This window comes from Colletotrichum jinshuiense, chromosome 1, assembly GCF_051148585.1.
Source record: "Colletotrichum jinshuiense chromosome 1, complete sequence".
In the NCBI taxonomy this organism is placed as follows: Eukaryota; Fungi; Ascomycota; class Sordariomycetes; order Glomerellales; family Glomerellaceae; genus Colletotrichum; species Colletotrichum jinshuiense.
In genome coordinates, this window is record NC_139302.1 from 3,764,262 (window position 1) to 3,997,174 (window position 232,913).

The following is a 232,913-nucleotide window of genomic DNA, read 5'->3' on the forward strand; positions in this document are numbered from 1 at the left end:
CACCCGCACCGTGCTTTTGGACAGCTGCGGACGAGGTGCGTGAGCGTGCTGCGGCAGGGGTGGTTGCGGCTTTCGATCGCAGCGCAATTTTCGATTTCAGGTGCCCTTCCACCCTTGGTTCAATGCTCCGTCTCCCCGCAGAGAGGCGTGGCCCTAGCCATCTTTGGTGAAAGCTGACACGTCGAGAAGCGCGAGTCTGGCGTGTCTGGGAAGCACCCTCGACTGCAGTTGAATTTGACATCGAGATCTAGGTCCACGACCTGCTTTTGATTCTTGACCTACATCCGGCCTAGGCAAACGGTGCGTGTATATGACTGCAGGGTTGTTGTTTATGGTGTCGGATATCGTTCCGCACTTGTACATGGCAGCGTTGGGTAGGATTGTTCCTCGCATCGCTCCCTACTTGTATGTAGCAAATGTTGCTGTGTCTTGTCTGCCGCCGTGGTCGCGGCTCACTTTCCGTCCAATCAACGACATTCAACGATGCCGAAACGAAAAAGAGGTTTGTTCTGAGCAGGTGTTGATCATATCCCTTCATGGACCTTGAGAGTGAAGAATGCCGGCCCAGAGACAGCGGATTGACCCGCGCTGGTCTTGAATGAGCCGAATATAGCAGCAAGGGAAAAGTGCTGAGGATGCAGGTGCCGAAGGAGCAATACAGGCCTCTGTAGTGGCCGTCCTGGAATCGCCTGTGGTCTGTAGAACACCTACTGTAATAAGGCAGTGTGGGTGCTATGTTACCGTGATGCTGCTGCGGTGCTGCGGTAACGTATCTTGTAGGTAGGCAATGAGATATGGACCGTCTGGCAAACGGGGCCCCTTTGAAAAACAGCAGCTACCTAGGTAGGTGAGATGGTTGATGGATGAACACCCACGCCCCTCCCTCACTAGCACTTTCTCTCCAAGCCCACGCCCAGTTGCTATTGCAGCCTGAGGTGTAAATCCGAATGCCCTGGGCTGGGGGGCCAGTTACACGCCTCATGTACCAGTACGGCCCTTGCAAGTACCCCAGGGCCCATCTCAAGCGGCCGTTTCCTGTTCCTGACTCGCTGAGCACCCATGCCCTCCATCTCTTCCCACGTCTCCATATTTATCTGGTGGTTGATCCCGCTTTTATTTGCAATGGGCTTCCAGTAAAGATGCTCTCTGATGCTGGAATCCTCTCCGACTTCTCAAAAGTCGGTTTTTGAGATCAGACGCCAGGGAGCTTGTATTGGGTACCTTGAGCTATCCATCAGCCTGTTGCTCTAGCTCCATTGCTTGGGCCATAGGCATGCCACCCCGGATCACAAGTCTGCTGCGACGTCTGAGGCTACTTCAACACACACCCACCCCTCGAGATTCCCTTTTGGCACCTCTGACCTCACCTCTCAATCCGCGTCGATCACCGCGGGGCTGGTTCTGCTTGACCCGTCAACCGTTACCTTACCCTCCTCCGTTCTGTATCCCTTTCCGCTCTGAAAGGCCGCCCTCCGTCTTCAGAGACGGTCACCACCCCCGGCCTTTCTTCACCGTTCCCATTTGAACCGCGAAAGAAAAAAAGACTTTTGCTGCCAACCCTTCGTTCTCTTCCAAAACCTAGACCTTTCCTTCTTGAACAAGCAACACCTAAAGTCTCCTACACTCCCACTTTCACGCGTTCTGGTTTCCTCCACCAGTTGTCCTGCTTTTCCCCGTCGTTCATGCGGCCGTCTACGCCGAGCCGGCTCAAAAACACACACGGCCAGATGTACGTATCCTTTCCAGTACGCACATCCCACTTGGATCTCGAAAGCCCCTCTGTACCTGGTCCATTCCGTTGTCCCACACCCCAGAGCTCGGTCTCCTTCGCCATGTCATCGAGATCCGTCCCTCATATTGCAGCCACCAACTTGGTATATCCACGCCACGCTTGCCACACGCCTTCGACTTTGGCGAGCAAACATCATTAACCTTCTCGACAGACGCAGTCTTTCGCCCATTATTCGAAGCCTGATAACCAACACGATATCGCAACTGCACCATCTCCTGGATTAACGAAACCCTCGGAATAACGACCGTGTCACCCACCATTCGTTGATTTTAGACAATCGCATTTGTCGTCGCTGCCCAACAACCGCAACTAATAACTCGGAGGGTTCGATGATTGCGGGCTGAACGTTGAATATTAAAAGAAGTGTTTCGACTTCGAGCGAGGGAAACCGACACGCAGTAATTCGAATTGTCGAGTAAATGGGAACGAGTTGGATGGGAACCGAACCAAGGTCGTAACGCTCAAACGCCAAGCCGTCGCTTTCAAAGCCTCTCCGCTGGAGAATTCTGTCGTCGTTGATCCTCCAACTTTCGCGCGGCGCGCCATAACATCCGAAATTTCCCAAGGCGCCACTTCCCACTTGACCATGGCGCAAGGACTTGAGGGCATCTTTGCAGAGCTGGGTATCTCGCAATACCTGAGCATCTTTCTCGAACAGGGGTTTGATACATGGGAAACGATATTGGATATTACTGAATCCGATCTGTAAGTCCACCGCTCGGTTCTCGTGCTTCGCCCTCGGGACTGACGAGTACTATTTCAGGGACGCACTTGGAGTCAAATTGGGACACCGCCGTGTAAGTACCGAATATAGCTGCATGCGACCGAGGTGGACAAAATCTGATAAGCATATTAGAAACTGCAAAGACGCATCGCCAATTCGCGAGGCCACGCTCCTGATGCATCGCTAGTATCGCCCACGAGAGCTAGTGCCGAGGAGCCCAAGCCTGAGCCTCAACGGCCAGAACTAACGCGCTCCGAAGCCAAAGATGGTCCTGTTGTTACCAAGCGCAAGTATCGCCGGCACCCGAAGGTTTGTGCTGAGTCCGCCATGTATCGATACGCGCATGTGGGAATATACTGACACATTGGCAGGCTGATGAAAACGCGCCAGAGCGGCCGCCTTCGGCATACGTCCTGTTCTCAAACAGTAAGTTTTCCATTGAAGCAGTACACGCATATGTCGATGCCATGAAACTGACCGCCGCACAGAAATGCGTGATGAATTAAAGGGTAGAAACTTAACCTTCACCGAGATAGCGAAGCTCGTTGGGGAAAACTGGCAAAATTTAACGCCTGGTGAAAAGGAACCCTTTGAAACTCAGGCCCTCAAGGCGAAAGAAAAGTACAACCATGACTTGGCCGAGTATAAGAAGACTGCAGAGTACAGAAAATACAATCAGTACCTGCAAGATTTCAAAGCGAGGCAAGCCAGCGCAAACCAAGGTATGTCCGAGTTCGCCAGCTAGTTGTGTATGGCAGAACTGATACTCTTTTTTAAAATAGCGAAAGAGTCATCTAAACGTCAGAAGCTTGATACGGGGGTTCGTCTGCCAAATGGGAGCGCAAGCGTAACACCGGGGAGTCTAAGCAGCACCGGCAGCGGCAGTGAGAGTCATCTAGGGAGTGAACCGCCTCCAAACCGGAAACAACGAGTTGGTTCTGTCGTGTCGGTATCGGAGTCACAATATTCGACGGTCATGCCGACACCGGTTTTGCACCATCATCCTACGGATGATTCGGTGCACTCGCCCACTAGTACTCAATTCGACCGGGAAAGTGCGCACTCGACGAGTCCTAGGGCATCCCAAAGTCGAAGTCGTCGCCCAACGTGGACAGAGAGTCAAGTGAACGCAGAAGCGACCGGGATGCATCTGCCTTCGCTATCAGATGTTTTCAGTAATGGGCGGGGTTTGAATGGTGTTTCGAGATCTCCCGAGGTGAACGGGTTTGGCGGCTTCCCACCCCCACAGCATCCTAGCTCGTCGATTCCACCGCCTTTGAAGCACGAGTATGTGTCGACAGGAAGCTCCGCCTCTTCCGGCTCTGGGCAATCATATCCACGAACGCCGAGCGAATCCTCTCTCCCGATCCACGCCCTGCTCTCCAACAAGGCCTCGTCGGCACCTGTGTTTGAGTTGCAGCCGTCACCGTTTACAACTGGGCCCCCGACGCTCTCTGATCAGAAGCCAGCATTTGCCGGTGCGCCGCAGGGGTCTCACGGAACCCTGAATGGTACTTTCAACCATTCTACACCTAGCTTTCCGCAGAAGCTAATGAGGTTTCAAGGTTATCATTCGCCGCCGCCTGCCTTGTTGCGCTTTCAGTCGAGTTCCTCTACGGGGACTGAGGCATCGCTTGCATCGTCTCACGCGTCTTCGCATGCGTCCTCGCAGACATCGCTCGGGGGCCAAGAGAGAGGCGATCCAAAACTTGATGGAATGAGCGCTCTTGTTCGGGCCGGCGAAATTGTGAACCGACGGGTTCAATAAATGATGTAAGACGCTACTGAGGCGTAGCATCGTGGTGGATTGCAAGTCTTACTGCAATGCTGCGATCTGTTGATTCCGTTTTCGACATTTGATTCGGTTCTTTGGTTATATCCTTTGACTGTCTATTTTTGTCAATGGTTTGAGCGTGTTGGTCGTATCAAGCCGGAAGGCTGATGTTTGGGTGTCTGAGTATTTGAATACCCTCATGGATTGGCATCTTGCAGGGCGTCATTTTTGGAATCATTGATGGGGTGCATTTGGAAACCCCTGATCGGCGTTTTGGTTCCGCGGATATGGCATCGTTTCTTCTTGCCCACTTGCAGGTTTAAGCTGCGTGACACGACCAGACGATAGGGTTATCTTGGGATATAGGGATGGGACGGGTTCTGCATGATACAAAAGTTCTCTGGGCAGTCGGAGATCCCCCAAAAATTATAAATAGTGAAATGAGAACAACTTCGAATTGAAGTAAATTGAAAAAAAGTTTTCCGTGGATCCAGAGTTGATGCCGGGGCATCTGTGGAAGAAACCAGATTTCGGGCTGATGACGTATATCCGCAGTTCTACGGGAACAAGAAGGAAGGAAACACTTTTTTTCCTACTTCGTTTCCTAGCTGCGAAGACCCGACCGAACATAATTTCTGCGTTTTCAACCCGGGAAGGAACACACGCTTCTGCGGACGGCCGCTAGTGTCATCGTAAGGCAGGCACGGAATGAAGGGTCCTTCCCGATCTGAGCCACCTGCAGGATTGAGGCGTGCGTTCGTTGGACAGCGCGACCAATCTCTTCCCCCTTCCCCCCAAAAACCCGAGCCTCCAACGTCATCATGTGGTCAAGTGCTCGATGGGTCCTTACCTGATCTGCGGGCCTTGGCGCTGTTCAGCGGTGCTTTGCCCGCCGGCCGTGCGGTTCCTCCTTCTATCGACTTGGTGCGTGGCTTCGTCCCCCTACAGGACCATGATTGCCGATCACTGGCCCATGCGCCTAAAAGGGATGGAATAATCTCACCGCCAGAACACGCCCCACCGAAGTCGGTATGCACACACACTCACATTCCACAGATGGGATATTGAAGGAGGGAATGGTGGCAGAAGGCGAGCAAAGATAGATAACAATCGCATCAGTCGCGAAATGATATTTACGTCCGTACTAACGTGCCTCACGCCGTGCCCCGGACAGGTCCTGCGAGCCTAACCCAGGCTGTTGGATGATGCGAGTAAGCCGTGCTGGGAGAGGGCCTCCCTTTTGAGACCGTAGCTGTCGCTTCGAGACAACGTCGAATCTTCCTCTCATTTTCAGGGACAACCAGATCGAATATACACGTCACATTGTAAAACATCAGTCGCCAACTTTGGATATCGCAGGAAAGAAACCGTCGATGGGTTTGCTCTCATTCATTACATAACACGTCACACTAGCCTCCCAACTCAAGCCGCCCGAATAAGGCATGACAGATGATTCTTTCCACCCAACCTTCATGAACGTATCCAACTTGCAGAAATCAACATGTCGTCGTTAAAAAAACGCCGGCCTTGGTAAACAATCACGACTCTCGCCTCCTTCCTCCAGCAGCGTCTACTCCCCACCTGATATCTCGGCCGTCCAGTCCTTGCGGATGTTCAGTTCCGTGAGCTCGGGAGTCTTTTCGATTACCAGACCCTTCTCGTTCGCAAGATGAAGCAGACTGATGAAGCAGTAACTTGTGGAAATGTCCTCCATCATCTGCTTAGGGTAGACGGACTGCAAGCCGTTCATAACTTCTGTGAACTTCAGTGTTGCCTCCTTTGACGTGTCCTCAGGTGCAGCCGCGGGGTCAGTAGCAGGCGGTGGCGTGGGGAGACGAGTGCTGTTGGAGTCCTGGAATCGAAGTTAGTACATGTGCATTCCCTAGCACAACCAAAGGGAGTTTGACTTACAGTATCCAGCTTCTCCAAGTCCATGCCCTTCCATATCTCCTCCTTCAGCCGTCTGACATCCACCCTCTTGGCCACACGTGCATATTGCACGTAGTCTGGGCGGAGGCGACGAGTCTGTGTAACAAGTGTAGTGCCAAAAGCGCCCGTCAAAGCGTTGGTGGTAGCATCGCCGTTAAGCAGAGCCGTCATGCCACCTGTTTCGGTGGCGCCAGCGTCACCCTCGTTGATAGGCGAGAAGTGCTCACGGGCATCTGCGAACTCGTCGTCCTCGTCGTCTAGACCCCCGGCAAATGGGAGAGCGTCGTCTTGGAAGAAGTTTGCATCGTAATCTCCCTCTGGCAGCGGTGTCTCCTCCTCGCTCTTCATTGGAGCCTTCTGCTGTGCCCAGAAGGCTTCGTCCATTTCGCCATTAGGCACGTCCCTGTCTTGATGCCCGGCATTGCCAAACATGCCACCTCTGTTTCCAAGAATCCGCCGCCTGCTGAGGCGAGCTTTAGGCTTGAGGAAAAGGTTGAGGAGGGACTTTGAGTTGAAGTGTTTGTCGTCTGGCAAAAGGTTTCGTGATTTTGACTTCCAATCCTTCTTGGGCATGGAAATGGCGGAGTTGCTGGAAGCTTGCGTGTACAACACATCGGCCAAGGTTTGGTCGAGGGGAGCAGAGAAGTCAATCTCGAAAGGTTCCTTTTCCTTCCGTTGCCGGGCAGGTCCTGCTGGCTTGTTGACATCCTTAATCTTTCGTATCCTCCAGTGTTCGGCACTCGACCAATTCTTCTGCAGAGCTTGGTCGAAATAGCCGAGAATATCCTCATGCATCTTCTCGGCGCTTTTAGCGTGGGACATGGAGACAACGAAGTCGCCGTTGTCTTGTTCAAGCATCTCGACACCGTCGCCCCCGGCACCATCTTCGCCAAGGCCGGCATCGTAAACCCGCATTTGAGGCTCAAGGGCAGCCTCTCTCGCCCAAGCCTCGCCACCCTCACCGAATGCCACATCGGCACCCAGGTCAAAACCGCCAAGGCCAAGGTCGTCATCGTCAAATCCAGCAGCATTATCGCCGTCAATGAACATGCCGGAGTTGTCTCCGAGGATATCTGCGGTCTTTTCCTTGTCTTGGTCTCCTCGCCAGTCTTCTGGTGCTCTCAGGAAAGGAATATCCATAGAACCCGAGGGGTTGCCAAGGTCAAAGTTCTTCAATGACGGGCAGACATCCAGCTCATCAAGCCGACCCAAGTCGGTGAAGAACTTAGCACCCAGTGCTCCAAGATCAATTTCCACGTCCTCGGCGGTTCCCTCCTCCTGCTCGAGCTCATCTTGTACATCTGAAGCATCGGGCATATCCGTGTCATCATTGTCATCATCCTCGGCTGTGTCGTTGTTCTTCCTTGTCTTCGAGGTGTGAGCATCGCCAACGTCGTCGCTACTATCGAATACGATACGTCCCTGCGCATCGATCATGAGATGGTTCAGAAGGAGGCCTTTGGCACCGCCTTCGTCGAAGTCTGCGGATGTCTTCTTGAAAAGGGGGTCCACAGCAAATTCCAGCTCGAACTTCTTGAGCTGAAGTGATGAAAAAGAGGGTGCGAGGGTTGCCTCGGAGGATCGCTGTGTCTACTAAAGTCAGCATTCCGTTGTGGGTCATGTACTTTCACGCATACCTTTCGCTTTGGCTTCTTCCGAACGTTGCCGTCCTCATCGATCTCTTCCTCACTCTCTTCGCCGTCGACATCATCGCCCTCCTTGTTCTTCTTCTTGCTGTTGCTGTCCGCAAGACCGCTCAACAACTTGCCGGTCTCAGTTGCGACACTGTCCACTCTGCTGGTATAGATCTTCACGCAGCCGTCTAACGTGCAACTGGCCTTCTGAAAGTTGACTCCATCGCCTTCCTTGAGTAAGGACATGTCGTGGAAGTAGTCGATCAGTGCGAAGTTCCAGGAGTTGTTTGCGTTGATCTTGTTGTCCGTCGCCATCTTCATCCATTCTTCGAAGTTGGCCAGAATCGGAACTCGCTTCATAGGCGTAACCGCACTTCCACTGACAACAAAGCCTTCATCATCATCCTCAATGACTTGTCGGCCACGGCTGCCGCGGGCATGAGGTGTCTTGGGGTTAGAGCCAGGAGTTTCATTCTCGATATCCTCCAAGCTGCCATTATTTCTGCGTAGAGGAGTTGCGGCAGCTGCCTTCAGTTCGTTGCGCTGGCGTTCGTGGAAGGCGTGGCGAGAATGCGCTCGCCGCGCCTTTTCTTCCGCATCATCGTTGAGCGGGATTCTAGGCATTGTTCAGTCTCGTTGCTAGGCAAAATCGGTGGGCTGGATGCGTCGCAAACATACTTGACTGGCGAATTTTTGAAGGGCGATGCATTCATCGACCCGGAGGTCGCTCTGACGCTGCCGGCGCGCGGTACCTGAGCCACTCGAGGCATCTTTAGTTGTTGGCGCTGAGGTTGTCGTCAGGTTCGTTGATTGTTGCTGTGCTCTACTCTGCCTTGTGTTTACTTTCCCCACTAGACACGAGCCAAGCGACGCGGAACAACAAAGTGGTTCTGCCTGAAATATTAGGTGTCAATGTTGGTATTTTCGGCCCGGATGGGATAGCAAAAAACCGGTAAATCATGAGTGTTATCATCACGTGATAGCCTTTCGTTATCTGCCGAGTGCTATGGAAACTGCTCTCATACAGCTGCCGTCCCAATCAGCCCCTCTCTCTTGAAGTTGCCGCTCCGATGATGCACAGCCACGTTAGAGGGGGACTTAACACGCATGTCCTTGGCTCGATCAGGGCAATTGCCTGCGGCGTGGCCAAGAACTTGCGACGCTCCCATTTCCTGTGGTGTCTGGGCAGGTTTTCCCGGGCTGCCTCCCTCAGACCTCACGAATCGTACATGAATGTGAAAAGTGCCTGCATCTTGCAGCTCAGCTCAGTTCAAACCCCACTGCAGCCTTGCACTTGTACACCGACTCAAGTCAGAGACATCCGTTCTTCCTTGTACGGCGGAACGAGCGGCATCACAAGCACGCGAACGCAACTGCAGTCTGCCATGGCTTCGGATGAGCCAATTACAATCTACAATTGACATCAGCATGCCAGCAACCTCCCAGCTCCGAGGGAGCGGGCTTCGCTTGCGGCCATTCTATGCGACTGTCTTTCTCATTACCCTTTTGGTTACCTGCTCCCTCTTATCGAAAACAACGGAGAGGCAGCTCCGTCTACAAGATGCATCTCCCTTCACCAAACGATCCGAGTCCACGGAATGCCGCGATGTCCACCGCGCCGACGACCAATGTGCCTTTGTGCAGGCTCACTGCGCCGAGGATGAAGCCGGGCTCCTCTCCTATCTCACTCTTTACTATTGCGATCTTGGCAACGCTCAGTCGTTCGCCTTTGTCATCCTCGTCTGCTGGCTTGGCTTGCTCTTCACCACCATTGGCATTGCCGCCAGCGATTTCTTCAGCGTTAATCTCAACACCATCTCCGCTATTCTAGGCCTCAGCGAGAGTTTGGCAGGCGTCACCTTCTTAGCCTTCGGTAATGGCTCGCCTGATGTCTTCAGCACCTTTGCGGCTATGGGCTCCAACAGCGCCAGCATGGCTGTTGGGGAGTTGATCGGCGCAGCCAGTTTCATCACCGCTGTGGTAGCCGGGTCCATGGCTTTGGTTCGGGAGTTTAAAGTGGGGAGAAAGACCTACGTCCGGGATCTGTCCTTTTTCATCGTAGCCGTTTGCTTCACCATGGTGTTCTTGGCAGATGGGCATCTGCATCTATGGGAGTGTATAACGATGGTTTGCTACTACATATTCTACGTGGTCACTGTTGTCACCTGGCACTGGTTTTCAACAAGGCGGAGCCAGCGGCGGGTCCGGGAAGCAGCCGCGCGAGGCCATGTCTACGGAGCAGTGGGGCATCCCAGCGATGAGCTGGCCCCGGAGCCGTACCGGGATGATCCTGATGAGGAAAGGCACGTCACCTCTGCTACCGCCTCTAATGCTGGAGACATCAGTACGTTGGAGGCTGGGCCAAGAATCGAAGTCGACGACCAGGATGAAGACGAAGATGAGGTCGAGGACAGCGACCATGGACGGCACGTCGTGGCGGAGATGGCAAGCAGTATGCGAGTGTTACGGCCTAGAGGCAGACGGCGCAATACCCTGACACCCATTCGTCCCAGCTTGGTTGGTGCCTTGGAGTTTCGGTCAGCTCTGGCGCAGTTGCAGAAGGAAAGCAACCACAGAATGAGACCGATGCATGGACGAGCATACTCAGTTAACCATCTGGGGACACACAACGAGACAGCCACAGCACTTGGCCCGCCGTCCGATTCTGGAAGATATACCATTGGTGCCGTCGAAGAGCTGGGGCAAAATAGGAATCGGGCGTTATCATCTGGTGACATTCCGGGTTCTGTCAACAGCCGCGACCAATCCCCTTGGCGGGGTTTCCCGCATCAAGGAACGCCGGCGGATCCCATCCAACATGTGAAGACCCAGGAGGCTAGGAACCGGAGCCAGTCGCCCGCCTACCAGATCGGTGGCAACCTAGCACCTCCTCCGATCGACCCAGTGCCCCAAAGGCAGGATAGTGGAGGCAGCGAGCAGTCAGATTCCCGGCCTACACCAGGCCAACTTTCACTCCAAATACCAAGTCGGCGAGGAAGCTTCAGCGACAGGTCATCACCCGTATCGCCCTTCCCCGGATACACAGAATCGCCTCTTGTGTTAACTCCAGCTGCTCAGAACGAGCCGACCGAATTCTTCATGCCGCCCGGTCCGGCGCGTCTGGAAGTCCCCTTTGCGCCTTATGAGATGGCCTCGCCTAAACCCGTGAGGTGGTGGCCGTATGCCGTCCTACCTCCTCCGCACATATTTTGGGCAACACTTTTCCCGACACTGCTTGGTTGGAAACAGAAGAGTCATTGGGATAGGTTTGTCAGTGCAATCTCTGTCCCAAGTATTCTACTGCTGGTGTTGACACTCCCGGTGGTTGAAAATGAGAGCGCCGATGATTCGTCCGACGACATTGACGTGGACCCGTTAACGCGAGGACACGCCCACTGTGATATGCCTGTTTCCGTGACCACCAACGAGGGCACTGAACAGGAGACGGAGTGGCAGCGCTTTAGACGGAGCACGCTGTCACATTCTCACGTGCATTCTGTGGAACACTCCCCGAAAGGTTCTCCAGCACTCATTGCAATCGACTCTCCAAGCGGTGCGCGTGTGGCAACTGAAATACCTAGCAACCATCCGCAACCCGTCAAACCAGCGGCGCCGTTGCCATCGGAAAGCAGTCTCGCTGCCGTCGATGATTCCGGACAGTGGAACAGATGGCTTGTTGCAATTCAACTCTTCACAGGACCCTTATTTGCTGTCATTATACTCTGGGCGAACATGAAGGAAGACTTCGACCAGCCGTACAAGGTGCTTATCAGATTCATTCTGTACACACTACTGGCGTCTACGATATTGCTCGGGTTTCTGCTCATGACAACAAACCCCGACAAGAGACCCAAATACCACTTTATGCTGTGTTTTATGGGGTTCATCATCGCCATCGCCTGGATCTCCACCATCGCGGGGGAAGTCGTGGGCGTTTTGAAAGCATTTGGAGTGATATTTGGTATCTCGGAGGCCCTTCTTGGGCTAACCATCTTCGCAGCAGGTAACAGCGTGGGCGATTTGATTGCTGACATCACTGTTGCCCGGCTTGGGTTCCCTGTCATGGCGCTGTACGTTCTCGCACGACCCCATTTGTCTCGGCCTTTTTCAATATTGTTTACTAATCTTCGACTAGATCTGCTTGTTTTGGTGGCCCCATGCTCAACATTCTCCTCGGCATCGGCATCGGTGGTGTCTACATGATGGTCCAGGCTGCCAATCACCGACACAAGAAGCATCCTGACAAGCCATTCAAGTACCACTCTTACAACATCCAAATCGGAGGCACCCTGATGATCTCGGCTATCACACTTCTCATCACCTTGCTGGGCCTTCTGATCATCGTCCCGATGAACAAGTGGGTAATGTCGCGGAAGATTGGTTATGGGCTCATTGTCTTGTGGATGATAAGCACCATCGTCAACGTTGTTGTCGAGTTGACGGGAATCTGGTCCGATGTGTCCTACTCTTTAACTATCTAATAGTAATTTTCTTTCTTGCGAACATAAGTACAGACTGTATCACTACCTTGTCAGTGTATTACAAACATGAGTATACCCAATCATAGCGTGCGATGGGAAGCAAACGATCTTGCGTCATTTCTTTTTTCGGATTGTTGACTGTCTTTACCTCAGCAGTGCGGTAGTGCGGATCTACATATATACATTAGTCTATAAAATGATATTACACGTTTGTTGTGACCACAGCCTCTTGCGGCCACTGTACACGGCAACATCGGTTATTCTGTTTCCTCGTTGGTGTCAAAAATATCCAACAAACACTGCGAGAGGGAACGGCCGTTTCATCCAGGAAACACTTGGCCCCCCCAGTTGACCCTTCTCAAGATCAAGCACGGTCCCACGTAGTACGTTGGTCGCCGTCTGATAATCAGTTTCACGCGGAGTTGCATCATGCAACAGAGCCATGGCGGGTTATTGGGACGAACATGTATGCCATGCGTAGCAAAAAGAACCGAAAGTGAGAGAAAGGGAGGGGGGTTGACCTTCATTCGTCTGATGTGTTTTTCTAAGATGAACCGCATATTTCAAGTCGCGACGTATGTAGTCGTCTATTGTCTGGCCAGGCGGTCTTGACCATTAAGATCCTCAGACTTGGCCATCCGAATGCATGATATTCCCGTAGTATCATTAACGACCTTACGAACTCCTGGAGTCTCCTGTTTTCGTTGAGAATAAAAATGGGCCTCGACAAACTCACCGACCTGGCCCAACAGCTTGCCGGCAAAGATCAGCCCGCAAAGGGCCAGCAGCAGGACTCTTCTCTGGTAACTAGTGGCCGGGAGTGGGCAAGCGTCGGCTCGGCTGCTAAAGACGCCTTTGCTGACTTCCAGACAAGCCAGGCCGCGGGCAAGACGTCCGATTACAGGGAGATCGGTGGCGTTGCCCAGAAGGCATTCTCTGCTTACAACAACACTGCCGGCGGTAACAGCAGTTGCAGCGAGAAGCAAACTCTCACCGAACTTGGAAAGGGTATTGCTGCTGGATTCAATGGCAGCAGGGCAGATGAGAGGGTGGGGGAGACGGGAGAGGTCGAGAAGGTAGCAGAGAGACACAGAGAACAAACTTGAAGTAACCAATATGCCGAGTAGTCGTGAGGAAGATCAAGGGGAGTTGGGAATTGATGGAGACCATACTGACGACCTTGCCGGAGAGAAGCGACAGAGATACCAGGGCAATCCGATCAACTCGATGAGAGAAGAAGATGGTACGAGGTTAACGGACGATAATTCTGATGCGGTCCCGCACGCTCCGCATGACTACGTGGAAAGCCCAGAACTCGAGAATAGGGCCTTGAATGAAGATGAGGGCGTCTTACCTTGTGATCAGGGGAGACAAGAGGAACCGATCGGCCTAGCGGCTAACCAAGGTGGGAAATACCCAACGCAAATTACCTTTACAGCTTCTCGAAAGCTAACACCGGCCTGGGCAGGACCCGTCGAAGCAGGCGAACGGGCTGGCGTCACTCGCGAAGAAGCAGAGTCTCTCGAGTCCTTTGCCGACAGGGGGGTAAGACAAGCAACCCGCATATTAACCTCTCGGTGACATACTTACAGAGTAGCTCTTAGAGCAAAAACCCCTCGGGTTTCTCGACCGACTGGAAAGAGTGAGTCACCCTCTGGCTGGATGTTTCAAAACAGAGGCGCAGCAAAATCGGCATTTGGGGGGTGGGGGTAAAGGGAATTTGGTGGTTTCGTATAGCTCACAATTTGAAACTGCAATATCTGTCCTTCAAGACGTTGTAGACCGTATTGCGTGCTCAGTGTCATTCTGGGATATTCAAGGCGTCTGTTAATTAAATCCATCTTGAGCAGCTCTGTCCCGTAGTATATGCACGGGGAGGACTTCTCGAACCGGAGCCGTGCACAACCTATCCCCCCTGCCCGCTGCCGTCCGACTCCACCATCCCGGAGCGTCTATCCCTGTTCAATGCGCCGCAGGGGAGGAAGGTAAAGCCCGCCGAAGCTAGTCGCGTCTTTTTTGCAGCGCCGGACAGTGTTAGTGGTTTCTAGTCCACTATAACATGTCGTCCCTTGCGCCTCTAGCGGAGCACGAGAAGACATTGCAGAGGCCCCATGGTGGGATTATTGACCACGTTTCCTGGCAAACAGGAACATCGTCATTCGGGCACTGCCACGACAGTTGCGCGTACGGTAGCCGGCAGTTTCAGAAATGACCACCTGGACTGGCGGTTCTCATTTCGTTTCAATGCCAATGCCTCGTATAAGCGCCCAAAATTAGCTAGATAGCACGCTGTCCTCAACCTCCAATATCAAGGACAGGACAGATCACCTCTGGCGGGTGATGATGAAATCTGTCAACTTTATCAAGGTAGGCCGAGTCCATTGACGTACGGTTGGGGTTCAGTCGTCAAATTGCAGGGGCTCAATGCCAGATATGAACATTTGATGTTGCTTTGTGGTCTGGAGAGAAAGAGAAGAAGAAAAAAATAGATATAAAGCAAGTCGGCATTGCAGTTCCAGCCAAACATACCGTTCAGTTCGTTGCGACCTGCAGCTCCTCCAATCAACCACCTCCACCCAGAGACCCTGAGTAACGACCCTTTGCCCCGCCATTCAAGCAACCCCGCGCCGCGCCTGCCACATCCCGAAGGAAGCTCCGACCTTCTTCTGACCGCTTCACACAACCAACCCTCCCGTACATTGAGTTTTCTGTGCACGCACTTCTTCACAGAGACCTTTCAAAACTTCACCATACTTAAACCCCCAAGCTCTCCCGACCCTGAACCTTGTGTGCGCGCGCATTCACAAACCGTCATAATGGCCAACGCTCTCCCCAGCTACCCTCCTCTTGAGGAGCGCCCCCTCAAGAACACCATCTGCCTCTTCGATGTCGATGGCACCCTCACCCCCGCGCGTCTCGTGAGTTCCCCCAAGCTTTGCCCACATGCTTTGCCCTCGTTGTATCGTCCCGCCGAGACAGCGAACAGCAAACAGAGAACAGCCCCCCGGCTAACACTCCCCGCCCGTTTCGCAGGCTGCCTCCCCCGAGATCCTCGACCTCCTCGTCCGCCTCCGCCAAAAGTGCGCCATCGGCTTCGTCGGCGGCTCTGACTACTCCAAGCAGCAGGAGCAGCTCGGCAACGCCACCACCCCTGTCACCACCCTCTTCGACTTCTGCTTCTCCGAGAACGGCCTCACGGCCTTCAAGCTCGGCCAGCCCCTGGCCTCCAACAGCTTCATCAAGTACATTGGCGAGGACCAGTACAAGGAGCTCGTCCGCTTCGCCCTGCACCACATCGCCGACCTCGACATCCCCGTCAAGCGCGGCACCTTCATCGAGTTCCGCAACGGCATGGTCAACATCTCCCCCGTCGGCAGAAACGCCTCCAACGAGGAACGCAAGGCCTTTGAGGAGTACGACAACGTCCACAACGTCCGCCGCGACTTCGTCGCCAAGCTGCGCGAGCGCTTCGGCCACCTGGGCCTGACCTTCAGCATCGGCGGCCAGATCTCCTTCGACGTCTTCCCCACCGGCTGGGATAAGACCTACTGCCTCCGCCACCTCGAGAACGAGGCCAAGAAGGAGGGCGGCATTACCTACGACCAGATCCACTTCTTCGGCGACAAGACGGCCGAGGGCGGCAACGACTACGAGATCTACGTCGACGAGCGCACCATTGGACACTCCGTTACCGGTCCCGAGGACACTATGCGCATCGTCAAGGAGACGTTCGGCTTGTGAAGCGTGCCGGAATGCAGGCTGTGAGGGAAGAGACAAAGTAATAAAAAAGGGACAAGCTGGCCGACTTGCCTGGGCAGATGCCAATTTTAAAAAAAAAGGGGTGTTTCGGAGAGACCATGGTCTAGCCTTTTAGACTTGGGCTGCGATGTATGGGGAACAACAGACCTCTACATGTTGAGAGTGGTCACAACCTCTCCCAATTTCGACTTTTTGTAGGGCAAATGGAATATGCCAAAAAGAAATTTATGACCAAAAACTACATTGTTCCTCGCCCAGCGTGACATTTGATGAGTAGAGTTTGCAAATGAGGTGGGAAGTTGCTTATGACATATTTAATAAATTTAGGTAAAATCATCAGGTCATCAAGCTCTCGCCGTGTACCTTGTCGTTTCTCTCAGCTCGCCTTGGATGGTGGGGGAATTATTTAAAAAAGAAGCAAGAAAAATGTTGCCAGCCGCCGGACCAAATTGTCTCTCTACCGGCCAAACTCCAGATGAGGCACAATCACCGGTCCATACTTCGTCGGCGCCGTGAAAGCACCGTCACCTTGCACCACAAAGTCAACCGCCAAACTCAACTTCTGCAGGCCCTGGCCATTCGCTGCGTTAGCCGCGTATTGCGTGCCGGGGACGGCTTCGGGGTCGTATGCCACTACCGCCACGTAGTTTCTCCGTCCCATGAGCTTCTTCAGCTCGCGTCCGGAGCCGCTGGCATCGGTATGGAAAATCTCCATCATGTCTTCCTTCGTATCTGAGACCTCATGGTTGGACTTTTGTCCATTCTGAGGTACGTAGAGGCTCTTGTTGTTGTGGAGGAGCTTGAGAATGTAGTTGCTCGCAGGCTGGGCAACAATGGGAGATGTGATGACTTGGTACATTGTCTTGTGGTCGCTTGGATGCGTCGGGTCGTGGACCAAGCCTGCTCCAGCACAGTTGACGTCTGGAAACATGTTAGAGTCATAAATGCAAGTGCGGCTAGCGGTGGTAACTTACCTCCCGATAGGAAAGTCATGCGAATGCCCTTTTGTTGGGATATGCCCTGAAGGGTCCGGATGAAGTACGTCCTCTCCAAATCCTTCGAGTCGTGGGTCCACATGTCCTTGAGGATTTCAGCAATGTCGATTTCGCCAAATTGGTTCAGAACGTTGCCCATGAGACCAGACTTTCCGACAGCCTTTTTCACTTGGGTGAAACCCTGTGCCACCACGTCCTTGCCGCCAACAACGCCGGCTACTGAGCTCGTGACCTTGCCAAGCAAGTTGTACGACGAGTTGACAACCTTCTTGCCAGTCGCAACAGCCCCGGCCAAGCTTTCGACTGCCTCGAGACGGGGGTATACCAAGGGTACGGACACCATCCAGATGCAGTGTTGGACGCTGGGGGGTAGCGTCGCAACCTTGGGGAAGATGCCCTGGTAGGTAGGGCCGGCCATGACTCGACTCTGGTTCCTCTCGGACCTGCAGTCAGGCCCGACAACAACAACTGCTGGACCAAGATACTTCACAAAGTGCCAGCCCTGGCCAGTGATCGTGAAAAGATCCATGTCGTTGCTAACATTACGTAGGATCTCCACTGTTGTGTGATGCTGGAAAAGCAAGTACATTTCGACTGCTATGCGACCGACGTTCTTGAACATCTGGGACCCTTGCATGTACTCGGGGTACGAGCCGTATCCATCGAAACTGTAGGAAGTCAGTTTTATGAATAAAAATCTGTACATTTTGGCAACCTACATGTCATGGTCGTCGATCTGCAGCACATGCGGGATCTGAGCAAAGGCCTCCCTCAGATATGGTTGATCAAAATGGCTGGTGTAGTAATGGAAGTATGCGTGTGAGACATCTTCCTCGTGGCGAGCAGTCCACTGAGCATTCTTCCTGTTATCCCTACCGCTCATCGCCAACCACTGCTTCAGCAGCGGAACTTCTTTCCATAGCCTGTCGCCGTAAATTTGGTCGCCCAGACCAAGCTGCACATGAAAGCCGCCGCAGTCGACGTTCTTCTGAAGCACGTCCTTCCACATGAAGCCAACGCCGCCAAGTTTGGAACGTTCACTCTGAGATGTTGAAGCAGCGAAGTCATTGTTCGAGTGAGCGATAAATTTCCACCCAATTTCATGGCGGCCAGCAACCACAAACTCGTATCTAGTGCATCCCAAATGAGAAGTCACAGCGTATGTCCATCTCTCCGTTCCGTTTTCGCTCATGGGCAACTCAACATCATACTTGTAAAACGTCCAGCGCTGATGAGTAAAGATGTTGTGCGGTACCAACTGTCGTGGATTAGGAGACAGATCGGCGCTCGGATGGATGTGGATGGTCGGGGGTTGTGGCGCATCTGTCACGATCATGATGCTTCCCAACCAAGCTCCCTTCTCAAAGTCCATGTTGCAGTAACGCAAGTAGGGGCCGAAGTACACGCCGTTTGTTGGCTGGATCCTGTACATGTCGACGCCAGCACTGGGGGGCGGCCCAGAAAACCCGGCAGTTGTGGGCGTCTGGGACGCGGCGACGCTCATTATGCTCTCAGCATAGCCAGGTGTCTGGGGAGGAAACATTGGCGATCCGAGAGACTGCTTTCCAAACATGGGAGATGCAAGAGGATTGCCGTACGTCGATGCTGTAGGCGATAACGGGGCTGCTTCATGTTGGATCGGATTGGGACCCTTGGGAAACTCCCACTGCGTGGCTTGGGAGGCCAAGTGGATATAGTAGTACTGTCCGGAGTTTTGGTCGAGATGGGCAATCCAGCCCTCTGGCAGAGGTGGCGGTGAGGATGGGCCAGCAGCTTGAAATGACGGGGGCACTTGGACGGTTTGCACAACTGGGACGCTTTGTACCGACGATTGCCCATTCTGCTCCGGCCTGGGGTCGTTGGCGAAAGCCGGGTGGCCTTGGAGCGAAGGTGATGCCAACCCTGCTGCTGCGGGACCAACGGTCGCGGCCTTCTTAGGAGGCGATTGGGCGGAGGTGGCAGAAGCCACAGACACCGACGGCGTTGAGTCTGCCCTTTGTTGAGTAGGGCGCTGCTTCTCGGCGGGGTATGATGAGCTGCCTCCAGGGTTGACGCTCGAGTAGGCTGGGGGAGGGGAATTCGTGTCCAGCCTCTGCATATCCTGTTCTAGTACACTGACCTGCAGGGCCGGCTGGTCGCCTTGATCCGCTGCCTGCTGAGGAGGAGGACTGAATGTGGCCTGCGTAGGGCTTGTCACCGGGTTCATCCCCTGATACACTGTTGGTGGCCCATGTGGTTGATTCTCTGGATTCTCTGTGGGTGTCCACGGCCGGGCGGGGGGTGGTGCCCCGCCATACTGCGCCAACCGCTGAGAGGCAGCGGCGCTCTGTGCTTGCTGCGCCTGGAGACTGGTCAACGTCGCCGTGCCCGAGATGCCGGAGGCGGCGTATCGCGCCTCGATGCCGCCGCCAGGGATGATGCCCGGTTCCACAATCGGGGTCTCAGGCGGGGGTGGAGATCCCCGGCTGGCACGGGTCGTAGAGGTAGAGGCAGTAGAGGCGAACCTGTTCACACTGTTCTGGCCTGGCATGTCAAGATGGTCAGAAGTCTGGGGCGGCAGGCTCTGGTACTGGCTCTGCGCAGGTGGCGTGGAGCTGGATGCGCCAGCCGGAGGGGGGTAGTAAGGCTTCTTGGTGTAAGAAGGGTAGTTTGTGGTGGAAGCAACCGGACGCTGAGGCTGCGGCGCGGTCAACGGCTTTGCGAAGAGACCACCGTCATCGCCTGCTGGGCTCTGAGGGGATGTAGCCCCCAACGGTCTTGGGCCGGTGCCGCGTCGCTCGGCGAGGGTCGGGCTCTTGGTCTCGACAGGACTGGCGTTCAAGCGCGGCGCGGTATCATTGTAGTCGGAGCCAAAACGCTTCGGGGCGGTGATGACAGGCTTGGTTGGTTTCCCAGGGCGAAGGTCTTCCTCGTCGGGGTAAGGCAGAGGGGCAGCGGAGCTCGAGGCGCCCGGCGGAAGAGGAAAGGTTGGCTTCGATGTGAAGGGGGACGATGCCGAGGCGGACGGAGGGGCCGGGTACCTGAAGCGGTCGCTGGCAGGAAGGGGACTCTGAGGCTTGAATATTCTCAAGGGTTCAACTGTCGGGCTATCGCAATCTTCTTCGGAGGGTTTGTTAAGAAACAGCTCTGCGTCAGGGACGCCGCGACTGCGCTCCATGATGGGTCGGTCGTGCCTAGGCAAGTCTGTAACTAGAGCCGACTTGCGCAGGTACGCGCAGGCTTGATGCAGGATGCGAATGACGCACTGCGAATGCCCAAGTCTGCAGGTCAGGGGAATAAAAAAAAAGTTATTTATAGGAGCTGTCGAAGCTCGCCGTTCTCTTGAGAGGATCGCAGCTGATGGGGGGTTGGTGGGGTTCGAGTCTCACGGGGGAGGTCGCAGATATGGCCGGCCGCTCGTCTGGCCCGATAGATGGACGAAACAGATGCGGCGCAAAAAAAAGGCCAAAGAATATGTGTTTCGAGAGGAAAAGAAGAGATCGAGACTGTCAGGCAGATAAGAGTGAATTCATGGGAAGAATAAGAACATGCCAGATAGGACGAGGGAAGCGCCAGGTAGGGTTTTGGGTCTGGCGGCGGGAAGCATTGGGCGAAATGCAAAGAGGCATGGGATGGCATAGGATGGCATGGGACGGGGAACTGGGGGGTTCGTCAGCGGCACAGAGAGAGTGAGCGAGTGAGGGGAGGGGGGTCTCACGGCACAGGCACGGGAGGGCCTGGCCGGGCTGGCATGGCATTGCAGGGAATGAGCCATTCAGTATTAAGGTATGGGCCGTACCTTACGCAGTATGGGACTGCTGCCCAGGACTCATTCACTTTCAGGCGGGCGGCATCAGGAGCCAAAGAGCCTGAAGCACCATGGGCTATGGAGCCCTGCATGGTGGTATCTTGCCTAGCGAAGCTCGATGATTGGCCATGTGTCGTGGGCGCTTAGAGACTGAGCAGCAGCAAATGACATCTTCACCTCGAAGTTGCAAGCGCCTGCCCATGAATGCGAATTGCTTGGCTGGAGAATCCAAAGAGCCTAGAGCATGGTAGCGGAGCCACTCGAGCTCGTACTGCGCAACGAGCGAGATGAGGGTGATTTGTCGAATGGGGTTTGTGGCATCTGGTATCCGGTGAGTCGACGATGCGCCGGGAAAAGGGGCAGGTGCCCGCTCATCTGCATCTTCCGAGATCCATCACTTGATGGAAGCGCCGGTGAGATCTCCAGAGAGAGGACATGGACACTAGGGGAGAGAATTGAAAAGGGAAATGGGAAATGGATGGATGCACGCTCAAGGTGAGCAGTGAACGACAAGGAGGCAGCCAGAGGGACGGAGGTCGGAAGCACTGGCCACATAGTCCAAAGACCCGTTGCATAGCCCAAGCTTCGAGATGTGATTATCTAAGCCACAGTGGTCCCAAGTTTGAGGCTTTACTCCGAGTAGTTTCCCTATCATTGGTCAAGCTCGGGGTTGTCGTCGTCGTCTTCGCCGTCGCTCTTTCCGCATTTCATATGAACGTCGACTCCTCGGACAACAAAGGGACTCGGACATCTTGTTAAAACGACATCCCGGTAACTTATCCCGAGAAAGACTCATATTCAGGGGCACTCTGACTCACATAGCAAACCTTACGACTTGTACACGCAGCAACTAGGCCATCCGTGTGTGAGGCCTCAGTCTGGCGTGCGCGGCCTCCCTACAGTGGCGAGCACCACCACAGTTGAAGTGTGGCACATGCAATTCTACCCCCATCGCATCACCATTCGGGACCGAACACGCCACAACCCCCACAATCCCCCACAGCGGTCCCGCTGCCACTGTCGGGCCCGAACGGTAGGCCACCGAAATCTATACCTTAGCCCGCTCGGTCAAGCCCCTCACCCATGGGCTGCGTAACACAACTGGCAGGGACAACGATGAACGAGGGCCAGGCAGGCAACAAAGATGCGCTTTCGACGCCTAGGATCACCCAGAGTCATTGAGGCGCCAGCTAACTCGGTCTCGGATACCCCTGCGGACCCTTCACCCTACACCATGAACGTCGGAGCTCGGTAACAATGCCCGCCGCCCTCCGTCTTCGTCCAATGAGGTCTTGGCCGAGCCCCCTCCCCGGGACGCGTGGCGATGTCCTACCTCCCATTTTCCTCCATTCGAAACCCTTCTGATATGTTCGGCCGGGGAGCTACTGGTGTAGCGTACGTAGCTCTGACTGGTTCCAGTGGGCTTCGCAAGTGTTTTTGCCTTCTCTTATGCCGGTATCTGATGGAGGTGTACGCATGCTCCTGCCTTGTGCCTTGTAGTGATATGGTCTTGGCCATGGCATGATATATAATGTAGTCCTTCGTCAATGCTATACTCCCATTGTTCTTCTCTCTTCAGCATCAACAGCTTCCCTACAACCGCAACAATCCCTACACTTCCTCACAAACCTACCACCAACGAGAAACCCACCAAGAAACAGCAATCATGTCTTGGGCAGGACCAAACGGCAATAACAACCCCTTCCCCCGTCCAGGAGGCCCGCAGGGCTTCTGGAACTTCATTCACTCTTTCGATCCCCATGTTCCCGCCGGAGCTGGCGTTGACCACTCTGCCCCCTGGGCTCATATGCCTGCCGGCTTCCCCTTCCACGGAGCCGAGTTCGGCCCTGGCGCCGGCCCTGGCGCGTGGGGAGCCTACGGAGGCTGGGGCGATCACCGGCGCGGATTCGGCCATCGTCGCGGCGGTGGCCGATGCGGCAGCCGGGGTCAGCATGGCCCCCATGGACGACATGGCATGAACGAGACCGAGGAGGCGATGCGCGATGAAGAAGAGAATGCGCGCGACACTGAAGAGGGAGAGCTTTCCGAAAAGGAAAAGAACGACTCGCCCGACACCATGCGCGATAGCCCCGACGACGGACCTGAGCATGGACATCCTCACGGCCCAGGCCGACGTGGTCGCGGACGTTTCGGCCGTGGACCCCCCGGCGGTGACCCATGGCGCCACAGCCGACACCACCACGGCCCTCACGGGCCCCACGGGCACCGGGGCCCACCTCCTCCGCCTTTCGGCGCCGCTCCCCCTCCTCCTCCCCCGCCCCCACCCCCATACAACCAGCCCGGTAACATCGACTTCTCCAGCTGGCTGAACCAGTTCGCCGACCACCCCTTCGCCCAGAACATCCGCGACTGGGCCGCTCGCTTCGGCGGGCTCAACACCGGCGCCGGTGCCCGCGGCGGCGCCGACTTCGCCAACGACGACTCCGCTTTCACCCCTCCCGTCGACGTCTTTGTCACCGAAAAATCCTACATCCTGCACTTTGCCCTCCCCGGCGCCAAGAAGGAGGACATCGGCGTCGACTGGGATTCGGACAAGAGCGAGCTCCGCGTCGCAGGCGTCGTCTACCGCCCCGGCGACGAGGACTTCCTCGCAACCATGGCCTCGAGCGAGCGCCGGATCGGCATGTTCACCCGCTCCGTTCCCCTGCCGCCAGCCGGCTCCGCCAGGGAGGAGATTGACGCGCTCTCCATCACGGCCAAGATGGAGGATGGTATTCTCATCGTCACCGTCCCCAAGCTTGAGAAGGAATGGACCGAGATCCACAAGGTCGACATCGAGTAAAAAGGCCTTGTTACGACGATCTGTTCATTTGTTGGTTTTATTTTTGAATATTTTTTTTGGTCTAAAACGGGGATCTATAATGAAGATTTGAGTTTCTAGAGGGTTTTGGTTTTGAGTATTGTTTCTATAGTTTTGTATTAGGTAGCTTCAACACAAAAAAACCGTTTTACACCATCCTTGATATCTAACAATCCTTGTCCCATGTGATATGCGTACATCCTACACTTTCTGTCCTCGAATGAACAAGCTTCGGTTGGCCCAGTTTGACTATGTTGGTTATGCAGAACATGGTATAATCCACTTGGCGTACTCACCCTTTGCCCTTTGTCTTTAAGAGGTGAGTTCATGTTGCTGTGAAGGCTTCAGCCTGAACCCAATGTCCAGCCTTCTGATTGGACGCTTCTAGCAGTAATTACTCGACTATTGCCCGCCATCTAACCCACCAGGAGCCTGCATATATAGCTGTGTAGTCATGGTACAACATCGGTTTCTGGCTGAATGTATGTGTCTCTCTACACCTTGGCCTGGTGTTTGAGAGCTGCCTTGTACGGCGTCCTCACGAGAGGGGCACCGGGTACGAGACCTTCCGTGGTTCTCGACAAGGCCATGGATAATTCAGACAGGGCCGTATTCACCATCATCGTAATGTCTCTTAGTTTGTACTCCAGAATTGTTATCCTCTTGTCTCTATTCATAATATTGGTGGTTTTCACCATACCACAAAGAGGCATGAATTCTATAGATTTTCTTTGGATAAAATATAAACTAAACGTAATCGTCATCAAAGTGGGCGCCGAAGGTATTGAAATCAAACACCCCGTCATGTACATCGTGCAAGTTGTGAGAGCCAAAATCAAAGTTCATGGCTGGCCCATTCCTAACTGGAGAGCCAAATAGAGCCTCAACCGGCGTCTCCCGCCTGCTTGCATCTTCCTCGCTCATGGGTCGCTCGACATACCTCCACGTATCCGTCACTACCACATACTCCACCGTGTCACCCGGTCCGTGATGAGTCCATTCCTTTCCTCCCAACTTGCTAGTCCCGTTCCACTTCCATTCCGCCAGCTGCGTGCCCTCGGCGCTTAGATGGCCCTCGTCGTCTTCGACCGGTAGTTTCCACGTCTTGTTCCTTTCAATGATCTTCATCATCTCGTCCTTCTTCCCAACCAACGTCTCATACTCAACCCTCAGCTTTCTCAAGCCTGGGGATCCACAGAATTTGCGTAGCCAGTCCTCCGACATGCGAAGGGGAGTGTCGCTCTCCCAGTACCACCAATCAGAGTAGCGAATCGTGATGGTGAGCTGCTCAGGCCGGAACTTTGGTTCACGTAGGAGATAGCTGAGGTTTAATCTACCTTCGAGCCAGTACATTTGCGTGAAGAAGCGGACTTTCTGAAGGTCGCGTGATTGCTGGTGTGTGAGGCTACGGAAATAGCTCTTGCATACGCTGCTCCCCGATCGCCCCTCCGGTCCACGATCTGTTGCCGAGGTCGCACGTCAGCCCTGACCTGCGGATAAATTCTACAAGGAGCTCCTTTATGGGAGCACATATACATACCAAACCAAAATGCCCATTCTAGCTCTTGAAGGAAGACCTTTTGGCCTTCCTGGTATGCCCGTTTGCATGTTCGCAATAGAGAGCTGCTGCTCTTCCGCGGTCCAGAGAACCCTGGTCTGTACCAGTATGAGTCTTTAGGGTAGGCGGCCGCATCATCCTCGTATTGGATAAGCGCGAGTGCAAAAATCTCGTTGCGAATCTCCCCCGGTATGATGTTGAAGAGAGGGCATTGGAGCTGCAAATCAGCAGGCGTGGTATCCGGGCTTGTCGGAGTGATGGGATCCATGGCTCGGTACTGGGGGGATATCTTCTGAGCTTCAATTGATGAGACTCGAAATGCACAAAGACCACGCCATAGGTTGATATATCCTCGATGTGATTGCTGTGCCGCACATAGTGGGGCATGCCGCCTGTTGGTTGCCTGCTGCTGCCTTCGTGCTACTGTCTATGTGGCGGACAATGATACGCCAAGGTATAAGGTTTCTTGGCACTACCTGTGCACGACTGTGTTCCCTGTGTTAGTTCGAATCTTACATTGGTAGTAGCTTGTTAGCAGGTTCCGACCAAACACCGTGACAATGATGCAAGCCATTAGTATGACCTGGGCTACCAAAGGCCTCAAAGACTCGTCAGTCGCAGTCGCACAACAGGCGGCCAAGTCGCACCCACTTCCGATACGAGAATGTAGTTATGCAATTTTTCTCTGCCCAAAAAGCAACCACCTTTGATGCACAAGACAATTGTAAAATCATGTTGTTACCACGGAACTTATCATAAAAAGGTCGTAAGAATGGTATTACAAAAGCAGGAAATCAATGCCACCAATCCCACCCGTCATTCATAACGTTATTCGCAAACCTGCAAAGTACACCGTCATCATTTCTCAATCATACAGTTATGCAACTGCCACCGTCTCGTTTTGTCTGGTTCCGTTGCCCACAACACTGGTATCGTCGTTTCCGTGAAGCGCCTTACCTCCAGGCACCGAGCTAGCAACTATGTGGGCGTCCTCGTCAGGTACCACGCTCTCTTTTCCCTTGATGCTGGCCAGTGAGCCAGACTGCACGGTGCTATAGTCATCCTGCTCCGGGCGCCAGTCACGCAAGTCATCCTCAGCGTCGTTGAGAATCTGCCGCGCCTGTTGAGCATGGTGATAGTTTGGACGCAAGTCACCCGGAACGACGGGAGTGTCATCGAGGAGTTGTAAGAGACGCCGACCATGCTTGGCCAGAATGATCTGCTTCTCTGCTCGTTCAATGGTGGCAGCAAACTCGGCCTCGTATGCTTCCTTGAGCTTCTGGCGAGTCTATAGAACACAGATGTTAGCAATTGTCTAGGACCAAGTCAAGAGTTGGAGTAAATCCATACAATATTCGTCAGTTGAGCTTCGGCAACCAAGTTCTCCGCTTCGGCGCGAACAAGTTCCTGCTCGAGCACTACAATCCTAGCGCTCTGGGGCTCCTTCATCTTCAATTTGGCAATCTCGTCGGCAATCTTATCTTTGCCGTCTCTACTGGGCTGAACGCTCTTCTCCGTATTGCGAATGGCCTTCAAAACCCCACGGGCATCATCGAGCGAATGAGCATACTGCTCCTCCTGCTCGCCAAGCTCACTAAGAATGACACCGACCTTGTCCGAGACGTCGGAGATTGCCTCATCGTTGGTCTGCTCGCCCCATTCGGAAAGCTGGGTGGCGATGGAGGTGCGCTCGCGGCCAGCCGTCTCGTGGGCGGTTATGAGGTTGTTCTCGCTCTTGATGAGGCGGTAGAGCTTGCGTGAGAGTTCCGGCTGGATGTTTCCGCGGAGGGAATTGAATGAGAAGCCAGTACGTTTGGAGGGGGCACTTTGAGAGCCGTTACGGCGGTGGTTGGACCGGATGGAGAGTGACCGGTTCCTGGCAACATGTTAGTCGGCAACCTGGAAAGGATCGCACGGGTATTTGCCAAAAGTAGATGCAGACATTGGAGGGCTGTAGCCCGTTAATTTCACGGCGATGCTGTCGTACTCCTCACTGCTGCGAGAGGAGAAAAAGCGTCGCATCTTGGCTGGGCTGACGTTGGATGGTGATGTGGGAAAAGGGCCTTCACTTACATGGTGACGGTTGACTGGGGGTCAATGGAGAATATCCCTTGACTTCGAAGCACCTTCTCGATGTTTATCTGCCCAGCATACAAGCAAGAGCTCCTGGGTGCCGTAGATATGGGAGGAAAGAAACCCGGTCCCTGCAAGGCGTGATGCGCGGGTCTGGGAAGTCAGGGCCAGGGAGAGGATTCTACAGGATTTGTAACCGCGGAGCGTCAAAGCTAAGGTTGGAATATGTCCTTCCGATTCGAGCAACTGGGGAAACTGGGGCAAGATAAGATAGGATAAGGCTGGGGAAGGAAGTTGCAGCGAAAGATGCGACAACCACGATGCGACAAGGGTCTACTCCAGACTTTAAGAAGGGCTTGAGATGGGAGCCACAACGGCAGCATCGGAACACAGAAAGGAACCGTGTGAGACAGTCATGTCGTAATCTGGCGACTGGTAGCTGGCATTCCACATCACAAGGGGAAACCAGAAGCAAGTAGCTCTAGCTTTAGTCTTCTTCGGGCCGTGGGCAGAGCACAAATCACCCCCTGCAAGGCATTTACACCGTTTGCTTATGGGGAAGGCAGCGTTGGGGGAACATCTCAGAGGTTAACAGTCAGGCAAGCCGAGAACAACAGGCAGGCTAAAGTGGCTACCTCACCCTTCCCGAAGTAGCTTCACTGAGTTGTGGTGATGATGATGCTGAGGATGACGAAAGGGTTGGAGGGGTCGCGCTATGATGTCATTTCGGGACCAGGGGCCCGCTGCGGCACCTGGGAAAAGGGTGCTTCCCTGCCCCGCACCCCCCTCCCCACGCTTCACACCCCATTGCATCGCACTGGACATCTACTCGTTGGTGCTCCCATTTCAATCTTCACGGTCTCTTCAGATCGCCAAACTCAAATTCTCAAATTCTCAATTTGGAAACGGGCTGGAGGCGCTCGTCCCTTATTATGTTATACAGTTTGTGCAGTGCGTTGGCACCCAACCTGTAGTGGGGGGGAGAGTTCTGTATGCGCATTTACTGCCTAACGCGTCAGGGTTCATGCATCAACTACGGATGAGAAAAAAGTCTAGACGAATATTCATTACAAAAACTGCTTAGATTAGACCCTGTGCAAACGAACCAAAATTTCGTACCACTGAGATTTCGTAACAATCATGCCGGCCTAAGTACACCAAAATCATACACTCCAGTTGCCCAAATTGGGACATATTGACACAGCTCACAAGATGTAGGCGGTCCAAGGCTATCACAGCGCCGCCCACCGAGCGCCAATGCCTCCCAAAGTTTGATGCCATCGCCGTGGCTGCCCGTGTTGCTCTTGGTTCGGAAGATCGAACCTTTTCCCCCCGTCCCATCTCTTCTTTCTATCATCCTCTTCTTCCCCTCTTCTTATGAAACGTCATGCCGCTTCTCTCATCTAATAAACTGTTCCCGCATTCCCGCGCGCGCTTGGCTCAGCGGTATGTTCGGCTTGTTCGCTCGTAGACCACAGGTTCGACGTAGCTGATTCTCGGGCTGCTGGCAACGTAGGACCTCCTCACGCTAGTGTAGCTTGCCCGCGGGGAGTGGCCGTGGTGATGGTGCCCATGGTGGTGGTGGTGGCCGTGGTGATGGTGGTGGTGTCTGCTTGGGATCACCTCTTCGTGATAGTAGTGCTTGCGGCCGCCCAGTCCGAAACACATCTTGATTTGTAGAGTAGTCGATCGTCTATCGTAAGAGTCGTGTTATAGTGTTGTACGGTGTTTGGTGTTCAGAACCGAATAGATGCAAGGGCGTTGAATACGTTCGTAGTAGCTATGCCGGCTAATCAGGTGTAGAGCCGGGAAGAAAGTAGATGATAAATGCACGTAGAAGGGCCAGCGAATATTCTATGCTCAAGTGTCAAGCTTGCGATGCACCAGGCTGAAATCGGGGTGGTGGGCGACAGGCAGCCTTTTATGATTTCCCAACTTATTCCTGACCAGTCCAGGCTTGGGCCTCTCGCTTCAAGTGTTATCCAGTATAGCCAGGGGGACTCGACAATGCAGTCAAGTCATCCGTCCATCCATCCCACTTTCCTTTCCTTCAGACGGAAGACCGAAGCGAGCAAAGCGGCGCGGCGGCCCTCACCGAAACCCTGCGCGCGTGGGTGCTGGTTGGTCGCTGGCTGTCAGAGAGTGGCTCAGCTTCCTCTCCCGTTTTTCTTCCAGGTTCGTGGGCGCAGCTGCCCTGGTTCCGACCCTTGCTCCAATCCGCGAAGGGCTGGCGGGGAGCATCATGTTGGGTCTGCCACCCTTGTTCAAGGACTAATGACCACCGCAACTTGGGGTGTGTCCAGACCGCCGCACAAGCCAGGGTCCCCCACCTTGGGCTTGACCCGCGTGAGATTTGGCCCGCAGACGTCAGAAGAAGTTGGTTTTAATTTTGGAAAGAGGCAGGGGAAAGGGTTTGAAGCTATCAGAGTTGACAAAGGGTAGCCTTGGGTCATAGGTCGTGTAGGGCCTCAGACGAAGCATCGCCGAGTTTAGCTGTATTCCTCGGGTCTTGGCTTTTGAATACGGGATACCGATACGGGGTCAGCGACCGCTACCGTTACAGTCGTTCCCAGTCGTTCTGCAGAGAAAGCAGGAAAGTCAAGCAAATCCGACCTGGAAACGGGCAACCTGGCACAAGGCTGGCATTCCACCAGCAAGCTACAACGGCCTCAGCCGCGGGATTGTCGGTAATGACCTCTTGGTGCTCTCGATGATGGAAAACGAGAGTTACGATCTGATCTGTCCTATCCGCTCCACACACACACACACTCTCTCTCTCACCGCACTCACACTTTTGGTCAGCCCACGACGTCAGCCTGCATCCTCCTGGCGGCCATTGTGACTGACGGCAGGGATACTCTCAAAGAGGCTCCCTAAAGTTACATAGCAAGACTTAATCTTACGGCATCGACCCTGCCCATCAGAATTATAAACATAGTTCAGCAAATCGGAACAAACAGCAACGGATAATTCATGTGCGAGAATGAGTTAGTCAGTCCAATCATGATTCTCTAAAGCCATCCGTTCCGCGTTCTGCTTTTAGATGCCCATCTGATGTTACATATACAATGCTAGGAAAGCCGCCGTCCCAGTGTCTAAAGTCGCTCACTCTATTTCTTGCTCGTGATTTTAGGGTTCAGTCCTCCGAGAACCCATGCGGCGACGAACACAAAAATCATGCTGCCAAATACAACAACGGGCTTCCTCAGGGCGGAAATCAAGGAGTATTCGTACGACACGATCACCTCCCGATCCCGGAGCTCATCAACAAGGTTGTTCGCCTTGATGGTGACAGAGGTGCGACCAACGGTGTCGAGGTACGTCTTGCGAATGTCAACGGCGGAGTCCGTGATGGAAGACTCTGGGATGCTGGTGTAGAACTTGACGTTTCTATACAGAATCGTTAGCCATAAGAAACAATTTCTGGGCGTGTCATGTTTCACTTACGTTGCTCCTTCCGGCAGCAGGATCTGCAGGTTGACTTGTCCGTACTCGACGCCCTCGGGCTGCTTAGGACCCTCCAAGAAGGGAACGTTGAGAACGTACTGTCCAGAGCGGCTGACTGTGCGCACGAAGTTCTTCGCATCCGAGTTCCAGCCGATGGTGAAGGGGTACTTCCAGCCACCAAAGACGGGGTAGCGGGGCTTGATCTCCAAGAGAGCCTCCCGCTGATTACTGCGGAATCTCGAGGTAGACACATTACCAATAGCATCGGTGTAGTAAGGGTCTGCACTTCCAACCCTCAAGGGAAATCTTATCTCCTTGAGCGCGTATGAGTTGGGGTTGTAGTACTGCGACTGCGCCCACTTAACTCGGTTGAAGAGCTTCGACAAGTTTGCACCACGGTGGTAGAGCTCGTATCTCTCTTCGAAAGCCACATTTCCTCCCCAGTGGCTGACCTCGATATCGCGGTCAAGTCTGGCGACGTGGGTCACAGGCTTGGTGAACTCGAATCGCACCTGGGCAGGGGAGACTGCACCAGCGGGCTTCTCGTCGAAGGGTCCGTAAATGAGCTTGGCACCCTGCTTTTGGGGGAACTCCTTGACGTCTCCACTTCCAGGAAGCTTGGTGTAGTCGGGAATGTTGGACGAGTGAGACTTGAGCTCAGTCTTCTGCTTCGAGGTGACGTAGACGGAAGGGGCGTACACGGAGAAGTCGTAGGTGAGGAATTGGGGCTCGTCTTGTGCGATTGAAGCCGGCAGAGGGTTATAGGCCTTCAGGATGTAGTAGGAGATGCTCAGCGTCTGCTGGCCACCAGCCTTCAAGGGCGTGGGCAGCTGGATCTTGTAGTACTGAATCTCGCTGCTTCCTAGTTAATATTGCCAGGCATAATTGAAACTTGTGCAAATGTCAACCCACCTCAGAGGATCGTACTCGACCGCATCAACGGCAAAAGGACCAGCTTCTGGGTTCTTCCTATCCTTCGCCTCGAAGCCTCCGATGCGCGACATCTGGTCGGGAGTGAAGGGCAAGTAGTATTCATCTTGGGGTTGCTTGTCGATATTCTCGATCAGAACGTTGATTGACTCCTTGGCATAGTTCTTCTCCAAAGAGACAATGTGAACAAGGTTGGCATTCTTGAAGACCTGAGGCGGCTTGAAGGTAGCGGGCAAGTTGACTTTCGACACCTTGTTTGCCGCGTCGGAGCTTGCGACAACAGGGGAGAGCAGGCTCAGAAGCCCTGCGGCGATGGCGAAGGCTCTCATATTGTGGGAAATTCGAAGGAGATGCTCATTGACAGAGCGCTCCTGGCAGTGAGAATCAAAGATGGAGAAGAGCGGTTGTTGAGGCGCAATCGGGGCTTTCACTCCATAGCTGAATGGATGATCTGGCTCCTGAGACAGCTCCCCCCAGCCAAAAAGCTTACGGATACGTTGCTTGACGGTGTGCACGGACCATGGGGAGCTGGAGAGTACCGGGCCGGGTCAATACAAGTCCGGACTGGGCTCAACGTTCGGGTCCAGACCGGCGGAAGCCACACACCGCGTGGACAAGGGAGCTAGCTCCAGCCACGCCCTGCACCTCAGCCACGTTCTGTCGGGTTTTCGCTTGGCATGTGGGACGGGAGGTGCAGTCTCAATTCTCGCCAATGGTGACGGTCTTCGGGTATTGGTGGGGCGGACAGCTTTTACTTGCTTAAGCTGTGATTCATCCCCCAACAAGACGTCACGTCACACACGGTTAGCTCGGACTTTGGGGAAGTCAGATAGGCGTTGGAAGATAGTGGCGTGTCTGGAACATCTAATTAGATCGACTCTTCTTCGGGTTCGGGCAGTCTGGGATTTTGAAATCGGCGTTAACAAACCGTATCGGCTGCTTTCAATAGTAATGGTGCTTCTTTAGCCTCTTGCAATGAAGCTCAGATTAACCCTAGGGGTCCACCGCAAACCGCTATCTAGGTAGGTTATCCCAGTCGAGTAACGTCGCTGCAAATCTCGTGGTAACTTATGGATGGGCGGCTTGACGGCTTTGGGCCGCGCTCCGGTGGGACGACCTGGACCTGGGAAGGTTCCAAGAAAAATAGCGTGTGGTTCGTGTCTGAGCTGGCCCCGGCCTGGTACAGACTGGCTCAGCGGTTTCGGGGGTACTCGACTCAAGGCATGGGGCGGCAGAGGAGCAAGGTAACCGTAGTGCAGCAGCGTACAGCAGCGCTGAGTGAGGGTGAGGTCCAGTTTGGTGCAGGACCTGACAAGGCCGAGTCCACCTGAGTTTGACTTGACCTCTCACCTCCTCTCACTCGGTCAGATGATCCACGCCTCTTCACCTTTTTCTCAACGTCAATTCCTCACCAAGCACAGGCACGTTGACCGCCCACCTACGGCAAAAAGCAATATTATCGTGTGTCTTGTATTCCTTCGAGCTGTCGACAGCTGCGTTGCTGCACCTCTCACCACCTAAAGCCCAATCGCCACCCCTCACCAACTTTTACCCCGCGATCCGCCAAAGCTCCTGTCAAAATGGTTGGTCTCGGTCCCAAAGTTCCGCCCAGTAGGAAGGGTAAGTTCGCAGCCACGATTTCTTCTTCATTGCTCTTCGTTTTATTGGAACCGCTCAGGATGGAGGGGGACGGGGCTTTCGGCCGCTATTCAGTGTTGAGACATTATTCGAGTTGCCTCAGTTTCCAAGCTGCTGGTAGCTGCCCTGCTCCTAAGCCATACCACCGGCGCGTGCGGTTGTCACACCCTCTCAGTCCTGCTCAGTACCTCAGCATCCTATCCTTTGCCCGCTCACACCACCATCACCATCCAACCCCGACCTTGACAGGTGCTTGACGTATCCAATTGTACGGAGGACATGATGCGCCACAAGGCTGGGCCGCTGCACAGCTCCCACGGAGCTACCCCAAGCCATAGGGGTAGCTTGCAGGTACTCGACCTTGGACAGGTGCATGCATGTTGTCTAGCGTTGAGCTGGGAGACACGGTCTTACTTATCAGACATTCCCCCACCTCCTCACCAGCTTTCTTCTTCTGGGTACAGCAGCTTTCGGTATAAACAAGCTGGCAAGCGCCGTTCCTGTCTGCTTGTTCGCCCCGAACCCTCTGTGTTGACCGCTACACTGCTTGTTTGATATTGTTTGCACTTTGTCTTGGGAGCTGCGCAGCTGTTTCCCCCTGCACGACTGTTCCGTAATACCCTCAGACCAGAATTGTTACGCCCCGCTGTAGTAGGGCGAATATCTCGGCAGCTGATCTCAGACCTCCGTCATCATGGTGGACAAGGCAATTGCTCCCACTACAAGGGACAAATCCTACCACCACACCAACATCTTCGTTCCTTCACGCCAAAGCAAGCAATAGTGGCCCAAGCACTCATAATTATTCTGTGATCGCTAACCATGAGTGGAATTCTAGGCTCAATGGCCGATGTGCCTAAGGACCTCCTTGCCGAGGTCAAGAAGTTGGAGGAGCAGTTCACTGTCCCCACTGAGAAGCTCAAGCAGATCAGCAAGCATTTCATCTCTGAGCTCGACAAGGGTGACTCCATACCCAATATGCACCTGAAGTCTTGACAGTAGTTAACAACGAGGCATAGGCCTGAGCGTCGAGGGTGGTAGCATCGTAAGTCGAAATCCCTCCAGTAGCTCTGCGCTCACGAATCACAACTCTAACTCGAATTTCAGCCCATGAACCCCACATGGGTCATGTCCTTCCCCGATGGCTACGAGACCGGAACCTACCTGGCTCTTGACATGGGAGGAACCAACCTCCGTGTCTGCGAGATCACTCTGACGGATCAAAAGTCCGAGTTCGACATCATTCAGTCCAAGTACAGAATGCCCGAGGAACTCAAGACCGGCCAGTCGGACGAATTGTGGGAGTACATCGCCGACTGCCTGGCCCAGTTCATTGAGACTCACCACCCCGACCACCCCCAGTCTCAAAAGATCCCCCTGGGTTTCACATTCTCCTACCCTGCCACCCAGAACTACATCGACGAGGGCATCCTTCAGCGCTGGACCAAGGGCTTCGATATTGCCGGAGTTGAGGGACACAACGTTGTTCCGTTCCTCGAGGCCGCCTTGACGCGCAGAGTAAGACTTGCATATGGCCAGTTGGCTTTGGAAAAGGATCTGACAACCTGTAGAATGTACCTATCAAGCTGACCGCCTTGATCAACGACACAACCGGCACCCTGATTGCCTCAGCTTACACCGACACCAAAATGAAGATTGGCTGCATTTTCGGCACTGGCTGCAACGCCGCCTACATGGAGAACTGCGGTTCCATCCCCAAGCTTGCTCACATGAACTTGCCTCCCGACACTCCTATGGCCATCAACTGCGAGTGGGGTGCCTTTGACAACGAGCACAAGGTCCTGCCTCGCACTCCCTATGACATCATCATCGATAAGGACTCTCCTCGCCCGGGCCAGCAGGCGTTCGAGAAGATGATTGCCGGTCTCTACTTGGGTGAAATCTTCCGCTTGGTCCTGGTTGACCTGCACGACAACAAGGCTGTGCACATCTTTGAGAACCAGGATATTGCCAAGCTCCGCAAGGCGTACACACTGGACTCGTCTTTCTTGTCCGCCATTGAGGAGTAAGTTATTCACAAAGCAACGTGGAAATTTCATGAAGTCTAACATGGCACAGTGATCCCTTCGAGAACTTGCAGGAGACGAGCGACCTGTTCCAATCTAAGCTGAACCTCAAGGCCACCAGGCCTGAACTGGAACTGATCCGTCGACTCTCCGAGCTTATCGGCACCCGTGCCGCCCGCCTCTCTGCCTGCGGTGTTGCTGCTATCTGCATGAAGAAGGGCTACGAGAGCTGCCACGTTGGCGCCGACGGCTCGGTGTTTAACAAGTACCCCCACTTCAAGGCTCGCGGCGCCCAGGCCCTGCGCGAGATTCTCGACTGGCCCACCAAGACCAACACCAAGGAGGAAGACCCTATCGAAATCCTTGCTGCAGAGGATGGCAGCGGTGTTGGCGCCGCCCTAATTGCAGCCCTGACTCTTAAGAGAGTCCAGCAAGGCAACATGGCCGGTATTCTGCATCCCGAGAACTTCAAATAGATTTTGAAGATTTGGCGTGGGGGATGCTGTGAGGGGGAGGGGCCAGTAAAAATCCAGTCCTAGACGGAAGAATGTCGATACGAACTTTTATCTGAATGGGTTCTACGGTTATGTCCACCAGACCTATTAGATAGCTCATACAGTCAGTATTCCTAGCCGGTAATTAGCCCAGGAAGGTGCATGTTGGCAACCGGTACTCTGCAATCTGTTAGTTGAAGTGACGAAAAAAGGTATCGGGGAAGACTCACTGTCCAAAGTCCAGTAGCGTCGCTTCACTCCCTCCCACTCGCCACTGCCCGCTTCTTCAAGACCCTTCATGTCAACATCCAGTTCATCCCATTCGATATCCAAACCCGCATCTGCCATGTGCATCTCAACAACCTTAGTGTAGACGTCGTAGCATATTCTCCGGTCTGCTCCCAAGCCATTGAAGAAGCCGAAGCGGCCCTGCTCATCCATCAAGCCAGGGATATACTCGGTGAAGAATGTGTTCAGCTGGCCGTAGTCCTCGCCAAAGGTATCAAAGTAAATCGCATCGTAGATCTCGCCTGACTCGAGCAGCTTGGGCACGATATCCTGCCATCGCCCGCGGTGGACCTTGAATGCACCCTCTTCGGGGCCGCTCGCCTCCCACGCCGCGCCGAACTTGGAGTCAGACTTGTCAATGTGATCAAGCACCTCGGGGTGGGCTTCGATGATGTGGTGCCTCGAAGGGCGCGTCTCATGGAACATGGTGTCAATGATGCCCATGCCGAAGCCAACGTTAAGGATGCGCTTGCCGGCTGGCAGGCTAGGGAGAACGGCGTCAACGCTCTTGCGCATGATGTCCGTCTCCCAGGCCATCATGACGCCGTTTCCACCATCGTCGACGAGCTTGTCGTCCGTGTAGGTTAGGTTCGAGCGGAGGTACTCGTCCGACTTGACGTCCGGGTCGGCGACTGTCGGCGGCACAAACTTCTTCTCTTCGGCCTCTGCAACGGCAACAAGCTCCGGGGCCTCAGTTTCGTCCGCTTCTTCGGTCAGGCCCTCGCCGTCGACAATCTCAACTGCTTCGTCCTCGTCCATCTCGGAGCCCGAAGACAGCTGCTCATAGCCGTCCAGGAGGCCAAAAAGTAGCTCAGCGCGCACGCCAGCCTCGACACAGAGCCTGTACAACTCGCTCTGGCCCAGACGCAGGGCGAGGCATCCGGGTGTCTCATTGTTGGAGTCGACGTCGTTCCAGATCGCGCCCGAGAGGAACAGCTTCTCCATCGTCTCCTTGGCCTCCTCGATCTTCAGGTCATCGTCGTCTTCCTTGGCAGGGCCGCAGGCGCGGATGGCCGCGTGGAGTGGTGTCTCGCCGGTGGTCGGGTCTTGGCAGCTAGCCTTGCCGGGTGCATCGAGAATCTTCTTCAGCGCGGAGGCGTCGTGACTCCAAGCGTGCAGCAGAATCTCGCGGGTCGACTCTGGGCAGTCGGTGGTGATGCGAGCCTGCATCGAGTCATCGATCGCCATGGTCGCGAAGAGAGGAAGGGTTGGGTCGCGGGAAGGAAAGTCTTCGGTGTGCTTAAGCCTCGATCGGAAGGGGTTCGGGTCTGAAAACGGCTTCGATCCGTCGGTGTGCCGGGGCAGGTCCGTGATACGGCAGGGAATTCGATCTCGGCCGGCCCTGAACCAAAATTCTTGACATCGGCGGCGGGCATGCATTCCCCGCCAACCCCGCCATAAGAAAAAAAAATCCTCCCGCTTGTGCTGAAGCGCTGTGACGTCTATTGCACGTGCACTTTTACCGTTCGCAATTGGCCAATGTCCCCTGCGGCAAGCTCTGGATACCAGCGGGACTGGACCCAGACTGCCTGGAGCTAAGCCGGGTTTGAGCTGCACTTTACTGGGTTGGGACCACTGATACGGTCTGACCCCCTGCCCCGAAGCTTGTCTCGTAACTGTCGGCCGCTGCCTCCTTCGGGTGTCCTTCGTTTGTTTTGCCTGAATCCCCCGACCGCGCCAGACGAAAGGCTCAAACTTACACATTTTCTCCAACATCTGGAACATTTCGAACCTGTGCGATCGGGTACACTAAGCCGCGGCTGCATAGGTGAGACCCCATCCTCGTATGAAAACTCCTCGATTGACTCCACCGTCAATCGAATTGTTTGGCTCAAAACAACACAATCTCCAACCTCGGCTGCCTCCTGGCAGTTATACAATGCTTCCTACTGAGCAAGGCGAATACTAATGCTAGTAGTACACGACCTGAATACACAGGAACGGTTTTGGCGTCCGAGTCTCACCCCTAGCGAATCTTGGCGTGCACGCCCCGGTATCATTGTCATGAAGTTCGGCGAGCAGCTCCGTTCGAGCATTATCCGCGAGTACCAATGGTACTACATCGACTACGATGCCCTCAAGGCCGACCTCAAGACGGCGACCGGCCCGATAAAGTCGTCTTCCGCGGATAACAAGGGCAAGGGTGTGAAGCGAGAATGGTCAGAGGAGGATGAAGGCCGCTTCGTCAAGAAGCTCGAGGCCGAGCTCGACAAGGTGCACACCAAACAGCAGGTCAAGGCGATGGAGATTTCAAGGCGCATTGCTGTGAGCGAGCGCGAGGTTAAGGGCGTCGTCAATCGCCTCATCGAACGTGGTCCCCGTGAGGATGGACCCAGCGAGGAGGAATTCATGCTTTTGGAGGAGGATTTGAGCGACATTATTGCCGATGTGCACGATCTCGCCAAGTTTGTCCAGTTGAACTATACGGGTTTCTACAAGATTATCAAGAAGCACGATGTAAGGGACGCCCTTTTCTGAGACGGATGAGGCGGATCGCTGACAAGAAACAGAAAATCACCGGCTGGCACCTCAAACCCGTTTTCGATACGCGCCTCAAAGCGAAACCATTCTACAAGGAGAACTATGATGCTTCTGTGGTAAAGCTTTCGAAGCTGTACGACTTGGTCAGGACGAGGGGTAATCCAGTCATAGGCGACAGCGCTGCTGGTGGTTCCCAGGGAAGCTTCGTTCGTAACACAACGAAGTATTGGGTTCACCCTGACAACGTGACAGAGTTGAAGCTCATTATTCTGAAACACTTGCCCGTGCTGGTCTTCAACGCAAGCAAAGAGTTCGAGGCGCAAGACTCGGCCATTACATCCATCTACTACGACAACCCGGAGACTTGGGATTTGTACGAGGGCCGCCTGAAAAAGACTGAAGGTGCGGAAGCCATCCGTCTGAGATGGTACGGTGGGATGCAGAGCGAGAACATTTTTGTCGAGCGCAAGACCCATCGTGAGGACTGGACTGGAGAGAAGTCGGTCAAGGCACGATTCTCGGTCAAGGAGAAGAATGTCAACTCCTACCTGCGGGGCGAGCTTCTACCAGCAGCTCTCTTCGAGAAAGCGCGCAAGGAAGGCAAGAAGCCCGAAAAGCAGATCGCCGAAGACGAGAGGCTCGCGGCAGAGGTGCAGTATTCCGTTCTCAAGAAGGGATATGAGCCTGTTTGTCGATCCTTCTACAACCGTACTGCTTTCCAACTCCCAGCTGATGCCAGAGTTCGTATCTCACTGGATACGGAGCTTACCATGGTCCGCGAGGACAACCTAGACGGCCGCAAGCGATCCGGCGACAACTGGCGGCGGATGGACATTGGCATTGACTACCCCTTCTCGCAACTGCCACCAGAGGACATCGTACGGTTCCCGTACGCCGTGCTCGAGGTCAAGCTTCAGACGCAGCTTGGCCAAGAACCCCCGGAATGGGTCCGTCAGCTCATCTCCAGCCATTTGGTTGAGGCTGTTCCCAAGTTCTCCAAGTTCATCCACGGAGTGGCTTGTCTTTTCCCCGACCGAATCAACCTGCTTCCTTTCTGGATGCCGCAAATGGATGTGGATATCCGAAAGCCAGCCACACATGACTTTGGTATCCACAGGCCGAACCAGTCCGCAACAGCCACCACCTCAGACGATGATGAGGATGACGAGCTAGACTCTGATGACGAGGAACTTCCCTTGGTTTCTAGCAACAATGGTGCTAGGAACGGGGAGTCTAGTGGGCAAGGAGCTGTTAGAAACGGAGGAAATGGTGTTGATGTCGAAGACCAGACTGTCGATACTATCGCCGCTGTTGACAACGAGGATTTCTTGTACGACTCGGACGAGGAATACGATGCCGACGAGGCCCTCGAGGAAGCTCGTAGAGTCGGCGGCTGGACATACTACTCGACGCTCGCCTCAACGAAGGCCCGCGCTTTCGGCCAGGGCGCTGCCGGTGTGCTCAAGTGGGCTGTGCCTCATCCTCGGGGCTCGGAGATTCCCCGACGAGAAGCACAAACACAGCTCTTTGGCTCGGGAGCTATTCAGACCAAGAGATTCAAGGCTCCTAAGGGAAAGAAGATTTATGTGCCTGTTCGTGTCGAGCCCAAGGTTTACTTTGCAGCCGAGAGAACATTTTTAGGATGGGTAAGTCGATCTATTTGACCGTATCCGCGATAGACGGCTGCTAACATGACATGACAATAGTTGGAATACTCCATTTACGTTGGAACAGTGGCCGTTACGCTGCTTAACTTCGGTTCTAAGCCTACCAGCGCGTCGTTCATTGTGGCTGGAGTCTTCACCCTCATCGCTATCATGTCGCTCTGCTACTCTGTTGTCATCTACCTGTACAGGAGCAAGGCCATCCGAACGCGGAGAGCCGCTAAATTCTACGACCGCTGGGGGCCCAGCGCGCTCTGCGCTTCTCTGTTTATTGCCGTTATGCTCAACTTTGCATTTGAGGGCAGGGAGCGCGAGTACTGGTGAGATTGGCTGTATGGACTCCTTTCGGGAGAAGCGAACTTGTTCAACTCTGTATTTTGTACTGTGCCAGTGGTTTTCTCTAATATGATAACCTGCATCTGTGGCTTGGTTTAGTTAGGTGTTCCTTTGTCTGGTGTGGTGCATTCTGGTGTATAGCAAATTATATTCAAGACGCGGAAGTATTGTGTATCGAAAACATGAGCGGACAAGAATGGAGTATTCAAGAGTTGGCCTCTTCCACAACTGCTAGAACATCAATGCTGTTTTTTCTTCTTTTTCTTTCTTGAAGGGAAGGTACAGTGCTCAACAGAATGCCAAGCTCTTTTTACGGCATGTTTGCCTCTATTTCTGCTCTTTAGCCTCCCTCTGGCTTTTCCCTCTATCTCTCCTCTGACAACCTCTCCTTCAACTAGCAGAGGTGCCCTCGTAATCCTTCTTTGGGCAGTTTGTAATGTTCTTATTTGATCTTGTTACTAAAGGGACTTATAGTCTCTGCATTTGTCCCCAGGTCTCGAATAACTAACTACCAGCCTAGCTGGTCTCCTTGGAAAATTGCCTCTGGGCCGTTTTCTAAAGAAGTTGAGTGTCGGTCTCGAACTTGAGACGGGGGTTTCCGTGGTGCGATTGGCGGCGGTTAGGCTGGCAAACTACTTTGTAGGCTTATCCCTTTCGCGGTTGAAAGACTTGGGGCTGAAGAGCTTGGCTTCCAGCTGAGCGGCATGGTTGCTGCAGATAGCCAGACCATGGCTTTGGCATAGCCGGGCCCCCAACGCCAGCCTTTTCAATCACGAAAGCGTTCATTTATAAGCGTGGTCGGCCATGTGAACCAAATGAGGCAGGTGAAGGAGGCCAGTGATGTTTGTGCTTTCCCATAGCAATCAAATAGCAGCGCGCCCTTTGGCGGTTTACCGTGCAAATTCTTAAGGCTATTACCGGATGGCTGAACAAACAGCCCATTTCACTTGCCGTTTCCCTCGAGGGACAGCCTAGACCTTTCGAAATCGAGCGGGTTACCGGTTTCGGCTTCTGGTAAGCTCTTGCTACGTGCCAACAGCAATGAGTGGTGTGGCCAATGTTGGCCAGCAGCATGCTCGGTTACGAACATGGCGCCCATTGGGAAGCCCTTGGCCGCTGATTGACCCAATCGCCAACACCATTTTGGGAATCCTATCGTACGGCTGCTCTTAAAACCAGGAGACGTAGCTACTGTTTCTCCTAGAGCATTGCGGACTTATGCCGGCGATTGGCCATCTGTTGAGCTAAATCAGCCCCAAGAATCGGAACTTTTATATACATAAGATAACATCGGATTGGAATCTACCAATAAGACGGTGCCGATCTTTCCTCTTTAGGCAAGCACAGACTTGTAGGGAAGTTGGAGTAGCTGAGCAGCTTGCAGAGCTAGATGCTGGCGTAGTAAGGCTTGCGACTTGTCCAACAAGGTATCGGAGGGGCTGAACTGGAGACCCCGAGAGAATGCAGCAAGGGAGGATGTTCAGCTTGTCTTACTTGCCCCTCTCGAATACAGCTCCACGATATTGTGAGGTGCGGGGTCTTTATTTAAGACCCTCTTGACCCTCAATAGTCTTGGAGTCGCAGCTCAACGGTTTGTGCTACCTTGAGTATTGCAACATCTAATCTTTAACTATACTTGCACGCTCTACCCATACCCACTTGCATGATTTATACTGACGTTAATTGTGCCACGAAGACCTCAGACACCCACCATGCCCGTTCTCAAGCCCACCTCAGAATGGGGTCATTGTGTCCCCCCCGAGTCGAACTACGGGATCACTACCTATATGCCTGGCTGGGATTCTGCCATAAAGATCCGCGAAGGAGACCAAGCCACTATGGCTCGCGTGGTGCATATCTACCCCAGGTTTGGACCTTTTAGATCTGTTGCTGAGGTCAGTTATTCTCGATGCAGCTTGGCTACTGTTATGGCCACAGATACCAGCCACCTCTCCCTTCAAACGTCGATATACACCATACCGAGAAGCTGCTAACAGAACAAAAAGGCTCTCATGGCCATCTGTGCCAAGATCAAGACTCCTGACGGCCATGGAGCCCTATACTTCACCTCGCCCGCTTCATTCGCTGCCGTGCGCGCCCACGCCGTCAGCCCTTATCGCAAGGAGCATATCATGAAGGAAGAGAACCTGGGCTACCGATGTGTCGACATCGGCGGCGTACGTCTGTACCTCGTCACGTATCCCAAGCCGAAGACGCCCGGCATCATAGGTGCCTGGCAGAACCCCGGCATAGGAGTGTCTAATCGACTTGCGGAGCACTTGCTGAAGAATATCGACTCTCTGACAGAGGTCAAGTTCGAGCCTGGCTCGGCGCCGCCGCCGACGGAATATCTCCCCGAGGGCAAGGCGCACGGAAAGCTCAGGGAGAGGATCGCGGGACTCCTGCACAGAGCTGCCATCAACCCCGAGAAAGTCAAGGCCGAGACCAAGGACATCTTCTTGTATTCAACGGGAATGGCTGCCATTTTCGCTGCCCACAACACGCTGCTCGAACATCGACCCGGCAGCGTTGTGATTCTCGGCATTGCCTTCCATAGTACCGTCCACTATCTTCATGAATCATCGCCACATGGCTATAAGCACTTTGGCCCGGTGGACGCGAAGGGTCTTGATATTTTCGAGGCATGGCTAGAAGAGGAGGCAACCGCGGGACGGGATGTGAGCTATGTCCTCACAGAGTTTCCCAACAATCCCTTGCTGGCAAGCGTTGACCTTCGCCGCCTCAAGAAGCTTGTAAGCGACGCTCTCTGTCCCTCTTTCAGCCCACACACGCAAGAACTGACACTCGCGGCAGGCTGAGAAGCACAATTTCATCCTTATTTTGGACGACACAGTCGGTTCATTTGCAAACATTGACGTTCTCTCCCAGTCTGACATCCTCGTCTCGTCCCTTACCAAGTCCTTTTCGGGCTACGCAAACGTCATGGGCGGCAGCGCAGTCCTTAACCCCCTGTCACCGCACTACACCACGCTCTCGCCCCTGTGGTCTAGAACACATCGCAATGAGCTCTACCTCGGAGACGCCGAGGTCCTGCTTTCCAACTCGGAAGACTATCTTTCACGCACTGTAATCCTCAACCGCAACGCCGCCGCCATGGCGGCTTACCTCCACAACTTCGCCCAGGACCCGTCGTCTCCCGTCACGAAGGTTCTCTATCCGCCATACCTCCCAGACTACGAGACCTACAAGTCCTATCTCCGCCGGTCAACCCCTGAACTGCAAGAACCTGGAGCGGGATGCCTCCTGAGCATCGACTTCGACTCCACCGCCACGGCACGTGCCTTCTACGACCGCCTGGCCTTCTGCCCGGGCCCGCACCTTGGCGCCCATCTCACGCTGAGCTTGTGCTACAACGCGCTCGCCTTTGGCAAGGACCCCGACGAGGCGGCATACCACCGCTCGTACGGCCTTTTGGAGGAGTCGGTGCGCATATCCGCGGGCCTGGAGGACGTGCAGGATTTGCTGGACACGTTGGACGATGCCCTGGTCGTCGCGAAGAAGGTCAAGGGCGAGCTGGCGGAAGGCCCGAGGACGGTGGAGGCCGCCGCCGGTCTGGGTGTTGCTGCTTAGGCGAAAACAAATTGAACCTATTCCCCGAGCAGCTTCGAGTTTTCTATCAAGGCTTGTTTCTCATTCCTGTTGTATCCAGCCTGAAAGACAATCGCTAAGCTGGTTGAAAGAAGGGACTCGGATATTAATGGAAGCCGTAGGACTCCGGCTCAAATCTTTCATACAGATAGAGATAGGTATATGCCTGCCTACAAGGCAGACGGACCCCACCATCTGACAAGAGACTGCAAGCTTGTCCCGGGTCCTCCTTCTCTCCATCAGCCAGACACATAGATAACGTCGAAAATTGAAGTGAGAACGTTCATTATGCCCCCTTGATCGGGTGTATTTTCTCCAATGCCAAAAAAATACAGAAAGCCGACGCCATAGTCCCTTTCTTACCGGCCCAAGTATCAGAAGACCATATTCCACATAATCTCATTCCCAACATCGCCACGCCATGTTCTATACCAGTCCTCTTTTACACAACCGCCGTAACTCGTCTAACACTCCTCCTTGCGCCCTCGCCGCTAATCATCACTAGGCCCTCCATCTCCAAGGTCCGCATCGTCTCGTTGAAATCATTCTGCTCCACTGGGACGCTGGCCGCCTCGCCCAACCTTCTCGCGACTTCACTCCACTTGACAGTTTGTCCACTGCTGGTCAGCTCGTCAAGCAGACGCAGCACAGCGTCCTTGATCTCCTCCTTCTTCCGGCGGTCAGCAGCGCTCGTACCCTCAGTCAGCAGACTCATGTCGATACGACCCTGGGAGTCCGTGGCGGCGGTCTTAAGGGCGGAGCGGATAAGACGGGCCGCTTCCTTGACATCCTCCCGAACAACAGTTGTAGACAGGCGCATCTTGGCGTGGGCCTCAGACAGGCGAATCATGGACTCGAGTTGACGGGTCGTGGCGGTGATGCGCTTCTCGGCGGCGCGAACGTCCTGACCAAGCTTGCGCATTTCAAGATACTGGTCAACCAGCTCCTGAGCAGCGTCCTGGGCAATGGTAGGGTGGATGTTCGCCCGAGCGTAGGAAATGTACGAGGTAAGGAATTCAACAGGCTACATATACGTTAGCTTTCTTCAAAGGTGTTCGGATGGTAGTAGACCTACGAGAATGTCTTCCTTGGTGTGAGCAGACTCCGGCTTGTCTTCCAGATACAAGGAGAGAAGGTGGCGGGCAAGACGAGCATCGCTCTTCTCATCAGCGCGGTCGAGAATGAGGTAGACCAGATCGAAACGAGAGAGAAGGGTTGGGGGCAGGTCAATGTTCTGGGGCACAGGGAGATCAGGGTTGTAGCGACTGCCAATCGGGTTGGCTGAGGCCAAGATACTCGTTCGCGCATTCAGGGTGGTGATAATGCCCGCCTTGGCAACAGAAACTGTCTGCTGCTCCATAACTTCGTGAAGAACAGAGCGAGTCGCTTCCGACATCTTGTCGAACTCGTCAATGCAGCAAACACCACCATCTGACAGTACAAGTGCACCGGACTCGAGGACAAGCTGGCGGGTCTCGGGGTCGCGAGTGACGTATGCAGTCAAACCAACAGCGGAAGAACCCTTGCCGCTGGTGTAAACGCCGCGAGGAGCAATCTTATGTACGTAAGCGAGGATCTGAGACTTAGACGTAGAAGGGTCACCGCAGAGCAGAACGTTGATATCTCCTCTGTATCTGGGACTGCCGCCCTTCTGGAAAGTCTTGTTGGTACCGCCGAAAAGTTGCAGGAGGATTCCCTTCTTCACATCGTCCATCTCATAAATCGAGGGGGCGAGTGAGCGGGAAAGAAGATCATAAATATCTGCCCTGGCAGCAGTCTCTTTGATCTTGTCTTCCTCCTCAGGGCTGATCTTCTTGGTCTCCTCGATGTTGTTGTCACCAGCATCGGCATCGTCACCTTCAACGCCAAGGGTCGAAGGGTCGACGCCCATCCGCTTCTTGTCCACCTTTTGCACGTGCAAGACATCCACATAAGTCTTATACACGCTCTTGACGGCTCTCTGGCGAGGGTTCACGCGCACAGGACTGACGCGGAAGATACCAGTAAGCTGGACACGGTCACCAGCCTTGCAGAAGTCCACCAGTTCATTGTACACGCAAACCGAGACCGAGTGGGGTGTTTGACCCGGAGGGACAGCGTCCGGAGTCTCCTGAAGTTTGATGACTTGCTTGTCCTCGAACGAGCATCGGTTGTGGATGATCTGCATGGAGTTCTTGGAGGCGCAACGAGGTCGCGGGCACTCAGTGGGCTCACGGATCTTGCCTCTGTCAAGACCAACATTGACGGAGTGGTTGCAGAAGTTGCATCGGAAGAAGGCATCCTTCATATCCGGAATAACTGGCGTGGTACGGATAACAAGACCCTTGATAGTGATGAGCCTGTCCATGTCAGACGGATTCAGGTCTCGGAGGTTGGTCGTCTTTTCGAGTCCGAAAGGTCGGACCATGTAGATCATCTGTGCAACCTCATCCTCTTTAGAAGGCAGATCGGGAGCCTGTCGCGGGGTCGGGGCATCAGATGGGGTTGGTGCATCAGATGGGTGGTCAGAGCTGGGGAATGCAACATCAGAGCTGGGTGCCGTGTTGCTCCGCCTAGAAGCATCACCAGCGCTGCTTTGAGAAGCACGCTGTCTTTGGCCATCAGTTCTGGCCAACTCAACCATCAGGTCATGAACAGACTGATCCATAATGGGAATAATTTCCTGCGGGTAGGCCTGAATGTGGTACCAAAGTTTGCGTGTCGGGGGGTAAGTGTTGAGGTCGGCGACGTCGAGGTACAGTCTGGTGGTTCCCAAAAGAAGCATTTCCTCGAGCGCCTCCCAGTATGGCTTGGATTCGGCATCAGGGGCAGCCTGAACGTCTGCTTCAGTCCAGCCTTCTCTGTACAACTGATATTTTCTCGTGAAATTCCTCAGGAAGTCTTTGAAGGATGCGAAAGTATCATCAATTGAGACTGTCGTACCCCAGATAGTGCTCTCGCCCAGTCCACCAAGGCGATCTGCCTCTGAAGTGTTGGGGTCGGGGTTGCTGAATGAAGGCGCATCGGAACCGGGCGCATCTGTAGTCACTCTGCCAGAGGGGTCCAAGACAAGACGGCGACGAGGTGTTCTGAGACCCTCCGAGTTGATATCGCCCCTGCGAGACCGAGATGAGCGGTCAGAGACGAAGAGGCCGCTGCTCTCACTGCGCAAGTCGGACTGTGGTGGCCGCACCGACCGGCCAGGACTAGAACTGGGCTCGTATCTGATAGGCGACGACTCTAAAGTGGTATATTAGTGACGATGTTCATCAAGAGGCCCGTATGTTACTCACCTCTCGCCATTCCACTCGCACGCGGGGTCCTGTCGCCATCGCCAGTCGACTGAGTGTCAATGTCTTGACGCAGCGGTGAGCTAGGAGCAGGGCCGACGGCGGTACTCTGGCTGTTGCTCATGTTTCGCAAAGGAGACGAAACATCGCCATTGGCGGCGGCACCATCGCGACCGTTGGAAGATTGTGCAGGCGACGATTGATAGAAGAGGGGGCTCGAGGCAAGCTGTGAGCGGCGGGTTGCGCGAGGGGTCTCTGCAGGGGGCTGCGGCGTGCTCTCGTCTGCCGGCGCGGGGCTGCTGCGAGCGGCATCTGGGTTGTTTCTCGTGGACCGGCGGGGGGTACCGGCCGTCGAGCTTCTCGTCGACCTTTTGGAGGGTGAAGACATTTTTGGCGTTCGTTGTCTTTGCGGGACGTTGATCGAACGTGGATAGGATGCGGGATGCGGGATGCGACGGAAAGAATATGTGCGTTGCTGGGGAGAACGAGATGTGGAGAGGTTCAAGAGCAATTGAAAGGTGGGCTGTAGGTAGTGCAATTTTGGAAAGCACTTTACGCGCTCCCCGGCCAACGCGTCCAAAAAGGAGAGGCGCGTTTTCCACTTTACGCGAGCTACTGGTGGCCCGTGCTTCCATCGCCCAATTCTGCAAGGGTCGAGCGTCCATCCTGACCCCTGCCATCCGGCCATCGGCGAAACCACCCACCGACTTGCACCGATTCGAGGTTGCTGAGGTGGTCAATTGCATCCCGCCGGAGCTCCTTACAAGGCATCGTGGGCTAAAGTGACAAGTTACAGCAACCCACCAGCAAGCGCAACCCGGCGCAATATTACCCCAAACAACCGTCAAGATGGCTCCCGGCATGTCCCTTTTCTCCGTTAACGCGATCCTGATCCTCAGCACCGAAGATGGATCGCGGTTATTCACCAAGTACTACACCGCACCCCACCACGGCCCCTCGGCGGGCCACAAGGACGGTATGCGCTGGTCCCTTCAATGCCTAGCCCTGAGCTCAAACTGACGGATTGTTTGACGACAGGTCATGCGGCTTCGACCAGCCCTTACTCCGATGTGAAGTCGCAAAAGGCCTTTGAGAAGGGCCTTTTGGACAAGACGGCCAAGCAGACTGGCGACATCATCCTGTACGACAACCGGATCGTGCTTTACAAGATGGAGTCGGATGTCATGATGTACGTTGTTGGAGGTGTCGATGAGAACGAGGTGCTTCTCTACAACGTCATTCTTGCCCTGAGAGACTCCCTGCACCTGCTCTTCAAGTAAGCTAAGCTGTCCTCTTGCCTTGTTTCACTATAAGCCGGCGATTCTAACAGCTCTGTCAGGCAATCTGTCGATAAGCGCACAATCGTCGAGAACTACGACCTCGTTTCCCTCGCCATTGACGAGATCGTCGACGACGGTATCATCTTGGAAACCGATCCTACTATCATCGTGCAAAGAGTCAGCAAGGCGCCGGCGCAAGATGTCGATCTCCGCCGCATCGACCTCAGTGAACAAGGTGTCAACAACCTGGCCCAGCTGGGCAAGTCGAAATTGGCGGACTGGTTGCGGCAAGGCTTGTAAGAGGTGGTTTAGAAAGAGATCGGTTGCACACGGGAGTTTTATGGTGGCTTCTAAAGGGAACGCATCATTAAAAGTATAGTCCTCTTGAGGGGATATCATGACGAATGCTCAAATTTATGCTTGATTCTATTTTCCCCAAGCCCGTCTATGCTCGGATCTCGGAGGCCGCTTTGCGGAGCCTGTTCATTACCGCCTCTGCGATATCATTCCTGTCATCAATGCCGTCTACGAAGATGACGCTGGCGCCTCTCCTATCCAAATCTCGCAGCGCCGAGAAGAGCCCCTGAGCGATCCCCCTGATGTCGTCGCCCAAGTCCAAATCCAGGACCGTCGCCATAGCCTTGCCTTCGGCGTCTTGGAGCTCGCCCTCCTGAACCTCAAAAGCCGCTTCATCCCTGGCATTCGCCTCCACGGCCCCGTCAACGTGAATCTTGTTGACCCGCAGCACGCCGTGGTGCAAACCTCCCGCGCTCTTCCATCTACTTGTCCGAATAATTCCGATCTTGAGCGAAATTGGCCCTGAGCCGTTTGTTGCGGTAACATCGCTGTTCTGCTGGATGAGCGCCTTCTGCAAATCCTCGGCCATGATGCCCTCGGCCCCCGCCTCGCATCCCCATTCATACAGCACAACCTTCGCCTTGGGGCTGTAGTGCTTGTACTTCATGCCCGGCGCCCGCGGCGCACTTTTCCCTGTTTCACTTTCGTCCTTGTACGCCTTAACAACACCCTCCCATCCAGGACACGTCCGCAGCTCCTCCATGCTCACACCACCGGGCCTCAGAACCACGGGCGGGTCACACAAGCCGTCGACAACGGTGCTCTCCACGCCGACCTGGCATGCCCCACCATCAAGAACCAGCTCGATCCGTCCCTCCAAATCATGAAAGACGTGTTGCGCAGTTGTGGGAGACGGCTTGGTAGAGGCATTGGCGGAGGGGGCGGCTAGTGGAACGTTGGCAAGCTTGATAAGTGTCAATGCCAAGGGCGAGGAGGGCATCCGGACACCAAAGCTCGTCAAACCCGCCGTGACCTCGGGCGCAAGCTTGCTCGGTGAAGGGTTCCGCAGCAAAATCGTCAGGGGTCCAGGCCAAAACTTCTCGATAAGCGGTTTGTAAATCTCCGGGATCGGGTCCTTTTCGGCGTCGCCATTCTCCAACTGCTTCTCAGACCGCAGCAAGCCCCTCAGCATGTCCAAGTCGCAGACGTGAGAAATCAACGGGTTGTCCGACGGCCGGCCCTTGGCCGAGTAGATGCCCTTAACGGCACCGCTCCTCGTCGCATCCGCTCCCAGGCCGTAGACCGTCTCGGTGGGGAACGCCACGGGTATGTCCTTGGTGCGCATGTACTCGGCCGCGTCTCGAAGGGCGGCTATTGATGCGCCGGAGGCGGAGCTGGCGATTTCCCAGTGACTCAACCTCTCGGGTCCCACGTCATTCCTAAAACTCCCAAGCCCTTCGGCTTCAACCTTGACGATTCGGGTCTCCATGGTGTTGTTGTGTTTTACTGAGAGCAGTCTTAGATGGTTGCGGCTGACAGTCGCGATCTGGCGACTTATACGATGAGTGACAGCCAATTTGAAGGGATGGGAGATGAGTTTGGCACGGAAAAAGTCAAGGGCTGAGAAAATAGAGTTGAGAGAAAGAGGGTCTGGGGTAGCTATCTCCGATGTGAAGCAAAAAGAAGAATCTAGATCGTCGTCATACGGGATAATTGGGTATCAAAAGGTCCTCATGCAGATCAAGTGGATGAAAGTGACCGGCAGGTTGAGTCATCTGAAAAAAATTCTGTTATGAGACTAAGTGAGTGAGGTGAGTGGCCGAGCGGCGATATTTCCGAGTTCAAGGGACTAGTGATCGGGTTGTGCCTGCTAAGCTAATGACAGGACCGCTAAAATCGCCTCCCGTTCGATCGGTCTTCAGTGGAGCCGCTGATGCGATTTTAGTGGAGATTAAGCTCCCTTTAGGCACCTTCCACGTGCTGACCGTGCCGGCCGAAAACAAAAACGGATGTAGTCCCCCGGCCGGCCATGATTCCACCAAGCCAATCCTTTCTGAGGAGTCCGATGCTTTGGACAGTGGTTCAGGTCACAATACTCGAAGCAGCTGCTTTGGTTTCTTGTTATTCACAGCACCGCGCTGGATACCGGCTAAGAACTCATCTCGAGTTTGTCAACGTGTATAACAAAGTGAAGAGATCGCAAGCACCGCAAACTCGCACACCAAGACAACATGGAAAAGCACTCACATTCCTAATTCTGTTTCTTTAGCCTTCGGGACTGGGCTATCCACAACTCAGATGCAACAATTTGAGAAGCGAAAGCTGACAGAGAGGGTATGAGATTATTGTGACCTTATGGCATTCCAGGCGTATGTGCCCGTAAACGAGCAGGTTCCTTGAGCTTAGACAAGGACTTGCTCTCTCTCTCTCTCTCTCTCTCTCTCTCTCTCTCTCTCTCTCTCTCTCTCTCTCTCTCTCTCTCTGTGTGTGTGTGTGTGTGTGTGCTAGAAAACATACCTTGGTTTTATATAGCTGCCTGTGTCACCTCCCACTACCCGCAAGCTTTAAACCACCTGCTCCACGATGTGGATATTGGGTGAGCCATGCCGGCAACGAACGTTTAAGTATCCTTGTTCTTTTGTTGCCATCTTGCTGATCTCTTCCCTTGCCGCTGCAAGCTCAATAAGAACCCACAAGGTCACAAATATGTCAGGGGTCCTCGCTTTAACGCATGGAAGCCCAATGAAGCCGGGCTCAAACACCAATGGTACTTAAACAGTCTTGATGATATTTTATCTACAATGTCTGCCTATCTTAGCAGGCATCACTTTTCATGTTTTGCGCGCTCTTTGGAAAGCAGGTCATCTCTCATAGGCTTCTCCCTCAACTTTCTGTATTCCAAACCGCTCTCTTGAAGCGCCGCGCACTTTTTCACTTCATTTCTTCAGCCTCTGCGCTCCCTGGATGTCAGGTGTCTAGCCCTCCGCCTCTCGTCCTCAGTCAGCACCCAGATCATGCCGTCCTCTTCTTCGTTGGGATCTTGAGCGGAAATCTCCTCCCACTCTTCCTCCTCCATGTTAGCCACCATCAGAATCTGCGATACCCTCGCAAAAAGTTCCCTGACACCATAGTTACCCTTAGAAACCGTGCTGACAATGCTGGAGAAATCACGCTCCATACGGATGACACCGTAAGCATTGGCTCGGGCATCCCAAACCCTGCGCTCGAGGACACGAGCCAGATACCGCGCCGTCAGGTCGTGCAGCGTTGTAAAAGTATGGGTCGTCATAAGCCGTGCGACAGGCTTCATGAGCAGGTCCCAGCCGTGTTCAAAGCGGCGGGTTACTTGGTCAAGCATTTCTTCTTCGTCTTCTTCATTCTGCTGTGCGAATTCCGCTAGTTCTTCCTCCGTCAGGGAGTAGTCCACGTCGCGGAATGTGTCAGAGAGAACGGGTCGCAGTCGCGGTTGGACGACTTGCTTGAAAAGAACTTGGAGTCCCTCGTTCAGGAGCTCGGTTGTCTTGGCCGTGAAGGAGCTGTGCAGTGTGTTTAGAGCTGAGGTCACAAACGCGACGTCCTTGTCGAAGGGGAATGAATCCCTCAGCGACGGTTCATAGGCGTCGCCGTTCGCCTTGGGCTGGTCATTTGCATTTCCCACGTTACTTGTGATAATGCGGCCGAGATACTCATTAGAGGTGTCGAGACTGTTGATGAGAAGGATGAACTGAATGATCTTATCCTCTGGCGGAAATCCTCCTTGCACAATAGGCTTGGGGTAAGACTCGTCTCGCATCTTTCGTTGAATCATACCGACAAAGTCCGAACCGAGCACCCGGCCAATGGTGGGAATAACAGACGCAATGACATCTCTTTGTGAAGTGGATGTAGATTTCTGTATAACAGCACTGACGACATACATGACGTCGTCAACCGCAGAAATGATAAGCGGCTGGTTTGTGTCGATGTGCTTGTTCATGTTCAGAGAGAGTCCGCTTGGAAACTCATCTAATTGGAACGCCTTTTCGACCGACCGTCGGAAGAAAAAGGTCATCATGATATTATACGGTGAAGTAAGCTTGTCTGACACCTTTTTCTTAAGGTTAGACTTGATCACGACTTCCGGAACGGAGAGCGGTCCGTCTTCCGGCGTTGAAGGATCCTGCGGAGTCCATTAGTAAATAGTTCCAAAGGCGCGACAGCTTGCTACTAACCCGGGTCTTTCCAGCTAAGAATCGAGAGTAAAGTGACCATCGACCGAGCATAACGGCGATCTCACTGAGAAGACCATCCACCTCTTTCATGTTGACACCCTCATCCTCGCTGATGCGTTGATTCGCGCCCGCGCCCATGGCAGGCGAGTTGACCCTTGGTGTTCCACCTCTCTGCGGAGGCAAGAAGCTCTGGACCAGAAAGGAAAAGGGATAGCTTTTGACGTCTTTCAATCGTCGGTCGACGTCCCGCTCATCGCTCCATGAGTCGAGTACAATGCCTCCTTGCACGTCGGCCTCCTGTTGCAGCCGCTCAATGACCCGAACCATTTTGCCAGAGCCATAATGTCGTTCGACAAGACCTCCGTGGCCTTCCACAATCCGTGCAATGTGATCGAACAGTCTGGTGAGTGCATTGGCGTAGAAGAACCCTTCCTTTCTCGCCTGAACCCCGGGGCTCTCTTTCAATACATTTCTCGCTGTACCGGCCACACCCTGGCAGACATACCGCCCGTATACATCCAGTCCAACGTCTCCCCTTCCGATGAGTGGGAAGAGTTTGAAAAATCTCGTAACCTTGGCGCCATCCCCCTCTTTAGTCGCCTTCTCAAACTCCCTGAGGAACAGCCCACAGAGACTCTCTTTGGCATTCTCCAGCGTCACCCATGGCGGATCAGGTACCTCGACAGAAGGGACGATCGACGATGCAAACTTGCCCTTAATGATGCTTTCCGGCACCTCTGCCGCACGTGCGAGGTAAGCCGCGGCTGCTTCCCAGTCCTGCGGAGCACCCATGCTTCCCACCACGCCCTGTACGCAGGCCTTGAGCTCGACGACTTGCTTGACGACCTCAAGCGTGTCCTCGACTCGGCTCTTCTCCAGGTCCAGCTCTTTCACTTTATTGCTCAGTCGACCCGCCGTGTCAGCCGCCGTGGAGAGCATGTCGTTGCCAATGGACCGCGCGGCGATGACCTGACTGCCAAGCCCCGCGCGCAGCAGGTCCAGTCGACCGAGCTCACGAGCAAGGTCGGCTTGTGAGCCAAGAAGCGCATCGAGCCGATTCGTTATCTTGGATTCGCGGGTATGGAGTGCCTCGAGGGCAGCGCGCACTTCGGCGACGCTCGAAGTTGCGTAAATAGTGGTGCTGCTACTATTGGGTCGGGCCGCAGCGATGGGTGAACCGTTGGCGGCATTGTCGCTGTCCACGCGATGGGAGGAGACGCCATTCGTGAGGGTTGACATTGGCGCGAGCTGGCTGAGAGGTGCATAGCTACCTTGGCCTGCCAGCAGAGGTAGGGGGTGTTGTCCGAACCGTGGGGGCTGAGGTCGAGGTGTAGGTGTTAGCTGGCCCGATGTGCAAGGTAGGAGGTTCGGTGAACCTTGCTCACCGATAAGCGAGATCAAGGTGTGGGCGCAAGGGAGAGACATAGTTTGGCCCAACCTGCAAACTGTCCAGTCAAGGCATCAGACGAAATTCACGTTGCGCCCGCAATTGAATTTTGGGAAGGCCGTTAAATTATTTACCTTAATCAAAGTCTACATATATGCTAAGGCCGTTGACCAGTACAGTTCGCCCGTACTTCATGATGCTTCCTATTCTACACGGCCTGGCTGTAACCGCCGCCCAAGCGCCGCCTGGAGTACTTCCAGTATTTTCTAATCTCATCCGCCCAGAACACCGTACTGCAAAGCATCAACAGACCAACAAGGTCGAAGAACCCCAAGGCTTCCGTCTGGAAAACGTCCTGGAGCCAGGGGAAGTATATGACGAGCAATTGACCCGCAATGCTGAGCGAGACCGCCCAGTTGAAGAGGGTATTTGAAAAAAGTCCAACTTCGCCTCGCAATACCGACTTTGACTCGGATCGGCAGGCCAAGGCGTTGAACATATCGAATAGTACAAAGCAAGTGAATGTCATGGTTGTATCGCGGCGGTTTACTTCGCCATCGGCAAGCATCTCGCGACTGTAGACGAGCATGGTGCCCACCATGATAATAGATGCCGAAGTTAAGACCCTGGTGAGTAAAGCCCTTGTGAGCACGGCATCATTCCGCTTGCGAGGGGGACGGTTCATGACGTCGGCGTCAACAGCCTCAACGCCGAGCGACTGGGCGGGTGGTCCGTCCATGATGATGTCTGGAAACTGTCAGTAAATGCCGAGCTGTCCCGATCGACTGGAGACCTACTGATCCAAAGAATCTGCATTGCGTTCAGGGGTGACTTGAAGCCAAGCAGCGTACAGAAAAATACCAAAGATAAACCAGCCGCGCTTGTGCTCAGCTGGAACGTCAAGAAATTCTGAATGTTGTTGAATATGCCCTTGCCCTCTTCGATTGCTCGGAGAATGGTTGAGAAGTCGTCGTCTGTCAGAATCATGTCCGCAGCCTCCTTGGCCACGTCAGTTCCATGCAAACCCATTGATATGCCAATGTCTGCTCTCTTCAGAGCCGGGGCGTCATTGACACCATCTCCAGTCATGGCAACGATATCGCCTCTGGCCTGGAAAGCTCGAATGATCTTCAGCTTATGATCCGGGTTCGTCCGAGCAAAGATCGTTGTGTGTTGTATGGCATGCGACAACTCCTCTTCTGACATGGCGTCGACATCCTCACCCCTCAAAACAGGCCGCACTGAGACTTGACTAGAAGCGTGTTCAATCGGGTTCGCAATCGGCATGCCGAGCTGCCTGCCAATAGCAACAGCTGTCGTCTCAGCATCTCCCGTTATCATGACGACTCTGACACCTCCACGTAGCAATCTTCTGATCGACCTGCCAACTCCAGGCCTCGGCGGGTCGCTCATTCCAACCAATCCAGCGAAGGTCAGACCTCTATACACTTCATCCGGAGCTTGGGAGCGGGGGCTTCCGCCAGGGGTGTTGCTGCGACTGGTCGGCGCCAGTGTGGTTCTGCTCCTAGATCTTGAGACAGCACCACTAGCGAATGCGAGTACTCGGAGACCCTTCGAAGCCATAGCCTCGGCGGCTTGCAGCGCCTCCTGCCGGCGGGCAGAGTCGAGAACAATCTCTCGGCCATCGCGAGTAAGATACGTGTCGCATGCGTCGAGAATTCGATCAATGGCTCCTTTCATGTAGGCAAACTCCTTGTCGCTTCTTTCATTTCCAATGGTGACACCCATCCATTTGCGTTCAGAGCTAAAGGGAGTTTCGCTAAGACGCGGGCCAATAGAGTCTCGGACGTCATGCTCCTTGAACCTGTCAAGCAGATCAAGCATAGCAACGTCTGTAGGTTGCCCGCACCAGCGTGTGTAAGTTGAGGCAAAATCCGTTCCCTGCGTTGAAGAGAGCACAGCCCTAGCAGCTGCGCCATTCTCCGTATACTGCTGCGCAAGACGTCCATTATTCGCAATATTGCCGATCCGCAGAATCCGTAAAGTAGCAGAGTCCGGCTTGGTCTCCGTTGCTTCATCATCGGATTCAACATCTATGGGGTCATGAGTACCGAAATACCACATCTTGGCGGTTGTCATGTGGTTCATAGTGAGAGTTCCTGAGATGTGTCAACAAAGCTTGCATGCCACCGGATCAATCGGGGGCGTCGAATTTACGTACCTGTCTTGTCTGTGCATACGACATTCACCGAGCCGAGAGTCTCTACCTTGGGCATTTTGCGCACGATAGCATTGTGACGTGCCATCCTGTGGACACCAAGCGCCAATGTGACGGTCACGATGATCGGCAGGCCTTCCGGAATAGCTGCAACAGCAAGAGAGATTGATATGGTAAAAATCTCAAGCAACTTCTTCCCCTGAAGCCAGCCGACCAAAGAGATGAGCCCGATGATGACGAACGAGAACTTGCTGAGCTGAGAACCAAGATCGTCCATGGAAAGTTGCAGTGGTGAGCGGGGGCTCTCTGTCCCAGAAACACTAGTCGCGATCGTACCAAAGTGGGTGTTTCCACCCGTTGCGAAGACGATTCCCTGTCCGTGACCAGATCTCACCAATGTACCCATCCATGCAATGTTGTTGTCGCCGTTTCCGCCCGCATCCCGGCTATCCGACAAGGCGGATGGACTCGGCAGCTGAAGCGTGTCTGTCCCATATGCCGGTGACAAAAGACCGCGTGCTTTCGCTTCGGCGGTAATCCGTACTGGCTCGTTCTCTCCTGTGAGATTCGACTCGTCGATTGTGAGATCTGCTGCCTTGGTAACCCGTATGTCCGCAGGAATGCGATCGCCCGTGGTAAAGTAGACTAAATCTCCAGGCACGAGCTGCGACGCCATAACCTTGGATGAGGTTGCCTCCAGCATTTCTTCGCCCGGTGTAGCGGATTCTCCCGACTCGGTGCCGTCCATGGGGTCCTTCGGTGGCCAAGTGGGAGTTCGGGCGCTGCCCGGCGTCTTGTTGGTGGCTGACCGGAGCAGGTGGGCGTGATTAGGAACTAAATGACTAAGTGCCTCTATCGACTTTTCTGACCGATATTCTTGTACAAAGCCAACGGAGACCACAATGGTCACAGCTACCGTTATACTGACTGCATCGTCCGTGTTGCCTAGAAAAATAGAGGCCCCGGCCGACACCAGCAAAAGTACTATCAGCGGCTCTTGAAATTGTTTGATGAAGCGAAGCCACAGCGGCTCAGGGGGTTCGTGGGGAATCTCGTTCGGGCCGTAGTCGCTGAGTCGGTTCGTAGCATCGACAGGCGAGAGGCCGTGGGTTAGGGAGGTTTGAAGCCGGCTGGCAGCTTCTGTTGATGTCATGAATGAGAACTCGTCGGCAATGCTCTGCGCGCAATCTATGTCAGCCTAAGCCCAGCAAACGCACAGAATACAGAAGAAAATGCCCACCCTCGACTGCGCAGATGTTGTTCGAATGTGCCCGGGCCTGGATCGCGAGCGTTCCGCCTCGATAGGGTCCATGGCCAAACCGTTGATGCTCGGCATCTTCGCCGTCAAGGGAAGTAGGGAGTCGCCATCGTCGGAGCCTTTCCTCTTGTGCCACGGCCACTGCATCTCTGCGGATGGCGAGGCAGAAATACCTCGGTCACGACCTTCGAGTAGTTGCTGTATGCCCAATGCCGATCATCTGTCAGAAGGCAAGGCGAAAAGGAGGCATGCGCCGAGGCGTAAGATTATGGCGTCGGATCTCGGAATACGGTCGTAATGGAGGGACAGAGAGCCCGTGGTCGCCAAAGAATCAATTGGAGGAAGCTTGGTCCAAAGACATGTTCCACGGAAGCTGTTGGCCAGTGAGGACAAACGGATGTCGTGGTAAAAGTTGAGAAAACGTGTGCCTTTGGCCGGGATAGTATACGCATGGCCAAATCTGGTCCCAGGTACAGGACGTGGCAACGCGCCTCTTAGGCGGGTCCGTGGCTGTTGGACAGGGGGGCCCTGGAACGAGGAATCGGGAGCAGTGTCGCCGCTCCGCATGCCACAGGTAAAGGACGCTGTAAGCAATCCAATGCCGTGTTCAGGGTGTTCAGGCGTCAGACAGGGGCATGCACGACGTCGGTGATACTGTGTACTACTGGATGCAACTCAAGACCATTTGGGCAATGATTGTTAGTGACCGTGCATAGACTTGAGCAGAATAGAAATACATCTATGGATGCTTGTCAAATAAAACCCCAAATAGCTTCTATCCCGGTTATCATCCTTGTTAGAGCCAGACCTTCCCCCACCAACATTAACCAGGACCTCCAGGCTCTGTTAGACGGTGATCACATTGGGAGAGGGAAAGTCGGAGTTGCAGGGCCTCCACTAACATTTTCAGCGGTTGGCGCTACCCAATTTTGGTTTCATCTCAACTGCGCTGTTCCAGATGGGTCGGTAGCAAACATACCATAGTAAGCTCCTCGGTTTGAGATTCCCTGGTTTAGCTTGTTACTACACGTGTGCGTGCCTTATTGCGTCAAGAGGAAGGGTTCCTGTCCCGTTGGAGGAGCCTGCCGGTGGTGGCATATGAAGCCAGACATCAATAAGGCTGGTTTCGTTGTCTTGAGGTTACTTGACTTGAGAGCTGCATGTACTTTGATGAGCGATGCACGGTGCCTGCCTCAGCTCACAGCTTGCGCGTTGGTTATCTGTTCCTGATGAGCTTAGGTAAGGTACCTTGCTTGAAGTCAGGAACCTTGTCTTGTACCTTGCACAGCACCCCAGTAAGGGAAAATACATGTGCCGCTGCTTCCGGGTTGGTCGCTGGGCACCGGATTGACGATTCAAGAGTGGAGCAACGGCCTCACGTGATGTGGCTGGTGTTACCAAATTCTGCGCCGGACCAATCCCTGCCCAATCCCAGCCCCGTCATTTTGCGTCCACTGGCACGGCGTCGAGAGAAGACCACCACACCTTGACTCCCCCCTCCTGCTCATTTCCTCCATCTCCCTCATCGCTGCTCATCGCGCTCTTGCTGCTATCGCTATCGCTGTAAGCTACCCTTCAGCCTTTCGCGATCGATACGAATTGCTTCATGTCGCCGCGCCTCACAGTCTGCGCGTGCTAGACTTTGCTCCGACCGCTACACCTCCAACGCGACCCGAATCTCCACAACAACGCGTCCCCTTGTTTACCAGAACACTCCGCAACCACCCCTCCAACCCCGGCGCGCGTCGCTGCCTATATACCTCAAGAGCTGTAGCCTTTGCTTCTTGCTCCTCGTGTCTATACCCTCGCATCACGTCCTTCCACCGCCGCCATGTTCTATTCGGAGACTCTCCTCCAAAAGAGCGGGCCGCTGGCCCGCGTTTGGCTGTCGGCCAACATCGAGCGCAAGCTCTCCAAGACGCACATCTTGCAGTCCAACTTGCCGGACAGTGTAGAGGCCATCATCACACCAGGCCAGGCCCCGATGGCCCTTCGACTAAGCGGCCAGTTGCTTCTTGGTGTCGTCAGAATTTATAATCGCAAAGCCCGGTACCTGTTGGAGGATTGTAATGAGGCTTCGATGAAGATTAAGATGGTGCGCTTACTTCCTCCTCGATATGTGTTTTAAGCGCGTTGCTAACTTACCAGGCCTTCCGCTCAAGTGACAATCACGACATGGCTGTTGCCAATCTTTACGTCAACAACCGCGAAGCACTACTGCTGCCTGACAAGATCACTCCCCTCGACAATCTTGATCTTCCTCCTCCGCCCGATGCCGCCTGGCTCCTGTCGCAGATGGACGATGTCACTGCCACGCCGGTAGGCCGCAAAGGTCGCGTTAGCAACCGTGATATCAACTTGCAAGAGGACTTCAACAACAGCCAGTTCTTGAACCAGATGGACACCCTCGATGACGAACTCGAGCTGGCACCTATGGAAGACCTCGATCTTGAACTCGACTTTGGCATGGACATTGATGAGCGCCCCACCCGTATGGACACGACTATCGAAATGGGAAGAGATGCGCCCCTAGCCCGTTCAGTTGAAGATGACATGTTCAGCGAGCTTGATATAATGCCACGAAACAAGGATCAGACCGAACGTGAACCCTCATTGGGACTGAGCCTTGACTTTGGCGATGACAACGTTCGCATCGCTGACGAAGAGGGAGACATTCAAATGGGCGACGACAACGAGTTCCAGTTTCCTGTTGCCGACCAATCCGTTATCCCTGGTCTCTCCGGAGGTCCCCTTGATATGCCACGCGCACGCATTTCCGAATCGCCGCTGTCAGAGATCGACCCGGAGTTCGCAAGAGAGGTCGAGGAGGAATATTCCCGTATTCAGCACACGGACCTCTACGAGCCAGATGAGGACGAGGATCACACCATCGTTCGCCATCCTCAGCGAGCGAAGAAGAGGAAGATTCTTCTGCCGGATGAGCAGACAATGCTCTCAAGCAATCACATCAAGGACCAACAAGCCAACCATGCCAACATCCTCAGAGCTCAGTCATTTTTGCCTAGAGATCCGTTTGTTCTGGCCCTGATGGAGATGCAAAAGAGTGGCGGCTTTGTTTCCAACATCATGCTTGAGGGTCGGGGTATTAACTGGGCCCCTGAGCTGAGAGGCATGCTTTCTCTCGAAGCCGTCAGCCGGTCCAGCGAGTTGAAGAGGAAGCGGGATAGTGGCATTGCTGATGTCGAGAGTGATCATGGTGCCACATCCAAGTCGCCTCGTCTCAATGTGGACGAGGAGGATGCTTTTGCCATTGAAGATGCCGGTTTGGGCAACCAGAGTGTTGCACCCGACGGCACTATTCTCGAGATCCCTGCTGATGAAGAGGGCATTGCTTTCGGAGGAGACGACGACACCGCCAGACCAATCTCACGCGAGGGAAGCCCGATGCCCAACTTTGATGAGACAACAGCTCCTGCTGTTCACCCCGAAGACAGCGGCCCTGTCTCTCTTGGTACCAAGCATGCCGTACATGTACTGAGAGATATCTTTGGCCCTGACGCTGAGCACGACGCCGACAAGCGCAAGAAGACTGCTGTGGTCTTCCAAGACCTGCTCCCAGAGAAGAGAACGACAAAGGCCGATGCCACAAAGATGTTTTTCGAATGTCTCGTTCTGGCAACGAAGGACGCCATCAAGGTTGAGCAAGGCGAAACCCTCGGCGCTCCCATCAGAGTACGCGCGAAACGCGGTCTCTGGGGTGCCTGGGCCGAACGCGAGGCAGGTGGTGAGATCGCGGAGGAGGAGGAAGCCAACCAGCCCGAGCCGGCAGCAGTCAGCGCACCGGCCGTCGCTGTGGAGGCATAAATGCCAGTCGCTTGTTTTGACGAAGATTATCCGATTGATGCATAGCTATTGGAGGCTTGGCATGTAAAGTAACCGTTCTTTCTCTCTGTTGAACTAAGTTGGGGGGCGGTCATGGATATGGCACCCGGCCAAGTGGCGTTTGGAGTAAGGCTGGAGTGATACCAGATGCTGTTGCGGCCTGGGAGGGTTGGAAAAGCATGATTTGGGTACCAGAGCCGCATCTTCGTTGTTGGGGGGCTTAATGTCGTTTTTCTGGCTTTTTCCCGGGGTGCTAGTATAGCTGTTTTGTTTTGAGGCTGCGGGCCTGTAAGGATACCTCAGTACCTACTTAGCTTTTCTTCATTTTCAATGAAGCTAGACATTTCCTTGCAAAGTGCCAGTCCGCGTATGATTAGTGACACGTCGCGCAACTACTCCGCCACTAGTTCTCGAGGACGTAGATTGAGCAACTTGCTTCCCTGCTGTAGAGAAGGTTCCGTTGCAGATTAGTTGGTGAAACATGACTACAATACTGGGCAAGTCTTGCCTCGCATTGTAACCTCGGGTTACTCACCGTCTTGTTCGACTTGGATTCTCGCTCCGATGGTTGGCTGGCTTGACTTACTACTTGCTATGGGGAGTGGAGTATATAGTGAGTTGACAAAGGCTTGAGTTTAGAGCGAGAGCCTGATATTAAAGAGTCAAACAAAGTTAGATGGGTTTCTTGGTGTATCCAGCTGTTTCAACATTCTTTTCCTCAGTCGAGCGACATCTACCGCAGGGGCTTCTTAACACTTGCATCATATCATGCAAGTACCGGAAAGGAATTCCTGAGGGGTCACTGTTCAATATTAGTTGTTGACCAGCATAGTATTTGAGTCCAGCCTGAGGTCGCTCGCTAGAGGCAGGTATTGTCTCCGATTTAGTTTCTACTTTGCATCGAGGACTTCGAATGCAACCGAGGGCTATTTTGTTTTCATAACGTCTTCTCACATGACGTTCGTTACGAATCCATAGCGTATAAAGCTCCTGCCGTTGTTAATTGTAGTACTTTACCTTCAACATTGATTGAACACTTCATACGAGTGCAGCTGTATCCTACTTGAGTTGTTTTGTTTTAAATAAGTCCGTACCTGTAGATAAACCTAAAAGTTCTCTCGATCAATACTTTTCAGGACAATATTTGCTGACAAAAGATTGCGTTCGAAAGGCGACCATACTTGTGACAGTTATTTTCCTTGACTAATCCTCAATCATATACGTAAATTTCTTATCCTTCGCATGATCCCAACGCAAACAAGTCTTATTCTTGAATCAACGACTATCCCTATAGCCCAATAGAAGTGTATAAGTATACTGGTGTTGGACACAATACACGATTGTTGGTAAACTAGCTCCAGTCTGTATAATGATGCCAGACTCCTATCTTCATAAATGTTCTAACCAAAACATCTACGCTGTCGTGACGTCAAGCCTCAACCCACTCGGCGCGACGTTTATAGCGCTGTTCCCAGCCGAACCACCAAGCCTTTGTGGTCCTAACTCTGCACCAGAACTGATAGAACTTTGAGTTGGCTGAGTCCTTCGGTCATGCCTATGTCTGAGGCGTTGCATATAATGATCCAAACCCTTGAACGGTGGCTTGTGGAAAGCCTCTTGTATATTTTCTAACGACCGGCCGCGGGTCTCCGGCATATAAGCTGCGAGGACGACGGTAGTCCCAAACGACAGACCGCCGAACAAGAAGTATGCTCCAAAGGCAGACTTGTCAAGGAGGATTGGGGTGATCATAGCAACAAGCCAGTTGGTAAACTAACCCCATTCTGTCAGGTGCTGCTCAACATTGTTTAAGGAGGTAGAGGGCTTACAAAGCTTAATCCGGTAGCGAGACAGTTCGCCGCGGCACGGGTGTTACCCGGCTGAATCTCACTCGCATATATCTTGCCAACAATACCCCAGGTAGCGCAGTAAGTGAGCCCAAATGTGAAGACAGAAACGATGACAACCCATCGGGCAGCACCGTATGAGTGGACGACACCTGCAGCGTAGAGTATGCCCATGAGAAACATGCAAACAGAGAGGCCGACGCCTCCGGTGATGACTGCAGTCCGTCGCCCCCATTTGTCGGCAAACAGGAATGCCGGGATGGAGATGGCCAGCATCAAGATGGCGGACAACCCTGAGGCCAAGAAGGCAGCGGTCTCTCCCGGAAGTCCGGCTCGCGAGAAGAGTATCGGTGCGTACTGTAGGGACGCGTTAGGAAGGGTTCCACGACGTTATTTAGTCACAAGACTTACATAGATCACACCATCGATGCCAGATAACTGAACCATGCCGAGCACAAAAAGTGCCAAGATTGTTCTCGCGCGGTATCCCCTTCTGAATAACAATATGAAACTTTGCCATGGCGAAAGACTGAGGCTCTGCTCTGATTGTGATGCGGCGAGGAAGTCCCTCTCAGCCTCTGCCGTAGAAAACTCAAGTCGCCCAAGGGCACGCATAGCCTCCGCCCGCTTCCCATGGAGCAGCAACCACCTCGGCGACTCTGGCAGAATCAAACAAGTCAACCCAAAAGACAGAGCGCAGACACCTTGGACAATATATGGCAGCCGCCATGCCAGGCTAGAGTCGATTCCAACAGTGCCGTAGCACACAAAGTAGCCAATACACACCCCTGCGGTTGCCATGAACTGGGGAAGACCTGCCAGTGCCCCTCGCGATTTTGCTGGGGCGATCTCGCAAATGTAGACGCTCATATTGCCCAGGTAAACGCCTTCTCCAAGACCCGCCACAGCCCTGCCGAAGAGGAATTGAGGCAAGGTGCTGGCCGTGCCCTGAAGCAGGACCCCGATGCCGAACAGAACGGCACCAGCGAGATTGATCTTCAACCGCCCAAACTTGTCGGCAAGGTGGCCGGTAAAGACAGACGGGACACCGCCCGTTAGCATGATAAGTGACACGGTGAAACCGACAAGGAATGGGCTCAGCGATCCGACCGACTTCTTGAACTGGGGCATGGCCATTATGGCCCCGATGGATCCAGTATCAAGGCCGTTTGCAAGCCCCCCGAGGGACATGGAGACGGCGGCAATGACATATTTCGGGACGTATTTAGGAGTCATGGTTGGTGATGGAAGTCAAAATTGTTGTTCCGCAAAGCATTCAGCAACAGAATAGTTCTTACTGTTTGCCAAAGCGCTCATATAAGTAAGTTGCGTTCGCAATGATTTATGGGCAGATGCCATTCTCCTGGATCTCCCAAATCGACACCATCCATGACGGCCAAGCTGCATGAACCAATACCAGTCAGAGATAACCTCGATGATCTTCTTCGGATTATGACGTTTTCAATTGCGTATTGCGGGCGGCCGACGCCTGCGGATAACCAAAGGCCCTTTCGGCACTTGAACTGGTGGTCAGAAATCCCGTCATTGGTGTGTTTGTCACTGCTGTTTGGGCCAGCTGGGGCCTTGAGCTAAACTATCAGTCCATATCAGTCAATTGGCTGACTGGGCCCAGTCCATCAGAGCTACAACATCTGCTAGAGCGTTGACGAGTTTCACTGAGCGAGAAAACATATGACACTTATCTGTTAAAACAAGCAGGGTAGTAACTATCTTGAAGCGCTCAGTTTGTCCACAGAAACGGCGCTGTTTAAATGTTTTTGTTAAGGGTCGGAAAGTACTCCGTACTGTTATAAATTGCGTGTTAGCTAATGATTACCCCACGCAATGCAATGCGGTCCAGGGCGATGGTACGTCAGCAGGGAGTCGGCCCCTGTGCACAGACCAGTAGCACGATAACGATAAGGTGGGCCAACATTTGTTACTTCCTGAACTGGACACGGGACAAACTATCCTCAGCCTCAAGTCGACCTGAAGACCTCGTGATACCCTTCCTATTGTAGTAAACCGTGCCTTTTCTTGGCACGAAGCTTCTCCGAAATCTAGTCATTCATTTGGTCTCGTCTCGGCTCTCGAGAGCCCCTTATTTCCTTTCCCTTCTTTTCCTTTTCTCGATGCCTCATTTCCTCTCCTCCAACGACCATGGATGGTGACCCGAAGGTCGAGTCGCAGCTCGACTCGTTCAGCTTGATCTTTCCCCTTCCCTACCGCATAGGGTTCATCATTACGCTGGGTAGGCTCATAGGCAACTGTTAATCAGAACGTTTTGCTAAAAAAAAAACATAGCTGTTTGGGGTTGGGGCGTCAACCTGCACTACCTTCACAAATCCAAGATCGATGTACCGTCTCTGATTCGATATCCCTCTCGATCATCCCCGACACAGCCGGCGCATCATCTCTCGACATACCGTCTTGCGACCGTTCTTTCTACCGTTTTCTTCCTCTCGATATCTACATTCTGGGTCTTGACGCGCCGAACACCCTCTTCTGTCATCGAATATGACTGGCTGCCGATGACCTACTTGGTTGCCCTGGGGGCTGTGTTCTTCGTTCCGATTCGCAACTTCTCGCATGGCGGACGCTCACGATTCCTTGCTACTTTGCGGCGCGTGAGCATCGGTGGTCTGGCAGAGGCCAAGGATGGCAAGTTTGGAGACATCCTACTTGCCGATGTGTTGACGAGCTACTCCAAAATCCTGGGGGATCTATACGTCATACTTTGCATGTTCTTCACGCCCTCCGGCTCCTCAACGGCGCGGCCAGATCGGAATTGTGGCGGAACAGTGGTAGTACCGCTCATAATGGCCATACCGTTTGCGATTCGATTTCGGCAGTGTCTGATTGAATACCTACGGGTCCAAAGAGCGCCGTACAAGGAGTCAGTCGGTTGGGGTGGGCAGCACCTGGCCAACGCCACCAAATACGCAACGGCCTTCCCGGTTATCATTCTTGGTGCATTGGGGCGAGGCGTTCCAGATGATCAAAAGGTGCCCGGATTGAACAGGGCGTGGTTTGTGGCAGTGCTGGTAAACTCCTTTTACTCTTGGTACTGGGACGTCGCCAAGGATTGGGATTTGACTCTATTTTCATCGGCGCGTGAGCGCAACAACCCAGAGCACCCATTCGGTCTTCGTCGACGGCTTGTTTTCCAACAGCCCGTCATCTACTACGGTGTCATCGCAATGGACCTGTTGCTTCGGTGCACGTGGGCGATCAAACTGAGTGCGCATCTTGACAAGTTCACCGACTTTGAGAGCTCCATTTTCTTACTGCAATCCCTCGAGGTATTCCGTCGATGGGTCTGGATCTTTTTCCGCATCGAAACGGAGTGGATCAGGAATAACACGACGGGACTGGGGGTTGATGATATCTTGCTGGGAGACTACCAAGGCAAGTATGATTCTGACGATGACTAGGGGTTGGGCAAGCCTCCTTGATGAGATAGATACTGTAATGTATGTGTGCGATTAGGAATTTCTGGAGTTATTTTTCTAGACGGGAGCGGACAAATCGGCGATCTGATAAGGGTCTAGGGACCTAGGCTCATCTCCATAGGTTTTTATGCTTCCATTCTACCAAGTTACTATCGTGTAGACTTCTAGTTATGTGGTTTACTTAAATGCTTTGGGGTAAATTTCCCTTTCTGCCGTCCACCGGTATGCCATTCGACAGCTTTAAAGACGAACCGGCGGAACTATGCATTCCGTCCGCTCTTCATCATGCTGAAATCACACAACATCCACGATAGCCACGATCGCTCTGCAATGTTCGATTCTTCTAGTATATCCAGACAGAATCTGCCGTAATTTCTTCTCGCCCTACCATCGCCTTCGTATTGGCAACCGACCCCGTCGTCTATCGGTCGTGGGAAGGAGCCATTTCTTAGTATCCAAGACTTTGGTGGTTGACCGTCCGGCTATAGGAGGTCGACATCCGGTTCCAAACGCCGATACCATCTATATTTCCGGAATAATTCGAGGTGATATAAGTTGCTGCAGGCCCTGAGTCTGTCAGTGTTTGGTGCTTATATATCGGAACTGTCACTGACGCCGAATAGCAGCGACACATATGATGATAACCTTCCTGGCCGGCATGCTTAATTTCCCGCGTTCCCTGCTCCGTCAAGCGTATTCTTGTGTTGGTTTAGTTGACCCAATTCGGAAACACCCAGCTCTCATATGGTATCGCCTTAAGGTCACTACTCCGCTAACTGTGCTGTTTAACGCCATGATAAAGCCTCCACCTACTGGCTCATTGTTGAGGAAGATGATTTGGTAGTGAAACCAGCGGCTGAAGTGTATTTCAAGCGAGGCGACGGTGCGGTTTGCTGCGCCAAACTTCAAGTTCTTTGCCAGCATCACTCCCAATGTAGTCTACCAGGCGGGGCCCAAGGTGGCCCATCAGAAAGCAGAATATACGAATCCACCGCTGAGTGAAGTCAGGGCACGAGACATAATGGGCTGCAAACTGCGGTTTGCCGCGATCACGAACTCGAATATACAATGCCACGTGAGGCCACTGATTTGAGCAGTGCCCGAGAAAGCCAGAGTTGAAGCACTGGACGTAGACCTGAGCTGTCGCTGTCTAGTCCGCCGTTCGAAGTGTCCAGTGAGAGGAAGCCGGGGAAGCGACCCCTTGACTAGCTTGGATTCGCACGAGTAACCTGCCAGAGGCCCAAACGCTTATACGTGGGCTCGAAATGACATCGTCCTCGGATTTGGCAACATTTGCATCGATCATTGTAAACGAACCGAGACAGTGATCCATCTCGAAACAGGCTGGTCCAGCCTTCAAAGTCCGAGGTCCAGGTAGTCCTTCCGGTGATTCGTTGGCCCAGAATCGAGGCTCCTCACGCAGGTCGCTGCCTCAAGATGGCGCTCTTGGACAATTTGGCTGAACAGCCAACCAGAACTGAGCCTACGATTTAGAGAATGGCCCCGACGTCAGAATGGCTAACAGGCTCTTCGTGGCCTGCCGCCATTAGTGCACGAATAATTGCGCTGCTTCGTTCCGGCTCCTCAATTAGGCTTAGCCATCGCCCATCGAGCATTCAGAAATCAGATACGCCACACTACTGATAATACTGACCAAGAGTCTCGACTCCAGCATCAAGCATCATCTTTGTCCGTAATCGCTTTACTTATTGGGAAGAACGTGGGTCTTGGGGCGTGCGTGAGACTCTGGGACTAAAGCCAGTGGGCGAAGATACGTCTTCACCGAAATTAGATAGTACACCATTAAGGGGACCGCTCATTGAACGACCGGCGGCTTCAGCCAGCCCAGGCGTTTGAGCACTCTTGGGTCAAGGCCAACACGAGATATATTTGGGTAGCCTAGTAGGTCGGTGGTCACCATGTTATGAATGCTCTGCGACGTGGCGTTACTTGGTTATATCTCCAGCCCTCAACATGGAAGGCCTTGCATGAGCCCCTTAGTTCGAAGTCACAGTCGCCCGACCCCGCCGTCGTTGGACAGAGCAAGGTTGGTCCCCGGCTTGACCGGAAAGGGAATTTCACATGTGGCCAACACCGGGCCGCCAAAGTTTGCAGAACGAGGGGTCGCGATTCGTCTGGCCGTTTGCGGCGATGATGACGTGGGTCTGCTGGCGCGATCAAGTAATCATGTCTGACCTTGTGCCATACAGTACGCCGAATGCGTTCGCATGGCAGCCTTTCAAACGGCTCTTCTGAAGGTCCAACGGCTCAGTTTTAGTAATATTTTCACCCAATGCGTACTGATATGTTGAGACGATGCCTTCAAGTCAGGCTCGTGGGGCCAATCGATCGACCACGACTCAAACATGTCTCGGAGGGTCGACAGCAGATCCCCTCAAGGTTGCCGAAGTCTCGGCAAAAGCGGCGCATGGCAACAAAGGCGTCCCGGTTAACCATGGCAAAAACCATGACAAAAACCATGTTTTTTGACCCTCTCCTGATTGCATGGTTCGGTGGGTTCGGCGCTGGAGGGCGGAGTTGCCTGCTTCAACCAGCTCACCACCGAAGCTGTTTTACCGGGGATCGCCCCAGCTCGATGAATTTGACCTCTTAGTAAGGCTTCGAGCTCCAGGTGAAATGGCTAGTCAACTTTTACTCGTATACCCGCCGCGTCAGTGTGCAGTTATATGGAAGATCTTGGAAAAGAGACACTGCTGAGAAGTTTTTGGGAGGGACATCCGAGTTCACAGCCTCTCCTCGTGGTCCAAGTTGGTCTCTCCCTTAGCACTCGCTGCAGGTGTCATCTCGGAGCGGATCATTGAGATGATCTGGATTCGATACTTGTATGGTTTCTTCGAGCAAAGGATAAACGACAGACATTGCTCAATGCAAGGCGCAGTAGTTCCCCTGGCTTCTTTGCCAGAGTCCATGGCTCGCGGTTCCTATAAGTGTCTGTCCACCACAGTTGACAAAGCTGATATTGCCCGAGCCTTGAATATCGACCAAGGACTAGGGCCAGAGCCCCCAGACAACGCTTCAGCCCTGCTCGCTGGTGCCTCCACGAGTGCAATGGCTGACTAGGATCATGCTCCAGCCGTTCCGCGTCGATTCTGTGACAGGTGGATCGTCAAGATGGGAGGAGGCCCGGGGTGGCACAGCGAGAAAAAGTATCACAGCATCAGCCCTGTAGTCCCACGTGTGAGGGCACCAACTGCTGGATAAACATGGCTGACATCCATCCCACGAACAGCGAGAAATAAGTGGACAGACCAGGAGGTTGTTTGGAGTGTGGCCACCAAGCAACTTCATTGGACGGCATCTGCCTGGGACTGTCAGACTGTCAAACAATGACAAGCATGGCAGTATTCGACGAGGGTAGTCCGGCATCCATGCTGCTTTGTTTTGTCACGACCTAGATAATGGCTGGCAAACCCCCGTCGACAAAACCAACCACGTTGGAAACACCCTTCTCGCATATACCCCGCAGAAGAAGGATTGCACATCATCAGCACGGCAAGATTGTAGGCCGGAAGCCGACACCACCACACCTGACGAAGGCTGATAGACACGGCTTGGCTCGCGGCTGTCCTTTGTCAAGAGAGTCATTTACTCTGGGCTAGCCATTCCCGATCCAGTCTTCAACGCCAACAAAGGGCTTCGACTTGGATTCTAGAAGATCTTTTGGCCGCATTCGGTGTAAGTGTCTGGGCCATCAGCTTTGCCATTGAACCGGTGGCTACCAGCGATACGGGTCATATTGCACCAGACTCCCGGATTTCGTCCTAGACACCATTCTTGCTGCTCTTCCTCTCTCTTGCCGCACCGAACTCACGAATTGACCAATTTCTCGAAAATGTCAGCCAGCATGGAACCTCGAATCATACCCAGCCAGCTGCCGCCTGGTCTGGAGATTACGATTCCGCCGGGCCACGATTTGCCTCCTCAGCAACCGTCTGGCACTTATCGGAGGAAGCCGCTCCCGCCGCTGCCTCCTCTACGGCCGGGGTTTACTCGTCAACTCTCGGCCTACTCAGTTATGTCGGCTGTGTCGGATGAGTCAAAAACAACAATGAACTCCTCGCGGTCGAGGAGCAGGCCCAGGACCACGCCGTCGCCATCCCCATCAGCGCAGGAGACGAGCGACAGGTTGGAAACCGAAATCAGCACGATCCTCATCCAGCACACCCCGACGCCTGCGTCACGGCGGTCCTCAGTACACCGGAGCTGCTCGCCGCAGAGCCGTAAACCCGAACCAGAGATCAAGAAGCTGGCCAACAGACGCCTTTCTACCCCGGTATCGAGCCCACTCAGCGCCCACCGTTCTTCCGCCAAGATAAAACAAATCACCGGACTCGATATGGACTACAATGGTATCACGCCGCCTCGGACAGGGCGGCGACAATCCATATCAGAAAGGATAATGCCATCGACCCCAGTCAACGCCAGCAGCGGCCAAGACTCGGAAAAGACACCATCGGCATCCGAACCGCATGGGAAGCTAGACATAATTGACGACCACGATGACGAGTCGGACTTTGAAAGTGAATGGGACTTCAGCCCTAGCTCACGGAAGAATCGTTCATCGTGGATACCCGCATCTCCAGTGCCGCCCCGGGTGGAAATCTTGGACTTTGACGAATCGAGCCCCCGTCGCCGAGATTCAGAGATTGGCCCGCTGAGGTCGCCCGGTATGCACCACTTCGAGACGCTGCCTGCCCGACGAAACAACCACATGGAGGTCAGCTATGTGGGGGCCAAGGACCTCTATCACGCGACGGCGACATCAATTGCGAACTCGAGTCGGAGGTCGGCGCCAACGTCATCACGGACGAGTGCCGAATCGACGCAGGAATCCATCCTGCAGCCAAAGAACAGGCTGAGCTTTGCGGCCAAGGTGCTCCAGTCCGGCAGGAAGCGGCCGCCGATGGGCATCAACACGACGCCGCATTCGCCGTCCTCGCTAGGCCCCGGCACGGGCCCTAGCACAGGCAAGAATTCTCTGAGGTCAGGCCACCCGGACATGCACGCACACTCGATGGACGACGACCGGCTTCGGGTGAAGTACTCGGACGCATTGTCCCGGGTCTTCAGGCGGAGCGGCGAACACCGGAGGGTGGTGTCGGAGGGTACATCACCCGTCGAGCTGCCGCCAACGTCAGACCCTCGCAGCACCACCTCGGCGTCCGGGCCCGAATCGCCCGCGTCTGGACTGGGCAGAAAATCCAGCAGGCGTTCGATGCAGGGCCTGGCGGCGCAGGTCAAGAAGACGGCGAACTCGATAGGGCTCTCCAAGGACGATCGGCGGAGAAACAGTCTGAGGCATAGCATCCGGGTGATACCGGAGGGGACATCGCTCTAGTACGAGGGGGAGGGGGGGTAGGATGCGACGGCGTGCAATGTTTGGCGTCCTGTGAGGGACACACACTTGTCGCCTGTGTTTGGGATGGAGCGGTTGGTTTGGCTTTCTCCTCTTTGGGAGGGAGATTGGAATGGTGTCCTGTCTCGGCGTCTATCTGTTTAGCGTTGCATGCCGACCTGGCCGTCGATCTTGGAGAGGAGTCTAGATTATGGGATGTGCTAAGAGAGCGGAAGGCGTCTTTCTGGTTAGGGGGGGCGGGGTTTGCATGTCACGTATTGCCGTCAAGCCTGAGGAGAGTTATGAGCATCTTGGAAAGGCCAGCTGACTGGGTGGTTACTGAAGGAGGAAAAGTAGAGGGAACAGGGATGAATCCGTCGATGCAAACCCAAAGTCTGAATGCGCCCGAAACCGTGTGACGTGAACAGGTCTCGCCATCTCTCCAGCCCACACTGACAAGTGAAAGGGCGGGTAGGGGTCCCGCATTCCCCATGCAGAACCCGGCCCGGGCCAATCACAAGCCCAATCTTGACCAACCCCAACCACGCGGAACCTCCGTGCTCGCCGGGCCGCCGCCTGCCGAGCTACAGGCAAGGTGGAAAGTGGTCGGTTACCAACCGCAATGTACCATGTAGCCTCTCTCAGTGAGGTAGCTGCTGCCGACCCAATGAGCATCTAACGGGGGAAATGTGTCCTGGAACTGGTCCACGGCCATTGGTGGTTCGTTGAGATCTGGAACCGCAGCCTGCCGAGCCTCGGCGTGGTTGCGCCTATATCGGTGATGAGTGATAGGCTACTTACCCTTACCATGTCTGCCTATTCGTACGAAAAGGCAAGTCGGGACATGTAAATTAACCCCACCCCCGCAATTCGGCTTGGCCTTTTCCACGCTTCCCCAAGACATGTTCGCAGCAAAAGCAGCTTCTGGCTCTCCTACTTTCTCCAACCACACACATCCCCGAACCCGCAGGGCGTTGTCTATCCGCCCATCCTTCCATCATCCACCCCACGTCCGACCGCATCCCATCCGTGGCCTTACGGGCAGAACACGCACGCGCGCTCGAGCATCGAACCTCGCTTGCTCGTGCCGATTTTTGTCTTTGCCATCGTCCATTCTGGACCAGAGTTCCATCACACCCCACCCACCACCACACCCTCTTCTCCCCTCTCTTCCGCTCCCTGCTTTCAACTCCCAAGGCTCGGTATACTTGAGTTTGTACCGCAGTATCTACCTTCGCTGCCCTCCCCCCCCCCCCACCCCCGGTAGAAACATAGACCAAGAATGACCCAAGAGGCCGTGACGGACCCCTCGCCGGCCCCAGCCTCTCCCTTGTCCTTCTCCGAAGACGCAGGGGCAACGTCAACGCCCGTAACGACAGCAGCAACCACGGAGACGGCGTCGCCAGCCCTGCAACCGCAGCCCTCTGACCAGCTTTTGCAGCACCGGCAGCTGCAGCTAGACGAGGCTACGCCACCCACCGACCAGGAAGTCCACGAGATCACCACCCACCTCGCCGCAGCCGCCAAGGATCCGTCCGCCGCTACGGCTGCAGCATCGTCGTCGGCTGCCGCGCCCAACGGTGCCACTACCATCACCAACCCTCCTACAACTACCGCTAGCACCGAGAGGCACGACAACGACAGCAACGACAAACCCGAAGGAATTCTAATCCTCGACGACAACGAAGAGGTTACGAGCTACTGGGATGCAGAGGCCATGGCTCCGCTCAACGCTGTGTCTGCGGTTAGTAGTTCCCCTCGTGCCCCAGAGTCTTTGCAGCAGTAGCAGTAGTAGTTGGGGTAGATACAACCTCGACTCAGCCGTGCAGCTCTACCTCTCTCTTGCTTCTTACTCTCCCCCAGCCTATCACCACTTTTTGTACTATTTTCCCCAAATTGGCCATATTCTCACACCTCCCCCCTCTTTCCTGTGTATGCCATGTTTGGCACATATCATGTGCTGCGTTTACCCCCAAGAACTCACGGTTCGATGGCTCTCGTTCCTTTTCCCTCCTTCTCCTTCTTTCCCTCTCTCTTTCCCTTGCCTTTTGGCCTTTCCCGGTTCTTGAAATTTCCCGGCACATCACTTGAGACATCATGTATCTTTGCGCGAACAGGATGCTGATGCGCTCAAAGGCGGCCATCGCGCGGCTGCGCCGATACACCCCGCCAGCCTTCCCGCTCTGGGACCGAATGCCCGTCAGCCGCCGCGCGGCCGTGCTGATACTCTTGTACGCGGATCGGAGGGGCGACTTGCGTGTTGTCATCACAATGCGCGCGGCGAGCCTCCGGAGCTTCTCCGGGCACGCGGCGTTTCCCGGAGGAAAGGCGGATACGTTGCAAGAGACACCGTGTAAGTTGCAACCCCCCCTTTCCCTTCCAGTTAGACCCATCGAGGCGATGAGGCAGGACAGCCGCGAGAAGATTGCGTAAAGCTGACGGAGAATTGGGCGGCGGCAACAGACGAGATCGCCAGGAGAGAAGCATGGGAGGAGATAGGCCTCCCGATGGAGGACGCCCGCATCCCCAAGCCGTTCAAGATCGAACCGCTGTGCTACCTCCCCTACAACCTCGCGCGCACGGAGCTCGTGGTCCGCCCCTGCGTGGCCTTCCTCCACGCCGACGAGGAGCCCGACGAGCACCCCAGCCCCCTCGTCGAAGAGCGGATGATCCCGCGCCTGGACGCCAAGGAGGTCGCGGCCGTCTTCTCCGCGCCCTTCCACAACTTCCTCAAGGCCAAGGACGCGGAGCCGCACGACGGGCAGCGGAGGCTGCCGCCGGGCCACTGGTACGACGGCAACTGGATCAACTGGAAGGAACACCCCTGGCGGGTGCACAACTTCTACGTCCCCGTCGACAACCAGCGCGTCACGACGCCGGGCAACGCGATGGAGGTGGACCACCCGCAGAGCAACCTCGCGGAGAAGCTCGAGGAGGAGAAGGCGGCGCGGTTCAAGGTGTGGGGGCTCACGGCGCACATGCTCGTCGACGCGGCGCGCATCGCCTACGGCAAGGAGCCCGAGTTCGAGTGCAACACGCACTTTGGGGACGAGGAGATCATCCTGCAGGCCGAGAAGGAGGGGAGCCTGGTCGACAAGAAGAGGAAACGAGACGAGGCGGCGACGACGACGGACACAACGGACACGACCACAAAGCGGGCAGACGGCAGAGAGGAGAAGGCGGAGCCTGCAAAGATGTGAAGCCCCCCCCCCCCCCCTCGCGGCAAATGTCACGGCGTGTTGTTGGGTCGGATTGGCCCGCAAGCTTGGAGGACGAGGGCGTGAGAAAAGGGGAGGACCACTTGAAAACGCGAAGTGCCCCCCCTTTTTTTGTAGAATACACTATAGAGAGTCTACAGCTAGAGCAGCTGCAGCAGCCATGATGAATGAATCTTTGCTTTGCCATGATACTCCCCCCCCAAAGCCCCCCCTTCCTGGCGTGCCTTGCTTGCCCCGTCGCGGCTCCGGTCGGCTCGTGTGGCCAATGCTCTCGAACAACCAATGCCCGTGATGAAAAGATGCGCCTAGCAATGATCCAAAAGGGGAAGACAGCGAGACATGGAGAGAGCGAGAGAGAAAATAAAATAAACAATTGGCAGTGTTTCTAAGGGTATATCTAATGGTTCTTTGGCCTTGGGCGATTGCGCCCCCGGCCCCCCCTTGGCCGGAATCAATGACAGGCATTGTCCTTGGTCGACGAGGTCGAGCTGCCGAAGGCGACGTATCCCACGAATGCGCCGATCGCGACGGCAACCATGACCCAGCCGTTGTATGTCATGAAGACGAGCCTGTTCCGGTCAGCCCGTTTCCTCCTGCCGTGGCGGGTGTGTTTTCTGCTTCTATTTCTTCTTTTCTGTCGTCTGCTGCTGCTCGGCGCTTTCTGGGGCAACCCCACAAGCAAGTTCTTGTATGCGGGCACGCATGGAGACGACGGAGCAGGGGAGGGGAGGGGATTGGGACCGAGGGGGACTTACATGAGCATAAAGGCGTAGAAGTTTTGCGCGGCGTAGAGGGCGGCCTTGATGAGGTGGGCACTCCGGCTGGCCTCGGCCTGTTCTCGTCCTGTCCATAGGAAGGGGGTTGTCTCAGTAACGGTTGCAGCGGCGCCTCGAGAAAGACCAGACTCTTAGCTCATTGTGTGCCTATCAAGTTTGGGGAGGGTTTGGGGGTTGTATGCGCTCCGTGAAGTCCCCTCCACGACGATCGGGAAGAGGGGCGTTTGGGAGGGAGCGCAAGTGTACAAGAGGCAGCAGGCAGGATGAGACTAGGTGCGGAGGGGGGGGGGGGGAGGTTCATGTATGTGTGTGCGTGTATCCGCGACGCAGGAGGGACTTACTCGGGAGAGAGTCGACGCGCTTGTTCACAGACTGCTCGTAGCGGCGCGAGGCGGCGCGGAGCGCTTCGTAGCCTGCGGCCAGGGCGACGACGAGGAGGAGGGAGATGACGAGGCCGCTGGTGGAACGGACGTGCCATTGGCGGAAGACGATGCAGAGGTTCTTGGTATCCCAGGTGAAGAGCATCTAAACGGCCGAGACGGAGGGTTAGCCGGCTTCACTTGTTCGGCGAACGGGCCGCGAGAACGGAGGGCTGTGCATCCCCCCGTACGGAAAGCACCCGGAGCTTGCGTAGACGAGAGGATACGACGACGAGGAGAGCAGGTTTGTAGACATGTGGAAGGTGGAGGGGAAGGGGAGAGGTCCTCTGCGTACGTTCATGCTGCACCGGTCGCCCATGCCGCCGCCCATGCCGTGTCCTCCCATGTCGCCGTGGTCCATGGCCGAGTGGTCCATCTTCGAGTGGTCCATGTGGGAGTGATCCATTGTGCGTGATTCTACGTGGAAGGTCGAGGTATGGTGGTCGGGTTCGAGAACGGTGCGGCGGTGCAAGGTGTTCGATCGGTCGGATCCGGCGATGTCAAGGGATGAGTGTGGTGATGTTTGGTGGAAAGGGGAAAGGGTGCGGCCTGGGAGCTGTCGGTCGCTGAGAGATGCGGCACGGGGGGGTATGATAGCGGAGACAGGGTGCGATTTCGCGGGGGAAAAAAGGGTCCGATATAGCGGGAGCTAGGGAGATGGGCAAAATGGACCGGAGGGAAAAGGACAACCCCCAAAGACGCTGAAGGATGGGAATTTTCTAATAACGAATTGGCGAGATACGTACTGCGGGCTACGGTGACGAGTGGCGGACCCGTGGCTTTAGGAAACTCGCTCAAATTTGCGCAAGTCGAGACGGGATGTTCCCTATTCGTCTTTTCCATGTTCATCGTATCGGTGTAGGGACGTGGTCGACTGACGGCGTGACGAGTCGAGACAGACCTTTGGGGACAAGGTCATGGCCGGTGCGGATCCGGCCAAAAGGGCGCTGGAGGGCTCTGGTTTGGGCGAGCTACACCACTACTGCTGGGCTTGTCCTCGTGGACGTGGGCTGGATGCGGGAAAGGCTAGGGAGGAATGCAAGGCCAAGGGAAGGGAAGGGCCTAGAAGAGCACTGCAGCTGCAGCGGCCGTGGACTATGGCGTCGTTGACTCGTCCGAATTGGCTGAAGGAGGGAGGTCCCACCGCCCGGACCCCTTCGCTGTGTCCAGTCCGCTGGGGGTGCTGTATCCGTACCTACCTAGTGCAGTGCTGGACGGGTTCCATCATGTCAGCAGCAGCAACAGACCTGTGAGATCGACACACCGAGCCCCCAGTACGAAGCTCCTGCTGCGAGGCGGGAAAGTGGGCGAGACAAGACGGGTAGGGCGGAGCGGGGGGTTCTCAGACACGCCAGGCGTCACATGCGGCCTGCTTCCCACTCACCAGTGACATTCAGACGCTCCCATTGGGGGCTTCACCACCGGGTTGTGCCTCCTAGGCATGAAGGGGGTTGTTTCCGCTTGGAGGAGGGGGGCCATGGTGGCTCGCTTTCGGCCCCCCGAGTCCGCTACGGCTGGAATTTGCCCACGATTCAGCGACGAAGCTGCACTGGGCTGGCGAGAGGCAACAACGAGACGGCAGTCGTCGTCCGAGTCTGTACTGTAAGCGGGTCAGCAGCACTGGCGAGTGTAGCCAGTTGGCCCCGAGTCCAAGGCCGATGTGCCGTCCGGACGAGCACGGCTTTAGCGGACCAGAGGCTGATAAATGCAGAGCGCTCTGTACTCCGTGGGAGTCGTCAGATCTCCAAAGCCTAATTCCGCAACGCTGAATGCCATTCGCCACGTGAGAGAAATAGATAGAGAGGGGACCGGCTAGCTACGCAACCTCGGGCCTGACCTCACCCTTATCAGTCGACAGTTCTCGAGTTATCAATTCCGTGCCCCACGACTTTGAGAGTTACAAACCCATCGTTACTTACCCTTGCTCAACTGCAGAGGGAAAACTGCGCACGACTCAAGTGACTCACTCACTGCATAATTGTCGCGATGCTCTCGACCCCTGTCAACCTGCCCAAGTGGTAAGTCCCCGACCCCGGACAGAGTCATGTTGCGAGGTTGAGGCTATTCGCGCAACTGACGTCAACGCGACTCAAACTGACTTGGAACCCCTCAACAGGCTGGAGGAAAACTCGCACCTCCTCAAGCCCCCAATCAACAACTACTGCGTCTACAATGAAGACTTCACCGTCATGGTAGGAAACCAACCCCCGGTCTCATCGCCATCCCCCCCCCCCGCCAATCCCAATCTCATTCAACTTACAAACCGCTGACCCCCCCCGGCCTCGCAAAGATCGTCGGCGGCCCTAACGCCCGGACAGACTACCACATCAACCAGACCCCAGAGTGGTTCTACCAGTACAAGGGCGCCATGATGCTCAAGGTCGTCGACGACGGCGTCTTCAAGGACGTCATCATCCGCGAGGGCGACATGTTCCTGCTCCCGGGGAACACCCCGCACAACCCCGTGCGCTTCGCCAACACGGTTGGCGTCGTCCTCGAGCAGCGCCGCCCCGAGGGCTCGCTGGACCGCATGCGCTGGTACTGCGAGTCGTGCCGCGAGCCCGTCCACGAGGCCGCCTTCCACTGCACCGACCTCGGGACCCAGATCAAGGCCGCCGTCGAGGCCTTCAAGGCCGACGAGCAGGCGCGGACGTGTAAGAAGTGCGGCACCGTGGCCCAGGCGGCGCCGAGTCCCGGGTCCATCAAGGATCCCAACCTGGAGTGATTTGTCTTGCGCTTTACAGAGAGGCAAAACACCGAAGAAGAAATTAAAATCCGAAAAAAGGGCATGTCTATGATGATTTTTTATATGTAGTTGTGGGTATGTTGTAGGCGGGCAGACGGTCTAGACAATAAAAGTACATGTGTAATTCTCATGCTGAATCCAAGAGCTCTATCCCTTAGCCGGTAGTGAGACACTTGTCACGGCTTTTTTTCTTTTCTTCTTTTCGTGAGTCACTGGAGATAAAAAATCGCTCAAAACCCTCGATGAATAGCCAATTCGAGAGAGCACACACAAAGACCGCTTTACGTCTCAGCAAACTCGTACGAGCTGGGAGACTCCTCGACGGCAACCTCGATCTTGGCCTCGGCCAGCTCCTTGCCGCCGACGCGGAGGCCGGCGCTGATCACGTCACCGGGCACGGCCGGGCCGACACCGGCGGGGGTGCCGGTCAGGATGATGTCGCCGGCCTCGAGGGTCATGACCTTGGAGATGTCGCTCAGGATGCGGGGGATCTGGAACAGCATCAGGTTGGTCGAGGCGTCCTGCTTGGTCTCGTTGTTGACCTTGAGGAAGAGCTCGACGTCGTGGGGGTCGGGGATGGCCGACTTCTTGACGATGTCGCTCATGGGCAGGAAGGTGTCGAAGCCCTTGGCGATGTCCCAGGGAAGGCCCTTCTTCTTGGCCTCGTTCTGGGCGTTGCGGGCGGTCATGTCAATGGCGAGAGCGTAGGCTGTCGGGGGCGTCAGTAAAACAAGAGAACCGGGGGGACGGGAGCTGTGAGAGAGAGAAGTGAGCCGTACCCTCAATGGCGTCGATGGCGCCCTTGTAGTCGTCGGCCTTGAGGTCCTTGACCTGCTTGCCCAGGATGAGAGCGAGCTCGACCTCGTAGTGCATGTCGACGCCCTTGGGCCTCAGCACCGGGCCGGCCCCGGGCAGGAGGATGGAGGAGGTGGGCTTGAGGAAGAAGAAGGGCTGCTTGGGGCGGACATTGTTGAGCTCCTTGACGTGGTCGCTGCCGGTTGCTTGTTAGCCGTCTGCCGGTTCTTCATTGGGCATTGCATTGCCGCGTCGCCGCCAATTGACAAATCACTCACGCATAGTTGCGGCCGATGCACATAACCTTGCCGGCCCTCTTCAGCGAGGCGGCGGTAGCCATTGAGCGCCTGAAAACCATAGACATCTTGATGAATCTGTTCCGACCTCTGAGATGAAATTCTGCGTCAGCCTCGGGATGCTTTTATTTGAGCGCGTCGGTGGAGAGCGGGTTCGGGAACGAAGCCGAAGCGATGCCGGAGCAGCATCGGAGTCTCGGCTTGGGAGCGAAGTGAATATCCGGGGGAGCAGGCAGGACAGAGGGACTCACCAGTGCTTAGTCAGTTCTACAGTCTGGGAAGGTTACGTCGGGAGAGCTGCCGGCACTACGGAGCTGTGCCAATGTGGTTACTGCGGTAAGGCGATTTGGTGGATGGGTTGCGCCAACGGGGTGACGAGCAATGGGCAAGCTTGCATGAAGGAGGGGGAGCTCTCTCCGCCTTGGTTGGATGGGATATGATGGATACCTGACTACGGGAGCGGACAGGAGCCAATGCGCGCGAGATCTGGAACCGTCTGAAGCCTTTGGGGAAACACTTGCCGCCAGGGCCGGTCGGGGAAAGCAGAACGCCGCAGATTCCCTCCTAGGTGAGTGGTTAGTGAAGGCCACCGCCCACTGCAGCAGGCCTGCAACAGGCATTCCAGCGGTCACTCCAGTAAACACGGCCGACAGGGAAGGGCCTGGGGTTACGCATGGTGGCTGGAATGCCCGAGTGTGGGGGGGACAGAGGTGATGCTCACCCCGCTCCCTGAGGCTCCTCGGAGGACAGAGCACTGGATCCGATCCTGAAGACGTCCAATGAGGACACTTTTCTTTCGCACTCTGGCTTCTCTCTGCCTTGTGCCCGGGCGGGGTAGCATCATTATTGTTTGCCTTGTGCCCGCGAATCTCCATCCTCAGCGCCGTTCACCAATTGCCCACTGCGAGTGTGCATGTTAATCAGCAGGATTACGCTGTGGCTGCACTTTTCGCAACAGTAAAACATTTTGAGCACAGGCACCCACCGCTCCGGCATTCCTATTGTCGTCTCTCACCCTCCCTCCCTCTCTCTCCTCCTCTTCCTTGTGCATTTGTCGGGCATACTCAAAGAACCCAACTTCAAGACATCCCTGGTACCTGATTTTGAAAAAGTCTGAAATTCCCAGACTGGAATGACGGCGTCGGTGGGTTCGTCCTACCGGATCCACTCTTGGCTCGCTGCTAACTAACTAACTGCCAAAAGCAAATTATCCACTTCTTTCAACACCGCATTGTTCAAGGCCCAACCAACGACTCCTCTATTCCACGCACTACGCACGCGACCACCACCAAGGAGAACCCGCGCATATTCACATAACGGAGTCGCCATGGAGAGCCTCCAGCTGGCGCAGATGCTCGCCGACCTGAGCAGCCTTAACGCAACGGTGTGTATCCCGCAGCCCCGCCATCCTCGCCCCCGTCATCTCTTGCCCCCGTCGCATTCTCTCCGTTGCCCATGTAACTCTCCCGGGTTGCGCCGCCCCGGCGCGCCCTGGCAGTCACACGGGGAAGGGACCGGGAAGGAGGATCGACGTAAACTTTCAGAAAACCCAAGGACACGGGAAGCTGACGACTTCAATCTTTCCAACTTCAGGAACGCAGCGCAGCAGCCGCCCTCGTTACAGCGAACAAGGCCATCGAGACGGTCGAGAAGAGCGTCGCCAACCCCGCCGCCGGACTGCCCAAGCGGCCCACCGACGAACTCCGCCGCGCACACAGCTCGCAGACCTCGCGGCCGGGCACGGGCACAGCCTCCCCGGCCCGCGTCGACAAGTTTGGCCGTCGCATGATGATGAGCCCGCCCGTTATGTCTCGCTCCAACTCGGCCCAGGGTTCCATCCCGGGGACCCCCAAGAGGGATTCAGATGTACGGTCCCCCCTCGCCTTGCCGCATCAGCAGCAGCAGCAACAGCAACAACTTGGAACAGGACAGAGAGCTCACATTTTGGTTGCGGAACAGGCTGAAGATGATCTGGACAGGGCGTCGACGCTGATGGCGCTGTACGAAATCCGAGCAAAACTGAAGCAGCAGGACAACAGCAGCTTGATGAAGGCGAGGGAGAAGATTGCCAACCTCGCGGCGCGCCAGCAGCAGCAGACGGCCACGGGCAAGAAGGAACCCGAGAAGATCACGTCGCGGTTCACGTTCCCCAAGTGAGAGGGTGGCTTCGCAAGCACACGCATGGTTCCTTTACATCAGCGGCGGTACGGCGTTTTGGGGGGCTCGAACTCTTTTTTTCTTCTTTTTTCGACAGGGCCCGGCATGATGGACTTTAAAAATTACTACGAATCGGTGTTACGGGTCACGGAAGGTACTCAGTTGGATGCTGGGCAAACTACATTGGGGGAATTGTTTTTTTGGGCCAGTGCAACGGCCCCTCTGGGACATAATCTCCAGGGTCGGTTGGCTTTTGGTCCTCGTCTTTCATCCGGCTATCGAAAGGACTGGGGAAAACCATGGGGCGGTAGGGAAAAGTGCGAGGATCGCATCCGAGATAAGTGTCTCTTCAGCTGGCCGGATTCCACAGTGCTCGCTGAGGTCGTCTCTTCGATGCTGATCGGTACATGGTTTGTGTACTCATAGAGGATAGGAATTCTTCTAATACAATGAGGATTCGCTTAGGTGCCTCATTCTTACAAGGCAGACAGACACCCCAATGCTACATTCAATTGTCGATGTATGTACGGTTCTCCATGCTGTTGGTTCGAACCCGCTGGGCTGGCAGACATAAGCGCTGGAGTCCTTTGACGGGAGGACGACACGGCGAAGGCCGAACAACCAACCACCCAGCCCGGCGGTGCCCCAGGGAGCCACCGAACTGCCACCCATAGCGGCGGGAGTGTTTGAGACCATCCCAACGCCGCGGCACCTGACCCGACTACGAGATTGGACAGCAGATGCGCGAAGCAAGACGAGAAGAGTTGCGGCTACGTGTTGTCAATGATGGTTGTGGTTAGTGTAGTACGCAGGGCGCGATCAACCAGTTGGACGGGCCGCCGGGTCGAGTTGCTCTGTTGGAGGATATGGATATCCAAGCCGCCATGTTTCCTGGCTGTACACCGGGCTGCCCCCAAGACGAAAGCGCGTATCTGTCGGGTCAAGCTTTTGTGTATTTAATACCTCTTGGGGACTAGAGTGGCTGCAGAGCACGAGGCCTGCCAAGTTAGGGGTTGTTCAAGTTCATTGAACGGCCCTGCTGCGTGGTATAACATGGCTGGTTGGAGGGTACCTCACTACCACAGTATGCCTGGTTGCAGCAGGGTGGATCAGCGGCGCAGTGGGTCGTCGGCCCTTTAGGCAGAGTGGAGGGGGGGCGCATCAGCATCAGCGACAATGCCTTCCCAGCATTCCGGGACTCGCGGGTCGCCGGTTTTTAAGGTTGGTTTGGTAGTCACATTTCGTGCCAAACGGGCTGGGGGGCCACACACGAGAGAGTTTTGCGAGGCGCAGGCCAAAAAAGAACACGAACGAACCATTGTGGAGACGATGGGATGAGGGGCGAGACTTCAGATGGAAAGGCGCGGGAAAGGGCTTCGAGGTGACTTTTCAGGAAATCAAACAAACAGCCTAATTGGGGGGCGACACAAACGCTGGAGAGGCTATACGCTGCGCCGTCTGACGTGTGCATGGAAGTTTGGAATTCTTCGTCGGAGGGCCGGCCCCGGAATGTTGCCGCCGGTTACTTAAGGTCGTCCCGTCATCGACTGCCCGGAAACGGCAGACGAGAACCATGCAGCGGAGGCAGCCGGGGAGGGGGGAGGAGGACATCGCAGCTGTAAGGCGTGGCCAGAGTACCTAGAGCAGCGACAAAACGGGCGGCGATTACGGGATTAGTAAGTCGCATCCATCCTGGTCTGCTTGGCACATACCGGTACATTGGCGGGCAACTCTCTCGCAAGGTACGTTTTGTAATTATCCACGAGAAGCGAGAGAGAGAGTCACACACACTACCTCTTCGGACAGCGGTTTCAGTGGATTTCAGTGGGCGGGATGGTCACGCTACCGCGGCAGCGCCACGGCCGACGAGGAACCCTTGGGAAGACGGGCGAGGATGGGCACTGGATGGGGTACGGCCAAGCCTCGTTTGTGCCGGTGATGTCAGCCGCCCATAGTGGTGGCCACCCCGTCGGCCTGCGTTTTGGCCGTATTTTCTTGTCTCGCGATTCGCTCTCGCGAGGCAGCAGTGGTTGGGCGAGCTGTGAACACAGCCCACCACCCAGGCGATGCCGGACTCCCGTGGGAACTATTGTCGAGCCGGTTGGGATAGCTCAACCGGGCGCACTGGACCCTGAAGTACACACGAAGTAAACACATCTTACTCTGGTTTTGCTGGCCGCGTGTCTTGGAGTGGGCTGGCTGGGCAACTCGGTCTCGTAAATGGACGTGCTGGTGGTGCTGGCGCCGTGAAGGCATGAGGCCCAAGTACATCCAGCATAGGGCGGAGGCACGGAGAGGCGGTGGGGAGCCATTCGCCGAGTTGTCGGCGATGCTGCTGGCTGACGGTACTTTGGATCGGAAAAGGTGTGGGAGTCCCCCCGACGAATCTTCCAGTCTGAATGGGTCTGGGCAGAGGAGCCTGGAAGGGGGAGGCCACGCAATGGATTGGGGCCAAGTGACTTTGCCCAGCCTCCAAGACGTAGCTTTGTCTGGCGACGGTTTGCTTGGCTTTCTTCATGGACTGGGCGAATATAACTTGATCCCTCTTTTTCCCTGCCTCTCCCCTCCCCCCGACCGATTCCTTCTCTTCTGGAACCAACCTTGTACCTAATAAAATTCCTAGGGCCATACAACGCAAAAAAAACCTTTTATTTGATTAATTCTGGCGCCTGTAGCCAGCCCGCATCCCATCTCCCCATTTGCATCCCAAATAAGCTGCAACCTCCCACTTGCTACTTAGTACCCCAGGTACTTTAATTCTCTATTCACCGAGAGGGGTCCTCCAGTTCCTGACCAGTCCCCCGACAGCCATCACGTCATTAAACATCACCTCGCCGCCGGAAAAGAGCATAGCAACACCGCCGCGAGACAATCTGTTTCTTTTTGCCCAAAGCACAGACAGCAGATAGGACAAAGGCAAACGAAGCTCCCCCATCCCGGACAGCTTTCCTTTGCACTCACCTCTTCATCCTTCCCGCCGCAACATAACCCGTCCATCAATCCACCAGAAGCTCCGTTGGCGAGCCCTGTCAGTCTTTTTACACCACTGATAGCGCGTTAACGCATAATCCATCGTTCTACCATCAGCGACAAGATGGCGGACTTCGGAGGAGAGTTCCACATCCTCCCCATCAACTTCGACAAGAGGTAAGCACCATCCGCCGTCTCGGCATTTGGCAGACGGGACTCGGACGTCCCTGCATGCACCTCCGCGAGGCCCCTCATGATGCTAACACTCGTCTTGCAGACAATATAACCCTTGCAGTTCCGGCCAAATCTACCGAAATGGAGGATGCTACGAACGCGGCTCCTGGTACTGGTGGGGACGCTGGGTCCTGGCCGCCGTCGTCGTCGGCATCGCCCTCCTCATTCTGATCCTGTTAGGGTACTCCCCCAGTGCTGTCTTCTCTCTGGCACGCCCCTCCTCCGGCAATGGCAGACTTTACTAACCCGTTCTCCTTGGTAGATGCATGAACTCCCGCCGTCGCAGAAAGCGCGGCGTCCAGCCCTTCTACGGCACCGGCTGGATGAGCAACAACAACAACAAGCACAACCAGGGCACCTACGCCTACAACCAGCCGTACAACGGCCAGCAGCAGGGCTACGGCGGCTACCCCCCGCAGCCGCAGGGTGCTTACCAGGCCCCGCCGCCCGCCTACGGGCAGGCCCAGCAGCAACCCCAGTACACCGGCACCACGTTCAACCCCAACGACGGATACTACGGCGGCCACAACGAGGGCATTCACCTGCAGCAGCCGCAGAACGCGTACCAGCGCGACGTCTACACACCCCCTGCGGGACCGCCCCCCGGAAAGTAAATGCCTGCGGGACACGACGGACGACGAACGAGGTTTAGGCTGATGACGGTTGATGGTACGAGACAAAGAGTGCTGCGAAGTTTGCGACAAACATGATACCTTGATTCGAAAACCCTGGTTGGCGTTGGCGGTTTTCTTTGGATGGAGTTTGGGTCTAAAACACGACCTCAGGACCTCGCGGGAGGATGGAAGGATACCAGCCATCGCGACGACGTTTAGTCGCCCTGGCCTTATGCCAGGGCGGGATAGGAGCCAATCTTATTTTTGGCCTTGGACCTTATTTCATAACAAAACATCAGTAATGACAATTTTATGCCGACGACGCGTTCCGACCTCGATGGTTCCCAACAGGGCATCGAGCCGATATCAAATCCGGGATTAGTTTTGTTATGTTTTCCTGCATCCAATCTAACATGACGCCTCATGGGCTGCAGCCCCGTGGCAAACACTTTTGCGGGCAGTCGTTGCTTGATGGGCACTTGCTTCGAAACCGAGCGCGGCATTATCTATTGACGAGACCCTGCATGGTCAAAGGCCCGATATCAACAGGCCCCTCCCGCCGGCAAGTATCAGACGGTTCCCCGGTAGGCTGCTGCATCTGTTAATTCAATTCCCCCCGAGCGTCGTCTCTGGAGCGCTATTGAAGGCCGCGTGCCTCGAGGCTCACCCGGAGCCTTTTTCCCGGACGGGACGGTCTGTGAGGTGTATTGTTAGAAGCCTCGACGAGACTAGCAATGTGCTTGAGATATCGCAGCATTGTTCGTCCAAGGCGACGCCCAGGGTCTTGACCATTTAAATTCGTGGGAATGCAGAGAGATTGAAGAACTTCTAGGTCATTTCCTTAACCTTTGAGATAGTTCAGCCCTGCACCCGCCGTTGAGAAGATAAAAATAAAATAAGATAAAAAGAAATGAGTAGACCGTCTTCGAGAATGCCACCGGCAGATCCTGGAACGGGTCGATGGTGGCAAGCAGGCGGCGGGCAGCACCGCGTCCCATTCGCAGCTTCCGCAGTTTCCTTTGCAGCAGTTCGCAGCAGCCCAACGTGGCGAAGAACGGCCGTGGCTGGTGATTTCGTGTGTGGCTGGGAATAACCATTGCCTATTTTACGTATTCCCATCGTAACCGAGGCAAGTGGCTGCGCGTTATGTGCATGTAGTGTGCACATACAGATAGATAGGTATTGTACCATGCTTGCCCCAGACGCTTGGGCCATGGGCCGGGTCGGCAGTGATGCCTGAGGCCAAATAGGCTAAGTTTCACCTTTTGGGCTCCTCCATTGTTTTATTTTTTTCTAACGGACGCGCGCTGGTCGAAAACTCGCAAGCGGGTGACAGACTATCGGCGCAGCAAGATTGCGGTCGACGAATCCAATCATCTCCGACCCCTGAAGCGGATCGGGGGAGGGGGACCCACGGCACTTGCGCGACTGCAGGGGACTTGCCAGACGCTCGTTTTGGGTAGGGACGGACGCAGGCACCACAGGCACCAGAAGGCAGAAGAGAAAGCGAGCAGCGAACCGCTCACCCCACCAGTGTTCGTCTGAGCAGGGGGCAGGCCGCTAGAGCGGCATGGCGCTCGACAGCATTTCAAATTTCCCTCTGAAAATCTCCCTGTGCTCCTCAGGCAGATCGCTCGCTCTCTCTTAGGTAGGCACACTGACGTTTCCAATGTGATTTGACCGCGCCGGGCCGTTTGGTGGTTCCCCCTCTGTTCATTGTCCCTTCCGATCGTCCCCTCGTGGCTTTCTAGGAAACCGAGTGTGTGCATCACGTCCATCATTTCCTGATCCTTCCGGCCTTTTTCCACACCTCGATCCTTTTTTTTCCCTTCTTCTCTCGCTCGTCCCTTTCCTTCTGACCTTCGGCCAAGGATAGCCTTCGTCCCATCCACGGCGGCCTCTTGTCGCTCACTCAACTTGACAACCTCTGGAGGTGCATAACCCTCGACACCAGGCGGTCTGCGTCCTGTGCCGTTCACTCCTTTTTCCATCTCAACTTCCATTTCCCGAGGCTGTTTGACAGTGCTCCCTCGTGTCTCTCATTCACTCCGCGCGAAAAAGAAGAAAAAAAAACCGAAAGTGGGAAAAAGAAGCAGAATAACAAGCCATTCCTTTCTTGACTGCGCCTCATCGTCACTTCGGCATTTGTTTTCTCAATAAGTCTCACGAAAAAAGGGCCCCTCAGTTCCAGCCTCCGTCTACCTGGGATAACCGTGTCTCTGAAGCGCCGTACACGAATTGCGACCCCCCCTTTTCGCACCAAACGGCGTCATCTCGCAATAAGACCGACACAGCCTGTTGGGCCACAGAGTGCCCTATTTTCGGGGTGTTGCCGTCGACCTAGTCGTGCTTACTGACTGCGCCGCCCAGTTTCAGCGCCATTTTGAGACGAAAACCGCCATTCGCCGGGCTCCCCTACCATCCATCCAACCCACTACGCAAGGGGCGAACCCTTTGCCCTCCCACAGTGACGACGAGCCTTCTCTCCTTTAACGCGACCACGGGCGCTTCCCAATCCATCCCCCTCACGGTCCGTGAGGCTTAACTTTCGTTCGCGCCCACTGTCCTTTGCGCCGTTTGCTTCCCGCCGACTCTTTTGCGCGAATTTGGCCGTTCCACCTGCGTTACCCGATATCCAAGACACAAGCCCCTCGCTTCCCCCTTGACAGCACGGAGTTCACCCTTCAGCCGATCAAACCACAGCAAAGAGTCGTTTCATGAGATAATGGGGCTATAGCCTCGCTGCTACCTCGCAACTCAACTTTTTTGGTCGACTAGTCGACCTCGAATTGCCCTTATTCCGCGGGCATCCCGCCGAAAACCACGTTCATTGTTAAGAGGGGAGACATACCAGCATTCAAGATGCCTTCGATTGATGTCGCCATGGCGAGGAGCCTTCGGGGAGGAGTGTGGGGATCAGTGGTGTCGAGCATTGCCGCGAACATTCAGAGCCGCGGGATTACAGACACGGTCGAGAACGCCGGAAACCAGATCAATGATGTGAAGACGGCCTTTTCGAGCTGGGACAACTGCATGGCTGCCACATATTGCAAGTAGGTTTGGCCGCTGCCTGCCCCGGATTCCTTGGTACTGACTGGCGTAGGTGGCCCGTCATCGGAGTGATGATTGTTGGAGGCCTGATTATCTTCTCGATTGTGTGGTGCATCATCCGATGCGCCTGCTGCGGTCTGTCGTGCTGCTGCCAGTGCTGCTATTGCTTGAAGTGCTGCGGAAACTGCTGTGGTTGCTGTGATACTCCGAAAGGAACTCCTCACAAGCACCTTGACGAGTCATACGCACCACCGAACCAAGGATACAAGTCGCAAGCGCCCATGGCCCCCTTCTACAACACCGCGCCTACGCATGCCGCTCAGTCAACAGCGCCGGCCTCGACGGCCCCGGCGCCGCCGCAATATGCCGAGTTCGAAGTCAGCAAGTCGGGCGCCGCCGCAGGAGATGGGGACGCGCTTCCGGCAATGCCCAGCTGGGAAGGTGCAGGCTCTAAGAAGGTTGCCCTGGAAGAGGAGGTGGAACTGGAGCAGTTGAACAAGCCTGCCCCGTCCCCGAACCCCAACGGGCCGAATGTCCCTCTCATGGCACCCAACGCCATGTCGCACCCCAACAGCCCTATGCCCGGCACCAGGAGTCCATATGGCCAAAATGCCCAAGCTGGTTCCAGCGGCTACTTCGCCAACGCCAACCAACCTGCCGATCCGTACGCAATGGGCGGCCAGGGATTCAACGGCTACAACGACGGTGCATATGGACAATCGACTTCCTCGTTCGGAGTTGACCAAGGTTACGGACCCGGAGCTGTTGCTGCCGGAGGCATGGCGGCAGCAGGAGGTATGGCCATGGCTCAGGGCAGGGGAACTCCTCACAGGGAGTTCAACAACGGTGGCTACGGGCCTCCCAGGGGCCAGACCTACCCCCCGCCTCAGCAGGAGGTCGACCAGGGCTACGGCGACTACGAACAGGGAGGGTACGGCATGGGCCGCCCCCCGCGCACCGGACCCAGCCCGGCGCCGATTCCCCGAAGCTTCACAGCGCCGCCTCGCAATGGACCCAGTCCGGCGCCGCCTGGATTCCGCCGCTCGCCCGGTCCTATGAACGATTACCGCGGCTCTCCCGCCCCTCCCAACGACTACCGCCGATCCCCGGCTCCTCCCAATGACTACCGCCAGTCGCCTGCGCCCCAGAATGACTACGGCTTCGACCAGCAAGACCAGTATCTCGACGAGAACTACGGTCGTCCGCAATACGGTGGCGGCCAGCGTCAATTCTCTTCTGAGTCGGCCCGCCCCCTTGCTCCCGAGCGCAGCTACACCGCCGACCCCGCCATGTCTCCCGACCTGCAGAACACCGGCGGCTTTGATTTCAGCTCGGGCTACAGCCGTCCGCAGCAATACAACTACAACCGCGGCCCAGGCGGAAGCGCGCAACGCCAATCCGAAGAAGAACAGCGCCCCCCTCAAAGCAGTGGCGGCACCTACCCAGGATACAAGGCGTACCAGCCGACCAAGGACGGCTGGAGCGGCGTTTGAGCTTAATAAAAAGTGATTACGACGATACAAAGAGCGATTTGCATGCATAGGAGCACCGACAGCCCCTTTCTCCGGGACCGACTTCTATTTAAAGCCTAATGCAGTCAGAACCCATTCGAGCGGCGTTACTTAAAGTTTTGGTTTCAGTGTGATGGACAGATGATCCCTGAATCGCACTCGCATAGCTATTGGACGTATGTTTGCAACAAAACCCTGCGTTTGGGGCCTTCCTTGGAGTTTCGGGCATACACAGAGCGCCACTTTTTTCTCATCATGACGACGAGCTTATCGGAGCTGTATAATGACCCAGGTCAAAAAGACTTTGTTGGACGGATGGATTTTATTTTTCGGTTGTTGGATTTTCTATGTCTTTTTTTTGATTTTACAGGCGTTGCATCTATGCAGCTTTTGGCTTCTCTGCCAGGGCCTTCTTTTTCATGTTCTGCTTCGAGTGGACTGGCCCGCCACACGTCAAGTTTTCTACATTGGCGCTGAACGAGCCGCAGGCTGGCGTCGTACTCTTTGCCGCTCATCCATGTTTGGGATGATTTTAGGTTTGGGGCTGTGGGCGGAGGGTGAGCTAAGAAGCGGCAAGCCGAGGAGGGTTCCGTTGGGGATACAGGAGGATAGTTACTCTTTCTACGATACAGCCTGCAGCCATACCCAGTTTGGAAGCATGCATGGCTTAGGGGGTGCTCTATATACCGTGAGGATAGCGGATGAATACCATAACCCAATTCATAACAGACTCTCCCCGTTTGACGTAAAGTCGTGACTGAACCTTGAGGAAAAAGCACCCGGATGAAAAGCGGCGGCATAACCAACTGGATGGGAGCGCAGGGAGAATGGGCTCTCGTGAGCGGCGGGCACATGCACATGCGGGGTATGCAGTCCCGAAGTTCCGTTGCAAAGTGCATTTCCAAAGTTCTTTCCGGAGTTCCTCTCTCCCCTATAACACCACGAAGCCGGTCGGATGTCTTACTTTTTTTCTTTTCTTTTTTTCCCTTTTTTTTTCTCTAGCGGGGGGGTTTTTTTTTCTGTGTCATGTTGTAGTATAAGAAGAAGGAGAAAAAAAGTAAAGGTCGACCAATCCCTGCCGCGAACCCCCCCCGGCCCAGGAAGGACTACACTTGCACTACCACCTACGGTGAGACATGCATACCAAATTAATATTTAGAGTTACGGCTGGCAGATCCGCGGGCGGATCCCACTCAACCTCGAAAAAAGTATATACCCTCCCCCCCGCCCTTCTCCCGGCCGGCCGGCCGTCCTCCCCTTTTTCTTCAGCTCGGCGCCGGAACCCCCCCGCGCGCTTACACACGCGCCCCCCCTTATTCAATCCCGTTCCGGTCCACTCCCTGGCCGGCCACCAGCACGGTGCTCTCCTCGGGCCGCTCGTGCTCCGGCTCCGGCTCCTTGTCCTTCTCCTTGTCGGTGTAGAACCTCTCGACGTCCTTGACGACCTGGCGGCCCGAGAAGGTCGACATGAGCTTCTCGGACTGGCTCCGCAGCCGGTGCTGGTACCAGTGCGGGAACGCGCGCAGCGACGTCAGCATGGCGCCGGCCGAGGGCAGGATGACCTGGCCGCTCTCGCCGCCGAGCACCTTGCGCACGACGGCCTCGGCGACCGTCTCGGGCTCCATGGCCGGCATCAGGAAGTGCATGCCCTGCTGGTACCCCGTGAACAGCGGCGTCTTGGTGTAGCCCTGGTTGACCAGGACGGTGCGCACCCGCGGCGCGTTGTACCTCGTCACCAGCTCCGCCGACAGGCCCTCGTGGAACGCCATGGCCGCCGCCTTGGAGCCGCCGTAGTCGACCTACACCGGGGGAGGTTAGCCTTTTTTTTTCTTCTTTTTTCTTCTCTCTCTTCTTTTTTTTTGGTTTGTCCTTGTCCGTTCAGTCCGCTCCGGGGGAGGTGTGCTGTTTTCTTACCATGTTGGGGACGGAGAGGAAGCTCGCAAACGACGCGACCGTCACGACCATGCCGTGGTTGGTGGCCACCATGTTGGGGAGGAACTCCTTGGTGGTCCAGTAGTGCGCGAGGGTGTTGACGTCAAAGGTGAAGCGGATGTCGCGCTCCGTCGAGTCGAGCACCGTCTTGCCGCGCGCGACGCCGGCGTTGTTGATGAGCACCGTCGGGTGGCCGACCTTTGCGCGGATGTCGGCGGCCACGGCCGCGAGCCTCTCGGTCGACGTGATGTCGCACTTGAAGAAGTGCACGTTGGACGCCGCCGCGAACGTCGGCTCCTGGATGTCGAGCACCACGACGGTGACGCCCCGCTCGGCCAACATCTGCACGACGTGGCCGCCGATGCCGCCGGCGCCGCCCGTGACGAGCACGATCTCCTTGGCCCAGTCGTACCGGTCGGCGACCCAGTTGTTCAGCGACCGCCGCGAGAGCCAGCTGCTCGCCCAGCGCGCGACGGCGACCCACGCCAGCTGCTTCAGGCGCGCGAGCGCCGTCGGGTGCAGGATGGCGAGGTCGCCGCCCCTCTTGGTGTAGCGGGCGAGGAGCAGGAGCGGGAGCAGCAGGCCCGGGTTCAGGGCGGTGCGCCCGATGAGGCGGAAGATGGGGTCGGCGACGAGGCCCTCGCGCGGGAGGAAGCCCTGGTGCATCGGCATGCTGGAGGGATGAGAAGCCGCTGCTGATGTGTGTGTGTGTAAGTTTTGTTTTTCTTGGGTAATTGCTTTTGCCCCCTCCCGGTATGGCGAGAAGAGACGTCACGCGGGCAAATTTCTGCTTTCGCGAGAATCGGCGATGAGGGTGGTTTACGGTGACGGTTGGAACCGGTGCTTTACTTGCGTCTTGGGAGGACTCGAGCTGTTGCCCGACGGCTGGGGGATATCCTGGATGGCAGGTTGGTGGAGAGAGGGAAAGCCCCCGGGTTCAAGCCAACAATGGCGGCTGTTCGGCTCAAGCTCAAGCTCAAGCTCGCTTCGAATTGTCGTTACGGCGTGGGGAAGCTCCCAATTTCAGAGAGGGCCAAGGGTCTTGTAGACGAGGGAGGTTTACAGAACCAACGGTCTCTGATCCATCGCACCACGGCATGCGCAGCCCCGTACTTAAAGAGCATTTCACTGACCGGGGGGGATGTACGACAAGGCCACACGGAAGCCGAATGGCAAGGGTGGCACCGCATAGCTCCAGAAACCCATTGCTTGGCGAGTGAAGCTCCTCCTCCCACCCCGTCATGGTTACCGCAGTCGTCCTACGAGCTTTGCACTCGTTTGTTTACCCAGCCGAGGTTTAGTGTGTCAAGAGTGCGGGGAATCCGGGGAGGGGGGGGCACCGTCGCAACAGGCCTGGTGCGAGCGATGCAGAGCCCGCCTGGTGAGGGTTCTGATAGGGCGAGAGACGCGGGAAGGCGAGCGGTCGGTTAAGCTAAACCGGGCGGTCTCTGGGGGAGGACGAGGTTTGTGGTGGTTAGTGTGTGTGTGTGTGTGTCCACATGTCAAGCGTCGCGAGGTAGTGCAGACAGACGTGCGCATTGCCATTTTCAGATAGCAGCTCGTCACGGAATGGGCCACAGAACGGTAGGTAGGGACTGTCGCACGGATGGGTGCCGAGACGGGGGGGAGTGGGGCGGGCCCGGGAATGAGTTTCCTACTGCGTAATCGACTGCTGCCCGGCAGTGGTGCTTTGCTTGCTTTCTGCTGGTCGGCTCGGCGTTTATTTTGTTCAAGATAAGACCGTTTGGCTATTTGTCCCAGACCAGTCTTGGCTTGGATTTGAGTTTGTCCACCTCGACGTCTAGAAGGGATCGAACAGTACTTCGGCCGCCAAGTATGTGCGTGCATATGTATATATATGTACGGATATATGTGTGTGTAAATGTACCGGTTGTCGCCCCACGGCGAACCACGAATCTTGCGACTCGATTAAGAAATATGTACTAATACAGCTCCTGCTTCTGGGTATCATGAAAAGTAAGGTAGGCAATCATCGCGCCCCCGGTCGTCGATGGGCTTTTTTTTCTCCTTTGCAGATCAAAGCAGCAGAGCAGCGCCGATGCTCGCCAGGCACAGCCAATGCGCGCCGTCCCTCCAGCTCAGGCTGCTACCGGCGCCGAGACCGTCGCCGGGCGTCGCCTCGGGCTTTTCGCCGCTGAGCCCGTCGTCGCTGCCGTCGCCGGCCTTGACCTCGATCGTCGTCGAGTCGCCCGGCGCGAAGAGCACGCCGACGGCGTTCGCCGCGGTGGCGTTGAGCTCATCCGCCGTCAGCAGCGGGTTGTTGAGGGCGTCGCACGACGGGCGCCCGTCCTTCTCCTCGATGCTGTTCGTGACGGAGATGGGCACGTCAAAGATGGTGTAGTGGTCCTCGTTGTTGAGGCGGAAGTTTTGCCGGATGGAAATCTAACGAGAACCTCGAGTCAGCTTGGGCCGTGTCCGCCACCCGCGCACCCACTTCCCCCCCGGGATCCGTGCCGGGTCCTTACATTGTAAGCGCCGCGGTCGCTGGCGGTCGAGCTGGGCTGTCCGTTGCCGACGAGGCAGTCGGGCCAGATCCAGTTGACGTGCTTCACCGTGCTGCCGGGCTCCTGGAACATGATGTCGCCCAGGCTGGCGTTGTTGGCCGTCGCCGTGCCGTTGGTGATTGTGAAGTTGCGGCCGGTGGTGTAGCTGGACAGGAACATGGTCACGTTGAAGATCTTGGTCGGGCTGTCCTCGGCGTACGGCGGCAGCGGCATCTTGCCGTTTGTCGATACGTCCAGCGCGACATGGAGATTATCTGCAGACTCTTGTGTTAGACATTCCCATCACCAGACCAAAGACGTTTTTTTTCTTTTCTTTTTAAATTGAAAAACTGATATAAAAAAAAGACACAAAAAGAACCCCATTAAGAGAGAAAAAAGTCCTTGTCGCTGGTGGTCTCGGATCTACGGGTTTGCTACTAACCTCCGCCCAGCGGGGTTCCCGGTTGAGGCGCGTCCAAGATGACCAGGCCCGGCGTGAAGATCTGGCCGTTGGCGATTGTGAAGTTCTGGGCCGAGACGGAGGCCGCGAACAGGGGCAGCAGCGCCGCCGCGTACGAAATCGAAGACACCATGTTGGGCAGAATAGAGAGCGCCGCGTGCAAGCAGCCGGACGGTAAGAAGGCAATATGTATGGCGAAGGAAAGAAGAGAAGGGAAAAAGCATTAAGCAGCAGAGAGTGAGAATACACGCAGGTGTGCCGACGCGGGAAGGGCAGGAATTTGCTATTTAGGCCACCTGAAGCATCCAAGCCTCTGGGAACGAGCAGGGTCCTGGATTCTGCAGAACAGAGTAAAAAAGTGGGAACGCGGCCCCAAATCAGAGGATATTTCGATGCGGGATCAGATCAGGGAAATGAGCATATGGGCCACACCCAGAGCAGAGCACTAGGATGGATGTAGACGGTGGGAGGACGGGGGGCAGGGCAGGATCAGAACAGAAGACCAAGGCAATGAGACGTCGGCCGTTCTTGAGAGGAGGGACGACGCCCAGAAAACGGCACACTGCTTTGCTGTAAACACCTCCTCTGTCGATGGCGGCGGCGATCCGACGCAAGAAACGGCAGATAACCTTGTCTTAAAAGCCTTGGAAGTTCCGGGCCATCATGCCTTGTCCATGCCCGGGCTGGAAAAAGCACCGGACCAGGTGTTCCACCGCTTACACGACAATGCGATTCCGACCGATCTCCCTCCGTTCGGTTTGTCTGTGCATGCCGTGGGTTTGGGGATTCGGGCGTGCAGGCGGATGGAACAGAGGGGAGGTCAATAACGGCTGGTAATTAAGATGGCAGCCCCGCGGGTGTGACGCCCTCTTGATGCAGGGCAGGTTTCAGATTGAAGAAGAGCAGGAAGAAGGGGGGCGGAACTGGCAACATCCATCGCATGCTCCGCGGGGCCAGAAAAGACGCGCTCCGTCAATGGAAATGAGACGTTGGGGAGCACGAGCCAACGCCTAATTAAACTTGCAGCCAACACCTTGCGCTGGTGCTGTGGGTTGTACGGCCCCCTCGGTTCCTTCGGCACCGTCTTCCGTCGCCAAGGGACCTCCATCCGCTCATTCGAGGGGCTCCCCTAGATGAGATTACTTCATCCATTGACTTCCCAGCAAGGCCGAACTCGATTGTTGGCAGGCATTGCGGATACTGCCTTTATGTTTCTCGGCACCCTCAGCACAGACAAAATGGGAAGTGATTCGGACCATGCACGATGCAAGCAAAACATATGGGTGGGACGTCATTGTACGAATTCGATATCCATTATTGGCACCTTCCTGCGGATAATTCCAGAGCGAATTAATTGACATGATGAACAAGGTTTAAAAAGCAAAGTTGTGTAGTTTGTTGTGGTTTCTTTTGGTTCTTTTGTTTTTCCCAACGCCTCGCTGTCTTTTGAAAACCTTACAAGTATCCTCCACCATAGATTCGCAAATCAGGTCCAGAGGATACAGGTGCCGTCGGCGCCGGCACTCACGCACCAGGGCTCCGTAGGGTGCCAGTCCACGTCCAAGACACCAAGCTTGTTGACGATCTTGTGGCCCTTGAGCATCTTGACCGGCACGATGGTCGGGTTCTCCATGAGGTCGCTGACGACCTTGCCGTGGAAGATCTGCAGCGTACCGTCGTCACTGGCGTCGGCGAACAGGGGGAAGCTGCGGTGGTACTTGACCGCGCGGATGGCCTCGGAGTGGAAGCGCATCGTCTTGAAGGGGCGGTTGGAGAGGTCGAGATCGTGCCACAGCAGACGTCTGTCGTAAGATCCCACGACAATGTTGTCACCGCCGGAGTGGACGTCGAAGGACGAGATCCAGCGGGCACCGGGCTGGATAACCTTGACAAGCTCCTGCCTCTGGAGGTCGTAGCAGCGGATCATGCGCTGGGTCGCGACAAAGAAGAGGGGTCGCGAGGGGTGGAACTGGGCCGTCTGGGCGAGGCCGGGCAGCTTGCGGAAGGGAATCTGCGTCAGGTGCTTCGACAGCGTGTGGATGGCGACGGCGCTGCGCTGACCGCTGGGGGAGACGGTGCTGAGGAAGTCGCCACGTCTGTGCCAGCTGATGACCTTGATGGTCGATCTGACGGTGGCCTTGAGCAAGACGCCGGCGGCCTCCAGCTTGGAGCCAGGTCTAGCCCACTTGCCAGGGTGTTCCTTGGTGACGGCGGTTGTCGGCTGAGGGTTTTGCGTGGCGTAGCCGAAGCCAGCGTCAAGAATGTCGCGGCTGGCCTTGTCGATGCCGTCGGCACCGCGAGGAGGGACCGCGAAGAAGATGTCCTCGCCGGCGGCGGCGGCCAGGATGAACGTCTCCTTGTTCGGGCGCCAGCGAACGACGTTCACAGCCTCATCAACGCTGAGCTTAGCCATCCACTCCTGGCGACCGGTGCGGAGGTGCCACAGGCGCACAGTGCCGTCATCGCCACCACTCGCAAGCCACTCTCCGTCGGGGCTGATGGCGGAAGACCGCACACGGCCTTCGTGGCCGCGGAAGACGGTCTGGCAGGACGTGGGGAAAGGTCTAAGCTCTTCGGGGCGGGGCAGCTTGGGAAGAAGCGACGCGGGATCAATGTTGAGCCTGTTCTTGCGCACGCGAGGAGCCAGGTAAAGGTCGAGACAGCGCTCGAAGCGCTCCTTGACGAACTCGCCGTAGGCAGGAACCTTGCGCAGCGCGTCAAACTTGGCGGGCAGGTACTCCTTGGGCCTGTCCTCGGGGTCCTGGTTCTCCCACTCCTCCTTCTCGGCTTCTGTCGGAAGATACTCAGGGGGAGGGTTGTAACTGAGGTCGTAGCCTGGGGGCGGGAGTTTGGGCGCCGGGATGTTCATGACGTGCGGCGGCCGCTCCTCCTCATTCGCCCAGATGTCGTAGTAGTTCTCCTCCTTCTCGGCCTCCTCCTTCTCCCTCTCTTCAGGCGGCTTGTAGGGCAGGATGCGTCCCTCCTTGATGGCCTTGACGAGCTTGGCAATCCGTTTGGCCTCGTGCTTGGAGGGGACGAAGCGGCGTTTCGGCTCGGGTGCCGCGCTCAGGGGCATCTTCTCCTCGTGGGCGGTGAACCAGTGCACCATTTCCTATGTCTTGTTAGCATTGATGCCGGCGGAAAACGGATCACGGGGTGCTCACGGGGTAGGGGTCGTAGCCTTCTTCGGGAACCTCGTTCATCTGGACGCGGCGCAACAGTTCGAGCTCGTCCTGGGTCAGGTTGAGAGGCTTGCCCGTGGCGGGGTCGGTCAAGCCGGTCCAGCCCTTGGGGATCTCGATAGTCTCAAGCAAAGCGTCCAATGCCTCGCCGGTAGCCGGGCGCATGATCTTTTTGCCATTGATGTCGTATCCAATGTGAGGGTAGGAGTCGTAGAAGGACAGAGGGATGTCACCGATGGTGTTGACCGGCTCCTGCGCATCGCTGTCGTCGGAATCATAGTCGGGGATGATCTCGTCGTACTCGTAGCGAACGTTTCCATTGGCGTCGGTGACGACCCTGTAGTTGGGCCCGTCGTCCTCGGCGTCGGCCGCATCGCCACTGGCAACAGCGCCAGAGTCCTTGAGGGGCTTTGAGGATCTGAGCTTCGAAGAGACGTCTTCGTCGTCAGCATCGGAGGGGATGTCATCGCTCAGGATGTCCTCCTCCTCGTCCTCGTCCTCGGATCCCTCGCCGTCGAAATCATCTTCCAAGTTTTCTTCGTAGTCGGAATCATCCTCGCTCTGAGACAGGACGCCCTCCAAAGTTGCATCACCGAACTCGTCGTCAATTGGCGCCTCCGCCTGCGGCTCCTTCCGCTTTCCTAACGCTTGTCGTGCCGCCATTGTGGTGGAAGGTATCAAGCCAAAATGTGGTGAATGGCTATTTTTGGAGCTTCGCGATGCAGGTGCAGGCGGGTTGGGAGCGCCTTCTCTGGAATTTTTTTTTCTGCCGTCGGACGGTGCTAGCGCGTCCCACACCGCCCAGCGGGGTTGACCGGAGCGCTAGCAATGAAAGAAAGAGTGGAATCATTCCGAGAGCATCTACCAATACCAAAACTGGAAATCCACCGAAAAAAAAATTACAAAAAAATCTGCCCTGCAACAGCGCGGTCCATGGCAACGAATTGCAATACTTCCGACTGCAGGGAGTGACGGAGAGACAGCCACTGGTTAGCCCAACGCCCTTGACACTGAAAACGTGGCAGAGGTTCGAGAAGATGTGGAACTGCTGGACGTATCAGGAATGGAGGATGCGCCACAGTGGTCGTCGTCGGGCGAGCAATTTGGACGCCTATCGTCAGCAGGCGCAGCGCCTTCCGGGCGTGTACCAGTCTTGCCCAGTGCATGCACGGGTGGCCCTACAGGGCGCCCTTCAGCTGTCGTGCTGCTAGCCAGAAGCAAACCCCTCAGCGCTGAATGCACTACAACGTAGTATGAGACTAATTGGCAGCAGGTACGAGGCGGTTTCTTGGCACCAATGGACGCGGCACAGCGCTGAGCTTATGCGGCATGATGTGGAATTCCTCCTTACACATTTCATGGATCAATGTAATCACCACGAGGTTTCTTGTGACATCTCACGGCTGAGGGGACTTTTCTCCATGAGGGTTTCACGTTCCATCGTCAGCCCAGTCATGCCAGGAACGGCTTGGAGGCTCCGGCCTCACCGAGACGCTCCGAGTGGTTATCTTTTCATCTTGCCATTTTTCCCTTGCCGGTGACTCAAATAGTTGCAAATTAGATAGATGCACTCGGCCAATCAAGGCGCCACGATCGAATAACGCCCCAACCCGGGCCAAGAGAAACCTCCTCCGGCATGCCCAAGGCACTCTGTCTAGTTGACGTATGTGGCATGAAAGAGAGAGATGGAGCAAATTCCGTAGCTTCGTCTCTGTCTTCCGATCAAGGAGAGACTTTCGGAGGAATCTTGACATGAGGAGGAACCTTGAGGGCCGGGTTAGAATCTGTGTGGTTTTGAAGCGACCAGTCACCTCGCTGTGTGAAAGGTGAGAGGTACTCCCGTTAGACCAATGGGGGGTCGAGGGCGGTTGCGACATTGAAATAATCGAAGCATTTATCACAAGTACCTTGGTCACCCCGTTGAGCGCCGTCATAGTATGCATGGTTGGGGTAGTGCTGAGCCCCGTTGAATCCTTCGAATGAGGGCCACCGAGTGACTAGTGGTGGTGGTGCAAAGGGCGACCAAACACTGCATTTCGTACGCTTTTTCAAAGGGGGCCCGCCTGAGCTAAGGGGATGTCAGCCATGCTGCGTGGCTGCTCCCAACCTTAGACATCAATTCGTACGCCGTAGACGGGACAAGCTTTCCCTTCTGCGTGCACTCGTGTCTTGCCTGTCCCTCGCTCACCCTCACATTGCTTCTGCATCTCCCACCCTTTGGTGTCACCGTCCGCATGCCTCTCCACCTCGTGTACATCGCGGCCCAAAACAAACACACCGAGATTCAGCTGGAGAGCAAGCCACGAGCTAAGGTAGCAAGGGCCTCAGCATCGTGCCCGTGTCGCTGCCGTCTAGAGTCATAAACGCCATCATCGCATCACCCACACACATTCCTCGTCGCCTACATATAAACCTCCTGGGCGCCGCTCTCCCACAGTAGAGAACTCCGAGTAATCAGAGTAATTCGTTCAACGCACATCGTCAGGCAATCGCGACAACGCCTCTCTAGTTCCCTCGTATCCCTTATCCTGTAAAGCCATGCCCCAAAGTAGTAGCCAGTCCAAATCAGCTGGCGGTGTCGTCAAGCATCGCGCGTGTGATGAGTGCCGTAAGTTGCTGCCTGCTCCACCAACGTCAGCCTCGCCAACTCACATGCCACCTCAGGTTCGCGGAAGCTTGCTTGCACAAAGGAGCCCGATGGCTGCTCGCGGTGCAAGAGGGAGGATCTGAGATGTGTCTACTCGCCCCAGAAACAGATGGGTCGGCCAAGGAAACGTAGACATGTCGAAGAGCCCGAAGGGCAACCCTCTCCCGACGAGCCTCAAAGCGAGCCCCAGCAGCCGCAGGCGCCTCTCATCACACAACCGACCTTGAACACAGACTTCTCGGCATTCTTCAACCCGGACCTCTCCGGCATCAACTACCTCGACCTTCTCTCTCCGTTGGAGGGGTTGCCGCCATTGACGCTGCCGCCTGAGCTGTCAAGTCTTACCGCGGCCTACGCCGAGCCGCGGTACCCTGCTGGGGATTTCCAGTTTGGGGGTGTTGACCTGTTAGGTGACATCAACTTCGACGAAAGTGACCCTGCTGACGAGGAATTTCCTCAAGATACCAATAAAAGCTTCATAGACCTGCTCTCGGCGCAAGTGCCCGAGGCTGCCACCAGTCTCTCCCCTCCAACCTCATCAGAGACTTCCCATACGAACAACACAAACACCCCAGAATCAAGTAACTCTTCCAACACAGACACCGACGCCGACACTAGCACCAGCACCAGCACCAGCAAAGAGGTGGAGGCGGTTCCGAAACCATACGCCAACGCCTCATGTTCCTGTCTCTCTCAGCTATTCCTTTCCTTGGACGCCCTGTCGAGATTACCAAACGATATCAAAATCGCCATGACCATAGCTAGGACAGCGGCTCGAGTAGCCCATGATGTCATCAACTGCCCGGCATGCAGCTTTCCAGACGTGACGAAGCCGCCCCCGATGCAGTCGTTCCAAAACATGATGATGCTGGGTGCCATTCTGCCAGCGACTGCCAACGCATACGCCAAGATCCTCGAGCTCATTGAAACCGAGGCCGCCCAAGCCAAGAAGGAGGGCCGGTCCATCACTTTTCGTTTCTCGGACTACGGTGGCCTCTGGGGTGAGCTGCGTAGAAACGATAGTGCCTGCGGTGCCTCCGACGCCTTTGACAACCGAGAGATGGACCCCAACAGTTGGAGGCTTTCAATCCGAGGACTTTTAAAGGTTGACTTGTATGGATACGATATCGAGAGGAGAGACGAGGCGGGCTTTGCAGTGCCGTATCACCACCTTGGGCTCAAGGACGTTATCAAAGAGATGGAGGCTCGGTCCATCAATCGACATGATCAGCTTGATGCAATCGTTGCTGCCGGTCTCCCTCATCCGGTGCTGCATGCGGAGCAGAACTTGATGGTTCGGGAGGGGCAAACGGACCGCAAGGAGGACCGGAATTGTCTGAAAATTATAGAAATGGCGCGAGTTGCTTTGGACAAGCTCGTCATTGCATGAGGCCGAGGCTTTCTCTCCGGGTGTGGGTTTTATTTTCAAGTATGCTGATGATTAAGGGAAGGCGAACGGCCTCACACATGCTATGATGGCCTAGGCGCCGAAAGATAGACGGCGTAACAGGGGCAAAAAAAAGCGAGCCTGAAGCGGTCCATTTGTATTTGGTTCGATGTTATTTAGAAGCATCTTTCAGGACAACTTGATACCTAGCTATTCGGCGTTCGGAAGAGAGGAGCAGGCTAGATATTGATATACATTTCACTCACGCTCAACATTGACTTTACCCTGTTTCCATTTGGCCATTCCAAGGCGAAGACCAAATCCATGGAGCTGGAGTTGTTGATCGGCAGGCTTGTGTCACTCGAAATTCCAACGACAGCTAGGGTGGCAGTGACCCAAGCAAGCGGGTGCAAAAAAGACGATGTACACATCGAAGCGGGTTAAAAGTACCCGAGTCTACTAGCATAAAAGGCGGTTCCCACTTGAGACAGAATGCTGAGAGGAGCCAGGCGATGGGTTATCAATAGAGCAAGAAACACTTGCTTTGGTGTGGCAGAACCGCCCTTTTTTGTAAGTACAACTTACTCCCAGGATGTACGAACTTTTTTTTTTCTCGTCGCCCGCCTGCCAAGCAAGGTGTTAACGTTCCATGACAGCTTCTATGCAGTCATGGAGATGGGATGGGTACCAGGGTGAGAATCTGAAATTGCAACTGGGGCAACCAGCTCTTCGGGTCGGGCCCTGCCTGACCAGAGTTGAGAATTCCAACCGTCAGCGGCGCTGTGAGACACGAGACACCGGGCTGAGTAAGTAGTGGCTTTCTTACTTGGCTGGCCGGCGTCTGGGGCAACAAAGGGGCTCTGCTGGGCTGCTATTGATAGCAACGAGTCATACAAAGGACGACATAGTGTATAGCGAGGTAAGACAAACAGCGATGAGCCGAAAGACGGGGCTCGGCTGTCCGACATTACTCTTCGGGCCCTCTTTGGGCTGACACACAAGTTTCCTTGGGGTTGAAAGCGTTACGTGAAATGCCAAGCTCTTTAGTAATGACTCCAAGAGCAGATATCGAGCGGACAGGACGCGCCGGCCGAGGATGCGATGTCCCGACAGGTAAAGCATCCGTAATATTACAGCACGGGTAGCGGCAACGGGGCAAATAAGAAGGGGGGAATGGGCCTAACATCTGCACCAGTCGTACATGGGCTCTTGGCATCGAATGCTACGCTGTGTTAGTGCAGGAGAGGGTACAGGCACGGCGGTAGGCAAAACGGCATTTGCAGGCGGAGGATGAAAGACGGACATTGGCCGCTGCGCCATCGCGTTAAGAGAGAGTTGGAACCGGGTGGCCCGGTGAGAATGGTGAGGATTGGGGGTGGCTCGACGGGCTTTCACTCCGTCCGGCGTCCGTGGGCCGCGGCGTCCTCTCGCTGGCTGCCGTGTCTGCTTCATCTCCCAATTCCAATCTCGTTAATCCCCACCCCGAACTCCAAACTGTAAAACACTAAAACTGGGAAAGCCAACAAGCCTTGGCTAGCGCCTTAATCCCCGAGTCGCCCCCTACACAGTCATCGCTCTCGCTTGGGGCCGAATCTTCACGGCAGCCTAAGTCCGTTTATGCGGGGACGCTAGGCCCGATCGGAAGTAAGCTTGTGTCAGGACCTGGCCCCAACTGAAGTCTCTATCAGCGGGAAATCGATTACGGATACGCCAAACAGCAGTGTCTGATGTGTGCTGATCTGATGACCGGGCCTGCCAACAGGAGCTCGCGCCTTGTCGGTTTTTTGGGCGTGCATCGGCGGGCCTTTGAGCAAAACGCTAGACCGCTCACTGACCGTGGCTCCACGGAAGGCTCCTGAGCAGACCGCAAGACGCTGCACTAGTCGACTGGCTACCATGCTTGCTCCCCTGACCTTAAGATCCTCACACATACACCAAGTCCACTCCAGCGTCTGTGCTGCATGTCACTTTCCTACTCCGCCTCGTGACAGCCTTCGTCCATTATCCCCGTGGCCGATCACTTTCCGCTGTCCATAGTCTCCTCTCTCTCTCTCTCTCCTCTCTCTTACTCGTCCCTCTACGTGTTTCTCTCTTCTTTAAACAAACCGTTTCCCCCGCTCATCGGTTTTTCTGCGCGCGCCCCGGAGTATCTGTTGCTTGTTTGCTTCTTCTCCATTCTCTTCTCGACTTCCTTTTTCCCCCCAACGCTGCATTGCAGGCGCGCTTGTCTCGCTCCTAGTTTGGGTTTACCACCGCCCCGTGACGACGCCGCTTCTCGCCCCCCTCCCGACCAGACGTCACTCCGTCATTTCAGAGACAACCACCATTCCTGTCCCTCCCTCTACTAGTCCCTTTTTTTTTTAACCCCGAGTCGGCCAGGCCAATGGCCCCCCCGCCACCCTACGCGATTGCGACCGGCGCCCAAGATGTTCCCTCTACCATCGCCGCTGCGGTAGCAGCAACAGCAACAGCAGCAGCAGCAAACACCATGATTCCCATATCGACTCAGACGACAGAGGCCCTCGTGGATGCCATCGCCAGCGTCGTCAGTACCGCCGTCTCCGCAACAGCCACCGCCGGCATGACAGACGGCGACAACGGCGGCTCCGGCGAGTGCAGCCTGCTCGGTTCCTTCGCCCTCATCGTCCAGGCCGCCCTCGGTGGCCTCGCCCTGCTGTCCTTGGTTTATAAGCGGTGGAGGGAAAGGCCCCAACGCCCCGTCAAGATCTGGTTCTTCGACGTGTCGAAGCAGGTGTTTGGTTCGGTTCTGGTGCACATCGCCAATATCTTCATGTCCATGTTGACGTCGGGACGCATGTCTGTCACACTCGACCCGGCAGTGACGTCCAACGCGCGGAGATTGTTAAGAAGGGACGATGACTACACCCCCAACCCTTGCTCATTTTACCTGCTCAACCTCGCCATTGATGTAAGCAACCCCCATCTTGTGCTTCCCCCCTGTGGACGCCGAACTGACTGTTGTCTTGTAGACCACGATCGGTATCCCCATCCTCATCGTGCTCCTCCGCGTTCTGACGGCTCTCGTGGCACACACGCCTCTGGGCAAGCCCGAAGAGTCGATCCGGTCTGGCAACTATGGAAGCCCTCCCAACGCCTGGTGGTGGCTGAAGCAGTCCCTGATATACTTCTGCGGCCTCTTTGGCATGAAGTTTTGCGTCCTCATCATCTTCCTCCTGCTGCCCTGGATCTCGCACGTTGGTGACTGGGCTCTGCGGTGGACCGAGGGCAACGAGCAGCTTCAGATCTTCTTCGTCATGATGTTCTTCCCGCTCATCATGAACGCGCTGCAGTACTACATCATCGACTCCTTCATCAAGCAGCCCCAGCACGAGCACGAGCGGCTGTCGGAAGAGGACCCGGACTGGAGCTCAAGGAATGCGGGCGTCAGCCCGTACGACGACGCAGAGTCAGCGACCGAAGAGGATTCGAACTCGGACGATGGGGCGAGTCTCAAGTTGAAGAAGGCGGCGCGTACGGATGATGCCGAGTATGACCCAGATGTGGACGGCGATGTGCCGACGGTGATTGGGAGCAGCTCAAGCCGGACGAATCACCAGAGGAAGGACATTTCTCAGGAGCTTTTCCCCAAGGAATGATGTGTTTTGTATATTTAGTTTATTGGTTTGAACGGGGACCGAAGAGAAATATTTGTCCGACAAACAAACGGTACAAGCTGCCTTGAAGGCTGTAGCAATATGGAAATGATCTTAAGCGCGTTGACTTACTAGCAAATTTGGACGATACCGCTGTTCTGCCCCCAATCTGTGTGTGCGCTGTCGCCACCATAGGCCATTTTGCTGCTGCGGCGACAACCAACGCGTTGAGTCTCGGTGCCGTGAGAGTGCTCGGCATCAGGGCCGTTAATGATCTGCATCTTTGGGCCGATCGGGATGTAACGGGCTGTCGCCGTTTGTCCTCGTGCTTACCAAATCGCATCCGGCAAACCCCCTCCCCCTCCCGGAGTCAGACATGGCTAGGGCACCCACACTCGTAATGGCCGCGTCTGACTGCGAAAAAAAAAAAGTTAAAGAATAATGATAAACTCCCCCCACCCCCCCAGAGAAGGCCCGCATAGAGCCGGGTCGATGATGTCCGGCTTCCGGGCCGATCGACTAGCGAGAGTGGCCAAGTGTCTGTCTCCCTGCTAGTATTTCACTAAACAATACCACCGCATCTTGCGTGGCGGGGTGCAAAGTAGCGTAGGCGGTGAATGGAAGTTCCCTTCGAGCTCGAGGAGGGGGAAGGTAATATGGGAGGATGCCGAATGTGACTCGGCACGGCACGAGCGGGTTGAGACTAGGCTCTGCAGGGGGGGGACGTTCCGGAGCCGGTCGCTCACCCCGCGTGCTTCTGATCCACATTTCCCGGTCACATGCATTTGGGACGACACCATGTTGGCTACTGTTCCGGTCGTGAGATTTTAGAGGGGGGAGAAGAAGGGCCAGCTCCCCATTTCGAGGACGGGCAGGGGCACTTTAGGAGTGGGATTCGTTCGAGGGAAAAGACGGTTTGGTTTGTGCGCGAACGCTCGCGCCCCCCGGACAGGCTGGCAAGTCCACTTGGAGAACGCGGGTTTCGTGTCCGGACTGGAGAGGGCAAAGGCCGACGACAGGCAGCGAGTTCGGACGACGCGCAAGGTCCGGAGCCATCCCGGGGTTGGAGGCCCACGACGTACGTCTGTCTGCGGGCGGGCTGTACCAGCGACACCACGAGGACCAGCGCGAAGACACCGGCCTCCGTTGGCGCATCGTCATACACGCAAACCACGACCCGGATCGGCCACCAGATCGTCCGTTGCTGCTGATGGAGGGGTACCGTGGCGAGCCCGCCCATCCATCCCACTCCGCCCCCCGAGAGAAAATGAAACGAGAAACAACACCAACCGATCATCTTTGACGTGGATGAGGTAACGTTGTCCGCAGGTTTCGGACGATGGTCAGGCAGTCGGCGACTGAGGTCCGCCCGAGCCCTCGCGGGCTCCATCTGCCATTGCATTCTGCTGGTGCCGTATGCCCAGGATGTTACTACTGTGTGCATGTTCTGGTCCGGTATCGACTCTTAGGTCCTCGGCTTCGACCTATTCTAGGTACAACCAGCTTGCTAGCCAACCTTTGACCCAACAAGCTTCTTGTTATAGCCCATCTCGTAGACATCAATGACTATGCGCCCAGCGTGGCGCCGAACGTCAAGTTAAGGATCAATGGTTTCGAAGAGGAGTAGGCGTATAACCAGCCGTTCGACTCATCCACAGCCGCTTCATGGCGTCTAGTGACACAAATCGTACTTGTCTCCCCACGAAAACTTTTAGGTGAATTTGTTTTTTCTCCTTGCAGCTTACTATTCCTTCCTCTTGTTTGTCCCACGCCACAATATATCGAACAGAGCCCCCAGGGTTGCTGCCTCAATAATCATAATGTCTTGTCGACTTAGACGCTTCAAAGACCGTGCCCCTAAGGGTTAAACGACGCAGCAATACTAAATCCGGTGGGCATGTGGAGTTGCAGGAACCTCGCATGCTTCCTCGGGTCGACGGCCTTTCCTCCCGGATACTAGCCACTTCCTCGTTAACCGGAGCAGGGGAACAAGGCAACAGCTTCCGCAGCTCCACCCATATCTTGAGGACAATCTCTTTCGTTGTCATAAGAGCCGACGCCGTAGAAGATATGGACAGATTGGAAATGGCGAGCGGAAGTGAAAACCGTGTGGGTGGGTAGCTGTCGGAGCGGGCATGCTGCAGAGAGGTTGAGCATACCTCACCCCCCTGACCCAACTCTTAGGCTTCAAGTTTCGCAAGACACGGTGAGCGAGAATACAGTATCGATTCAAGCTCGACCTCGATGATAATAGCCCCAAATTCTTGGCTGTGATCAGGGCCTTTATCGCGTTCCCGTGAACCTAGAGACCATGTACACATACCCTTAGGGGCCCAGCAGTAACCACCGTCCAACGATCGCCAAATAAACAGCGAAGATATACCCTCGGCACAACACTCCCTGTTGCCTTGACAGATGGTGCACAAGATCGTCGGACCCACACATGTCTGAAAAGAGGCAGCTTCGCCGTCGACCTGCATTATGCATCATGCATGTTTTCACGTTGGTTCTTTTGACGAACCAAGAACAGGGGCTGTGGCCGACAGTCTGTCCACATCAAAAGAAATGACTTTCCGGTGTTTGTTTTCCGTCAGGTCTCGAGTTCTCGTGTTGGCATTCGGGGAACCAGGATCATATCCAGATAAACAGCAGCAGCATCCGCAGCCATGGCCAACAACGTAACCCAGGAGGTTCAGCTTGTCGTTGACGACGAGGTGAGCATCGTGAAAAGCCAACATCGCGAAACCAGGGGACTATTTTACTAATTTCAATGGCAGATCGACACTGATACCGAGGCGGATCTCGAGGTGAGTTCGTGTTCAGCCATTGAGAACGCACTTTCGCATGTCCAAAGTCTTCGGATTATTGACCCCTTGCCAGAGCCTCCTCACAGATTCTACTAGCCTACGAAGCTCCGTTCTCGAGTACCGACTCGAGAATGGCAGGTCGTATCATTCCTACAAGGACGGCAGTAATGTACCCTTTCCTCGTTAATAACCGTTCGATTTGGAAGAATTTCCTGACAGAGCTTTCCAGAATATCTCGCCCCCAACGACGAGCAGGAGAATGAAAGACTTGGTACAGTATCCAATTGGAATCACATGTCTCCTTGTTTTCAACTTGCTAATTTGTGAGATTAGATATGCAACACGATATTTGCTACCTTACGTATAACGACAGGCTAGGGATCGCTCCGCCTTGTGATTCAGATGCCAAAGTTGGTCGCGTGCTCGACCTTGGCACCGGTACCGGTCTGTGGGCTATTGATTTCGCCGACCAACATCCCGAAGCTGAGGTTGGTATGGTCCAGAAAGCGGCGACCTGGTTACAATATTATCCTGTGTATGTAGCTAACCGATAGCTGTGCTTAGGTTCTGGGCGTTGATCTCTCTCCCACTCAGCGAAAAGAGTATGCCATCCTCCATGGGTCAAGACAGGTTTACACCGAAATGCTAACAGTATGACACAGTATACCACCAAATGTCAAATTTGAGGTCGACGATGTCGAGGAGGAATGGCTGTACTCGCGTCCGTTCGACTACATCCACAGCCGTTTTCTCAACGGATCCATTGTTAACTGGAAGAAATTCATCACCAGGGCATACAAGTAAGTTTTTCTTCTTCAATTCGACGGAGACTGCAAGTGCCTGAGTAGACACGTTACAATATGCCCAAGAATTCGACCTGCCTTGAAGCCAGGACAGTAAGTTTAACGTAACAATAAATGTAGTCACCTCGCACCCGGCGGTTACTTCGAAATCCAAGATGGGGACTTTATTGTAAAGACCGACGACGATACATTGCCGCCTGGTGCGCCCCTAGCGCAGTTTTGCTCGCTGATCCGAGAAGCGTGCGTGATCTTTGGGCAACCCTTCGTCGACGTCCCTTCGCTGAAGGACGTTTTGACCGAGGTCGGGTTCGAAGACGTGACCGTTAAGATCGACAAGTGGCCAAGCAATCCGTGGCCTAAGGACCCTCGTCACAAGAAAATAGGACAGTGGAACTATTACAACTTCACAGACGCTGTTGAGGCGGTTGGCCTGGCGCCTTTGACGCGCGCCCACAATTGGACGCGAGAGGAAGCGTCCGTCTTCTGTGACGGCGTTCGAAAGGATATGAGGAACACGAGCATCCACTCGTACATGTCTATGTATGGCCCCCATCCGACCTCCTTGGCTTCCACGAGTACCCCGTCGGCGCTTTTGCTGACCAGATGCTGTAGTTTTACTGTTGTGGCCAGAAAGCCGTCGAAGGAAGACGCCCCAGCTTCGACTACTTCTCCTTAGTGGAAGCGCTCTTTTGATCATTCTTTTGAGATCGACCTTGGCCGACGAGGGAACGGAAAAGTCATGTAGAATTAAGAAACCCCGTCAGGGCGTGACACCAACCAACACATGCCATCTTTTAAAGTCTAGACGTCTTGTGCCCCTCCATCAAATCAAATTGACGAAACAAGCTTGTTATTAATCGCCATGGTATTTTAATGTCCATTGGTAGTGGATGTCACCATGCCCAGCCGCGGACACGCATTCCCTTCCAATGCTAGGCTGCCCAGAATTGCTGTATCATGTAGTAGACTGGCATGGATTAATGGACGGATGCGGCAAGTGGGAGAGCGCAATGGCTGTCGGTTGGAGAAGCTCTTCTGTTCTTCCACTCCCCTGCCGCATATGCCTCGTTCCCATTCGACCATGGTTTCCTCGGATCCACGTTTGTCCGTAAAGAAGCAACTATACCGTCGGGGCGCACATGCGCATATGCATGTTGGTTGTTGGCTTTTCAGGTCAAGAAGAGGGGTTCGGGGGTCCCTGAGACCGTTTATTTGTACAAAATAGTTGTATACCCCGCGCTGATTGCCTTATGTGCTGTTTGTCTGTTCTTGATCAGTTTAGTGAGCCTTGATTGCGGTTCACTAGATCAAAGGAAAACCCCAGCACCAACAAGGCCAACGCAGGACCACGGGACCTTACAATACTTGACGCTCCGGGGTACAGAAATACACAACAATGTCACTAGACAACAATCTCGGCGTGATCCCGGTGGACGAGGACGTAAGTGAACCTAAAGTCTTCATGCCGAAAGTGTGTTTTCGTACCAAGGCTCTAACAATGCTCTTAGCAAGATGACTCTCGCTCAGAAGTTGGAAGTGTAAGGACAAGTTCATAATCCCAGCCATAATATAGCTATCTTGGCCTCAACAGTGTTTGGGGATCCCCGTAGCAATCACTTATTCGTGTCTAGAGCATTGCTTCGTCAAGCACCAGCCTCCGCGACTCCATCCTCGACTACCGAATCGAGAACGGCAGAACTTACCACCGGTACAAGGATGGCAGTGCGTCCCCTAACTCTCATATTTGAAAGGCGTGTCTAACGCCCAAGGAGAATACAACCTTCCCAACGATGAGAGGGAATTGGACCGACTGGGTATTTCTCACCTGCCCGCAAACTGCTTCTCGTACCGGTACTCTTCCTGATAATATGCTCAGATCTGACACATACACTGTGGCTTCTTGTAAACGGCAATAAGCTTGGTTCTGCTCCGCCATGTCAGGACAACGCAACAGTCGGCCGGGTTCTCGATGTTGGCACCGGCACCGGCATCTGGGCTCTCGACTTTGGAGACGAACACCCCGAGGCCGAGGTACACCGATTTTACATTCCGCCTGACACCCATCCTTCCCTCATTTTGTTATCGGCATTCAAGTTCGTGCGACATCTGACTCGAAGTGGCCCATAGGTTTACGGTATCGATCTATCTCCAACCGTCCCTGAATAGTATGTATCTCTGCCTCAACCCCCCGGTTCCCAAAGTGGTGGCTACTGGCTCTTTAAAAGACTGACGATTCGTCTTTTAGTGTACCGCCAAATGTTAGGTTTGAGATCGACGACGTGGAGGAGGAGTGGACTTGGTCGCAGCCATTTGATTACATCCATAGCCGTGTCATGACGTCGAGCATTGGTGATTGGAAGCTGTATCTGCGTCGATGCTTCAAGTGAGTTACCATATCCTATATCACCAAGTGCTTAGCGTTACAAGATGTGCTACGGGGCAACAATCTTTCAGGAGACAAAGGAGCTAATCGTGGGGGGCCTGAAGCAACATTAAACCCGGCGGGTGGCTCGAGCTACAGGAGATTGACCTTTTCTGTCGGTCCGACGACGGAACGCTCACGCCGGAGCATTCCCTCATCAAGTGGTGCAACCTACTCCAGCAGGCCTCGGAAATTTTCGGGCGTCCATACATGGAGATCCCTTCGCTCAAGGATCTCATGACCGAGGTCGGCTTCGCTGACGTTTCCATGACGACGGGTGCGTGGCCGTCCAACTCTTGGCCAAAGGAGCAAAAGTACAAGGAACTCGGTATCTGGAACGGCGAGAACATGATGTCTGGCCTCGACGGGTTCTCCATGGCTGCTTTGACCCGCGCCCACGGCTGGTCTCGCAGCGAGGTTGACGTGTTCCTCATTGATGTCCGGAACGATATCAAGAACAGGAGCATCCACGCCTACTGGCCGGTGTGAGTAGCTTGTATTGCAGCTCCTTTCGAATTCGCGGCGTTGACATGTGGCCCAGGTATTTTATCACCGGACGCAAGCCGGAGGAGAAGGACAGCCCGGACACCGCTCCCGCACCTCTTCCCGCTGATGCCCCGGCCCCGGAAGCTTCAGAGGCTCCCCAGGTTTCGGCTGCCACTCCGGCTACAAACACAGCTTCATAGACATCCCAATGGGCTCTCTCCCGTCTCCTTCATATTGTGCGCTGATATCTTACAGAACATGTGAGAATCCGTCGGTGGGGGTGAATGGTACTAAGAGGGGAGAATGTTGGACGCAGTTTTCGAAGGCACACGCTGACATGCCATTGGTTTCATAGAATATATATGATATACACACAGAGACATGACTTTTAGTGCATTGATAACCCCCTGGAACCTGATCCACGCTATAATGTCAAAGACGTCACTTTTCGCATGGCTCACGCAACCAGTATTATGCATGACAATACAACCCCGCAAAGATGATTTCCAATAGGGGGTGGGGATACCGACGACGTAGGCGCGCAGACCACATTGGACTTTCGGGCGATGACTAGAACCAGTAGAAAAACCCGGCAAGGTAGAACAGCTGCCGGGTGCTCCTTGTTAGCCCTCGGCGAAAACACCGTCCACCGGTTCGGTTGGACCGGGGGCGCGAAAGAGAAAACCCACAAAGCTCGCAATCACGCCGTCCTCCATTTCGGCCTCCTGCCTCCGGAGTCTGCGGCGTCGGCGTGCAGGGGTTTCGCAGACGGTCCCGTCCGGGCGGGGGTCCTCGGCGCAGTCCCCATCAGACGCGGCGTCTGTCCCACCACGGCGTCAGTTCGTCAGCCTTGCGAATCCGGGATGGAGGTGCCGGGAGGCGGGGGGGATGAGGGGCGGGGGGGGGGCGTCACATACCCTCGCTTTCCGTGGACAAGCTGCGGCGTATCCTGTCCTTGGCATCGTACGCGGCCTCGTCATGGCCTGCAACCGTCTCTAGCGTTGTGGCCTGGTTGGTGATCACCGGGGTTTCGGTCTGACCTTTGTCAGTGGTCCTGGGGTCGATGACTATCATTTTTTCAGACCGTAGACTGATGAGGCACTCGAAAGTGTGAATTCGTAAGCTTCAGATAAGTGTACGGCTTTTGTCTTTCTGTGTTTCTTCCTTCCTTCCTCCCATTTCTTTCTTTATATATATATAAAATGTAGTTTCATGTGACTGGGGGTTGTCGGTGACGACGCGCGGATATTGAGGCAGCTGCCTGCGCCGAGTCTTGGAAACTGGTGAGACGAAATCACATGAGAAAGGCAGGCGGGGTGGGAGGGCTTCGCCGCAATGCAGCTGTGGGCCTTGATTTGCAGATGAAGGACGGAAAGGAAGCAGGGTGGGCAGGGTATAACATGCGGTTGGCTTTGCTGGGTTACCGATCTTGCGGCACAGTTCCTTGGCACAATGATCCGGCTTTTGCTTATAGAAAGACTCTCGACCTCGAGAGTGTAATGTGTTCTGGACGGAGGTTGCCCCGGGGTTTCTTGGCCCCATCTCTCACATAACGTGCAGAACTAGAATACATTCGTCCCACGGGAGTTGTTTTCGCGGGCCTTCTGGGGACTGGAGACTACTCGGAATCCTCATGTCCAATCCACGAGGCGACAGCAGACCCCGCGAGTTAGGGAGTGGGATGTCAAAAAGTTTGAAATTAATACAGTCGAACGCAACGAAACCATTGAACATTACGCTGTTGCCCAGGCCGGTATCCCATCCATCCAGTATGCCCGTTCCCACTTGTATGACCACACAAAAAAAAAGCCACATAAAACGCCCCGTAAGTTCGCCTTGCCAACAGAGTATCCAAACGACCCGCTGCCCTTTCCCTCATTGCTCCATAACATCCGCGATGCTCTTCCAGAAATCGCACCTGTCCCTCTGGCCGTTGTCGACGTCCTCCATGCGGTTGTTGTTCAGCTCAAAGACGTATCGGGACTGACTTCTGCCCCAGTTGCCCCAAATCGGCGAGCCGTCGAGCCTGTGGGTGTTGGGATTCAGGGTGCGGATGAAAGATATCCAGTAATTCATCATCAGGGGCACTATCGGTTGATTGTACGTGCGGAAGCTGTCGGGGGTCGGACAAGCGTCGATGCCGAAGATGGCCGGGGCCTCGAAGACGTGGGGGACGCCTATCCCGAAGGCCACGTTCTCGTTGTCCAGGACGTTGAAGCGGTAAGACCAACTCGTGTCAGAGCGGTTTGCCGCGGCGTATGCGTTCATGATGGTGTTGGCGGGGCAGATGAAGGTCGTCTCACCGTAGGCTTGGCTGGTGGAGGGGAACCAGGTGTTGTGGTTGGGGAGGGGAGGCAAGAGGGCGTACTTTTCCAACATGGGGTTGGTTTGGGTCTTGGTGAGCTTGGGGTAATTGTCCTTCATGAAGGATACGAACTCCTCTTGGGTTCCGACATTGGCCGCGAAGACGGATCCCTCTGCGTGCTTTGGTAAGTAGTCGTTCACCCTTCTGCTGGGTGTGGTATGAAGCTTACCGTCTGTTCCGGTCCCGAAGAGCACGGGGACCTTGATGAAGGCGCCCCTTTCATATAGCCGGTACGGATAGTCCTGGAGAATATCGCCGTCTATACAAGGGGTCCAGTAAAAGTGCGGATTCATCAATCTACCCGGGAACGGCGACGCGATGTTGGCGTCCTGTATGGTCCTGATGTCCTTGCTCCGCAGACAGGCCATCAGGTCCTTGCTGTCCTCGCAGCCCACTTTGTTCACGGTTTGGTTGAACTGGTACTCGAGCTCGGGCACGCGGGGTTGCGCGGGAAAGAAGACGGACTCAGACATGGCGCCGACGAACAGCTTCTCGTCTCTCCCGCCGTATGATACGAGGTGAAGGGCGACAGAACCTGCGCCTGCCGAGAGTCCATGGATGATGACGTGATCTGGGTCGCCGCCAAACTGAGAGGCTTAGCACAAAATAACCAAGATATGTGACGAGAACCTATATTCACCTTGGATATATGTTGTTTGACCCATTTCATCATCAGCCGTTGGTCCAAGAGCCCCACGTTTAATTCGCCGTCCTTTCTGATTTGCTCGCTCGCCAGGAATCCCCACAGGCCGACTCTGTAGTTGAAGTTGACGAAGACGATGTTCTTGCCGGAAACGTCGACGACTTGCGAGCCATTCCAGTTAGGATTGGCATTTGAGGTGTAACCTAAGGCCGCATCAGCAAATGAAGCGGGGTAGTTGGTTCATGTGGTTTTTGAGCTCAACTCAGCAGCCCATGGAGCCCACGGGGTTGAGGGTAAGAAATCATAGAAAATTATCGGGACAGGGTAGAATCACCTCCGCCTTGAATAAACAGCCACACGGGGAGCTTGGATTCGGCCGTTACGTTGTTAGGCGACCAGACGTTGGCATATAAACAGTCCTCGTCTTGACCTGACGTAGGATAGGTTGCGTCTGTCCCAAGACATATCGGGCCAAACTGAGCTCAAGTCAGCTAGAGAGCAATCATCGGCAAGACAGGGTGACGCCGTACATCCACAGCATCTGTGGTGCCTTCCTTGGGCTCAGGGTCCTGAGGAGCCCTCCATCGCAGATTTCCTATGGGAGGAGCCGCAAAACGCATTCCCAGGAACTGGTTCACGCCGCTGGGGAGCACACTCCCGGAGTACCTCGCGTAGCCAAGATCGACGGTGACCCTGGGCAGAGTGCGCTGTTGTCAAGTGTTAGCCTTCTTATGTGACAGAAGGGGGTTCCAGGTAGTAAGACATCAAATCGAATCTCATCTCGGGAAATGATGTATTCACGAATATTGAAATAGAGAATGACGGAGAGGGCACCGAGTATCATGTTTGCGATGAGAACTGGCGCAAAGTGTCTCCGCCAGCCCAGTGTCCTCCTCTCCATGCGAATTGAAGGATGGATGAACATGTTTCGAGGTCATATGTCCGGGACGCGCTGCGCGATCCCCACGTGAGAGAGCCGTGAGAGAGAGCCGTGAGAGCAAATCTTGGGGTGAAGCCGAGCGGGGAGGGAGTGGCTAAGCAAGCGGCGACGGCATGTCGTTTCCAAGGAGAGATCCGTGCAGGTCTCACAGACTGGCCGCGGCGGTGAGATGGCTCAGGCGGGACGCCGAAGATGAGTCCCCAAGGAAACAGTGGCCAGCTTCAAACAGCCTCGAAAGAGCAAGTGGACGAAGAAACAACGACTTGGAGGGGGGGAAAAGAGTGGCTACTGTTGGATTGACAATATCATATATGGGAGGGCGTAGTGGTGGGTTAAGCCTTGTGACGCCGCGCCGCGCGCATTTCTTTGCTACTCTTGCCTAGCCTACTTGGCTGTCCCAACCAGTCGGGGAACGCAACGGGAGGTGGGAAACGCGTACCTCGCCGGATGCATCTACCATCTGCCATCTGCTGCCTGCCATCTGTCACCCGTCCAAGGTCACGCCTGCACTCAAAAGTTGATAGGGGGCACGGGCTGTGTCAGCGTTCTGCCAAGTTGAGTTGGTTGCAGTGACTTCACCAAGGAATCCGGGACAGCATGAGCGATTCTGATCGACCTGGCAGCGTTCTGGAAGCCGGGCCCTCCCTGCAAAAGGGACCCAGCGAGCCCGCTGCGAACCACCGGAAACACTGGAGCAGCTTCGAACCGGATGGCGTCGTCATCTCTCAGCAGCACGGAGCAGCAAAAGGGCCAGAACAAATCCGCAGAGCTTCTCATCTCATCTTTTCCCTCCGTCATTCGACGATGAAGTCGAGCCACAAGGGCGAGAAAATATCCCAAGCCAAACAGCACTGGTAACATAGGGGACCTGGCACGAACTCGCAACACACTCGCCGGTTCATCCCTCTGAGCAAGGTGCTGCCGGCTTGGCGCTCCATCTGATAGACAAGCTTCGGTTCTTGCACAGCATCGTTTAACGAGCTTCCATCCTCGCCCAACCTGTTCCTCGGCCGAGGACCAGGGGCCAAGGTTCAAGTTGACCTTTATCCGCTGCCGCAGGCTCGCATCGCTGCCTGTTTTGGCGTCGCTGGGGAGGAAAACCGGGAATCGTTCAAGGAACCGCGGCACATATGAAGCAAATAATAATGGGGAAAGGATCCAGCGGCCACGGAGACGGGGTCGACTAGAAATAGTGTCCCCGTAGAGCCCGATGAGACGCGCTCAACGGGGCCGACTCTTCAGGGCTCATGGTACCCCGGCTCGGTGCCGAATGGTGCCCCCGTTGGATGAGCCAGCCAGGGCAGGCCGGGGCGAGTCGACTGCAGGTCCAAGCTAACTGGCCTGTCATCTGCCTCAAACGAGGGAGGAAGGGTTCGGCCGCCTTACATGTTTTGACCTCTGCCTCTATCTGACGAGCGTCTCCAAGTGGCGGCTTCGGCCGTCGATGCACCACCCACCTGGCATGTTCGAGTATGACGGCCAAAAATAGCAGCAGATGCCGCCCGGAGGGTGTCTGGTGTCTCGTTGTGGTTGGCAGTCCGAACACCACAAAAGGAAGCTCGCATGCACCCGCATTAGGAAATTCTGCATCTCATGGCGAGTCGCTGCACTATGTACAGGAGTTTGGCTGTTGGATCATGGCTGTTGGAAGAGAGTTGCGCCGGGCGGCTGGGGGCATTGATTGACTCGAGCGATTCATTTCAGCCGGGAGAGAAATGCGGGGGATGCTCAAAGCTCACCAACGCTGCGTGCAACGGCTTCCGCCAATGTAACTGTTGTGCTAAATGACAGCCAACAAACAAGGGAACGTCGTCCTTTGTGGCTCAACTTGACACAATCTCTGGGTGCTCTCCCTGCATATCGCCGCTTGCCGCTCAGGGTTTGCATGTTTCAATGCCCTCCCACCAACAGAGTCAAAGCTCGAGTTTACCGCTCTCCTTTCTCGAAACCAACCATAGAAGGTTGCCAACAGCCACCGGTTTGATCTTGTGTCAAGACTCACAGTATCGAAATAGGGTTGGGGGTGGGGACATCAGGAAAGGAAGAAGAGACTCGAGGTCGAGGTAAAATAACTCAGCAGAGACGGGGGTTTTTGGTTTCAACTTAATTCGCAAGAAAAGGCCTGCGTTACTTTGCTGTATTTTTCTTGACTGGACATAATAAAGTAGAAGACATGGTCCCAAAGACCAACCACCCAAGACTTGGGTGTTGAACAGGGGCTCCGGCACGAGGCAAGTAATTAGAAGCGTTCCAGCCGATGACAGAGACCCCCTGGCGGCTAAGCAGTGTGATGCATGTTGGTATCTGTTGTGGATGCATGGCGTGGTGTCGTGAATGCGTGTTGCACACTGCCGTGAGAAGGTGATCAGAAAGGGAATGGATTGGTCAAGAAGCTGACCAGTGAGGCAAGCCCTTTTGGCCACTACTAACAGACGATACTTGAAAAGTGCACGCGCTATCGCGCCTTACCCAAGAAAGGGGACCCTGGTCTGTTTGCCTGTGTTTGCCCATCGGGACGGAAGACCTGGGCAGGGTCTCGTCGGGGGTTTGGTCGGGTACCATCCGATAAGGTGCCGATGGGGATTGACAGGGGGCAATAGGCAGACAGAAATGCACCTGGTTAGTTTTACGGATATTTGATGCTAACTTCCAGTAAGCCATTAGCGTCGCTCCGCCACACCTTACCTGCGTTGTTCACGCAGCCTCGAGGAGAGAAAGAGAGAGCGAGAGAGCGAGCCACGCATCTGTGATCCCACACTCAGCTGCTGTTGTGCCGTCCTGCTTGCTTTCCTACTCCCCTTTTTTTCTTTCTAATTTTTTAATTCCGTGGCTGCGTCTGCGTCTGCGTCTGGGTGCCTTTGCGTCTTCTTCGTCTCATTACCACCGGCCCTGCAGACTACAGACGATCCATCATGACTTATTCCTCCAACCCCTCATTTTCTTAGCCTTCAGCGATAGCGACAGCAACAGCGACGCCAACCCAAGCAAGTGGGCTGTCCATAATGGTCACCAACATCGACACCCGCGGGGAGGAGCCACCACGGTCGTCCATCGACAAAGCTCCCATCCTTAGCACAGATTGCGCTTTCGATCGCCTGCCCGACGAGATTATCGAACAGTACGACCCTTTGTTGCTGCTAATTGGCCCTGTTGTTTACTGACACGGCCTCAGGATTCTACAGCTTACCGACCCCGATTCCTTCGCGTCGCTCGTCCTCCTCAACGCCAAATGGCGATCAGTCTCCCAGCAGGCTCAACTCTACGCCCTGCACCTTTCGAAATGCCAATCCTACTCCTTGAGCCACCCTCCCCTTCGCGAAGCCGACGTGAAAGATGAGGACCTGCCGCGCCTCAGACGGTTGTTCGCCAAGGAAACCAAGCGCAACCTCTTCGAAGCATACCTGCGACCGCGCGAGACCGTAATCAAGCTGATATCCAATTCCATCAGCTCTTCGTCATGTCCCGGTGGCGAGGGCATGCAATTCAGCCCATCACCTCGCGGCCACCATGTTCTAGCCTACAATTCCTCTCGAATATACGTGCTCGATGTGCGAGGGAAGGATATCGACGTCAAGAGGGAGTTCAAGATATTGCGCCGTCCCGTTTCAACCTGCATCAAGGATGACGGTTCCATGCTGGCTGTCTTGTCTTCTGAAATGCAAGTCGATCTATACGACCTCGAGCAGTCGCCGCCCCGTCGTATTCAGTCTCTGATCCTGGACCATGCTCCGCGCACCATCGCCCTCTCCCCTTGCGGTTCTGTCCTCGCCGCTGCTTATGAAGGGGGCATCGAAGTGTCTTTGGTCAACCCCGGCGCGTTGCCAACCGATAGAAGAGCTGTTAAATGCGATGGAGTCGACTCCCTATCTTTTTCCTTTGACGGCACTCAGATTCTTGGAACCACGGTTCACTCTTCGCCGCCAAATACTGTTATCCTGACGGCCCCTTACTATGACCCAGGCAATCAGATGGCCGATGAGAGCATCAGCGCGCTATGGACAACGTCTATCCTGTTCCCTAATACAAGCCGCGATTGTAGTCATGCCGTGCTGCTGCAAGATTCTGGCCAGGAGGAGGCGAGTTGGACATTCACCTACGACCGTAGCTTTGAGACGTTCAGAGCTGTGCGCATTGACGATCTGCGCAACGGAACGACGTACTTTACCGGGCCGAAACCCGACCCAGGCTCGCAGGCCAAGCTCACACCTTGCACTCTACCCGCAGCTACCTTCCATGGCGACCTCGTCAGCGCCGGGTTCCAAGGGAAGGACATCTGGCTGTACGGTGTACCGGAGGACCTTGATGCCGTGCCTGAATTTGGCCCTGCGACGGCTGACGGTGCGTCATCTTCGGCCGGGCTCGGACGAAGAAGCAGTGGGCCGCCGTCCCGTTCGTCATCTTCCCGTGCGCAAGAAAACCCAAGGGTACCACAGTGGCAGGTGCTATGTGATAAGCTTCGAAACACCTTCGTCTGGGGAGCCAAAATCGCCGAGCTCGACGGCGTCGGCACAGTGAAATGGGTTGCTGGCTTCGGCGAAACATCAGCACAGGAGCGTCTGGTTATTGCCGCTCGAGGCATCTCTCCGGGGAAATCCATTGTCGAGGAAGACGACATCGACTTCATCGACGGCGGCAGGGTCATTCTTCTCGATTTCGACTACAGTACTGAAGATGGCGTCAGAACAGAGATTGAGATCGAAGTGGGAACAAAAGAGCCCGAGGTCCTCGAAGAGGAGCAGAGAGATATCGACACCGAGGTTGCTATAGTGCGCCGCAGAACCGTGGCCCAGAAGCGGGGAGATCGCAGCGCCTTGATACGTGCAGCTACAAGTGCAGCAAGTCGGGACAACCATCTGCGCCCCGTACCTCCCATGCCTCCCATGCCTCCCATGCCTCCCATGCCTCCCATGCCTGCCAGGCCTGCCATGCCGCAGTCTAGAGAAGAACCAGAAGCCGGCAATGACGATGACGACCCGCTCGTCCCAAGACGCGTCGGGGCAGCACCGCGGATCAGCGTCCAGGAGCCAACATTGCCTTCGGCTCGTGGCTCGGGAGAAACTGCTTCAATGATCGAGGAAGAGGAGGCCGAGGAGGCCGTGGAAGCCCCTTACTCTCATGATGGACCCCGCTCCACTAACACGCTCCGCCGCGCAGCCACTGCTGCTGCCATGAACCGACGTCGCAACCCTCAGCCCCCGGCTGCTGGGCCGGTTGAGTATCGGCGAGCTGATGGTCGACGTGAGCACCCACACGAGAGTGACGCAGACAATTGGGTTCCACCGCCGCCGCCGTACCAAAAGGAAGACCCTGGCGACCTGCCTGCATTCTTGCGGAACGCGGCCATCACACCTGGCGGCGTGCAGGTTCAGAGTGGACCAGCGAGGACTCAGACAGCTGCTCCCGCGACCGGGTCATTGGCTTGGCCCCTTCCAGAACGACCGGCTCTTCCTCAGACATCGGGCCGTCCTTTGAGCTATCACGAACCCGTTGCCAGCCCCCCCATCAGTGCCAGTCACCACCTCCGGATCGCAAGCGACACCACACTTCTGAGCCGACCACGTACTGCAGACTCGGCTCGCCCGGCGTCCAGCCCTTCAAATCACGTTGATATTGACGTCGATGATATTTACGACGTCTCGCCGCCGGATTCACCGCGTATGGCCGCAAGAAGACAGAGCGAGGCGCAGGCCATCTCCCCCGACGACCAACGCGTGATCAGCGATTCTGTAGTATCCCAACCACCCCGGAACGATGTACAACAGAACCCCCAAGCCATAACTCCAGAAGAACCACCTGTCGCCTCAGACACTCAACAAGCACAGCCTCCCTCGTTGGGTCTACAAATACCCTCAGCTACGATTGGAACTCCTGCGGAGCGACATCCCTCGCAGACAGTCACCGATGCGGATGTACCACTAGTTAGGCGCTTGTCCAATGCTCAGACCTGGCCAAGATCTGCTCAGGCGCTCGATGGCCCCCAAAGCCTCCCCATGGGCGGCCCACTGAGCAGCCACCCCTACTCCGCTCCTCCCACTCAAACAAGTGTGGATGATATCATGGGAGCCGCATTACCAAACCCTCGCGGAACAGGGCAACAGTCTCGGCCATTCTCAGGCAACTTCAGCTCAGTCCAGCGCGTCCCGGTTGGCAGCCGTAACAGGCCTGGCTCGCGCCGGGCGTCTGTACCACAGCCGGCCTTACAGCCTGATGCGCAGGCTCAAGCACCAGACCATGGCGGCAACCCATCCTTTGAGGACCAACCGTTGATCATCAGCACACCTAGTGGCGTAACGGGCGCATACGATGCGCCTTCACGCCAGCAGTCGAATCGCAGGGCTGAAATGCCTTTGCTGGCCCCGATCCCGCGTCACCCGCGCCCGACTCAGTCGGGTCACGTACGGCCGACGGTAGAACGCCTCGAGACGATCTACAGCACCAATACTACGAATGCCGAGGCTTCTGGGAGCAGGAGCTTGATGCCGGCGTGGCTGCAAGCCCCATCAACTTCGTCTGCAGGCATTCAGTCGCATTCAACCGTCAACAGAAGGCCTAGTCGTGCTGAACGGAGCGCAGCTAAGAACATGAAGGATGCGAAACGAAAGGGCTGGAACGGTTCCAAGAAGAAGAAGAAAACCAAGAAGAATGTCGACCACGAGGTCGCCAGCTCTGCCGCGTGGACTGATGTTTCCACGGCAAGCAGGAGTGCCGCCCACGGCAAGGGAGACAAGGACAAGAAGTGTGTTATCATGTGAGAGTACTGGGAGATTTGGCCTTGCACAGAGGCACCATTGATGTGCCCACATTCGTTTTACGTTTATGACTACCTTGACTTTCACGACTGGAAGTTTAGCATTGGAGTTGCGGGATGGGCGAACACGGCCCAGAGCCAAAATTGAGATTTTGTCTGCTGGGCCACCGAGACAAACCAGCCTGTGTAGGAGATGTGGTGTTGTCGTTATTAGGTTTAGTTGTGCATTGCCCCGTCTGCTGGAGTATACAGAACAGCCGTACTCACTCGCTCGGTATCGATAGAAGGCCTGGAGTACATCGATGCATATGATACCATTGCTTAGCGTATACATTATAGTATGGAGATATTGGTAAATCTAAAACAATAACTTGAACGGCATTTCGGAACCAGCTTTCTATATTGTGACGTATCGGAGCGTTTCTAGCTCGGGCGTCCGTAGCATGAGAAGCATGCGGAAGATAGACAGCATGTGCTAAGGCGATGAACTGTGTGTTCACATTGGTATCAATTACATTCGATCTGTACCGAAAGGTCGATGCTAGACGCCGCAACCACCGGCCCCCATATCCTCAAAGTAAGAGTTCACATGTAACAAGCATCCAGTGATGAGAATGGTGCCACATCGCTGTGAGCTGGGCGGGGAAAGGAGGACCCTGAGATGTTCTAAAATTGGCAATTGACGACAGACGCCTCCATGTTGTCTCCTTCAATCCAATGGAACGGACCAAAGAAGGGATCACAAAAAAAAAAGTGGTGTTGGGGCATGTCATCAGTGGCGTGCTAATTGTTGGTCGCCTTCGGAGGAGGACCCTCGAAATGGATGCCAAAAATCCGGGTTTGGACCGTTGCACCCACAGCGATCGGCCTGCAGATCTCGGCCAATTCTTGGCCAGCTCCGGCTCACAGCGCCAGGGAGCGAATACAACCCCACCCCATACATGATTTCATTGAGCCGTTCTAGTTCCCGGGGAGTTCAGCTTCAATCCTGCTCGGGTGTGCCAAGGGTTTTTTATTTGCCTTCTTGTTATTGTTGTGAGCTTCTGGACACGACCGACTGGCTTTGCCAGTACTTAGAAGCCATGTGTCGCTCTCTTCCGCGGCCTTGCTCTGCCAGGAGTGGTCACCAGTTTCTCGCAATCACTCGCTTCTCCTGCACTGCCTGGTTACTTTCCACTTAGAATTCACTCGCTTATATCACACTCGCTTCAAACAACCAGAGACGGAGAAATGGCGAAACGCGACAGCTTGACCGTGTGGCTCCCGAAGGAAATGTACGGCTCCGTCGAGCCCTTCGCCGATGAACGATACATATGGTGCCCGATGCCGTTCGACAACTCCTTGCCCGTCGAGCAGACTTCCTTCATCGACATGGGAGGGGGCGACGGGGACAACGACTCTCGTCGGCCCGCGAGGACCAAGCCGACGAACCGCGTGGGCGGTCCCGGCCCGGCCGTCGAGGCCACCCCCATGACCTCGGCCCCACCAGCTATAGACGTGCTGGCAGGGCAGACGTACCTGTCCAGCTCCGAGACCGAGTCAGAACGAGACTTCCCGCTGAGGAAGATCAGCCAGAACCTCAGCCGTGGCAGGCGGAGACCCCGGAAGACGCAGCCCGCCCAGCACAAGGGCCCCGGATGGGGGGAAGACGACGGCGGGCGGTCCCGCAGGAGCCGGGGCTTCGCCGTGCACCTGGGACTGAACCTCGACATCGAGGTGACGCTGAAAGCGAGGGTGTTTGGCGATTTGGAGATCAGCGCCTTGTAAGTTTTGGCCTTTGTGTTTTTGTTATTTTATTACTATTATTATTTCGAGTTGGGACCGAACCACGCGCTAATGCCAAGAAAGTGATGAATTATGATGATGATGTCGACGAATGAAACGACGCGCCGCCTGATAGAAATGTGAAAATAAGAAAAGAGTTTACGCGAGGAGGCGCAAACCCGCATGAACCAAGGGCTTTTGCCTAGGTAGAAGCAAAACTCTGTACTTCCTCGGGAGCCGTCGGTCAGCTCGGCGCCCCGTTGCACGCTCGGAATGGCATCCGTCACGCAGGGCGGCTAGCTCCTGACCGAAACTCAGAGCCAAGAGTCGTGGATGAATGCGCGCCAGAAAAACAGTACTTCGGTTACGGCCCAGAGAGCCGACGAATCCTTCCCGGCGAGGAAGGTAAGAAGAGGATCAACCGATCGACGCCCATAGTCATGAAAACGCACAGGCGGTTATATCATTCCCCCCCTTGGCGGCGTCGACATTGGACTATGAAGGAGCCACTCGACTCCCGTGCAACTCCATGCCAAGGAGTAGAGTAAAAGTAAACTAAACTGCCGAGGAGTAAATAAGATCTCGCCATTGTCCTCGAGAATCCGAATAAGCGCCGAGCATCTTATGGATGTGCCGTTGCTGCAAGGTCCGCTGGAGCCGAGAGAGGGTATCTAGAAACAAGCGGCATGGTAATGGGTGAGATGCGTGTTGGCGAGGATCGATAATGCCTCTCGTTGTTGATAAGGCACGACGCAGTCACTAGGGTTCTGGGACGCAAGGCGAGGGTTGGTTGGACATAGCTCCGCGGACAAATATTGATTGTAGTGTTGCACTGCATGAACCCCATGCAGCCGCATGGTTAGAGTTGCTGTGTTGTTGCGTGACGAGAGGGCTTTGAGGGTCTCACAGAAACGTTTGCTTCGCACGCTAAGCCCATTGCTGAATAGTTTCCGGGCAGAGTCCTTTGACAATATTTCCAGCATCCAAGCGCACGCTGGCCACGCCCAGCTCGTCTCAAATCGGTCTAGAACGCAACTCTCCCCCATCCGCTGTTGTGTTGCGGTGGAGACGTCAGAGTCTCGGGGGCCCAGGCCCGGTGCCCCCCTCCTCAGCGAGCTTGCAGACGCTAAGCCCGTTCCTGTTATCGATGTGCCTTTTTTTATCAAAGAGCTAAGGCAAAGGGTGCGCCTAAGCTAACCCAAACCACCTTCCAGGTGCGCCATCACCGCGCATGCGACTGGTTGGGAAAGTCAGCAAATCTCCTTGAAAGGGTCGCGCCGCCGTCGCCGCCGCCGCGCCCGCGCCCGGGAGCAGATACTACCTACCCAGCCGTGCCAGCCAGAGCAGCCAGCCTGCTCTGATCTTTCCTCGTCCCCTTTTGCCATACTCTGTTTGCTCATCCCAAACGTCCCAAGCAACCTGAAGCAGGCCATCCTCTGCCACTAACACGCCCTCATTATGAGATTGCGCCGCACCCGCCCCAAGCTCCCGTCAAGTCCTTGAATTTCCATCGCTTTTTTACTTCCCTAGTCACAAAGCCTACCCCAATCTGCGCAGCTCGCACCAAAAAAAGAACGAAGAGGGGGGGAAAAAAACCACAGCATCCGTGGGCAAACTGGTGCAAAAGCAGGCTCGCTGCACGTAAACCCACATCTTTCCATATCACCAGCTGCGAAGGCAAAACCTCTCTCCCTCCTCGACGAAGACTACAGCCGCCCTCTTTTCACAAATCGATACCCCAGGCCGCAACAATGGCTCGCAACGCTCTTCTCCACCTGCTGGGATCGCTCCTCCTCCTGGCCCTCCTGGCACCCCTCTCGGCAGCCCAATCCCTCCAGATCTACACGGGCTCCGACAAGTACCAGTACCAGGGCTGCTACAACGAGACGTCCGACATCGCCAACACGGCCCACGAGCGCGCCCTCTCCGGCGGCGCGTCCAGGGTCCTCGAGGGCAACATGACGGTGCCGCTGTGCCTCAGCTTTTGCAGCAGCGGCGCCGACAAGGAGTACAAGTACGCCGGTGTGGAGTACTCTCGGTAAGTCCGGAAACCCAGATCTCAACCTCTCCGAACGGCATTGATTCCGGGAGAGAGAAAGAGAGAGGAAGAGGTGAAAACAGAGAGGGCTACAATGACTGACTGATCATATAGCGAGTGCTGGTGTGCCCAGCGCATCTCGGGCCTCTCGGTCAAATTCGACGACAGCCAGTGCAACCTCCCATGCGACGGCAACCAGGGCATGGTCTGTGGCGGCGCGCTGAAGCTGTCCGTGTATATGATCAGCGGTAGCGCCCGGCTGGCGGCCACGTCCTGGGTGGTGATGCTTACGGGGGCGTTGGCGACGTACGTGATGCTGTAAAATGGTCGCCCCGTCAAGGAGTTGGGCAATGCTGTTGTCGTCGGAGATTTTGCTGGGATGGCGTGAAAGCAACATGAGAGTCTTGGTTTATTTTTGTTTTTTTGGAGGATACCCCCTGGATTATGGCTTATAGAGCTCCGTATTTGTCGCTGTCTCATCCTTTGAACACATGTTTTTTTTACCCCGAGAGGGCCGAGAAGAAACTGAAGGTCAGACATCGGACGTGCTTTTTCTTCTTTCTTTCCGGCGCGATGTACATCTCAACACTGGCGCCATCCAATCAATGGTATCCTAGCATAAATCGTTACGGTTCATACAAAATCTCAAAGTCTCACGGGCCCCAAGCCTCGTAGCTCAACCGCCTTCTGAACCTCCGCTTTAATATCCGCCATGGCTTTCCGCCACCCCTGTTTCCCCCTTCCCTCGCTGCCGTCCTCCTCCACCAACCAGCCGAGCCACTGCACCAGCCTCGAGGCCTTGTGCATGTCCCGCTCCTCCAGGACAACCCTGGCGAGATACTTCTCGAGCACGACAACGTCGTCCTTGTGCGGGCCATCGAACCGCGTCCCGTCGTGCCAGGCCTCGAGCATGTCCTTGATCTCCTGCACGGACTTCACGGCAGAGCCCATGAAGTTGACCTTGGGAGGCGGCGCCGGGAACTGCAGCTTCGTCTGCCCGCCGGACAAGAAGTCGCTCGCCTCGGCGGCGCCGTGTCTCCGGGCCGGGGCGTTGAAGTTCAGGCCTGATCGTTTAGCCAGGCGCTTCCTTCGGTGATCTTCAATGATTTCTTTGCGGACGTCCTCCGGCAGCTCTGCAAGGAACTCCTGGTCCAGCTCCTCTGGTTCTTCCTCTTCTTTGGCGGGGTTTCCGACGCCTTTGTTTGACACAAAGTTTGTCTGCTGGCGGTTTGCGGCCGCATCCTGCTGCCTCTCCCTGGCATTGTTGAACAGGCTCCTACCACCTCGCTTTGTTGGCGTTATCGGTTTCTTTGGCTGTATGAGCCTGTCTTTGCGTGGTGATTGTGGCAAGCGTGTTTGGATGCTCTTTCGGCCATACTGTGCCAGGACCTCTGCCTTCATGTCCTCGGGCAATGCATTGAAGACTTCCGGGTCAACTTGCGATGGGATGTCGTCCTGTACCGCAGGGCTTTGGCTCCGTGACTTGACTTGCGGCGATGCTTGCCTGGACCAAGTCTTCGGCTTTTGCCCCCTTTGCAGCTTAGCACGAATATCGGCAGGCAGTTCGGCTAGAACTGCAGGGTCGACCTGTGAAGGCAGAATGAACTGAGTCCCCATGATGTTTAGAGGTGTTTGAGCCTTCGCGTCACTCTCACCAGCCCGTGCTAAAGCCAAGGCAGGGTGCACTTTGGGCTTTCTTGGCGTGATAGGATCATCCGCAATGGGGTCTTGTGCCACATCGCCGCGGCCTTGGGTTGCTCTCGGCTTTGGCGGGCTTCTGATATCCTCTATGGGATCTGCTTGGGCCTTCTTTGTTGTAGGCGGGCCACTGAAATTGGGAAATATCAGCCGCCGTTGGCTACTCTCTGGACCGGCGACACCAGATTTGATGGGCTCCAGTTTCGTCAATTGTACACCAAGGCCCCGAAGGTCACCTGGGGTGAATCTGTAAGATCGAAGAATCGAAATGCCCTCCTTTGCGATTATTTCGGCATTGTGAGTTGCAACACCAAACAAGATGCTCTTGCTGAACGAGTCGCATTTCCCGTGCCCGAGATGCTTTACTGGATCCAGGGGTGCATCTTGAGCTCTGCGCATAATCTTCATGGTGAACTGCTTGCCTTTGACCTGCTCATTAAGCAGGCGACGCTCCAGCTCTTTGCAGAGGTTGAGAATAAATTCCTCGGCCTCTTGTTGGTTAATGAAGCGAATGCCCCAGCTCACCTCGGCTGAGACAGACTTTCGGGGAGGCTGTTCCCCAACTTCGGTTCGGTCGATGCCGCGGGCGTACTCCCAAAGCTTCTCTCCTGTTTTTGGCCCCAACGACGAGGAAAGACGCTCCCTGGATACCTGCCGAATATCTTTGACGTACTTGACCCCGATTTCCTCAAGTTTTCCGCTGATGCTATACGCGACTCCGGGCAGATCCTTCACTTCGAGATCCCCGATGACGTCGAGTATTTGTTCTGGCTTGATTTGGAATTGCCCGGCGGGCTTTGCTCTTCGGAGGGCAACTTTGGCCAACAAGATGTTGCCTCCGATACCCACTGACACCGCACAACCAGTCGATTCTTTGACCTTGTTGCGGAGTCCGAGGGCAATCTGCTCGGCCTTTTCCTCCTCTCTCCGTATGCTGGCTTCGTCTATACCAGTGCCATCGGAGCCAGCGGCAGATAGAATGATTGACGTAATATCAACGAGCGCCTCGTCTATGCTGACGCTCTGTACAACGCCTCCGAGCTCCAGAATAGACTCGTAAAATAGTCGGCTGGCTTCTTCGTAGGCGGGGAAATCATATGGCAAGACCTTGATATCGGAGCACATCTCTAGTGCTCGCTTCATCCACATGCCGTTCTTGATACCAAACTTGCGCGCAACATAGTTGCAGCTTGCGATCTCGGAGGCAGTCCCGCTGCTGTGGGCAACTACAACCGGCTTATCAACGTATTGGGGGTTACGCTTGAGAGAAACGGCGCAGAAGAAGCTGTCAAAGTCGACGTGAATGATATACCGTCGCGATCCCGGGGTTCTCTTTATTGTCTTCAGGGATGGCCCTTTTTCCTTGGCGAGTTTCTGCATTCTCGATTTAAGCTCGGCTTTCCAAGTCGAAAGATGGTGGAGGCGGCTTTCAGAATAAAATTGCTTCAGAAAATCGGGATTCGCTGTTGACGACTTCCAAATCTTTGGGTCCGAGAGTAGCCACGCATTGTGTTCCTCGGAAGTCATGTTCTCCGGCATTTTACTTTCTTGCTCTGACTCCTCCTCGGCTGCGGGCGGTGTGGCCTTTTCGTCGGTCTGTTCAGTTCTAGTGGGTTTATCATCTTCTGGGAGGATATCGACCATCAACTCGTCGATTTCCAAATCATCAAACTCCTCAACCTCATCTGCCTGTTTAGGGGCCGGCTTTATGGCATGTTGCAATGTTATTGGGCTGTCTGAGCTACGGCCCTGGTTTCGAGCAAGTGGCGACTCGGCGCGCTCCACAAATCGGCTCAGTGACGGTGTTGCTGGACTGCTGGTGGACGCCTTGAATTGGCTGGTATAGAAGCTGTTGTCCGTCTGTTCTCTATACCCCCTCTTGGCTTGTGGGGTTGCCTGGCTGAGCTTGTTGGAGTCGTCAAACTTAAGTACCTTTTGTCGAGGACCATCGTCGTTAACTCGATAGTCTGACCAGGGCAGCAATTTACCAGCCTGGATCGAGTCGGTGACCCAGGCTGGTTTCACAAGCCTATACTTGCTATAGTCAACAGACTTCTTAGGCGGCACTGAAGATGCAATGATATGTGTTGCCATGGTTTTTGAGTCCAGATATTGCAAGAAACCTGCACCATGCTGAACAAGCTCTCGGTGTAGTCTAAGATGTGGCTGTTAATCACCGGCGTCTCAGCAAGGCAAGGTACTAGGCAGCTTACACATGAAGCGGCGGTTGCGTGTAGCCCATAACATGTGCAACGATGCCCTTGAAAATCTGCGGCTTATCGGCCGAGGCGGCTCGCATGTCGGCATCCAGGTTCTGCAGCTTGATTTTCTTTCGCCTGAAGTAGTCGCCGAAGCCGCCGAAAGCGCTTTGCTCGTACTCCTCACCGGCTTCATCGACGAACTCATGGTTCTCTATTCTCTTCCTCACCTGAGACGAGTTCTTCTCGAGACGACTGCCCATTTTCACGGTGGCCTGGAAATCGCGTGTTGGTAACGGATCTCTCGGAGCGTTGAGATGCGACGGGTGTTCAGCTATCGACGTTTCGATTGGATTCTCTCACATAACCCGATCCAGACAGCCAAACGCTCAAAACAAACATCATTTTCAAAGATAGATTTGATGATCATCAGCTGCGTTCATGTGGGCCGGCGATGATTGATCTGAGTTGAGTTGATGATGAGACGGGGTACCGGTGGAACTCATTTGTTGGATGCTTGTGACCGCGTTAAGTGCGGTGGGGTCGTCGCGCTTTTGCACGTCATCCCGTGACCTGCATGACTAATCATACATATTCCGAACATTTCATTGGTTTGAACACAACGAACTGCTAATCCTGCCCGTTTTGCTACTCTTTCTTCTGGTGCCAATTTGCCGAACAATTGCGGCCATGAATAACGAGCAATTTCGGAAGCTATTGGGTGCGGACTCGGCCAAAAAATCCCCATCCCAGAGCGATGGGCCGTCCCCGAGCAGCTCGAGCCTGGCTGGCTCTGGCGCGCTGGGATCGCGACAACGATCAAGCATCCCCATGACTCCGTACGTCGCGCTCATGGTCTCGAGCCAACCTTTAACTGACTGATACAATAGTCGCTCCGTTGGAGGTGGGAACGGTCGATCTGAGTTTGCGCGACAACTTGCGGCAAGAAACCAAGAAGGGCGGCCCCAAAAGAAGTTCCGGACAGCCGCGCCAAAGGGATCCCGACTTGCGGATGGCTATATAGACCGGGCGAAGGAACGAACCGACGACGAAGAAGACGACCGCGCGAAGAGAATAAAGGCCCTGGAGGAATCGCTAAAGAACGAGGAGATTGACCAGGCGACTTTTGACAAACTAAGCAGCGAGATCGCTGGAGGCGACCTTTCAAGCACGCATCTGATCAAGGGCCTGGACTTCAAGCTCTTGGAAAGAGTACGGAAAGGCGAAGATGTTTACGGTGACAGCAACAAAGACGCCGCCGAAGATGCACAGGCCGAAGAGGACGTGGACGAAGCGTTCGACGAGATGGAGGAAACAGAGGTGCAAGCCGTGGAGAGGGAAAAGGTGAAGAAGAAGGGTCAGATGGCGTCTATAGCGCTTGTACCTGGGAGGAAGAGGACCCGGGACCAGATCTTGGCGGAGATGAAGGCCGCAAGAGCGGCCGCCAAGGCGCAGCAAGAAGCGGTGTTGGGTGATAAGTTCAAGAAGATCGGTGCCAAGCAGAAACCCGGGACTCGCATTGAACGGGATAGCAAGGGTCGCGAGGTCTTGATTATTGTCGATGAAGACGGTCACGAGAAGAGAAAGGTTCGCAAGATTCAACCGGGAGTCGAAGAGCAGCAGCGCCAAGAATTTGTGCCAGACAAGGACGCGAAGCCGCTGGGTATGGAGGTGCCCGAGTTCTACAGAAAGCAGCAGGAGGAAGTTGAAGACGACAACGACGATATCTTTGCCGACGCAGGGGACGATTATGATCCTCTCGCCGGTGTAGAGGACAGCTCCGACGAGGACAGCGAAGGCGAGATCAAGGACACAAAGACGGCGGCGGAAGACGCCAGGGAGAAACCCAGTGCCGACTCATTAGCGATGCCGCCACCACCAAGGCCGATGCAATCTCGCAACTACTTCAAGGACTCCAAGACGGAGCTCATCTCATCGCAGACACTCAAAGGCCCGTCCATGTCCGACCCGGCGATCCAGGCCGCATTCAAGAGGGCTGCGCAGCTTAACGCAACGAATAAGGCCAATGAAGACGAAGACGACGAGGGCGATGAGGAGGCCAAGGCCCGGGCGGCGCGTCACAAGAAGATGCTGCAAAGTGTCGACCGAGATGCCGAAGATTTGGATATGGGCTTCGGCACCAGCAGATTCGAAGATGAGGCAGACTTTGACGAAGATCCGGTCAAGCTTTCAGAATGGGGCAACGAGGACGACGACGAAGGGTCCCGGGGCAGCAAGGCGAAGAGGAAGAGGGGCCCTAAGAAGAAGAAGGGCGACGCCAACAATGCGGCAGATGTGCTCAGAGTGATGGAGCAGCGGAAAGCAGCGGACAAATCTTAGGTTTGCCGCCGTTGTATGACACGGCATCCTCCAACAACGGCTGCGCCATTCCGTGCTGCTCTCGGAGCTTGCACGATGTATAGCAAGCATCGTTCATTCATAATTGATACCCTTCGTGCGTTTTACACAAGATCGCAACCTCCTTGCAACCACCGTCACCGTTGCCATTGGCCAAGCACGTTACTAGGGACTGTTGCCGGAATGGCGAACTTCAGCCACCCTCATGTCCGCCGCGAACTAAGCACCCTCCGTCATTAGCCTAACGATACACTTCTGCCATGCCCCCCCAACTTTGCTTTCGGTTTCGAACATGAAATAACCTTGAGGCATCTGCTGCCATAACCCGAAAATGACGTTGAAGATAACAGAGTTCACGATGACTCAGCTGCCGGCACTTCGACAACCCGGCAAACACGGAAGTCTTTCGTTGTGGGTGTGGTCTGCTGGACCTTCCGAAACGGGCACAAGTCGGATAGGCTCGACTCGCAGCGGCGCTCGGAGGGCACCGCCTCATTTATCAAAGGCCGCTTGACTCCGCCCCAGGGTTTTCCTCTGATGTCTAATGGAGTCGACAGGATTCCCCCCCAAGAGCTCGGCGCTCCATCGCCCAGAGACCGTCCATAGGGTTCCTTGGTCCTATGACAGTCAGTAAAACAATGCAGACGCCATTATCATGTGATGGGATTGGCCCAATTCCTGTCCGGCGGAACTGCCTAATAATTACCTAACTCTTCTATCCTCTTGTTACCGCAGTAGACCGGCGGCTCCCCCGCCCCCATTTTCAGAGCCCCAGAAATCCCCCGTGTTCATTTGGTTTGGCCTTATCCACCACAAGTGGGAACCCCAACTGCTGCAACTAAAAGCGCAATGCACGGCGACAAGTCCGTGGCCGTTGACCTACCGAGGACAACCCTCACTCACGCCTAGGCCTTTATCTCTACCTCGCTTTTTGGCCCTCGTGATAACACACCGATCCTCACGTTCCTCTCCTGTTGAAATTGCCCCGAGACCATGGTTGACCTTGATTTGCCGGAAACCCCAGTGCCAGTCTGGCTGGACTGCGATCCTGGCCATGATGTGAGTTATCGTCCCTATGCTGTGAGGGGTTGTTTATCTTGGTACACACCACACACACCTCTTGAGTCTCACACAGCCCCCAAAGTTGCTATGAATGAAATTCGTGCATGAAACTTTCAGAGCTCTTCTTCACAGCATTTCTTCCGACGAGACAATCTCATACTGAATGAAACCCCTCACAATAGGACACCTTTGCTATTCTCCTAGCTGCCTACCACCCGACAATCAAGCTGCTGGGCCTCTCAACCGTATTCGGAAACGCGCCCCTGGAGTAAGTGAAGAGCGCTCATATTTGCCGCGACAGCTTACACGAAAATCCCGTCTCCATGCAATGAGGGCAGAGCTGACAAGCCCCCCAGGAAGACAACCAACAACGCCACCTCCATCCTCACAGCCATCGGTAAGCACAATGACATCCCGGTCCACGTCGGCGCCGCCAAGCCCATGGCCCGGCCGCCCATGGAGGCCGCGACCGACATCCACGGCGAATCCGGCCTGGACGGCACCGACCTCCTACCGAAACCCTTCAAGGACGCGAACCGCACCGTCCCCGCAATCGACGCCATAGCCGAGGCCCTCTCCGCCCAGGCACCCGGGACGGCCTGGCTCGTCGCAACGGGCTCCCTGACCAACGTGGCCCTCCTCTTTGAGAAGTACCCGGACCTGGTCTCGCACATCAAGGGGCTGAGCATCATGGGCGGCGCCATCGGCGACGGCTTCACCGACATCGTGCTGGGCGTCGTCGACGGCGTGCCCCGCATCGGAAACTGGACGCCGTGGGCCGAGTTCAACATCATCATCGACCCCGAGGCCGCCGCCAGCGTCTTCCACAACAAGGCCCTCGCGGCCAAGACGACGCTCGTGCCGCTGGACCTGTCGCACCAGGTGCTCGCCACGGAGGAGGTGAGGGAGCTGCTTCTCTACGGCAAGGACGGCGCCGAGAAGACGGGCAAGGGCAAGACGACGCTGCGGCAGATGCTGGTCGAGCTGCTCATGTTCTTTGCAAAGACCTACAGGTACGTCTTGGGAGCACCCCCATGAGAATTTTTATGGGTTGATATTGGAACCTTGTAACTGACTGGAGCGCCCAGCGACGTCTTCGGCATCACCGCCGGCCCGCCCCTCCACGACCCCCTGGCCGTGGCCGCCGTGCTCACGGGCACCAAGCACGAGATCCCCTTCCACGACTACAACACCAAGAAGGGCAACTGCGTTAAGTACCACGAGCGCTTCGAGCTGACTGTCATCACCGAGGGCTCCCTCGAGGACGCCAAGGAGGGCAAGTCCCAGCTGGGGCGGACGGTCGCGAAGCCGCTGCCGCCCGGCAGCGAGGGCGTGAGGATACCCCGCGGCCTCGACATCCCGCTGTTCTGGAAGGTGATTGAGGAGTGCACGGAGAAGGCGGACCGGGTCAACGCCGGCGAGGTGGCGGGGCTGAAGGAGAACGGGTCGCTGGAGAACTGATTCGGAAAAAGAAGAAGAAAAGGAAAGAAGAAAAAATTGGAAACGTGCCATACCCCCCTCCTCCCTTCCCGCCTGCAAGGGTGTGCATTGCCGGACTGTCAAACTGAGGAATGATTTGAGAGACGCGTGATGGGTTTGCTTTTGGCCCGAGCGAGCATGCTTCTATTGTGTTTTTGCCAGTATTCATAGACGGTTTCCCCAAACATGTGGCCCTTTCGTCGGGGGCTCTTTGGGTGATCTCGCGCGTACAGGACTGCGGCGGCGTCGTGCGGTGCCGAGGACGTCCGCTTGCCACGTCCGTTAGCAACCGGAGCCCCTCCATCCCCGTCCCCCCTTCGAACAGGTTTCGGGTCCTTGACCCGTACGACTTGGGCACCCAAAAATTGGTTGTGGTAATATCTGATAAGTTCACCCATCAAACAGTTCAACCTCGTGTCCTTCTTGATTTCGCGGTGAGAGGTCGTGACCCTGTGGACATGGTACCCTCGCATAGACAAACCATGTGTTACTCAAGAGCAGTATAAAAGCCGTATAATTTCATGGAGATTGAAGGCCTGCGGTCTCGTCAATGTTACCGGGCAGTCCCAGTTTAACTTGGTCAACAAGTAACAGGCACAATTGAAGGTGAGCTTTGCAGAAAGCCACCAATTGCCCGTGACGGCATAGCTTTCCCCATTGGATTGGGCATGGTTATGATAATATATGTGCAGAAGAAGGGCCGTTAGTTGTTTCATCTTGATATGTAAGTTTTTTGTACCTGTATGATAGATATTGCTCGCACCTGGAACTTGCGGTCCGAAATATTTGTTAAGAATGCAGTTGCGTGCTGGCAAGGTTATGAATATATTCAAACCATTCACGAGCCGTTCGACGAGTAGGACAGTAAAGTACATGTCGTCCCAACTTTGGTTCAAATGGGCAGAACCAGAGGCCTCGCGTGATACGATGTTGGGTTCTCTTGCCCCGACACTGTTCTCCCCGGCCTCGTATTCTTTCTCCGTCCAAAATGGGAGTTTTTTGGGGTGTATTAAGTCTAGATGTACAGTAAGGAAGAGCTAACCTACGGCTCTCCGATTGTTGTGTAATAGAAACCAAGCCCCATCTAAAGATTTCCATATCCGTTCTCTAAAAAGGGGTATCATTTTCTCCGCCCTTGCCCAGATTCCTTTCGGGATTATTCAAAAACGCTTTTCATCGGAACCATCGAGTCTCATTAACATCCTCAACACCCTCTCGTACGTCCACACCGTGATCGCGCTCCCCGGTGCAGCCTTGAGGAGGCTGACCGTCAAACCCCTGTACAACCCCCGGATGCCCTCTTTTGCGAAAATGATGCGCATGGCGTGCACCGCCCCGGGGTACTCGGGGATATTCTTGTGCACGTACCGAGACCGCGTGGGGCCCTGGACCTGTATACGTTTCCGCACGAGGTCGAGGGGGAAGACGGCTGTCTTGGACATGACGCTGGCCACTACACCAGCCGTGGCGTCACCGCCACCCCATGGCAACTGCAGATCACCGAGCGGGAGCCGCAAGCCTTCGTACAGGGAAAAGAAGATACCCATGTACGGGACGATCTGCGCCACACCGGGTCCGAGGCCACGGAAGAAGCCGCGCGGGCCTTCGTCTCGGTATATGTCCGCCACTGCTCGCCGGAGACTGGTGTAGACACGATCGTTGCCCTGGGCCGCGAAGCGAGTTCGCAGCAGGTCGAGGGGATATGTGGCCGTGGTAGCGGCGGCGCCGGCGGCGGCTCCGGAGAGGAAGGACTCGGCGGCGTTCGGGAGGCGGTTGTCGAAGGCGGTCTGTAGGAATTGTGCCGTCGATCGGTACGTCGTGAACTGTACGGCCGAGTAACAGACATACATCAGCTCTGCGGGGACATTGCCCTTCCAGAGTCCAGTGATGCCCTCATTCGAGATGATGTGCTTCATGGTATTCAGGGTGCCCTTGTACACGGGCCCGCCCTTGGCAGATTGGACGGACAGAGGGTCAGAGAGCGAGTGCGTCTGCAGCTGGAGGCGGATCTTGACGACATCGAGAGGCGCGACGACGAAGCTGTTGGAGGTCAGCGTGAGTCAACCCGGCGTTGAGCCTTTTGGCAGGTGGCGATCTTTCATACCGTGCAAACAGGCCGGCAGTAGCGCCGGCCGTCACGACCTGCAGACGGGAGCCCTAGAGGGACAAAGTGTAAGCATCGTGACGTGTGGGAGGGCGTCAAGCGTCGTAGCCTTACCTCATCTTTGAGGCGTTCGCCGCTGGGCGACATGCATCCGGCTGTGTCCTCGTGGGACCTGACGTAGAACCTCTAAAGGCGTGGCCGAATGGCAGAGCGAGAAGGATGCTCTTGCTCTGTGTTCGGCAATGGACGAGTGGGTTTCGGGCCCGGGAGACGATGTATATCAAGGTCAGATGGTAGATTGTCTGTGGGTGTCCGTCCAAGCGGCGCGATCCGAGATCCCACGGCGGACGCCTACCCGCGAGTCCTCTCCGAGGGGCACTGCTGGGAAGCTAAAACAACAGGATTGAGGCTTCAGTGATGAGGCTGAGGGTCTCAATTGACGGAAAGCGCGTTTGAGGATGTTTTCCCGAGTCGCGAGAAACCAAACAATGTTCGATCAAAGTCTGTTCGCTAGATGGGTCTTTACTGTTTTTCCGCGCTTGTTCGGTTGATTGCTCGCGTGTGGAATTCTCGCTAGCTGATAGATAGCTGCTCTCTCTACCGGTATCGTGCACCACCCACCCCCCCAAGCACCCCCCAAGCAGTGTGACGCAATTTTGATGGTAGCGCGCTGTCAGTGAGATTTTCCACTGCAACTCGGGGGCATATACTGCGATGCAGGCTCCACTATGGGGGCCACTTTGGCAGGGGCATCCGCCTTAAGGTACCAAAGCAGACTGAGTGGGCATAGCCACGCAGGGTCTTGTCCCTTTCACCCGTGCGGGCCAAACGAACGAGACCAGAGAAAGCGGATGCATGATGCGGATGCAAGTTCGATCCGGTCATGACAGTGAATGAGAGACGAGATGGCGATGGGGCTTGACTCCCTCTCACCTCACGGGGCTCGTTGTGAGACTTGCCTCTTGAAAAAGGATGATTTCATATCAGTGGAGTTCTCGGACTGTGTGTCTTGATGAGCCTCGTGACGACAACGAGCGTTGCGAAGCCGACTCTGATGATGCTGCATACTGACGACAGAGACGATTTGGGAGATGAGAGGAGCATCGCCTCAGTCAGGAGTGGTCTGAAAAAGAATACGTGGCGGGAGGCGGGCGGGCAGGGCAGTCTCCTACGGCAGAAGGGTTCAGAGAGGCACTGGAAAAACAATGGTAATTTGAATCGCCCATGGAAGCCGTCTGACAAATGTCTTTCTTTGTCTCATGAATGCTCGGCCTCTCGCTGTTTCGAGACGTTAGACCGGCTGCGCGAAAGGAAGAAACCGTCCAGTCCCAAGCATGGCCACACGCAACGACATGAGACCAGTAGCAAGTGAAAGGCGAGACGTGAGAGAGACGGAAGCTTGAGCCGGCCGCCCAGGGTAGCTCAAAGGCTTGACACGTGCAAGAGACGCTCGTACGGGCAAATGTAATTCGCCCAAATGTTAGTGGTTCCCTCCGTCCGAAACGACTGCCCTGGGCGGAGTCGCAGCAGGCTTTGAAGTGCCTCCGCATTGGCTGGAACCGCCTGGCTTGGCAATCTGCCCGCCCTTGCCTCCCCTCAACTGTGGGGTCAGCCCCCCGACCGAACTCGCGACCAGCGAGCGGGAAAACCAAGTCCAGGCAGGTGCTGCTGGTGCCGGCGCTGGCGTTGGTGCACTTGTCCAGCCCCAAGTGGAGGGGGGGACGTGGGAGGCGGGACGTGGGACGGAGCCATTGAGCATGGGACCGCCGACTCTGCGCAACTTGACGGAGATATACTTTCTACCCTTTGCCTTCGTGTCCCTCTCCTTCCCATAATAGTCGCGACATTTCCGTCTCCTGTGCAGTATTTCCCTTTCCTCATAAGCCTTCTCACCAACCCTTACTTACGACCTCGACACCTGCCCCCCTTGAACCAGTCCCCAAGCAAGGCAGAGATTTTCGAGTCAGGTTGGACAGCAGCGAGACACCCACCTATCCTCTTACCAGTGGCTGCTGCATGTGATATCGTCACCAGTCCATTGCCCGCCAACACCACCACCACTACCCTCACCCAGACTTGGTCACCGCCCCTTGTTTCCCATATATACCACACCTTACCCCGCGAGTAGTGGCCGAGAGGGAGCCAAACCACCGCACAACTTACCTGCATCGTCACCACCACCCAACCCCAACATGACTTCAACCATCACACCCATGCCAAATATCGGCGGCCTGCTGGCCCCCATATTGCCCGCTCTGCCACCAGCAAGCATCTCCAAGCAACCAGCTATCGGCATCCTGCCTCTTCTCAGCCCCATTCTGAGGCAAAGGGTCCAACTTCTTTCAGAGTCCAGCACCGAGCCTTGGCTCCGTCTCCTCGCATATGACACGGACAAGGCCGCGAGGTTGGCCGAGATCGTCCAGAGTGGCAGGCTAGAGCCGCATCCCGTTTCTGGCGAGGTCGAGGTGGACTGGGAGTACGACGCGAAAACCAGGTATCGGCGACTCGATCTGGAGACGCTGCAGGCCTTCGTTGTGCTCGAGGAACTCGAGTTGACCTTTCAGCTGGTCTACTGTGTCGGCGACAAGGACGGCGGCGGCGACGGCTGGAGGGTCGGCGAGATTAGCGTTTCCGACAAGTCGGCTCCGTTTGGCAACTTTGGCGGTTACTCAACCATTGCCGAGGCCGAGAAGGCGCATGCGGATGCCAAGTCCAAGACGAGCGCCCCTAAAGCGCCGGTTAGCAATTCTCACGTCGATGTCAACGAGGCAGATGACGACGAGGACGACGGGTACTGGGACAGATATGACGCAACCCCGGCTCGTACGCCGGCAAACGACTCTCCGGCAGTCAAGCGGTCTCCTGCGCCGCGTGTACCACAAGCATCGCAGCTTGGCCAGTTCCGAGTCGACTCGGCAGAAGACGCGTACTATGCACAGTATGATTCAGTACAACCGGCCATGGATGCCCACGATCCCGACGAAGAAGTGGAAGGCTTCGATGTTGCCCCGCCCCTGGGACTGGGTACCATCAGCCATGACAACTCGGATCGGGGGTTGAACGAGACAAACGGTTCCTGGACGCTGGCTGAGCCGCCGCGTTCACCCTCGATCCACAGCCAGGACGAGGACAGATCAGCCATGCTCCTTCACCCGCGCCCGGCTTCGAGCGCGAGTAGCAACGGTAGCCGTTTGGTCGAGAAACTCGAGGAGTCTGTGGGCAAGCAGGAGCAGAATGATTTCGGCGTCAAGCAGCACGTATCGAGGAGCATACGCAGCCTCTTCTTGCTGGCGCGCTCTTCCGGTATCGATCGGGAGGAGTTTGAGCGTCTGGTGAAGACCGAGTTGGATGTTCTCGGCATGATTGAAGATGACGAGGTATGATTTCTAGGCTGGGCAGCCTTTTGTATATAAGGAGTTCTTGTGCTTGGTGGTGTTCCGTGGGGATATCCGCAGGGTCAGGATTGTCAATCCGTATAGGTCCGGTTTGCATGTGTAACTGGCGGCGTTACTTACTTACTACCTTTTGGCCATATTTCAATAATGAAAAGGCAAAATCTTTCAAAGAATCTCGAAGATCGGTGACTTGTAATGGAAAAGAACGAATAAAAGACAACCCAGTGGCCACGACAGGGTCCAGAATGAGAAACCAAGGGCTCAACAATTCCCATGGTTTAGTGAGGAACACCCGGTATCGCTGTTAGCCCAGTACTCGCCGGCTCTGACGGTCTTTTCATTGATGCGGTGTAGGTTGACCCCGCGTGGCCGCGGATTAAACACGACGGAACCGGTAGAGAGGCCTCGCCGGGCCAGGAAGGCTTTTTGTTCTACTGGAAAGGAATTTGTGCCGAAAACAATTGCGTTGAAGGCAAGCCGTTGAAGTAGTCACCTAAGACACCAACCCCAACTGTTGTGAACTTTGAACATGCCTCGGCTCAGGCGCCTGCCTGTCTACATCCAGCATCCCGGGATTGGAGGGGGTGGTTAAATGCGTTGGCAGCTGCCTGCCATGTCCCGCCCAGCTCGACCATTCAATCTCAATCATCTTAAACTAGCCCCTTTCGCTGCAAAGTAAACTTCGATCCGAGTGGGGGAGGTGCGGGAGCAATGGCACAGGGTCCCCTTCGCCACACGAGCAGATCAGGAGAGCTTACGAATAGCCATCGAGGACGATGATATTTTGCGCTGGCGATGAGCAGATCTACACTGTGCGATACGGTCCCACGAGGCAGGGTCATGGTCAGGGTCGGGACAAGGCTGGTCTGCCGATTTTAGGCGCCCGGCCTCTTTTGGGGTGGCGAGCAGCGGGCGGTTATGCAGCCGCACTGGCGAGATCCGGGGGCACCGTAAGCGCTGAGGTCGGCGGTTAGAGTCTCATTCTTTGCTCAATGATCAGACGAGATAATGGGAGTGTAATGTGGTATGATGTGTGGCGATGTGGTGTCATTGGGCCGTTGTAGGTACCGTTTGCTCGTCGCTGGACGTTGGCACCTGGTGGCTCCAAACGGAGCCGTTAGCAGGGATGCGACCACTCTGTAGTTCCGAGCCCGTATGAGACCGGTAATCTCGTAATTCATACTCTTCCTGAGTTGACAAATTGCCGGGTGTATTGCTTATCAAAAGAGAGAAACTTCATGCATCAGGACTTTGTGTAAGTTGAAAGCTCCAAAGTTGAAGCCATCACCAACAGCCCCAATACCTTTCATCCAATTGGCCCACGTCCCCGAAGGTGGAACGACTGTCTCCACACAGACCTAGCGCGCCTTCAAGCCTCAATGGTAAGGCCGCCACACGCCAGAGTGCACACGGGAGCAGGAGCCGTCCCAAAAAAAAGTTCACCATCGTGCAGCTCCTGGCATCAGCTCTCGTCGGCGAAAAAGGTACCTCTCTCCCTACGGCGGACCAACCCCCACGACCCTTTCCGCACCGCCGACGACCAGACAATCACACACACATACAAAATGTTTGCACGATTAAGAATACCGCGCGTCGGCGCAATGGTCGCCGCCGCCGCCCCGGCGAGGCCGCTCCAGCAGCGCTCGATGCACTACGTCCCGCAGCTCGCCCACGACTTCGGCAAAGGCGTCCCCGGCCTGCTCTCGGCCGACGGCTACGACATGGCCTGGACCCAGTACATGGCCCTGGTTCTCGAGAAGCTCAATGCCTTGGTTGCAGGTCAGTAGATGCTCCTCCTCCCTCTCACCCTGCGCCGGGCTCAGCGACCAGCGACCTCGACCGACCCCTTCGCCGCGTGCCGTCCCACGTCGCATGACATTCCCTCTTCGCACCCACAATCGCCAATTGGCAACGCTGAAAGCTGACCCCGCCTCCCAGGAACCGACCTCGAGCAGCGCGACGTCAAGCAGATCCTCCTCTCCTCGGCCCAAGACCCCTCCAAGGCTCCCATCTTCAACCACGCCTCCATGGCGCACAACACCCACTTCTTCTTCAAGAACATCACCCCGGACCCGAAACCCATGCCCGATTCCCTCGCCGCCGAGCTCACCCACTCCTTCTCCTCCATCGAGACTCTCCGCCGCGAGATGATCCTCACGGCCTCCGCCATGTTCGGCCCCGGTTTCGTCTGGCTCGTCAAGGCAGGCCACCAGGACTACCGCGTCCTCACCACGTACCTGGCCGGCAGCCCGTACCCGGGAGCCCACTGGCGCCTCCAGGGCACCGACATGAACACGTCCGGCCTGGGCGGCTCGTCGTCCCACTTCTTCCAGCGCAACGCCGCTGCCCAGCGCCCCGGGACGAAGCCGCCCGGTGCGCTCGACGCCGTCCCTCTGCTGTGCCTCAACACGTGGGAGCACACGTGGCTGCGCGACTACGGCCTCGGCGTCGGCGGTGTCGGTGGCAAGAAGGCGTTCGCCGAAGCGTGGTGGGAGGTCATTGACTGGGAGGCGGTCAAGAACGCGGCGGACATCCCCGCCAGGCCGAACTTCATGCGGTAAAGGAGAGATATCTTTGAAAATAAGAAACTAAAGAACGCGGGGGTCGAGGGGAACAGGCTCAGAGGCACTAAACGCCAGAGAAGCCGGAAACGAGAGCGAGACATGGCGGGCCGAGAAGGGGGCGGGATTGCCTCAAGGCCCGGGGGATCCCGCCCGCGGACGTCTTGTCTCCTTTGACTCGGGGGCGAGTGAGGCTCTGCGGTGGTGTAGGAATTACAAAAGAAAAAGGATTGTAAGAATAGAAACGCTGCATATACAGAAGACGGTGGCAAAATGTACTATGCTGTACTACTTAGTTTTCACAACCATCTCAGATCACTGCTTCCGTTGGCCCCCAGATCAGATGTGATGCCCCCTCCCCGGCCCCGTTTTGCAGACAATGCCAGCATCGAGAGCCGGCACGTGATGTAGGCCGGAGGAGAGCGGCCGTGTAAACAAGCCTGCAAACAAAGTCAAATAGTTTCAGGAAGCGGCCGGGTTGGGCGGACGCCGTGAGGCGGCTCTGGTCAAGGGGCTCTGTCATGCGTTATAGCCATGGCTCTTGAGGGAGTTACGAGCTAGCCTGCGTGGAAGATTATACGCGATTCGATGAGTTTCCGGAACATAGCACCCCTTTCCTTACTGTATATGCCCGGCCTGCGCAAGTTTCGTAGACGAATGGTTTTTTGTCACTTAGTCACATACAAGCCCGCACTGGATTTACCAGCACAGACCGAGGAAACCACAGAAATAAATAAAAAAGGGACGGCAAAATCTCATTCATAACCAAGATCAAGGGGTGGAGGGGGCCCTCCATTTCGAAGGACCACCCCCCACCCCTTTTCGGATCTCATTTTCATATAATTTTCTCGGCTGCTCCGCTAAGCTACTTAGGTATCATAACATTCCTCCCATGGCGAGCTATACGTGGCTGTAAAAAATAAAAATAAAAAAGGAGTGTCTTTTCATGTCGTTTTGCGCGTGTTGTGTGAGTGCGTGAATGCGTGAGTGTGTGTGAGTGTGTGTGAGTGTGAGTGTGTGTGAGAGTGTGTGAGTGTGTGAGTGTGTTTTGTCTGTTGTTTGGAGTGAGAGGGACCAGATATTATCCAATGAACCCGAGTCCAATATAAATCCCCGTTCCTATCCTTTCCTCCCCCCCTGTTGTGTAAAATAAAAATCATCATATACCCGGCGTCAGGTAAAGGGGGGAGGAGAATCTGAGCAAGGATATAACAAATGCCGCTATCCAGATACTATGCAATGAGAAGGAAAGAAGATAAAAAAGAATAGAAAAAAAAATCAAGAGCAGACGGGTTGCGGTTTCCAAAACGGAAAACCCCAAGTAAAACGAAGCAAAAAAGGTATCCTTTCTCCCCCGTGACGGACTTCCATAAACATGAGTCCCGAGGCGTACGTGCTTGCGTGGCTTGAAGTGAAATAAGAGCAAAACGCAGAACGCAGTCATTATGGATATTTGGTGCTTTTTCTTTTGTGTTTCTTTTTCATAGGCCTTTCAGGGTATCCCCCCTTTTTGTTTGTCTATGCGGGGGAATAAAAGGAGCGGTGCGTGGAAAGAGCTCTAGATCATGTTGCCGTTGACGCTAACCTCGAAACCCTCGCCCTTCTGCTTGAGTGCCTTGGCAAGCATCAACTCGCGCATCCAGTCGATGCGCTCGTCGCGGCTCTTGACAGCAAAGTGGTGCGTCTTGCCCGTGCCATTGACACCCTCAATGGGAATGGAGGACGCGCTCGCCGAGTGGTGGTGACCGAAGCCGTGCAGCGCACTGTCGCGCTTGCGCAGCTTGGCGGCGTTCTTGTCCTGGGGGATGAGCTGGAAGCTGAAGGCCGCGACGGGGTCGCTCTTCTCACGGCTGTGAGACGAGAAGTGGACGGCCTTGAAGGCGGCCGAGAGCTTGCTCTGCGAGGCCAGGCTGGAGCACGCGATGGCGTAGTCGTCGACGTCGACGTACTCGAGAGTGCGGTCAATCGTCGCGGCGTCCTTGTGCACGGCCAGGCGGGTGCCCTTGATGGTGCAGAAGGTGTCATTCCACTCGTGACGGAGCATCTTGGTCTTTCGCTTCTTCATGGGGCCCTGGAACGTGACGCCGTCCTTTTGGGCTGCCTCGACCGCCTGCTTGACGGGAAGAGCACCTGCCAGGTGGGAGATGGGAGGGATGGCCTGCTCAAAGGGCTTGGTGCGCTCAATGGGCGACCAGGGGTAGTTGACGCGGGGGGGGGCTTGGAGGGGTTGCTGCTGAGGGCGGACGGAGGTACGAGGAGAAGTCTGCCTGGGGGAGGTGCGAGCAATGGGGGTGGTGTTGTTCTCATCCAAAGAAGGGAGGACAGGGAATGAGGGACGGCGGGCAGAGGCGCGTGATTGAGTGCGTGTAAGGGGTTGCTGCTTGGGGCCCGACCGGTAGTTCATCTCTGGGGGTACTGACTGGGAGACGTCGCGAGCGATGCGGTCCATGGGCACGGCAGTGACGGGAACGTCCATCTCGGAGAATGGTGTACCGAAGCGGTAGGGGTTGACGGGGCTTTGGAGATCCGGCGACATGGCCTCGGCCCGGTCCATGTGGTACGGGACGAAGCTGTGTCGTTGGTGGGGAGGGTTCGAGAGCTGCTCAGGCTCGGTAGGGGGAGGGACAGTTGCAGCTCTGAGGGGACTGGAGCGTGGTGCCTGCTTACCCGGGATGGAGAGTTTTGGCAGGTGGCGGAGACCCTCGGGTTGAGCCTTCATGGTAGGGAAGCCCATCTCAAAGGGAGGTGTGGGAGGAACAGTGTTGGCCTCGTGCTTCTGGAAGTCGAGGAACTGGCGCACGTTGTCTTGAGGGTCTCTCGCGCAAACGTTGCGGAGGGCAGCCTCCTGCAAGTATTGCAGCGGAGTGGCATTTCCGGGGCCCAAGACATCGGAAGAAGCCACCACCGACGGGACGGCGTCCGAGATGGGCCTGAGGATCTGGTTAGGGTCAAGGGCTCGCGCAGTTTGCGGGTTGCCAGGGTTTCCGGTGATGACGACCTGCTCCGTATCGAGGTCAACAAAAGGATGCTCCTTCTTGAAAGCCTCAATGAGACGTTGCTGTTTCTTGTACTTGGAGCAGTTCTCTCCTTTCGGACATTGATGCGGCTTGGGGACAACCTGCTCAATGCCGACAATGGACACCGACTCCATTGGTGTGATGATGTCGTCATGAGACAGCAGCTTGGGTCTCCTCCTGCTGCTCTTCCTTCGCTTGAGCCCACAATCGTCCACCTGCCGCTCCATGGCTCTGACCTCACGGGTCTCCTTCTTGACTTCGCGACTTGGCTCGTCCTGAATCGGCGTCGGTGCGCGCGGAGAGCTGGGTCTGCTGTCCCGCAGCACCTGGATCTGGTTCCAAACGCGCGTCCTCATGCCAAACGACGGAATGTCCAACTCCTTCAGGTCCTCGAACTTCAACGTGATTAGGATGGGCCCGTTAATGTCGTTCTCTACGAAACGGCCGGCGACCGAGAGCTCAATGCCAGCATTAAGCATCGATTGCGCAACCATCTCGGGTGTCCACGAAACAAGTTCCCTTGACTCGAAGTCCTCGTAAATGAACTGGAAAGGACCATTGTGTTGCTGTCTGGACTGTGGCATCGGCGGTTGCTGCGGCCTGATGTGTCGGAAAGGCTCGTCAAACGGCCGCGCAGTCTTTGGGGTGATGGGAGACAGGGTCAGGATGGCCTCGTCGAAATAGCTCGAGGTGGAAGCGCGGAACAGGTGCGGTCCAGAGGGGCCCTCGATGTTCTTGTTTGGTGACTCGACCTCGGCGGCATACATCATCCGACCTTGACTTGACCTCGGCGTCGGCACCTCATCGTAAGATGAAAGCGTCGTGATACTTGGTTGACCGCCGGACTGCGCGCACATTAGTTGCTGCCATTGGTCGACTGCTAGGCGTGGGCACTTACAGAATTGACACTGATCCGAGGCGAGTTGTCTTCGAACTCACTGAGCACTTCGTCGTCCCATTCCATGTCCATAAACTCCGTTGCCACTGACGTTGGCCTTTGCGGCTCCGCCTTGATGCCAAAGAAGGTGTCGCGCATGGTTGCCTTCTCGCGCATCTCACGACGCAGGCGCCTGTCGCTCATGGCGTGTTCTGGTGGGTAGTTCTGCATCGTCAAAGTCAGAACGGAGTCACAGCCAGCGCCGAAGCTACTGATGTTCTGTAAACTCACCATTCTTGTGTACGTATTGTGTCGGTAGTATCACAAATGCGCAGAGGGGGGAGGGATATAGAGCGTGGCCCGGCTGTACCCGACTAGCGGCATACAGTGCAGGAGCTTTGCTCTTAATTGTGCTTTTCTTGCCTGGGGAGGGGATCGGGGGAGAGCCGTTGCCGGCAACACTCTGTTCTAGGGATGTCCTGATGATGAAGCCTGTAGAGAGGGGACGCACGTAGAGCAATACTGTGACGCCTCGGGGGGAATCGAGCCAAGGAACAAACCGGCAAAAACAAGAGGGATAGGAAAAAGTCCAGCAGAGCCGAATATGCTCGTTTGGTATGTAACGGGTCGCAAAAGAGAAGAAGGAGAGGATCCGGTACAAGGCGGGCGCCTACCGCGAGTTATGTATGTCTAGTGCGTCCATGCACGGCGGAGTGTAGGGATTGCGGGAAGGGGAGCAGAGCATGGAGGTTGAGGTTGGATCACAGCGCATACGCAACGCACAAACCGCTATCCCCCCCATGCCCATCCCATATGCATGCTGCTTCTGGTGTGATTCGACCCGTGGCACTTGCACACAGCGCCGATGGTGGCACTCTCAACAGCTCAACACGCCAGCCCAGTGTATAATAATAGCATGGTGGTGCGTGGATGGGGGGGCCAGAGATGGATATGGGTATGGGTATGGGTGGTCGAGCGGGCAACGGCCCAGCCATGGGCCAAGGGCCATAGCCAACGGGCCCTTGGGCAACAAGAGGGCGGTGATATGTCGGGTGAAGAGGAATGGTCGATGGATAGTTCCCCGGCCAAGGGGGGTGTGATCAGGGCAGCACCCATGTGGATAGCGGCGCACAACCGGCAGCAAGCACTTGCACTTGCAGTGAAGCAGCACGCAGCATGCCCAGCCCAGCACAGCGCAGGCACAGAGAAGCACAGCAGGGCCAGGCATTAGCAGCAGGAGGAGCCGGCGTGGGGAAGGGCATATCGCCGTGATGGGTGGTGACTCTGTGTGAGTCGAGGTGGTGAAGGGTTCGACGAGAGTTGAAGCGAGAAGGGGGGGGTCCGAGTCGGCGCGAAGATCAAGCAATGCTTGTTGCTTATTGGATGGGGACTGGAAAGCTTCGTGCATAGCGCAGCCGACGGAAGATGCAAGGTAGAGCTGGAGCTTCCCATTGGACATAAATCACGTTGTGCCACTTTATTTTAGGGAACGCTAATACGCCATTGGACAGAAATTCAAGACAGCCCGGCGCACCCATCGCGGATTTTAAGCGCCCGTCTTCTCAATCTGGCGGCCAGTCGCTGTCGCTTGTAGTTTGAATAAGTGGGCCCGTCCCCCGCCGCCAACGGAGCAAAAAGGGAAAGGCAGGAGGAAACGCTAGAGGCGGGTGAGAAACAAAACGGACAAGAGGGGAAGGGGTGGTCGGCCGGGTGGGGTCACTTGCCCACGACGCTAAACTCGGCTCACTCACCTCACACCTCGCCTCTCACCTCTGGGTTGTACACACCACGATGCTCATTCTCGTCACCCTTGTCGTTCCTCGGCGTCGCCCGCCCGCAACTGGTCATGACTGTCCTCTCGACTCGACCTCCCCTCCCACCCCTCCACCTGCCGAGCTAAAATCAAGAGTCCCTGTCCATCACCTGCAAGGACACACTGACAAGGACCAGGGGCAGGATGAGCTTCCCCGGCACACACACTCATGATGGCTTCGTAGCACAGCAGGCAAGCAGCACTTCACCCGCCCTCCCGCGCAGCATTCGCTAGTGCCAGCTTCCAAGATTCCGCAGCTCTGCACCCTCTTTCAGTGCTTGCAGAACCCATGCCGTCCACCGCCTTCTGTTCGCGGACCCGTCACTGCCGCCTCTGTTCCTGCCTGTAATCCCATTCCCATCTTATCAAGTCCCTTCCCCAGATGAAGCTGGCGCACTGGCTTGCGTATTGACGCCTCGCGGCTGGCATGTGGACTAGACAAGAGCCATGCCATGACATGCTATGCTATGCCGTGTCATCCCGCAATGGCAATGGCGTCGGGGGAAGCCATGTTAGCAACGGCGTCGGGCCAGCTTCGCAGGGACACCCCGACGAAATGCAGACACAAGTGCTTTGCATCTTGCGCCTTTTTCTTTCTTGTGCAGTCCGGGATGGCAGGAGCAATCAGAGACGACCGGCCACCCGCTTGACCGACCATCGATAGGACACTAAAAAAGCAAAATAGTTCTCCAACCCCAGCTCTCCCTCTCTTTACTGTTGCACGCCCGGCTTCCTACAGCCACCGCAACTCCGATCTCGACGAGTCTCGAATGCCCATGGCCAAGGGCAGAACCCCACCACCATCATCAAGTGACTTCTCCTCACCGTCTCCTCAGCCACTCACTTTGCTCGTCGGGCCTCCATCGGAGAAATCCCATCAAACTGAGACTACTCCCCCGGCCAGGGTGACAAAGCCAATGACCTCGCGAGAAGGCCTCTTGCACGGCAAGTTTAAAGCAAGGCGAATTTTATCCTTCTTGGGGGAACTGGCCTCTGGCGAGTTAGATGGACGGTCCCGATCTCAATAGACCCTGTCAAAGATGGATTTTAGGCGTTGGACCGTTGCGTTCCTCCACCTGGTATGTAACAATCTGCGCTGCCCCATTATTGATTGCTTGCCATTAGCCTCGCCTTGTCTTCAGCTCCCAAATCAAACGGCCCTGGATCTTTGCTGCCCAATCGGTCCAGGGAAATACAACGAACGTGATCAGGCGTGGCCGTGGTACATGACCTGCACAACTGGCTCACCGTCGTTGCTGGGGAAATTTGATAAAGGAAGGGAGCTCTCATCAGATCATGAACACCTTGTCACATATCCACATATGACTTCATACCCATGGGGACCGCAGATGGCGGTCAGAATGTGATGAAAAGACATGGATGATGCAGGTCTTTTTGGCTTTTGCAGCCGAATGTATGCACCCGTGGTGGCTTCCACAGCTCAATGTGGTGGAACGAATGCCTTTCGCCTTGTTTGCTGGATGGGAATTGGGAATCAACTGAGGTATCCTACGAGAGATCCTACGAGAGTGAAGAGGGGGGGGGGAGGCTGGAGGAGTGCTTGATAGGTAAACGTCGATTGAGAGTCCGGAGAGGGTGGCACGACAAGACTTCCGGGGGTCAACTTTACCCCGCAGAGCAGTTGAGACATATTTTTTTCATTGTGTTCCAAGTAGAAGAGAACGTTGCCACACTCTTGTAGGTAAATGGATTGGGATGCGGTGATATCTGACGGCGCTGCCGCTTCGGAATGTGCAGGATTCGTTCTCACCATCTTGCTCTGATCTTGGCAAGATCTGATATCACCAAATCTAGCGAGTCAATATATGCCCGGTTCGGGCACAGTAACCGCAATCAGAGGGGTGCGACGAGATATTGTGGCGAGGTGTTGCATTGGTGTTGTTACGGAAGCCATACCCGATACCAGAGGTCCCAGTCCCTTTTCGGCTGGCAAACATCGAGTTGCGCGACATATGCCTCTGTGTGTCGGTGACGGTGAAGCACCACGCAAACTCCACATGTAAGGGAGCGAGAGTGTGTGCGCTGCAAGCAAAGACGACGCGAGAAACCAGCGCAGAGATTTGCTGCTGAGTCATATACGAGCTAAGGGTGCTGTGAACGACAACCCCGTTCTTGCGTTAGCAGTGTGACGCTCTGCAGGGAAGTAGAAGCACGCTCCCGCTAATGTGTCCCCATCTTCCAGATGCGTGTCCGAGACATGAGAAGCCGAGGAAAGACCCGACGGGTCAAGAGTATGTGAATCATATGCGATCTTGCCTTCTTCACCGACTCTTCACGTTGCCTGGCATATTCGTGGATGACCTCACTCGATAAATACCGCGAGCCAGGGAGACATGCCCAGCCATGCCACAATGTCTCAGCCAGCGCAAGAGTCCTTTTTCGTGATGTCTCACTCCATTCAACGGCATCCAAAGAAATCTTGTCCGGCCGGAGCCGGGATGCTAACCGAAGTGCCTGGCAGCGGAAGAGGTCAAGTAAGATGGCGAAATGGTGAAGTGTTAATGGTGGAAGGCAACCCCGCCAATGGAGAAATAACTGTCGATAAAATGTACTCCGCGGCCGACTCTACCCGATGGCTATTGAAAGCCTGTGTGTAAGACTGGGCGAGTGTCCAAGGCAATTGGACAGGGCGTGCGCATTCAATTTCGGATCCTGGAGGAGGATCATCGAATATGGCTAACCCTAAGGAGGGCACAGTGCACATTGCACACCCCTTCAGCCCGCAGCTGGGCCAGGGTTCGTTGATGGCTGCTGGAATAGAGGATGGTGTGGTTTCCGAGAGACCTTCTCCGAACGAATTGGCGTAGCTTGGAGGGTGCCCCCGTCTCGTGTGCATTCTTTGAGGGACGATGATCTCCAGACATGTCTCCAGTGCACAACTTGTGCCCTCCAATGGGTTGGCTGGAACACGTTTTCACGCGCTCTCACATGATGGGAGGCTAATGCGAGCTTCGCACTATTGTTGTGGATGGATGACTCTCCCGCTCATGTCAGCCAGTGGATCGCGGAGATGGAAATGGTTTGTGATGGTGTTGACGAGTCTTTAAAGCCTCCTGTCTATTGTGACCGTTCGCCAGTCCCTGGAGAAATTCTTTGTCAGATCGCATGGCGATGCGGCGCAGATGGCCTGAGCGAGACGGATGCAGGTCATCGTGATTGCGGTCCGCCGACAGGCCTCGCTAGTGCCATGTCGAAAGTGGCGACCATTTCACAATTGACAGGGCGAGGCGAGTCGGCCCTGAAGGACTGGCTTATCTGCGGTGTGCTTGGCAATCTGCCACGAGTCGTATTGCAATCGATATCACAAAGCCAGACCTTGTCCGTAGCAGTGGCTGTCGAGGGCTCTTTGTCATCAATGTTCTGAATGTAACCTTGAATTCGTAATTGGGTATTTGTTGACATGCATTCCAATGTTTGCAAGATGCCGAGTCTTCAGCATTATTGAGTTTGTCAACCTGCTGAAGAGGCACTTGCAAGCTGCATGTCGCATGTCATGCCGTGAATTCCTGAAATGCGCCGTGAATTTCATGCGAACTCCTTCTTTGCACCATGGGGTCTATGCCGTATTTTTTTGGGGGCTGCCTTTCCAATGCAGTTTGCGTAGCATTTGCGTGTCTGTGCCGCAATACAACACAGTATTTGAATGAATTTGACTCGAGATGTCGGGGGTTAGACCTGGAAGGGCAGATCCACAGGTTCAGCGGGAGAGGGCGGGAAAGCATGGATATCGTACAGTGTTCCCGTACGGTATGGGGCAGACGGGGCTGGCCAGGGTTTGCTCGCCTCGTGCGATTTGGGAGTCAACCGCAATTGCCTGTTTGCCGGGCTGGATAATGTCGCAATCCCTCACGGTTTGCCTGCCTTGTTCAGAATTACGGACGTAAGATTCTCGGCAAAGGCAAACAAATGCGCTTCTAGCAAGGCTAGAGTCCTCGAGCCCTACCAGGGTCTATGTCGATGTGCCGTGCGTGGCTGGGGTCTAGAAGCCAGCGGTGTTGCGCCGTTCGCAAGCTGTTAGCGGATGAGCGGGAAGACTGGGATGTTCAGTCATGACTTGTTCTCCGCAAAAACCATGGCGTCGCTTGCTTCCCTGCAACCCGATATCTCAACCCTCAAGGTCCAGGAACACTATTCACATCACATCACACTACACTAGCCACAACAGGACTGCGAGGATGAATAATGGGCACACCTCGACGCCTCAATGCCCGTCCGCGAATCGGAGCTGTTTGCATCTATCCGTACTTGGTGCCATCAACACTCAATCGATAAAGCCAACAGAGAGTGCTGGCGGGCAAGCGATACGTGATCTGGAGAATAGGAGATTATGCTGTAATGGAGGCTTTCATCTCCCGTTCTTTCCCAGCTGAAAACAGGAAGGCCGTCATCCAACACTGGCCTCAATGTTGGTGTTCCCGCGGGCTGATTGAACCGTCCGAGGACACCACATGAAGGGAAATGAGAATCTGACAGCGCGGCACAATGAGCACTTGGTTGTGCCGATCACCGAATCATGCGAGGCATAGTTGCAAGGAGCCCAACCCTATATTGTATGTGCCACATGAGCTGAAATGTACAGCTTCGATGCTGGTTGAGGTGATAGGTAGTAATTTCTTGGGGCCCTGGCAGCAAGGTAACCAAAGGTAAGAGAAGGAAATGGCGGGTGTCTGTCTGGTCGGATGAAATTGCGCCTTCCGCGGCACAGATGTTAAGAAACCACAGGCAATACTGCGGCGCAGGCGGGACGGGCAGGTAATCGTGCGAATCCCCGCTAGCGACGGGGGGCCAGAGAGATTGGCGATGATCGTAGACGTGTGCGATGATTGCATTTGCCAGCGGGCGGAAAAGCTGTCCGTTGCGCAAAGGGGAAGAAAAAAAGAAAAGGGATCCTGGGCCGTTGGCTGATGAACCATGCGGGAAAGGTACGGCACGGATGCAGTGGAGGCCGGGGTTTGCCTTGGGCTGTTGGTTGAAGTCGCCAGAACAGAACCGTTACTGGCTTTTGACGGCAGGATTACGACACGGCTTCGGAAGAATGGTGGCCTAAACCTCCGTCCGCGACAACGACAACGACGACGACCGAGGGAGGAACCAATTATCCCCGTTCGGATGTCGGGCTGGAGAGCCTGTGACCATAATTAGCCCGCATGACCTTTTGGAATGGGGGTAAAACAAAAATAGCAGCGGGTGTTAGTCGGCGTGGTTGAACTCTGCGGGTGACGACAAACACCTGCAGCGGCTAGACGGTGTGACGAGTTGGCTGGTATGCGGAGAGCGATGCTCAAATTAGCCCGCATTGTTGGAGCTGCAGAGAGGTAATAGTGTGACGCAAAGAGGGTTAATTTTGATCACGCACCAGAAGATGGGCGGCTAATTAGGTCGCCAGGAATAGGGCCATACCGTAAGGTGAGGGTCCCTCTCGGCCTCGGAGGGGGGGAAGACGGTCAGATGAACGGCAAGGCGTGGTGAGGTGATGGAGTGTCCCGTCTCGGAAGGTGATGAGTGTACGGACGAGCGAGGCGAGGACGTAACGTTCAGCGTTGGCGGGAGATCATCATCAACATCGGCGGGCCTTGCCCGACTTGCCTTCCCTGGGTGCCTGGTCAGCAAACCTGCCAGGTGCGTGCCGTTCGGCAGCAATTGCACGGCACGGAGGGGAGATGGGGGCGGGAAGGGACGAAGCTGGAAAGGGGGGCATGTCATTGGCTGCTTTTTGGCAGAGAGACAGATGTGGCAGGGCGAACATCTGAGGGCCGTGCTCTCCGCTGCAGCGTTCTTGCCTCAAGCGGGCAGGAGACATGGAGCTAGCATGCAAACCCCGCGAGTGATGCATAATGGCCCTGTCAGTTGCCGCGCTCCCGCCGCGCATTGGCCAAAGCTTTGCATCTGACAGTGGAGCCGTCCGGGGGGCCTTGTCCAATATTCATGCACGATCTTCTCGCCTGGAGGAAGCATCAGCCAATCCGGGTCGGTTGCAGCCCTCTGGCAAGAGCTTAAATCCCTGCCGCATCACAAGCGCTAAGAAACGGTTGGTCCCGAAGCCCTGCACGAGACTTCAAGTCGTCACACGCTTCGGTCGAATCAACGTTGGGGACACGCCTTGGACAAAGGAACCTCGACTGATGGACAATGACGCTAACGACGTACGACAGGACAGAGAGGCAGGCGCTGGAGCAAAAAAGAAAATACAACAGACCCAACCCCCTTGTCCCTGAATCTGCAGCCGTTATGTGCAACCAGAGAGACAGAAGACAATCCTACGGCTTCGACGGAGCGGAGCCATTTGCACGACATATCCCGCGGTGTCATGGTACCCCCTTGCCAGCCGCGCCTTACGGCACTTTGGAAGTATCTGCGTATCGATGCCCAAGTACCGGCCAGTGCACCTCCCGCTCCCCATTTGCGCTTACCATGGTACTACACTATGTACGCACGCCATTGTCGACATGGATACTCGCCTCGGTCGCCTATTCTCCCCACGATCCGAGGTATTTTCTTTCCCTCTTTGTCCATGCCCTTGGCCCAGCTTCTCACTGCATCCCCCCTGGTCTCTCACCATGCACGACAGAGAGTCCTAGTTCCACCGTATCAACTCTGGCAGCCACTTTCGACCGACGGCGAGTGGTCGGGTGTACCAGCCAATCCGGGCATTGACCGCCTTTGTCATCCAAATCATTTGTTGATTCTCTTTCACAGAAGTCCTCGTCAACAGTCAACTCCAGGAAGGTTACGAAGTCTGCCGGGTTCTAGCCCCGACTTCGCTAGACCCCGGTGAATGCCGATGATTGCAGGAAGCATTACGGAGACACGATCGGCAAACATCTCAGAGCGAGCGCGAGTCTGGAAAATCCAACCGCAATGACGATCTTTCCCATGCCCTCTCCAGGCTGATTGCCAAATTTGTCCGTGTCCGGTGGGGGCCCAACGACGGACAAGTCATGTCCCGTACATCGTTATCCATCATGCAACCGTGGAGCGAGGTTAGTCCCATGGAATGATCGGATGAATCCACCCATGCTTGCCAGACACAGGGCCGCCTTGACAAAAAAGGGTTGATGGGGCCGGCAAGGTTATTCTCTTACCCCTGCAAATCCGCTCCTTCTTGGCCGGCTCTCACTTTTGGCTCTGGCTGCTTGCTGCGTCGAGCTCCACAAACTCAACGAGCTACATAGTAGGCGGGTCGTTGGCAAGCTCCATGTGAGTGCGTGCTACCCTAGGACAGAGCTTGTTAGCGGAAGAACAGGTTCAGGACCGCATCTTCTAATGCAAGGGTGAGCCCGGAGAGCCATTTGTTCTGCTCCTCCATCTGTCGGCCCCCGACACCAATCGTGCCATCGCAGGCCATCTTAGCGACCAGGAGGGGGGCATACCTCAACAGCACTTGGAACAGAGCCGGGAGAACGAGGAGAATACGGCAAAACGTGCCAGTTTGAGGGCGTGCAGGCCCGGCTGCGCAGGACCATGCCGCGGAATGGGCTTGCATCCGGCCGAACTACAACTATTGCGCATCATCATCATGTTTCCCCTTCGGGCTTGCATTGGGGATCAGAATCTGTGCCGGCCAGGCGCACCCGGACGTGGGAGTGGACGCGGTATCGACGACGGACAGCCGGGAGGCATATGGCCAGATGGTTGCTTGCAAGGTTGGCAAGTCGGGTTGGGCAAACAGCAAGCCGACCCCATGTGCGGTTCTGCATGTCTCTGCATCGCGTGCGTACCGGGTGGTTGAAGGTAACCTTGGTCCCCATGGTCTACCATCCACAGATCAGCCATGGCAAGCCACCGTATGCATGATTTGCCTGCCTGGCCCGTCCAGTCGCTCGACAAAGATGGCAGCACCCATGTCGTCCCCTCTCTGACCTCTCCATTCCTATTCTATTCTCGGGTGGGGTCCATCATCCAGTGCGGCCGCCTTTGGCGGCCCATCCTCATTGGCACCTGTAAGCGCACGTCGAAGTATTACCCACTCGAGTGAGTGCGGCCGGCCTGCCTTGTGCCCTAGCCTACCTTAGTACGGATGCAGGCAGAGATACACACTCGCACTCTTTGGGGATGGAGGACACACACTCAGAGAGGGCGGGCTTGATCTGGGTTGTTCCCAAATTTAGAAACACAGCTGCTGGCTGGCTACGTAGCCAACAGCAGGCAGGCCACTTGAAGGCCGTTGGACGACTAGCAAGAGGACGGCCGTGATGGAGGCGGCCACAATATAAGACTTTGGGCCATCCATCACCACCGGTTGGTTTCTGGCCTCTCTTCTTGTTGATCTGTAGAAGTCAAGAAGAAGGAAGTGATCCAAGTGTCGTTGAAGGTTTTTTCTCTCTCATTTCATCCTGTGTTTTATCTTCCCTCCGCAGTCCTCCGAAAACCCAACCACTCGAATTCCCCGATTAATCCAGTTGAAGAAGCAAGCCGGACTTGCTCAACGACCAGTCATTCATTCGACACACCGAACCGCACCACATTTGCAATTTTGCGCCGCGCACCGCCCGCTTACAGTTTACGAAACGAAGTCGAATTTGCTGCTGCATCAAGAAATCACTTGCATCGAAGCATCGACAAGGAAGGAATAATTAAATAATCTGATACGACTCGAGAGATTTGGAAGGTTTCGGCAAATCATTCGACAAACAACCCGGTCTCCATCTCAAATTGCGTTGACAGAACAGACGTTCTCAGACCAGAGAGTCCCCTTGCAAAGCACAGCATCGTCTCTCCCCCCTCTCCAATATCCAGGCTGCCCCGCCTCTTTTTCGCTTGGCTACCAGGAAGAACCGAGAGCACAGAGGAACAGACGGGCCTTCTCAGTCCCTCACTCGCTCACACGCTCCCGCTCAGCAGAGGAGCACGCACTCGCACACCCCGGACCCTGGTCGTTCTTCCCCGGTCCAGAGCACAGTGTCGCTCGCGTTCGGACCCACACAGTACGCCGGTTCCTATCACGCCCCTCCTCTCCGACCCTGGTCCTGGCCCCCCGGTCTCGACGGTCCACCACACACCCCCCCTCCCTCTCTCTCTCCTCACCCCAGCCCAGCCAGCTCTAGCTCTGTCTTTGCTGCTCGGCTTGTCGTTCAACGCAGGTACCTCCATCGCGAGAGAGAAGCAGAGTACAAATGTCAACTCTACCCCCCAACCACATTCGAGGCGACTTCATGAGGTCAACAGCTGCAGTGAATATGGCCGTCGCATCTTCTGCGAAGGCCAAGTCGGCCTGCAAAGCCGGTAACAGCAACACCAGCAACAACAACAGCAACAACAGCAATGCCAACTCGAAGGCAAAGTCACAGATGCACCGCCGCTCAAGAACAGGTACGTCAAGTTTGCATTGTACTTCCCTTTGCTTCCGCCCCGACTCGTGGAGCGAAATCACGCAGCTCTTGCTTGACTTACACCCCATTGCCAATTACAACTGTTACTCTTTCTTGCCTTCCATCCACCATCTCCCCCCATTTTGAGTAATAAACGCCCCTTGAACATTGCAAGACTAATTGCCTTCTCTTCAGGATGCTACACTTGCAGATTGCGCCGTAAGAAGTGCGACGAGGGCTCGCCAATGTGCTCCGCTTGCAAACACCTTGGTTTGACATGCGAATACAAGCGGCCAATGTGGTGGAGCAACAACGATGCCCGCCGCAAGCACAAAGACGACATCAAGATGATCATCAAGCGCAAGAAGCTTTCAGAGAAGGCGTCGCACACGATCCAGACTTCCGTCGGCTCTCCCCCAGGCCTGTCGCACTCGCTGCCAACCTCTGCCACCTTCTCCGATCCCCTTGACCGCACTCGCTCCGCCTCCATCGACTCGCACTTCTCCACGGCCTTCAACTTCAACAGCCCGCCTGCTGTCGGTGCCGAGTATGGCACCTACAACCCGCAGATGCACCCAGATTTCATGTTTGGCGCCTTCCCCTCGCCGTACGAGATCGATGTCAAAACGGAACGACAAGTGTACATGAACGATGTGCCGACCCTAAGGGAGTCTACCATTTCCACCTTCAGCACGTTTCACACGCCCCCGCCGCCGGGAACCATTCTGCCGTCATCCGCGCCACTTGACGGCGAGTGGACCGAGCAGGTCTACTCGGAGCGCAGAGAATCCCTCAGTGAGGAGGCCCTCAACGTCAACTTCTTCGACTTCTCCCATGGCCCTGCCATGTCCAACCGCCAAGTCGCAATTGAGCTTGATGACAATGACCAGCGCTTGCTGGACCACTTCGTTCAATTCGTCTTGCCCACAATTTTCCCCATCCTCGACTCGAACCAGCACGGCTCGGTTGGCTCTGACTTGATCCTTCCCGCTCTGCAGAGTAACAAGGGTTACCTGCACTGCTGCCTGAGCATCGCCGCCCAGCACTACAAGGCGACGATGAACGTGCCTGGAGAGGAGATCGACCAGGACATCATGCGACATCGCTATGCCACCATCTCGTCCCTGTGCGAAGCTCTGGGCCGAGACGAGAACCACCAAGAGATCCTCGATGCTGCACTGGGCCTCATATTCTTCCAGTGTGTCGTCGGTCGCTTTGACGATGCGCTTCCTGACATCCCTTGGCATCAGCATTTCCAAGCTGCCATCAGCTTGGTGCAGAAGCTTGACCTCCCCCGCTTGGTGTCGGACCCCAATGAGCCCATGCCCCAGACGCCCTTCAACATGACCTTGACGTCTTGGATTGACATTCTTGGCGCGACGATGCAGGGACAAGCACCCACTTTCGCGCACACCTACCGAGAGAAGCACTTGTCCAACAACCCCAGCCTAGGCCTTCGCGAGCTCATGGGCTGCGAGGATCGGGTCATGTATCTCATCTCGGAGATTGCCTGTCTCGAGGCCCTCAAGGGAAGCGGCATGGACGACATCACTCTCTGCCAGCACGTGCACGCACTTGGCGATCAGATCAACCTCACCGAGATTGGCGAGCCTGGTCCCAAGATGCCCTACAACAACAATGGCAGCCTGTCCCCAAAGCAGCTTTCCAAGAACATGACGGCCGCTTTCCGTCTTGCCGCCCGCATCTATCTCTGCAGCCTGGTGCCCGGCTTCAACCCGGCGCAGGCTTCCTGCGTCGGTCTGGTTGACAAGCTTGCCAACGTCCTCCAACTCATCCCCTCGGGACCTGGAGGCTTCGACCGCAGCCTTGTCTGGGTCTACCTTGTCGGCGGTTCTGTCAGCTTGCCTGGCAGCGCCTTCCGTGCACTCTTTGATGACCGCGTTGCGCAGCTTGGTGATGTCTCCGACTGTGGCTCCTTTGGCCGCGTCGCCTCGCTTCTGGGCGAGGTTTGGATGCAGACGGGCAACATCAAGAGCAGCGACAGCTGCGCTGGCAGCCCCGGCTCTTCTCAGGGAACGGAGGCGGTGCCGTACATTCACTGGAGAGATGTCATGCAGATGAAGGGTTGGGACTTCTTGCTGATCTGATGGCCTGGCTGGTTCCGGGCTGTACAGACCAGCACAGAAGACCCATCCCTTCTACCCGAATCGGGGCAACTGCCAACCTGTTCCGCTCTGCTGGACACAAACCTTTTCTGATTTTTCGTTTTGATACCACAATTTTTCCATTCTACACCAGCCTAACCAAAGGTTGCTTTATTTGGGTTTTACTAAAAGGACACGCCGCAAGGCAAACGGAGCGGACATGAACGACGAGAGCAAAGACACTTGGATCACACTATTTTTCTCTGGACACTTTCCTGGGTGAGGGTGCACGGGGTAGCTGGGCCTGGCTGCCAGGATGATGGATGATGACGGATGACGGAAGGGACCGCTGGGATGAGGCCCTGGAACATGCAACGGGAACACGAGATGCGCCGAACGACTTTTCTCTTTGCATCAGACGGGGGCACTAGTCTTGCCCTCCATCTGATGTATTCGTTTTTTATTTTATTTTCTCAAAGTATACCACTGCATGAGCATGGGAAACGGGCTTCATCGGAGTTTATTGTTTTGGACTTGGAGACAAGCATTTCGGTGCATATGGACTGGATCGGATGGATCAAAGAAGGGCTCTGGGAGCTGTGATGGGCTAGCTTCCCTGTTAACTTCTTTCGCGGGGCTCATTCGATATCACTACTCCACAGAGAGGTGGCAGAATCGAGTGGGATTGGGATTCCTGTAATACCAAAATATACCCAACAATTTCAAAAGCAAATGCATTTCAATCATTAACACGTCTGCCTGTGAACCGCGATGTCACTGCAATATTTCACTCATTCTCCTCATGGCCCAAGTGTCTGGGCCAGCTTGTGTCAGGGGTCTCTTCGGCTTACTGCTCACGGTGGCGATCACCACCACCTTCCCTTTGGAAGCACTTGGACCGAAGGCTTACTCGCGGCCGACGTGATAGAGAGGGGGGGGATAGGAAGGGAGGTCAGCAAAACGAGACGGATTGGGCCCGATACCCTCTTTGGGGCTCCTCGGTTGCGATGCCCATCAGTCCCGGGGCGATGAGGAGAATCGGGAACACTTCCACCACCACCACCACCACCACACATATCGGGAGAGAGTATTGTCATGCAAGCGGCCGATTGAGTGTGTGACACGGGCCAACAACCCTTTTACGAATTGAGAACCCGCCCTGCCCCCCCTGCTTATTCGCCTTGGCTAGCTACACCATTCACTTCGTGCTTGTTTCTCGTCTGGGGCAAAAGAAGTATTGTGCGAGATGCGGTTTGCCGATAGGCTTGAAACCTCCTCCCCACCTCCCCCCCCCAATTGTATAAGCTCGAGACATCTGGGGTTCACCAACAGGGCAATAGGAGTAACCTCGAAAGCACTCTACGCGCCGCACCCTGCTCCCTTGACTTCGCGATCGGAAGGGGGGTGGGCCTTTGGGTGACTAAGTACCTACCACGGAAGAGGGTCATGTTGTGCTCTCTCTCACCTAGGGGGGGGATGTGGGTGTCCAGATTTGTCTCCGATAGCGGTGAGACGGGGGCTCAGCTCGGTGAGCCGTGGCCGCGGGGGGGCGTGCTGATTTTGGTGGTTGTGGTGTGCGCTCTCTGCGTGCGTGTAAGTGTGTAAATTGTGGGTGGCTCACCTGACGTCTCGGTCTGTGGTTTGTGGCTTGCGGGTTCTACGGATTAGGCAACCCGTCCCGGGGTGAAGATAGGTCCCGCGGCCACGGACCCAGGACGGAATACGTCAGGGCAATGCAATGGTTATGGGCAGTGGAAGAGGGACGAGCGATTAGGATGATGGGAATGGGAATGGGGAAAACGCAGCTGGGCCCAGAGTGCCACTGCCATGGGAGGGAAAGAGTCACCTGGCATCGCATCATCTCTTTTAGTCTTGCGGGAGTGTGCATAGATAGCATGGGATGGAACCATGGGCCACCACAGTATCGAGTTAACTGTGAAGACAAACCCGAGTTTGAGTTTTTTTCTTCACTTGCCCTCTGGTCTTTCCTCGTCTCAATTCTTCAGACCACTCCTAGCCCACCCCCTCTCCCCGGCCTCCTCCTTGTCGTGCTGGGGAATTTTGGTTTGTGCGGGCATTTTGGGACGGGGAGGAACAGGGTCCCTTCGGGCGAAGGGCCTGGCACGGGTCTCAGATGACGGAAAGCAGAGATGTTAGGCGCCACCGTCTTTCGTCACGACCCCCCGCGAATTCGCCTGCAAAAGGACCGTTCACCGCCGTTTCCGAGTCACAGAGAGCGCGCGCGAGTGTGAATCATCGTGAATTGGCAAAAATATGGAGTCTCGGGAGGGCAAATGGCCGGGGGGCGTGCGAAGATGGAGCAGCAGCAGGAAAAGGAAGACAAAAACAATTGGGAGAAAAACAGGGAAAAAAGGGGGAATGTGAAGAGGCAAGCGACCGGGCTAACGTCTGAGGGTATCCACGTGATGGACCTCGCTGCGGCTGCCATTTGTCTGGTTTTTTTTGGTAGGAGGAATCAATTCTCATTTCTTCCTCTCCCGTTGCCTCATTCCTCCTCCATTTGCCGGGGGCCCTGCAGCGGAGGGGGGCAGGCCACGGGATCGGACGTGCGTCGCTGGGGAATTCGAGAAGCTGGCGAATGCCGTCCAGTCGCGTGGGAGGGGTGTAATTTTTGGCGATGTCGGGTTCGGAGGGGCGATAAAGCGAACGGGGGGGCATGGGAGCATGGGAGCATGTTGGCATTAGCATGGCAAGGCGGATTTCACACGTAGATCATGGAGATGGGGAGGGTCGTTGGGTTGGGCGTGGTTTTGGACCCTGTGGAATGGGGCCGACTTACACGCTCACCGACGGCGACGACGAAGATGTACGGCGACGGGGCGATTTGGGCAGAACACACACCCCCCTGGACAAGCTGGAGCGAGACGGGTGATGATGATGCTGCTACTGCAGATGGGCAAGGCCGGGTTGGCTGGTGGTCATGGTCGTGGCCATGGTCGCGGCAAGGTCCGGTTTTTCTCCCTTCGCAGCCAAGTAGGGACGGCTCTTGAATGGAGAAATGGCGGATGCCGTCTTCTGCCGGCTGCCGATCGGATAAGGTGAGGCTTTCGCGAGGCGGTCCTGTGACCACCGGTTCAAGACGTGAGGGAGCCGACGGCTCGGAGGAGGTTCTAGTGGCTGGCTGGAATGATGGCGTACGTCACGTGTGGCTTGGCCGGTGGCGGGCCACTGAAGCTGGTCTTGGGGCATTCTCGGCGGCGAAGCCATGCCAGGAACATTGTTCCTTGGTAAAACCGGGTGCATGCCACGGGTTTCTTTGGTGTTGGTTCTTTCTTCAGGGATACACAATAGGAAAAGGCGTTTAAAGACGCCTAAAAGAAGGTATAGTGGAAGGCGAATTAAGTGTCGCTAATTTTTCTAGCTAACCTAAATTGGGGAAGTCCATTGGCTTAACCCCACTGGCCATCAGTACCAGCGTTGTCCCCTGTTCGAGATTATACACATGTCGATGATGGGGTTTAGTATGCCGATTCACCCATTCGTAGGTATCCTGTTTCATGGTGTACGCATTCGTTTTTGGCACATCGACCTTGGGCGCTTAAATCCCTTACCTTCACTGGTGAAAATTTACTGCTTGGATTTTACGCATGCAAAGCGACGCGACGATGCCACGCCGCTTGTTCGACGAGGCTCCCAGAGCCGTCACAGCCTGATATCTTGCAGCGAGGCGCACTCGCGTCACAGCATACAGTTTGTGCTTACCCGCCCCGACACCCTAGCTGATTTGACCCCGCTTCTGCCCATCATGTCTTCCTGCTGTTAGCATTCGTCCGTATACTGCGGGAACGCACGACGTCAGATCCCTTTGGTCCATATTGGAAGTCATTGATTTAACGTACGAGTGCTTTCCAAATGGCTGTTGCGCAGTCCCTTAGGCAGAGCAGGCAAGTGAACTTGGCTGGAACTTCATGACAACCGCCCCTCGTACTAACGGGGCCGTTACGTAGCGACGACTTCTGGGCTGTCGCCATTAGCACACTTGGAGATGATTTGACGTCTGAGATCGATTTCACCCAAGAGTCGAAGCAGACCTCGGTTGACGAGCTTCTAGCCGCAACTGCGAAGGCAAGAGATAGCTTGGACACGCGGTCGTGGTCTTTCACTCGCAATGGCAAGAAGGTGATCGTGCGTGACGTTTTGGCAAAGGTGGCCAAATGGGTTAATCACTTCAAGGAAGTGGGTGACATTGCGGTGCAATACGACCCAGTACACGCTGCTTTGCCTTGGGCGGGTGTCCGCTTCCTATTGAACGTGAGCATTGTAGCGGCTTCTCGGTGGCGCTGTCTGACATCCGCGCAGGTCGCTATAGGGGATATCAATACATACAGCAGTTTGTTAGAAGCAACCGCCGACATTGCGGAGCTTATATGTCGCAATGCCCTCATCGAAAATCTTCTGACCAGCGCGCCATCTACCGCTGCAGACGAGCTACGTCGCGCGTTGGTTAAGGTGTACGCTAGCATACTGACTTACCTCGCCAAGGCGAGGTTGTATTACCGCAAAAACACCGCTAGTGAGTTCCACGCTTCTTTTTCCCGCTACTGACAGCTAACTTAGCCAGCGCGCGTCATAAAGTATGGAGTTCTTGCCTCGAATGACTTGGAGTCTACGTTCATAGCCATTACCAAAGCCCAAGAAGACGTAACTCAGTATTCTGCTATCCTTAGCCTGGAAGGTTGGTTGCATCATACCCTCATGGAAAACGTTGGCGCTTACGCGGCAAAGCTCAATTTGAAATCCATGGCAAACTTATGCAGGCACTGAAGGGCTTTGACGCCCCTGTACAACGTTGGGACAAGGCACTTGCTACCCTAACGGATCAACTCGATGGTTAGTTTCGACCTGAACCTGCGAATTCATGTTATTGACTTGCCTAGTGAAACGGAGAGGAAAGATTTTACGTTGGCTCTCCAACGAACCCTACCAACAGCACCACCAACAAACGCACGGTGAGGTCATGGAGGGTACAGGCATGTGGCTTCTCCAAGACCCGACTTTTCTTCAGTGGAAGAAGGAAAGTGCTTCGTCAATACTATGGCTTCATGGTATTCCAGGCTCTGGTAAGAGCAAGCTTACGTAGGTTGAGGAGCCCCACGTAAATATAAGATCTTCAACTAACAGGGCGAAAGTTCAATCGTCGTTGAAGACGCACAGGAGGCATTCAGAAACAGCCAATCACCAGCACCAGTATATTTCTATTGCTCCCGCAACCCGGCCGAGCCTGGGCGCTCTGATCCCTCTACAATAATGGCTAGTATTGCAAGACAGCTCTCCACCCCTGTAGCACTAGGCCCGCTCCTTGAAGACACTGTTAAGGTTTACCAACAGAGAGAACAAGACGCGTTTGCAGCTGGACCGCTTCGCTTTGAAGAAACTAAGGACTTGATCCTTAAGCTTCTTGCTCGATATAAAGACTCAACGACGACTATTGTGATTGATGCCCTTGACGAATGCGTTGGAGAAGGTCGGGGACGTCTCTTGGAACTCCTTGAGGATCTTCTAAAGGCGTCACCTTGTCTCCTTAAGATATTTATCTCTAGCCGGGATGACCAGGATATTGTCTACAAATTGGATGAATATCCAAACCTGCTTCTTTCTTCCGATCGCAACTCAGCAGATATTCACCTTTTCGTACAGAAAGAGACAGAACACCTTGTCAGGAGAGGAGAGTTACTACGATCCAGCATGAGAAAGGCAGAACTACACAGCACAATCGTCGATAAGCTCACGCGCAACGCGCGTGGTATGTATGTTTTGTGTTATCTTACTATACATATAGACAGATTACTTACTGTCTTAGGTTTCGCTGGGCTAGCCTCCAATTACAGGAACTCTGCCGCCAGCGGACTGACGAAGCAATTATCGAAAGACTTGGACGATTACCTAGAACTCTAGAAGGTCTTTATCAAGAAATTCTATCTAGGATTGAAAGCTTTGAAGCAGAGGCAGATCGGCGAGTTACTCAGAGCGCTTTCAGTTGGCTACTCTGCGGTCAGAAACAACTTAAATCAGAATGCTTCCTAGTCGCCATAAACCTAACGAAGCATGGCCTCAGCTACAGAATTTCAAAATCACAGCTATTACATTTATGCTGTAACCTAGTCATCTACGATGCTTCCCAAGATGCGTTTCGGTTCTCGCACTTATCAGTCCGAGAGTTTCTCGAATCTCGGAAGGCCTATCAACCAGTTCCTGTCAACGCACTGGTTGCAACAGCATGCCTTTACTACTTTGACAGAGTGAACGAGAGCCATTCACAGAGACCTCTCCGAGAATACAGCGACCTGTTCTGGGCGGAGCACACACAGACAGGTATGCAGGAAGGAGACACAATACTAAAACAGATGTTGGTTCAATTTCTGTTTGCAGAGCGGAATGAATCACACCTTTTCGACTGGCAGAGAAGAGTCAATATCATGAATATGCGGCATGTCCCGCGTACTGTAAGATACAAGCTCCAAGTTGCCATTAGGCACATTCCATCAGTTTTGCTGGTTTTGTGTGCATTCGACTTGGCAGGCATCCTTACCCCGGAAAAATGGACGCAACTGAGCACAAATGACCGTGGTGCAGTTGGCAATTTTCATCAGGTAGTCGCCGCAAAATATGGCAAAGGCAGAATTGTGGCATGGCAATTGGAAAGAAACATACCCTTTGTAACGGATGAGAACATGGTAAAGGCTGCAGCTGAGAATGTGGGCGGCAGTAAGGAAGTGATGGCGCTACTTCTTGACAGGCGCGGAGATGAGATCCAAATCACAGAAGAGGTTGTTAAGGCTGCAGCTGCTAACGAGAATGGCCATGGAATCATGTCGCTACTTCTCGACCGGCGTGGTGACGAGATCCAGATCACAGAAGACGTTATTAAGGCTGCAGCTAGGAACATTAATGGCCATGTAATCATGTCACTGCTTCTCGACCGGCGAGGGGACGAGATGAAGATCACAGAAGACGTTATCAAGGCTGCCGCTAAGAATAATGATAGTGGGCAAGAGCTTATGACGCTACTTCTCGATAGGCGTTGGGACGAGATCCTGATTACAGAAGAGGTTGTTAAGGCTGCAGCTGGGAATTGGACTCATGGCAAAGAGATTATGACGCTACTTCTCGACCGGCGCGGGGACGAGATCCAGATTACAGAAGACGTTGTTAAGGCTGCCGCTGAGAACGGGAGAAGCGGGCAAGAGCTTATGACACTATTTCTAGACAGGCGTGGAGACGAGATCCAGATTACAGAAGACGTTGTTAAGGCTGCCGCTGAGAACGGTAGTAGTGGGCAAGAGCTTATGACTCTACTTCTCAATAGGCGTTGGGACGAGATCCTGATTACAGAAGAGGTTGTTAAGGCTGCAGTTGGGAATAACAATGGCCATGTAATCATGTCGCTACTTCTCGACTGGCGTGGGGAAGAGATCCAGATCACAGAAGACGTTGTTAAGGCTGCAGCCCGGCATTGGATTCGTAGCAGAGAGCTTATGACGCTACTTCTCGACAGGCGTGGGGATGAAATCCAGATTACAGAAGACGTTATCAAGGCTGCCGCTAAGAATAGGGATAGTGGGCAAGATATTATGACGCTACTTCTCGACTGGCGTGGAGACGAGATCCAGATCACACAAGGCGTCGTTGAGGCTGCAGCTGGGAATTGGACTCATGGCAAAGAGATTATGACGCTACTTCTCGACAGGCGCGGGGACGAGATCAAAATCACAGAAGATGTTATTATGGCTGTCGCTAAGAATAGGAGAAGCGGGCAAGAGATTATGATGCTACTTTACAATAGGCGTGGAGATGAGTTTCAAGTCACAGAAGAGGCTATCAAAACCGCAGTCCAGAATTGGACTCGTGGCAAAGAGCTTATGAGGATACCTCTCTATTTGGGCGGGGACAAGTTGCAAACCAAATTAGACGTTGTTAAGGCTGCTGCTAAAGATGGGACCAGTGGTCAGCAGACACAGCAACCAGAGACAAGTTGGATGTGGCTGAAAATGCGGAGGGGCCGGTTGTCACTACTCGCGATTGTTGCCCTTCTCTGGTTCGTTGGCGTTATTAGTTAAAGCCCTCCCTGGCCACAAAAAGGTCCATTCTGGTTGATGAGCACGGGACCAACGGGGAGTCACATTGTATCTTTCAGCCTGACTGTCGAGTGAGATTCCGTACAACTGGAATGCAATGGACATATTATGCAAGAAGAGCGAATTTTATAACCATTGATCAGTAATTGCAACTCTAGATTGATGAATCACGAAGTTTATTCTGAAGATATGTAGAAGGTAACCTGATTAGTTCCTGGTCTTAAGGCTTGCACAGATGACCCGAACGGGGACTGATCTTCTAAGGTCGGCCCTTGGACAAGGACTGCTTGTAGTTCGCCGGTCCTTGTTATAATCACATGAAAATTTTTCGATTCCTGTTTCTGACCTTACGAAGACTATTTGAGTTGTAACACTGACCTAAGCTCTTGAAGACATCGAATTGGTACAATACAGATACGGCAAACACGAAGCAGTACTGGGGGTTTTGAAGTTTTTATGGTGTGACCGTAACGTATATGTAATCAGTGGCAGTTGCCTTTTTGGCTGAGCTGTCGGACACAATGAACTCAGTGAGTTCAGTACGAAAAATAGACCACACTAAAATAGTTAGTTTCCTTTACTCGGGACTGAATGGAGAAATAAGACGGACGCTAAAAAGAATGACAACGGGGAAGGAGGGGCCCCTGTCGGTTCGATGCAGGGGCCACCCTAATTTGGGCGCTTCATACCACCGACGAATCATACGCACGCGTTTCTGCTGCGCGGCTACGTTCTGGCACTGGGTGACTCTTTTTGGATTCCGCTTGTTCTTCAACTGCAAGCCTCAGCCTCTCGCCACTCGTCCTCGCAACAAAAACGTCGCCCATTTGACGGCAGAGCAGAATGATGGCCCCACAGCCGAATAAGCCAGCGCTTCGTCGACAGCCTCTCGTTGCCACCAGCTCAGCGACTACCCAGACCAGCACTGCCTCATGGCCAGACTTAGTGCCGCCCAACGTGAGGGTAGCAGAGTGCTGTTAGACCCCTGTCTTCACCGCTGCCCATTTTCTTTTCCCAACATCCGCCAATAACCCTGAGGTGTGGGAGAGGCTATAGGTCAGGATATCGGCCGCAGTGCCCTATCAACACCCTCACGAAGGAGGCTTGGGGCCCGCTGCTAAGACATGGTGACACTGACGACGTACGGCGTGCGCAACACCATCGCTCCACCATTTACCCATAGCCCAACCCCAACCGAGGAAAAAGCAGTGCCCTGCGATCCATTCGCGCTTGCAAGGGGAATTAGAAAGCAAACCCTCGCAAGTCGCCGCGATGCCACTCGGGGGCCGCTTGGTTGGCCACCGACTAGCCGGCCCCAGAGGCGAGGTCGATCGGGTGGCACTTTCTTTGGGCAGAGGTGAAGTTTGATTGTTTCGAGCTGCGCAAGAAGACGAGAACCAATTCCGAGGCGTTTCCTTTTTTTTCCTGCTGGAGTACTCCGCCAGGTGGCAGAGGCAGGGGTCGGAGAGCTGGCCCTTGCCGCCTTACCGCGATATCGAGACCAAAAAAGATTGGGCTTGGATGAACTTGTTCGATGACGGGTGGGCACAGAATCGTCATCTTTCGGGCCATCGTCGACTTTTCTCATCTGTTCCTTCCCAATGCTCTGTTCTACGTCTTCTTTCTGAGGTCATCATTACCTGTTCTTGCCCTCGATTCTTTTGTGCGGCCTCTCGCCCGTCCCATGAACAACTGAGTAATCGTTTTCTTGTGCCATACTTTGTGCCTGTGAATAACGACAAGTTCATTGTGTGTTCAAAACCACACCATCACGAAACATCTCCTACCCTCGACCTATTTCTACGTCTTTGTATCCCCTGCTCGAGAAGCGTCTCGGGCTCGCCTTTTCTCTTTTGTCATGACCTGTTGACGCATACCACCACACCTGACTCCAACTTACACGCCCTCGACGCGCGCCTGACTCTGCAGCAAGAGCTGTGTTCAACGCAAGGCCTGGAATTCCAGCAAGAAGCCAAACGCTGAAAGACGCGCATCACAACATAAACCCCAGACCACTTTCGGCCATGTCGAGGTTAAGGAAATACACACGAGCTGCAGTGCTCTCTATCATCTTCGCCTCCGCTCATGCCGCCTCCATCCCATCCGTCTTCGAGCGGCAAGCAACATGCGCCGCCGAGGGCTTTTCCCCCTGCGGAAACGGGCTGCCTAGCAACTTTTGCTGCGGCGCAGGGACGAAGTGTATTACTCTAGCCGGAAATACTACCGTTCTCTGCTGTCCTGATGGAAGCAGTTGCGATAGGATTTCGCCCATCACATGCAACGTCGAGCTCCAGGACCCCGCGACCCATCCCGATGCTCAAGTCAAGACTACAGCGCTCAAGAGCAAGCTTGCGACTTGCGGTACGCAGTGTTGTCCTTTTGGATACGCCTGCAACAACCAGCAGCAGTGCGTGATGAACTCGGATCAGAGTAAGGGACCGTCCGAGCTTCCAGCATCGGAGCTGCCCACCACTACACCAGGACCTACGTCTAGCGTTTCTGTCCCGACCGTGATACCGACGACTATCACCACGTCCCCCAGCGCTCCCGCACAGCAGGATGGCAACGGCAACGACAACAACGAAGACGGTGATAAGAACGACAATAAGAACAAGAGCACGTTTCCTACCGCCATCGTCATCGGCGTCCTCTGCGGCATCCTGGTAGGCGTAGGTCTCGGCGTCGCCCTCCTCCTCTTCCTTGCCCGCCGCCGCCGTCGTAACGCGCCACCCCTGAACGAAAAGAAGCGCAGCGGTGCCCCGCGCCCCTCGACCTCGACCTCCTCGTTTGGTAACATTATATCCGAGCCCATTCCTATGTCCGACTCAACGCTCCGGACCGACTTCATCCTGAAGACCCCGTCTACGGTCCACTCGAGGGGCTCCGTCACATCTCCGCCACGATTCGGAGCCAACGGGGGCGGGCATGCCCGCCTCTCCTCCACAGCAACTACACTGGCCCACCACCCCATCGGCCTCGCCCGCAGCGACTCCCACCCGCGGACGCCCGAACGCACCCCAGTGCGCGGCATCGTCGTCCCGCCCATCCGCGGCATGCGTCCCGGCTCCGGGTCCCGCAAATACCAGCCCCCCAACGTCCCGAACCCGCTGGCGCCGCAGCAGCCCCAGCACATCCAGCGCGAGCCCAGCAGCGAGAGCATCAACGTGTTTGCCGACCCGCGCACAGTGGGGCAAGGAAGACCGGGTCCCAAGCGGCTCACGTCGGCGACGACGTTTACGGATATGATGGAGGAGGCCGAGCTCGGCGACGTGCGGCGCGGGAAGCCCTTTGTGATGCAGACGCCGCAGATGCCCTCCCAGGCGAACCGGTAATTCCTCACCACCGCCGGTGTTTATGAGAGGGGGGTGGACAGAGGTGCTCCTCGCGATGACCTTGTTTTGTAATGTCGGTAAAATTTGCTTCTCTTCTTCCAACTCATTCTTTTAAGATAACATGCTGGGCATGGTTTTTGGTTTTCGGTCGAGAGGAGAGTAATTAGACATTCGCTTAGATTTTTGGCTTCGGGTTATCGTGCCGCGCTGGGCACAAGGCGTTTTCGATATCAGGCTGCCAGGTAACTTTTATTTTGCCTTCTTCTTTTTTTTTTATAACTTATTTAAAGCGCTGTATGATTTGCTTGGAAAGGATTTATACCCACGGTCGCTTTATTTCTTACATTTGGAGATAGCCGGTTGCTCAACGCTCGCGCGGCTGACGCAGAAATATATTGTTGTTAAACGAAATGACCTCGGCGTGCTATCCCCCTAGGGACCCTACCTCTTTTCCTTCCCTTCCGTGTGAATCCCTCTATTCCCCAGTATAACACCAGACACTACACAAGCAAGTGAGATCCGCCATGGGTTCGATCACGTGGCTGGTGTTAGTCTAGTGGTGAGTCTCCGGGTGGTTGGATATGGACGCAAAAGTGCCGGTTCTCAACAGAATACACCCACCCTGTTGGATGGCAGGAGAAAGAAAACCATATGCGCCCCCCTTCGTGACGGAAGCAGTTCATGTATCACGCCAAGCTAGACGAACCCGCTTTGAATCTGTCATGCCAACATTTCGTGGGAACCATCGGGTCAATGCCAACTGTCTAGGCCGACCAGGCAAGTATCCTGGCCTCTTTTACACATGTCTACAAGTCTATCGTTTCGATCAATCACATGATGATGCGGGGTTCCGTTACAAATAATGTACACCGACGAAGTTGCGTCGTTTAGGCATGGTCATCTTTGATGCCCCAGCTACCGACCAGTGCCATTGCCTTGTCGTCGCCCTTTGCGAGACGGTCGTCCTGCAGCGTGTCCGCCAGACATTTCCACGGGTCTCGGCTGCCTCCCCACTTCAGGAGGTTCTCCTTGAGCCGTTCGCCGTTGGCTCGATCCAGCGCCTTGCCGTTTGCGCCGGCAGAGAACACTACACGCCAGACCCGCTCGGCCAGGACGCGATCGAAGACGTAGCTGTAGTATGTGCTGCCATATCCATGCAGATGGCCAAAGAAGCCCTGCCAGCAAGAGCTAGGAGGATCGGGTCCGCCCTGGGAATACTGCTTCTGCAGGTTGTGGTAGACCTCGGTAGAGTCGAATGACGGGTCGGCGACCTCTGGAGAATGGTAAGACTGGTCGAGCAGGGAGAGGAGGATTTGGTTCTCGGTGTCAACACCTTCAAAACGCTTCGCCAGACGGATCCTCTCGGTGACCATTTGGTAGGGCAGAGGTTCGTCCGTTTTCCAGTGGCGCGCGAACAGCCCCAGCACCGACGGGTCGGCAGCAAAGTGTTCCATCAAGGTAGACGGGAGTTCAGCAAAGTCGGTAGCACATCTTGTGCCTGCCACGTTCTGAAACTTGGTGCGAGCCAGGATGGAGTGGATTGCATGGCCCATCTCGTGGAAGAGGGTCTCAACCTGGTAGTAGGATAGAAGCGCGGGGGCGGAGCTGTTTGCGTCGTGCTTGGGAAAGTCGCACACCAAGGCGATGGTGGGCAATTGCATAAGGACGCCGTCTTGTTGCAAGCTCTCCATGCCGTCATTTGCAGCCTGCTCGGGTCTCTCGAACTTGGGCATATCAGGCGTAGCATTGTGCAAGTCCTCCGCTGCCTCCTGGATTTCATAAGGGGCAATGGCTCGGGAGCAGCGGACCGTGAAATGAGCGGGGTTTGGCGACTTGTCCTCTCTGAAAAACAAGTCGCAGTAAAGCACGGCAATAAGCTCGCCAGTGTCCGTCATGACGTCCAGCCGTCGCACATCCTCGTGCCAGGTCTCGCCCGGCTGGGACTCTCTAGGCGTGAACTGGATACCGTAGAGACGAGTAAAGAGCCTCGACATGCCCTGCATAACGGTTCCAATCGAAAAGAAAGAGGGGAGGTGGTCAGGATGACGAACCGGGAGCCTCATTCCAGCCCGTACGCCATCCATCAGGAAGTCCTTATCCCAGGGGTGGACCTGAGTAGCAGTGCTGTCCAGTAGGGTCTGCTTCAGTTTCAAAAGTTCTGCCATTTCCCCCTGAACGATAGGAGTGTTGTACTTCTGCAGCGCTTGAAGAAACTGCAACACCGCGCCGGGAGACTTTGCCATCATCCTGTCTTTCAAGGAAAGGTGAGCATAGCTTGAGAAGCCTGCGAGGTTTGCTAGTTCAGATCGAAGCTTGAGCATCGACTCCAACAAATGAATAGTCTGCTTTGACGCGGTCCGCATCGCAGTATATACCTCCTTCCGCGTTCCTTCGTCCTTGACGCTTCGAAGCGCGGCCTGAGCTTCAGGACCGGTGGTGGGGAGGCGCAACTTGCCCCTCATCGTAAGTGCTCGAGCAATTCCGGGGTACAATCCATAGAAGTTCGACGAGGGGAGCACGACTTCCCTCTTTGCAGGGGCCATGTCCGAAACAAACAAAGACCCGACTTCACTGATCTGCTGCGAGAGGTCCACGAAGCGGTCTCGCTCTTGCTGGGGAAGGTCGACGGCCGACTTCGTAAAGTCCAACTTCAGTATCTCCGCTACCGTCTTCTCCTCTTCCGACCATGTCGCGACAACGTCGGGGTTTCCCATTGCCTTGACCAGCTGGTCGCTCAGTCCGGTCATGGTATTCAACTGGTTCATATACTGATAGACCAGCGACCAAGCCCCGGCAGCTGCTTGTTGAAACCTAGGGTCTGGGTGCGTCATTCTGACGAAGTCGGAGAGATCGAGGACTCGGCAAAGGAGGTCGCTCAAGCGATCCAGGTCCTTGACAACGACCTGGTACTCGGATAAAGTTGACGCATGAAGGACCCGGTGGACGATCTTTTGCGCCTTGTCCAAGCTCTTCCGGGCAAAGACGTAGAAGCCATTCGGGCTTGTGAGGTATCGGTTCTTGAAAAGGCCAACGCTGGGGCCGGCCGCCTTGAAAGCCTTCGATACGCGGTCGGGGGAGTCGAACAGTTCGCGCAGGATTGCATCGTCGGTGTTTCTACCCGGAGGTGCGTGGTCGGCGGGGATGCTCGAGGATGCGGCGGCCATCCATCGGCGCTGCTGTCCGCGGGAAGCTTGTCGAACGCATTGAGTGCAGACCCAGAGGCCGCGACTTGGAGACTTGAACATTACGAAATATCCGTCGGTGTTACAACCATAACTACAAGTCGAAATAAAAATCTAGTAAAACAAAGCAGTAAGAAAGATTGTTGTAAAGTTGACCAAGGCCCGTGACTGGAGAAAAACGTAGGGAGAAATATCGGGAATGAGATACCAGTTGCATAACTAGACGGGACTGAGGGTGGAGCTTTTTGTGCAAGGATGTGCAGTGCATCATCGAATTCCCGAGCTCCGGAAATAGCCGCAAGAGTGGGTGTGGAGGCTTTACCTGCTTGTGCATCATTCACGACTATCTAAATAATTCTCGCGAGACCAAGACCCAATTCCCTCAATCGATCAATTGAGCGGACCATGGCTGCTAGAGTGTTGCTACAACGGGTAGGTAGCTCCCGTCAATCAACCTGTCAGTGATTTGGCCACTGACATAAACGCGACAGCGCGCCGCGCCGTTGGCAGCGACCGTTGTGCTGGGAGGATTCGCCCTGGCTCCCCGGACCGTCTTTGCTGAATCCCCCGAGAACAGCCAGGTACGTCAAGAACAGACACGAAGCATCGGACATTCGAAAGTTTTAACACATCCGCAGTCCAAGAAGCCCATCTACGACGACCTGGACCTCACCCCGACTAGCGGAACTCTGCCTCCTCCGATCCCCCGGGCCGAGCAGCCCCCTCAGGCCGAAGAACCCAAGACCCGGGGCCCTACGCCCACCGACCGACTAGCCGTCCAGATCGGCAAGGCGCGCCTGGCCCTTTACCAGTACGCCGTGGGTGCCGAGGATGCCGTCAACCGGACGATGGACAAGGCCTTCAACCTCGAGCAGTCCTTCACTGGCACGATCGCATCCCTGGCCCCTCCCCGTGAGAGCGGCGAGAAGCTGATGCCTGGCGCCATCTATGTTCTCGTCGCAGCTATGGCCGGTAGCATCATCACCAGAAACCGCAGCGTCATTCTGCGCGCTACGGCCCCCCTGGCTCTTGGCATCACTGCTGGTTGGACTGTTCTTCCCATTACCATGGGCAACGTCTCCAACCTCACGTGGAAGTACGAGCAGCGCTTCCCCGTTATTGCCCAGGGCCATCTCAAGCTCCGCGAGAGCATCGAGAACAGCTGGAGAATGGCAAGGCTTCACAGCGAAATTAGTGTAAGATATGTCGACGAGAAGGTCACGGATGCCCGGGAAACTGTTGAGGACTGGGTGAAGAAGGGCAAATAAAGGAAGGGTGGGACTGTACCATAGAAGCGAATAGAGTCGCAGATGACGGTTCCTTTGTAATTCACACAATTCATCAGCTTAATCCAAGTGATTTGAGCCAAGTTGCCAACACTTCATTGGTATCTACTGTTGTACGTGTAAAGGCTATGTGTAGCAGGCTCTATATCCCCCATCCAGGCTTTTCTGGTTTGCTCGCCAAAGGAGCCATCGTTTCGCTATGCTTTAGTATAACCACCACCTAAACGCCATGTGCAAATCAACCTTGGGACCGAGGATGCCAAGTGTCCTTTATGTTTGTAGGGCAGCAGTAACAGCAGCAGCCTGGGTCTCTGAAGGAACATTGACGCCCCTCTGAGACTTATTACGAGCGGTCTGATTAGCCCGGCTCTCAGCCATCTTGCCACCAGCTGCCATGGCGCTTGCGTTCGTTTTCTTGCCCGCCTTTACCGGCCCCTTTTCCGGGTCGACACCCTTGTTCAGGTCCGTCTGTTGGGAGAGCTCCAGCAAGTCCTCGAGTCCGAGTGCGCGACACATTTGGGTGTAGGTTTTGCACTGGTTCATCTTCTGGTACATCATGCTCTTGCCCGGAACTATCTGGCACAGCAGATATTTGGTGTTTCCAAACTTGTTGCCGACCTCCATAGCGTACTTGATGTAAGTCGCAGCGATCTCCTCCCAGGATGCCAGACCTCCGTCTGCTCCCGTCCTGAAGCAACTTGAGTTCGTCTCTGCGGCAGTAGCAATCATAGCACCGTCGACTCCATATTCTTTAATAAGGTCCATTGCCTGGTCTCGGCTCTCAACATCGCCATTCATGATGCAGGCAACGCCGGCTTCGTGGCATACTTCCGCAACCATAGTAAGTTGCTCGCGAATCGCTCGCTCTCTGGGTCGCATAGGGGTCGTACGACAGTGAATGGTGAGGCCAGTAATGCCGGTGGCGCAAAGCCTTCTCACAAGGGTTTCGGTCTGTTCCGGCGTATCCAGCAGGCGAATCTTTACGCTGATACCGATCTCGAATTCCGGCATGATGTTCGCCACCAAAGCCTCCAGGATGGAGCAAAGCTTGTCAGGTGTCTTCAGAAGAGCTGCGCCCATCCCGCCACTGATGCTGAAAGGTTTGGGACAGCCAGCGTTGACATCAATACCGGCCACATCCGCAGCGACAAGTCTAGCCGCCTGCACTGCCAGGTCTGGGTCGGCAGTTCCGATCTGGAAGATCAGCTTCCCCGCCTCTTTCTCTGGATGTGTGCTGAAGACCATGGCTTCGGGTATGGTCTTTGGAGGGTTCTTCTGGCCAAAGGAGGGGATTTTGGTCCAGTCGATCGTATTCGTAACGGGGTTCACTTTGCGCGTCGTACCGATCATGGCTTTGTCGACGGTTTCGGGACCTAGAAGACTTGTGAGCGAAGTCCGGTACTATTCAGACTTTCGCGACTTACCCCATACCAAGTCTGCGCCGTAGTGCAGGGCCAGGAGGCGAGAAGGGAGTTCGCCAGAGCGGACCATAGGCGCAAGAACAATCTTGCCCCTGTAGTCGACCCCCCGGCGGGGGATGGGTACTTTCTTGATCTCTGATCCCATGGTTTTGAGAAGCGTGCGAAGGGACATGACAGAGCAGAAACACAAAACTACATAGCTTTCGACAAAAGAAATTAGAATATGCGCAACGGCGTTGACTCCTCGGCGATGCCCTGATGGGTTAGGAGATGGAGAAAAGTATCTAGGCTCGGTACCTTATCGATAAGCATTTATCGGGAATCGCCCCATTTATATTTTCCCATGCATCTACCGTCAAAGTAGCACTCTGGGCAACACACCACCGAAGGCTTGATGTCAAACAATTCATGGATAGTAAATTGCTTGCACAACTATCCACCACTCAGTTGTGACATGTTTGAAGATAATTCTCACTTATATAAGTTGGCTGTGTATGCGAGCACTTGTTTCACACAACCAAGGTTGACGGCCTGACCTTCATTTACATGGCCACGGTAATACAATCGTGATTGTGTCCAGGCGGTGGCTGCGAGCAAGACTAGGTTGCCGTTCGAGTGATCCTGGATATACGAGGCCGAGTCGTACGTGATAGCTATATTCGGTCCTTTATCTATGGCCAAGTCATGGCAATCTTCAGCCCAGTATTATAACACCCAGAAACCAGAAGCCTCAAGCAGCAGGGATACAAGGCTTGGCTGGCTTGTTAGGCAATCGTCGTAACCAGCGTTCTAAATTGAAAGTGGACATTCTTTCAACTAGCAGGACGATTTCCGCGGCGCTAGTACTTTCGAATGGACGGCAGACTTCACAGCTCGTTGATCTTATTTTAGAACAAGGCATGCATATAAACCATGGTTGCCGACGACGATTAACTTGAGCGGTGCTTTTTGCTGCCACGGCCCTTGTTCGAGCATTTGTTTTTTCGACCTTAGACAAGTTTGCCGGGCCGCTGTAGTAGATATGCATATCCGCTTCGTGTTTATAATGGGGCCAAATGTTATGAGTATCTGAGATTTGGGTGAGTGCATGGGTTTTATTAGCACCAGCTTCGGCCATCGACCTGAGATGCCACTGCGCAAGCTGTCCGGGGGGATAGTGCCTGAGTTTGGTGGCATTGGATTTTACGGGTTGATGCACATCGTCAGGACAAACACCCAGATAGTTAGACAAGCAAAAATTTTTTTTTATACAATGCGTCCAAGCCATGACTGATCGATGGAGCTTGTGCCGCATGATCCGAGGAAAGACAAACTTGACTTGCAAGGCTCCGGGGCAGGGCATTGTGTCACTTGAGTAGATCATGTCCACCATTCGGAGCACTTAAAAGAGGTTAGCATGTGCATTCCCTCATGTGGTCGGAATAACAGATTTCCTGGCCAACCTCTGTACTTGTTACAGTAATGGCAATTCCTGGACCCAAAACCATGTATGTGGTGAAGTTGATCCAAACATGGAGGGGTAAAAGGAGGGGCAGCGTGCAGGGGTGCTTCGACCAGCTCCAGCCACGGTGAGGCTAGTGAAGAATTTTTCCTGTTGCTGCGTTGTCGGAAGGTTGCTGTCGCGACAAAACAGACCAAACGAATCTCCCGGTTTCTTCCTTGCCCCGTATCAACCTGAAGCCAGCCGCCTTTTGCAGCCCCGACAGCCGCGAGCACCTCGTTTCGAGCTTGAAAGACCCGTGGCCCGAAAGACAGCTGATCAGCTCGCCATTGAACCTCGGATGCGACTAGTAGCCTGCCACAGCTGTCTGGCCGAAAAGCCTCCTTTGTGACAACTTAAACACAACCATCCTTGATTGCCTTCTTCTCTCTCCTTTGACCGAACTTCCTCCGGCCCACGCAGGCCCCAAGTATACATGCCGCTTCCACGAGGCATTAAGCTGCAGCTGCCGTCCCTCACCAAGACAACTGTCAGCTCAGTCCCCGTACCTCTGCCTTCCATACGCGCGCTCAGTTTTCGCGTGCCTTCCGCCCGACCAAGCCCCGTTTCCACCCTCACTCGTCAACCCCCGATTCAGGCCCCGTCCCGGGCCAATCACTCAGCAACCCTGGCGGCACACACCAAGCTAACGCCCGGGTCTCCTACCCCTCCCCCTCCATCCCACCTTGCATCATCCGTCGGCGGCACCCCTCCTCGTCCGTCACAAACTGCTGCCGCCCCCGGTATTAAATCCAAAATTCCCTCCCAACGCACTGCGCAGATTGCTCGTCACTTCTCTACCATCTCCAAGGACTCTGACCCAAGTTTCCATCACGCACCGCCCGCAATGGCTTCCCCCTACTCCCTCCGCAAGGTTGGTGCTCCCAACACTTTGGAGCACCGTGTCTACATCGAGAAGGATGGCGTCCCCGTCTCCCCTTTCCACGACATCCCTCTCTACGCCAACGCCGAGCAGACCATCCTCAACATGATTGTTGAGATCCCCCGCTGGACCAACGCCAAGCTCGAGGTGAGATTCTCCCCCAATGCCTTGTATCCATGGTTTTTTTTGGCCGGCACCGACGTGAAAACAATCGAGAAGTCGTACTGACCGCCAATTCGAAAACAGATCTCCAAGGAGGAGCTCCTTAACCCCATCAAGCAGGACATCAAGAAGGGCAAGCTCCGCTACGTCCGCAACTGCTTCCCCCACAAGGGCTACCTCTGGAACTACGGTGCCTTCCCCCAGGTACGAAAGACCGTCTTATGACGCCCAAATGATATTTGAACAACTCTTAACTTTTCATCCAGACCTGGGAGGACCCCAACGCCATCCACCCCGAGACCAAGGCCAAGGGTGACAACGACCCTCTCGATGTCTGCGAGATCGGTGAGCTTGTCGGCCACGTCGGCCAGGTCAAGCAGGTCAAGGTCCTCGGTGTCATGGCCCTGCTCGACGAGGAGGAGACTGACTGGAAGGTCATCGTTATCGACGTGAACGACCCTCTGGCTCCCAAGCTCAACGACGTCGAGGACGTCGAGCGCCACCTGCCCGGTCTTCTGCGCGCCACCAACGAGTGGTTCCGCATCTACAAGATCCCGGACGGAAAGCCCGAGAACCAGTTCGCCTTCACTGGCGAGTGCAAGAACAAGAGGTTTGTCCCCCAACGAACACGGTCTGTCCTTATCATCCAACTAATAAATGCCGCAGCTACGCCATGGACGTCGTCCGCGAGTGCGCCGAGGCTTGGGAGAGACTCATCACCGGCAAGACCCAGGCCGGCAGCGTCTCCACGTAAGTTATCACGCCATAGCTTGGCAAGCTCCTTCAGTGCTAATCATCATACAGCGCCAACACCACCGTCAGCCAGTCCCCCAGCCGCATTGGCACTGACCAGCTCCCTCCTCTGCCTCCTAACCAGGACCTCCCCGCCGAGAAGATCGACGCTTCCATCGACAAGTGGTTCTTCATCAGCGGTGCCTCCGCATAAGGGAGCTCTGTGTCCTGCTTGGTACCGGCGGATGCTTTAGCCAGATAACGCTCAAACGTTGTGTCGCTTTGTTAGTAGATGCAGTTCCAAACAAACGATGATGCTCAAATGGTCGAAAGGCATCAACTAAAAAATACCAAAAAGTAAAAGTATCATTTTATCATAATACTCGTATTTGTGAAATATTCACCGTATGTGAACTTGTGTTTGCTCCGAGTCGCACGTGTGCAGCATCTTGTGTCCAGGTAGCCATTTACATCAACCGGACTCGACCAGCGTCAGCATTTCTGTCTTTCTCCCGCATATGCTACATTTCGAGCCACCAATTATAGTCAATCGAAATTCCCTGGGGATCTCGTGCCCATCCTAGAAACGCCGTCCCGTGCATGCCATGCCATAATAATACAAGGTTGATTTCCCCTCTTTAATCGGTCAAGTCGGCTTGCTTCTGCAGACCTCGAGAGTGACGGTCAACCTCTTCAATTATGCTCTTGATTCCCATCTTCTCGCAGTCAATGTTCATCTCCTTGCCATCCTCTGCGCAACAGGTCAGCCTGGTCTAGATTTGCTGAGGAAACGACTGTCAAACGTACTGAACTTGACGAACAGCGACGGGGAGTCCGTTGATGTCCGAGGGAGAAGAACCGTCTTAATGGTCATGCCGGACTTGCGGGCCGTGGGAGGAATGAAGGAGAGAAAGAGGCGGGCGGACTTGGCCGTGGGCGAGAAGGGGTTGAACTTTGTGGTGATCTCGGTCATGAACTTGGTGATCATCTTGGGCGGTTGTTTTGCAAGGACCAATGCCTTGCCGTGCCAATTGATACTGTATAAAGGATTGTGGAAGGAGTCGGCGAGGGGTTCCGTCGTGGACAGGCTCGGCGCGGGTTCGAAGGAATCGGATGTTGGCTTGCTGGTTAGGGACCGTCTGAAGCTGTCGCCAAAATTTCGGGTCGCGTGGCTCGTGTCGAGTTCGGGAGGACGGGAGCTTGGACGCCGCATGTGGCGTTCCGTCTGGTGAGGTGTGGCGCTCCGCTGCATATCACTCTACCGGGGCTCGATCCTTCAATCCCACACATTTCGTCACTACGAGACAAGAGAGGCCAGCTTTACGCCCACTACCAGCAACTCGGAGTGCACCACTTTCCCAGCAACTTGCGCTGCACCTTCTCAACCTACGGCAGCCTTTTGATACTTGCGCCGAAGAGAAGCCGGACTGCTACAGCAGCAAACAAAATGTCTTTCGAAGGTTTGCAGGAGCGCCTGACGGCCCTGCAAGAGACCACTGGCCAGCTCAAGGAGCTTATCGACAGACTCCAGAACCTGAAGTTCCAACCGGGCTCAGTGCCGCTCGGCGCGGGCGATGACGGCGGCGTCAACGCGGAGCTCAGCTCCGAGATCAGCCAGATCCTCAAAGAGGAGGAAGATGAGCTAGAGCTCTTGGGGGAGGAGATCGAGGACCTCAGGGGTGGGAGGCCGGGGAGCGAGAACGAGCACACCAAGACCCGTCTTAAGGATGGCGTGGAGAGGCTGAGGCAGGAACTCAAGAGGTAAGGCACTACTGAATTCACAAGGCGTCACGAACGTCGAAAACAGAGGAACCGGTTTACTAACACGGCTTGCTTGGCACAGTTCCCGGGTTACCTTCCGCAAGGCGCAACTCACAGCGAAGCGCAACCTCTCCCAAGCGCAACGCCTCGAACGCGAACTTTTGCTCCAGTCCTACTCGCAGCCCGTCTCCGAAGCGTCCTCCCCGTCCCTCGGCGCGCAGAAGCATGTGGTGCCCGACATCGTCCGCCACCGACAGGCCTACCAGTCGCAGAAAGACAACACAAGTTCCTTGACCGAAGATGACAAGCAAACCGTCGGCGCCAGCGGCAACGTTACAAGCGCGCTGCAGCGCACGCACGACCTAATTGCTGCAGAGCTCGCCCGCAGCGAATTCGCGCACCAGACCCTCACCGAATCGTCAGCGGCGCTGGCGCAGCTCAACGAATCGTACGGCTCGCTCGACACGATGCTGGCGAGCTCGAGGGATTTGCTGGGCACGCTGCTCCGCTCGCAGAAGAGCGACACTTGGTACCTCCAGACGGCGTTCTACATGCTCCTCACGACGGCCGCATGGCTGCTATTCAGAAGGTTGCTGTACGGACCGATGTGGTGGCTGGTGTGGCTGCCGTTGCGGCTGGTATACAACATCACTGCCGGTGGCGGGGGGGCTGTGGTCAAGTACGCCGGGTCCGGGAAGCCGTCCGAGTCGGCGGTTGTGGTGGGCGAGGGGAAGGTTGATGTGGAGGGCTTGCCAGATGAGTCGCTACCTACCGTGGATGTTGGGCGTCAGCCGCAGCGATCGGCGGTTGGTGGGGATCCCGAGTCGCTGGTTGAAAAGGTGGGTAGGATTGTGGAGGAGATGCCGGCCGAGTTTGGCGAAGAGACGACGGCAGACGACGGAGAGCAGCTGGAGGGCGAGGCTGTTGTTGACGAGGTGCCTCGAGATGAGCGGAAGCAAGGGATGCAGGAGGAAGTCAGGCAGCGAGATGAGCTGTAAGTTGGGCTACTAAACGGCATGGGGTCTTTGGGTAAAACGCCGAAAGGGTCTGTCTCAGTGAAATAAGAGATAAAAAAGAAACATCATCACATGGACAACTACCTACTCTGACTTGTGTGTTTTTGTCTCCCCCCCTTCCCCAAGCTGGGGGAGTGTCGCTGGTTGACTACCGTAGTGGTCAAGCCCTACGAGCCGTTTTACAAGCGCCTGCGAGATCTAAGGCGTACCAGGGCTTGCCACTTTATTCGTCGGGTTCGTGGCATTCCACGGAGAGAAGCCATCCAGACGACGAGGAATCCAGCTACGCATCCCCCCTTCCAAACGGCGGCATCTGCCGGGTCTTGACCCGGGCTTTCAATGCTCGTCTTGGGGCGTTTAATACCTTTCAGAGCTCGTCCCTCTCTCACCCCAAAAAACAAGCGTAGTCGTTTGCAAGGCCGCGCCGGGAAGACCCCGGGAAGTTGGCGGGAAGTAAGCAGCCAATGGCATGCCCGCGCGGTCAGCACAGGGGTGCGAATGTGTGTGTGTGTGTGTGTGTGTGTGTGTCTGCGCGGGTTCCTGTGCCGATTCTGGTGGTCCCCTTCCCTCCCTAGTTCCGCATTGAATTTTGGGCGCAAGGGAGAGGTCAAGAGAGAGAGAGGGAAGGGGACGGGAAAAAAAAGAGGGGCCATCGAGGGCTTAGCGTTCCGACAAAGGAGGACGGCATGACGTGGTGAAATTTCCGGCCCTTGAGGGCTTCGGCGACAGGGAGCAGTGATCCATGCGGAAGGTATTCTGTTTGATAAGAATTATTACCAAGAGGTATTGCGTTGGGGGAGGACGCCGCTGGCAGATGGCGACCGCGTCGACAGGCTAAGAATGCTCGATGGAAAACCTGCGAGACACTGCACACGAAGCACCCCCTCTCAGAGGACGAATCGATGGGCTGGCGTGGAGGTTCACCATTCGTTCCCAAAATTTCTCCGATGTCCACTGCCAACGCGCGAGCGAAGTGGGCAAGAATTGGAAGGCCGCCGCGCATCGCCACACGCGGAGGCCTGACGGCGCTTCCTCCCCCCTCCCCAGCGGATTACGGGCTCGTAACCGGAGGGGTGCGGGCACGGCAATTGGTGCCTTGGGGGAGGTGGTGGTGGGTGGTACTAGGCATATCCGCAGGATGGGGATCGTAGATCGGGAAGTGGTGTGGTTGATGGGCATCTCGTATTCATGCACAGATGGCACTTCGCGCAGAATCCCGTGAGGCGAAAAATGTATTCTTGGATTCGTTAGTTCTCTTTTTTTTCCACCTTTCCCCTCCCCGAAATCCTTCACCGCACCTGACGAGAGCAGTTGGAAAGAGGCGAAGGGTATCTCACGGGCCGTGTAAGTGGTTTGTCGACTGGCGGGACAACGGGGTGTGGCCGTGATCCGCTGCCAGTCGGAAATAAAGTAGGGCAAATGAACCTGGGATGAACGTGAACTCGTTTGGACGGGTATACATCCCGTCCTGTGAGGAGCCGTCGCCGATCGAAACGAAACCAGGCCGCACGGCAGAGGATTCCCGGCGGACTGATGGCAACCTGTCACTGGTGTCGCTCGCAGGCCAACCCGCCATAGAAACTATCTATCTGAGGTCATCGTCGACGTCGTCGTCGGAGGCAATAGTAAAGAAGGCTTAGCGGTAGCTGGGACCGGCCAACGCCCCGTCTCATCGAGTTGCCCATTTAGCGTTCATCTAGTGTTCATTTAGAGCCTTTGGCTCGCCAACTAAAGGTGCTAGCTGGCGTCCTTGCGCAGGTAGAGTGTGGCGCTCGTTGCGCTCCAGCGCTTTGTCCTTTCGCTGGTCGACGGGTCGACAGCGTTGGTCGGTTGGCCCCTGAAACAGGGCAGGTGCCCTCAACCAATGGCACGGTAACATGCACCGGAAGGTCCTGCATCATTCGAGCGGACGGGGCCTCGTTCGTGTCACCAAGGTCGTCGTCTGGTTGTTTTATTCCATACTTTATTTCCTGTCTCTCGTGCCGGTCTTGCTCGTAGCCGCTTGGCTGCCAGCCCGGCATCATCCCAAGTTTCCTCTCCATGCAAGCCTCTGCAAACGTCGAGTAAGGCCGAGTCACTGCAGTAAACAAGCTTGACCCACTGTCGCCTTGTGCGCCACACCCTCAAGTCGAGGGTCGCCCCCAAAATAAAAACTTTGTTAATTGTGCGAATAACAAACCAGAATCGTGGATGGAGCCGTGGCGAGGTTCGATCGAGGCCTCGACAAAGGCAAGAGGAGAATACGAACAGGCCACCAGACCAACGGCCCTCCACACTGATGTAATAATGGGTACCTGGCAAGCCCTCCTAATGGGGACAGAGCAGGGACCGAGGCGGATGGTAATTGGCTCCCGGGACAAGCGACGGACGACAAGGGGGGGAAAGTCGAGCAGCAATCTTAAAATTGGATTAAACAGTTGGTCCGGGCCCACTTTGACAGGCAATGTGAACCTCACGAGTTGCAGCGGACTAGCCAGGCACATCAGACCCCTCTGTCTCTCTCTGTCTCTCTCTCTCTTTCGCGCGCTCTCTCTCTCTCTGTGGGTGTCTCTCACTGTGTCTCTCTCCCTCGCAACGAAAGCGAAGCACGTGCAGGGACCCCAATTCAATGGCTTTTCACACCCACCCTGCCACACCTGCCTTGCTATAGGTGGTGTATTGTGCATGCACTAGCAGCACCTTGCTCAGCGGTCCAAGGCGCAGGTCCCAATCTTTCCCCAGACGCGGCGCGGTCCAATTCGATCGTCCAACCTTGCTTTGGGCTCCCCTTTTTTTCTCGCTTGTGTTTGGCTTTCAAGTCCTTCGCTCACAACAACAAGGGAGGAGGGGAGAGGAGCACGGCACGGGACCACAACCAACAGGCTAACTTGATGTGCTTGAGCAAATTCGAGTCACAACCTTCGCCGCCCGGGCTGGGGCCAAGAGGGGGGAAAAAGAGACCAGAAGAGGACTTTACACGCCTCGACCGGCTTGGCTGCTCGCTGCCCTGGTGTTGCTTAGAGAACTTTCCAGGTCCCCGCTGAGCCCACACCCTCTTGCCGGCGCCCACCCCGGAAGCCGCCCTTGCGTGCAGACACGGGTAGTGTACAGGCGAGTCCCCGGCCTACCAACAACACATAGCAGCTGAAGGGGTGGGACGCGAAGGGAAGGGGGGTCACCCCAAGGCTAATCATAGCATGGCACCTGGGGGCGCGCCTTGGCTTGTCACACCCCCAAGCAGGAAAAGGTTGACTGACATTAGATCCGAAGATGGGTTTTCTCTTGGGGACACCACACTATTAAACCCACCTCCAGTCCATCCACTTTTGCACCTGGCCTCCCTTCCCTTCTCTCTCTCCTCCCTCCTTAGCCTCTGCTGTCCACTCGTTGCTCGACTCTTGTTTCAAAACGCCTACTCGAAAACCAGCCTTTTCGTCACTCTCGTTGTGTGTGCTCAACCATTAACTTACACTATTCTTAATACACCCGTGTAATACCTCTCCCCAACAAAGCAAACATGCGTTTCACCTCCATCATCGTCACTGGCGTTCTCGCCGTCCTGGCCACCGCCCAGTCCTCCACCCTCGCTACCTCCACCTCCACCGCCGTCTCCGCCGCCTCCTCCGCCCAGGCCGCCATTGCCAAGTGCCTCGAGGGCTGCCCTGCCTCCGACGTTACCTGCCAGTCCAAGTGCATCAACGTAAGTCGTAACCCATGACCGTTCCGTGTGGGTTTCTGCGTCTGTGGCTGTTTCTCCCCGCACGAGTGCGCGCGCGGAGAAGGAGGCGCAAGAGGGGGGCCCAGAGACAAAACCTGCAGGGAAAAGCAAGCAAGAGACGACGACTAACACGTGCTCCCCCCATACAGGTCCCCAACCCCAGCGAGGACCAGGTTAACCAGACCACCGCCTGCGTCGCCAAGTGCGACCAGGGCTCCGGTTCCGCCGAGGACACCCAGAAGTACGCCGAGTGCACCCAGGCCTGCATCTCCAAGTACTACTTCACCAGCGGCGGCACCGCTGCCGCCACCGGTGGATCTGGATCTGGCTCCGGCTCCGGCTCCGGCGCCTCCGCTGCCTCTGCCACCGGTTCCGCCACTGGCGCCGCCGCCTCTGGAACGTCCGGCGCTTCTGCTACCGGCACCAATGCTGCCTCCACCGGAACCTCTACTCCCAACGCTGCCCCGGTCCTCGTCGGATCGGCCTCGTTCGGCATTGTCGGCCTCATTGGCGCCCTTCTTCTTTAAATTCTCTTATTGCATTTGACGAACGACCTAAAAAAGGGGTATGAGTTGGACGAATGTCGGGAGGGAATCCATGGAAAGGGGGTATATACCATTTGGGGGACGTTTGCTGTATATGCGATCAGTAATGAATAGGCAGACTGCATGGAATATGTGTTAATGTACTAGCGGATGGAAGCGTCTGCCAAATCAAATATCACAACATTTTTTTCCCATCTTTAAAAAAGAAAAAAAACCTGCGTGAGGAAACCGGCACAATGCTCCTCCTCCTGCCGGGTGGCCTGTCTGACGTCAAGCAGCCGAGCCGCGGAGTCGCTCGACTGTTACTGTCCACTTTGGGGTCGGCAAGATTCGAACGAGTGCTCGGTGCCGTGGGCCTATCTTAGTCGGTATCACTCGGTCTCAAATCATACTTTCAGCCCTCCCCCCCATCACGTCGTGTTTAGAGAGAAGCACATGACAAAAGCCCTCGACACGGGATGATATTTCTTGACGTCTAATCTTCTCTAGGCCGTGCTGGGCTTGACTACTGGAACGTCGCTGATCCAGGGAATGCCCAACTGTTTCATCTCGACGGCCAATTGGAAAAGGTAATCCAGGCTACGCGGCATTGAGATTAGCATATCTTCGCGCTCCTTTCTGAGACAGATAAGAGGGGAGAAAGACAACAAGGAACGAGGGTCCGGGAATGCTTCCCGAATGGATGGGGGATGGGGGTGTCTTTTTTTCTGCAACGGGGGGGGGGGGGCCTCCTCTCAACTCACCTCTCGCATTGGGTCTTGGCCTTGTGGACGTTGTCGCCCCATACGTAGACGCCGTGCCTGCGGACCAGCACGGCGTAGGTGTCGGGGTACTTGTCCATGGCCTCCTCGAGGAACTCGGTCAAGTCCTCCTCGTGGGCCGTGTTCTCGATGACGGGGATCCGCAAGGTGTCGTGGTAGCCCAGGTTGCCCTGCTTCTGGAAGCCCTTCCCGAAGCCCTTGATCTGCTCGATGTTGTTGATCTCGAACAGCTTGTCGTGGCCGGGGCCCCGGCCCTCGAGGATCAGGGTGACGAGGACGGCCCAGTGGGAGTGCGTGTGGATACAGCAGCCGGCGCCGCGGCGGGTGAAGGCGGCGAGGAAGAGCGGGGTGCATTGCGAGGGCTTGTAGACCGACGGGGAGCGGAGGTAGACACGGTTCTTGAGGGATGCTTCTTGCGCGGCGAGGGAGAGGACGTAGATGTCCTGGGCCTTCATGAGCTCCTTCTGGACGCCCGAGGGGGCGAGGTAGACGAGGTCGCTGGGAGGGTGTAAGTGAGGGCCATGCTTGGTGTATGCAAGGTGGGATGGTTTGTGGGTAAGTTATGCGTGTAAGAGTCTGGCGGTGTTTTCCCAAGCCCCGTGTGAATGAGAAAGGGAGGTAAGCAGTTATGTATGAGTGAGGCCGCTTGGGCAAACTCGTTGTGATGGGGATCGGTCATGAGAGAGTGGCTTCACTTACTCATCTCGGATGGAGCAGCCACCGCCAGTGCCCGTAACCCAGCCGAGGGTCCAGAACTTTGCGCAGAGCGAGGGGATCAGGTTCGCCGGGTGGTCTGGGTTGTCTGAGGTAATGAGCAGATCGGGGGTTTCAATCTCACTTGCGGAGGCCATGGTGGGCTGTTTTTGAGATGAGTTTTGGGGAGAGAAGGAGGGGTCGCGGGGTAAGAGACGCAGCCCTGCAACGGACTGACGATGCGCAAAAAAAAAAGGAAAATCTCTTAAAATCCCTCCAATGCAGGGAATCAAGCGATATGGTCAAGACGACGAGGGCATTCAGCGACGTTGAGGACCGGCTGTAAGCTGGGGAAAAAAGCAGACACGAGAAATTGTTGCAAGCAAGACTACGCAGCGACAAGATGCCGTCCAAGGCGGGAACCGAGTCTGTCGTTCACTCGAGGCTCTCCGGAAATTTTCCACCAAGCCACAATGCAAGTGAGGCTGAAATTCGGTGTTGGCCAGTGGCACCTCTCGTCTTCCCCACATGGCTAGCACGCAAGGCACGGGACGCGCTCCTCCCAAATCTGGCCTGGTTTGATGCGAGAACGAGAGGCTCTTTCCATTGGCCGTCGCATCTCGGTACCTCTCAGAAAAGGTGACCCATCAGGAACGACATAATAATGGTGAGTGGCGCCTCAGGCAGATTCATCAACGAGGGGGAGCAGCACAAGAACCCTTGGAGTTTGATGAAGGATGGCAATTCTGCTAGAGACTGATGAGACAGGCCCGATGAAGAATCGGCAGCTAGTCCAGCCAAAGGAGGCTGATCATGTCGCAGGTCCTGCAGGAGTTGTGAAAGGACACCTAGCCTCTTTGAATGTCCGTAAGCGCCATGTTTCTATTTATCCCGTGAGGTGGGGACTGCGACCTGGGATGAGGCGGCCCAAGGGGATGGCTTTTGTGAGATAGTTGAATCTTAATAAATGCAATTGAAAGGACCGGCCCCATCTGGATATTAGACCGCCAAACCGCCTACCCAAAACGGAACTTGCGATCTATTGAGCCGCCGAAACTCAGCCGAGATCGCCTGGTGTCAGTGTCAATCAGACAACCTTGGGCCGAGGCAAGCCTGAGCGCCTTGCAGCCTGGCTATGCATATATCTCGTGGATATAGTGAAGCTTCCTGGGATCAAGTGTCATATAAAAAGCACAGAGTCAATGCAGTTCCCAACACACGAGTAAGACAGCTCGGGATCAGCCGTCAAGCTGCTAACCCACTGCTCTCGGCTGAGGCACCCCAAGTGAGATGCAGAGTACGGATACGGATGGAGGGGGAGCCGTATTCCTTGTTCTCTGTTCCACCGACAGACAGCTACCTACCTAGATAGATAGAGGTGAAGAGCGGCTGCCAGCTTGGGAACAGCACGGTTTCCCAGCCGGGATGGGCAATTGAGCTTTGGAAGCTCGTCGAAGCACCATGAATTCCCCTCCGTCCATTCATTGTCAGAACCTGTGGGTCCCGCTCCTTTGGCCAAGCAAGGGCCCCATCTCTCTCAAAGACGCTGCTGACCGAGCCCCCGCACTTTTTCTAGCCACAACTTCGCAAGCAGCCCACTGTAAAAGGTACCACGGCGCTCTGCATTGGTGCGGTGTGCAGCGGCGTGCTACCCCGATGACCCCTGGAACCGCGCACGAGCTGCGGCAACACTGCTTGCTGCTTGCTGCTGGTCCCCCGATTCCCCAATTTTATTCCAGTTCGATTGGACAAGACACCTTGCCTTGCCGTACCTTACCCCGAGAGGCGATAGCTCCCCTACCTGGCCTTTTGCTGCTCCCGCTGCCGGTACCTTTCACGCAAAAAAAGGACACGTTGAGCACAACCCGCCTGCGCCTGCCTCACTGACTGACTGATAAATCCGTCGCCTTCCTCGCCCCATTCCTCCTTCCGAAACTCTTTTCCCTCTCCTTGGGAAATTCCTCCTCGAAACAATACCTCTCAATCACCGCCCGGGAGCAACCCTTTGTCATTCAATTGACAATTCTCACCCTTAGCTACAAAGCTACTTCCCCCCCCCTTCTTGAATCCGGTCTGATTCTACGTGTCTGCGCCTTTGTTCGAGCCGCAACACCGATCCCTCGCCCATCATGAAGTTCAACGCCGCTGCGTTGTCCGCCGCGGCTCTGCTCGCTGGCGGTGCTTACGCCGACGACGCTCAGAAGGTTCTGAGCGAGGAGTCCTCCTCCACTGTCGCTGAGTCCTCTACCTCGGTCACTCCCCAGCTGGCCACCTTCACCGTAAGCTCTTTGCCCAACCCCATTGCCTTTTATGTTATTCCAGATTGTCCCCTCCCCGACTTCTGTGCTGCCATCCTGTGCCCGCTGCAGTGCGGTATGCGCTTGATGCATTGCCAAAGTCGCCCGGGACATCTGGGGAGCCTCTTCGAGTCCGCTCCTTGTATCATCATCACAAGCATCTGACAATGGTTTTTCACAGCCTACCAAGCTCAAGGCCCCCTTCCTTGAGCAGTTCACCGACGACTGGGAGTCCCGCTGGAGCCCTTCCCACGCCAAGAAGGACTCCAAGGACGATGAGGAATGGGCCTACGTTGGCGAGTGGTCTGTTGAGGAGCCTACCGTCTACAAGGGCATGGAGGGCGACAAGGGTCTTGTTCTCAAGAACCCCGCTGCTCACCACGCCATCTCGGCCAAGTTCCCCAAGAAGGTTGACAACAAGGGCAAGACCCTTGTCATCCAGTACGAGGTCAAGCTTCAGAGTAAGTTCAATACCCACGCCCATTGATGATGATTCGAGGCCAGTGGTGCTGACAAAGACGCCTCTCAGACGGCCTTGAGTGCGGTGGTGCTTACCTCAAGCTCCTTCGCGAGAACAAGGCTCTTCACCAGGAGGAGTTCTCCAACGCCACCCCCTACGTGATCATGTTTGGCCCTGACAAGTGCGGCCACACCAACAAGGTCCACTTCATCTTCAACCACAAGAACCCCAAGACTGGCGAGTACGAGGAGAAGCACCTCACCTCTCCCCCCACTGCTCGCATTGTCAAGACCACCGAGCTCTACACCCTCATTGTCCACCCCAACAACACCTTCATCATCCAGCAGAACGGCGAGCAGGTCAAGACCGGCTCCCTCCTTGAGGACTTCAACCCCGCTGTCAACCCTCCCCAGGAGATTGACGACGAGAAGGACACCAAGCCTGAGGACTGGATTGACGAGGCCCGCATCGCTGACCCCGAGGCCAAGAAGCCCGAGGACTGGGATGAGGATGCCCCCTTCGAGATTGTCGACGAGGAGGCCACCAAGCCCGAGGACTGGCTCGAGGATGAGCCCCTTACCGTTGCCGACCCCGAGGCTCAGAAGCCCGAGGACTGGGATGACGAGGAGGACGGTGACTGGGTCGCCCCTACCGTTCCCAACGCCAAGTGCTCTGAGGCCTCTGGCTGCGGTCCCTGGACTAAGCCCTTGAAGAAGAACCCCGACTACAAGGGCAAGTGGACTGCCCCCTACATTGACAACCCTGCCTACAAGGGAGTCTGGGCCCCCCGCAAGATCAAGAACCCCGACTACTTCGAGGACAAGACCCCCGCCAACTTCGAGCCCATTGGCGCTGTAAGTACACCCAGACAAAACATGACGATTAACAATTGCTGACGAGGGATTCAACAGATTGGCTTCGAGATCTGGACCATGCAGAGCGACATTCTCTTCGACAACATCTACATTGGCCACTCCGTTGAGGATGCCGCCAAGCTTGCCGAGGAGACCTTCAAGGAGAAGCACCCCATTGAGCAGCTGGCCGAGCTGGCTGACAAGCCCAAGGAGGCTGAGAAGCCCAAGTCTCCCAACGACCTGAAGTTCCTCGATGACCCTGTCCTCTTCATCAAGGAGAAGGTTGACCTCTTCGTCACCATCGCCCAGAAGGACCCCATCCAGGCCATCAAGTTCGTCCCTGAGGTCGCTGGCGGTATTGGCGCTCTCCTTGTTACCCTCCTCGCCATCATTGTCGGCCTTGCCAGCTCTGGCAGCGCTCCCCCCGCTGTCCAGAAGGCTGCGGCTGATGCCAAGGACAAGGCGAAGGATGTTAAGGACAAGGCTACCAAGGCTGTCGCCTCCGGCGCCGACGTTGCCAAGGATGCCACCAAGCGCAACACCAGAAGCTCGTCTTAGACCTGCGTGGCTTAAGATGAAATTGTTAATTAGCTCGCTTTCTCTTTGATATTGTCGGCGGGAAAAAGAATAGGCCAAAGGTCTCGTGCCCAAAGGGCACCAGAGTGATATCAGAACCAAAGAGAAACAAGGATGCTGCTTTTTTTCAGCTTATCTCCCTCAGTATATGTCTGCTTTGGTCATCGAGGGACGGACAGAGAGCATGGCGTAGGTGTATTCTAGGTAGCTACCACAAAAAAAAAAGGGATTTGACCAAACACTATTATAACATGCGAAATTATAACTTGCGAAAAAAGTGATTGTGCGTTCCATTCTGTCACGTCACGTCAAGATAAGACAATCAATTCCGCGGCCAAGGTATCAGCGGGCATATGTGGTCCTGCGTTGCTATGAAGGTCCGAGATCCACCAGCCGGTTCTCCGCCTCAAAGGTGACACGCTGTTTACGCCGTTTACGCCGGCGGAGAGCGCCCACCTGACGCTTCTGGCTGCTAGCACGGATCCCCTCGGCATAAGGCGGCATTGGGGCCGGCTTCGGGCAGGGGAAGCTTGGGGAACTGGGCAGGGATTCAGTGGCAGCGTTATCTTACCCCACCCCAACCTTTCCCCACACTCTGGGAGCTCGCCGAGTTCCCTGGGACCTTATAAGGGACTACGATGTCGCTCGACTCCGGCTCCCGTTTGCGTGGCTGGCAATTGATTCGAGGGCCGGACAGACCAAGTAGTGTGTAGCACTATCTGTTTCTAGTTTCCCAACTTTCTTACTCCTTATAGGCACTCTTGCAACCCCCCTTTCCCCCCTCTTCTCCCTTCCCTTCCATCACAATGCGTCGAGCCATCTCTCGGGGTATTACTGCCGGCGCTGGCCGCACCTCTGGAGCATCCCTCGCCCGCTCGTCGCTGCTCTCGTCAACAGCCATGGCATCTTCCAACTCTACCGCCTCCGCCGTTGCGGCGAGGAGGATACACGCCACGGCGCGGCATCTCAATGCCGCCCTGGCCTCGACGGCCGAGTCGTACCCCAACACGCACGACAAGATCGCGAAGCCTGAAGACACCCCCTACTTCCTGGACAACAAGTTCGTGACCTCCAAAGCAACTGATTTCATCGACCTGCACGACCCGGCGACCAACAACCTCGTCACCCGCGTGCCGCAGATGACGACCGAGGAGCTGAAGGCCGCCGTGGCGTCGGCCGAGAAGGCGTTCCCCAAGTGGCGGGCCATGAGCGTCCTGGCGCGTCAGCAGGTCATGTTCAAGTTTGTCGCCCTCATCCGCGAGAACTGGGACCGCCTGGCTGCGAGCATTACCCTTGAGCAAGGCAAGACCTTTGCGGACGCCAAGGGTGATGTTCTCCGCGGTCTGCAGGTTGCCGAGGCGGCCTGCGGCGCGCCTGAGCTGCTGAAGGGCGAGGTGTTGGAGGTTGCCAAGGACATGGAGACGAGGAGCTACCGCGAGCCATTGGGCGTCGTGGCTGCCATCTGCCCCTTCAGTGAGTGGCCTGCATGCCCAATGGGTGCTTGGAATGATGAAACTAATGATGTCTAGACTTCCCCGCTATGATCCCCCTCTGGTGTATCCCCATCGCGACCGTCACCGGCAACACCCTCATCCTGAAGCCCTCCGAGCGGGACCCCGGCGCGGCCATGATCCTGGCCGAGCTCGTCCAGAAGGCCGGCTTCCCCGAGGGTGTGGTCAACATTGTACACGGCGCCCACAAGACGGTCGACTTCATCCTGGAGGACCCCGTCATCAAGGCCGTGAGCTTCGTCGGCGGCAACAAGGCCGGCGAGTACATCTTCAACAAGGGATCCGCCCACGGTAAGCGTGTGCAGGCCAATCTGGGCGCCAAGAACCACGCCGCCGTCCTTCCCGACTGCAACAAGAACCACTTCCTCAACAGCGTCGTCGGCGCCGCCTTCGGTGCCGCCGGTCAGCGTTGCATGGCCCTTAGCACCCTCGTCCTCGTCGGCGAGACCAAGGAGTGGCTGCCTGAGCTGGCCGAGTTGGCCAAGAAGCTCAAGGTCGACGGCGGTTTCGAGGAAGGCGCTGACCTCGGCCCGGTCATCTCTCCTTACAGCAAGCAGCGCATTGAGAGCCTGATCCAGAGCGCCGAGGACGAGGGCGCGACGATCCTCCTCGACGGCCGCGGTTACAAGCCGGCCAAGTACCCCAACGGCAACTGGGTGGCCCCTACCATCATCTCGAACGTGACGCCCGACATGAAGTGCTACACGGAGGAGATCTTTGGACCGGTCCTGGTCTGCCTCAATGTCGACACGATCGACGACGCTATTGAGCTCATCAACAAGAACGAGTACGGCAACGGCACGGCCATCTTCACCCGGTCCGGTGCCACCGCCGAGATCTTCCGCCGCAACATTGAGGCGGGCCAGGTTGGCATCAACGTGCCCATCCCCGTCCCTCTGCCCATGTTCTCCTTCACCGGCAACAAGAAGAGCATCGCCGGCGGCGGTGCCAACACCTTCTACGGCCGCCCTGGCATCAACTTCTACACTCAGCAGAAGACGGTCACTGCCTTGTGGCAGAGCGCCGATGCCATTTCGCAGAAGGCCGATGTCGCGATGCCTACGCACTCATAAGTTGGGGCGTTGATGTGAAAAGGGTGTCGACGACTTGTCTTGGGCCAGATGATACGCACCAGGCAGGCAACGTATCACGGCCATGAAACGGATTCCGGCGCTGATGAGGTCAACGAGGTCGCGGAATGAATCTTCTTTTTTTTTTTTGGACATGCTATGGGTTTACTTGTTTTGAGGCAGTTGTTACGAGAAGCTGAAAAACGACATTGCGGGATGGGCAAAAGAAAATGCATGCGGCAGCTGGAGATGGTTTGCCGCACCAAATAATTTTGTTGGGGTCTGAGCAAAATATGAATTAAGAAAAAAATAAAGCATACTTCTAAACAAACATCGTGTCAACATGCAACAGTGCAACAGTGCCATGTCTTTAGCTAAGAAAGATACGCAAGGTACTTGAGGCAGGAGGAGAAACGTCGGTCTGAGCTGCGTTTAAGCTCCTCAGAGGCCTTAGTAATGGAGGGGCTCCATATCCATGCCGTATGTACATCGATCGGTCTCAAATATCCAGGTTCAACCTCATGCGATACTAACACCAACCCCCGCAAGAATTACACATTGCAGCAGCACCAACAACAGTTGAATTGGGCCATTGAGCCTGTGCATCCCTCTTGCAAAGCCTTTCCTTCTGTACTTAAGCATTCATGTAGATAAGGCCCCGCCCCTCGCCAGGTGGCGCCCTTTGAGACTCACTTGATGATCCGTAGCCATCTCCATCTCGTCGTCGGACCGGGCCATATTCGTGAACAAGCGACACGAACATGTTTCAACTAACAGACCTCCCGGAGACTCTCTTCCTCGACATCCTCTCCCTTCTTGCCCCGCGCGAGGTCGTCCTCTACCGCCTCGTCTCCCGCGCATCCCACGCGGCGCTCACCAGGCCGGACATCTCGCGGGCGCTCCTCCACGTCTTCTTTCCCGACTCGCTCGAGTGCCGACTCCTGAGGTCCCGGGCCTCGTCGGGGATACAGGGAGAGAAGTCATCTTTTCCCGGGCGTGAGCCGGCGGAACCCCCGGAAGCGGCAACGGCGGTGCCAGACTGGCCCGTCGTCTTCGCCTCCGTGTCCCGCCGCTACCACAACCTCTCCACGGGGGCCTTCCACTCCATCACGACGATTCCCGTCCTCAAGGACCCGAAGCTCCTCCGCCCCTTCGCGCCCTGGAACCGCTTCCTCCGCTGCAACGACATGCTTGCCCCCCTCCAGTTCTGCGATCCGAGCTGGACGTACGCCGACGGCGTGCTGGTGTATCCATCATCTTCCACCGCGCCCCTTTCTCGTCTGTCCTGTGACTCCTCCCCGTCTCCATCGCCGAAGACGGAATCGACAATCCCCGTCTTCAGGGCGTTGGACGTGAACTCGGGTTACGAGACGATGGTCCCCTTTGACTGGACCGCCAAAGTCGTCCGCCGCGCGCGCCTCGCGCAGGGAATCCTTATAATCGAGTGGGCCGAGGCGCAGGGTTCGCACCCCCTTAACGAATGCGATGTTGCACACCGTCACTTCGCCACGGCCTTTGACGTGCGGGACGTCTCTTTGCCTTCTTTGACACGCCCTTGCCCGCCGCTCTCTGATCGCGGAGGATCATCAACGGCAGAATCGGGAGGAGACCGCCGGGGCCAGGGCCCCGCGGTGACCTTCCGCTCCGAGTGGAAAATACACTACCTGGGCCTCCCCCTATCGGCGCAGGACCGCCTGCTCTCGACACACAACGCAACGCACTACGCCCTCTACGCCCACCAGCCCATCCGCTCCCCCTGGGGCGAAGACAGCCCCCTCGAGCGCCTCGTCGTGTGGTCCTTGAACGACCCCTCGCCGTACAAACCCAGCCTCGACCCATCCTCCTCCCAGAAACCCCCTTCTGATCCGGGACCCAGTGTTGTTCAGCGTCTCACCAACGGCGAGCTGGACCACTGGGGCATCAGACAGCGCGAGACGCCCCGTCTGATGCAGTTGGCCCTCGACACGGCCGGCAGCGAGGATGGCCACGTCTTCCTGCACGAGGAAGACCACACCTGGGCCGCGGGCCCGCAGTCTTCCGAGTCCCCTCCCGCGCGGCACACGGTGCGCAGCACGGGGATCCCGCTCTCCGGGATCGGGCCGCGGTGGGTCGACGAGTGCGGCGCCGAGGGGGACGCAGAAAGGTCATTCTGCCCGGCCGCACGGCCCGACGCGGGGCGCGGAGAACCCGTACCCGGCTCCGGGTCGGAGACCTGGCCCGGCCGAGCGCCCTGCTGGCGCCACGAGGAGTTCCCCTACCTCACCGTCGCCCAGGTCGTCGACCCCGCCGCGGGGACGAGGGTCTGCGGCAGGCGGTGCTTCACGATGGAGACGGTTAGCGCGAGCGTCGTCCCGGGCTGCAGCGGAAGAGCCCGGGGCGCAACCCCTGCGGCCACGACTCGTGCTGGCGCAGCAGACGCAGGCGCAGGCGCCGGCGCCGAGGAGGCGGGGCGAGGCGAGGTGCAGTTCGGGGACGACTTGTGGAGGGCGCTCATGGCGGGCGCGGCGCTGGCGGGCGACGAACGGTGGGTTATCGGGGAGAATGCTGCGGGGGACGTGAGCGTGGTTCGATTCTGATAGGGCTGGCGTGAGGTTATCGACTGATGTGGATGTGCGTGGGTGTGTAGATTTCGAGCTAGGTGCCTGGCTGCAACAGAGTAGCACCTGCCCTGCCTGCTTATGCAGGTCGCGGCAGGCAGCGGCCGGCCGGTCGGTTCCCTCGGAGGAGCAAGAGCCTGGAGGGGAAGACTGGGAAGAGGATCCCATGAGCAAACAAGTATTGGCGCCGTCAAGGCGGGCGGGGCATATGGGAAAATGGGAGATGACAGCTCGCGCCGGGCGCCCAAGGCATCGTATCATGTTCTCGCGATCATGACCCCAGGGCGTCCATGGCTCGTGGAGCTAGATGACTGGTCACTACCAAAAGGGGGGTGGTGGCATGCACTGAAGATTTCATCTATTGACGTGTGTCTGTCCTGACATGGTAAAGATCCGTCCCAGAGCCACAGCCAAGCTGTGAAAATAAAAATAAAACTAGAACCAAACCTGCCTCGCGGCAGATTGTGCTTACTACCCATCCCCTTTAGCTCCTGAAAATGCCGTGATAACAACCGCACCGCCGCCACACTCCCCAACACCTGCTGGACAAGTTGGAAGAGAGAAAGTGATGATTTCATGCCTGCGTCTTTTCTTGAACGTTTGATGGCCTTCAAGATGTTGATTATGTGTGTTTGTGTGTGTCTGTGTGTATGTGTATGTGTTTGCTTGTGTCGTGATGTGATATTTGTATGATACAGAAACGCTGAAAATAGTCGCTCCTGAAGAACAGACTGGAGATTTTTAAAAATTTGACATGTCTAGACAGTCATGGGGGTCGGGGTAGGGGTAGGCGATGAGCCGTTGGGAAGTTGGAGGAAGCCGTCATAGTAGGCGTCCAACCAACGGGCAGCCTCCTCGCCTGCGTCGTCCACACTCGAGTCCCATCGGCCGACGGAACCCACATAGCCGTCTGGTCGTACGTTGACAATGGCAACCTCGCCAGGGCCAAGGCTGCCGAGCCACTTGTTGGTGCAGAGCTGGCCGCGCGTGTCCTGTTCTGGAATATCGTCCAGGTAGAACGTCCAGCGGCTGTCCTGCAGCAGGGCTGGCAGGTCTGAAAGCTCCACATCGGCCTTGGGCATCGTGGCTGGGACCTTTGTTAGCCGCTGCTGGAGAATGTCGATGTGAGAGTACTTACTTATCAAGGCAAATGTGAAGAGATGGCTGACGGCCGTGTATCTCTCGGGCCGGTAGTAAATGTCCTCCGGGGACGGCAACCTTGGCTGCGCAGCGTAAGAAGCGCTGGCAGAAGCAGACAGCTTGCTGATGAAAGAGTTGGCCGAGGCAATCGATTGGCAAAAGGTCTCCAGGAAGGGGCTTGACGCTTGGATATCCCACATCAAGAGGTAGATGCGGAACTGCCCAAGCATAGGAATGTCCAGCTGGACATCGACGGGGTTCGAGTCGATATATCTGGTTACCTTGGCCGGAGGAAGCAGGCAACCCGGTCTAGCATCTCCCATGATGAGGCCCTGAGGGTCGGGCCTGTTCAGTAGACTCTCGGCATACTCGGCGCCGATACCAGAGATGAAACGAACGTTGGTCTTGAAATTCTCCGACAGAGCGACTGCGTCACCACCGGCAATTTGGTTGGCATGCTCGTAGTCGAAGTTGACCAGGTCTACAGCAATCTTCCTTCGCTCCTCTTCGTAACTCTCGAGCAGGACTTGCTTTCCTAGTCCTCGAAGGGTCAGGTTGAGCTTCCACGCCAGGTTCCACGAGTCGTGCATAGAGGTGTTCATGCCCTGAGCCGACTTCGGGGAGTGCGTGTGACTGGCATCGCCAGCAAGGAATGCCCTCAAGTGGTTGTCGCAGAACCGGCTGGCCACTCTCTGACCAATCTGGTAACGACCGAACCACTCGATGTACTTCCAGTCAACCTCGAAAGGCGCCATAATCTTCTTCGCCCGAGCCATGACAAACTCCTGGCCTAGCTCGCGCTTGTCCGCCTTGGGACCTGCTTTGAGCTCGATGTAGAAGCGCGTCATGTTCCTTTCTCTGGGAATGATCAGAATAGAGCCGTACTCCTGGGAATAGACCAGCGTCTTGGACCAGATATCGGGGAAGTCGGTGATCAGTTCGCCGTCGAGAACACCCCAGATTGCCGGTTGTGACAAACCAATGGCCCGGGCGTCTGGAATGCTCTTCCGTACTTTGGAGTGTGCGCCATCGCCTACAATCTGTCAGTCTCCAGTCGGCGGGAGCAGAGTGTTGCCCGAGATGACTTACACCCAACCAGGTACTGCGTAAGAATCGTCCGCCGGTCTTGGGTTACGTTTGTACGACAATTGACTTGAAGAGGTCCAGCCTTGTTTTCCGGGACACTGTAAGACTCGAACGCCGTGTTTCTCCGCACCTCAACCCCGCGCTTCTTCAAGTCGTCGATGAAGAGACCTTCAACCATGCCCTGGTGTACCAATAGGATGTAGGGGTCTAGGACGTCGATGACCGGGGGGTAGTGAACCTCACGGCCCAGTCTATGAAGCGGTTCGTCGGCAGTGCTTCGCCAGAAGGAGATGTCGTAGACACGGACGCCTCGAAGCAACAAAGGATCGGCGAGTCGCATTTGGCGGAAGGTCTCGATGGTTTTGGGCTGCAGTCCGTCCGCTCTGCATGGGGCATTAGCTCACAAGGCTTCGGGAGGGGTTCGCAGGCGATCTACCTTCCAACAGGCGTCTGGTCAGCTCTGTCGTCAATGACCTCGACCTTGATACCAAAGCGACCGAGATTGGCAGCCAGCATGAGGCCGGCGGGACCAGCACCAACGACGCATACCTGGGCCTCTATGGGAGGCTCGGGCAAGCTACGAAGGAGGGTGAGGGTGTCTACAGTGGCATCGAAGGCATTCAGACGCCCGGCGGGGTTGCCCGCCTGGGCGTTCTGGCCGTTCTGGTCTTCCATCATAGAACCGTCCGAGTTCAATACACCAGGTGCCATAATCGGAATGCGTATATGGAGATATCACGGTCTCACAGACAGGCAGGGTCGGTCTTTCGTGGGTAGCGAGTGATGTCGGGTGGCTCCGAAGTAAGTGGCTAGCTAGCTATAACAAACGGCCTAATGCGAAGAGTTCCGGTGGCAGTCGATGGTGTTGGACTGGCCGCGCTCGCACGGCAGAGGGTTTGAGGACTTTCGAAGGTGGGGGGGCCTGGTATGCAATGCGCGGGCTTGGGATACACCATTCACGCGCACACAGGCACACACTTATGGGCGTGGAGCTCGAAGCGAGAGGGAAATTGAGATACGGCTCCAGCCGCCGAGTGGTGTAGTGAGGTGTCTCGTCCGAAGATTTGTGTGCGACGTGGGAGAAAAAATGTTGGGTCCGGAGGTGGTATTCGAGATATAATAATATGGAATAGGGTCGCCGACTATGCAGCCAGACCAGGGCAGATCAGGACCAGAACAGTGGGTGCAGCACAGCGAACCAGCAGCAGCAGACTAGACCAATAGCCAAACCAGGGCTGCAGACAGAGAGACAGACTGACGGTGGAGGAGAGAAGAGGAAAAGAAGGGGAAAAAAAAACCGAGTACAAGGCCGAGAAAAAAAGAGGGGGGCTTTGGAACCGGCAAGCTTGCGACTGCAGACAGGTAGCCGGGTGGTTCGACAGAATTGGAGATTGCCTCGCGGATGCTTCAAACGATTTTGGAAGTGGCATGATATGAGCTTGCGGATCGAGTGAGAATGGGCTGATTCACTGATTTTCGGATTATTTACCCATGTCTGCCACACTTTGGGCGCCTTCCCATTCGTCGGGCCCCTCCGAGGAGACTCCAGGGTCCAGCCGATTGGACGCTAAGCCCGCTTCGGCATGCTCCAGAACGTGGCAGGTGCGTTGGATTGATGCTGTATCCACGCCAGGGTGCAAGCTACGACCGTTGATGAGGCCACTTTTAGCTTCGTTTTCAACAACACCCCGCCAGCAGCTCTGGGATGAACATCATTCAACCCTCATTCTCGCAAACCCCCTTGCCTGACGTTGCCTTTAACGGCCTCCCCCCCCTCCGCTGTGGTCCGCCTGCGTAGCTTAGCAGTTTATACTTTAAGTGCCTAAGTGGGTTCGATTGAGTTGCTCGACGAGGGGTCCCAGATACACGAACGACACAAACATGAACATGCAACTGCAGGTTGCATGGCTGCTGGATCTGGCAGCGCCGCGGCATCTGCCACCCTCTCGTCCGCCCTATTTCATGACACCTCGGCCAGGTAGGTAGGGCAGGTTCGCTGTGGAAACCCTACATCCTTTGACCATGCTCCCTCGGGGTTGGCTCCGCCGGCAGACACGGAGGTTGGAAGCGTGGAACCCCCCGATGCCGGGCATGGCAATGCCCTTTCCCATGCCATGCCAATCTCACTTCTCACTGCCTATTCATACACACCCGGCCCAACGTTGCACCACAGCGTTTGACATGTCACTGTCAATGACCCTAGCAGGGCCCAAAATGTTTCTTTTTCTAGCATTCTGACACCGGCTATCCGCAACCTCCAAACCCCTTCCTAGCCTTTCAAAAAAGGCAAAACCCCCTTTCCCACACCGCTGCATATTCGCAATGCCATCCATCGCTGCCGGAATCCTGCGAGACGCCATACCCATGATGCCTTCCTTCCATTCGCATGAGATGTGCGGCACAGCAACACGGTCGTATGGCAAATGGCATGGTATGGCGTGGCCCATCCTTATTAGGCCCCCCATTCAAATTGCCGTATCTTATGTGCCCCCTCCTGGCGGATGGTGCCCTCGCCCAACCATCGACCAACTCCCCCAGCTTTAACGCAACACCATGGGGATGCCCTCCAGATTTCCGATCTGTCTCCACTCCAACGCCAACACCACAAACAGCAAACCCGAGGACACCGCCAACCTGGTCGTCCCCCCTGGTTTGTTTCTGGACTGTGTTGGTCACTTGAGGCCTCTTTTCCCCTCGGAGCCAAGAATGCGTGCCGAGTGCCTTTGGCGAGATTAGCTGCTTGTCCCAGCCATGTTTCTTTCTTGATCGACGTGGGCCCCGCGCCAAAATCCTGCCTACAATCCGGAACCGACCGTCGATTGTCTCGCCCTGGTTGCGGATTGAGTGTCGGGTTCCGAATCATCAGGGTCAACGAGAATAGCTGGCTCGCCTATCGACGCAGAGGTTCCAAAACCATGGCCCTGTTGATAAGATGGCCCGGTTACTTGCTATTTGCGGAGCGTGATCGTCCACTGTTCCGTCGAGAATAGGTGAGTCGCCGCAACTCACCTGGGTAGAGACCAGGCTGATGAGCGAGACTTTGTCGACACCAAACGAATCGGTCTCAATTCTTGGACCCGTCCACCACGCAACAGGGTGGTCATTTCCAAAGCTTCGCAGTCCCATTGGGCCGAAATGGGTTCTCCTCATGACTGCCATAATTATTCGAGAACTATCGCCTTTTTTCTAAGCTTCCTACGTTTACGCATCGTCCGTTTCTCACTACTGCTTAGGATATCTCAGCGCAGTGCAGTGCCTATATCGAGACCTTCCACAATGGCGTCAACCTCGATGGTGCCCAGTGGTGATCTCCCTATGCCTCGCTCACCATAAACGCAAATTGCTCGGGGGTCTTCATGATCTTCATTCCACATCGGCGGCGTTGTCCTTCTCCAGCAATGGGGGGGTATTTGGTATCCAGTTACAATCGCCATTATTATACGCGCGGGCAAGCCTGCGTCTTCAAGAAGTCAACCCTGACTTCCTTCTCCCCTCCCAAGACGAGATCAAAGCTCGTGCTCCACCCGCTCGTCGCAAGCTGCGCCTGTGCCTGGAAAATCGCATACTCCCCCACTTCCTCCCCCGTCGCCACCAGCTCGACGCTCTCGACTTCGAACTTGCGATGGATAATCCCCTGTCGCCTTACAAGATGCACAAGGTCCATTGTCACCGGGTCCGAGGCGCGCTCCTTGAGTACCGCGGCCGTGACGGTGAACGCCCTCTCGTTGTTCACGCTCGTCCGGTTGACGCACGAATCTGATTCTTGATACAGCAGCGCGTCGTCGAGGGGGTAACCGCTGCCGTCGTTTCTGTAGACGGTCGTCTCGTTGGTGGACGGTGTGGTCAAGTGGATAAAGAACCTTCCGATACCGCTCTCTGCGCCAATAGCCGCCTCGAACTGGTACCAGACGAAAGTCTCACCCCAAAGACCCGTAGTCACACCGCCCGCGTCAAGTGTCGCGGGGACGATGGCGGCGCCTTCGCCGTTGCGGTCGGCAAAGGTCAAGTGCACAGCCAGGTCGCTCGTGTCCCGCCCAGCGCCCTCCGTCGTCCTGACACGCACAAGGCCGCTGAAGGTGATGCTCCCGTTCGCATTCAGCGCCAGTCCGACGTAAGGCTTGATATCGACGGGCTCAATGGGGTCCGTCAGCTGCACCGTCGAGGGCACGGTATCGATCATGCGCGTGAAGACGTCGGCGCACGCCGTCTTGAAGCCGTTATTCGTACAGCCCAGGTCCGCGATCGTCTTGTTCCCGTCCGATGCGAAGATGCGCTTGTCAGAGTTGAGCGTCTCGTTTGCGCCGACGACCAGCGGATTCGTCGTGTTGCCCCTGAGGTACTCGGTCGCGATGTTCTTGTCAAAGTTGTCAAACGTGCCGTCAAACTTCGTCACCGTATCCGGCGACGGGTCGAGACCGGTGATGTGGGGGTTGTTCCTGCTGTGGACACCGCCGAGCGTATGCCCGCACGCAACCAGCGAGATCATCTCGCTGCTGCTGAACCCCGCCTTTGCAAACGTGCTTCTCGTCGTCTCCAACGGCGTATCCGGCTCCGGGACGCCCGCCGGGCCGGCCGCAACGGCATCAACGCGCCCCGCGCGAAACGGCATCTTCGCACCGCCGCATCCCGCATTGGCAACGACAACGCTCATGGCCAGGAGGTCCGCCGCGGAGGCCCTGCTAGAGTAGAGGTTTGCAAAGAAGCTAAAGGTGTTGTTGAAGGCGGCACCGCCATTCTCGGTGCGGTCGAGCTCGAACCAGATGGAGCCGTCCAAACCGCCGGTCCCCGCGGCCGCGTCCGTTGTTGCGACGTCATGGAAGGCTGTGCGGATCCATTCGGCGGCGAACTGGCGTCCGTTGATGTTGCCGCCAAAGGAGCATGGGGTCACGCCTGTCTCGTATGGTTAATCAAACGAACAGGGAGGGCCTCGAGCCCTTAACAGGGATGGGTGATATGACGAACCAGCGACGAAGCCTCTGCTGCGGTATCCCGCCTGCAGAGAAAGGATGTCCTCGATCTCATCGTACTGCGAAGGCCAAACGTATGCGGCCTCCGCGACTTGCGTCAACGCGGCAATGCCGCTGACGATGGCGAGGGCGTTACCTTTCATGGCGGCGCGAGCAAGGAGGTTTGTCCCTCGGGGTCGAGAATAGTGCAAAAAACGAATGGAAAAGTATGATATACCACACGCCGCGGAACCATCGCGCGCGCAACCACGGCAAGAGCCGTCCTTTTAATATGCATCACCGCATTGGACCATTTTAGTTCAGGGTTACTTTTATTGCCCCCCCGTTGCGTGGAGCGGGTTCTTCTTTCGAAATTGAGAAAGGTAGGTCTCCAGGCTCGCCAAGAGTACAGGACGGATCTGCTGCATCGGGACCCTGGCCCAATGGAGCAGCTGTGGCCGCTTCGTGGGTTGCGGCTGCGCCCTCCAAAAGGGTTTTTTTTCTTCGGTTTTTGGTTTTGCCGTCGCAATGCTGTCGTGTACTGCAGAAAATATCGCACGAGGCGGGCGAGTACGACCCTTAGCTCGTGAACTCGGCCGAGTCGGTTCTAGCCTCTCATGGTGAAGTCTGCTTTGCCCGGGTTGAGGGCTTGAGATCAGGGGCCTTGAACCTGGACGGACACGGGGATGAGAGCTCAGGCCCCGCGCGGAATGGCCGACAGCGATTATCAGATGGGTAAGAGTTATCTGATGGAGCAGGGGTGATATTAAACGCCCCCGCCATGTATGTGGGGTGCCGCACGAGTCGAGGAACGAGGCACGACGAAGAAGGGCTCCGTCTGGCGGAATACATTGGTCATGATCTTTCGTCTATTGGCTTCTTCGGCAACGGTCGAAGCCCGTTTTCAAAAAAAGACCTATATTCACTCCCGTTGGCAAACAGGAACGGATGGCCGCGCAATTTTAGAGTTGGTGGGAAGCATGAGAAACATCATCGTCACAAAGCTGTTGAAAAGCACAGAGAACGGATAGTTGAACTGCGAGACAATCTTTTTCGCTAAAATGCTGCTACGGGACAGGGGTTACAGTATCCAAGTTAATTCATTACTAACGCGCTTCCTGAAGTTCAATATCATCCCCATCGACAGAATAGTGATGTGTACATTAAAGGGGTCTTCTGATTATGAATATATCCGTTGGAGCAAGAATCCCACAGGGGGAGGTCAAAAGTTATAACACCGGCGCTATCGAGAAAGACGGGACCCGTTATAACGTCTTGTCGATCAGCTTTCCCTCGAACCACGCCGCGAGCCTGACAGAGTTGGCATCCAAGTATCGCTGCGCAAAGTCGGCGACGCAGATCACACCCGGGAAGAATATGCACGACCCGAGGAAGACGGCGGAGTACCACTGCGTGAGAGTCGTGGAGCCCGTCAGCTTCACGAAAAACTGCACGAGGTGCCAGCCGAAGAGCCACAGCATCGAGCCGTGTACGAGGTAGATGGCGTAGGATATGCGGCCAAAGTATTGCACGAGACGGTTGGTGAAGATGGGGTGGAGGAACGGGAACCTGTCGATCGTGAAGACCAGCCACGCGGCCGCAAGCGGGATCCAGAGGTATGTTCCGTCGCCGAAGCGTGCGGGGGAGATGCCGGCAAAGACTCTGTACCCAGGCGTGGCAAAGGCAGTGCCGTCCGGGTAGGAAAGGAGCAACAGCGCGCCCACAAAGGACAGCACGCCGACCACCTTCATGATTATGGCATAGCGGGGCGAAGACTCTAGGGAGCTGAAGCGAGCGAATATCCCATGACGCCTTGGGGGAACTGTGGTAGGCAGCGACCCGTCCGAGACAGTCGGCCAGTAGAAGTGTATGGTCGCACAAAGGAGACCAGCAAAGAAAAGAAAATATTGCCAGTAGGCGAAGTATAGGGTGTAGCCGCAAAGGAAAATGGTGAAGAAGATCCTGACCCGGGGTCTTAGTCTAGAGAAGGCGACGTGGGCGAGGAAGATGACGAGAGAGCAGTCGAACTCGATGGGTATCGTCCAGAGCGTGGGTTCGTACACGTAGTTGTTGCCTCTTGTCAGGTTCCTGCCGATCGGGTCCGAGAGCCCGATGAGTCTCGTGGCCCAGTCCCGCAGCTGGTCGAAGGCATTGTCAAACCTCGGCGGTCTCAGGGCCGGCGCAGCTATTCCCGTGGTCGGTATTTCGTACCAGCCGGCGAACGACATCCAGGATATAATGAAGGTCGTCACTGCGGGAGGGAGGAAAAGCCTGATGTGTCGGCGGAAGGCAGACGAGGCGGCGGCGACTGCGAAATCGACCGTTCGTCTCTGCCCGATGAGCTTCAGGGGTTTGTAGCTCAACGCAAACCCGGACACGATGAAGAAGACGCAGACCGAGCAGAGGCCGGATACCGTCAGGCGGATGATGGGCAGTTGGATGAACAGGGGGTTTGCATCGCTCCTGAAGCCATGGTGGATGTTTTGGACGGACGTGACGAGTGACCAGTGGTGGCAGACGACGAAAAACGCAGCAACGCCTCGGAGGCCATCTACGAGTCTTCTGTCAGTAACCATTCACAGACGGCGACAGTCTTGGGGGAGGAAGTACCGAGCCAGGCTGTTGGGTGCAGTGGCTTGTATACTGCGTTTGGATCCGCAGGATGGAGGAAGCTGGGCGCCAGTATCCATAAAACCTTCGTCGCGTATCGCATCCAAGGAGGCCGTGGCCGAGGGGCGATGGCGTTCAGCTGCACGTTCCCTTGCATCAAGGGGACATCCTCCTCTCCGTCGTCGAATACTTCTTTGGTGAGGGCCTCGAGCTCCAAGTGGTCCATCTCGTCGTCGCTGGCACCCGACGCCAAGTCATGCTCCGAGTACGAGCTGGCCCGCGATGACGCTCGCCCTCTCTCGAGATCTCCGGTCATCATTGCGCAGGTTGCCAGCTTGAAATCAGTGGCTATCGGCAGACAGGCTGTCACTTTTTTCTCGACGAGGGACAGACAACAGGGACTTAATAGACGTTACCGACTATGATGGCTTGGAAGAAGACCGCCTCTCCCTGTGAATCTTTACGCCCATATTGACACTACGTACGATCCGAAAGCGGCCAACCGCGTACGGCTCGTTACTCGATTCAGAGAGTGGCATCGCCGGTCTTGCCCCAGAATTTGCCTCTGCGTAGGCATTGCTAGAGCTCATTGCGTAAAAAAGCAGTCATTGACAGCGGCGAGCCACAATCTTGGGCGAGAAACAATCGGTTCGGATATGGCGCATGATGGCAGCTACGGTTCTGGACGGGCTATTCAACGCCATTGGCTTCTGTTTCGATGCATTCGGGCAATAGGCGCAATGCGCGCCTGAGCGCTGCTGGTTGCGGCGATGGGATGCACATGACGATGAGCGATGGGAACAGGCCTAAGACGCAACCGTGTAAATCACCCATCCGACCAAAGGCATGCCTACGGCAAATCCGGCCACAGACTTTTGTCCAATGAAATTACACCATTTGGAGCAGGTCCTTCCCCGCGCTGTCGTTCACCGTTGGTTCTTTGCCGGTTTTCCAGTCAACCACAGAGGATATTTAATTCCTGCATCGAGTAAAAGGAAATCAACATCCTGGAAAGAGGCAGGACATCGATATCTTTTCGATGAAACGGCAAAAATTGATAACTGTGAGATTCGAACTCACGCCTCTTGCGAGACCAGAATACTCATCCTTTGGAAGGATGAAGCTTTCGCTTGAGTCTGGCGCCTTAGACCGCTCGGCCAAGTTACCTTGTTGGGAAATGCACTCGAAGTGTGGCTCAAGTAGGCCGGGGAGTTGAGACTCCCCACTTTTCACAAGAGGTTGGCCGCAACATCAACGTCGTGCTGAACCAAGTGTCACTGTTTGATACACCTTTTCCTGTATTTGATGATCCAATAATGGCGTTTTTTGTACTTCCGTTGCGCGAATATGATTATTAAGCCAGTGTCGTACCGTCTTAGCCGTTGGCAAACATCGTTGGCGGTAGATAGCTAGTATCACAGGGAACAAGGGCGAGGGCTATATCCGTCAACAATTCCATTGTCGACGTTAAGACGAAGAAGTGTACCGCCAAGTAATTATTGTAACGGTGATTTATGACGTCCGTATTTTCATCTGTTGCTATACGCCGTGGACTGTATGTACCTCTATGGTAGGAAACAATACGATGGTGAGGGTCGACGAGCATCAGACTCGAATGGGAGACCAGCGACGGCGTCTTGCCAAGCTGGGAATGTTGCAGTCTGCCACATGCCCCCACGGTGACCTTCAAGCTATCCTTGGAAGCGATGTTTCACAGCCGCCGGGACTGAGGTATGGGTTTAAGGATAGAGTCAACTGTGAAAGCCCAATTTGTGCCGGAAGAGACTGGAGCTATCAACCATCGATACTTCCCTGTGAGAATAACCGTATCCAAAGAAGCACATTCCGAGTCACACGATTTTAGAATAAGGCTGTTTCTGAGCGAGATAGAGTATATCAATGTCATATGATGAGATTATGATTTATTCACCACTATATTGTAACGAATAAAACATATAAGCACTTTAAGTGTTGACATTTAATCAATCGCCATTACAGTTCGAGGTTTGAGGCGGGATATGCTATATTATCGTACCCTCCTCATTGGCAAGTAACGCTACATTGAAAGTCGAGGGAAGGACATCACAAACGATTGATTTGCCTACCACGGAGGGCTGAGTGGCATCTCCGAGCAAAATTATAGATAGATTATCTGTGCAGTGTTTCCATCATGCCTACATATCTTCTAATGAACACCCCATCAAGACTGGTTCTATGTAATCATGACGGACGGAAGCGTAATCTTGACCAACGAAAACGGTAACTATGGCCTTGACAAGACTCTTGCGTTGGAACCCCTAGCTGAGAGGTCGACCCGGGTCCTTGCAATGATAGACCCCCCGACTCTCGAGTAGCTTCCTCTGCCTGGTGTCCCGTATCAGGAGGAAGGCAATCTGTTCCGTGAAAGCCAGTACTGTGGCCGAATACCGGTGAGTCGTACGAATAGTCTCATTTGACCACCGGCAGTCGGATTTGTGACCGTTACATTCGTTTCGAGAGCGCCTCTGAGGATTCTGATTTTGATACATCCCAGCTTTGGTCAACACGCACGGCAAGGCAAAGGCGAAGACCTGCCCCGACTGTACTCGCAACGGAAACAACAACCGCGGCACAGATACTGGTGTTGGCTTCAAAGCTCACAAAGATGATCGACGTGTTCCGTCCAGACCCGTCGGGTTCAGCCGGACGTGTGAGAGAATCACCCTGTGCCGAGGGGATCTTACCATATCAATGACAATCGAGAGTGTTCATTTGCATGTGTGGGAATATATGTAAATAAAACCATCAACATTAAGAGTATTTGCTGGGCAGACTTCACGATGAAGTCTCTGTAACCAACCCTGGACCAAGTCTCCGTAACAAACCCTAGATCAACTCCTGCAAGTTGACAGTACCGCCGGAGGAACCAAACTACTCCTCTACTCTTAATCTGGGAGGGACTTGAGATCTCCGAACTTGAACAAGCTATGCGCTCGGAGTTATGGCTCCACTGTGTAGGTACTAACTCAACATCCCCGAAGGAACTCGCGACAAAGGGTCAAACTACCAAGGGTATCTCAATATCCATACAGGCAAAGGCAAGTATTTATAACAAGTAGGGTAACAACCCCCCTATTATTGCAAGTAATCCACGCATGCTTTTCCCCAAGGTACTTCCACACAATGGATAACCAGGGCAGCCGACGTCCAGATCATCATTAGACTACAGTAGGAACCAGAGCGCACCATATAAGTTGTAGAGCCTTCCCAAGACATCGACTCTGCCCGGGTTATTATAGCTGGAGCCCCATTGTCGAGCCTAACAACTGCACACGCTTCGGTCTCTGATCAAAGACCTCGAGGGTCTTCCTCTGAGCATCAAACTCGAATCACTTTCAGAGAGTGAGAGGCTCGTACCCCGGGGGCGTCACTGCGCCCAAGCCCTGCACCCCGAGACAAGGCGGCGGACCGTCTTACAAACATGCCGGAACCATAGACATGGCAAAACGGCGTCCTTGCGGACTCGTCTCTTGCCGCCTACACTTGGCACGAGCAAGACACGGAGCTGCACAGCCGGACGAGTCCCAGACGGAGCACAGCATCAGCCCAAGCCATCTCCTTCCCCATCTCGGGCCCAACGCAAGCAAGACGCGCTTTCCACCACAACGCTCTCAGCGCGGCAAGACACCCCGAAAAGACCCGCGTAACTCTCACGAGCTTTGCGTCGCGTCGCGTTCAACAACGCGCCGCTCGATACCTCCCCAAAGAACGCACCAGCCGTGCCACACCCTCCTGCCCCTGATCGCCAAAAGCCTCACCTAATCCCCAAGGACAGGCGACGCCATCGAGGGGAAAAAACCACCACAGACACACCCTCTCCTGAAACCACGCGGCGCCTCTTTGGATGGGAAGAGAGAGAGAGAGACGGAGACGAAATGACGCAAATCACGAGCCTCAACGGTTTCTTTGTCCTGCCCTCTCCCCTCCACCTGGCGCCGCACCTCAGCCCCAAAGACCGGACTTTTCAGCCCGCCCAACCAACAGCGTTCGCGAAGAGGGCCGCCCCGAGACTCCTGTGAAACAAGCAAGATAATCACCAACACGGCCGGCGAAACAAACGGACACGGCTTCAAACCTAGATTTTCCTCTCCGATGTTAGCGCCTTGAGCCCAGAGGGAGTGGGGGGGAAAGGGTTCTCGCAGCAGCGGTCGTCAGGGTCTCTCACCACTGCGAGTCAGTCTACATCAAAAGCGCCACTCCGGTCTAGAACGGGTACACATATACAAGGTACGGTATCCGTGGAGAGAATGGGGGTTGAAAAAAAAAAAAAAAAAGCCACCGTCCAAACACATCAGTACTGCTGCCACGAGGGGCGTGAATTTGCCCCAATGAACGCTCCGGAAGCCCTCCCCCGAGATCCCGCACTGTCTATGCCTTCCCACTGGTCAGAGGGACTATTGTGTAACCCAAGACAAATCTGGACGGGTCGAGGAGCCCTCGAAAGCACGCCGTCCACAGTCGGTTGGGCGTCTCCGCCTCCCGGGGAAGCGCGCTCGCGCATCCCCCCGATGAGGCGGAGGCTATTCGATAGACGATTCAGGCCGGGCCATCTCAAATTACAGATCTCACAGAGCTAGTCATTCCACGCCCGCACAGCTCGGCCATCAGGACGGGGCGTGGCATTTTTGGCACCAGGGCTCGTGCCCAAGCTCGTAGAGACTGACGGCAACGTCAAGATGAATTATCTTAGGCCGGCGAACAGACAGCACAGCTGATCCTCCGTCCTTTCCGGCTTGAAAGCCCCCCTGTCCTGTCAGTGTCGTCCCATTGCTATCCGACATGTGACACAGACGCTTGTCGGGTCAAAGCAGCAGGCGCTGCGCTGCGTAGTCGCGAGGATCCCCGAGCGCCGCTTGCCATCCGCCAACCTATAGTCTCCGGGCAGCTGCTGCGAGACTTTCTTAGCGAGAAAAGCAACGACTAGAGGAGGGAAAAAAAGAAAAAAAAAAATTCTGCCGTGGACGAACTCGTCGCTTGGAAGCACAATCGCCGGAATGGAATGTGCGGGGTTCGCTTGGGCGGGCGGACGGGCACGGCGGAGGAGTTTGGGTGCATTCGGCGGCCGTAGTTCTTTCCGCAGAAGCAATGTTTGCTGCACACGCAAGCATGCCGACAGGAATAGTGGAATGTTCCTGTGGCCCGACCCCAAGGCTGGACGTGTTTTCCATGTGCCGATGGAGTCACCTTGCGCGTTTCTTGTTGTGATCAACGGTTTAGTCGAGGAGCCGGAACGTCATGCCACTCACTCCTCGTCGCCGGCGGAAAGGGAAGGCCGCGGTTGAAGACGGAGATCGACGTATGTGACGGTATCCGAAGTCTGATATTCGGCGGCGAGCACCTATTCAAGAATAGGCGTGACAGGTGGTGCTCTCTCTTCTCTCTCGGCAGCGTGCGTGGAACCCAAGCCAAGGTACCCTCCCTCCGCATGAAGTTGCCCCATCCTGGTTGACAGAGCCCCATTCGGATCTTCGACCAGAGACTGAAGATCGCAATTTTGACCCAGGAAGATGCCATCAAATACAGCCACTAGCAGCCCAACTACCCTGACCTTAAGTTGGGCACATAGTGCCATCAACGTGGTCGGGTTCAGGGTCCATGGGCACGTCTCTAAAGAAGGGATTCTCGGGGAATAAGTCATGAAGGAGCTCAATGTAGCTGGGTCTGGTGGGTTGCGATTTGCGTCTTGCTGCGACCCCAAGCTGTCACGCCCAGGAAGTAGCGCCGTGTAGGTTTCGCTACCTCGCTCAATGTACCTCGTTGTGCCCCCCTCTCCTAGCCGTCTTTCGTCGAGCCCTAATCGTCATGAGCTTGTGGCGACGACACGCATGGCAGGGGAACTCCAGGTCGGTCGCTCGTTCGGGGGGATTCTGGTAGCCTGCCTGAGATCGATGGCAGAGGTCCAAGGGATATCCGGGACAGAGAGTGGCATAGCAGACTCTGTGCCGCGCGAAATGCAGCCGTGCCTTCCTACCTGCGCCTGCCCTAAAGCCATTGGCCTGCACCACGCAGCTGTAATGCACATGCGGCCCACACTTCCGCCCTAAGCCCCGGGCAGAGACACACCAGTGAACCCCGGACGCCGGAGAGGCAGCCGGTTTGCTGGAAGACAGCAAGTTGCTGGACTTCCCGACCTGTCACTTCTCGCCCTCAGCGCATCTGTCGACAAGATACAGAGGGAACCCACCCTGCCACACACTTTCGGGGGCCCAGAAGCACGCCGCTCTTTCTCGAGCGTAATTAGGCGGCGGAGCGCATGGAGGAGGAGGTTGGATGTAGGTACGAATTGATGTGTGCGCAACCTGCAGGTTAGCCCAGCCCTCTGCCAATTCTCATCACCTTCTCGAACACCACACCATCTGCAATGCAGGTTTGAGAATTGTGACCGATGCACCCCTTGCTCGTCCATCACTCGGCATGGCGCAGTTCGATTTTTTCATGGCCTTCCAAAGAAGTTTTTCTTACCTCTCTAGACCGCATGTTTCAGGACACCCAAAGAATGAGAAACAAATGTCGCCGCAGCCTGACGACTTGGGGCAGAAGCTTCGGAAGTTGATGTTTGGGTCATCGTGTTTTGGCGCACCATCGGCCGCCAATGGTCGTGGTGTACGGGGTTATCGGTGGTCTCTCGCGGCTCCCATCACTCCCTCACCGATTGGTGATAGACTCTGCCTGCGTGAGGCTGGCAGCAAATTCCCGACGTTGTCTACGGATACTCGTAGCAAATATTGACCGTCTCTTGATCGCCCGTCATGCAGTTGTTCGTTCCCAGTGCGAGATACTCGCTTCTTCCAGCTCTGCCATGCTCAAGAATTTCCGGTGTAACCAATTGCATTTGGCGTTCAGTTTGAAGCTGCACAATCACCGTTGCCACCATGCGCGAGGCGTTATATTGACAGCATGTTCCCGCGTCGGCATTATTTGCATGTTGCCGTCGGCCGGCAACCTCGTATTGACTGTCGGCCGTTTTCCCGCATCCATATTCACCGTGGCCGAAGCAGACTCTGAACCGTTCATGGCGGTACGAGGCTTCGATGTTTGGCCCGTGGAGCCACTAGTTCAGTTGAGCAACCGGATACGCTAGCTTTGATGGAGGGTGATTCCGTCTTCTTATCGCCTGGATAATACGTATCGGGCTCTTGTCCGTTTGCAGGAACGAGATGCTCGTACGTTTTGGCACCTCAAGTCGCTTCGATGACAAAGGCTGAGGTTAGGATCCGGGACGCTCAATTTCCCGTTCCCCACGCTAATCACTTCTAGAAGGTTGAGGAACGCCGGTAGTTAGAGACAGGGAAATGACTTTATCTCCCGTTCGTGGACCCCACGGAAGATGGAAGCCATTTTGGCATAGATATTGGAGCCTATCGCGCTTGGCTGCGAACCACTGGCGAGCTATGGGCGGGACGAGCGGGAGGCCTGTTAGGACCCTGGCCGGCTCGGCTCCCACGTTGCTCTCTGGACTATCGTGAATGGGTCATGCCGATGGCGAGCTCCGGCTTGTCAGATTCGTGAGCTCTCAAATCATTCAATGGAGCGATGTGACACTCACGACCCCACCATATCGAATTACGATATGGTAACAGTGGTTTATAGGTTCGGCGAGACGAAAGGCTCCCGCAAATCCCTCTGCCGAGATTGAGATGTGGCTTGGGCCGTGGTTCGATCGACAGTAAATGTTTTCGCGCCCTGGATAATGATCGGTGTTTCTGACAGCCGACCTGCATCCGAGACTGAGTCTTCGAAACCGCCCCCTCGACCGGACGGCGTCCAAGGGCCTCGGCCTGATTGCCGTGTCATGTCGATATAGATCTGCCGGCTAATATTAACCAGTGTCATCACCTTGGGAAGTCTGATACTTGGTGATGAAGCCATTCCTTCTAGAACGATGGAAGGATGTAACCATGACTCCATTGTATTCTGGGGACTCTGCTTCATGCCTTCCCCCTCCATCTGCTTCACGTTTCCCAATGTTTCCAAAGGTCCGCACGACGCGATGCGTCATGATAACATGGTGTCCGAAACAGGCAAGTCGCTCATTCCCAAGGCTATGCGGGATGCTTCGTGATGGAACTCTGGCGTCGGAGCCTGTGGGCCCTGAAACCTTCTCGAAGGTCTTGGGAGGCCCACGAGCTAGCGACCGCGGGAATGCCCATTGGCTGCTGCGGAGCATGCCCTTGCTCTGACCGACGTGACCGGGGGACCCATGATGAGGCATGTTGGACTGCCCCCCCACCCCACCGAGGACACTGAGATGCCTCAGAGCGATAGCTCCCAATATTAACCGAACTCTCAGAAGTGTGTGGGCTCTGTGCAATCGAGCGAGGGCATTGGGCGACCCGACAAAGTCGCTCCGGTCTGTAACACCATGTGCCCACGTTAAGAGAGGATAAGTGGGAGAGGAGGAGGGACTTCGTCTCGTTCGCTCGTGCCCAGCTTCGCGATCCCGTTCGGCGCACATTTCGGCAAGTCAGACCTCCCCTGTCGACCTTGCAGCACGACGGAGCGGCGTGCTCCTCGAACCAACGACCAACCCGGACAGCAGCCAGGCCACGCCGCCTTAGTCATGCTTCGCCAGCAGAGCATTCGCGATGCTTGTGTCGCTTGACGCTTGACAAGGCAGTTATCGCGGACGTGACGCCTGGCATGCCAACGGATAAAAGCAAAGTCTAGTGATTCACTCGATCCCGGAGGATTTTCTACGCTAAGCGAAGCCCCGCGCAACACCTCGTCCGTGACCGGACTGTCAACCCCAGCAGGCATCGTTGGTTTGGCTTTTTGGATATTGGCTGGCGATAGCGGCGAGTCTGCCATTTGAGAGTTCTTGGCTGGTCGGGGGAGTCGGGCCAGGCTAAATGGCGGCCCCAGACTCCAAAGCGTCTCGGGCCCGTTGGAGGTCTCTTTGATGATCTTCTAGACTCATGCCCGGTTGCGGCGAAGACCCTTGTGACCGAGCAAGAGACAGATAGTGTGGCCGCCTCTTTGCTTAAATTTCAGGCAGGCTTCTTCTGCTGGGGTGGTAAAAAATCCGGGGCAGCTGGGCCGGAAAAAGGTCTGTTTTTGGGCCCTGTCGCCGTTCTCTGTCTCGGTGGCCTCGCCTGGGCCGGGACCCCACGGCTTCCTATCCGGGCCGCCCAAAGTACCATGCACATTTACCAGGTTCCCAGGTCGTTGGAGCTGAGTCGGAGAAGGGAGCTTCCCAGAGAGAAAAGAAGGACCCGCGGGTACAATTGGGAACCTCATGAGCATCAAACGACGGATCGCCGGGGTCTCCTAGATAGACCAGCAAATAGATCTGCTGAGCTGTCGTCCTTGAACGTCGAGATTGCGCCATCCGCGGCTTTTAATGGCTCTTTGTGGGGGGTTCTAGGGAAGCGGCCACCGGAGGTTTCCAGCGGATGGTTATGGTTGCTGGTGATCTCCCATGGACCGTTAGCTGATGCTCTGATGTGGGTTGACGTGCCGTCGTAGTGTAGATGGTGTAAATGGCCAAGGCGCCTGCTCGCCTCGCCTTGCAACCACACGGCCAGTGCAAGCAGGCGTCAACCGACACGTCCACATTTCCCACTCAGGCTGGGGGCCGGCCGTTGAGAGAAAATTTTTGCAAATGGAGGTACGAATGATGCATCCACCCAAGAGGTCGGGGTTGTTGGATGAAGCATGCTGCTTTGGGCTTAAGGTGTTCCGGTGTATTGGATCGTGTCACTGTTTGCTGTTGTATGATCCATCCGCCAGGAACGGCCCAACCACTCCAACGGTGGCGAAAGGATTCACGAGCCAGGCACTTGGCTCTTGCCCATGGCCTCCGCCCAGATAGCACCTGGTCGGTCTGCCTGGGACCCCGGCCGCTTGACAGGTCCGGGCTGCTTCTCTGGTCTGGTCCAGAAAAGGCCGACTAGCATGTGGTCGGACCCCGGCCCCGTCAATTTCAGTCGAACTCAAGGCCACAAAGGTCATTAGCGGGCAATCATTCTCCATGCCATCCCATGTCGGCTGCATATTCTGGGTTTCTATTCGACTGCCAAATCCACAATCCGCACGCCGCTTTTCTTCGTAGGGCTCTAGGAGCTTCCCAAGCGTCGTGCTGCCGGTTCCGCGAAGGTCTTGGATGCTTCATTCATACCCCACTGCCATCCATGGTTCGGCCAGGCACACACCCTGTTCTCGTACTCACTGCGAGGGATTTCGGGCCCTCGTCTTGATACCGGTCTGTAGAGGGTTGATAACACCTTGACACAATCTTTCTTCCTAGCTGGCCGGCCCACAGGAGGAACCACGCAGTGCTTGGGTTGTCAAGTTATAGTACACTGCTGCAACGTACCAGTATCTAGTGGCTCGGGCCCACCTGACCACGCTGCTTACGGCATCGATCGCCATGTATTGCCCTGGAGGTTGAGGTGTAGGGTTGTGGGTTTACATCTCAGTGGGCAGATAGATGGCTCATAGTGCCTAGTAAAGCTGGTGCTCGAAGCCAGATTACGTTGGCGAAGCTGCGCGCATGAGTGTCTCCGGCTAAAGATATGGGACGTGGAAGGCTACGGAAATTGTGGAATACCGCCGCACCTGCATACGATGGTGCCACCGTTCGTTTGTTCCTGCATATGTAGGAACAGTACGTTTGGGGGCCTCCGCAGCATCGATGAGTGGTGCTGTATGCAAGGTACACCGGCTGGTCATCTACACTAGGACAACATGTACCTCCTCTGTCGAGGTACCTAAGCTGAGGATTAAGGTGCTGCACCCAGGTCCAGAAAGAGAGGCACCAGCCGGGTGGAAGGACCGACGTGGTTGCGTGGTCGCATGAACGGCGGCAAATTGGTGATTGGATAATCGCCAGGGATTCGACCGGCCAGGGAGCTGGGATCCCATGGCACGACCTCCCTCACCGGAACTTTCCCAACTCTGAGAACCGTGGGACAGCTTCAGTGGACAACCAGCGTGGGCGAGACGGACCAAGATAAGCTGCCCCATTTGGAAGCCTACAGCCGGCGGCACATACAAGTTATGCAACGTAATGCTTAGCACAGCCCGCATTCACACCGACATGCACCGGAAGATGTGCTGAGAGCGTATAGTGCCCCCGCTGTGAGAGGAGCCTAGACCCCCATGCATGGGCATGGAGCGGGACGAACCAGGACGACAGTGACAAGATGATAAGGCCAGAGTCGACTCAAGTCGGCCGTCAGTGGTGCAAGACGCGGGACTGAGCCGGGTTGTGTCCGCTTTGTGCTGCGGCGGAGCACTTGTTTGACCCATTGTGCGTGCGTCCTCTGTCCATTGGGCAGTCGCAGCTAGATGGAGCAGACAGCGAGACTAATGCACAATCGATGCCAAAGGCACTCTGGTGCAAATTTATGCAGTGAAGCTAACGTCTCAGCTAGAGGGCCTATTGGAAGGGAAAGCATTCCTATATGGCCCGGGGCGGCCTGAGGCTTGACAAGACAGACAGACACTGATGATAAGAAAACCCGCGGTCAAGCCAGTCGAGCCCTCCCGGGAAGGTCTCTGCCGGCACGCAATGGTTCAACCAGAACTCTATTGATGGGCCGGGCCAGCCAGAGAGATGGTGGGTACCGAGCCGTCGTTACGAGCTTTTGTTCCTGACGCTGGTGTTGGTGGCGGCGTTGGGGTGGGGTGGGTGCGCAGCTTGAGACGAACTTGCCAGCGTTTGGTGGAAGGTCTCGACTGAAGCCATCACCATGGTAATTGCCTCAACCAATGGGAACCAGCCCGTCGCTCTCATGAAGCCAGCCGAGGTGGCGACCCAAAACCTTCGCTTCGTCTCGGGCTACCTAATCGTTCAACTGAACTTGCTGTTAGCCCGGCCTCCCTTTTTGATAGGGACGAGGAGACGGGGACAAAGACTAAAACCGTTAAAACATGTGGGACTGCCGGGCGAACAAAGAGGCGGGGTCATCTTTCAGACGGCTCAGTGGACGGAGGATGCGAGCGAACAGGCGGGTTAGCAGAAACGTTGTGAAAGAAACCCCAGGCAATGGAACGGCCGTTGCAGACAACGCTGCGTTTCATCTACTGGCCAATATTCGAAGCGGCGCAGCGCCCCGCGTGGCCGGTCACTTGTCGAGCAGGCATGCTGAGATGGGGGTGGAAGATTAGAACTAGCTGAACCGAGGAAGTCTTTTTGCCCTCTGCTGTTGGTCTTGCGTTAGCTTAGCTCTGTTGTTGGTTGTTGGTTGCTGGTTGGTGTTGCTGGTGTTGGTGCTGACGCTCATTGGGATTCGCTTTTTGTTATGGCTATTGGTTCTCATGCCCCGGGAGGGGGAGGGGGGATGATCCTGGACTCGGTGCATAACGTGGGCAAACAAGGACACCTAGGTAGGCCCTGGGTCAAGTTGGATACGGCCAGAGAGGTAGGTGGCTATACCGACGCAAACTGCGTTCCCGTCGGCTGCCTCTGGCCTAACCGATTGCGAGGGCCATCCCGATGGATCTGTGATCTGAACGAGACGGACGTGGAGTTGACGTGTGCCCTGTGGCCCCGTGTCCCCGGAAGTGTAGGATAGAGTATGGCATAACCATAGTAAAGCAGCGTTCAGGGGTCTGGCCTGACGAGGCTTCCGGGTGTTCGTGCGTCGCTAAGGTCCCGGGGATGGCTGAGTGTGTGCGCGTATGTGTCTCGGGGCGCTGTCCTTGCGAACATCATCTTCATCGTCGTAAGCACGATCAAACATTGGCGCCCCGACAGACAGACCACAGGCGTAGAGTGGTGTAGGTAGTGTAGAGTAGAGTAGAGTGGTGGTGCATCCGCAGGGCGCCAAGATTGGTATCGATAAGGCGAGACTTGGTATGACCGGGATGACGGCCTGTGGAGGATTCCTTGGGGTACTGCCGTTCTGTCCGACCTTTGGTGCACCCGACCGTTGGTGAGGGTGTGGTGAGGAGGAAGCGGGGTGTTGCAAGGGGCGAATGAGGGGTAGAGAGTGCTGGATGTGCCTGCCTTGCACACGCACACGCACGCGCGCCTTGCATCTCGCGACGTTCCTTGCATTGTGTTTCCTGTAAGGTACAAGCAATTAGTTTCCTTCTCTGTGTGAAAATTTTTATGTGGTGGTAGTGGTGATGATGGCGATGGCAGCGGGCGGCGGTGGCGGTCACGGCTGGGCCACAAGTAGGCACAAACCTGGTAAAGGAAGCAGATGCCTTGATCAGAAACAAGCGCGTACGTAAGGTAGGGCAGACACAATGTGACAATGTGTCCAACACGATGGATGCGGCCAGCCGGGTTGGCCGTCTCATTCTTGACGTCGTTGCCTTCTCACCTTCCCCAGCGTCCAGATCTCTCTCACATGCCCCGTCCGACCAGTGATGGCATCATTACCCGCATCAAATGCGGATACGGGCGGGGGATTCGGGAAAAGAAACGGAAGGTCCTTGAAATAGGTAGCGCGGGATGGCCTCAGAGAAAGGATCACCAGAACGGGGACTTGGGAGCACCTTCTCGCAGCCGGGGGGTTCCTTTTTCTTGCGTTTGCTTGCTTTTTCCCGCGCGCACTACGACGGCAACCAACCAACGGAACCCAACGGCTGCAGCAACTGCCAACGTCAAAAGGCCATTTGACGGACACCTTGCTGTGCCCGGCCTCATCTTGCTGTGTCTTAGGTAAGGAAGGAAACCGGGGCAAGTCAGGGCAAGGCGAACCTGTTGGATCCTTCCGTACGTGCTGTTTGCACTATGTACGTCGGTTTCCACCTTCCTTCGACTGCTTCTGCATCTGCATCTGCATCTGCAGGCACATCCTTGGCCGTCTAGCGGTGCCCAAGGTGCCTTCCTTTTCCTGCCATGTAGGTAGTGTAGGCTTGCGAGGTCTTTGCCTGTGCTGTTCATCTTCAGACTGACTCTGTCCCCTCTCCCACCACCACTATGACTTACACGCACCCAGCACCCACCCACTTCTTCCGAAAAGGCACGTTGTCCGTCCCTACGATCCGCAAACCTAACCTATCTAAATAGTATACCTATACCGTGCGCCCCAGTCGTCACATTCATGGGTCCGTACATGACCTCATCTGTAGATGCTGCGTACGTGCCTCGTTGTAGAGAGGGCGGACCTGACGGCATGCGCGGCGAGCAAGCACTGCCTCAACTAGAATGCCTGCTGCATGGACCTCCTCGCGACGCGGTGGCGACAAACTCTTTCCGATTTAACGTGCCTGTAGCTCGGACCTGAAAACTTCGGATGTCACTTTCTCGCCCACTGCCCGTGCCATACTGCCAGTGTAATCGTTGGCACCAATCGACGACGGACTTGCGCTTTGGAGGCCTGCCTCACCATCATTTCAGTCGCTACCCCATCCCGTCATGATCATCAGCCGCGGGCCGCGGGCCACTTGCGAGGCTTGATTAGTCCCAGCCATCACAATCTTGGCCGGGCTGCCTTTTCTGTGCCCCGTTGGTGGAGCGAGGGTCCAACAGACTGCCGCCAACCCGCAGGGAGAGTCGGGGTCATGCTTGGTTGTCACCGTGCTCTTGGACCAAACGGGACAGCCATTCCAGATTCTTGTCACCACATGCATCGAGAGAACCCGACTCGGCTTTGGCGGGTCGAGGTCGGGTGATGCAGACAACATCCGACGCAACGCCCCTCGCGCCGGCTCGACTCAGTGAACAGACGCGTGAAAGAATGGAGAATAAGTCGAAACGAGAAACACGCCCGTCAAGAGAGAGTTCCTCCCAACCAAAGAACGCATGGAGCCCAGGCGCGCGCCCGAGAAGACTCTACTAGTGGCGGCTGCGTCATCGCTAGCCAACACAATGCCATGAAAGACATGGACAAGAGCCCAAAGCGCGACGCGGGGTCGCTGACGGGCGATAGCAAGCGTGTGATGGACGGCCGAAGCGACCATTGAGATGCCAGGTGGCTCTTAATCGATGCTTAGTGGTGGGATGGCACCTCTGGTAGAGGCCGTCGTTCCCCCAAAGTGGTGGTTTGTGCCTGGTATGGGGGCCCAAGACGCGTCCTTTGAAGGCTCTGAATGGTCCAGCTTAGCCCAGGATAAATCCTTTGTGTGTTTCGTGTTCCTGCACAACTCCCTTGTCCCCCCCACCAAACGAGAGGGATAAACACCTGGACGATGTGGAAGGCCTCGTTGGCGCATGGGATACGACGCCAGTATGCAGCAACATTATTCAAGCACACTCACATGCTCGCCGCTTCCAAGGAATTGGTTGTGCTATGCAATCCAGTGGACGACTAGCATGTGGCCCCTCGCATGCCGTTGGGTTCCATTCCCGCTTGAGGAATCCAAGGGCACAAAAAGAATAAAAAAAAAACCACTCGTTGGCTTGTGCGAGGATGGACAATACGGCGTGTTCCCGTGACGGTGACAAGTGGGTGTGCGGCCTCCGCCAGGGCCATTTTCACAATTTATCCAATACTCGGACGAATTAACATTTCGACTGCTGCGGGCTTTTATTCTTAGAAAGCCGGGTCTGCAATACCGGTGCAGTTGTGTGTGCCTGACGACATCGGATGGATGAGCCACACACGGCTTCTCCAGAACTGGAGATACCTCCAAGTCCACTGTTTCCTCAGCTTGATGACAACCGACAAGCTTCGTTCGTCTTTACGTTTCTGGCATGAAGTCGACCCGCTAAACACCCTGGCAGCCGATGTCAATGCTGCCCGGGCAGTCCACCATCTGCCGCAACATGCTCCACGATTTGAGCCTCCCGGGGCAGTTCTGCTTGCGTGTCGAGAAAATCAAACATGCACAGCTCAGCTCAGCCGCTCCGAAGCATGACAATGAGTTGCGAATGCGCCCACGTCTGCAAAACCCACTGGGGGCTTCAGAGCCACCCGTGACAAAGGACGCGAGCGGCAGTTGGCGGTTCGATGGCGAAGGAGACAGGCCGAGCTGTTGGTGATTGCCGCTGATACTGTGTATTGATATCACCACCGTTGCCGCTGCTGCAACTACGGCCAAACGCAAGTGATCAACAACAGGCGGCGCAACGCCGTCTAGTATTCGCTGGTTTGGTGCCTTGCAACCGCGCCTCCGCCGTGGTTTGCTGCTGGTGTGCAAGCCCAGCGAGCGATACGACTGGTGTGCAGCACAAGTGTGTGTCTGCATGTGTGACTGTCGATACTGCATAGTCTGCACAGTCGAGGGCCGGTCCAGCGAATGACAGTGCCTGAGCGGGTGGTCGGACCCGCGCCAGGCTGGGCTGAGATGGCGAGTGCCAGTTGAGGAAACCATTTGTGCAAGTTGTGTGGACGACGATGGTCCTACCCAGACGCACTATCCACTTGGGCCTTGGTTTGCTTGTCCTATCAGCGAACACACCACGCTCGGGTTAATGCAGCTTTCGTTGAGTTACTTCGATGCACTGGACGATCGGCAAGAGCAGTCGGGCCCGTCTCAGCTCGTATGGCGCTGGGTGCTGAGGGTGTGGTGCTCAGCGAGTACCTGGGAACATGTACCTAGCGCCCTCCTGCGCGCGACGGTGACTTGGGTAGAGTGCCACCATAAGAGGCATGGAACTATTCATTACAAGGAAACGTCGCGAGCACCGGGTATGACAAGGCTCATGCATACATACAAGAGGCGACGATATGTAATAGTTGTGTAATATACTATAGTTTAGTGCTGCCCCGTGCTGAGGTCCGGGCAGTGACGTGACGCCCGCCGTCAACGCCATCTGCTTGCGTTGGCTCGGTTGCTGTAGTTGTTCGAGGGCAACACGGCGGCCAGTGGGGGAGTCTCTAGCCCAGAGGAGATAGGGACAGATGATACGGGCTTGGGGAGTGAGATTGTTCTTTTTTTGCAGAAAGAACATGGCTTTTCCATCTCAAACGCGATGGCCTTACCGGCGACCAAACCGGCGTACTCATGCAAGATGATGTCGTATGTGTGCGTCTGCAAAAGACAGAACAGCAGCCAGAGGAGCCAGTCTCGTACGGTACAGTACGGTACGGTACGGTGCAGAAACCATTCCCATACAAGGCTCGTGCGGCATGGGAGGGCCTCCAGCCCGCCGCCGCCGCCGCAGCAGTAGAGGAGAATGAACGAACGGCCCTCTGGGACGTGTGTGGACGTCAGGTACAGACAGAGAAAAGCAGCTTGGCACGCACAGGGACCGGCGGGCTGTCATGTATCCTTCAAAGTGCGGTACAACCGGGCGAGGTGGGCGTCGTCTGTCTGTCCCGCTCGTCTCATCCACCCGTCTTGCTGCTCGCTGCAAAGAAAAGAGTGCGAGAGAACGGCTCGTCTTTGTGTGTCTGTACCTGCGTTTTGCCCGTCCAGATTTAGAACTGGCCTGGTGGCTGAGCCACCCTCCTCGTCCCAAGCCCACCCACTCACACACAGAGATAGACACACGACATATCACATCCCATCCCATACCGTACGGTAGTGCCATAGTGCCAGAGCCCATCTGATGTTTCCGCTTGCCCCCAGACCAGGCACGCAGAGCACAGCAGGGACCCACTCACCGCCCCCCCCTCTGGTGCTCCTGTTCCTGGTCCGTCGCCGCCGTCGCGCAGCCATCCGTATCCTCAATGCACCCACCATCCAGCGCGTGGTGCCCACCCACACGTCCATCAACCCCGAGCCCACACGCTAGCTAGGTACGGAAATCCATCCAGCGACCGAGGGGTACGTACCGTCCGACGAGGGGGTGCGATACGTACCTCATATATCCTAGTCAGTAGTGTACGTACCCAGATCCACACGGTACGTATCCCTCCTTCCCCTAGCCCCGGTCGACTTGTGTGGGTGAGACATGCCTGCGTGGAGAGGGAAGAGAGAGAGAGGGGACGAGGGTCGAGGGTCAAGGACGAGGGTCAAGGTACGCTAGGGTCTGGTCTGGTCTGGTCGGGTCTGCCACTTGGCTTGGTACTCGGTGTCCCGTACCATCGGCCTGTCGATGACTTTTATCTTGCGCCAGTCGGTTGATCTTGGACTCTTTTCTACTTATCCCCCTTCATCACCCACGTTCATTTTCACTCTCGCTATTCCATGATCGACACCCCCGTCGGCTACATTGCGCTGTGATATTTTCTTCTTATGACCTCTCGGTTCTTCCTTCTTTTGTGACTCGACCTTTGGGAAACACTTCGACCTGCTCGAACCATCCCGTCCTTCCTTTAAACACACAACCACATCCACCAAACAGTCTCGAGCCCATAATCAACTTCAAGCCCGGCACTCTATCACGACTCTCACACCTCGACGCAAAGAGAGATAGATAGAAGCACTCGAGACGAGTTCCATGTACAACTAAGACAACCCACACCTTCACTCATCGAGTCAACCAACGCCCAGACGGTCTTTGTCCACCAAACGACCCGTCGTCCTATCCTTTACATACAGGAAAACCGAAACCCACCGTCATTAGGCCAACTGCCCGCGATCCAGTTTGATACAACTTCAGAGTGTATAACAACGTCAGCGCAACACACAAACGCTTTACACGACTAATCAGTAAAGACGGACACCGTTCCCGACTACTAACAACCACAGCCCAACACGACAACCCTGTCTGGTGCGTTTCTGGAGAAGCAATAACGACTGGGAGAGAACCAAGGAGCTGATTTGACGACTAGACGCATCGCAATGGACCCGACCATGATGACCGCCCAGGCAATGGGACAAGCTCCCTTCCTCTACTACAGACCCGAGCACAAGCCCGACACCTCGAGGCACCGCGGTCACTTCTCCCAGCAGCCCAACATGCACCAGCACATGGCCATGTACCCCATGGTCCCGACCCTCCCCTCGACGCCCATCTACTCGCGGCCCAACTCGTCTTGCTCGCAGCCCATGGGCCCGACGCTGTACAGCAACGGACCTGCCGCCATGACCCCCATGGCCTCCCCTCAGCCCATGAGCCACAGGCCCGCGATCATGCTCGAGACCGACATGTGTGACGATGGCCTGTACTTCCCTTCGACGCCGCCGTTGTCGAACTGTGGCAGCGCCATCAGCAGCCCCCACAACAGCTGCGAGCTCCTCCAGACGCCGATGAACCCCATGTTCTCCGGACTTGACGGCTTCGACGGCCTGGACAGCTTCAAGGAGACGTTGGAAGTGCCCGAGAACCTCGCCGTGGATTGGAACAGCTGCGGATCCCCCCCAATGACGCCTGGTAAGTTTTTAATTTTTTTTTGCGGTCCTCCTGCGTGCATTTTCCGTCGGTTCGGCCGCGCTCCTCGTGCATTTCAATTACCCATGCGCCGTATGGACTGGGCTTGCATGGCCGTTCCCAGCGGCCTGGGTGGTGGTTGCTGAAGGAGCGCGGCGGGGCAGATTTCGTGGGAATTGCTCTGGACGTATTTCGGGGGCTAACTCAATTTGGCAGTCTACCTGCAAAACCAAGCAGGCCAGGTCCCCTCGCTTAGCACCAACACTAGCGACCTCCTTTCCACAGCATCTTGCCCTTCACTTTCTCCCTCACCCTCACCCTACGCCAGGTCGGTCGCTTCCGAACAGGATCTTGACTTTTGCGACCCGCGCAACCTGACTGTCGCTGCTGCCCCCAACACATCCAACCCGACCCTGGCCCCCGAGTACTCGGCTTTCACTCTCGGTGAGGAGCTCAGGGGTGAAGTTTCTGCCAAGACCCCTGCCTCTGCCCCCTCCCAGCAAACCTTTGACTTCAACCCTGCCATTCCTCACGGCCTCCCCGCCTTCGAGGACTTGTCCGATCTGGAATCCGAGGACGATTTCGTCAACGGCCTGGTCAACCTCGGTGACGCCCACTCTGCCGAGATCCGCCGCCCCCGCGCCTGCACCGGATCCAGCGTCGTCTCACTCGGCCACGCCAGCTTCATCGGCGAGGAGGAGTTCAACTTTGACGAGGCTGACATTTCCGTCGCTGCCTGCCTTCCCAGCCCTTCTGCCTCCTGCTCCGACAACGACTGCCACCAGGACAAGCGCCGCAGGGTCGTCAAGGAGACCTGCAAGCCCTCGCCCATGATGAACGCCGCCGCCGGCTCATCGCAGGTGGCCAGCAGTGAGCAGCGGTCCAACAGCCAGGCTGCCGCCTCTGATGTCAACAGCTCTTCCGACTCCGAGTCCCCCGCCGCCTCTCTCCCTGCCCCCGTCAACCGCCGCGGCCGCAAGCAGTCTCTCACCGAGGACCCCTCAAAGACGTTTGTCTGCGAGCTTTGCAACCGCCGCTTCCGCCGCCAGGAGCACCTCAAGCGTCACTACCGCTCCCTCCACACCCAGGACAAGCCCTTTGAGTGCAACGAGTGCGGCAAGAAGTTCTCGCGCAGTGACAACCTGTCCCAGCACGCGAGAACCCACGGTAGCGGCGCCATCGTCATGGAGCTCGACGACTCTGCTGTTCACTCTTTCGACCACAGCATGATGGGCCACCCCGAGGACTACCACACCCTCGGCAAGGTCCTCTTCCAAGTTGCCTCGGAGATCCCCGGAAGCGCCAGCGAGCTCTCATCAGAAGAAGAGAACGGCAAGAAGAAGCGAAAGCGCTCTGACTGAATGGTCTGAGTAGACTTTCCTTGCATTCAATTTCACAATCGACGGCGTCTAGCGATGCGCCTCGATTATGCCCGACACGACTTTGATGACGACAAATTCTTTTTTTTTCCAGGCCTACTCCGCTACACTTACGCGGATCGGTCACTAGGGTCACACGGCGGACCTTCCACAAGGGGCCTATCATGAACCACCAGGAGATAGACCGCCCTCGGGAAGGCCACATTCGAAAAAACGCAAGCGGGTTTGGGCATTTTTGGTCAACAACACGTTGTCTTCTCTGTATCATTATTTCCATCGCCAGATCTCTCCAGCCTTGCAGGCATCAGGAACGGTCAGCATCGAAGGGATGTGTTGTTTCAAAAGGCTGCATGATGATCACCAAAAAGTTCAAGAACGCAAGGGCAACGGCAACCGGACTCAGGACAACGGCGTGTACGGCGGACTTTGTTTCAAACAGACATAGCAGCATGATTGTTTTTCGTTTGGCTTTTTGATAGTTATGCCACGGCAAAGGCAAGGGAGGAAACAGAAGACAGAGAGACACGACCCAGACTCTTATTTTTTTTTGGCAGCGGCCAAGCGTACTTTTCTCTACGCTCGTTGTAATGTCTCCAGCATGTTCGGAGGCTGGCCAGCCGTCATCGCTTTGGAACAAGGGATTTTTCTTCTGTGCGGCGCCGAGTCGCATCCCCCCGGGGGGCCGTCTCGGGCCCGTCACCTTCATGTGTCTAAATTTTTTTACATCGAGTTGGATTCTTCTCGTTTGAGCTCTTCCTTGTTGGTCACGGGATCAAATTTGTACGCAAGACGGGTGCGAGTGCAGGTCACCCATCAAAGTTTCGACATGGACACACAGAAGATGCTTTTTCTTTTCGCCGCAAACACTTTTGCAAACTGTACACAAACACATTTCTGAACAAAAAAAAAAGACACTTTTTGCGCCCGCCATATTTGAAGTTCCCCCCTTCCCGTCCCAGTGTGAGTGAGTGAGAGTGTATGTGGTGTGAGATAGCGAACGGCAATGTTTCTAGCAAAAATCGGCCGATGGGCTAGACTGCTGCATACTTGGACAAGGTGTGTAAGACAACGGCTCAGTCCTGGCCGGAGCAGATTTCGTCACGGGTGTTCCAATCGGATGTTTAATTGTTTCTTTTTCTGGCTTCCCAGTTTTCTTTTTTTTCTTGTCTTTGCTAGCAGCTAGTGTGGACTCACCCAGCCTTATCCGACACATCACTCGCGCCTCAACGGCGGCGGCATTCGAGTGACGTTTCGTCCAGGGGCATGGTCTCACTTTCCGGCACACGGTTAAAAAATTAAAAAAAAGATGAGGCGGGCGGCGGCAAAGGAGAAGAAGAAGGAAGAAGAAAAAAACGACATCCAGGAGGCTGAGGTGAGACACTCACGATTTCCCAGCGACTGGAATTGAGGGGCAGGTCTTTGCCGCGTCGGTTGGCATGCCCCCCCCGACTGAGGAATGGTTGTAACGGCTTCCAGGTCCAGTTTTTATTTTTATTCTTACTTTGTGGTTCACTCACGCACACACTCTTTCTCCCTTCCATTCATTGTTCGTCAGCGCTGACAAGGGCAGCTCAGGAACGTGGGACTCGGGTTAAGCATTTTCAACGGTTCGGCATGACCGCCCGGGTCGTCTATCCTCCCCCGTCTCCCAACAAGGGGGGTACCTTTTTACAAAAAAAAAAACACCACCTAACCTAACCATCAGGCTTGCACGATAACCCACATGCGAGACCACCCCACGACGCGAAGGCATGCATGCTCACCGCAATCATGCAACCCGACGGGATTCTATCTTTATTTTTCTTTTACTTTATTTTTTACTTTAGAAGGGCGGTTTCTGTATCTTGGTCCAATGGCACGTACGGCAGGTGCAGGTGCAGATGCATGTGGGGTGTGTATGTGTGTGTATGGTTGGATGCCACGCGCGCGCAGAGAGTCGTCGGCCGTCGTTCTTGTCAGCGACGTTGGTGCGGGATAGAGTAGACTAAATCTGATACGAGATGCGACGGCGACATCGAGGCGGGGGGGATTGGTCGGCCAATCTCTGGTCGTGTGTC

General features: G+C 55.5%; 67 protein-coding genes across 67 annotated transcripts; 39 read left to right on the top strand and 28 right to left on the bottom strand.

The window, feature by feature from the left end:
* Positions 1-2,378: 2,378 nt before the first annotated feature.
* Positions 2,379-4,284, top strand: EsH8_I_000950 (uncharacterized protein; the record flags this gene model as incomplete). The annotated part of the gene is made up of 7 exons (XM_083268363.1): positions 2,379-2,497; positions 2,556-2,589; positions 2,649-2,825; positions 2,888-2,942; positions 3,005-3,238; positions 3,299-4,027; positions 4,082-4,284. The coding sequence occupies 7 exons, from the start codon at positions 2,379-2,381 to the stop codon at positions 4,282-4,284; spliced, it is 1,551 nt and encodes a 516-aa protein (XP_083118801.1).
* Positions 4,285-5,860: 1,576 nt separating this feature from the next.
* On the bottom strand, positions 5,861-8,623 carry EsH8_I_000951 (condensin subunit BRN1; the record flags this gene model as incomplete). Its single annotated transcript, XM_083268364.1, has 4 exons — positions 5,861-6,142; positions 6,202-7,809; positions 7,857-8,469; positions 8,532-8,623. The coding sequence occupies 4 exons, from the start codon at positions 8,621-8,623 to the stop codon at positions 5,861-5,863; spliced, it is 2,595 nt and encodes an 864-aa protein (XP_083118802.1).
* A 658-nt stretch (positions 8,624-9,281) lies between these two features.
* EsH8_I_000952 (Sodium/calcium exchanger protein-domain-containing protein) lies at positions 9,282-12,334 on the top strand (the record flags this gene model as incomplete). Its single annotated transcript, XM_083268365.1, has 2 exons — positions 9,282-11,923; positions 11,989-12,334. 2 exons carry the CDS (start codon positions 9,282-9,284, stop codon positions 12,332-12,334), a joined length of 2,988 nt encoding a protein of 995 aa, XP_083118803.1.
* Positions 12,335-13,050: 716 nt separating this feature from the next.
* Positions 13,051-13,440, top strand: EsH8_I_000953 (uncharacterized protein; the record flags this gene model as incomplete). Its single annotated transcript, XM_083268366.1, has 1 exon — positions 13,051-13,440. One exon carries the CDS (start codon positions 13,051-13,053, stop codon positions 13,438-13,440), a length of 390 nt encoding a protein of 129 aa, XP_083118804.1.
* A 1,710-nt stretch (positions 13,441-15,150) lies between these two features.
* On the top strand, positions 15,151-16,075 carry EsH8_I_000954 (phosphomannomutase SEC53; the record flags this gene model as incomplete). The annotated part of the gene is made up of 2 exons (XM_083268367.1): positions 15,151-15,252; positions 15,368-16,075. The coding sequence occupies 2 exons, from the start codon at positions 15,151-15,153 to the stop codon at positions 16,073-16,075; spliced, it is 810 nt and encodes a 269-aa protein (XP_083118805.1).
* A 475-nt stretch (positions 16,076-16,550) lies between these two features.
* Positions 16,551-20,245, bottom strand: EsH8_I_000955 (uncharacterized protein; the record flags this gene model as incomplete). The annotated part of the gene is made up of 3 exons (XM_083268368.1): positions 16,551-17,014; positions 17,068-17,756; positions 17,808-20,245. 3 exons carry the CDS (start codon positions 20,243-20,245, stop codon positions 16,551-16,553), a joined length of 3,591 nt encoding a protein of 1,196 aa, XP_083118806.1.
* Positions 20,246-22,541: 2,296 nt separating this feature from the next.
* On the top strand, positions 22,542-23,678 carry EsH8_I_000956 (HSP20-like chaperone; the record flags this gene model as incomplete). Its single annotated transcript, XM_083268369.1, has 1 exon — positions 22,542-23,678. One exon carries the CDS (start codon positions 22,542-22,544, stop codon positions 23,676-23,678), a length of 1,137 nt encoding a protein of 378 aa, XP_083118807.1.
* A 765-nt stretch (positions 23,679-24,443) lies between these two features.
* On the bottom strand, positions 24,444-25,522 carry EsH8_I_000957 (uncharacterized protein; the record flags this gene model as incomplete). The annotated part of the gene is made up of 2 exons (XM_083268370.1): positions 24,444-25,156; positions 25,237-25,522. The coding sequence occupies 2 exons, from the start codon at positions 25,520-25,522 to the stop codon at positions 24,444-24,446; spliced, it is 999 nt and encodes a 332-aa protein (XP_083118808.1).
* A 609-nt stretch (positions 25,523-26,131) lies between these two features.
* On the bottom strand, positions 26,132-27,276 carry EsH8_I_000958 (Eisosome component PIL1-domain-containing protein; the record flags this gene model as incomplete). Its single annotated transcript, XM_083268371.1, has 3 exons — positions 26,132-26,542; positions 26,605-27,130; positions 27,197-27,276. The coding sequence occupies 3 exons, from the start codon at positions 27,274-27,276 to the stop codon at positions 26,132-26,134; spliced, it is 1,017 nt and encodes a 338-aa protein (XP_083118809.1).
* A 3,161-nt stretch (positions 27,277-30,437) lies between these two features.
* EsH8_I_000959 (dolichyl-diphosphooligosaccharide--protein glycotransferase subunit OST1) lies at positions 30,438-32,033 on the bottom strand (the record flags this gene model as incomplete). The annotated part of the gene is made up of 3 exons (XM_083268372.1): positions 30,438-30,717; positions 30,775-31,629; positions 31,687-32,033. The coding sequence occupies 3 exons, from the start codon at positions 32,031-32,033 to the stop codon at positions 30,438-30,440; spliced, it is 1,482 nt and encodes a 493-aa protein (XP_083118810.1).
* A 1,251-nt stretch (positions 32,034-33,284) lies between these two features.
* On the top strand, positions 33,285-35,845 carry EsH8_I_000960 (hexokinase-domain-containing protein; the record flags this gene model as incomplete). Its single annotated transcript, XM_083268373.1, has 6 exons — positions 33,285-33,324; positions 34,181-34,303; positions 34,362-34,387; positions 34,450-34,860; positions 34,914-35,368; positions 35,422-35,845. 6 exons carry the CDS (start codon positions 33,285-33,287, stop codon positions 35,843-35,845), a joined length of 1,479 nt encoding a protein of 492 aa, XP_083118811.1.
* A 163-nt stretch (positions 35,846-36,008) lies between these two features.
* EsH8_I_000961 (protein-arginine N5-methyltransferase) lies at positions 36,009-37,339 on the bottom strand (the record flags this gene model as incomplete). The annotated part of the gene is made up of 2 exons (XM_083268374.1): positions 36,009-36,043; positions 36,094-37,339. The coding sequence occupies 2 exons, from the start codon at positions 37,337-37,339 to the stop codon at positions 36,009-36,011; spliced, it is 1,281 nt and encodes a 426-aa protein (XP_083118812.1).
* Positions 37,340-38,155: 816 nt separating this feature from the next.
* Positions 38,156-40,620, top strand: EsH8_I_000962 (VTC domain-containing protein; the record flags this gene model as incomplete). The annotated part of the gene is made up of 3 exons (XM_083268375.1): positions 38,156-38,608; positions 38,662-40,278; positions 40,339-40,620. The coding sequence occupies 3 exons, from the start codon at positions 38,156-38,158 to the stop codon at positions 40,618-40,620; spliced, it is 2,352 nt and encodes a 783-aa protein (XP_083118813.1).
* Positions 40,621-42,344: 1,724 nt separating this feature from the next.
* EsH8_I_000963 (pyridoxal phosphate-dependent transferase) lies at positions 42,345-44,223 on the top strand (the record flags this gene model as incomplete). Its single annotated transcript, XM_083268376.1, has 3 exons — positions 42,345-42,527; positions 42,639-43,385; positions 43,447-44,223. 3 exons carry the CDS (start codon positions 42,345-42,347, stop codon positions 44,221-44,223), a joined length of 1,707 nt encoding a protein of 568 aa, XP_083118814.1.
* Positions 44,224-44,683: 460 nt separating this feature from the next.
* Positions 44,684-47,898, bottom strand: EsH8_I_000964 (MCM DNA helicase complex subunit MCM4; the record flags this gene model as incomplete). Its single annotated transcript, XM_083268377.1, has 3 exons — positions 44,684-45,265; positions 45,317-47,460; positions 47,514-47,898. The coding sequence occupies 3 exons, from the start codon at positions 47,896-47,898 to the stop codon at positions 44,684-44,686; spliced, it is 3,111 nt and encodes a 1,036-aa protein (XP_083118815.1).
* A 461-nt stretch (positions 47,899-48,359) lies between these two features.
* EsH8_I_000965 (coatomer subunit zeta) lies at positions 48,360-49,090 on the top strand (the record flags this gene model as incomplete). Its single annotated transcript, XM_083268378.1, has 3 exons — positions 48,360-48,486; positions 48,549-48,786; positions 48,850-49,090. 3 exons carry the CDS (start codon positions 48,360-48,362, stop codon positions 49,088-49,090), a joined length of 606 nt encoding a protein of 201 aa, XP_083118816.1.
* A 145-nt stretch (positions 49,091-49,235) lies between these two features.
* On the bottom strand, positions 49,236-50,576 carry EsH8_I_000966 (threonylcarbamoyladenylate synthase; the record flags this gene model as incomplete). The annotated part of the gene is made up of 1 exon (XM_083268379.1): positions 49,236-50,576. One exon carries the CDS (start codon positions 50,574-50,576, stop codon positions 49,236-49,238), a length of 1,341 nt encoding a protein of 446 aa, XP_083118817.1.
* A 1,455-nt stretch (positions 50,577-52,031) lies between these two features.
* On the bottom strand, positions 52,032-54,537 carry EsH8_I_000967 (conserved oligomeric Golgi complex subunit 4; the record flags this gene model as incomplete). Its single annotated transcript, XM_083268380.1, has 2 exons — positions 52,032-53,246; positions 53,299-54,537. 2 exons carry the CDS (start codon positions 54,535-54,537, stop codon positions 52,032-52,034), a joined length of 2,454 nt encoding a protein of 817 aa, XP_083118818.1.
* Positions 54,538-54,893: 356 nt separating this feature from the next.
* Positions 54,894-58,269, bottom strand: EsH8_I_000968 (uncharacterized protein; the record flags this gene model as incomplete). The annotated part of the gene is made up of 4 exons (XM_083268381.1): positions 54,894-55,432; positions 55,483-56,805; positions 56,868-58,041; positions 58,105-58,269. The coding sequence occupies 4 exons, from the start codon at positions 58,267-58,269 to the stop codon at positions 54,894-54,896; spliced, it is 3,201 nt and encodes a 1,066-aa protein (XP_083118819.1).
* Positions 58,270-59,953: 1,684 nt separating this feature from the next.
* On the top strand, positions 59,954-61,947 carry EsH8_I_000969 (kleisin alpha; the record flags this gene model as incomplete). Its single annotated transcript, XM_083268382.1, has 2 exons — positions 59,954-60,217; positions 60,271-61,947. The coding sequence occupies 2 exons, from the start codon at positions 59,954-59,956 to the stop codon at positions 61,945-61,947; spliced, it is 1,941 nt and encodes a 646-aa protein (XP_083118820.1).
* Positions 61,948-63,394: 1,447 nt separating this feature from the next.
* EsH8_I_000970 (uncharacterized protein) lies at positions 63,395-65,048 on the bottom strand (the record flags this gene model as incomplete). The annotated part of the gene is made up of 3 exons (XM_083268383.1): positions 63,395-63,508; positions 63,795-64,169; positions 64,224-65,048. The coding sequence occupies 3 exons, from the start codon at positions 65,046-65,048 to the stop codon at positions 63,395-63,397; spliced, it is 1,314 nt and encodes a 437-aa protein (XP_083118821.1).
* A 924-nt stretch (positions 65,049-65,972) lies between these two features.
* EsH8_I_000971 (EXS family-domain-containing protein) lies at positions 65,973-67,246 on the top strand (the record flags this gene model as incomplete). The annotated part of the gene is made up of 2 exons (XM_083268384.1): positions 65,973-66,063; positions 66,117-67,246. The coding sequence occupies 2 exons, from the start codon at positions 65,973-65,975 to the stop codon at positions 67,244-67,246; spliced, it is 1,221 nt and encodes a 406-aa protein (XP_083118822.1).
* A 3,871-nt stretch (positions 67,247-71,117) lies between these two features.
* EsH8_I_000972 (uncharacterized protein) lies at positions 71,118-72,623 on the top strand (the record flags this gene model as incomplete). The annotated part of the gene is made up of 1 exon (XM_083268385.1): positions 71,118-72,623. The coding sequence occupies one exon, from the start codon at positions 71,118-71,120 to the stop codon at positions 72,621-72,623; it is 1,506 nt and encodes a 501-aa protein (XP_083118823.1).
* Positions 72,624-73,902: 1,279 nt separating this feature from the next.
* On the top strand, positions 73,903-75,820 carry EsH8_I_000973 (8-oxo-dGTP diphosphatase; the record flags this gene model as incomplete). Its single annotated transcript, XM_083268386.1, has 3 exons — positions 73,903-74,364; positions 74,757-74,973; positions 75,084-75,820. The coding sequence occupies 3 exons, from the start codon at positions 73,903-73,905 to the stop codon at positions 75,818-75,820; spliced, it is 1,416 nt and encodes a 471-aa protein (XP_083118824.1).
* A 469-nt stretch (positions 75,821-76,289) lies between these two features.
* On the bottom strand, positions 76,290-77,439 carry EsH8_I_000974 (low-affinity Cu transporter; the record flags this gene model as incomplete). The annotated part of the gene is made up of 4 exons (XM_083268387.1): positions 76,290-76,407; positions 76,594-76,726; positions 76,956-77,139; positions 77,329-77,439. The coding sequence occupies 4 exons, from the start codon at positions 77,437-77,439 to the stop codon at positions 76,290-76,292; spliced, it is 546 nt and encodes a 181-aa protein (XP_083118825.1).
* Positions 77,440-79,019: 1,580 nt separating this feature from the next.
* On the top strand, positions 79,020-79,758 carry EsH8_I_000975 (3-hydroxyanthranilate 3,4-dioxygenase; the record flags this gene model as incomplete). Its single annotated transcript, XM_083268388.1, has 3 exons — positions 79,020-79,051; positions 79,150-79,225; positions 79,324-79,758. 3 exons carry the CDS (start codon positions 79,020-79,022, stop codon positions 79,756-79,758), a joined length of 543 nt encoding a protein of 180 aa, XP_083118826.1.
* Positions 79,759-80,060: 302 nt separating this feature from the next.
* Positions 80,061-80,938, bottom strand: EsH8_I_000976 (fumarylacetoacetate hydrolase family protein; the record flags this gene model as incomplete). The annotated part of the gene is made up of 3 exons (XM_083268389.1): positions 80,061-80,488; positions 80,559-80,770; positions 80,853-80,938. The coding sequence occupies 3 exons, from the start codon at positions 80,936-80,938 to the stop codon at positions 80,061-80,063; spliced, it is 726 nt and encodes a 241-aa protein (XP_083118827.1).
* A 1,259-nt stretch (positions 80,939-82,197) lies between these two features.
* On the top strand, positions 82,198-83,027 carry EsH8_I_000977 (uncharacterized protein; the record flags this gene model as incomplete). The annotated part of the gene is made up of 3 exons (XM_083268390.1): positions 82,198-82,254; positions 82,464-82,736; positions 82,830-83,027. The coding sequence occupies 3 exons, from the start codon at positions 82,198-82,200 to the stop codon at positions 83,025-83,027; spliced, it is 528 nt and encodes a 175-aa protein (XP_083118828.1).
* A 3,094-nt stretch (positions 83,028-86,121) lies between these two features.
* Positions 86,122-86,845, top strand: EsH8_I_000978 (chitin synthesis regulation, resistance to congo red-domain-containing protein; the record flags this gene model as incomplete). Its single annotated transcript, XM_083268391.1, has 3 exons — positions 86,122-86,174; positions 86,275-86,412; positions 86,494-86,845. 3 exons carry the CDS (start codon positions 86,122-86,124, stop codon positions 86,843-86,845), a joined length of 543 nt encoding a protein of 180 aa, XP_083118829.1.
* A 2,862-nt stretch (positions 86,846-89,707) lies between these two features.
* Positions 89,708-91,389, top strand: EsH8_I_000979 (uncharacterized protein; the record flags this gene model as incomplete). The annotated part of the gene is made up of 2 exons (XM_083268392.1): positions 89,708-89,898; positions 89,949-91,389. 2 exons carry the CDS (start codon positions 89,708-89,710, stop codon positions 91,387-91,389), a joined length of 1,632 nt encoding a protein of 543 aa, XP_083118830.1.
* A 1,331-nt stretch (positions 91,390-92,720) lies between these two features.
* Positions 92,721-94,011, bottom strand: EsH8_I_000980 (SDR family oxidoreductase; the record flags this gene model as incomplete). Its single annotated transcript, XM_083268393.1, has 2 exons — positions 92,721-93,206; positions 93,322-94,011. 2 exons carry the CDS (start codon positions 94,009-94,011, stop codon positions 92,721-92,723), a joined length of 1,176 nt encoding a protein of 391 aa, XP_083118831.1.
* Positions 94,012-95,376: 1,365 nt separating this feature from the next.
* On the bottom strand, positions 95,377-96,436 carry EsH8_I_000981 (uncharacterized protein; the record flags this gene model as incomplete). Its single annotated transcript, XM_083268394.1, has 3 exons — positions 95,377-95,742; positions 95,826-96,118; positions 96,286-96,436. 3 exons carry the CDS (start codon positions 96,434-96,436, stop codon positions 95,377-95,379), a joined length of 810 nt encoding a protein of 269 aa, XP_083118832.1.
* A 1,353-nt stretch (positions 96,437-97,789) lies between these two features.
* Positions 97,790-100,148, bottom strand: EsH8_I_000982 (ribosome biogenesis protein ERB1; the record flags this gene model as incomplete). The annotated part of the gene is made up of 2 exons (XM_083268395.1): positions 97,790-99,415; positions 99,468-100,148. 2 exons carry the CDS (start codon positions 100,146-100,148, stop codon positions 97,790-97,792), a joined length of 2,307 nt encoding a protein of 768 aa, XP_083118833.1.
* Positions 100,149-102,023: 1,875 nt separating this feature from the next.
* Positions 102,024-103,522, top strand: EsH8_I_000983 (Zn(II)2Cys6 transcription factor domain-containing protein; the record flags this gene model as incomplete). The annotated part of the gene is made up of 2 exons (XM_083268396.1): positions 102,024-102,093; positions 102,150-103,522. The coding sequence occupies 2 exons, from the start codon at positions 102,024-102,026 to the stop codon at positions 103,520-103,522; spliced, it is 1,443 nt and encodes a 480-aa protein (XP_083118834.1).
* A 2,380-nt stretch (positions 103,523-105,902) lies between these two features.
* EsH8_I_000984 (vacuolar membrane protein-domain-containing protein) lies at positions 105,903-107,136 on the top strand (the record flags this gene model as incomplete). Its single annotated transcript, XM_083268397.1, has 2 exons — positions 105,903-106,448; positions 106,510-107,136. 2 exons carry the CDS (start codon positions 105,903-105,905, stop codon positions 107,134-107,136), a joined length of 1,173 nt encoding a protein of 390 aa, XP_083118835.1.
* A 2,663-nt stretch (positions 107,137-109,799) lies between these two features.
* EsH8_I_000985 (class I SAM-dependent methyltransferase) lies at positions 109,800-111,419 on the top strand (the record flags this gene model as incomplete). The annotated part of the gene is made up of 9 exons (XM_083268398.1): positions 109,800-109,847; positions 109,911-109,940; positions 110,014-110,104; positions 110,170-110,211; positions 110,274-110,428; positions 110,505-110,542; positions 110,603-110,740; positions 110,864-111,283; positions 111,356-111,419. 9 exons carry the CDS (start codon positions 109,800-109,802, stop codon positions 111,417-111,419), a joined length of 1,026 nt encoding a protein of 341 aa, XP_083118836.1.
* A 720-nt stretch (positions 111,420-112,139) lies between these two features.
* On the top strand, positions 112,140-113,851 carry EsH8_I_000986 (class I SAM-dependent methyltransferase; the record flags this gene model as incomplete). The annotated part of the gene is made up of 9 exons (XM_083268399.1): positions 112,140-112,184; positions 112,252-112,281; positions 112,375-112,465; positions 112,516-112,557; positions 112,620-112,774; positions 112,871-112,908; positions 112,989-113,126; positions 113,231-113,650; positions 113,707-113,851. 9 exons carry the CDS (start codon positions 112,140-112,142, stop codon positions 113,849-113,851), a joined length of 1,104 nt encoding a protein of 367 aa, XP_083118837.1.
* Positions 113,852-114,221: 370 nt separating this feature from the next.
* On the bottom strand, positions 114,222-114,725 carry EsH8_I_000987 (uncharacterized protein; the record flags this gene model as incomplete). The annotated part of the gene is made up of 3 exons (XM_083268400.1): positions 114,222-114,257; positions 114,341-114,471; positions 114,569-114,725. 3 exons carry the CDS (start codon positions 114,723-114,725, stop codon positions 114,222-114,224), a joined length of 324 nt encoding a protein of 107 aa, XP_083118838.1.
* An 801-nt stretch (positions 114,726-115,526) lies between these two features.
* Positions 115,527-117,584, bottom strand: EsH8_I_000988 (Alpha/Beta hydrolase protein; the record flags this gene model as incomplete). The annotated part of the gene is made up of 6 exons (XM_083268401.1): positions 115,527-116,128; positions 116,186-116,603; positions 116,657-116,862; positions 116,994-117,135; positions 117,190-117,366; positions 117,423-117,584. 6 exons carry the CDS (start codon positions 117,582-117,584, stop codon positions 115,527-115,529), a joined length of 1,707 nt encoding a protein of 568 aa, XP_083118839.1.
* Positions 117,585-120,601: 3,017 nt separating this feature from the next.
* On the top strand, positions 120,602-124,351 carry EsH8_I_000989 (uncharacterized protein; the record flags this gene model as incomplete). Its single annotated transcript, XM_083268402.1, has 2 exons — positions 120,602-120,717; positions 120,772-124,351. The coding sequence occupies 2 exons, from the start codon at positions 120,602-120,604 to the stop codon at positions 124,349-124,351; spliced, it is 3,696 nt and encodes a 1,231-aa protein (XP_083118840.1).
* Positions 124,352-125,577: 1,226 nt separating this feature from the next.
* On the top strand, positions 125,578-126,208 carry EsH8_I_000990 (uncharacterized protein; the record flags this gene model as incomplete). The annotated part of the gene is made up of 2 exons (XM_083268403.1): positions 125,578-126,110; positions 126,196-126,208. The coding sequence occupies 2 exons, from the start codon at positions 125,578-125,580 to the stop codon at positions 126,206-126,208; spliced, it is 546 nt and encodes a 181-aa protein (XP_083118841.1).
* Positions 126,209-127,862: 1,654 nt separating this feature from the next.
* EsH8_I_000991 (WSC domain-containing protein) lies at positions 127,863-128,471 on the top strand (the record flags this gene model as incomplete). The annotated part of the gene is made up of 2 exons (XM_083268404.1): positions 127,863-128,149; positions 128,264-128,471. The coding sequence occupies 2 exons, from the start codon at positions 127,863-127,865 to the stop codon at positions 128,469-128,471; spliced, it is 495 nt and encodes a 164-aa protein (XP_083118842.1).
* Positions 128,472-128,794: 323 nt separating this feature from the next.
* EsH8_I_000992 (uncharacterized protein) lies at positions 128,795-132,308 on the bottom strand (the record flags this gene model as incomplete). The annotated part of the gene is made up of 2 exons (XM_083268405.1): positions 128,795-132,002; positions 132,061-132,308. 2 exons carry the CDS (start codon positions 132,306-132,308, stop codon positions 128,795-128,797), a joined length of 3,456 nt encoding a protein of 1,151 aa, XP_083118843.1.
* Positions 132,309-132,735: 427 nt separating this feature from the next.
* On the top strand, positions 132,736-134,385 carry EsH8_I_000993 (uncharacterized protein; the record flags this gene model as incomplete). Its single annotated transcript, XM_083268406.1, has 2 exons — positions 132,736-132,884; positions 132,936-134,385. The coding sequence occupies 2 exons, from the start codon at positions 132,736-132,738 to the stop codon at positions 134,383-134,385; spliced, it is 1,599 nt and encodes a 532-aa protein (XP_083118844.1).
* A 1,011-nt stretch (positions 134,386-135,396) lies between these two features.
* On the top strand, positions 135,397-136,926 carry EsH8_I_000994 (uridine-cytidine N-ribohydrolase; the record flags this gene model as incomplete). The annotated part of the gene is made up of 4 exons (XM_083268407.1): positions 135,397-135,462; positions 135,648-135,733; positions 135,822-136,478; positions 136,554-136,926. The coding sequence occupies 4 exons, from the start codon at positions 135,397-135,399 to the stop codon at positions 136,924-136,926; spliced, it is 1,182 nt and encodes a 393-aa protein (XP_083118845.1).
* A 1,178-nt stretch (positions 136,927-138,104) lies between these two features.
* On the bottom strand, positions 138,105-139,195 carry EsH8_I_000995 (thiamine transporter TPC1; the record flags this gene model as incomplete). Its single annotated transcript, XM_083268408.1, has 3 exons — positions 138,105-138,984; positions 139,049-139,101; positions 139,163-139,195. 3 exons carry the CDS (start codon positions 139,193-139,195, stop codon positions 138,105-138,107), a joined length of 966 nt encoding a protein of 321 aa, XP_083118846.1.
* Positions 139,196-141,240: 2,045 nt separating this feature from the next.
* On the top strand, positions 141,241-142,431 carry EsH8_I_000996 (uncharacterized protein; the record flags this gene model as incomplete). The annotated part of the gene is made up of 1 exon (XM_083268409.1): positions 141,241-142,431. One exon carries the CDS (start codon positions 141,241-141,243, stop codon positions 142,429-142,431), a length of 1,191 nt encoding a protein of 396 aa, XP_083118847.1.
* Positions 142,432-144,008: 1,577 nt separating this feature from the next.
* Positions 144,009-145,004, top strand: EsH8_I_000997 (mitochondrial 37S ribosomal protein mS42; the record flags this gene model as incomplete). The annotated part of the gene is made up of 2 exons (XM_083268410.1): positions 144,009-144,222; positions 144,382-145,004. The coding sequence occupies 2 exons, from the start codon at positions 144,009-144,011 to the stop codon at positions 145,002-145,004; spliced, it is 837 nt and encodes a 278-aa protein (XP_083118848.1).
* A 1,558-nt stretch (positions 145,005-146,562) lies between these two features.
* EsH8_I_000998 (SAM and PH domain-containing protein) lies at positions 146,563-149,192 on the bottom strand (the record flags this gene model as incomplete). Its single annotated transcript, XM_083268411.1, has 3 exons — positions 146,563-148,866; positions 148,920-149,123; positions 149,190-149,192. The coding sequence occupies 3 exons, from the start codon at positions 149,190-149,192 to the stop codon at positions 146,563-146,565; spliced, it is 2,511 nt and encodes an 836-aa protein (XP_083118849.1).
* Positions 149,193-159,845: 10,653 nt separating this feature from the next.
* Positions 159,846-162,148, top strand: EsH8_I_000999 (transcription factor domain-containing protein; the record flags this gene model as incomplete). The annotated part of the gene is made up of 2 exons (XM_083268412.1): positions 159,846-160,041; positions 160,236-162,148. 2 exons carry the CDS (start codon positions 159,846-159,848, stop codon positions 162,146-162,148), a joined length of 2,109 nt encoding a protein of 702 aa, XP_083118850.1.
* A 3,870-nt stretch (positions 162,149-166,018) lies between these two features.
* On the top strand, positions 166,019-170,223 carry EsH8_I_001000 (uncharacterized protein; the record flags this gene model as incomplete). Its single annotated transcript, XM_083268413.1, has 8 exons — positions 166,019-166,050; positions 166,114-166,417; positions 166,466-166,679; positions 166,728-166,841; positions 166,892-166,996; positions 167,044-167,242; positions 167,296-167,913; positions 167,967-170,223. 8 exons carry the CDS (start codon positions 166,019-166,021, stop codon positions 170,221-170,223), a joined length of 3,843 nt encoding a protein of 1,280 aa, XP_083118851.1.
* Positions 170,224-172,265: 2,042 nt separating this feature from the next.
* EsH8_I_001001 (uncharacterized protein) lies at positions 172,266-173,573 on the top strand (the record flags this gene model as incomplete). The annotated part of the gene is made up of 1 exon (XM_083268414.1): positions 172,266-173,573. One exon carries the CDS (start codon positions 172,266-172,268, stop codon positions 173,571-173,573), a length of 1,308 nt encoding a protein of 435 aa, XP_083118852.1.
* Positions 173,574-174,460: 887 nt separating this feature from the next.
* EsH8_I_001002 (metalloendopeptidase) lies at positions 174,461-176,818 on the bottom strand (the record flags this gene model as incomplete). Its single annotated transcript, XM_083268415.1, has 1 exon — positions 174,461-176,818. One exon carries the CDS (start codon positions 176,816-176,818, stop codon positions 174,461-174,463), a length of 2,358 nt encoding a protein of 785 aa, XP_083118853.1.
* Positions 176,819-177,160: 342 nt separating this feature from the next.
* EsH8_I_001003 (apolipo protein O-domain-containing protein) lies at positions 177,161-178,023 on the top strand (the record flags this gene model as incomplete). Its single annotated transcript, XM_083268416.1, has 3 exons — positions 177,161-177,187; positions 177,247-177,336; positions 177,394-178,023. 3 exons carry the CDS (start codon positions 177,161-177,163, stop codon positions 178,021-178,023), a joined length of 747 nt encoding a protein of 248 aa, XP_083118854.1.
* Positions 178,024-178,311: 288 nt separating this feature from the next.
* On the bottom strand, positions 178,312-179,607 carry EsH8_I_001004 (tRNA-dihydrouridine(20) synthase (NAD(+)); the record flags this gene model as incomplete). The annotated part of the gene is made up of 2 exons (XM_083268417.1): positions 178,312-179,414; positions 179,466-179,607. The coding sequence occupies 2 exons, from the start codon at positions 179,605-179,607 to the stop codon at positions 178,312-178,314; spliced, it is 1,245 nt and encodes a 414-aa protein (XP_083118855.1).
* A 2,182-nt stretch (positions 179,608-181,789) lies between these two features.
* EsH8_I_001005 (inorganic diphosphatase IPP1) lies at positions 181,790-182,933 on the top strand (the record flags this gene model as incomplete). Its single annotated transcript, XM_083268418.1, has 5 exons — positions 181,790-181,972; positions 182,072-182,191; positions 182,254-182,597; positions 182,654-182,737; positions 182,792-182,933. 5 exons carry the CDS (start codon positions 181,790-181,792, stop codon positions 182,931-182,933), a joined length of 873 nt encoding a protein of 290 aa, XP_083118856.1.
* Positions 182,934-183,357: 424 nt separating this feature from the next.
* Positions 183,358-183,932, bottom strand: EsH8_I_001006 (mitochondrial 54S ribosomal protein mL53; the record flags this gene model as incomplete). The annotated part of the gene is made up of 2 exons (XM_083268419.1): positions 183,358-183,470; positions 183,527-183,932. 2 exons carry the CDS (start codon positions 183,930-183,932, stop codon positions 183,358-183,360), a joined length of 519 nt encoding a protein of 172 aa, XP_083118857.1.
* Positions 183,933-184,166: 234 nt separating this feature from the next.
* EsH8_I_001007 (uncharacterized protein) lies at positions 184,167-185,478 on the top strand (the record flags this gene model as incomplete). Its single annotated transcript, XM_083268420.1, has 2 exons — positions 184,167-184,480; positions 184,563-185,478. 2 exons carry the CDS (start codon positions 184,167-184,169, stop codon positions 185,476-185,478), a joined length of 1,230 nt encoding a protein of 409 aa, XP_083118858.1.
* Positions 185,479-188,992: 3,514 nt separating this feature from the next.
* EsH8_I_001008 (uncharacterized protein) lies at positions 188,993-189,720 on the top strand (the record flags this gene model as incomplete). Its single annotated transcript, XM_083268421.1, has 2 exons — positions 188,993-189,175; positions 189,343-189,720. 2 exons carry the CDS (start codon positions 188,993-188,995, stop codon positions 189,718-189,720), a joined length of 561 nt encoding a protein of 186 aa, XP_083118859.1.
* Positions 189,721-190,223: 503 nt separating this feature from the next.
* Positions 190,224-191,350, bottom strand: EsH8_I_001009 (methylthioribulose 1-phosphate dehydratase MDE1; the record flags this gene model as incomplete). Its single annotated transcript, XM_083268422.1, has 3 exons — positions 190,224-190,317; positions 190,482-190,997; positions 191,199-191,350. The coding sequence occupies 3 exons, from the start codon at positions 191,348-191,350 to the stop codon at positions 190,224-190,226; spliced, it is 762 nt and encodes a 253-aa protein (XP_083118860.1).
* Positions 191,351-193,321: 1,971 nt separating this feature from the next.
* On the top strand, positions 193,322-195,361 carry EsH8_I_001010 (calnexin; the record flags this gene model as incomplete). The annotated part of the gene is made up of 4 exons (XM_083268423.1): positions 193,322-193,471; positions 193,671-193,950; positions 194,019-194,803; positions 194,861-195,361. 4 exons carry the CDS (start codon positions 193,322-193,324, stop codon positions 195,359-195,361), a joined length of 1,716 nt encoding a protein of 571 aa, XP_083118861.1.
* Positions 195,362-196,185: 824 nt separating this feature from the next.
* Positions 196,186-197,963, top strand: EsH8_I_001011 (Aldehyde/histidinol dehydrogenase; the record flags this gene model as incomplete). The annotated part of the gene is made up of 2 exons (XM_083268424.1): positions 196,186-196,852; positions 196,909-197,963. 2 exons carry the CDS (start codon positions 196,186-196,188, stop codon positions 197,961-197,963), a joined length of 1,722 nt encoding a protein of 573 aa, XP_083118862.1.
* A 758-nt stretch (positions 197,964-198,721) lies between these two features.
* Positions 198,722-200,536, top strand: EsH8_I_001012 (uncharacterized protein; the record flags this gene model as incomplete). The annotated part of the gene is made up of 1 exon (XM_083268425.1): positions 198,722-200,536. The coding sequence occupies one exon, from the start codon at positions 198,722-198,724 to the stop codon at positions 200,534-200,536; it is 1,815 nt and encodes a 604-aa protein (XP_083118863.1).
* Positions 200,537-201,315: 779 nt separating this feature from the next.
* Positions 201,316-203,494, bottom strand: EsH8_I_001013 (FAD binding domain-containing protein; the record flags this gene model as incomplete). The annotated part of the gene is made up of 4 exons (XM_083268426.1): positions 201,316-201,644; positions 201,696-202,730; positions 202,787-203,166; positions 203,220-203,494. The coding sequence occupies 4 exons, from the start codon at positions 203,492-203,494 to the stop codon at positions 201,316-201,318; spliced, it is 2,019 nt and encodes a 672-aa protein (XP_083118864.1).
* Positions 203,495-206,219: 2,725 nt separating this feature from the next.
* EsH8_I_001014 (uncharacterized protein) lies at positions 206,220-207,893 on the bottom strand (the record flags this gene model as incomplete). The annotated part of the gene is made up of 2 exons (XM_083268427.1): positions 206,220-207,673; positions 207,746-207,893. 2 exons carry the CDS (start codon positions 207,891-207,893, stop codon positions 206,220-206,222), a joined length of 1,602 nt encoding a protein of 533 aa, XP_083118865.1.
* Positions 207,894-208,994: 1,101 nt separating this feature from the next.
* EsH8_I_001015 (acyltransferase family protein) lies at positions 208,995-210,658 on the bottom strand (the record flags this gene model as incomplete). Its single annotated transcript, XM_083268428.1, has 2 exons — positions 208,995-210,280; positions 210,340-210,658. The coding sequence occupies 2 exons, from the start codon at positions 210,656-210,658 to the stop codon at positions 208,995-208,997; spliced, it is 1,605 nt and encodes a 534-aa protein (XP_083118866.1).
* Positions 210,659-228,948: 18,290 nt separating this feature from the next.
* Positions 228,949-230,838, top strand: EsH8_I_001016 (C2H2-type zinc finger protein; the record flags this gene model as incomplete). The annotated part of the gene is made up of 2 exons (XM_083268429.1): positions 228,949-229,480; positions 229,694-230,838. The coding sequence occupies 2 exons, from the start codon at positions 228,949-228,951 to the stop codon at positions 230,836-230,838; spliced, it is 1,677 nt and encodes a 558-aa protein (XP_083118867.1).
* Positions 230,839-232,913: the final 2,075 nt, after the last annotated feature.